This window comes from Colius striatus, chromosome 19, assembly GCF_028858725.1.
Source record: "Colius striatus isolate bColStr4 chromosome 19, bColStr4.1.hap1, whole genome shotgun sequence".
NCBI lineage: Eukaryota > Metazoa > Chordata > Aves > Coliiformes > Coliidae > Colius > Colius striatus.
Window position 1 is genome coordinate 4,913,947 of NC_084777.1, and position 222,435 is coordinate 5,136,381.

Consider the following 222,435-nt stretch of genomic DNA (forward strand, 5'->3'; position numbering starts at 1 on the left):
ATCCCTCTGGGCAGGAAGGTCATTGTGTTCCTGGAGTCCCAGTTTACCTGGTGCCTAGAGGGTCATCTTCACTTCCCCCACCACTGCTCCCAGTCCCACTTCACTTCCAACACATCCCTGGCTGAACTGTGACCCTGCCACTCTCCCCTTCGTTTTGATGCATGCAGGATCGTAAGAGGCTGTTGTTTTATGATGGATTAACGTCTCTGTATTTGCTTTTAGCCTGTTTTATGGTGCCCCAAGTGCCTTGGATATAACTCTTCTGTTTATTTGTTTTATTATCCCAACAGACTGCTTATGGAGATTACTGCAAAAACACCCCCTTTCCCTACTGTGTGCTCCCCTGGAGAGGCTGGAGGAAATATCCTACCCAAGAGAGGCACATGCCCATGGCTCAGCCCACCCATGCTGTGGGAACACTGCTGAAGCTGTGTTTTGTGGGTCAGGTGGGCTGATTGTGAGGCAGGGGGCTGCCTGGGGAGGGAGGGGGTGTGGGAAGCCATAGTTGCTTTAATTCAATGTATTTCTTACTGCATCCACTCACTCCTGTGCAGGGCTTGGGATGGGCACCACCCTGGAGCAAGAGGAGCTGGAGGAAGGAGCCAAGGGTTTAGAAGAGGGGGTGCAGAGTCATCACTGCTGCAGGTCACATCCATCTCCCTCTGTTCTCACTGCTGGGGCCCTTCTCTATCCTCACCCAGCAGCATGTGTGCTGCTCCTGAGGCAAGCTGCACAGAGGTAAGGTCTGGCTGGAGGGCAAACACAGGCTCGGAGCTCTCCCCATCTTTGGGGAATGACCTTGGGGCAGCCTCAGCCCCATACCTGCTCCTCTCCCCAGGAGTTGATATACTTGTGATGAGTGCAAATAACCCCCATTAGCACCCTTGGCTGATGGATGTCAGTGTCAAGGCCCAACTCCCTTTCAGCTGAAAGCCCAACTATTGATTAAGATCAACCCAGAGCATCAGGGATTAGAGCAGTGGGTGAAGGGGGGAAAGAGGAAGGTAAACATAAAAGTCATACAGAACAAATAGCTGGCAGTAACCCCATTCAATCAGATGTTTTTAAAAGGAAATATTAAAATATTAACTATGTAATTAAGTATTTATTAATTAAGAAGAAAGCCAAGCTGCATTAAGCTGAATAAACCCCTAATCATGTGTAAATTCTCGTTTAGCTCAGCTGCCAATGCAGTGGACGTCGTGTCTGGCTTCCCAGGGCCTTGGACTCAGGTTTGTCAAGGGGACAGGGACACAGGTTCCTGATGAAGATAGAAGGAGCAAAATCCCCTCAGCACTTCCATTTTCCTGCCCTCCCAAGGTAAGAGCTGCCCACATTGGCTTTTCCAGTGGCTCCTCTCACAGGGCTCTGTGCTGCCCAGGGAGCTCAGCCAGCAGCAGGCCAGCGCAGGGGCGATGGCTGTGCACCACCATCATTCCTCCAACTTTCTGTCAGCTCCTCCTTTGGTGACACCCAAGTGTGCTGGGACCCATGAGCTGTTGTCCTTGACCTCCCAAACTGCAGGAACTGGATGTGGAGGTGACTCACTAAGTCACCTAAGACTGGGATGTCTTAGCAACTGGTTTGAGGGAGGTCTCAGTGTCCCCCTGCAAGGGGCTGGTGCCATCAGAGCTGTGGCTTGTGTGGCAAGACCAGAGCTGACACCAGGGTCACATTGAGCTCTCCCAGCCCTGTCCCAGGGAGTGAGAGCTGTCTGGTGCCTCTGACAAACTCATCTGTCACGGAGGGCCATCGGCTGCGAGACGCCGCAAAGGGAGAGAATTAAAGGAGGGAGAGAGAAACAGCAATCAATACATTATTTAACAGCGAGAATGCAAATGACAAAAAATTAATGAGGCCTCTCCCCCACCCCTGCACCCCTCCCCCAGCCCTCCTTTGCTCTAAGATTGCTGACAAATTCTCTGGAAAATATCAAAACAGCCGGAGGGTGTAACCTGCCAGAGTGATGCACCATTATCTATTATTGATGGAAACCTTGACAAGTTCCCTTTAAAAAAGGAGAAAGCAGGGGGGGGGGGGGGAATTGCATCTAATCTTTGTTTTAAAGCTACAGTTGCTCATTTTCTGCTCCCCGAGGGTGGCCCAGCAACAGAAGTGGTGGCACTGTGGTGTGATGCTCCCTGGGCTGGGCTGGGCTGGCGGGGAATTGGCATGGGGATGTCAGCAGACGTGTGGAGGAAGAACGTTTGTTTCTCCCCTAGTTACCCCTGTAAAGAATCTGTTAAGCCTCATTTAAAGATGAAATAGGGCTGAGTTGGCAGAGATGGCACTGGAGATTGTGTCTGGGGAGGAGAAGAGTTGTGGGCTTGGGATAGAAGGAAGGGAGCAAACCATCAAAGCAACCCACACGGTTAACACAGGAGAGACTGGCTGCAGGACAGGAGGAGGAGGAGGAATTCCTAGTAAAAAAAGTGAGTGAGGGGAAAAAAATATCCAGCAAGTCCCTGAAGCATGTCAAAACCACTCCTGAGCAGAAGAGAGGTGAGAGACCACAGGAGCCAGCACACAGCCACTATCAAACATGCTGGCGAGTGACACACTGCAGGGATTAATACTTTATAAATGTCATTGGCCTCCTGACGGGCTCCTGGATAATCCTCATCTTCAGCCTCTTACAGCAAACTAGCAAAATGTTCCAAACAAACCAGGTGGAGCAGCTGGTCCCTGTCCCTCCTCCCACCAGAGCCACCGTTCCCCCATGATGCAGGAGGCACCTGAGCTGCTTTGGCTGTCCCATATCACCCTGGGGATGCTGCTTGCTGCAGGGCAGTGGGAGAAGCCAATGCCACAGGAGCCCCCTGGCATACCAGCATCCTTCCCTCCACCCTCAAGCCCTCCTCCAGTAGCCACCTGGCCCTGGATTTATAATCTGCTTTCTTTTTTTCTGCAGTGCTCATATTTACATACTTTGCTGCCAACAAGATGTGCAGCTCTTGGGAGGGAAAGCTGTTGGTGCATTGCACACGTGTGCAGGGGCTGTGGGCTGAGCTGCTGTACGTGTGCCCACGTTTCATCGTGCCTCAGTTTCTCAAGGCACACATGAGAGAGTCACAGGCACTCACTTTGAGATCCAGGGATGAAGGGCACACTGTAAGTGCCAAGTATTGTTATTCACTGTTGCTTTTTTTATAGGTCTTCAAATATATTTCTCTCATCTCACAGCCAAGTCCCTCAAGGACGCTTATGGGATCTATTCCAGGCAGATGCTGAAATCCAGCTCCTGTTTCCCCATCATTAGCTCCAGGCCTGTCCTCAGGCTGTTTAGCAGGAGGCTGTTGGAGGTGTAGGAATTACCCCCAAGGTTTGTTTCTCTGCCCCACTGTCCTGCTTTCAGAAGAGACCATGCTGGACACCTCAAAGGTACAAAAACCTGGACAGGATAGTTTGTGTCTTATGCAATTTAATCCTGGCAAACACTAGTGGTGTTCTGCTTTATGCCCACTGGCATTGTGGAGCCTGTTGAACTCCACGTTCCTGTGAAACCTCGAGTCCTGCAGCTCTGCCTGCTCTTGATTTGAAATGCATCATCCTCTAATTGCATCAAATGTCTCCTGGTTTTGTGCTGCAGGGGCAAATTTGTGCTCCCAGGTACCGCCTCTATGCAAGTCATTGCTTTGTATGCCTCTGCCATGCCCTCCTTATCTTCACCTCTATCCCATCTTCTCTTCTTCTTAAACTAAATAGTCCTAAATCTTTTTAATCTCTTCTCATGGATTATTGATACTATTTGTTGCAGTTCTTTGGATCTTTTCCATTGCTGCTCTGTCTTTGCTGAGATGATGGGGTGACGAGAGCAGATTCCCGCTGAAGGTGAAGTTGATAGTCATGGCAACGTCTCCAGGTTTGTCACCTCTCCCTGCACTGCCCAAACCTACTGGCTCTGCTTCTGCACTTTGCCTTTCATGCACCTGGACCTGCCCACAGCAATATCCAAGGCTGCTTCCCTGGGAACTTGTTGCTTGGTAAGACCCCATCCACTAGCAGGAGAATCTGTGTTTCTCTCTGTGTGTTTGCACTGGACTTGTCACAGTAGTTGAGATCTGCAGTTGTCTTTTTTCTGGTCTCCTTGACATTGCTCAGCTGTTGCTGGGACTCAGCTATTTTGAGTCTCCTCCAGGTCTTGCTGCTGCATGGTCCAGAGCCTCTCTGGACCCTCTGGAAGCTGAGGCAATGCCATGGTGCCTCAGCATCCCCGTGTAACAGGGAGCATCACATTCCCCTTCCTCAGCTCGCCGCCATACAGGCTTCTCTGAGCTCTCCCAAGCACATCCACAGCCTCAGCAGCTTCTTGTGTTTGCAAATCCAGACCCACTGGGGTGGATGCATGCAGTGCACAGGCTCGTACTTAACTGTTGGGTCCTCAGGAGATCTGAAGAGGTGGCAGGCAGCACTCCCCCCTTCCTGCGCCTGTCTCCTGCTGTTGGGGTGTCTCACAGGGTACAGGCTCCTTTGCCCAGGGCTTGTTCCCACTCATCTCGCTCATCTGGATACTTCAGTACTTAAATCAGTTTGTTTTCTTGTTATGGGAAGGTGACTGGTCTATGGTTCCCTGATTTTATCCCTTGGGTCTCCTTCAAGTTTGAATTTGGCTTTTACTGCTTTCCCAGGTTGCTGGGGGCAGGGGAGGGGGAGCTAATGAGAGGTTTCTTTTCTTCCTGTCACAGCTTCAAGGAAATGAGTCTTAGTGTCCATCTGAAATGTGCTGCACACCACATTTTCTGCCACCCAGACCGCAGCTGTGTCAGTTTTACCAGAGATTGAAAGCTAAACCCTGTCCACCTTAAGCTGGAGAGAAAACAAAATCCTTTGGCCTCCTGGTAATAGTTAGGAAGGTTGAATGACTTGCAGGAGGGCAGGGGCTGCTCCTGCTGAGAAGCTCATCTGTGCCTCTTTCAGGCAGGAGGTGCAGAAGCATCAGGGCAACAGTGCCCACTCATCACCTCCCTGCTGGACCACGCTGTCACCCCCAACAGGGCTCCAGCCCAGACAGCCCGGAGGCTGGGGCTGATCACGACTGCTCAGGCACACTGGCTGCTTCGAGGGGCTCCAGTTAGATGTGCAGAGTTAGATGGGGGAGAATTCCAGTTTGTGAGCTTTGTGCCTTCTCCTGAGTGCCCTGGAGCTTCCTTGGCTGATGGAGACAGGACTCTGACCGAGATTTCAACCCCTCCATCTCACAATTTCTTTTCTCTCCTTACTCCTCAGTTGAATCCAGCCCTTAACACACAGCAGACACTCCCCAAATAGCCCATCCTGCGGGAAGCACTGAAGAGCAAAAGAAGCAAAACAAGGGAACGGCAATTGGAGAGGCGATTGCTGAGACAGGGCTGCCAAAGAATTGAGAAGCGGCTCCTGCAGTGGGACCCCTCAGCCCAGGTAGGCAGGCACCCAGCAGACAAGGAAATCAGCATTTCATGGAGCTGAAGGTCACCCTTGGGCCAGCTGCAGGGGACAGAGAGCAGCCGCTGTGGTCACCATGGTGCTGCAAATGTCGTGTCCAGACAGAGCCATCAGTTTTGCCTTTGCATTGTCTGTTCTGCTAAAGAAAGCTTTGTTAGCAAAAGGACTTCATGGGAAGTTTCTCTCCCTGCTGCTAACTTTGTGAGGAGACAGGAAAAAAGGCAATAATAAAAAGAATCCAACACAAATTCACAAATTCCCAGGCAGAATCAAGAGGTCAAGCTGAAAAAAAGAAAAGCACAAAAAAAGAGGAAGGAGGAAAAAATTCCACTAAACAACCCATCAGCCCTGGCTTGACGACGAAGAGAAGCGCTCTGGGCTGAGAAATAATGGTTTGAAGTTTGCATCATTATCAGAGCTACGTGCCCCACATTTGCAATGCTGTCTGAACTGTGTGCAAGCTGGGACTTGTGCAGCACAATGGAAGCAGCGTGAGGATGGGCCAGTCCCTCCTTCAGGGACAGAAGAGCCAAACTAGAGACTTGCAGCTCATCACCCCACACGCTTTTGAGAGGGACCTTGAAGGAGATGGGTGATTGTCGTTGGGGCATCGTTGTACCAGCTGCCAGCCTGGCTGCTGCTCTCACAAATGAGATCCAGAGGAGCCTGTGCCATTCCTGTCTGATGGCAAAGGTGAACAGGCCCTTTTACAAAAGGGGAAACTGAGGCATGGAGAGTTGTCTGCCTGCCCCAAGTCAGCTTTTTGCACTGAAAGCAATGGCCTTCCACAAGGAAACCTGTCTCCTCTCTCCCTCTGTGCTGGTGTCACTCACAGCTCTGAGTCCTTTGCCCTCGTGCAACCTTCAGGATTCAGCACACCTCAATCCTGACCTGCCACAGCTTCCTTTATCCAGTGCTTGGCTCCCCAGGCAGGTTTGCCAACATGCCCTGCCACGGCCTCTGCTATTTCAAACCACGACCCTCTGCATCTCACCCAGCTCCCTCAGGTTTCTCTCCCCATCCTTCCAGGTGTGTGCAGCTGTATGAACCGTATGGTACTTCAGTAACATGAGCAGGTGACACTTTGGCTTGAGCACAAGGTTTCCCCACCCAGGATTGGCAGAGAGAGGAAATCAGAGCTGAGCTGTCACATCTGATTACATTTTTCTCTGGGTGACCTCTGTTTCCATAACACATTTATTATTATTTGTCTTTGGAATATTGATTTTTATTTCCTTTTTTGACTCATTTTGGTTTCACAGTCCTGCAGGCCATGACTTGGGTCACCTTCAACTTCTACTTCCTCTGTAGTGGGAGGCAGGAAGGGTCACTTGTCCATGAAAAATGACCTGAAAGAAAAGCAAGGTTTTAAAGAGCACTTGTGTATGGGCTGAGTTTGCTTCTGATGCTTTGACTTGGGCTCATCCAGCCTCTGTCTCTTGAATACCCCCAGACTATGTGGTGACTTGTCTCCCTCTCTAGGAGGTCCTTCATGGAGGTGAATCTCACCATGATGAAGCAGGACCACACCAAAGCAGGTCTGGATGTGGAGCTCTGATTGAAATGGAGGATTTGCCACAGAAGCACTTCCATCTCTGTGTCCCATCTTCAAAAGTCACCCCTAATGATGCTTCAGATGAAGAAAAAGCTCAGTTGTGCCAGGCAGAGTCTCGGGTAAAGGTTCTTACCTTTATAGCCTTTTCTCCTTCCACCCTCACCTTCCTAATTACTTCAGAAGTACAAGGCACTTGTCCAAAGTTGTTAATCTCTCCCAGTTTTTCCTTTTAATAATCCCAGGGCCTGGAGTTCTTCTCAGCCTCCTTCCTTAGACCCACCTCATCCTCCTATAGCAGTGTGAGGACACAAAATGTTTTCCTATTGACTTCCTTTCCCAAAAGACTAAGAGAAAGACATTTAAAGCTTCACTTCAGGCTGCCACTTTAACACTTTAATTTTATTTCTTTTTCCATTTCTTCTGCTTAAACCACCTCAGCCCAGTGGCCTGAACATCACTTGGCCTCTGTCCTCCTGCCTGCCTGGCTCTCTCTGTTTAACAGATGGGGTTTGATGCTTTGTCCCTTTCAGAGATTTATCTGGAGAACACAAAAACAAACCCCAAACCAAAAGTCTGTGACTGAGCAGGGAAGAGACCGAGGTGCTTCAGGCTTGGGATGTCCCACCTGCACACAGAGGTGAACCCACCTCCGTGTCTCCTGGTCCCTCTAGCCTGTGCTCAGATGCTCGGGGGACAGCGTGCTCCGCTGTGTAGCATCCTCACGGCTGCTTCTTCGGGATAACCAGAGTTGGGACTTTTTTTCCTCCTTGTACCGGAGTTTCTCGGCTGGGGCTGGCGGGGGGGAGGCGGTCAGCCCGGCAGCCCCCCCCAGCCCCATGTGCCGGCATATGCTGCCCTCTAGAGCCAGCACCCAAACCTCCCTTCTTTTAAAGGGAAAAAAGCTGGTAGAAAGCAAAGCTTGTCAATCTCGTGGCTGAAACAGAGAAAATCCCCACCCTCCCGGGGCTCGGCAGTGTGCGGGTGCAGGATGAGACCCTCCCTGGCCGTGGGAGGGGGGATCAGTGGGGGGAAACCACATCTCCGCCTGCCCCATCGGCCCAGACCACCAGCTTTCCCAGTAACAGCTTGTCTTTTACTCCAGCATGAAGCACGCCAGGGCCACCAGCTGTTGTGGCCAGCTGTTGCACCGAAACCCCCCTGTGCAACGCTGAGGCTGCCCCAAGGAGGCGAAAGTGGGGAGGCTCTCATCTGTGCTTTTTTTGGTGGGATGAAGTTTAGTGCAGTCCACATCACTGATACAGAAGCTCTGTCCTTTCTTACTTCAGCTTCCAGCTCTGTCCCCTTCATCACTCCTCTGAGTCTCTCACCCAGAGCCTGTCCCCCACGATCACTGTTGTTTTCTCCTTCCCTGAGCAATTCCTCTCCTCCCCCATATACTGTCATCTCACTTCTATTTTTCCCACCACTGAAGACCTCAGAGGAGTTGCATCTATTAACGGGAAGTAAGAATCTTGCCCTTTTGCTTTAGTTGCCTCCACTGGCGAGGTTTTTTCCCCCTTCTCCCCAGTTGCACAGCTTCCCACCCTGAAGGCCAAGCATGTGTGTGGTGGCAGGGGCACACGGGGACTCTGTGGTGGGTCTGTCACTTGGGGATCCCCGTGCATTTGGAGACAAGTCTTCACAGGGAGCTGGTTGTGTCCTAACCAGATTGCAACCTCCCTGATTAAGGGCTGGGAGCCGTCGTGCAAGAAGGTAGTTGACTAGATTGCGTTTCCCTACATAATCTCAGCTATTCCCTGCTACTGGAACCCACTCGAGCAGCTGTGTTTAGGGGTGAGCCACTATCTCCTGGCATTTCTGCAGAGACTGACGCTGCACCACCCCAGCCCAGCCCTACAAGCCAGAGGTGAGGAAAGGGAAGGCTGGGATGGGAGGAAGGCACCCAGGAGAGGGGAAGGCACTAGAGGGCAGGAGAGCTCTTCTCTGCTTGCACAGCTCAATATTTTGGTTGGCGTTTCTTGCACAATTTCCCTTGTTCAGTGGGTCAGTTGTAAAATTCAGTGAGTCATTGCAGGAAATGACCCTGTGGGGCTGCAGTTTCTGCCCTCCCCAGCCACTGTCAGCACAGTGAACAAGGCTGAAGCAGATTCAAGCCCAAGGCTTCGCATGTGGAGACCAACTGCCTGCCAAGTGTGGCTGTCAGGTTTCCTGCCAGGTAGTTTCTCCTAGTGAGGAAATATCTGAGGAAGGAGGCTCCAGTTGTTGCCCTCCCCTTCTATGCCTCTTGCTGCTAGCTAGCTGAACTTTAGCACTGCTCTCTCCTCTGACAGCAAAGCAAGTATTCACCTTGGTAGATCACACAGCCGATTCTTCTCTTCTTCCTGATGTAGCATCAGCACCTGAAAAACGGTCTCTTCACAGGATGCTTCAGAACTGCTCCCTCTTGAAGGTAACCAGCGAGCATTCCCCCCTTCCTTCCCTCCCCTGCTTGCAGTAACAGCCCCGCAGGATCTCACATCGCTCTGTAACAGCACAGAAAGTCACATCCCTCTCCACAGCTCTCCTCGCCCAAACTCTGTGCCCTGTCCATAACACATTCACACTCACACAGTCAGCTCTAGGCTTGTTTTTTCCCCAGGCGACTCAAGGAGCTATTTCAAAGCATCAGGTTTTCCTGGTGTTGAAAAGCACAGAAAGCACAGGAGAAAGTGCAGCATCCCCCAGAGGCAACCCATCCTGGGCAGAACGGGGCTTTTTATACCAGAGACTATAAAAAGACCTTCCAATTTAGTAGCTGTTCTGTTGATATCACACGATTGCACACCCTATCCTTCCTTGCCCAAGTCTGAAAACGGAGGGTGTAAGAATAGCAGCTTCTTACTCCATCCGTCTGCTTCCTGTGTGTATGCACAGCTGGCTCTGCTCCCACTAAGGCTCCTCGTTACTATCGCTCCCTAAGACCAGTCAGAGCAGCTCAGTGTGGCCACACAACAGCCACCTTGCACACCTGGGTAAGAACCTATCCCCAAGTCGTTTTTGTTTCTCTGGATTTACTAAGCAAATGCACTGGGGAAGCCCTCAGGGAACCTCTCAAAAAAAAAAAACCCCTTAATGAGATAAAAAAGCGCACTCTCATTCTTAGAGCTTTCCCCCTGAGTTTGTGCCCAGCCCCAGGTATGTGAGATGTTTAAACAAGCTCATGAGGTCACTTAAAAAGTTGTGTGCAAAGCTTACAAAAATAGCAGCCTTGTGAATGATTTGATAGAAGGGGAAGTAAACAGCCTCTGACAGCTCATCAGGTTTGTTGGCCTGTAGTTGAGGGCATTACCTGTGAGTCAAGGTACTGCTGTGACGTTTGTCCCTAATTAAGTCACAGAAGTGAGTTGATTTTCAAACAGGACCATAATCCTTTTACTGTTGCCTAGGGCCTCCCCTCCAGCTCTGCTGTCGCTGCTGCGAGAGCGAATCCACTTCGGGAGCTGCCACTGCCTCCTGGCCTCAAATTTAAACAAGTGCACGGGTGAGGATGGCAAACCCAGAGCTGTGGGGGAATGGAGACGGGAGACAGATCACAGAGTGAGGCTGCTTGGCTTCCAGCAGCCTGGAAAGGTAACCTAGGGCTTCATTGAGCTGAAAGGGCCGTGTGTGCAGGCCGTGGGGTAGGCACATGGTGCTAGGAGGATCCTCAAAACCACGTCGGGGTTTGTTCAAATCCCACCTTCGCTCTCCTTTGGTTCGTTTTGATTGTCCTGCTGCCTGCAGTAGCAGCGAACGCGGGAAAGCACAGGGCACCCGCGAGGCCCCGTGAGTCCGAGAGCAGCAGCGCGACGTGCCCCGGGCCCTGCAGGGCGGCGGGTCACGGCCCTGCCCAAAGCCGGCCGTTCTGCGGACAAACCCACGCGAGAGGCCCAGGGCTGCCCCCGGAGGGAGCCCAGAAGTCCCCCATCCCCCGGGGGAGGCCCGGGGAGAAGAGCTGGGCCCGCAGCAGCCGGACCCCCCGAGGCTCCAGGGCCGCTGAGTCCCGCTCCTCGCCTCGCCGCGCTGCCGGCTCCGGGGGCCCGGGCGGGGCTTTCCCGGCGGCCGCGGCAGCTGCCGGGCACGGCCCGTCCCCGGCGCCCCCGGCCCTGCCGCTGCCCGCGGCGGCGCGGTTCCGAGGCGCGGCCGGCAGGCGGCGCTGCGGCCCGGGCCGGCGCGTGTGCGTGTGAGGCGCGAGCCCCCGGGCCGCCTCTTCCCCTCGCGGCCCGGCGGAGCGGGCGGGGGGCGGGCGCTGCTTGCGCCGCCGCCGCCGAGCGCCACAGGCCGCCGCGGCCGCCGCAGCGCCTCTCCCGGATCGCGGCCGGCCGCAGGCGGGAGGCGGCGGCGGCTGGCAGCCCCGCGCCGCGCCCCGCTCAGCCGGCTCCCCGCGCGGCTGGGCCTGAGCGCCGAGCCCCGGCTACCGACATGTCCGGCAAGATCGAGAAAGCAGGTGAGCGGGGCCGGGCGCCGGGGGAGGCCCGGGGCGGGGAGGGGAAAAGCCCGCCGGGGGCGGCCGCGCTCGCCGCTTTTCCCCCTTCCAGCGCCGCCGCGGCCCGCCGGAGCTGTCGGCCGCGGGCCTGGCGCGGCCCGGCGGGGCTGGGGGGGACGGGCAGGGCCGGCCCCAGCGCCCGGCGCGTTTCGGCGCCCCGGGCCGGCGGGAGGCTCCTGTCAAGGCGGCGGCGGAGCCAGGGCCGGGGGGATGCTCAGCCCGGCTCCCCCGCCGCCGCGCTGCCAGGGGCTGCTCCTGGGCTGCCCGGGCGTCGTTCGGGTCAGGCTTTTTGTCTTCTCCTTCGCTTTTTCCTCCCCCCTCCCACCCCTTTTTCCCCGGTGGGGTTTTTTTTTTTGTTGTTATTTTCGCGCACCCCTGCCGTCCTTCCCATGCAGCAAAGCATCAGCAAAGCTGGGGCGCTGCAACGCTTTGGGGCCTACACGCAATGATTAATTGCAACTTCTCCAACTTTCCTCTTCTGGTTGTTTGTGCGGGGTCAGAAAAGATGAGTCTGTGGGCAAATGTCAAAGGGAACTTGCTCATTTTTTCCTCTCTCTTGCAAAGCTCTCCCCTCTGCCTGGAGTGCTCACCTAGAGTCAGAGGAGGCTGCTGAGGTCTCTCCTGCTCTCACAAGGAAATGCTGAAGCACGGATCATATTGTCTCTCAGTGCTTCTGGAGTCGTGTCTGGTTCTCAGTTGTCACTTAGATGCTTGAATGCCCCTGTTTTTTCTCTGTAGCCGGAGTAGTATGTTTAAAGATTCAATTAGTGTTTTGCAAATCAGGCAGCAAAGTTACTTAATTACATTGCATTTAATTAGCAGAGAAAAATCAATGCTGTTTTGTATAATTTTTTTACTGTAAGGAATAGCTAGGCAGCTTCCTACTGGGGAACAGAGGGTAGCATGAGCTGGGATGCATGAGGAAGAACACTCAGGCTTTCCAGGACAGCAGCCACTGATTTAAGAAAGATTCCTGTTTCAAAGGAGTGAAGTTGCAGTGCTTGCTGGTTTTGATCATTCAATGCTGGTTTTGTTCTGCGCTGTACTAGATACGAGTGCGTTCTCCTGTGATAGGGGTTCTGGAGCAGCCTCCAGGGATAAGCAGACTGGCTGCCTGGCAGCAGGCTTTTAAGTGCAGTACGTAGGCACGTTTCCAGCTCTTAGCACGAAGTTACTGTCTAACAAGTGTGCAATCACTTCATGGGACAAATGTTATTCCAGAAATACCAGAGGTTAATCTGATGCACCATCCCTGACATATTGTTGCAACCTTACGCTTTGCTTTGGGATTCTGGCTATGTCTTTTCAATGCTTACTGGTACATCACTGCAACTGTTTGTTTGGGAGGAGGGTAGCTGAGTGAGGAAGGTGTTAGCAGCATCTAGAGAGCTGGGGCCAGCTCTAAAATAACTGCCACTTGTTTATGCTAGAGGTGAGTTTGGCTTGGGGTTTCAGTAGATGCTGATAGCGCTGCAGACGCTAATTGCAGATGTATAAATAAGTGATCACGTTTTGTTTATTCGCGTGCAGTAAATAACCGTGTGAGAATAGTAAATATCCACTCCACACCAGCGAAGCAGCGGGACGAGCTCAAACGCGGGAAGATGACTCTGTAGATACACACAAATGGTTCCATAAACAATAGAACAGAAAGGCCAAAAATACCACACCAAAAAAAACCCCCAAACCCCATACGCTGTGCAACCTAGAGACCCGACCTTGCGACACTCAACTCCCACTGAAGAGCTCCAGACACCATGCGGGACCCGTCCCCAGGTCAGTGCTGTAAATGTACACTTGTGAAGGTGGAAGTGGGTGAAGGCTCGGTGTGGAGGCATTCTTTGGAGTGAGTGTGTTGTCATAGGGATGATTTGGTGAACAAGAGGAACTGTAAATCTGGGAAACTGTCCCCTTTTAAACCGCTTGTTCCTTTAAGGAGGGTATTTTAAAAGAATAATTAATAACCCAGTCCAAATATAACGTGGAGGAGAAGAGAGAGGGAAGGGGAGGGAAGGAGGGCTGGAAGCCAGTCATTTCCATGCAGTACAGTCTTGATTGTTGTTTCTGAGCATTTGAACTTCTGATTGACACAAACAGTTCGGTTAACAGCATCACCAAATAAACAGAGTCTGCAATACTGTAGTAATTCTGGGATAATGTATTCATCAGCGTGTACAGTAGCAGAACAAAGGATACACAGTCATGAAACGAATGCTATGAGGTCTAAGGTCTGTGTGTTTGTGTACATTTGGATTTGGTTTTTTCTAATGGGAAGGGAAATAAGTGTAAACCCCTTTATGTTGTAAATAGAATGAGCTATTGCCTGGTAACATCTTGACAAGCTTTGGAATGGGTTTGGGCTTGGGTTCCACTCTCATGTCCATGTAGTCAGGCTGCTGGGAAAGAAAGTGTTACCTTCTAGGGTTAGGTCCCTGGAGATCTTACATATATCTGCTCCTCAGGTCTTTAAATGAAACACCTTGTTGTCACTTAATAAAAAGCAATAATAACTGACTAGAGATAACAGCTACCATCCTGCCTACCAAAGAAGAGCAGACAAGGCTCCCTCTGGAGCCTCTCAGTACTTCTGTGTCATCAACAGAAGGGTCAGTGTAGAGCAATTCAGAGCACTGCTTTGGAGTGGAGGGGAGCCAGCTGCTAATACAGAATAAATCTGTGTATTTTGTAGTTTTTCAAAGCAGAACCTTCATTGACTTCAAGAGAAATGACATCCAACATTGGTTTTTCTTTAGAACTATGATTCTTCACTTTCAGAAAATATTTGCTCTTGCCCTGGTTAATGTTGGAGTTTTGGTGCCAAGAAAGTGTGGAGATGGTTGCAGATTCTGCTTGGATTTCCTGTTACCATGGCAATACATTAATTCCTATATTTATTTACCTGATGGATTATATGCTTCAGGGAACTGGACTGTTCTGCATCATTCAGGGAGAATAAGGAAGCAGTTAAGACATCATCAGGTCTAAACCAAAAGCTCTTCCATGAAGCAGGTCCACTCAAGAATGCCCTTACCAAAGAGCCATATGGGTGTCATACTTGGAAGGTTCATTCTACCTGATGCTTTTAGTCTTAATGTTGTAATTTCTTGCTGTTTTTTCACATGCTTTGTAATCTTGCTCTCTCAATAGTGCTGCTTTACTGGTGATTTTCAAAGTAAAAATTTGCTGTGAAATGTCTTGTCCTGGAATCTGAAAATTAAACTGAGACTCTTCATAACCCTAAAGGCAATTCAGTTCCATTCTTCTTTGCTTGGGCTTTTAACACCTGCTCCATTTCCTAATCTATGCTGCTCAGATAGTGACATCACACATATGTTTTACTGTAACTTGTTTAAAAAGCCTCAACAATTCAGCCTAGTTTTGTGTAGAGGCAAAATGTAGGGTTCAAGATGGTCACTATGTACTGTTTCCAACAGAATGGCAAAAAGAGCAGAATGGTGCATTCTTTGAAGCCATTGTAGGCTTGACAGGTGTTGTGTCAGCACTGGAGGCCTCAGGAATGGAGTGTTCAGAAATGTGGCCCATGGGATAACTGCTGCAAGATTGAGATGGTCATAGCAGTTGGAAGAAGAAAGCGGACAAGGAGTGGAGAAAAAAGACAGCTGAAGCCTACTGGAATGTGAAGCAGCTGGGTTGTGCCTTAGCCAGTTAAAAAGCAGAAACTGGAAACAGTTGCTAAATTTATTTTCAGCGCAAGCAAGCAATCGTTTTCCTTGAACCACAATGACTAAATATATCTGTTGGTGGGATTTTTATGTGGTGGTAACTCTTGCTGGCTCTTGCTAACGTCCTGGCAAGCCGAGAGATGAGTGGAAGTTCACTGTCAGTTAAGATCATAATGCATATGTCCCTCATCTAGGTCAGTTGCTTCACTTGCAGAGAACTTTTCCTATTTGTAAGGGACCTGTACTCTGTCAGCATGGCTTTACCTGCTTCCATGTGTTGCTTCAGTGGAAGAAACCTGGGTATTAGTTTCTAGGGAAGGGAGTCAATGTGGAACTGCTTTTTTGGGTTTCTTTGGGGTTTTGCTCATCTTTTTGGAAGTTTTCAATTGTGGTTGATAGCTCAGCTGATACTGTAATAACTATAAACTCAGATGTAAAGGTCTGTGTCTCTTTAAACAAATACAGATTAATGCCTTATGTATTCCAAAGTTGAAAGCTTACAGGTAGAATTGGCAAAACAAGTTTTGCTATTGACTTGCAAGTCCTTTGAAAGGAGAGCATTCACTTCAGAAGCTTACAGCATCTTAACTGCAAGTGGAGGAGCACAAAAAGTTAACTTTCTAGACTTTTAAGAAAAGCTGGAGAGATGTTATACCTTTCCTTGTCATAGGCATTTGATGGCTAATCAGATGTGAACCTGCTTCTGCAGGGGGATTGGACTAGATGATCTCTAAAGGTCCCTTCCAACCCCTACCATTCTATGATTCTGTGATTATGTGGATTATGGGAGATGTCTGGGTAGTTTTCAGTTGGACTACTGCAAAGTGATATAGCTGGAACTGTTTGTTACCGTAGCATTGAATTTGGAAGACCTTGTACCTCAGCAAAGGTAAGATGATATAGAGCATCTACTGTCTTTGTGCCAGATATAACTCCAGAAACTAGGTAGTATATTAAAAACAACAAATTACATGTCAGAACTACAGGCAAGGTGATTTAATAACCTTCTTCCTTTCTCCTCCTCACCACACCCATAATTTTGCATAGTTTGGATACATTTAGAGGATATAACTCTCCAAGGCAAATCATCCCAACATTGTTCTGCTGAAAACAGAGATCTGGCATTTTGGGGTCTTCCTGTGGAGTCTTTACATTATCTGGAGAAAAGCCTGTACATGGAGAGAGAGGTCCTTCAGCTTCTCAGATTTGTGACACAACAGGCTTTTCTCTCTGAAAACAATTGAAACCTTATTGTGCTGAAAGTGCCTGAACATTTGGTAAACTCTACTTTGGTGTTACATTTTCTTTCTTTATTAACAAACTACAGGATTTGGCCTTTGTCATGGAAGCAAGTGTGGAAGGAGTATTAAAATTGCCTAGCTGGAGCAAGAATATTAGCTTTGCTATTTGTCAGTTTTGTCTAAAAAATCACAGGTTGGACAACTGAGAACTATTGTAGAACACGAGGGGATAGTAATGGAGAACTGTGTGTTGTTCTCAGTGCTTTAGTAGAGATTAGAGGGCAAGAGAGAGCTGGTTGGAGAAAAACTAGATTTATTCACCTTTGCAAGTTTGAATCTGCAGCCCTAGATCTCCAAGGTGTATAAAAAGATGGCCAGAGGTGGAAAAAGGGACAACACAAGAAGAGATGTTGATGGAATGATTGGAAAGAACAGAAAAGAATTGAGAGGGTGCCCAAGCCACAGATGTTGTAAGAGGAGGGAATGGTGGGCTAAGTTGCATGCAAGTAGAGCAGATAGGAAAAGACAGATGACAAACAGGGAAAGCAGGCAAGGAGGAGGCTCTGTTCCAAGGCAAAGAGACAGAAGATGAATTTCAGCAATTTGGAAGAGCTGCAGGAATCCTGCAGGTTGGGACATGCTGCCAAAGGAATGCTGTACAGTTTTGCTCTTCACGTTACCATAGCCTGACAAATTGACAGCTGTATTACCTGACCCACAGCATCCACTCTTAAAAATACTTCTCTGATCTCTTCTTACGTTGTGTGACATCGATATTGATAGGGCAAACAATTTCATCTATTTGAGAGAAAAATGATGTCTCCACGTATCCTGTGAAGCAACCTGAGAAGGCTGACAGATCAGATTATTGGTCTACTTTTATTTGTGTTGTATATTTCAGTTAAAACTCTTCAACCATTAAATCTGTTTGGTTTAGTTACTACCATAGCTCACCTTCTCTGGAGTTTGTAAGGTAATGTTTTTTGTAAGGAAGAAATGAATAGAAGCAAGTACAAGAAAAAGATGATCTGTACTAGACCAAATTTGCTTACTTAGTGTTGTGGGAACTGGGATATCAATAGTATTCAGGAGAATCAGTTCTCTGCACTTGCTTTCTATTTTATCGTATTTAGGAAAGTAATTCAGGCTGGATAAGAGGAGGAGTTTCTTTACTGACAGGGTCATCAGGCATTGGAATGGTCTGCCCAGGTAAGTGCTGGAGTCACCGTCCCTGGAGGGGTTTCAGAGGTGGGTGGATGTTGCACTTAGGGAAATGGTCTAGTGGGTGCTAGGGCTGGGACAAAGACTCAATGAGCTTAAAGGTCTCTTCCAGCTGAAACCATTCTATGATTCTATGATTTGAGAGTTGACAAGAGCTGTATGGAGATTCGAAGCTCTGGCTGGCATTTTGGTTTCCTGTTTCTTTCACTTTTTTGATTCCCCTTTAACACCACTGAGAGGGTTGATGGAGCATGGGTGGCTCCCAAAGAAGAGATTTCTTCATTATGAGCCCAAGGCTCTTTGAGTTAAGCAAATGCATGTTTTGCATTATCTTACCTGAGTGTCTGTCTCTGCTGCTTTGTGTAGAGCTTTTCTGGTGTCATGAAAATACAGTGTATTTTGTGATTCCAGTTAACATCTTGATGTGGCCATCTAAGGAAATACTAATTCATTATTCTGCTGAGAGAGAAAGGTTAAAGCTTGCTTGCACTCTCATTCTTTCTCTCTGAAGGCTTCATGCCGGGCTGCCCTTTGTTGTGTACTTAACATAGTCACTGAACCAGTCCCATTTATATTCTAAACAAGATCTTTAATTCCATCTCCTCACATGTACAAAAATCTTGGGGTTTTAAAAGGAAATAGATGAGAATTTTCTTTTTGGACTTCTAGAAAGGAAAAAATCAGAGCTCAAAATTAAAAGAGTAGTTACCTCTAGCTGGTAAAGTTGGAGCAAGCAGATGCTGCATCTTGGTTTATTGACTAAACCTTGACAGAATTTCACCAACAGACTGAATGTGTGGTTCTATCTCTGTTAAACTGTACTTTGCAGGTAGATTTTAGTAATTAAAATGGGAGCAAAAAGAGTATGCTCACAAGGTACAGTATGCATTGTTTTACCCCATACCTCTTGATGTTTTTATTGTTCCTCTCAGTCTACCAATCTGTCCTGTGCATACTGCCCAAGAGATGGTAAAACAGCCTCAGGAATTAATTCCATATTTAGAAAGTTTCCTTTACAAACCAAACATCATGTAACAAAGGGCACTCGGGGGAAATCAATATTTTAGTTCTGGTTGGTTAGTACATCCCAACCAATTCTATAGAGCAGTGCTGAGTGAATCTGTCTGATGGTGGTGAGCAGGGCAATACTGTTTAAAACACAGTTTTCCTTGGGTGATAAATTATCCTTTCATTTTGTGTTCTAACTATATTAACTTTGTCATTTTGAGTATAGGGAGATGAAATGTGGATGGTTCCCATACACTTTTTGCTTTACAGTGCAACCTTACGTTTCATTGTTGGGAGCCATATGTGCCACAGCTTTCATATACACAAAAATTAAATACCCCTGTTTGGATATATTTTTGAAGTGTATGCTTTCTGCTTTTCTAATTAGAAGCAGCTTTAAATAGTAAGTTTGAGGAACAAGGGAGGTCTACCAACAGGTTCAGTTAGAGCTCGTGTGAATCTACAGGGACTTACAGAAAGTGCAGAGCACTGTTTTGTGCAGGAGGTGATTTGTCTAGAGAAACATCCTTGCAAAGGTCACATGAAATCCTATGTGCAGTCTGATGCCAGATTTGTGATGGAGCCTGGTAAAAGTGGTGTGGGGGTTGCATTTAAATTTCACTGCTTGGAATTGCTTCTCCAGGACTACAGTATGGGAGAAACTTGCAGCACCCAAAAACATTGGGCATCTGAAAGTCACATGACTTAAAAAAAATACCCCAAACTTGTATCTTTATGAGCAATACCCAGGAGAACATAACTGACAGAAACTGAGGTGGGGAGTTTCTCTGCTTTCAGCCGATGTTTTCTGTTTGCTTTTTGTCACTGGCATCAGTGGCATTTCTGCCTCCTGCCCTGTCAGTCAGATCTGTTGTAGTTTACAGAACAGACACTTTGGAAAGTTTTAGAACCACCCTGTTCTGATGACTATAAGGGAATGGGATTTAAGGTACATTGTTTACAGTGAGCTGGCTCTCTGGGATATGGCCAGTTTTATGATATTCAGATGTACAGCATCGCTTTAAAGAAGATCCACTGAGCCCTGATGTGTAACTCAGCACCTCTGCTCTGAGGTAAGTGTGCTTAAATTTCTGCACACTTTCTGAAGAAGACTGAGACCAAGAGGCCACAAATAGTACTTTTGTTATGGCATAAGGGGAAAAAATTATCTGTCCCATACTCCCTTTGGCCATCCAGGGTTGACTGGTAGACACTTCACTCCAGAATGACTGACACACAGGGTGTGCTTGTTGAGAGAGTTGCCAAAGGAGGTGTGAGGAAGGAAGATTTCTTGTGTTGGAAGAAGAATAGAGTTTCACTAGTTTTGCTGCTCATAGAAGATGACTATGTTTAAAAAATAAGACCTGGATGATGTAGTTTAGATTTCGATTTAACTAAGGTTATGATCTTATATCCATGCAGTTGCATAGGCATTTTGTCAGTCTAAACTTGTCTTGTGTTAGTTTATCTTGCACTGTAAAATTTTCAGGCATGAGATAAATCTGACTGCATTTTGAAAAAGTAGGAGAAAACTGTGCAGTGAGCTGCTCAAGATTGGATTAATTGATGCAACCTTCATGTATAGGCAAGGTCTAAAAATGAACAGGTATAAATTCTTTATTGCCTAGAAACCTCTCTTCATTTTTCCACTAAACTTCTTGTACCAGCATGCTGTATTAGTTAAAAACTGTCATTTAAGCTTTTGCCTCTAAATTTATGAAGCTAAGATGAATTCCTAAAAGGGAGATTTATGGTGATTTGAGAATATCCTTGCTTGGAATTAATCAGATTTGTGAAACTGGTTTAAAGTTGCACCTGCACTGAAATAGATACAATTTTGTGTATAGGGGGTCTAAAATATGTTTATTTACGTGTAACATTGTGTTTTAGCAATTTTTAGTCCCTCGTAGATGTCAGCTGTCATCAAAAGGATTGAATAGTGGTTATATTGGTTTGGCAATGCCTGTCTTTCATCAGAGACTGTAAGAAAAGCCTGTGGTGACTGTGACTAGCATAGACCCTAAGGCTTAGAGTTTACAGCAAAGTTTGGGGGAGCTGAATCTCAGCCTTGGGCAGATTTCTGTCCTCTTGGGAAGCTTTCAAGGAGATTTTAGATGTTGCATGATCATGTAGTTCTGGGACGCTGAATGCACTGATTTAGCAGGTAGCTTGCTGCATCTTTGGGTGAGGCAGAGCTGAGGAAGGCATTTCTCCACTGCCACCCTCCCTTTGGCACGTGCTAAAGCAAACAGGCAGTTTGGCTATGGTGTTCAATCCTCAGGCTACACAGCTCTCTGGGAAGGAAACTAGAGCTAGAGGAAGACTTCTTGCCTCTGAAAAGAATCCCATCTTACATGCAGGTCACTGCTGAGAGGACTAGTAGAAGAATCTCACATACCACAAAGGGGATGCCTGCAAGAGTTCACTTAATATTAACCCCGCTGCTGGCAGTGGGTCTGTAAGCTGGCAACATACTAATTTGCTGTTAGTTCCCAAAGATGAAACAGAGAGTAGACCTTTAAAAGTTGAATTTCTTTGCTTTCCCTTGTGATTGTCAGCCCAGGGAGATGCAAGGTGTTGCATTCCGTCAGCCGATGATTTGGCATCAGGCTCAAAGGTAAAAACAGGGATAAAAAATGTTTTCCTTTGCTGCTAGAACAAAGGCTACTTGAATTATGAACTGGTTGGCCTGGAAAGGGGAATGCCAAGGAAAACCTCGGAAGAGGCAATTGAGAGCAGTGAGTAGTGTGTTGCTGTTAAAAGCTGAAGTGTGCTGGCAGGGCAAATAAACCCTTAAAAGCCATGCAAAGAAAGAATTTGGTTCTCCTTACGGTCTGTGTATGTTTCCAGGTAGTCTTTAAACAAAGAATTGTTTGCTTCTTTCCTTCTCGGGTGAAAACACTTGTATAAATTCTTTAAATATGCATTGGCAGCTCTTACTCTTGTGCTTTATTCTGAATTACAGCCTTGTTCATTAAACCTCAAATCTGAGGTGTACATTTCACTGTGAGACTCCTAGGGCTCCCTGGAGACATCGGGTATACCACAAGTGAGACACGGGAGAACTTCTCTGAGCTTCCATTTGGCTGGCAGCCTGGGGAGCACCAGGGTCCAAGAGATCAAAACCATTGTTGGGGCCAGACATTGACTTAACCCGTGTTGTTGCCTGGGGTTGTCGGGATTGTTGTGGCTTTTTACTATGTGTATGTGAGGAAAAAATGCTTACCTGGCAGATGACCACAGTTATCTGGATTACCACCCAGATGTATATTTTATACTTTTTGTTCTGGCTGAAGTTAACATAATAGAGAAGGAGGAACTAAGGAAACATCTGAGGAATTATTTCTGGCAGCTGGGCAGATAAGTTTATCTATAAATCCTGAGAGTCTCTGGCAACAAAGTGTGTTGAGAGTGTTAGTAAAGACAAAAACCATGTTGGAAGGTTCTTGATCACTATGTCATTGTTTTGGTACTTCTTAGTTCTATAAGTTCTTCGGGCTGGCATAAATAATAGCATCTAAGGTTACAGCTATTGGTCAGTGAGTTTGTTGAAGCTCCACTGGCCATATAAAAAAGTGTATTGCCCATTAGGTGAAAGCATAACTAATTCTGAAATCATTCCCAGCGTGCATGCGCTGTTAACATGGCTGGTGATCGAGGTCCTGGTCAGAGTCTGGCATCCAAAATAGGTAACTCATGCAGAACACCATTCTCACCAACATTCCCAGTGCTGTGGCTTGTCCTGTGGGAAGAGCTAACAAGCTGTGGGGTTTATTGTAACTATTGTTTTAATTTGGTTTTATCATTTAATACTTCTCAGGTGATGTACTTCACATCTAAAATCCTTGGCAAGATGGTATACTAAGTTTCAAATATTACCATCAAGGAGAGAAAAAGTCATCCTTGAAGTATTATTATTACTCCATAGTATACCGTGTATGAAACTTATTCAAAGCTCTGCTATCCAGAAAAGTAACACTGCTTTGTGTTCATACCACACACTATATGATCTTAACCTTTGGGATGACAACAAAGCAACAAAAACTGGCTCCTCCTGCAATCCTGGGCACTTGAACGAGTTGTTTAATTAAATTCCTTAATATTTTTGCAGCTGTGCTTGTGGTTTATTAACTGATGCTGCCTTGAAGAAGAGCCTGTGTCTGCGGCAGAGTTTTCATTACTCATCTGTCAATACTTACAGAGTAAAACAAATGGATCTGGGGAGAGAGGTTTCTACTCTTCTGTGTAAATGGTTTCTTTTTGTCCATCCCTGCTATTTTGCCCAAGGAGAGGGCAGAGAATGGTTTTGATGCAATACATGATTATAGGATAGGAAGGTCTGGCCTGCTTTGTGTGTCAGGATTACTTTAAGCTATGATGTTTAGATTTTATTAAATGAACTAAGGGGAATTAAAAACATCTCTCTTTCCCAAAATAGCCTCGGTTCTACAGCTGTAAAATGCCCTTTATTCTGAATCTTAGCAGCTGAAGAATCTGCACAATTTCTCTTTTGCAATGGGTACAATATTGGTTTTGACCAGTTCAATGAGGAGAAATCCAGTTGAGTTTTGTATTTACATATGCCTCAAAATGGAAAATTATATAAACCACAATTATGATGTTGCTGTGTTCACTGATGCAAACTGTGAGTTCTGCAGTAATTGCCTTGGCTGCCGAGTGAAAATCAGGAGGCGACTTATCTGTCTGGATTTTGGGGTGTTTTGCATGATAATTGTCAATGGAAGCCGCATCTTATTTTGAAGCCCCTGCAGAACAGGGATATCTGCTCTGGGAGATGGAGACGTAAATGAATTTCGTGCTGGTACACAGTATGGGTGGGCAAATTGAACGAACTGCTTTCGTAGCATATGAGCAGTTGATACAAAATGCTGTGCTGTAACAGGGCAGGGCTGTGGCAAAAGGATGAGCTGTAATAAGTAGGGCAGAAGGACTTGCAGAACTAAGGGTATTGACTCACTTCACCATAGGCTTCTCTTGAGTTTCACACTTAAACAGAATAGCAGCCAGGCTAGTGAGCAAGTGTGCTCAAGAGCCAAAAAATCAGTGCTTACGCCTTTCTCTGTATGTGTATTCGGGGGGAGATACTGGAGTCCTTGCCTCCTTTTTCTGTCATTCATTCTGGCTTTGCTTAGTTTTTATCTTACTTCAAAAAATCATGATGAGACAGAACCACAGGCAGCAGTTCCCTGTGCATGAAGATGGGAAGAACTAAGGCCTGGCCCAGGAAAGGCACTTTGAAACTTGAAGCTTTGCTCTGTGCCTTGGTACCTTGGCTACACAAAGTGTCAACTGATCAATTGGTGCCAGTTTCCTTAGCACAGACCTGCCTTTTGTCACCGACTTGCCATGAAATGGATTTTAAAGCCTCCCCTGTGGCAGACTGTTTTGTGTTACCATAGGCTCTAGTGAGAGCAGAGGGAACCAAAGCCTCTGCCAGACTGAGCTCTTGGCTGGCTGCAAGCGTGAGGACCTAGTTTGGAGATAAAAACCGATTAGTGGATAATTCCCCCAGAATGAATAATCTCATCCTTAAAAAGACAAACTGCAGATGGTTTTAGATGAGAGAGATATCAGGTTTAAAATGTCATTCTTTCAGTAACCTGATTCTGCTGACCTTACTTGGCATCACAGAGGTCATTTCAGCCGAGTAAGGATGAAGGAGAGGCTTGCCCGTGGTCTGCGGCCAGTGCTTCCTGTGTTCCTCTGACCTCTGAGCCCCCAGTATTACATTTATCTGGTGGTTTGGAAAGTCTTTCACTCCAAAAAGTCAATGAAAGCTTCCAGAACACAGAGGAGAGCCATTGTGAACTCCCCAAGTGAGAAGGATTAGTATCTAATATGAGTTTTAAAACTATGTTTAAATTGGTTGCATGTCTTTACTCATCTTTCATCTTTGTAGAGGTAACAGTACATCTGTGTTTGCCTAGCTTTGACTGGAAAGCTTGCAAAAAACAAAAGTACAAACATAAAACCAAGTTAAGGACTATGAGCAAGCTGTATCGATAAAGACCATAATTTTCTGTAGCTGTGCAGCTTATCAAATTACTCCAGTGAGAGTCTCCTTACAAATGCTTTTGTGTTTTATCTGTTGACTCATCCATCTCAACACTTAACAGTAACATTTCAGTACTGTCTTATAAAGCCTATGATTGAAACAAGGCTGTTCTTGGGGTGGTTAATCAACAGATGCAATTAATACAATGATGTTTGTCTTGACAGCCTGTCTCACTGTGGCGGCATTGTAAGCAGCATTTCTACACGAGGAGATCTCAGTGGCTGAGGACTCACTGTACAGGCAGATCACTCAACATTTGTATTCAGCCTCAAGTTAACAATAGAAGAGTGTCAGACCTCTCCTTAGCTGGCAAATGGTCTCACTGGCATTACAAGCCATGTCAATGGAAGGGTCAATCATAGTCTGCAGAACTTCTAATTTATTTAATACTTTTACAAAAGGCTGGGGTTTTGTTCTGTTGGAGAGCAAAAGGAGCGCTCAGATGGATTTTCTTCCTGTGAGAGTCTGGGAAGGTGGTGAAGGAAATACGATTTGGACTCAGATATTTATTCTTTTAGTAGAACAATGTCAGTCCCTGACCAGTGCTTCTCAGATGTGTTTTACCCTGGGAACTTGCATAAAACATCTTCCCTTTCAGCTATTTCATTTTTAGCTGTATAGAGGGTGTAACCATTGTTTAAGGGAGTGTCGGTGGCACGTAGCCAGTTGATATCTAAACTCTATCATGAATTGTTTTAAACAGACTATGATTTTCTGTACTGAGATATATTGATGACTTTTTTTCAAGGCAGGAAGTGCATGCTGACTCCAGCAGTTGCCAGAGCAGCTGTTGGTTATGAGTAAGCCATATGAAAAATCTTGAGAAAGCCTTAATATCAGTAGGAATCAATGCGAGCTCTAATGACCAGCACCAAAGTGTGGTTAAGCTGTATCAAGAACTGCTTTTGCATTTTCACTTGCTCAGGATTTTATGTTGGAAAACTTTCCTGGTTCTTATGGTATCAAAGTCTGTAGTATAGTTTACAGAGAGCTATTTAACTTCAGGCTAGTTAATATTTGTAAAGGCTTGTCTGGACACTCCCAAGAGTCTCGCTCCAGGGTACAAATTTATTCATTTATCCCATGTTGGGTTAGTGTAGCAGTTTATGTCTCTGTAAGAAGTCATCTCCATGGCTTTTCACACTTCCTAGCATTGTAGTACCAGTGTTACTTAGACTGAGTTTTTACCAAGGCTCTTAATAGACAGGGCACACACTTGAAATGCAGCCCTGTCCTCAGTTTCCTCAAGCAAGACTGTTACAGTCTGTCTTTGTTTTTAATCACAGAGTGGACTTCTGTCGAGTCTGATATGTAGGCTTCCATAGCTTTCCACCAAAAAGATTGTTTTGAATGAATGAACATTTCAGTGAATTTCTGTAGTGGACATTTTCTGGAAAAAGCCATTATTCTTTTGGTCCAACAACTTCTATCTGTGACAGCCTTGAGCAGCAGAGGAGGCACAGAGCTGGGGCGAGCTCTTCCTGGGTATGGCTGGCTGCAAGAGAACTCCTGACCTTTGACTCTCAGAGAAGGAGTAAGCAAGAGGTGTTCCAGATGTGAACCTGTCTGGAAGTTGAGCATGCAGAGATAAGCTGCTGAAAGGGAAAAACCTTTCACCTATAGCTGGTGGGTCACACAAGTGAATGCAGTGTAATAGTTTCCTAGCTCAGCTTCTGAGATAGTCCCAACCCAAGTTCAGTTACTCACTTCGTTCTGTATTTAAGCTCAGTGTTTGAATCGCTTTCCATTTTGTATTGTTCCTTGTTGTCTTTGATACCAGGATATGATTTTATCTTTGTCACCTCTCATTGCCCTGTGTTGCTCTGAGTTTACAGGTTTTTTGACTCATGCTCTCGATGTTTCTTGTAGTGCATCCTGTTTAAGAGCCTATGTCACAGGATTTTGATTCAGCAGGGTTGTCCTGGAGATGTATAGGGATGTGCCAGCAAATAGTGCTACGTATGTCACAGTAGAGGAACGTTTTGTCCAAGCAAGAAGGCTTCTCCTGCTGCTGAATGTGGCTCTCAGGCCATGTCTCATGAGGGTGATAGCAATGGAAGTGTGGGATGTTCTGGCTTATTTTGAGAACAAGATTCAATTTCCCTTGAGGCAATAATGTCATGAATCAAAAAGGAAAATGAGCAATGCTTAGTGTTTATCCCGAGCTTTGCGTTTTTAGAGCATTGTGCAAGCATTTTTTCTTTATTTTTGACTTCATGATGAGTGGTGATGGAAGGTGCTGCTTGTAGTAAGGTGTGAATAGTGAGTACAACCTCATTGTTTCATTTACTCTGTGATTTAACTTGTTACTGTGGTCTGATGATGTCTACTTCTCCATAAGCTTCTGTGAGCTTTTCAGTCTATGGCTGGAGCTGTAGACCCTGTGAGTGGGTTGTTAGTTCATGTTTCTGAGATGTTTGAGATCTCATTAGGTCATGAGAGCAGAAGCCATAGTGCTGTGTAGTGGTGGCATCTCTCCATTTATGGGAAGATGCAGGTAATGTGCACAGACCATGCCACCTAGAGGAACACAGCGAGCTGGCAAGCCTCTAGACATGGTTTGCTGGAAAAATTATGTAGCTGTGTGAATGGTTACGCTGAGACCTTCTCCCTTGGTGGCCTTGCCTCTAGTAGATTCACAAAACCAGTGAGAAGATCCATGCACAGCTAGCTTTCCATCAGCTCTTCTCAACACACATTTCTCAATGCCTTTATGAGACTGCTCTCTATGATTTAGCCTCCTGGTTATGCTGATCCTAATCTTTCACAGAGGCTCAAGGATCTGAAATTAAGTTGCAGATCTCACCTCATATTCTCTGAGAATTAGGGTGAGGAATCTAGTCCAAGGTGTGATTTGATGGACTAAGCTCTGTGCTTTTTTTGGCTTGTATGTGGCAATTTCTTTTGTGGGAGACTAATCATAATTTCCCAGAAGATTATCCTAATTTCCAGAGTCTCTAAGTCTGAGTTGTAATTAAGCACTTAATTTGATGAGGGTTTTTACATGTGTTGCTAGTCTACTGGCAGCTTGGGGAAATGCTTCCATCTTCAGCCCAGCTTCCCTTGTGTAGGTTTAAGCTCAAAAAGCTGGTGTATATTTAGAACTGGCAGGAGTGCAGCCTGCCAGACAGACCTCAGAAGATTGCTCCAAATTTATACTTTTTGAGTTGGTTAAAGCCAAATTTGAAAGAAGCGTGGCTTTTTTGAAGAAGCTGAAATTAGGGTGGTGACAATTTTTCATTAACAAATGGGCAGTGGGAAATGTTAATAACACATTTTATTGCTTACAGTTGCCCTGAGTTCCCCCATTGCCACAAATGACAGTAATGAGCACATCCAATGGGAAAACAATGGTTTTATTTGTTGATCATCCAAAGAGTCATGGTCTTCCAGGGAGTTTGGGAGTTGTGTTGTCAGATAAGCACATGTCTTGACCAAAGGGTATCATCTCCTCTCTTCAGGACAGAAATTTCTTTGTGATTCACATCAGTCTAAGTGGCACAACAAGGTGACTTTGGCTCATAAGATTTGACGCAATTTGTAATGGCTGAGTTGAGGGGTTTTTCTTTCATGCTATTAGAGGTTATGGCTTCTAGTTGTCTCTAGCAGAAGATACAAGCTTCATCAAAGTCTCTCTCTGCTGTTCAAGTAAACTATCTTTTCTCCTCCCATTCTGCTTTTATACTTGAAAGCTGAAGAGCAGTCTTGCAAGACTTTATTATGTTGTGCCTTTGGATTGACCCTCCATCCAGACATCAGGATGGCCTTGCCATTTCCTTCTATTCTCAATTTAAATGTTCTTGTTATGGGAATACTAATAATAAAAATAAAAAATTGAATTGCCATTAGTCATATATGAAACCAAGCAAACTAAAGCCAGCAGGAAGAGCATCCTCTCAGTCAGTGTACAAGGCCGTGTGTCAGTATGCCATTTGGCTGCAGCCGCATCTCTTGTGTGTATTGACCTCTCGTGCATTTAACATACCCGTCCTGTGACTGCCCCTGTGTCTCTCTCCTTAACACGCACCCTTTTTTGCTGATAACTTTCTGGCCTCCAGGCTACTGACAGCTGCTGTCCACTTGCTGCTAATTAAGAAAACAGCATGAGCGATGGGAACGTGCATTGGAGAGATTGAACCCCCCTCTCCACAGCCAAGCATTTCAACCTGATTAAAAACAGTCTGACTGACGACCGATCAGCCTCATTCTTCCTTCTCTGTCTGTTGAGCCTCTCTGTAGATAGCCTGTTTGCTATCAAAACTCACACATCAGGCTCTCTCTGTGCCTCTGTGGTTTTAGATCCTGTAACAATGAGCGATGTCAGAACAGATTTGCCATAGAAAATATGGGCACGTGTGAAATTTAAGCCACTAGAAAGCCACATATTTAACATGCAAAGTGTGGCATCCATCTGTGCACTTAGAAATTCAAATGGAGGTTGTGTTTTTGAATAAAATGACACATATTTTGAAAATGTGGAGCTATCTGTAAGAATCAAGATCGTTAGGAATTAACAGCATTTAAGTGGATGGACTGACGACTTCAAAGTTTTTCCTTCTTTGTTTAAGGATTTTCTTTGTTTGTTTTGTTTCCTTGTTCAGTTTCCTTGTTTTCATTTTCCTTGTTTTGCAGCAGGTCCCAGTAGGTGACCTTTTGTGTGAAACAGTTACGCTGTGGTTTTCATGATCCAGCAAGAGAATAAACTTGAACTCTGGAATTCCCTTTCTGGCCTGTGCTTCTGTGGAGGTAAAATGATAGACTGAGGCAATTGTTGTGTTAATACACAACCAGGAGATGTGATTTCAAGTAAGAGTGATGGTAATTTGGTAGAAGCCTCTTTCTCCTCCACACCGATGCTCTCTGGAGCTGTTTACCCTCAGGAATGACTCTGTATTTCAGATTAGACCTTAAAATTCAATCTGAATTCTTATCTGTAGTAAGAGGGCTCTGTGTAGCCCCTAGCTTGCTTTGAAAGCAGTGTCATTTGCTGTCACATCTGGAATATAATGTTTTTTCCTCCTGTTGTGACTTTTCTCGTGCTTCGCTGTTACCTTTACCTTGGAGACAGTTATTTCTTCATACAGTAGTTCAGCACAATCAGAGCTTCTCTTTGAAGCCTTATGTGTATATAGGAGTAAAATATTTATTTAAATGTAAAAAAAAATCACTGCCAGACTTGGCTCCTTCGGCGTGTGAAAATGCTTTAGCAAACCATGTCTAGCACAGTATAATTGAACAGTAGGAACATACCTAGTGAGAGGAGGACATGCTTTTGACTGTATTTACTGGCATTCACCTTGTCCTCCCATCATTTTGCTGCATGATCACTTTCTGAGAGAAGCCTTCAGCTTTTCATATAAAGTGCTTTATATTTGTTTGAAGTAGAACAAGGGCTTCTCTACCAGTCAGTGTTATCGTATGTTCACCTAAACGCTTTCAATACTAAAATGCAGTGTGTTTATAACTGACTGAACTAGGCAGACTGTTTGGGATAAGGGTAGTTCAGGGTGTGAAAGTGCTATAATGTCCTTGGGCAGCTTTTTTGTTTTCACATCAAGAGAGCAGATGCTGACATGGTGCAAACAGAAGAGAAATCCTATCACTATATTGGCCCCGAGTCCCCAAGCTGTAGTGTGTAAATACAGTGATTTATGGGTATTGCAGATGAAAACAGTGCTTCTTGTTTTCCTCCAGGCAAAATATTATTTCCAAGTAGATCATCTCATTATTGGACTCTGGTTTGGCTGGTAATTATTCACAATAAACCTGGTAGAATTAATGTTAGAAAATGAATGGGATGATTTCTCTACTAGTAAGAATTTATGGAGCCTCCAAACCCCTGTCTGTCTTGCTGTGAGAGGCAATTAAGAATATGAGGGAGTGGTTTCTTGGTTTGCAATGTTGAAAGGCACTGTAAGCGTTCATATTGTTCCATCTGGAGAGCTTGTTAGAGGTTGGTTATACTGGGTCATTTGCTGTGAATATTGGTCATTTCTTTCACAGTAGCCTGATTATTGCTTGGACAGCTTTGCCAGACTGTTTACTATCTGCTGCCTGTTGACTGGCAGAGCATTTCAAGCCGATTATAAGAATATCATGTGGCTTCAGGATCAGGGTTAGTTCATTATGTCCTTTAATGCCACTCATGGTGACATCAAGAACTGAGCTGCCATCACCAGGTAGGTCCTCTGCCAATATTGACATGTTTTTGCATCTGTTCTGCATTAGCTTTTCATGTGACTGATGGCAAGTGTCACTTGCTCTGAATCCCTACCTCTTAGCCATTTGTGCCATGAATTTCTGGCTCTCTGAAATGAAAAGCCATCACAGTCATTTCAGAGGCACAGGGATGGCAGTTTTGACATTCACGGGGCAAAAGAAACTTTCCGCAAATTCCTGTGTAGAATCTAGATGCCTATTTGGTGCTGGGTTAGGCTTTGTTTAGACAGTTGTCTAAATGTAAGCCTAGAGCCTTGCTACAGTGTCTACAGTTGACTTCCACTGGGTTCGTGAATGGTGAAGTCTGGCACTTCTTTAATGGGTTGTTTTGCAGATGTGAACCTGATTCTTAGCAGGAGAGCACAAACCAGGAATTTCTGCTTTACACTGGAGAAAATTTAGTTTATGTTGTTGGAGGAGTCAGATTTAGTTCCTCTGCTTTCCTGATTCCTTATAGTACCACAGGAGTGCCCTTTAAATAAACAAAAATAACAAAACCACTCCTATAAACTGGGCTGACAGAAATATGCACAAACAATTTTGAGAAGAGGCCACTGGATTGTCAGGCAAGTCAGCTACAAGAAAAATCTCCTTGGAAGCTTGTCATCTATCTCTGTTTGACAAAGCTTGACTTCATCTTTCTATCTTTGAGAAACAGCTTCCCATAGATGTGAAAATTATCCCTAAATATTGTCCTTTATTGCCAGTTTGGCTTCTAAGTAGCTAAAGGCACTTTGCAAGTGGACAGTCTTTTTCCAAAGTTAAACCTTGTAGGGAGTTAATTTGGAATAATGTGTGTGAATTTCCAACCTTCACCCTGATTTGAAATAACTTTCCTGGATGGAAAAGCTGTTTCATTATAAAGTCTGAGCTACATAACATTCTGATGGCTTTGAATATTGATATGTTTTACTCTGATAAATCCTGGTGTGTTGTAGTTTCAAATGATCTCCCTAAAAGTACAGATTTGTACAGCTGCCAGAAAACCAGCTCAGCTCTTTACCTGCTCTGGGCTCTGCCAACAGATGACAAATTAACTTGACTGTATTTCAAGTATTGAAGTATTTTTCTATATATTTTTTATTTCTCTTTTCTAGATGATTTGAATCCCTGTCAAAAATTCTATGAGGGGCATCTTTCAAGGTTTCCATATGAGTGGCTTTAGTTTCATAATTGAACATTGTGACTGCTATATATAGCACTGGGTTAGCAGTGAAGCAGTTATGGGTGTTTGTGCCTATAGCTTCTGTGTAGTAGTATCAGGATAGACCTGGAAATGGTATTGTTTAAAGTCATACAGACTGTAGAAGCCTTCTGCAGAGGAACTTGGGGCTTTTAACACATTTTAATGAAGCACTTTTCCCCCAATTAAATGCCTTTTCCAACATTTGTTTGAGACATCTTCCAGTTTTGCACTCTTTGCAATAGATACATAGCTGATTTTCAGGTTAATGAAGAATGATGGCACATTTATTGTATTCAGGCTCTCCTGACTGCAGAGTTGCCAAAAATGAAGCAGGAGAGATATCTTCCATCTGTCATTCTTCTACAGAAGTCAGCAGTTTAGAAGTAGATGATATAGCTGAGAGTTTATTTGCTGGCTTCTGAGCAGAGTTCATGAGTACACAGAGGAGAAAAAAGGCAAATTGATTTTGTTGTGTAAATTTGTTAAGAGGGTGAAAAGGAAAAGGCAGTTTCCCCCAAACACATGCTGGCATAAATGAAGTCCAAGCTCAGTTTGGAGGTCTCCTTGCGGAGTTGTGCAGGGTGTCATGGGACAGTGCTCCTTGTAGAGAGCAGATGGAGATCCTCTCATCCCCCTCCTAATTTTTTTGTTATTGCAGAACCTCAGACCCATAGTCTCTTAGGCAGAAGTATTTTTTAGCTCATGTGATATTAGATAGCAATTACAAAGCTAAGGTTTTTAACTAGGCTGCCACGAAGCTGGATGCTACTTATACTGAAAAATAACATTAATAAACATGGATTGTGTGTACAAAGTTTATTCCGTGTTTGCAACATTATAGGGGGTTGTTTATTGGTTGAAAAATGGTTTCCAGCATTTCTTGTTGCTTCACTGCAGCATAATTTTTTTGACTCACTGACTGGACGCAGCTGAAGACTCAAAATCCAACAGGGGTGAAGCTTGTGCAGGGTGGTTATGCATTATCAGTTGGTAAATTAAGTGCAGAAGGTCTGGGAGGCATTTACCCTTCTAATAAAGGCACTAAAGGTGTTTTGCTAAACATCTCTTTATGTCTTTGTGAACCCAACTGCTATGACATACTAAATCCACTGCAGAAATTAGTAGGTTATTCAATGTTTTTCACAGTGAAAGAGCATAGAGTTAATCACACTGAAGCTTTGACAAAGCACCAGGCTTAGATGACCTGAGAGGTAGAACTCTCTGGACATGATGGAGCGTGGCCTGACCCGACCCCCAGCCCTCCCGGGGCTGACAGACCCATCTAAAGGCCTCCTGAAGCTGAAGCTTCTCGTTACAGGCTAGTTGCTGTTTTCCAGACAGACCTCCTGAGCTCCCAAACTATTGCTCAATGTACCACAAGCTGAAATGAGTATTGATTCACCTTTGGGCTGGATGGCAGGATTGCCACACAATCGTATCTTGTGTTGCAGAGCCTTAAATAGCTTTGGCAGTTGTGGTTTTGCTGCTCTGTCAGAACCAAATTAAATATAAATACTGTACAAAATTGTTTCTTATTTATAGAATCCTAAGGTCTGTCTGCTGCAGAATCTGGGCACAGACTTTTAAAACACACTTTTCCATGTGGAGTGGATCTTGTGCCTCGCTTGCAAGTATGGCTCTTGGGCAAGATCTCACTTTTGAAACCTGATGCCATGCTCTGCATGGGATTCCATATGATAAATGGATGAGCTGTTGGTAAAACCTCACTCAAGTAGCTGCTAGCTCACCAAGTTCAGATTTTGGTAAAATACAGTCTCAGCTCCCTTTAGCTGTTGCCCTGTTGTTGTATGTTGTCATTGAAGGTGTTTTTTCTTGAAATGCAGGGCAGCCTCCTGTATCAATAAACCAGAAGCTTATTAAAAAGGGAAACTGATTCTTAGTAGGGCCCACTTTTGGTAATTTTCACTAAAGATAACAGTGATAACTCATTAAGTGAGTTTCCAAACTTGTCACTGTGTTAAACTAAGTAATATTCTGAAAAAAAATGGGGAACAGCTGCTTTTTCTTCAGCATTAAATTAACAAGTGCAATTCCAGTGGCTGTTTCTGTGCTACTGAAGACTTATGTCTTCAGTAGGTTCAATTTGTGTTTGCATGGAATCCTTCAGATTCCCATCGTGTTTCTGGTGACGATTGAAGGGTTTACTTCTGTAGAGATTTGTTGTTCTATATCTTATTTTAAGATGTTTTTGTTTGGTTTAAAGTCAGAATTTGCTGAGAAGATGGGTGTTTGTAGCAGCAGGCCTTCTCCTTGAAACCCATGCTCTGGAGGAGTGATGTAACTAGGCAGTTTTAGTTCAAGCATGAGGAGACAGGATCACACAGAGTTGTCACAAATAAATGTTTACTGCTAAAGTTACTTTTAATGTTTACGTGTAGTAAATATAGATGTCTCGCTTAGCTACCTCATGTTTCTTGCCATGATGGTCTGGGGATGTGCTAATCCTACAGCTAACAAAGACGAGGCCTAGTATTTCCTCTCCTTCCCGGGCTGTTCAGTTCAATTAACATCTCCGTTTCCCCTTGCTGGAGGCAGCTGATGTTTGAAATTGTGCTTATAGAAGACTAAAATTTCCTTCTGCCTGTAGGCAGGCAATAAAACTGGTGGTTTGGTTGCAGATCCTATCAGGTATAGAACTGAGGGTATGGAACTGAGGATATGGCCTGAAGCTTCTTAACCCTTTAAGGAAGCAGCACAGCAATAATGCAAAAGCAGCTTCTGACCTGATTACATCAGAACTGTCACACCTGCAGTGCCGCTGTATCATGTTGCACATACGCCTGTCTGTGTCTGTGGAGATAGAGAGCTGGCCCTTTGGGGCAAAAATACAGTAGGACTTCAAAGTTTAGGGATTTGCATAGCCCTCCTGTGGTGCCTTGTTTTATTGAGTAAGCAATATTAGTGAAGTTTACACTGGTATTGCTATGCCTCTAGGAGATAGTGCCGACCTGGTTCCTGAAATTCATTTTTCCTTCTCTTGCAAAGATATGAGCCCTCAGCATGGTGCAGTAGGGTTGTGCAGGCGAGTTGTGCAGGCATGTTTGATCTCACTGAAGCAAATATCTGCTTTTCAGCATCTGAGCCCTGAGGATACAGTGCTAGTCAGAACAGTGAGAAATATGGCATCCTCGCAGAGAAGTTAGCTCATCTCTTAACATGTGTGGAAAAGAGCTTACATCACACTTTCACCTGGACTGTTGCCCTTAATCTATGGTACTCACTAAAGAAGGAAATAAAATTGAGCATGTTTAAGCAAATGCTTTCCATGTTTTGATCTTATTTCTTGTGCTTAGCTCAGAGAAGTGTGGGCGGTGGCTTTTGGGCAAGGTATAAGGTTCCTCCCAAGCCTACTAGAAAAGAGAGCTTAGCTTTGCAGTTCAGACTGAATGTGCAAAGAGTCTGTAATCAGAGGTCAAAAATAAAGATGACTATAATTAGTAATGGCCAAAGCAACTGGAAATTGTGTCAGGCAGATCCGAGCCAGCTTCTCTTTTTTTCCATCGCCTAATGAATGAGAGCTGAGATTACTCTCCAAGGATAGAAGAGAGCTGAGTTTTTCCCATTCAAAACCAACGCTGTAGGGCAGATGCAAAGTCAAGGCTCTCGTTTACAACCTTATTTTTTAGCTCTTGAACCTGTAGGCAGGTTGTGAGCAATTAGGCTTTTCCCTAAAGCATCTAAAATAATGTGTTTCTGCTTGCAGTCCTGCAGAGTGGCAGTGACGACATTCTGTCACCTTGGAGATGGATAAACAGCTTCAGCAACATCGCGTTATAATCTTTCAGGTCTGAGTTTCAAAGCTGACAGCCGTATGACTGAAACCCAAGCCTAGTAAAGGCTTTTCAATGTGCAAAGAGTCTAAATGTGCTCAAGTAAAATGAGAGGAGAGGGGAGAAAGAGTTGAAGTGGAGCTCAGTGACGAGGCTTTTTGTTTGGCCATGGCAGTAGAGTGAATGAAACGAATTAGCCTTGGCTCACATGCTCCCCACAGCCCGGAGTGACTCAGGTAGTGTGCACACATACTTGTGCCTGCAGGGCTTTATTTTTAGATGTCTGAATCACTGTCATGACTATATCCTCATAAAGCCACTAGACGAGTGGGGATGCCCACGGACCCCATATTAAGTCATGTTTGGTGAAGAGAGGAGTTCAACAGATTCCCTCAGAACCATTGCAATTTCTGTGTTCAGAGTTGTTTGCTGAAGTAATGCAGAGACTGGGCCTTGTGCTGGGTTGGGGTTTATTTTTAATTAAATGTTTAGTTAACAACCTTGGTGGTTTTTATGTGTACAGCAGAGTGAGCATGGACCACATCACTCCTGTTGATGTTGGAGGCTACTTGAGTCTTTTGTTGTTTTAGCATTGCTGGCACAGGGGGAGTTACGAGTCATGTTACCAGTGTTGTAATCCCATTAGTCCTCTTGGGCTTGCAGGGCTGTGCAAAATCAGTACTTAAATGGGAAATTACCAGAGACTCACCAGATGCTGCACAAAGGTTTGCTAGTGATTTGGTAAATGACAACATTTCTGCTTGTGACTTAATAGGAGACCAATCTGCTAGAGTGGCTTGCTTTCAGATAAAACAGAGCTGAAGTCTTGTCTGCTGCTAATCAATAAATTACAGTATCTTTTCCAAAAAGAAGTCCCAAAGCCAGCTTTGGTGTGCTGGAGGAAACTGAACTTGGGTCGCAAAGTTCTACTGCCTTAAATCTCTCCTTGTTCAATTCATTAGACCTCCCCCCCACACACCTTTTCTTTCTTTTTCCCTGTAAATCATTTGAGTGGCATTGCTGCAGTTTTCAGCACCTGAAGGATTCCTAGTTTATGTGTCTGCATGCAAGGAGGTTCCTTTCTTCCAAAACAGTTCAGGCTAAAAGACTAGGAGCGACCCTGATCAGCTGCTCTGAACTTGCTACTTGGTCTGGCATATCTTCTCTTCTTCACAGTCTGAAGATTTGCTTCCAAATAGGAAGCTGGAAGGAAGAAGAGCTGTAGTACTAATGCACTGTAAAATTAATGTTGTTGACTGACCCAATCTTTTTCACTGCAGTCAGGAGACGTGGCTGAATTGATAAGTTGCCCTGTGTGCCTCCCCGTTCCCTCGCAAACACTGGGAGCTCTTTCCACATGAGGTTGCTGCAGCTGGAGATGCCTCATTCATGGTTACTTAGAAAGAAAAAAAAATCAAAATAAAAATGTGCTCTCTGACAAATAAAAATGTTTTGCTTCCTCTGGAGGCCCCAGAGGGCGGCATAAAAAATAATGAAGCCTGTGAGTCAGTGAGCATTGCCTGGCCAGCTGAGAGGGAACTGAGCCTCCCTTTTCCATAGAAGTTTGTGTGCTGTCATTGCACATCATTAATGCTCTCTGGTTTATGCTCATTCACTGTAATGTTGCCAAAAAAGAAAAAGGGCAGTCGGTCTTTCCGCTCCCCAAAGCTGGCTGCTCCAAAAGTGACGTGACGTTAAAGGAAAAGTTTCTTGAGTGCTCAAGAATGATTGTTTGATTCTTGAGCTGCCCTTCCTCCACCATTTTCCTCTAAAACCTGGCAGCTCTCCTAGCAATTGGATTCCCCAGAGAGGTCCTTGGAGCAGCTTACAAACAGCTCCACCTAAGGTACAAAGGTTAGGGTGGGCAAACTTCCTGATTGACACCAGACCCTCCCTTTTTTTTTCCTTTCTGGATCTCCTACTGCGGCTTTTTTTTTTTGCATCTGAATAAATTCTCTTTGATTCAGTCCCTGGGGATAATGGCAAAGTTGAGAAAAGTAAGCTCATGGAGATGGAAGTAGTAGATCTGAGGCTTCTATAGTGTGCCCATGATGCAGCAGTGATATGCTTATAGGTTTAAAAAGGATATTTTAGTTCTTTTCTGTCACATTCTGTCTTTTCTGTATTCAGGATCCCAGTTCATCCTTTTGAGAACATGCAGCATTGCACAAGTGCTGCATATCAGCATTATTTAGACTTCTAAACATCCCCAGTACTTCTGGAGAAAGAGGGTGAGAAATGTAGCAGAAGGCTGTTTGCTGCGTAATGCAAGAGCTGAGTTACACACTGAAGGTGCAAAAGGGCCAAGAATGTATCTGGGGTTCTTCTCATCTGTTTCTTCAACCCTTCTTGGGAGCTTAGTCCTTCCTCTCCGTGCTTACAGCTACACACTGTCAAGCTTGAACCTTTTGTCACAAGACAGAGAGAGATGCCATCTACAAAAAAATTATTAGGAATTCTTTTTAAAAGTGCCCCTGCAGTAGCTTTCTATTGCCCACAACCCACTGGGGAGCTTCAGATCATGCCTCTCACATTGGCTCTGCCAGCTCTTCTGCAGGGGAGATCAGCTGTTGGGAGAGGCTGTTTGAGTTACAGGTTAGGGTAACATTTCTGCAAAGCTCAAAGGCTTTGAATTTCTGTCAATCGCTGTTATTTAATGTTTGCATTACAGGAGAAAGGAAAAGCTTTAACCAGGGCAAAGGCCCCACAGGTCTGTGTACTTACAGCTATGTAGTAGATACAGCCTTTGCCTTAAGGGTAGAAGGAAGGAAGGAAGGGTGGAAGGTTGGGAATTCTAGCAATATTCATATAAAATCTTGAAAGACCTATGCTTTGCCTCATGTTTGGTGATTATTATGGGAAGCTCTTGTGTGCCTATCTGTCCATCCTTAATCACTTGTTCTCCTGTGTTTCCAAATGGGATCTAGAGGAGCCAGAGCCATAGCCCCAGCTCTGAGGCCGCTCACTGGGTACTGCACCACAGTACCAGACAGATATCCTCAGCAGAAAGGTTGTTTTGAACTATATAGCTCATTATTTTTTTCCTTTTGCTTCAGAACTCTTAAAGTCCCTGTCAGCTAGGGTTTAGCTGAATCTTTGCAACTTGCCTTTTGTCTTCCACAAATGATGGAGCTGAGCCCAAGGGAACAAATGCCATTTTAATGGGCATCGTTGTGTAAGTCATTACATAAGTCACCTCTGCCTTCAAAGGACTCGTGGCATAAATGGCAGGAGCAGTTGATTAAAAATGTGCACAATAGCTTGCTTATGACATCGGGGGAGATGTCTGCTGTTATTTTTAATCTGATAGCTTTTAAATATGTGCATCTAGCTGAGACCCAACTGGCCTTTGAAAAGGGAACCATTTGGGGATAAGGTTTTTGAGCTTTACCTCTTTCTAACGAGCTGCAAGAGTCAGTTCATGCTGGAAAATGAACTATAACCCTTTTTTAAGGTTTTGTCTCCTCCAAAGCTGCAAGGTTTCGATGTGTGAAAACATACAGAGTGAGAGGAGATAGAGGATTTAGGTTTTCAGGTAAAATAAAGAAAAAATGCTGTTGGGGTGGGGGGCCTTAATAATTTTTTTCCATTTGTTTGGTGTGATTCAAGCACTAGACAAGTCAAACAGTTAAATTTCCCATCCCTGCTGCTGGAGCCTGCCTGCCATTGAGCTGTACCATAGTGACAAAAACATGACCAGAAAGTCCAGAAGCAGCCAGGGGGTTATTTCCCATCTCTAAAGCCTCCCATGTGCTAGTGGGAGGTGACCAATGAAGAGGATCCAGCAGCTGGAAAGTCTTCTGTGACTGAGCTCTGTAAAGGGCTGAACTTTCACTTTGACTTGAAATTAATTTGTCTGCTGGGTTAGGTTGGTGGAATTCACCAGTGTGCACGTGTTTTGACTTAATTTCTGACATTGATTTGAACCCAAGTGGAAAGTGACCGTTTGAATATGACGATGGTGGACACCGGGCTTTGACTTGCCAGCTTTCTCCTAAGCAGCCTAGTTTCTTCTACAAGCGTATAAGCTGATTTATCTGCCATCCCTTGTGCCTCTTAATCCACTGTCGTTTAAAATCTGCAGTTCTTTCCTCACCAGATTTAGCTTTCTGTCAGTAAACTGGCAGGCAGCACCACTTTGCTAGAGCTGATGGAGCTGGTGGGGGACGAGGCGACTGACGGCCAGCCATGGCTTCCCTGGCCTGAGGACCTCAAGGGGTGCCAGAAAATCCCTCCAGCCGCACCTGGCAGTGGGGCTGCTTGGAGCAGGCACATAACGTGAGCTTTCCCGTGTTGTGTGTGTGGTCGGACCCCAGACGCGTGCCGGCCTGGGGCAGACGAGCCTGAGAGCTGAGCAGGGCCATGACTCAACAGCTGGAGCGTGTTCAAGCACAACGGAGCAGGAGCCTCGTTAATATGGGAATGGAATTAGCAATGAAACGAGTGACGTATTAAACCTTCCAGTCAAAAATCAAGAAACTCAAATCCATAGTCAAGTGATTTTGAAGGGATTTTTTTTTCTCCCTTTCTGTCCAGCAGCAGAGCATCCAGGCAGCTGAAATACAAGGGGATGGAAAGTCAGCACTTCCCTTCAGACAGAAACACTTTGATACGACAGTGTTCTTTTTTTCCCTTTCCAGTTGAATTCATTCTATTGAGTTTATTATTCTGTCTTTTCCCATTCATCTTATAAATATTTGGACACTGACAGGGTACCCTCCTCCTGTGCACCAGAAAGCAGAAAGAGAAGTTGAGAAAGCTGATGTTGAGACTCCAGTTAAACATTGATGGCTATTCATCAATAAGAGGGGAGGGTAATATGATAGAACAATTTCCAGCGGGCAGACTACCAAGTTCAAGAGCAACCTCAATGCTGCATTAAGGGGTTTAGTTACTGCAGACAGGCAGGAAGGAGCAGAGGGACAGGAGAAGTGGTTTGAGCACTGCCATGGCTCTGTTTTCTGCTTCTCTGTACATTATCAAATTATTTCATCTGCAAAGGCATGCTGTACTGTTTGAACTTTTTAACTGGGCATACATAGGACATGTTAGATATTTAACTTCGGTTATATTATAAAGAAAGTGACTTTCTCAAAGCAGACCAGAGCTATGGGAACCAGTCTAGGAAATCTTCCTCAGCTGTGCTTTTGCAGGAGAGATTCAGTCTTCATTTGTAACTTACACCTTGGAGCTAGAGTACCTTCCTGTTTAAGTGTAACTTCTCTTTTATTCCACTTCAGCCACATTCATGAAAATGCAAGTTCTGTTTATAATGCTTGAGTGATGTATCTGCTTGAGAATCCTCAAGCCCATCATGCCAGATAGTGACTGTTGGCATTCACCAAATATAATCACAGTAGCTCTACCACTTGATCCATGAGTATGGGGAGAGGGATGAGGGCCTGCAGTTTGATGGAGATGCTGGGCTGGAGTCACTGATTCACCCTCTGCTCTGTTTAGACAAGTTGCTTCACCTTTGTGCCTGCTTCCCATCTGCACAGTAAGGTCTTAACCTAACTGTTTAAGGATGAGAAAGAGATGTTTCTAATGTGTTTGGAACAAGAAATGTGCTATTTTAAGTGCTCAGTGTAATTGACTGTGAGAGAATATTGGTTTGTGACTCATTTCTTTAACTGCAAATGCATCAGAAACTTATGAGCAGATGAGATCTGGAAAATGCTTGTTGTAGATGGAAAGACGTGGTAGTAAAAAGCTGCATTAATTTGTGATCTTCAAAGCAGGATTTAGCAGAGCCATTCAAACAATAATGTTTATTACTTTTGTAAATGTCAGCTGGTTCACTTCATTAGTACTATTTTAAGAAGTTCCTATTCTGCTCCAGCTGCTTGCTCCTGTCCTTGCTCTGTAGGTCTGTCTTCCCTCAGAGCATGGTGTGGAAATGATTCAGTGTTTGATGTGACAAAAGGGTAAAGAGAGTGAAGATGAGGCTGCTGGTGGTGAAGGAGAAACTTTCTCTGCTGTCAGGACATCTCCTTTTGGAGGTTCCTGACTGCACACACATTGGCTCTGCTGCTTGTGCACTTGCCGCATAATGTTGGGTTGAGATGGCTGGTGGCAAGGAGAAAAAGAAATAGTAGTCTTCTGAAATCCTTCTCCCTTCCAAATTTCTTGTCCCTACAACACAAAATCATCACCATAAGCAACCAAGGGTTTTGTAGATACTGAATATTTAGTTGCTCAGGCTAGCAGTTTGGATCTCCCTGCGGCCCGTGGAGGAGCCAGATGCTATTTGTTGCTGCTGCCATTATTTCCCTGTAGATTAATTATTATAATTGTTTGCCAGTTCTTCTAGAACACATTCAGAGCTGTGACTTCTCTTGGCAAGCATGCATACACGTGCATGTATAGAAATGCTCATATGGTATACAAAATAAACACAAATTATTGGATGAGGAAGAGAAGTTCAAGAGCAGTATCATGGCAGCTAGGAAGCGTTTTCAGTGGTGACCTTCAGCACCCTGTGGAGCCACAGAAGTTGGAAAGGTTTGGAGATCCCCTGTGGATGTACAGCAGTGACGTAAATTGTTGCTAAGTTAGGGTGCCAGCTGCTATAAGTGATTCTTCAGAGGCCAACTGATATGTCTGGATTTATCTGCAGTGACCATGGATTTTAGTGCCTCAGTCTGTTAGACAAGACTTTGTAATACAAAGAAAACTTTGAAGTTTACTCCTGTAAGTGGAGAACAGGTCTGCAGCCAGGCTAGATTAGAATCAGTGCTGATGTGGCTTCCATGAGTAGGATGCCTGCAAAATGTTGACTTAAAGGACGTAACTAAGCGGAGCTTTGGCTCTGGTGAAGGTGTTAATAGCAGAGTCTTAACATGCTACGGGGAAACCAAGTTTCAAGGGAGACAGCTCTTACAGAGAGGCAAAGGCTGGTTTCTTCCCTTGAGTTGTGGTTAGGTAATTTCTGAGTATGAGGAGCGGTGTTTGTGCTGCAGTGTGGTATTTAGCTTCTGGGTGCTAGATTTGACTCAGCAGCCTTTTGTGTTTGCAGCCTGCATGCTAACAAGGTGGTGCAGTGCTGCATGCATGGGACTGTGACATTTTGACTCATTACAGCCAGTGCAGTCAATTCTGAAATAATAAAAAGAAACAAGAATCCTGCAGCAAAACTACTTACCTTTGTTGATAACATAGTTAAAGACAAGTTCGGTGTCTTCTTATGAATTATCTTGGTCACTAGAGAGCAATTCGGGCCTTCATTCATTAAAGTAGTCTTTGCTCAAAAGACAGTCTAAATTGATCTCTACAAGACAGCTTAGTTTTATTTAGCTTTGTGGCTAAACATATAAAGATATATTTCAACAGTAAGTCTGCACACCTTTGAGACTTTTGCTTTTAGATATTCAAAAAAAAACCCCACAAAAATACACTTTGTAAAGGGCTGAGCACTTGTGTAATTAAGCTCCTTCAAGGATGCCTCATGTTGGAGTGGTTCCTCTGCTCTCTGGTTTGTCTGGTACATTTGCAGTGAAACCCATTGCAAATGACTAGAGTTGGCATTTTTGTCCAAATTATCCATGGAGCCACATTCAAAGGTGATGCTACCAAGCATAAGATTGGTATGATGTTGGACTGTATGTTTCTTTCCTGAAGCAGCCACCAGTGCTGGCTACCAGGCAAAACCCTGCCCTCACAACCCATGGTGGCCACTGATCCCAGGCCAAGACACAGGCAGGAGCTCTGCTTTGCCAAAGGTCTGTGAATAAGTCACTTCATCCCCTTGACTCATTTGCAAAAGAGAAACGATGATTACCTCCTTTGTAAAGTACTTTGGGATCTGCTGGAGATAAGTGCTTTTAAGAGGTGTTTTTCCTTTTCTCCCTTAAGGCATGGAGCAGCCCTGCTGTTCCTGCCTTTGCACTGCAGTGTTCCTGCCTCTGAGGGGAAGCAGGAGATGTTGGTCATATTGTGGCTGGAAACATAATAGAGAGACACTATTTATTTTTTTTTATCATGTTCCACTTAATAAATGTACATGGTTGCAATGTTTTTCATAGGCTGGTTCTCCAGATAATGCTGTGACACAATGTTCCTGATTTCAACAAGTTTACCCTAATCCAATATGCATTTCTCTGTCTTTCTAGATTCTGAGCGTTCTCATCTCTCCTCGTTCACTATGAAGTTGAAGGGCAAGTTTCATTCACCAAAAATCAAGAGAACTCCTTCAAAGAAAGGAAAGCAAGCTGACCTGACAGTGAAAACACCAGAGAAGTCAGCAAACAAAGTAAGCAAAGGACGTGGTGTGTTAGTCTTGTTGTTTGCTCGCTGCTACTCAGTTTGTCAAAATCCAGTGCATGACTTTGCAGAATTCTGCAGATTTTTCAGGGACCCTCAAGTTTACTTTATGGTTAGCTCTAAACTGCACTGTGTAGTATAAAATCAGAGCAACTGAGGCGTGTACATCCCTTTGGAGAGCCTGATGAGACCTTCTTCCATAAGCATTTAAATATCTCATTGTGGAACGTAGCGTATAGCCCACATCCCCACATGCACACCCTATGGTTACGCTTACAGCTTCCAAATAACTGCCTAGCTTTGGGGTGTGACCCTTTTAAAAACCCCAAAACCCAGACCAGCAAATCATTGAAGTTGATCCAAAGATGTGTTCAACCTCTGGTGACATCAGCAGGGAGAGTCAAACAGATGTGTTCAATCAGCTGCTGATTCCACAACACCATTCCTGAGACCCAACATACTTCTAGTCCTCTAAGAGCTGAGATCACCACTCTTTCCCAGCACAAACCTGTCAAAGTGTTATCTCCTCTGCTGTTAAGATCTGGTTGTGAAGACTGGAGACTTGTCTCTGTTACACTGCTGTTGCAGTCAGTTTGCAGTCAGTTTCCAAGTATAAGTCTAAGTCAAAAGTTAAGAACAGTTTAGGTAATTTATGATGATTCAGAATCTTTCCCAGTTGTTGAAGGTCTCATGCAAGGTACAGTGCCAGACATGCAAACTTTTTTAGATTCTCTCTGCTGAGGATTGCTGTAGTGTTATTGAGAGCAGTCAGCAAGACACAGTTATCTTCTGCTGTGTGATATGCTTAACACCCAGAGAAGTCACTACAGGCTTTCCTAGCCTTATTCTGCACCATCAGGTGGAAGATGACGGGGCTTTTATTTCCCAGGCTGTAGTTTTGTTCCACAGGAAGCTATGAACATGCTTCCTAGGGAGCTGAGCACCTTGAATTACTGACTGCTATTAAAGAATAAAACAATTAAAAAATCTGATGCTACTCCTTGAAAGCTTTTCATTCCAATGATATATATATTGAGAAAATTTAGAGGCATTCTCCTTACACTGATGTGTGACCACAAATAGAAAATGAAGAGCCCTTTTCAAAATGCTATTCTACAGCAAATATATATTAGCATGGTAATATTAGGTGAAGTTTTTGGTTTTCTTCCCTTCCTCTAGAAACCAGTGCAAGAGAGTTTACTGACAAGGCATGCTGAACAGGCAAAACCTTTTTTATGGGCAGATTGGGATTTTTTTTATTGGAAAACAAAACACTTGCAATAATTTTTATTGCCATACATGATTATTAAGCTGTATACAGTTTTATACTGTGAAATACTGTTTATTTCTGGCTCATTCCTATCTATTTCAATAGCTACTGTCCTACTAATCAATTAGTTGAATGTAGTCAGCTCATTAGCTTTGTTTGGAGGGAGTGGGGGAGTGGATATGGCTGGATTGTCACCAGCTTCTCTCACTGGAATATAGACAGCAGTTGACAAAGAGGAGATTTTCTGTCAGAAGACACACTTGATAAACCAAATATCATCCTTTCCTCCCTCTTAAGTACTTAAGATGCTATTTTTGTACTCTTGAAGTAGATAATCACCCTAGAGCAGAAATAGCAATACTAAAAATTAATGCAAAATAACTTGAAAGTTATGCTTAACCCATGCAGACATCTTCTCTTGCCTAGGTGTGGGCAACATAGAGGGGTTTATTTCAGAGCCTCCTTTTGTCCCCTGGCCTCTCTTTGATTTGTATTGTAAAAAAGATCATGTCCTTCAACACTATATGCAAAGTTAGTGTAAGTTTTTCACTGCCAAAATGCAGGAAAAAAAAAGACTGTTCCAGCTTTTGTCTTCAGGTGTGTTCTGTGCAGCTCACTGGAACCCTCTGTATGCCAGCTGTGTCTCATGCACAGAAGTGGTGAGGAGATAGTGTTTTGCCTGAATGTTACATTTCTCTTACTTAATACCCAAAAGGGAAATGAGTATATCAAGTGATCTTGCCACTTCAGCAGCTCCTACAGTTACTAATCTGCTCTCTTACTGCTGGGACAAGTTCACCACAACTGAGAAATGAAATGAGAGATTAGTTGAGATCCTCTCTGCTGACCCAGAGGTGTACCACTGCATGTTTACTTTGGCTTTAGGAGCACACTAAAATGTTTGGTGGAAAAACTTAATATCATTAGTCTTGTGAAATGCAGACACTGGAATGTATTAATATCCATCCATTCCACCAGGTTATTACTCCTTTCTCTAGTTTTATTGCTGTTCTTCTTAGACCTCAATGAGTAGAGCACTGAATGTGAGAAACTTCAACCTCATAGCAACATTTCTATATCTGAGCTCTGCAGCAGAACCTACAGTCCTGTGTGGGATGTGTAGGCTTTCTTTGTGCATGTTTGTGTGCACACACATGTATGATACCTTTGGACCTCAGAAGAGCATTTATAAAAAGTGCTCTTGGGGAATGTCACCCAAAGAGCTAGCAGGGAAGTTGCAACAAAAAAACGGGGCTGTGTCCCAGATAGTTTCCGCTGGCTGGATTTGCATGCCTTGATGTGCTCAACGGAAGGATTCGTGTTTCCACTTGTCATTCTCAGCTCTGAACTCTCAGAGTCAAGCCCAGTCCCTCCTGTGTGCTGGGAGAGTGTTTAAGCTATTAAGTCTCAAGTCTTTCTACAGGAAACAGTTGTTGAATGAAATACATAAACAACCATCAGAGCAGGAACTGCAATCCCCACTTTTTTCACTTCTCTTTGAGAGCTCTGACCACTGGGCTGTAGTCATACTCGCTCAGGGAATTGTACAGGCTCTCTCATCCCTGTATGATCATTTCATGTGAAGAGCAAAACCTTCATGCGAATGACTGAGCTTCTCCATAACCTATAATAAACTGTGTGGTGGTGAGGGCACATGCCTGAAAATGAGAAATGTCATTCTTGACATCAGCAAGTTGCTAGGATGCTCCCCAGCAAGGAGGTGGCTTTGAGCTGCGGAGAGAACTTGAGGTGCCTGGCAAGTAATATTGTCAAAAGTGGAAGCAGCAGCAGGGTTTGGGCGCTTCCCAGATGAGATGGAAAATGACAGAGTGGTTTTCAGATCTTGGACTGAGGCTTTGACTTCTAAAGTTGGAGCTCGATGGAACTTGGGACTCTAATCCTTTAATGCAACTGGCCCCAAATTGCTAACCAGTGCTGCCTATAAATTGTTCTTCCTAAAACTGTTTGGGCTGCTGGCCTGATTTTGCAGAAAAGCAGCAGTTTTAATGGCTGACAAGAGTATGGGGAGCACACAATGCCCATAGGTCATTAATTCTTGAAGCTGAATTTACTGAGGAGGTAATGGATGAAACCTGACTCTGCTAAGCCCTCTGCTCCTTGTCTAGCAGTGTTCAGTAGTTAATTTAAATCTCACTTAGGAACTACTTGTGGTGTTAAAAGTCCTCCAGGCATCCTCTGGTAAACTTCTTAAAAATATCCCTGTCTAGAATGCCATTAAGATCTCACGTATCACTTCGGAATTTCCTCTTCTAGTGTTGGTGGTGGCACAGAGTTGGTGACCACAGCTCAGCTTTATTCCACTGGATTGTTCCCTTCTGCAACATTCACTCACTGATGCCAAAACTTACGTTTCACAGTCCATCCCCATGGAAAGCATGTGAGATCCCTTCTTACAGTAGCATCAGAGAATTACTTAGGTTGGAAACTGATCGGAAGGGAGTTTCCTGTGAATGGACAGACAACTGTAGCCCACTTTCATACAAGTAGGCATATTGGAGTCAACAGAATTGCTCAAAATAATAAGGGCAAACACCATGTATGTCTTTGAAACTGTCAGGGATGGATACAAAAACGGAGACATCTTGTTTGGGTTGCTCTGGAGTTTGGAATCCAGTTTTTCTGATTGCTTTTGGGTTTTTTTTGGCTGATCCACTGCCTTTGCTGATTTAAAAGACCTTTTGACAGTGAAATGTGCTTAAGGAAAAGGATTTTGATCTCCTCAGAAGGGCAGCTTTATTTAAAACCAGTGGTCATTGCTTCCTTTCTTGCATTATTGTTACTATCTGCACTTGGTGTAGTTCTTTTCTTTCAGTCTCCCAGTTTGATGTGTGGGTTTCAAAGCAGTGCCCTTCACGTCATCAGCAGTATTAATCTTGGCCTAAAATTCATAAAAATTATCCTTCAGTTTGGAATGCATGTAATTCAGAAGGTTGAAGTGTGGGTACAGTTTTACACTGACTGTTCTTTTGAAAGTAGTAATTCAGTTGTGTCTGTGGTAGAAGTTTTCTCCAGTCCTTGTGGAGTGTACCTCATTCAGTCCTGCTGTACTTCAGGTAAGTTAAAGTAACCTTGCCCTTAAAAATCCTGAGGTTTTAACATGTCTCTCATTTTTTTCCTCCGCTTTAGAACGTATCATGGTTAGAGGAGAAGGAGAAGGAGGTTGTCAGTGCGTTGCGCTACTTTAAGACTATTGTGGACAAAATGGCAATTGATAAAAAAGTGTTAGAGATGCTGCCAGGCTCAGCAAGCAAAGTGCTGGAAGCCATCCTACCCTTGGTGCAAACTGATCCACGCATCCAGCAAAGGTAGGTTTCCTTCTTGGCTGTGGGGCTATGGCAGACCAACAGAGTCCCAGCTTCTCTCCTGATCAATGACATCGTGCAGGAGCCAGTGGCTAATAAAGTGACTGCTGTTTTTATAAATGATGTGGTAGTTTGCAAACATAATTTGAAAAGCAGATTCCCTGCTGTGATGAAGTCCATGCTGTGGAAAGATAAAGCACATCAGAATGTTTCAGAGAGGAGGAAGGGCTGATTCTTAGCATAAGCTTGGAAATTCATCATTCACTAGCAGGAGCTTCTGTTCAGATGCCATACTGTTTTTGCAGGCCTAAAAGCTAACAAATCCACAGCTTTTACCTGAAAAAGAGTTTCTCTTCAGAGTAATCCCCTTTTTGTGTTCAGTTTATCCACCCTGATATTAGAGAAATCTGAGCCTGCACTGTTAACTGCTTTTCTTGAGTTTACTGGATCAGATACAGAACAGAAGTAAACAGATGTACTTCAGCAGATTAACCAGTCCAAGTTCATTCCTGTGTGCTCTCAACAGATTATTTATTTTATGTTTTAACAGATGATGTGTGTTATGTTTTAACCAGTTAGACTGTGGGTTTGAAGCCAGAAAATAAGTAGAAATTTGCCAAAGCAAAGCTCAGCGTGGATCATAAGAATTTGTGGAGTTCTTAAGCCATAGATACACAGCTGCTGTTCATCCCATGGATGCTGGAGCATTTGATCTACATAAACCAAGCAAACGCTGTTGAATAATATGGAAAGAGCAAAATTGGCAAAGACCGAGAGCAGCGCAAAACTAGGCAGAGAAGTGCAGGTGTCTAGTTCCTGAAATCCTGCCAGGTTTTGTGTTGTTCCTAGTTGTTTTCCCATTAAGTATCCTAAAAATGTTTGGTTTGAGATCCTTATTTAAATTCTGGTGCAAGAAAGGTTTAAAGTATGGTTGAGACAGCAGTAGGGTGCCAAATATTTTGCAAATAGAGATGCTTAGCTGTGTTCAACCCTAATATATAGGCAAGGGTTGTACCTGACAGTGCAACATGAAGAAGGCAATGAGTATTGAGTATCAGTGTGTATGGGTATCAGAGCTGTGGCTGGACAGGAGAGATCCAATTTAGCTTAGATCTGTAGAACTACAGAGAGCAATAGCTGTTAGAATGGCAACATTCATTAGGCTTCTGGGTACAGACACAAAAGTTTCTTCCGTTGCTACCGGTTTTCCCACAGCCATTAAATTCTGATAAGCACTTCTGCTTTCACTTAATAAAAGAAACAATGAACTTTCCCCTTACACCAGGAGAATATGTAAAATGTCAGCAAATATTTTTAGGATAGACCGAGTCATCTGTATAGTTACTTGCTTTGATTTGTGTATCCACTGAGGATTTACTGGGTGATATTTCCTTCCAAGAGTGTATTTGGAAATAAATATAAACTAAGTGGTCTTCAGCAGCAGCAGTGTTTCAGACAGTTCTGTTCTTCAAATTCCTTAATACACTCTCTCTTGGTAGTGAACTAATGCAACCTGGATAGTTGAATATCAGTATGTACCCACAGAAGCAGAATTTTCATAGTCAGTAGTCAATGGAGTCCTCTACGTAGTGATAAGTCTCTCTTTCTGGAAATGTTATGTATTGCAGCACAAATCCCATATGTATGTTCTGCTTTATTTAGCCTTACAGGAAAAAAAGGGGCTCTGGCATTCTCAAAAAGCCATGTCCCTTCATGCCTACTTACGCACTTTATTTCTTTTGAGTAGTCGTAGGACACAAAGAGGTGATTTTGATAGCAAATCGTCCTCAAGAAAGTGAGCAAGACTTGTGTCAGTGTGGAAGAAAGCCCTACAATTATTGCTGGACTTCTTTTTGCTTTAGGGGAAGCATTTGCATCAAGGAAAAAAGTAATTAAATCTAACACAAAATGGGCTTTCAATTACTGCCTCTTTAGAAGGAAGCAGACTGAAGATTAATGGCAAAGAAATCAAAGCCTTAGAAAGAGATGGGGGAGGGCCTTATTTAGGAAATATCTCCTACCAAGCTAATTTCCTTTGAAATTAGAACAAATGGCAAGCAGCATGCCTTTAAAAAAAACATAAAACAACCAAACAAAAAAGTACTTGCTGTTATTTGTATCCCCCTGGTTGTAACTTGACAATAGTTCTTTCCCCAGTCCTGCAAACCTCATTCACCTCAATAATCTTGCTGAAGCTTGTGGACTCGATTCTCTTCTCACAGATAATGACATTACTGGAGTTAAGCCAGTGTAAAATGGATGCCAAAGAGAAATGGGGAGATTTGGAACACTCGTGTCAGTAATGATTGCAAGATTATACCTTATCTGTTTATGGTTTTGATGCAGTTTCAAACTGATTTAACTTGACAAAGAGTTGTTGAAGCGTTGCCATCAGCAATACTGTTAACACACCTTGTTTAGTAATGAAGTGTTTTCAGAATGGCCAGGAAAATGCCTGTGAGCACTGTTGTTACAGTTCACTTTTATTTAGAGTTGTCATCCTTCCAAAATGCTTTTTTTCTTTTCCCCCTTCAGAACAATAGCTTCAATTCTGTTTCTCATTAGAAACTAAACAAAGCAACACCCTTCCTCTTCCAAACCTGAAATTCATTCAGTTCAATTTCTGTAGAGAAGCACGTTTTAATTACATGTTTTCAGGCATTATAAACAATGAGGAAGTGATTTGTAAAGGAATGAATACAGTCAGCTCTCAATTAACCAAGACATTTTTGAGGAGAGTTAATAAGGAAGAAGGAAAGCACAAATAATATCAAAATAATATAATTTAAGTGCAGGCATTAAATATTTACCTTTGAAGTTAAGCCATAAGGTGAAGCTGTAAATTCAAATGGAAAAGACATTCTTTTTAGTAATGCTGTGTTAACCTGCAGCCCAGGTAACTCATTCTGCTAACTGAGAATGAACTGTTGGTGTTTTGTACCTTCATACTGTCATCCCATTTGGTGTTGGAGAACGGGAGAGCAACTGCAGCAGAGGAGAAACAGGGCTTTGCCACCTGCTAATTGCAAATTCTGAATGTCAGAGAGAAAAAGAGAACAATCACATTCTTACCAGCATGAAATGCATTCGAAATAAAATACTACCATGACATTTGATAATATCATTGATAATTCATTTTGTTCCTTTTTTGTCTCAACTGTTTCCTCCTCTGCCCTCTAGTTCTGCCATCTCATCCTGCTACAGCCGTGTGTACCAGAGTCTGGCCAACCTCATTCGCTGGTCTGATCAAGTGATGCTGGAAGGTGTGAATTCAGAAGACAAAGAGATGGTGACAACAGTGAAGGGTGTCATAAAAGCTGTTCTGGATGGAGTCAAGGTATGTGAGACAAATATTGTAAATTACCTTATGTAAAGAGAATCATAATATATTTTAGAAGCAATCTTCTCTTCTAAAGTGCAGGTAAAATATAAAGATCCTATTCTTGCCTTCACTAAACTACCTTTTAAATCAACTGCTTTATAAGTTAAATAATCCTGCTTGGAGTGATGGCTAAAGACTAGCACAAAGAGTTTGGCTGTTAGTGTGTGCTTCTGAAATGCTCACCGTGTCCAAATGACAGTCTCCCATGCAGATTAGAAGACAAGAGTTTGCCTTTTTTTTGCCTAGGAGAAATATAATGGAACTACTTCTTGTCAATGCCCACAGAGACTCAAAAGACTCCAGCTCCATCTTTTAACTTAAGTTTCAAGGGATTTGTCAGTGATACATCACTACTTTCAACAGTCAGGTTAGGGTGTGGAACAGGTGATGAGCTAAGCTCAGTTTTCTGGAGATTAACTTTACATAACTAATGAAAATGTTTAACAGAAACCTTTGTATCCTTTGTGAGACCTGCTTATAGCATTCCCTCCCTGCCCCACCTGGAGAAAGCTGTTGACTTTCCTTCTTCCCAGTAAGCTTTTCAGTACCCATTATTTCTGTTTCCCAGGCCTGTCTCTGGGCTGGTGGTTGCAGAGGCTCTATTCATTCAGCTGTACTAGCACTGCAGTTAAAACTTTGCAGAGAGATCATCATATCTCCTGGGAATCTTCTTTTGAAAACTGTAGAGAGAGTTAAGACTCTTTCAACAGCAAGACTGAATCTAAAGGGGAATGTTTAGAACAAGTACAGGAGGAAAGTTGGGGTAGTGTTTTAAGAACTGCAGCGGGTGTTTCACCTGGATTAGTGTATTGGGAACAAGCATCTTGCACTGTACATAAACTCAGCTTAATTTCTATTAATTGAGCTGAATGCAAAAGTTAAGTGGATCTCCCAAGCTTTGGCTATCACATTTTCAAGAACCTTGGTATGGTGTGTGCACGCTCTGGATATCTCTTTAGTGTTACTCAAACACAGATACTGAATCTGTTACTGCTTGTCGAGCCTCTTAAACAAATGTCTTTGAAACAAAACATTCCAATCACCTAAAGAAGGCAGCTTTTCCAGGTTTATTTTGCACAATATGCCCTTCAACTATAAGCTCCAGGTTTTCAAAGTAAAGCAGTCTTAAATTTGCACAGCAGGACAGAGAAAGGGTTTAGCCTAAAGTCTCAGCTGCTGTTAGTGTTGGAATTCAGCAGCAATTTCCAGTACATGAAAATCTGCAGTGTGGTATCTGAACTGTAATACCCCAGCAAACAGCGAGGCAGTTCACTCTCTTATCACTTAATGAATCTGCACAGTCCCATGGAGAGCCAGCCGTGTTACCGCCAGATCCAGGAGAGAGCTGTGTATAGACTCATTGCACGAGACTTGGACACCACTGTCTTTCTCACTTCAAGCACTGTTTAACCCCCGCTGTACCTGTTGCCTTCCAGGCAAAGTGGCATGCCTGTGCAGATGGGGGGGAAGGTCTCAGGTGCTACTCTGCCCGTGCTGGGAGCCAGCCTAAGCTGGAAGCGACGCAGACATGTCTGTACAGTGCTAAGCCTGAGCTATTAAGCCCCACTGAGAGGCAGGACTATGTCAGGTTGTACTTTGTTGTTAGACTAAAAGTTATTTTGGTTTTCCAGTTGGAGCTGGCTTATGTCTGGTCAGCTTGGAGCATGATTGAAGCAGATGTGTGGCTGTCTGGGTAGAAGCAAATGTGTCTGCCCATGGACAGGTCAGCATTTGGAAGCAGTGTGCACTCATCTACTGCATAGCCAACAACAAGGTTTATTTTAGAAGGGCCAAGCCAGCTTTGAGATCTGGAAGCAGAACTGAGAAGTTGGACACTTCTCTGCTGTGGAGAGCCTTTTTGTTTCTCTGGCAGATCACACAAAATCCACTTCCACATTTCAGTGCTTACTTCCCTCTTCATTTTCAGATTTGAGCATGAAGGACTTGCTTGTTCACTTGCATTTCTTGCTGTTTTGTTCTCAGGTTTTAGTGCCTTGTTAGGCATATAGAAAAAGAAAAAAAATCCTTGTTTTGATTACGTAACCTCTTAAAAATCAACCTCATTTTGGAATTTACAGCTTGCTGAAGTAGCATAAGTTTGTAGAGAGGCTTTAATTATCTCTAATTACTGCTGCAGGAATCTCTTTACTTGCTGATAAGGAATAGCATAATGTGCATCTGCCTTGGTTGCGTGCTGATTTCTTCTGTGTGTACACTAAAGATCTTGGCTTGATTTTCAAAAGCTCTTTCTCGTTTTGGGGTTAGTAGGGAGGAGGAAAAAGTGAGGGTTCAGGGAATTTGGTGATATTTGTCAAAGCTCAGAGAAAAAAGTATTGGCAATCGTACACTGTCTTGGTGTCACTGGTGGGAGGTGTTTTGGGTTTAAGGTTTTCTTTCCACAGCCACAACGATTTGCATCATTCTAAAGATGCTTTTGAGCTAAATTTGATTGTTCTTCTCCTCAATCATATAAAGGAGACATTACATTTTCCCTTCCATAGTCCTTTCAGGGAGATGTTTAAGGAGGATTTTGAATTTTGGTTTGAATGCCCATACATTTTATTCCCTTACTATGCTCTTCCATATTGTGGGGTCACTGTTCTTTCTGGCAAGTACCCAATGACCCTGCAGGGGCTGACACTGAGTCTGTTAAAGTGCATGAGAAGTCTCCAGGAACCTCTTCAGCAGTGGAAGTTTGTCCAGAGGGCAGGAAGATGGCCAATCCCTTGTGTCATCATTCTTGATGGTAACTTGGAGTGTGGTGCCAGCTGCAGCCAGAAGAGTCAAATGTTGTCACTGTGTAACTTCCAAATCATCTGATTTACAGAAAAGCCTCATTTGGGGTTTGTAAACTCCCAGGTCCTACAGATGTTTTTCCTAGTGATGTTCTGTAAACTTTGTAGGGGAATTTCTAAAGTCTTAAAGGAATAGCAAGTTTTTCATTAAAGGTTGATCATTCTGAAAGAGAAAATGGAAAAAGAGACAGAAGTACATTAAAAAAAGTAGTTTCTGTTGAGTAAATGAGAACACTTGGCAGAGAAGTGGGAGGTCAGTTCAATGTCTGTGTTACCACCATAGTTCTGTGATTGAGGGACCTTAATTCTTTTCCTTTTCTGTATCCTTTGTAAGGTACAGTACTTCAGTGGACCTAACATTGCCAAAAGCCCTGTTGGTCTGTTGCTCCTTGTTGGAGAGTATTTCTCGGCTGGGAATGTGGCCTTCCTTGGAGGTGGGGAGGCTGATCAGCTGTGGTTGACTTGGTCCTGTGCTTTTTCTCATCAGAGAGCACTTCTCAGAATATGCTGTTCTTCAGCAGGGCTTTTGTCTGTCTGTCCCAGACAGTAACATCTTCATAGCATTAGCCCGCATGGACATCTGTATGTGCTCTGTTTGTGCTCTCTCTTCCTTCCCACATATGGGATTTTCCAGGACAGCTTCTGGAAAGCTGTGTGGTTTGTGCTGGTTTTAGTTGACACAGCATACGCTGTTTTTGAGCACAAGCTCATACCAAGAATGTCATTAGAACATCAAAACCAAAATAGCTGTGGTGGGCACTTGAACTGCATTGGCCCATGCGTACCCTTTGCATGTCCAATGTAGTACTTTATTCCTCTTGCTGTATGTGTGTTGACCCAAGAAAGTTCAGCTTTAAATAGAGCCTTCTATAAAAATAGGAGAACTAGAATATTTCCCTTCCTTGAAAGGATGATGATGACATTGCAGTTGCAGGTATTGCATTCAGAGAGCAATGACAGTCGTTTCCAAGCTCAACAGACATGGCCATGAAGATGATGCTGGAGTGATAACCTTGTATTTCAGCTGCTTTAAAAAACTATATTAAAAATTGATCCTATCTAGTTTCCTTTGCATAATATGCTGGTAAACCAATACTGTCAGGAAGAACTGCCAGTTTTCCAGCCTGCGTGTAAAAGGGCACAAGTTTGTATCTGTGAGCAGTAGATGTATTCGTCAGCATCAGACATCCATAAAACATTCTCTCCATCTTTCTGGCCTGAGTGATTGTTGTTTTGACTGCTGGCAGGCTTGCAGTTCAGGATTATCATGCCCTTATCTCTTTATCCAGAGCCTTATCTGCCTATAACAGATACACTACAGTAGTTCCTTGAATGGTTAAGACTTCCATTGCCAACATGTTAAAAGATGGCTTCAGGGGAAGCAGGCATTTGAATAAAGGTGTCTGTCCTAGGATGTTTGATTATTCTCTTTCTCTTCTCTCCACCATCAGGAGCTGGTCAGACTCACGATTGAAAAGCAGGAGCATCCCTCTCCCACGAGCCCAGTTAAACCCAGTTTACCAGCGTGTAAATCTGACAGGTGGGTCACTGACAAGGATTTCTTCTGTGTGCAGAACTAACATAGAAAGGGTGATTTCTGGCTACTGTTAATGGAATTAAAGCATTCAATTATTCTTTACAGAGGGTAGCATAGTGTTCTTCATGTAGCCTCATCCATTACAGTGTGACCACTTAAAAAAAGAACATGCTATGGCAGGGAAGATACCAAAAGCTGTCATTGGGCATCACTTGGCCATGGCACATGCACATTGTATCCTCCACGTACATGGAATTCCACCTGCAGATGCAAATTCTGCTGTAGGTGTCTCTCATATTGCACATAGATTAAACATGTATTAGTCAGTCAACGTGCTGCATTCTAACTGCGTTTTCTGATCTACAGTCTGTGTTTTGCTTGTTGCAGCCCATCAGAGCTTCCCCTTACAGACCGAGAAATGGAGATCCTCAACAAAACAACTAACATGACTCAATCCAATGAGCTACTGACTGACTCCATGGATGAAGAAGTTGCACCTCCTAAACCCCCTCTGCCTAGCATTCGAGTGGCAGAAAACAGGTAAAACTGGCCAGCCAGCTGGCTGAAATGCTTCATACCAGCCTCTTGGGTTTTGGAGCAATACTCTTTGTCTTGTTTTGAGCAGTACTCTTCATTATCTGTGTTTTCCTCTCCTTCTTTTCATGTGAGGATAGTGCCATGCCCTGAGATCCATCCATGAGAGGCATCACATAAATGCATAAGCAGCTTATTTAAAACTATGTGAACACCCCACTGTACAGCAGTGCTGTTGTAGCCAAAGGGAAATACTGTTAACCTTAGCTGGCAACTATCAATCTATCCTGCACACCCAGGTTGTTCTGCATTTCTTATCAGCTTAGGAGTGAAAGGAGCCAATAGTGTGTGAAAAAAACCCCTCTTGTACTTCATTGTTCTTACCCTGTTCTATGAGTAACCACATGAAAGTTTCTATGTTCTATTTTGAGAAGGAAGAGAAAACCCCCAATTTGCAGGTTTTAGGTCTGTGTGTGTGATGTTTTTTCTTCTCTGCTACTGGTGTTAATGGATGGTGTGAAAAATACGGGTCGTGCTAATTTGAAAACGTGGCACCAAGGGCTGCGGCTGACAAGAGAGTCACGTTTTTATGTAGCGTATGAATTCTCATGGGCTGTATGAAGATTTCCTGGTATGTTCCAGGAACAGAGTATGTAAGCTCTTGGGAACCCTGTGGGCTTGATGATTACGAGAATTACATGTCATTAGAAGCAAAAACTAAATGTAGAGTGATTAAAAACTCACTAGTTACTAATGTGTGTATCTGAAACAGATTTGTGCCAAAACATGAGCCCTCACAGTAGACGTGAAGACACTGGCCATCTTGGTCCCTGAACTTCACCAGAGACTAAAAGGGCACAAAAAGCATTCTCCTGTCCTGAAAATTTTTGAAACTTTGAGCATTTTTCAAACCTGGAAGGTTTGAGGAGAAAGGACTTTTGTGAATAGAAACAATATTTTGGTTAACCAAAACATTTCTTTTGGATTTTCACCACTTTTATTAAACAATAATTACTGTGCTAATTAGCTCAATTACAAATAATTTTTTAAATGGCAATTGTATTTGTGTGAGAAATACCAACTGTAGTCCAACCTTAAAAAATGAATCACTGAATAGGTCCTTACCTGTGAGAATGTTCTTAAATTGATACTTGTTAGTGCATACACTGCTGAATAGCTCCTGGCCAGGTTTGGATGAGAACCTGGAAGCTTTGTGTCTGACAAGTCAAAGGCTTTCTGGAGAACAAGCTCATGAAGCCTCTCTCTGAAAGTCTTTTTGCCGGAAGAGTAATGAAAGCATCAATGCCTGTTGTGTCTTGCAGCCCTCCACCAGCATTGCCCCCTAAAAAACGGCAATCAGCACCTTCCCCAACCAGAGTGGCAGTTGTGGCCCCCATGAGTCGAGCCACCAGTGGGTCCAGTTTACCTGTTGGAATCAACAGACAGGTAATGGCTTTAACCCCTTTGTGAAAGGCAAGGGAAACGTGCTGTGAACTGTAGCAAAAGCTCAGAGAAATGCTGTGACCTGCAGCTATGCAGTCCCCTGCACACCTCTGCTCACCCTAAACAGCCCTGCACAGGAGAGCTCTGGAGCTGGAGTTTTAATGGTGGGAACATCAATAGTGTGAGCGACTTAATTATTGTTTTTTACAGTGCTGTTGGATTTAACAAATTTCTACAAACTTTGTTGCCTTGAGCTGTAGCAGAGTGTGAGGATGTGAGGGGCTGGGTGTTAACATGTCAGGGAACAGAGCAGCTGGCTGAATTCTCACCAAGGTTTACTTGCAGGCTAAGGGAGCATGTGGCATGTTGGTATCAGAAGCCTGTCTTCATCCAGTCACAATTTAAAACATCTTTTAACCCAAGCAGTAGTTTGAGCAACTGTTCTGACCACTGCTGGTGCTTTGGGGGAAATCACTAAATTTTCTGGTAGAAAATTAGAAAACTTGGGACTCTGTGTTAGTCTTATTCCATTGCTTGTGCTAGTCAGGGGTTTATGAGGTTGTAGGTGGCTGAATTTGCTTTACACATTCAGGAAGTTACTAACTCAACAGTGAGGACCTGAATCATATTAAATTGCACCAAAATCAAATCTTATCCTCATCCCCAAAGCCTCAGTTCAGGCTTAGGGAGCCTCTGCAGTTGTTTGGCTGACCCAGATAAAGCTGTGGCAGTTCTGCATTGACTAGAACAGTCACACTGAGGTTGTTTTGTAGCAGTGGGAACACCTGAGAGCATCATTCACAGGTTGATAAGCTTGAGATAGTTTCCAAAATAGAAACGTAGTCATAGGCACAGAAAGTTGTATCTCCCTATAGCTTATTTTCCCTTTGCCTGCAGAGAAGCTACACCAAATATTTGCTGAAGCCCCAGTTATGTAATGAGAAATCTTGGAGTCTGGTTACCCAGTATGAGAGCCTAGACCAGCACTCAGCAGACATGTAGCAGTGAGGAACTCGGTCATCTTCTCAGCATGTTGTGAAGTCCAGTGTGGGTCACAGTGTATCCTGCCTGGAAGCAGGAGATCACAGAGCACCCTGGCGTGGGCTGTTTACCAAATCAGAGGTTTTCTGTGCTCCTCATGAGCTTGTCTAACTAGAGAGAGCTGGCAACACTCATCTTCTCCTCTCCCCTCTTGGTTTTCTCAGTGTGGCTGTGAGGTCTTGGCTCCTCCAGCTGCATTGTGCTTGCTCGTGAGCTGCCCACAATGACAGGGATTTGATTTGATTTTTTTTTGCTTAAGGATTTTGATGTCGACTGCTATGCCCAGAGAAGGTTGTCAGGTGGAAGCCACTCCTATGGGGGGGAGTCTCCTCGCCTCTCACCGTGCAGCAGCATTGGCAAACTCAGCAAGTCTGATGAGCAGCTCTCTTCTCTGGACCGTGACAGCGGGCAGTGCTCCCGCAACACAAGCTGTGAAACCTTAGGTAAGCAGGGGGCTGTCCAGGGCTGCTGGAGGAGCCCCCTTCACCCTTGTTTGGGAGCTGTCATAGCTGTGATGCAGAAGTAAATGGATTGCGCTTGCAACTGTCATCTTCTAGTTGCTGCAGGCGGTTCTGGGCAGAGTTATATTCTGTCAGACAGGAAAAAGCCCAGGGGAATGTGTTTCCCTAGCTATAGATGATTGTGTTCAAGCTCAATTCATCTCTCAAGTGGAATGTTTTGTTGATTTCAGCCTTGTCTGCAGCCTTGTCTGCAGAATTGACAGTGATGCTTCTACATACTGGGAAATAAAATAAAATATGAAGCATAAATAAGCTCTGCAGTGATCTGCCTATTGAAGGTTTGTTACTGGTTTGCTACTGTAAAGAATGGTAAGAGTTTTACTAAGGCTGGATGTTACAGAAGGTGTAGCAAGATGGTCCCTGCTGCAAGGAAGTACCACTGATTAAATGAACTTATTAATTAGCTGATGGAATTGGAGGAGCAGAATTGAAAGGGCTAAACATTAAAAGAAACTAAAGCATCATTCTCCTGTCCCTTCTGTTTCACCAGATCAATCGGATCACTATGATCCAGACTATGAATTCCTGCAGCAGGACCTCTCCAACGCTGATCAGATTCCTCAGCAGGTGCCAGGTATCCTCAGCCCATTGCCAGAGTCCTTGGGTGAGTCTGGCTCCCCTTTCCATGGACACCCTTTCCAGCTCCCGCAGGGCAGCTCTCCTCCACTGGAATTCTGCAGCCTCTCAGGAGCAGCACAGCCAACAGAGACTCCTCCAGCTTTACCAGAGAAGAAGAGGAGGAGCGCAGCCTCTCAGACTTCAGAGAACTCAGGCTGCAGGGTGTCCTATGAGAGGCACCCTTCCCAGTATGATAACATCTCAGAGGATGACATGCAGAATGCAGCCTCTGTCCCATCAGTTCCCTTCACGCCGTTTGCTGCTGTTTTGCCTTTCCAGCAAGGAAACTCTTCAGCACCAGTTGAATTCATTGCTGACTTTGCTGCTCCAGATTCTAACAGTGACCCAGAGAAGCCACCACCTCTGCCAGAGAAGAAAAACAAACACAGTAAGGAAGTTCTTGTGGTTGGGTTTCGCTTTTACCTTTCCCTTTCCTTCGAGTTGTTGTGCTTCTGATGACCGCTAAGTAATGATGACTCCAAGGTAATGTCCTTGCTTACGTGAGGCTGAGTGTCAAAATCAGTGAGTCAGTGTCAAAGGCATGGAAGGGCAGTTTCAGTGCTTTGGCAGTCAGAGAGTGAGGAGCCAGGGGAGCTGGCGTTACACAGTATCTTCATTACTGTAGTGAGACCTTTTTACTTCTCAGTTTACCTGAATGCAAATCTTTGAGGCACTCTGCCTTGCAGATCCTTCTGGTTTATCTTCCCCTTTCATGTCCATTCTTTCCCCTCTACCCTCATTTTATGAACATTTTCCCACTGCAGAAAAGAATTGGATACTTTCCAAGAGCTGGGAGAAAGGGCTGCTTTTCTGTCCAAAACTGAGCCTTGCCAGAGCAGTTATTTGACAACAGGGACATAGTCACCCACATAGCTGTGCAAGACAACACTAGTAACCTAGTGTCCAGTACTACTTGTTTTGATACGGGATCTCATTTCCTTTGGATGCCTGAGAATTTCCCACATCATTAAAATGAGCAGCCTCTAAATGTGAAGGCTCTCCATCCCCAGCCAGACTCCTGGCACACCAGTACTGACTGTGACTCAGGCTCGTGACCTTATTCTGATTTGCTTAATGTTCATGGCTGAAGACATGTGAAACCTCTTGCCAGAAGCTCAGCCATACTGATCTGCCAAGGAAGGCTGTGGACTGCACAGTGAAATCCAGCAGATGTTAGTTTACTGGTCACTGGCTGGCTTTGCAGTTGTGTGTTGCACAAGGAGGTAGCAGACACAAGCTCTGGATTAACAGTGTTACGTTGTATGGCTGGCAGCCCAAGTGAAGAGCTGATAGAAAAGTGCTGAGCTGGCTTTCTAACTCCTTTCTGAGGTTTATAGTCTTTTAGGCGAGAATAAGGTGGAAATGAGACTGGTGTGTCATGCAGCAGGGTCAGTTTTCTGTCCATTCCTATGGTAGTGTACTGTGCCAGCTACTGTTAAAAAGTGTGTTGTCTAAAAGCATTTCCATTATCCCTAAGTGACCAGTCCACATTTGCAACCCTGGGGGATTTTACTTAGAGCTCAAGGTTTGACCAACTTGAGAGTGAGGGTCATCTTCTAGTTCATAAGTGCAGTTTCCATCCACAGGAAATAACTTGTATCCCTCCCTGAGAAGCAAGCAGTTAAAAGATACTGAAAGCAGCTATAAAGGAGCTGAGATGTTTGTTTGTAGGCAACAGAAAGGAAATAAATGTTGGCACAGGGCATAGCTGAGGTTGATTGTTATGGCTGGTGCTGTTCAAAACACTCACCTGCTGGTACCAGCTGCAAGGGGGTATGAAACAGAGCCCTGCTTACTGTGGAATCAGGTCATTGTGGGCTCTGCAAATTAACAACAAGGGCTGTGTCCAGGTGGTTTTACAGCAGGCAGAGTGGGGCGGATGCAGGGGAATGCGCCTCCATACACGTAGGCAGCTTTAGTAGGGGGAGACGCCTGAGTGGATCTTGGGTAAGAGGCATTTGACAGTTTAAAGAGACCTGAGCTGTTTGCTTTTCTCTTTAAGCCCAATGTCTTTGTTTATTGTTATCATATGAGATGTCAAAGAGTTACTTAAAAACCATTCTAAAAGCTGTCTTCTCCATTATTGCCTGTGTGTGCTTTAACCTCAACACCAAAGCCTTGTAAGTGCATTTTCTTTGATGTTAGAATAGAGTTAATTGTCATCTGTCATCTAGCACTATCAGAAGCTCTTGGAGTATTGGTCAGATTGTTTTGTTAGGAAAGGTAGAAGCTGTTACCTGATGTGTTGTCAGCTCTGATGGTTTGATAAAATATCTTCTCTGCAAAGCTTATGGTAACATTTGGGCTGACACCCAACTGCTACAGACTTTTTAATTGCATTCATGTGACACCGAGAACTCGGTTTAGATTGTCTTTACTCCACAGTATATCACACCACAGATCTGTGGTTGTTAGTTTTACTTTTCAATGTTAAAAGGGCAGTAAAACATTACTCTGGCTGGATGGTAGCACCCAGGATTTTTTTTGCCTGGGGGCTGATGCATGCAGATAATCTTGTGTAATCACATAGGTGAGGCACTGCTGCTTCCACAACCCCAACAAACTCCTGGGATCTGGAGGAGATGCATGCATGTATTGAAAAGATACAGAGCTCTCTCACATGAGACTTGGGTTTGGGTCTCTTTTGGTAGTTAGCAGGAAATGTTGAGCAGACACTTTGATAGTCTTTTGATTGGTCATATACTGCAAACCCTGCTTGAATTAACCATGTATATTGTTATGAGCTGTGCTCAGAGGGACCTTCAAGAGTTTACTTCTGCATAATTTAAACAGAGGAGTAATAAGCCTTTTAGTCTGGTATGAATTACAGTTGTTTTACTGTGCTCTAAGAGTGCATGTCACTGTGCTATGGGCAAATTACTCCAGACTTCTATTTGAGCACCAGCATCATGCTCCTGCTGTACAAGACACGGACATGGAGAAGCTTCTGCCATGAAGTGCGCAGAGTCAGAAATAACAAGATCCTATCCCCAGACAACTTGGAAACTAGTAGTGAGGCACTTATTAATGTTTCCCTCGCTGTCAATGGGAACAAAACGCAGCCTGGTGCCCTGCAAGCAGCTGGTATTTAACTGCAGGAGCCGCGCTGGGGGCAGTCTGGGCTTAGCCAGCAGATAGTGTGAGCTCTTTGAAAAACAGCTCTCCTCCCAGAGCTGACAGCAAAACTGGCTTATTTGACCTTGACTTCTCCAGTGAGTTGATGTGTGTGAAGGCTTAAGAATTACCACGATTTTGACTCTTTCCTGTGCACACAAATCTGTTGCCCTTGTCCAGGGCCAGTTGTAACACGGGCTGCTGACCCAGCTCCAGGAGTTGAGCTTTGGACCTTCAGCAAGTGCTCCACATTGGATACAGCTGTGCCTTACCTGCAGATGATCTTTAGCAATTCCTTGCAGACTCCAGCAATCACTGCTACAAGGATGTTTTCCTGACAAGAAGTCACTTGTGGCTTTCTCCCCTCTCCCATAGTCAAGTGTTTCTTCTGGGAGCAGCAGCTGCTCCCCTGGCTGCAAGGCAAGCTGGCTTTGGGTACTGCTGAGCAATACTTGTGACTTCTACCGTGTGGCAGAACTGGTGTATGCTAGAAATCCCTGAGTAACTTCAGCTCCTTCAGAAAAGACAGCCCAGGCACTGCAGGCAGATTGCTGGGAAGGTGTTCCTAGCCTTAGTCTGAGATTTTGCTTTTTTTTCCCTCAAATATTTTCTGTCTGGGTTCAGAACTGACATAAGCTGGGCATGTGATGGGAGAGGTTTCTATCTCACGCCTCCCTCTCTCCTGGGGTGCTGCCTTGAGACTGTCACTCCACCCTGGCTCTTCACCGTGGAGGTTGCAGCCCCCATCCCTCCCTCCTCACAGTCGCTGCAGGGTGTGCAGCCTGAGCTGAGCTGGTGATGTAATTTCCCATCTGTTTTTTAAATTTCTGACTTGTTAAAAGCCAGAGCAGAGAATGAAAGTGATAGAGAGAGAGAAGACCTTTAGCAAACAGCAATCTCAGGAGTGGTCCTGTTTCTTTTTACTCTCCTGTTCAACACTGGCCACATTTTAATGATGCCCATTTTAATGTGCAATCTGCAGTCTCTACTCCTGAGACAGGTTTGTTTTCCAACATCCCAACTGTTTTTCATTTCACCTAAAAACAGACAGGAAGACAAAGTAGAAGCAGAGACATGCTCACCTGCCCTGGACTAGTTGTAACAAGCAAGGCAGGGGAGCTGCCATGACAATACGATGCATTAGCTTCATAAAGAGCTGAGATAAAAGAGCTCTTCATTATTGCCTTGCAGATTGAGTTAAGGCTCTCAGTGGCATTCAGGCTTGCTACCTTGAGTTACAGTAATTTAATTTTACACAAGTGTCTGATGTGATCCCATTTTCAGCAACACTTCCTGAGTCATAGAGTCACAGAGACACCTCAACTCAGGAACTCACAGCTATCGATCTCGAGTGTTGTTTTCAGAGCTGGATGTGAACTGAAGCACTGTTTTTGTAGGTAACTCTACATAGAGACTTGCTCTGAATTTAGAAATGTCTGCTGCATTATACCAGCACTGCCAAGCCCAACTTCTTGGCTTTTGTCCTACTCAGTTGATGAGCTCTCAAAATGTGATCTTTTCCCTCAAGCTCTGTCCTCTACACTTCTCCGAGGAGTCTTGATCCTTAGTTCACTTTTGCAGCGAAACTTCTTTTATGAGCCTTCTTTAGGTCTCATCTTCTAAGATGCACAGATGTTGGCAGGATTACCTTAGTCAGCTGAATCACTGATATTTAAAAACAGTATTTGAACAATTCTGTATTTACTTCACCAAAACTCCTTCACTGTGATTTCAAGAAAGAGACTATTACCAGAATGTGTTTCTTTTCACTGCAAGGACTTAGGCTGAAAATCACATGCCTAAATTTGACTGCCAGCACTAGCAGGTGTTGGGGACACACAGCCCCCAAAACTCATGTGTGTCTAGTTTGAAACCTCTGCTGTACTCCCTTCAAGAATCACAGAATCTCAAGGGCTGGAAGGGACCTCGAAAGATCATCCAGTGCAACCCCTCTGCCAGAGCAGGACCATCTAGAGTAGGTCACATAGGAACTCATCCAGTTGGGTTTTGAATGTCTCCAGAGAAGGAGACTCCACAACCAAGATCTGAACCAGCAAGAGTGCTGACATCTGGGAAGAGGTTCTGGGAAGGCAGAAGGGTGGCTGGAGAAGGAAGAGGAGCGAGGCTCAGGTAGCAAGGGGGTATTGCAGGTCAGAACATCAGCAGCCTTGTCAGAGCTATGCAGGAGCCAAGCAGGAGTGCAGGACACAAACAGGTTGTCCACTGGCAGGACCTTGTGGGGGTCACAGGATGGGGACAGCAGGTGTTACCGGTCAGGATCAAAATCCATCAGCTGAGGCTTCCTGCTCTCCCCAGCCCCACAACCTTTTTTTTCTCCTTTATTCTGTGGGAATTTATCCCATTCTGTGGGAAGGGGCAGCTGCCTTAGCTCTGTTTCTAAATGGAGTTTAAAATAATGGAGGAAATCTGAAAAGAAAAAAATAGGTGCAAATGACAGGTGCAAAGCGAGTCCTTCCTGCTGACACTCACAGGCTGCATCCTGTTTGAAGTAGGCTGGCCCTCAGATCCGCACTGGCAGGTGAACAGAGGGCTTGGCCTTGCAGCCAGTGTGGGAACTGCCTTCACAAGCTGCAAATGCTGCCTTGTGGTCTCGTATTTATAGCTTTCACTGAAGTCATCCATTCAGCTGTACAACTGAAATGCCAGCAGAAGCTGAAAAATTGCCACCTAATGACCAGGTATACAAAAACTGTCAACTGGCTTGTTTATCAGGAGGAAGGGAGGAATGAGCACAGAGTACCTTGTGCATGACAGCCTATTTACAAAAAGGCCTTGGTTAGTCCTTTTTATGACACTTAAATGAATCAGTTGCTCTTGTGCTTAGGTATGTAGAAGAGAATTCTTTATTTTACATTTATAAAATACACTCCTGATCCTTAATTCTGTGGGGTTTGTGACAGTCTTTGTATGACAATGGCTGTCATTCTGCCTCTCCAGCACTAAAATATTGCAGCAGTAGCTAATCCTCTGTCAGGGCAGCACAGGCAGACTTGTGTGGGGTTTTTTCTTGTGTGGGGTTTTTTCATAGATTTGGGGAGGATAGTGTACAGATGGAAAGGATTTGATCCCATTTCACATTTCCATTGAACCACATCTCAGAAAAGCTTGTGAGTCACTTGGATTCCGAAATTGGAGGTGATAAGATGCTTTAAAAAGGGACAGGAGCAAAGGGTGTTAGATTTGAGCTAATGGGGTAGGAAAGCATGGTCAGTGGCACTTCTAGAAGGAAAGTATCTTGTTGACAGTGGCACATAAAGATCCTCTGAGAGAGGGACACTCAGTCTTGCAGGTAGATGTTCTCCAGTAACAGTTTTATCAGCTTGCTATAGTGGAGAAAGGTTGTAAGTTTTCTCCTTCTAGAAATCTTGCTGACTACAGATATGAGATGACTTTCAGGCATGAGAATTGTTATCGATTGATTGTCAAGGTTGCATTTTGGTACAAGGTGATTTGTGCCTCCTAGAAAGCACACTGAAGTTGCTCTGGTGATTTGATGCCTTTGGGCTTTAGCTGTTGAGGAATGTTCTCAAAATTGCTATGGGTTACATGAGGAAGGGATTTGGGCTAAGAGTGAGGGAATCAATCAGACTTCTCATATAGCCGTTTGGAGATCTCACTGGTTCCTTAAACTGTTGTCAGGTGTGTTTGTAGCCTGTGATTGATTGTTGCACTGGCTTGCAGGACAGCATATTCAGATCCTTTCCTGGAGAGTGGATGGCATCTGTGTGAGCTGCCTATGAACATAACCTGCAGCAAAGCCCACCTGACAGTGGCATGGCCTGGCTCTTATTTTGAGAATGAGCACCCTGCCTGCTTGTTGCAGCTGCAGCACGTGGACCAGGAGCAGTGAGTGTGACTTTTCTTTTCCTTGCAGTGATGGCATATATGCAGTTTGTGGAAGACTACTCAGAGCCACAGCCATCCATGTTCTACCAGACCCCTCAGAACGAGCACATCTACCAGCAGAAGAACAAGCACCTCATGGAAGTCTATGGGTTCAATGACTCCTTTATCAGCTCAGACCCATCTCAAGATCTGGCACCTCCTCCAGCTCTCCCACCGAAACAGCGGCAGCTGGTGAGTGACATCTGCGGTGCCCTCCCTCTGTTCTCACTGCTGCTGTTTCTGACAGGCTGTCCTGGTGGGAGGATGTCTCGGTGTTACCACATCATGTTCCTTGTCATCTTGTTAACGTGTTTTTAGGCATTTTGCATCCTCTACTTTGAGCAGCTTTCTAACCCCACGTTCAGACTGTTCCACATAACTTCTGAAAGTCCTAAAATGCCCTAAATACAGAATGTTAGTCTTCCACACGGCATGGCTGGATCTGTGCCAGACTACAGGCTTGTGTAACAACAACTGCTTTGAAGATTTTGACATGCTGGGCAACATGATTTTCAAGAGATTGCTGCACTCTTGTTCCCAGTGCTGTTTTGAAACTGTTGTCAAGGATGCCACTAATAACAACCATTTAAACATGACTGCTTTTATGGCTCAGCCTTTGCCAGAACCACAGAGCTTTGGTACAGCCATTCTTTAACTCCTGCATGTTTTCTCCACATCCCTTGGGTGATTGGGGATTTTACCTGTTTTTAAGTGTTCTTCTGGTCGTCCCAGACTGCCAGCACAAAAAGGCACATCCACATGTGTATCCATGTTGGATGGTGGGTTTAACAGCACAGCAAGTGCCATTTTCCATGTTGGGGATGAAACCCTGGCCTCGGTGATGGCAGCAGCAGTTTTGCTTCTAACCTCAGTGGAGCTGGGATTCTGTCCTGTGTCTTTTTAAGGATCTTCCTTTCTTTTCTCTTTTTAATTCTAGCCTTAGGGGTTTTATGTATATTAAGGATTTGCTCTGTTAGAAAATAAAGAACCAAAAGCATGTTTTGTGCTGATGTGGCTAACTTAAATTGGCCATGGCTTGTAGGAAAGAGGAGAAATGTGGGAGCAGGGCCAAGGTTTTACCATCATGAGGGCAACTGTTGCAATATTTCTTCATGTTATCTATGCTAATTTTGAGTGTCCTGGGGTGTTACTTTTTAATCAAATGAGAAAAGCAGCCCAGTACTCTAATTCTGGGACTTCCATAACTACATTCCTGTGATGCAGGTAGGAGTCCTGACAAGATAAAGTAACATCTCCAGCTAAGCTAAACTGGTAATTATGTGTTATTGCTTTGTGGAGATGAAATCTTAAATGCCCAGGTCCCATCTGCTTTGCAGAGCACAAAGGAGTCTACAGGACTTCTCTCTCAAGTTTCTTGCAGTTCTCCAGAGTTTGTGGTCCCCTTGTCAGTGTGATCCTTGCACTGTCACTTGTGCCTTGTAGCCTCTTGCCCTACTTCCTTCTCTTAGAGGTGGCCACTCTCTAGTGATAGTTTGCAGTCATGGTTTTGTCTACAGTCATGGGAAAGGATATGGAAAGCAGATTTACTGTAGCCGTTGTGCAGAAGGGAAATTCTTCTCCCTTTATGAATTTGTTGACTGAAGCAAAGCATTTCATTGTTGGCCTTTAGTCGTTATCTGGGCAGCCAAGGTGCCACTGGTTTGCCTGCTAGGTATTCTTATAGTTAATGCAAGCTGATACCATCAAGGTGTTGCTGGCGGTTTCCCTGAAGCGAATGTTTCTTCAGGTGCAATCTCCCACCCTTACCTTCATCTCTCTGTTGGGAAAGTGTTGCAAACAGATGTAAAAGCCACCAAACTCTTGTTCCTCTGCTCCTGCTGCCCTGAGAGTTTCTGAAGCAACAAATCACATGTGCATCAGCTGCTCTTGCAGCAGGCAAGTTTTGCTGGATGGACTCCTCTATAAAATGATAATTAGGAAGTCCTTTCCTGTGAGCTTCAGATCTTGTTCAATGTACCACACAATGTTTAACAAGTAAGTCTCAGAGCTGAGAAAGCCTAGATATACCTTAGCTTCCCTCAGACTCCTCACTATAGTGGGATTCAGGATAAATTCCTTAATAATACTTGTTAATTACCATGTGCTTTCTCCCTCTTGTGCAAATGATACTTCATTTTGGATTGGACTGAAAAATGGCTGGATGTGACTCTTACCCAGCATCTCAGCAGTACCAGCGAGGGCTTATAGCTCACACTGGAGAGACCAAGTTCCTAATCTGCAGGTAGCCACAAAAAAAAATAGTAGTCTGCAAGACTTGGCTGCTTAGCAGCCAGAAACAAGAGCCAGTTCCTGCTTTGGGCATCTGCCCCCTGTGCTGTGGGGAAAAAAAAGGGCAAGGAGGAACAGCTTGTCTGTCCCCACAGCAGCTGTCCAGGGGGGAACTGGAAAAGGAGGAGGCAGGAGTTTATTTTTAAGGGATTTGTGAAACAAAGAAGATTTGAACTGTGATTTTTATCATGCCTCTTGAGCTCAAGAAAGGCATATTGGTGTGTCTGGCTCTGATGAACTGCATGAATAGCTGTTTGTTTAGCAAGCCATTATATGCATTGTTTTACAGTTCGCATTTCTTACCCTTTATTCAAAGCCTTTTCTGTGCTCTTTCTTTGTGTCTCCTGTCTCTTGCTTTCTTTCCCCTCTTCAGCAGGCCTCCTATGCTGCCTCTTCTTTCTCTTCTGTCTCCTACTGTGTCCAGCAAACTAAAGTGCCCTTCACCCCCGAGGACACCGGTGCCACTCAGGGCCTCACTATGTCAGTCTCTAACTCCTTTCTCAACCGGCACAGCTCCTTTCCTGTGCACTCGGTGAGTTGCTCTCCACACTTTAACCCGTGTGTGTGTGTGTGTGTTGGTGAAACACTCGTGTGCAAATTCTGTGCTTATGCTCTCAGTTCTAAGTGAAGGTTCTTTTGGGGGGGTTTTGAACTCATATAGTAATCCACCAGGTGAGAAAAACTGTGTGTGAATCTTACTAAATGAAGCAGAGGGAAGGTGTGGCTTTCATTGCTTTATTCACACATCTGTATTGACGTCTGTGGTGAGGGGCTGAGGAAGGAGAGCTGGCCTGTGTGCCCAGGCACAGTCCTTTGACCTTCCTGTTCCCCAGGCTGCACATGGGAGCTGCAAAGTCTTTCTGTTCTGTTACATAATGTCAGTGATGTGGCTGAGTCAATTGAAGGCTGCTGTGTGAGTTTGCCCTTTGGACAAACGACGAGATGCTGTCCTCAAAATACATGGATTTGGTCAAACACACGGAACAGTGGCTGCAGCTCCTTAATTTCTGTTCTAGAAAATGGCCTCTACCACATCTTTCATCTCATATTTGCTTGTCTGCTTCCCTTCACGTCTCCATGGTCCTAAACAAGCTCAGTAGGCTTGTGTGATTTGCAGATGAATGAGCAGGGTTTTCTGTCCTACAGCACTCATGAGCAGCCTGAAGAGAGAAACACAGGAGGAGCTGAGAGTGATTTAATTCAAAATAATAACAGTCTTAGATTACTGCTTAAATCTGTGATCAGCTGCTTAAATTAAATGGTAGTAATAACAAAGAGTTAATGTAATAAAATGAAATCCAAGCATGGGATTCCAACAGCTCATCGGTATGGGGCTCGTTTGCATGTAAAACTATGTGGTTATGCTCTGATTGCCATGTGATGACAACTGAGAATAGGCTGTTTTTTAACAGTGACCTGGATGTTTAGTAAATTAAGCTTCTTCTGGAGAAGAAATTCTCAGACAAGACTTGAGAAAATGCACAAGTATTCAATTAATTTAACATTAAATATTTGAAAATGGTATCCTCCCACTGTGCCACTGCTATCTTCCCTTTTCAACACTTACTCATTCTCTAAAAATTAGTGGTAATCATGAAGAAGAAGAAAGTATTCAAGTACTTTACAAGTAGTGCTACTTCACAAGCAATGAATTCAAGCTTCTGGCTCCCACTTGAGCGAAAGAGCAGTGTTGTAGTTTTATGGCACAAATGAAAAGGCCAAGGTGTGGAAATGTTGGTGCTTACATAGGTTTGTTGTAAGCAGTTTTAAAATGGTAAGCAATGCAAAAGTTCTGAATTGTACACCTCTCTTGTTTGGTATTGATCCTTGCAAACAACACACAACTGTAAGATCAGGTAAAAACACTTCACTGGTTTTGCTTTAATTGAGAGCATGTGGGCTTAAAAAAGCATCCTGGTTGGATTAAAGGGTTACTACTTACTTAATTGCTCTGACCTGTTCTCATCTTGCTTTGGAATATATTATTTTATGTAATGTTAAAACTTCATCTAAAAAAATCCTTACTCATTTTTGCAGGGATTTAGTGAGGGGAAAATAAATGGCTGGAGCCTGAGGAACAATGAGGACAATTAGGCAGTGCCCTGTCAAATGCACAGAGGAAATAAGCTCAATTGAAAAAGATGATTTTTCCATTAATGCCTTTAAGTGATGATAATCTCATAGTTGCTCATGACTCTAGCTGATCTATTTTCACAGGCAAAAATGAGATTTTCACCAGGACAGTGTTTCTTTGTCTCCAAGCTGAAAAATACCAATGTCCTTACATGCATCATAGCTGACCCATGTAATACCATAACCATGGTTTATCCCATTTTCCCTATCCTTAATAAGACAGAGATGTGAAACAGCTGTCAAGGTTTGGATCCTTCCCAGGGTGACACCCTGCATTTCAGCACTAAGAAGGACCAGAGTCCCTCTTGCAGTGTGCAACCATTCAGTTTCCTATGAGGGCTGCCATCAGCTGCACCAGGAACACTTTAAGCATGTTGCTCTGCTCCTCTTATATCTTCATTTTTTCCTCCCTCACCAGAGAAAGGCCACTTAAGTGAGCACTGTGGTGTACAATAAACCTGTTAAATAATAAGCATTAGCTTTCCACTAGCTCCTGCAAGGGGGATGATACTGGGGAGAGCACATCTTGCACATTCCAGCCAGCTGAGGAGTTGGCCTCTTGTGTACGCAAACATCAGTAGTGATTATCACATCTCTTAAAATTATATGTCTCCTAATTAGTCGTTATCCAGAAGCAAAATCCTCCTTAGATCAATACCAGGAAGTTAGGAGCTGATAAACAAACTGGCTGGCCATTGAGCCATTGAGCAAGGCTTTGCAGGTTTGCCAAGCATAGGCAATTTTCAGAAAGCCTTGTGCTTTTTTCATTCCCTGGAGACTGGCCTGGTATGGACAGCAGGACTCAATTCCAGAGGGAAGACTTGGCCTTGTACCCATCTGTTCATGGGCAGGCAGCAGGAAAGCTGAGACTACACCGTGTTAGCCCATTAGCTCTGTGCTACAAGTGAAGGACTAGGGCCTTCCTACTGATTAAAGGGCCTTAAAATGACAATTTTCAGGCACTGTGTTGAAGCAAAGAAATAAGAGGTGGAATTGTTCAGAGCATCTTTATTCTTTCAATTCTTCATGAGTTTCCTCCCTAGAACCCTGACTTCCTTTTTTCTGACCAGCACCACAGACACTGCTGAAGTCCAGAAGCCACTGCTGCTCTGTCAACCCACTAAGCCCACTTTTCCCTTCTTTGCAGGAAATTGTGTCAGAGGTAATAGCTTTTACTGGAGAGAATCAAATCTTGAGCAACTGGATCAAACCTCATAGGTTTGGCAAGTTGAACTTGTTTTTTACTGAGTCTGATTCTCTCTGTGCCAGCAGCTGGTGGTGTTTGTAGTGTGGGCTGGTGCTGGAAGGAACTGCAGCATCATATTTCCCATCCCATGGACAGTGAAGCTATTAAATCCCACATCACTGGGACAACTGGGTTGTCCTGTCAAGAATCATTCTAGAGATTCTCATCTCTTTTGAAAGTACTTTCTGATGCTAAACAGTGGGAAAGGAGGTATGTAATAAGCAAGCATCCTCCTTGGTGATTGTTGGCAGTAGTTTTTCTCTAGCTGATCGCCTCCCTGCCTTTTTGTTGTGAACACAGAGATGCTGTCCTTTGATTTATTGACTCCATGTGCTGTTTGAGTGGAAATGGGTGGACAGGTATCCAAACGGCAGGAGTCAGATCTTGACATCTCATTACTTCCTGGCAGCTGAGGAACTCTGCACTCAGAGAGGAAATCAGCCTGGTGACAAGCTCTGCTGCTATCTGTCCCCACGTTTTCCACCAAAGACTGCAGAAAGTCTTGCCTTTGGCTACAGCTAAGCAGCTTTTCCTCGATGAAGCGAGGAGCACCGTTGTTTCTCCGAGGCGTGCACATGCCATTAGTGGAAATTTGGCTGCATCCTCACTATGGAGAAATAACTTGCCTTTTTCAAAATGCTTTTTTTTTTTTTTTCCTTATGTTTCCTTTTTAATTAAGAAACATTTCCAGTAATTTTCCAGAAACCAAATTGGCTGTTGGACTCCAGCAGAAGGCGCAAGTGATTTCCTTCTGAAAGCTCCAGCTCAGCGCTTCTGTTCTCACTCATTCCCACCACTCTTGAGCAAATTGAGCCAAGTGCTCAGAAAATTCACAGCAACTGTTTTCCTTTCTTGTGTGTGCTGTAATGTATGTTCAGGAAAAGGGGGATCAGATAAGTGTTTAAAGATGCACACAACGCAGACATGTGCTTCGCATGATTTCCCCACCTCAGCCCTGTTGGTGTAGCTCACTTCCAGTCTGCAGCACACGCCGCAGCTCTGGCCCTCAGCACAGACTGAGCTGGTTTGATTCATGTGGTAGGAGCCACTACAAGGCAGACATTGAGATGCTGGGGTGTGGCCAGAGATGGGCAACAAAGCTGGTGAAGAGTCTGGAGCACGAGTCTGATGGGGAGCAACTGAGGGAATGGGGGTGTTTAGTTGGGAGGTGGCTGAGGGGAGACAGGAGCACTCTACAACTACCTGGCTGGAGTGAGCTGGGGTCAATCTCTTCTCCCAATAAATGAATAACAGGACAAGAGGAAATGAGCTGAAATCGCCCCAAGGGAGGTTTAGATTGGAGCTGATGAAGAACTTTTCCCTAAGGGGGTGTCAGCCCCTGTTCCAGGCTGCCCAGGGAAGTGGGGGAGTCCCCAGCACTGGAGTTATTGCAAAGCCATGGAGCTGAGGTGCTGAGTGATGGGCTTGGCAGGGTGAGAGGAGGGCTTGGACTTGATGGCTTTTCCAACCAAAACAATTCTATGGTTCTGTGACTGGGAGATCATAGTGTGGGAGTTAGTTTCTGTCTGAGCAGGGTTTGGCTCCTTAGTTTGGAGCAGAAGGAAGGGGAAAAAAAAATTAGCTTCCATTTAAGCAGCTGCTGAGCTCTAGGTATTGTTTTGCCTTTCCTGTTTCGTGTTCCTTCTGCGTTTTTGTTCAGTTCCACTACCCATGGCAGGCCTGGACTGTGGTATTAATAGTGCTGTTGCATGCAAGCATCACTGAGCTCTGCTTCTGAGAAGTACTTCCTCCACTAGCTTAGACATTTTTATTGCAGTTGAAGCACTACTTGTCCCTCTGCAGGTCTCTCTAAAGGGTCCTCTGTTGACTTCATAGGTCACATTTGTTGTGTGACTTGTCTTTGTCTCCAGGCTCTGCCTTTTTGGGTTCTGCTTCCTAGATATGGCAGTGCTGTCTACAAGCTAAACCAGAGCTCACACTGTAGGTGCCATCAGGTTGAATTCTCCTGAGAGTTTCAAAATAGAGATGCAGAATATCATGGTTAATAAACCTTAAAAATGTTTTCTTCCTCCCTTGCCTCCTTAGTTGTTTTGTTGCAAAGATGTACAAGAATCTCTCACTTCAGGAGAAGTTTGGATTTTGTGTTTTCTCATACAGGAGCCAGGAGACTCTTTCCCAAGGGAACAGCAAGCCCCAGCCATCCATCTGCTATTCTAACCAGCACTTAGGGAGGTCAGCTGTGCAGCCAGGTCAGAGGCTTTGCTGAGAAACACTCAAGCATGAGGAGTTACTGCCTTTCCTGTGGCAGTGCTTGAAGCTATTCTGTTGGCAGCTTGTGTTTCCAGCCATTCATTGTAGGAGCATTTCCTTCCTCATTAGCAAAAGTACCTGGAAGCCCAGCATTGTGTCATGAGATAGGAAGTCTTTTCCAATAGTTGTCTGTGTGATTATATTCTTAGGGTGTAGCAGCTTTGTGCAACACCCAGTATGTTGTGAACACAGATCTCTACTGTTAGAATTTGGGCATCCAGTTCTGGCACGTTGCCCACATTGCTCTCTTAATAGTATTAGCAGAGGAGATCTAAAAGATTTGATCCTTTCCTCAGATAGCTTCATGTTTTGAAAGGCTGATGCTCTATCTGATCTGGGAGTGTCTGGCAGGATGGCAGAGTAATTTGGCAGGAGAAGTCCATAGGGTAAGTGAGAAGGCTGTGCTTAAAAGGTAAAGACTGTGTGTGCTGATGCTACAGACGCTCTGACAGCCATATAATTGAATTCAACTTTGAATTTAGGATGGAGACTGCTGTTACTTGCAAACACAGCATCCACTCGTGGTCAGCCATGCCTGGGGAATGTAGAGGAGCTGAAATAAGCTTTCTATTAGAGTGCTTGTCTCCTGCCATCTAATCCAAATAAACAGTCACTGACCTTTGGGGTGTTCTGTAACACTGCTGCTAGTGATGGAAAGCTGTTCTAAAATATTGACCATTGCAAGAAATCAAAGGCAGCAAGTTGAAAACGTTGAGAGATGCAGTCTCTGGAAGAGCTCGGTGTGTCACGGCATGTGGTGAGCATTCAGGCCTGGGCACGTCAGCTTCCTGCTGTTCCCAGGAGACAAGATTGCTCTGAGCTCAAAGCATGCTTTGGGGAAGTACTTCCCACCTGGCAGAGAGATTGATTGGTTTATTTTAATTCTCTGGTGAGAATTAAATTCTCTCTGTGTCGGCTGTTGGCTGTCGTAGGTCAGGATCACTCGTGCTGGGGGACCATCTTCTGCGGTGGGAGCCTGGCAGCATGGCTGGAGTTTGGCTAGAGGAGAGCATCTTTTGTTAAAGGATCTGATTGCAGCTTGATTTCTAAGCTTTCCCAGAGATTATTTTGAAGTACTTCTCTTAAAGCAAAGCCGTGGAGTAGGAGGTTGTGTCAATACAGCCATAACCAAGGCCTTACTGACCCTGCAAGAAACCTCTGAGAAGCTGATTAAAACAAGCACTGGTATGTTTCCAAGATTAATTGTTGCCTGTGGTTTCTTGGAGGGGGAGGACTAGAGGATGACTAAGTTTGCTTGTTGAATGGACTGTCCCCTCCCCAAAAAAGTTTATCTTTTAAAGGATGACAGGGCTTCCAAGAGATGTACGACAGCCAAACCCTGTGGAAGCTGTTGCCACAATTCCTGCTGCAGCTGTTGGCTGGGCTGGGTGGGACTGGGGAGCAGCAGGAATAGGTGCCATATGGACATCATCTCCACCCAGGGTGGTTTTTTTCCCCTTTCAAAGTATGCTTCATTCTTGGCTCTTGTCCCAGCACGGCTGCATAGCTGGAATTCCAGAGCTGCTTGCAAGCTCTGGAGGAAGGAGGGGGCTCCCTGGCTCACTTTCTGCAAGATGCAACTTTACAACAAGATTGGAAGCTGAGAGCAGCCTGACTAATTAATGCCAGCACACCAAAGGCTTCTCTGCACTGTTCCCTTTGTTAACAGCATGCTGAGAGCATGTCTGCGTCGTTAAATGATTGTTCACGGATCACATAATGAAGATTAATGTGTTTCCCTGGGCACCTGGGCCTTAAACTGGCATTTTCAACACATCTCATGCCAAGATATTGTTTTGAAAGGTGTATTGATGAGGCTGAGGAGAGATTCATGTATAATGATTGTCAGCACTAACATATCTACGTCAAACTTTCGTGCAGCGTTATGTTACATTTAGGGCTAAATTACCTTTGAATTGGAAATAATGTCTCTGAAACTTTGCAGGGCAGAAGCTGTGCAAATTTTCCTGCCCCAGAAGCAAGAGTTCATCTCCCTAAGCTGCTGGCTCAGCCTGCAGGCAGTGTACCAGGCAGCTGCTGAGCCTCAGGGTCAGCGTTTGCCCTCAACTAACCCATGGCACAGCTTTGCAGGGGGCTGCCTGTCCCAGAGTGACTTCACTGAGGACAGCACTTCCCTTTCACTCCTGCCCTGCGTGAGCTCTACTGCTGCTTTGCAAAAGCCTGGCTTTTTCTCAGGTCAGAGACAAAAACCCCTTGGGACTCCTTGGGGGAAGAAATCCATCAACTACAAAGTGAAGGACAGCGTGTGCCGCCTGTCTCTGGTGGGTGCAGGAAGCAACTCTGGCTCTGTTTGAGCAAATTGGAGCAGAGGATCTCGTTACCAGGACAGCGTTTTGTTGAGTTCTTTCTTGAGCCATTGTAGCAGTGGTTGATGGGAGTACACATCCCCCATCCACTTTGTTCCTGTTCTTTCTGGGGGCCTGGCCTGGGACTTGGGGCCATAGTTGGCATGTTGGCACTGGTGAGATCATGAAATACCAGGGAGACGGGGCAGGAATAATGAATCTGCTGAGCCAAGGTGATGTCATGAGCCTGGCGTCTGACGAGGGATTTAGTGGTTTCTGCCATGCAAGTGAAAACGAATAAATGTAGAGCATTTATCCAGGCAGAAAGTAAATACAGAGATTAGACTTGTCATTGTTACTGAGGCAGCACCAAAAGCTGACAGTGTCCCTGGAGCCAGGGCTGCTCATGGAGAAAGAAACAGGCAGGAAGAGAGAGGAGCCTGTCCTGCAGCCAGCCTCCTTTTAGCCATGGGCATGTAATAGGGATTTGCATTTTAATTATTTCTCAGTAGTCTTTTAAGCTCTCTTTCCAAAGCTTCTCCCTCTGCTTATCTGTACTATGGCCTGCAATATGTTTTGGGCCCCAAGAACACACCCAGAGCACTGCCAGACTCCATCCGTGGTGAAGGGCAACCACTCGAGGATTACAGTGGTGGAAGGTAAAGTCTAGCCATTGACCTTTACTTTTCCTTTCCTTTGTAGTGGAAGAGCTTTTTTTTTTTTTTTGCCCAGGCTTCTGTCCTGAGGCTGTTCTCAGTTTTGATTTTTAAGCTCACATCTTTTCTAGGTAGAATCAAAAATACCGCTGCCACACTGGCTGCTGCTGCTGCAGCTCAGGTGCCAGACTAAGCTTTGCTTCTTATCACCTGCTTAATTCTCCTGAGAAAACATAGCCTGGATTCTCAGATTCATGCCTTTGTTTCCCCTGCTCCTTTTTACCTCACAGTGGGGTCACTTCTCAGCCTGGTTTGAGCAAGTTGTGCCTGTGCTTGGCGGGGGCTCTGTAATGCACCATCCTTCTGCAGCAGATCACTCAAACGAGCCACAGCTTCATTTCAACGTGGGTTATTTTGGATGATGTTGTTCTTCCTGTGGTCCACTTGGCTGTGACACAGATCTCACTAGTGATTGAGCTCTACAGGTTTCAAAATAAACTCCTTCCCAGCAGCTTTAGCATTATTATCCTCTTTAATTTTTTTTTAATGGGTGTCAGCTTTGTTTTGGACTTACCCTGACTGCAAATCTTACTGGCACCAGATGTTAAAAGACAGAGGGTTGCTCTTGTTTTCCTTTGCACAGCATATTCCCACTGCACTCTGTTTAATATTATCTGAACAGTAATCTGATGATTAGGAGATAGGGAAATAAAGCTTTACGCAGATCATCTCTTTTCATCTCTTCAGCTGACTCTTGGAGGCACTGCATTAAAGGATGGGTTTGATAAGGAATTCATGGCTCCTGAGGGCAATTAGCATTTTTGCTCCCTGTGTTTCTCAAATGGGAAGGAGTAGCAGCGTAATCTCCTTTATCCTGCAGTGTAACTTTGAAGACAGTACCCAGCCCCTCCTCCCTGGCAGCTGTGTGTTCTGGAACAGACTCGACACAGTAGCTGTTAAATTACAGGGCTGGAGCAAACGGCATCTTAAATTTGGATCCTGTGGAAGATCCCAGGAAAGCAATAAGCACTCAGAGCCCTTCTCTCCATCCAGATCTTTCCAGTGTGCTCACAGTCATGGTTTCTGTGTGGCAATCGCATCCTTTCATCCACTGAAGTGATTTTCAGGGCCACTGTCATGAGCAGTCCTGAGCTTTGCCCCAGCCTGGCAGAGACTGGATAGCTGCAGGTAAACACCCCGCTGCCGCTTTCCCTCTGCGAGATGAGCAGCCGAGCTGCTGTTTGTGGCAGAACGTACCTCTCTGTGGAAAAAACAGGCTGGTGTGTCCCTGGTAGTGATTCCTGCTGTGGTGTGTGGATGATCAAATAGCATTGCCTCTGTTGGAGTTGCCCTGCTGCCTGTGTAGAAATGCCTTGTGCTGTCACTGCTACGCTACTGCCGATCTAATTACTTTTTCTTTTGTCTGTCTCTTTCCTTTCCCCGTCTTCCTTGTTTTTGTGTTGTATGTCTCTGCATCCTGTAGTACAAATCTGTGTTTAGGTCCTACTCCCAGGATTTTGTGCCTCACAACCAAGTCTCCATACCTCCTTTCCTCTCTTCTACCTCCTCCTCCTGCTCCACCCCACCTTTTCCACCCGTCCATCCATCTCCGAGCTCTGACCTAGCAGTGCCCGCTGCAGCCAGCCAGTCACCCAGCACTGTGGATGTGCCAAACTCCTCTTCTCAGGAGAGCAGCTTTAATGGGAATGCTCCTGTCTGCCTTCCTTCTGAAACCTCTTTCACTGATTCTCTCCAGACGCCTTCGGTGAGACTATCCAAAGAGACCGTGCACCTTAACACGAGGCTGGGGTTATTTGGGTTGTTGTAAAAGAAAATGGTTCTTGTGTTAGTACATGCTAAATGGGATCTAGTCTAGTTTCTAAATGTGTGTGTGAACTGCAGAGAGGTAATTTCATCTAAAAATGGTGGCTAAAAAAAAATGAACAGCCTCAGCAGGTTTGAGAAACCCTTAGCACACATGTAGGAAACATAAATGTCAAATGCTTGTGGAGGGGAGAGGAGGAATCACTGGAGCTTCCTGCAATTGTCATACAAAGCTGAGGAAGGTAAAGGAGTGCTTTGTGAGGTTAGTTGTTTCTAAATATGGGCTCCTGACAGAAGCTTGCATCCTGCAGTTTCTGCCACGGCAGGATTTGGTGATTTACTTGCCCTGCTCCCTCCTAAGTCCCTGGTGAGCCCAGGAGCAGTGAGTGCAGTCCAGCTCTGGCTCTCCTCTGCAGGAACTTGTCTCTGAGCTCCTGCTCTCTCCAGCTCCAGCAGCCCCAGCTGTGCGCTCCGTGTCAGCACGTGTTGGCATGAAGCATCATGTGTGGGTGAAGTGAGACTGAAGCTGTTCCCACACTGATACAACACTCACTAGTTGGAGGTTGCAGGTGAGTTTTGCAGATCACTGAGCAGGTTTGGCCATTACAGCTACCTTTTTAAACACCTTTTCAAAGGAGTTCCTCTTCTGTTTGGTATGAAGCCTAGCGTGGATGGGTGAGAGCTGTCAGCCCTGTGCATGCTAGTGCTGCCTCTTCACAAAGTTCAGAAGAGGGACACTGATTTTAGAGGCTGGTCTTTCACACTTTCGACCTGACCTTGCTGTTGCATCTTCCTCACTTTAGGCCTTGTTGCAGCCCAGAAGCCCTCAAGTTTGGTTTAGGCTGGCACGATGGCTCTAGTCTGCACTTGTAGCATAGTTTCAGAGGTACCAATTGATACCCTCTGGGCTGCAGGGCTGATCTGCATTTAGCAGCAGGACTAGTGTGGATAGGACAGGCCTCTGAACGCTCAGCTTCCCTGACCTTGAAACCCGCACGTGCATATTGCACCTCCGCAGCCTCACACAAAGGCCGTGGCAGCTCTTGCAACGTTCCTGCTGCAGCTCAGGGTCTTTGGGACTGTCCTCAAGAACCAGAAGATTGTTACCCCCAGGAAGGTACAGCCTCAGTGGCCGATGTTGGCCGCTGAGCCAGAGGAAGGACTCCCAGGTCTCCTCCCAGCCTGTGGGCATGTTCTCTCACTAACATCAAGTACCGACGAGGAGCACCATCATGTATTTCCTTTCATCCTGTCTCCCTTAGAGTGAAAACGCCAGCGAGGAGGCTGGTGAGGGTGAATACGTCAATCTGTACTCCTCTGGCCAGAGCAACGGGGAACTCCCTCGCTCTGAAGGAGTAAGTACCCTGGCGAGGGCCGGCCAGCGGGACGGGGCCGCCTGGTGCATGCTGAGCTCACGCCGGGGCTGACACGCTTGGCACCGGCCTCTTCTGCACACCGTGGAGCTCCTGTGTCCCACTGCCCCAGCTCCCTTGCTGCCAGTCCCTCTGCTTGCCCTCTCTTGGCTTGCAGGCTTGGGTGGCCTCCTGGTCGGGGTGGAGAGCAGGCGATGCTTTCGGGGTCGCGGTGAGCCCCGACAGGAGGCCGGGACGGCTCGTCCTGCCGCACTGTGTCCTTTGCGCTTCGCTGCTGGTGGGAGCTGCTTGCGTGAGGTTCCTTTCCAGACAGCTGCACCCTGACCAGCCCCATCCTGGGGCTGTGGCTATTCTTACAACTGCTTTGGCTTCCCTACTTTAATACAGAAAGCCTCGCACTCTGAATTCCTTTCTTTCCCTTCACTGTTTGGATACAAGGTGATTGATTGAGCATTGTCATCTCACGTTGTCTCTTCCTTTGCTCAAGCCTCCTATCTTAGATATTTCCTAGAGGAGACAGGGCGTTTTCCACTGCAGGGAGGTACCATCTTCCTGTTGGGTCATAGGAAACAAGAGGTCTCTGGTGATCTTTTTGCCTGCCCTCATCTTGGAAGGCACATCTACAGGATGTCTCCAAGGCTTTTATCCGTGCTGGTGTTAAAACATGCCAGGAGATAGCACTTCCCTTGAGGAGACACATCTAGACAGGCCCATCCTTTTGGGCAGCTGTGAGCTGGTTCTCAACTTTGAAGCAAAGGGCTTTACACATACAGTCTGGAAAAATCCTGCAGACACCAAGAAGCTTTAGCTCCCCAATGTGTTTTGCAGGCCGAGTGGGTAGCGTGTAGGTGGTTTGAGACCTGCCTGTTCAGTTGAATTTCCAGGCTTCAGTCTGCACAATGTTAAATAATTCTGAACTCCAACACTGTTAGATTAATGTTCCCATTTGCCTTTCATGGCTATTTGTCTTCTTAGTAAATGACTGCTTTAAAATGCTGTATCTTTGCTTTGAGCTCTCCACCTGCTGTTCCGTGCTGTGGGTTCAGATGGTTCAGCTTTTTTTTGCATTAGCCCAATTTCCACAGCCATGAATTGTGAAGTGGAAACATGAGTAAGCTCTACTGATGGGAGAGAGGGGAGGTAGGAAAGGCAGTGTGCATCCAGCCCCTAAGACAGGATGGTGTTTTGAGGGGCTGTGACCAGGAGGGGAACTGAAACTGGAGAGCTTAGAGCTGGCTGTGTCCATTTTGATGAAAGCTGGAGGCAAGTGTATTTCAACAGCAAGGGCTGGAGGAGGACAAAAAGAAGGGCATGAGAGGGTTAAAATCCAAGACAACAGCTGACTTGTGTTGTAACTTTGAGCATCATTTCACAATGTTAAAAGCAAACAGTACTAATTACACTAGTCTCCAGAGATGGTCCCAAATTTCCTGTCTAATTAACTTCTGTGTTTTCCTGGCATTTGGCATTAACTTGCATCAATCTTTAACCACTCTGTAGGAATTTACAGTAAAGGGCCATTTAGAGGCAGTCAGGCTATAGATGCAAGGCTGGCTGTGGGATAGGACCCCCTGTAATAATGAAAACCAACTCTCTCTCTTTGCAGGAATCTCCCTCTGTCAAAGACAGCCTCTCCAAAGACTCCACTTCAAACAGCAGTGCCATGGGGAAGGAAGGCAAGGATGGTACTGAAAGGTGAGCCTGACTGCCCTGGCCCTCCTGCTTCCCAGCCTCGAGGGGTGCAGGGTCCCACCAACATCCTCTTAGCCTTTCCCTCTTCCAAAGCAGCCTTGGTGCTGCCTGTTCTGCTCTCAACCTTCTCAATGCTGTCTACACTTTAAGCCCATTTTTGGGGCACAGTTGGTGAGCAGTGGGGTCCTGCTGAACAAGGAGGAGCTGGTGAGATGTTGGTACTTAGCGAGCTTGCACGGGTTAACGCAGCCTCTTGGCCATCCCAAGTCCAGCATTGGACATCCAAGTCCAGTCGTTGACACTGGCTGCTCCCTCCTGCTTCCAGGGAAACAACATGCAAAACAAGTCTGTATCACTTTTGGGAAATAGTCTTCCAGAGGGGAATTTCTTCTTAACCCTGCTAGTTAGAGGCTGGCTGAGGCCCCACAGCAGAGGCTTTATATCCCTTCTAATGCTCTTAGCTGTTACCTATGTAAATGAAGAGGTGCAGGCTGTAACAGATGGGCTTCAGGAGGAGTGGAGTGAGTGCTTCCCTGCTGCTTGAGATTGCCCTTCAATTGCATTTCTAAAGCAAAAACAGGCAACTGTATTGTTTTGTGTGTGACAGTCAACTGCCCTCCCCCATTTTCCTGCAGTTGATTTGAGGGTTTTAATCCCTGCACTGAAGGAGACAATGCAAGAGTGCTCTGTAAAGCTCACTGTCTGCTGAAGTACGGACTGGTGCATGGGATTTTGTCCTGTGCCTGGGGAAATAAGAACATGTGTAGGTTTGAGGGGGTTTTTATGAATACAAGCACAGAGAGCTCGTGTCCAGGCACAAGAGTACCAGCCCTTGGCTTTAGGAATAGTAGAGTTACAGATGTACACCAAAAAAAGTGGTCAGAGGTGGTCACTTGAGATGACTAAGATGTGTATGTGTAGAGTATGCTCAGTCTCTGTACATTTGAGGAGGGGCTTAGATTTGTGTGCACTAAAAATGTGCTGGATTAAGGAGACACGGAAGTGTGTACTTACACAGGGCATAGCAAAGTCCTGTCTGCCAGAAGTGCAGGCACTCAACTGTTCAGATCCTTAAAGGATCATCTTTCTCCTTTTAAAGAGATGAACAAAGGAACAGAACTAGAGAATTTGTGCTTGTTTGCAAAAGATTTACGTCCAGACCCTCTGTGCTCACTGTCATTTCATGGAGGTTTGCACACTGAGAGCTCGGCTGGACCCAGCATCTCTCCCCCAGGATGGGCAACGACTCTGATGAGAATTTGCCTCTTCATTTTTTTACAGGCAGCAGCAGTCACCAGATGCTTTGGAATCGTCACAGCTGGAGGAAGAAGTAGATGAGCTATCCCTGATCGACCACAGTGAAATTATGTCCAGGTTAACGCTGAAGCAAGAGGTAAGTGTGTTCAGGGGTTGTTTTCGTACTCTTTGGTTTGTGCTGTATTGAAATCTGGTTCTCTGTGTGCACAAGCAAAGCCTCGGGGTTTATTTGATGGGAAAAAGGAGGTTGCAGCAGAAGTGGTAATGCAGCTTCATGAGTGCAGGCTGTTGGGAATGTATGAGATGCTGGTAGAGGCAGGGAGCATCAGCAATGAAGGAGGGATTAACAAAATGAGAGATGTGGCTCTAAAAATCAACACATCTTGTGTCCTTCCCCCAGTCTTGCCTCTTCTCACCTCATCTGCCAGCAACAACACCAGAGAGCCTGAGCCAAATAAATCCAGATGCAGGTTTATGGTGTTGGCCTTTCAGTCTGAGGGCAGGTTTAGCAGATTTCCCCAGCAGGATCTTATATTTCTGATGTGGAAGAACAGACAGTTTCTGGTTTTGAGAAATAGCTTTGTCTCTAGCCTTGGGTGCATTCCTGGACAGCTTTGCTCACCGTGCTCTTCAACCAAGATATCTGTGACATGCAGCTTAAGGGAATACACAGGCTCTTGCAGCTTTCAGACTGTCAGGGGGACTAGTCTGAAAAGCAGAGGGAATGCATCATCTGCTGGCACTTCAGGAGTGTTCTATGGTCAGCTGAGATGTGCAGGACAGAGTGAGAAGGTATTGCTCATTCCTAAAGTAGTATTTTGTGAGTCTTGCCAGAGGGTCACCTGAAAAATTCACATCTTAGACACAGCTGCTGCTCCTTGGCTGTAATCCATGTTTTATTCAGTGTTTTGCATATGGAAATGACAATGCTAAGGCAAGCCAGACATGACTCCAGTCTCCTCTGCAGGAATGCTTCCTTCTAAATGGAACCAGTTAAAAGTCACTGATTTCTGAATATTGGGACTAGTAGATCTGTGTCAACCTTTAACTTCTCCTTTTTCTTTCTTTTCTTTATGGTCTGCATGTTTCAAATGGCACAGAACTGTCACCACAAGACATTTCCTGCAGCTTTGCCTGGTTTTAGTTGTGAATTGCAGTAGTTAGAGAGTGATATGGCAGAGGTCAAGCAGATAGCAGGGGTTTTTTTTTTGCTCCTGGTTACTGGATCCCTTCAGGTGACCTCCAGCCAAATAGTTCCAGATTAGGGAATTAACTTGCTAGGTTTTGATGTTCCAGGAATATGCAAGTTGAATGCCTGACCTCTCACCCCGCAGCCGCTGTGGTACGTGGGCCCTCATTGTGAGAGAGTTCACGCAGTGTTACTGCTCTGTTAATGGTCTTTTGGGAGTCTGGGGCATTTGTGTTCGTTCTTCAGTGGACAGAAGATTCAGCTTTCACTGAGCTCCACAGCCTGGCCTTAAAGAATCAAAGACCTCGAGCGAGGATCGGCCCAGACCCTCATCTGAGACACCAAATGCTTTATTGAGACGCCAGGATTAGCCCAGCACTGAAGCCCATGCCCCAGCTTGTGCTGTGAGCAGTGCCAGGAACGTTGTGTGCTCTGCCAGTTGTTGCTGAGCTCAAACCCCAGAGGTGGCAAACCAGGCTGAAGGCAGCTTGGGCCGTGCCTAACGTGTTTCTTTTTCTTGCAGGGAGATGATGGGCCAGATGTTCGTGGTGGATCTGGAGACATTTTGTTAGTGCACGCGACAGAGACCGACAGGAAAGGTAGAGTGAGGGCCCCAGAGCAGAGCTGAGGAGCACACGCTGAGGGCCCTGCGCTGCGGGGAGGGGGGATGTGCTTTGGTGAAATGGAGGTAAGCTGGATAAGCTCCTCTTCATTCCATTTAGCAGCAGGGATGGTATTAACTCTTCCTAGTCCTTGCCTGGATCTGGGAGGTGAAACGCCCCGTGGGGTTGTGACAGGGCTGTGTTGGTGTCTTCCTGCCCGCTGAGGTCGGCCGCTGCCTTCTGCAGGTGCGACTGTGACCAGCCCGTTGTAGCATGGATCCTGTTCTCAGAGGTGCTCCTTGCCCTTTGAGCTGCAGGGCAGTGATGATGTAGGAGCTGTCAGAGCGACTGTTGCATCAAAGTAGGAGAGGAGGGATGTTGGTTTGGAGCTAATGCAGTACCCGTGGGCGTTGGGCAAGCTGTCCAGGTGCTGCTCTGCTGACACCCCTTTACCTTCAACCCACCATGCCACTTCCTAGTCCCATCCGTACCATTTGCTTGCTGGTAGCTACCCAGACCAGTTCAGAGAGGGAATCCACAGTACAAGGAGATGTGGGGGAGGAAAAGGGAGATTAGCAACCCTTAGCTCTAGGTTTATTACATACCTAGTCACCACTCACATGAAGCAACTCCTTTGCAAGACCTGTGGCAAAGACAGCCTTTGCAGTGTTTCTGTAGAGTGATTTGGAACCTGCCAAACACATTTGTGCTCATGGCCTTAACCAGAATTGATCTGCTCATCTCCTGGGATGCAAAGCAAAACGTGCTGACCTGCTGACCCCCTCAGCACTCTTGTTTTAGAGGTTTCATAGTCAAAAGGGAAATACCTTTCATGTTCATTTTTAAATGGCAGGGTTTTTACTGTAGCATAAAGTGTTTGCAATTACTGACCAGCACCACTGAGCTAGAAAGAAAATCCGCCCCCTGACAGCTCTGTCTCCCTGTTTGTGTTGGGCATCGAATCCAGGCACAAAGGACCCCAGTTAGGAACACAGTGGAGAGGAAAAGGCAGTTGACTGCACTGGACTAGATAGATATATCTTTTTTTAAAGTAGCCTAAGTGAGATGATGGAAATACCCCTTATCAAAATGCTGAAGCTGTAACAGAGGTCTGATTTACTCCTGGAACAAGCATCAGATTGAAGGAACTTCCCTACTGTTGCTGTCAAAGACTGTTGTTTGTAAAGGGATGTGTGCTAGACCTCCAGTTTGTGAATGGGGAGCTCTGAGGGTGCTGCAAGCAGCGAGGTGAAAGCTGTGGAACCTTTCAAGACCAGGAAAAAACAGCAGGATTTTAAATGTGGGTGGAGGGAGCTCTGCACTGCACGTTCCTCAGAATAGCCACAGAGCTTGGCAGAGCCTGGAGCTGAATGGAGCACAGAGGAATTTGTGCTATGCTAACCCAGTGTTTGGGTGACTGAGAGGGTTAACGAATTAAGCTTACAATGAGAGGAATTCAGGGCTTGTAAATCAATCAGCCAAACGGCACAGAGGGGTAGAGTTAAGAGGCTTTCCTTTAAAGATGAGTTTCTTGGCAGCTTCAAGTGCCACAGCAGACCAGCTGTATTACCTCACATTGCCTTTTGGGCAGATGGGAACTCAGAATAAATGTATCTCCACGCCCTGCTGCATGATACTTCTTGTCCATTTGAGTTTTCTAAAAGACCTAAATGGAATAAGGGATAAAGAGACTCCTGTGGCCTTTAGGAAGAAAATCCACGGTCAGTGAAGTGCTCACAGCCCCACGTGCTTGCTGTGAGTGCAGGATTACAGGAGGAGGCCTGGGGCTCACCCCTGACGTGACCACCCAGCCTCCAGCTTTACAGCTTATGTCTCATTGTCTCTAACCAAGAGGCAGATGCCTTCTCTGATTTAAGAGCAGGAGGAAGCGGCGTCTCCATCGGGCTCCTGCCAAGGGAAACGCGGCAGGTAGAGAGGCACAGCTCACACAGCGTGCCCTGCTCCTCCCCACCACGGCTGGATGTCACAGCACATGGGTGTGGGGTGATCCCAGCCCTAGCTGAAACAAGCTTTATATGTACATCCCAGCTTGGGCAGGCAGGGCAGAGCTTTTTCCCCCTGCCTTCATTGCCAAGGCCCTGCCAGTGGCTGCAGAGGGTCGGGCAGGGGCCCTGCTGCATCCCCTGAACCTGCTGTGCAGCTTTGTACCATTGCTAGTAAGTTTCCATTTTGACCACCGCTGCCCACAGTGGCCAAGCTTTGCCTGGGACTGTGAGTGTACTGCAGTCTTGACCTGAAATCCTCTTTACTATTTGTGGCTCCTGCTTTCCCATTTCCTTCTTTGTGCCCATGCTGATGGCCAAGGCTGCTGCAACTCTGCAGCCCAACACAAGCTGTCTGTATGCACTGTGTCAGTGTCTGTTGTGGCAGGGCCATGGCCACAGTAGTGTCAGTTTTTGCAGTGTCATTAGCTTTTCTTTTGACTGACAATGATCTTGTGTTTGCACCATCCTGGGGCAGATCTCCTGGAAGGCAGCAAGAGCAGAGGGTCTGCAGCACCACACTGTCACGTTCCTGATCAGAGGGGAGAAGTGACCGTGTCTCTCTGTGCTGCTAAAGCAGTAAGGCCAGAGAACAGGCACCCACCTCTCACCATCTGATCTTCTCTTTAAAATATCCCCAATGTCTAAACCACATTGGAAGTTCTTGTCCTACAAAGTGGTGTTTTCCACTGACCCCTTTGATGGTCCTGTGAGCGAAGCAGCAAGCCCAGGTGCTGCAAAAAGGAGCCAGGCCAGTGGGGTCAGGGCAGTTTCACTGTTGCTCTTGTGCTGTAGGATCCATCTGCTGGTAAGAAACCACAGCACAGCATTTCTGTAAATCCATTGGTGCCAAAATGTGTCCATGTCCTCTCCCTCTGAGACCTGACAAGAAGTTTCCATTTTCCAAAGCAGAGTTGACTGAGGCTTCCTCGTCTTTCTCCATAGATCTGGTGCTGTACTGTGAAGCCTTTCTGACTACATACAGGACATTTATTACCCCTGAAGAGCTCATCAAGAAGCTGCAGTACAGATATCCTTTGGCATGAGTGGCATCAGAGCTGAGCAGTCATCCTGGAAGGGAGTTGGTGGCAAGTTGTTTGGTCAGAAGCCCACTGACGACGTGGTCAGTGACGTGCTTGCCCTGGAGGTGTCCTGAGCAGGACTTTCCTCAGCTCTGCACACTGCAAAGGGGAAATGCTGCTGGAAGGGTCCAGGCATGGAGTACTGAACCCTGAGGGCCCTGGCAGGGAAGAACAGCAGTTCAGCTTTTCTGTACATCAGTGGGGAATTGGTCATTTGTTTGAGACATCTCCTCTGTAGAATGGGGATCATGCTGCCTTCTGCCTGTCACAGGGGCTGTGCCTCTGGTTTAGTTCTGGGATGACTAAACCATCAAGAGCTATTCTCTCAATTATTACAAGAGATGCAGCACAGAAAATAACATCCCCTTGACCTCCCAGTTCTGACCTGAGCTGTAACTGCTGACAAGGCCCCTGTGCACAGGGTGAGCATTGGCACAGAGAGGGCTGAGCATGCTGCCAGCAGTTCCTTCCCCTTGGCTCCTCTCCCGTGGCTCCCTTGGCCACCAGCTGGGCAGGTCAGTGTCTGGGTTCAGGCACTGCAAAGGCCTGGTGGGCTTTGGTCCTGGACACACAAGTCAGAGGGAGCCTGACATCACCCTTTCCCATCACAGCTCATCACTGCCACCTGCAGCAGAGCCACCGTCCCCTCACTCCTGCCCAAGGACACTGCACATCTCATTGCAGAGTGGCTGTCAGTGAAAACCTGGGCTGGGGCATTCCCACAGGCCCTTGGCAGTACTTGACTTGCTGAGAAGCTTTTTCTTTGTCCACCTGGCAGAAGCTTTCTCAACCTGTGCTGTCTCCCCTGCCACCGTTCTCCTTGCAGCAAATTGGTCAGGGAGGAAGGTAGAGGTGACATCTGAGATCTGTTGAGACCAGATGTCACAGACCCATGAGGGAGATGATAGTAGAGCAGTGCTGCTCATTAAATTCCACCTTAGAGAGAACAGTTTCAGGGTACACCTGCTCTTCTAGCATCAGTTCTGCAAGGTCTGAGTGCCCCCTCACACCCCTACTACCTGCGGGGCCGCTTAATACCATCTTAATTAGAGCCTTATCCTTTATCTCCTGGAAATCAAAGACCAGTTTCAGTCAAGACAGAACAGAATGTTGCTGTGCTGTTCCTCGAGGCAGCTGTTAATGGCACTGCTGCTGGTCTGACCACACTGAGTTGATTCTTTAATTTGCAACCAACATATGAGAAGTTTTGCCACTTCCCAGACACGTTTAAGAAGCGGGTCAGCAAGAACACCTTCTTCGTGCTGGTGAGAGTGGTGGATGAGCTGTGGTGAGTGCCTTTCTTCGTTCTGAGGTGGGAGATGGGAGGTCAGGAACGATACACAAGTGTCAGTTGTAATGACAGCTGAAATCCCCTCTCCTGACCAGTGAGACACACACAATGCTGAACCCTCTTGTTGGAAGAGCAGGTTCTCAGTGTGTCCTGACTGGGTCAGGGATTTTTAAATAACCAGTGAAAGGGGAATCTCTGGAAAGGAAAGAGCTGGGAAGAGGAGGAATTTCAGTCACTTGGTGCTGCTTGTAGGAAGGAGTAACAGGACTTGGTGCAGATAAAACTCTGTAGCTCAGAGTTGTAGCTCTTGATGCCTTCTCTGGGTTTTCCACCTTTCTCTCAGCTTAGTGGAGTTGACAGAGGAAATTCTCAAGCTGCTGATGGACCTGGTGTTCAGGCTGGTGTGCAATGGGGAGCTGAGCCTCGCCAGGGTGTTACGCAAGAACATCCTGGACAAAGTGGATCAGAAGAAAATGCTGAGCTACGCCAACTCCATCAAACCTCTGGCAGCCCGTGGGGTAGCAGCCAGGTGAGGCAAGATGCACACAACCACTTCTCAGTCCTTGGAGAGACGGGGCAGCCCTTTTCTTGTGGACACAGGAAATGTCTTAGTCCAAAACACACTAAGGGAAAGGAAACAGGTGACACTTCTTACACTTCATCCTTGTTTCCCACAGGCCAGGGACTCTGCACGATTTCCACAGTCATGAGATCGCCGAGCAGCTGACCCTGCTGGATGCTGAACTCTTCTATAAAATCGAGGTACAGAGATGAAGATGGGGTAAGGGCAGTGGGGGAGGGATTGAACACCAAGCCTCTGCAGTCTCTGATGTTCCTGCCAGCCCTCAGGCACGCTTATTGGGAGGGGGGAGACAGCTGAGCTTGTGTCAGCAAACGACTGCGACTGGGAATCTGGAGGCAAAAATCCCAGTGTAATGTCTGGTATTTTCCCACCCCTCTCCTCTTCTTCCTCTGCAGATCCCAGAAGTTTTGCTCTGGGCAAAGGAGCAAAATGAAGAGAAGAGCCCCAACCTGACACAGTTCACAGAGCACTTTAATAACATGTCCTACTGGTAAGGAGCCTGGAACACCCGTGAACTGTGCTTAACCTCCAGTGCCCTACAGATACTCAAACCATTCCTTGCAGAGTTGGATTCCCTTCTTACAAGTGGGATAACACAGATTTTTGGCCCAGAGCACATGAGGAAAAAAATCAGGAGGGTTGTGGAGGGCACTATAACCCAGGGGAATTGTCAATGTCATTGAGTCCTTCAGACAAACATCCCCACTGCAAAGAAACGCTCTCTGTGAGGGTGTTGTGGCCATCCTTGAAACTATTCTGTGTGAATTAGAGTGCTCCATTTCAGTTGGAGGTGTCATGAGCTTTTTAACATTGTTGGCCCATCCTTATCAGTTTTTTTGACTGAAACAACAAGAACTCTGAGAGCTGCTGAAGGGGGTTTATTTTTATTGGCTTTTTCCCTATCTGTTCTTGCAGGGTCCGTTCAATAATTATGCTACAAGAGAAAGCCCAAGACCGAGAGAGGCTGCTCCTTAAATTTATCAAGATCATGAAGGTATCAGCCTGGGTTCTTGCTGTGAATCACACACACTGCTCCATAAAGGAGCATGGGGAGGGAGACCTGACTGGTGGAGCTGTTTGAGGCTGGGAGGCTTTTCAGATCTCTGGACTAACTGGAATATTCTCCCTCTTTGTAGCACTTAAGAAAGCTGAATAATTTCAATTCCTATCTGGCCATTCTTTCTGCACTGGATTCTGCACCCATCCGGAGGCTGGAGTGGCAGAAACAAACCTCAGAGGTGAGGAGCAGGGAGGGCTGTTATCTTTTAGGGGGTGAAAGATCACTGTGGTTATGGTGTGACACAGCTGGGTGGTTTTAACAGCTCAGCAGCATCCCAGAGTGGACGGATGGCAGATCACTGCTCTCCAGGGGTAGAATGCCATGTGCTGGAAGCCTGCAGCATGGCAACGTTACAGGCTGAGGGATGAGAGACTGGAAAGCTGCCTGGTGGAGAAGGACTTGGAGGTGTTGACTGAGAGCAGCTGAACATGAGCCAGCAGCATGCCCAAGTGGCCAAGAAGGCCAAAGGCATACTGGCTTCTATCAGCACTGGTAGGGCAAGGATTGTGTCCCTGTGCTGGGCCCTGGGGAGGCTGCAGCTCCAGGGCTGTGTTCAGTGCTGGGCCCCTCACTCACTGCCACAGGGACACTGAGGGGCTGCAGCGTGGCCAGAGCCGGGCACAGAGCTGGGGAAGGGGCTAAAGGAATGGAGGTGTTGAGCCTGGAGAAGAGGAGGCTGAGGGGAGACAGGAGCCCTCTCTGACACTCCCTGACAGGAGGCTCCAGTGAGCTGGGGGTTGGTTACAAAGACAAGGGTTTTGCAGCAGTGGTGTCACCGTGGGCTTTGTGTTGTGCCAGGGCCTGGCTGAGTACTGCACGCTGATCGACAGCTCCTCGTCCTTCCGCGCCTACCGCGCAGCGCTGGCAGACGTGGAGCCCCCCTGCATCCCCTACCTGTGAGTTGGCCCTTTGTACTCTGCCATTATTTTTGCACATTCACGTGGTTCCTTTGAGGATTTCTGAGCAGCTCCTGCTCAGCTCAGCACATGCTTTTTGCCCTACATCTAGAATTAAGCAGCGATGTGCCACATCATCCCACGTGCCCTCTCTGCAGCGCTTTGTCCCACAGGAAGGCAGAGGCAGCCTTTGTGAATTGTGGTAAAGGAAAGATCAAGTGCCTGAATCTTTAGCTGATGCTTTCAAACTACTTTTTATTTGGAGTCTGTGTGCAGAAGGATGAATTTTCCTATGAGGTGCAACGGATGCCACAGCTTCAAGCTGCTGCTTGCTCCTCTGCCACAGCTCTGGTTCTGCTGACTGCCAGAGCTGGTAAATGAAGGGTCTGCCTTGTCAAACACACTGCCTCATCCTGATTCCAGATGCAAGGTTGAAGCCATTGCCCTTTTCCCCAAGGACTTTCTGATCTAGATACCAGATTTGCCGTGGGTTTACATCAGTAAAACTTCTGACCTTGCTTTCTTCCAGAGAAAGGGTTCTGTAGGAAGAGGTTACACAGGTACCTGGCATCTCCTCTGGCAGGGGACACAGCAGGGCTGTGCAGAGATGTGGCACAAGGAGGAAGGGAGTGCAGACCCCATTGCTGGGGAAGCTGCAGCATGAGGGAAATCGTCTTGCATAAAGCTGGAAGCAGCTTTAACCCCTGACAGGCACTTCCCATCACGACCTTCTTCCAGCCAGGCTCTCCCTTCCATGGGAGGTGACAGAGCACTTAGAGCTCCCTGAGCTGTGCGCGGTGGCACCTCCCACCTGAGCACCTCTAGATCAGCTTCCCTCTGGTTTAAAGGTGTGGTGCTGACGGTGGCAGCAGCAGGAGGCCGTTGGATCGCCTGTGGCTGCTTTTTGGCTGGCTCTCCTGCCCTGTGTGACTAACCTCTGTACTTGTTTGCCTATCCTTGGCCTGCTGCCCCTTTCTCTTTTTCAGAGGCCTGATTCTGCAAGACCTGACCTTTGTACATCTGGGAAACCCTGATTACATTGACAGCAAAGTGAACTTCTCCAAGCGCTGGCAGCAGTTTAACATCCTGGACAGCATGAGGTGCTTCCAGCAAGTGTAAGTGAAGCGAGAGGACAGGCAGGGCTGGGGATGGGGGGTCATGGCTGGGCCATGGGAGCCCCTGCAGAAGGGGAGGCGAGTCCAAGGTGGTGGAGATGTGAGGAGACCTGGGAATGGCAGTGCTCTGCTCAGTCTCCTTCCCTCTCTAGGTTAGCTGTGACTAAAAGTTGTGAAGACTTTTTCCCTGTATGAATCTTGAGATCCAGTGCAGTAGAGTTGAGCCACTGCTCTCTTCCAGAGAACACCTCCCTCCAGGTTTTGCTGCTGCTGGTTCCTCTGTTCTGCAGGTCATGGAGGGTTTTCTCCAATGCAGCAGAGGCAGCAGATCCAAGTGCAGTGTGATGGGTGTTTTTACCCCCAGTTCAGCAACGGCCACGATGGTTTTTCCCCTTTTTCATGTCTCACCACACCACAGTCACAAGGTTGTGGCTGAGGTAACACAGACCCCCAGTGCTGGCTGTCCCCAGGAGCAGGGCAGGGGGTGACTGGCCACTGGGGGAAGCCCCTTGTTGAACTGCTGCTCCCGTTGTGCTCTTCCAGCCATTACGACATCAAAAGGAACGACGACATCGTGTCCTTCTTCAACGACTTCAGCGACCACCTGGCCGAGGAGGCCCTGTGGGAACTGTCCCTCAAAATCAAACCTCGGAACATTACGAGGCGGAAAACAGACCGAGAAGAGAAAACTTAGGCCAGGGGAGTGTGTGTTGTGAGCGAGGAGCATCGACCCTCCGCCGCGCCCAGGGCACAGCCGCAGCCCGGGCTCCGCGCCCGCCGCCGGCTCAGGCGGCCCGAGAGCGGCCGGCGCTGGCTGCGCTCACCCTCCTCCTCCTCCTCCCGTCCCTCCGTGCCATGAATCAGCTTTAAACCCAGGGAGCTTCCCGAGGGGAGGGTCCCAGCCAAGCGTGGGGCTGGTTTGGCCGCCCGGCTGCCTCCGGCCTGTTGTTTCCAGCCACGGTGAGGGTCAGCAGGAGCTCGGCGCCCACGTGCTCGTCTGCGGGCTGGTGTTGAGGAGGCAGCAGCCGCGGAAGCCGCGGGGTTTGAGTCTCCCCTTGCGATGCCACCTCGAAACGCCTTCAGCCCGGGGAGGCGAGGCCGGCAGAGGCTCCCGCTGCCTGCAGGAGCTCTGCTGGGAGAGCTGCTTGTGTTTACAGGGGTCTTGGCTTTACCCCACATCTCTGGCGCCTTCGTCACGGGAGGAAGGCACCTGCCGTACATGCGGAAGAGGCACTGAAAACGTGGGCAGGGACCCGCCATCTCCAGTCAGCTATCCCCCTCCTCCTCCTCCTCCTCCTCCTCCCACATCTCGTTATTTAAGCAACGTTAACCCCTCCAAACCCTGGAACCGTGGACTACCCGAGGTACTGTGGTTCACCCATCCCGTGGGCCCAGATCTTTTAGTGATGGTACTAGCTTTTGCACAGGAAATGCTGTAGTATATGAGACTGTAAATAGTAGTGTTTAGAATCCATTGGGGGGTTGTTTTTTGATGCATGTCTGAATATCGATGGGTTTATAGGAAAAAAGAAAAGCCACAACAAAACAAAGTGTAAGAACAGTTCTGGATAAAATTCACACCCAGTGACAATGTTGTTCCAAGTGCTGGAAGAAAGGAGGCTCGTGGCAGGGGCTGGCAGCAGAGCGGGTGCAGGAGCTGGGGTTGGAAATGGGGAGCAGGAAGGAGCCCTGTACTCTCCACCCCGCTCCTCTCTCCTCTCACCAGGTGGTTTTTCCAGTCCCCATCAGGCTGCCCCTCGGTGCTGTGCTTTGTGAGGAACCCGAGCAGGTCCCTGTCCCCATGTCCCTGTCCCCAGCAGGGCAGGGCCAGCGTGCAGTGGGAAGGGGAGGCAGGGGGGTGTCTCGTTTCCCACACACGCAGCATTAACCCCGGTCTGTTTGGTGTGCCTTACCCAGCCCCTCTGCCCGCTCTCCGTGTCCCACCCAGCGCATCCTCCCCAGTGCAGTCCTCTCTCTCTTCATCCTCCAGGTCACAGGCTGGGTGGTGGGGCTGAGGGTGTTCTAGCAGCCTCACACAGCCTTTCCCTGCGTGGTCACAGGTTTTTAGAGTTCTGCCTAACAAAACCCTGCAGGGTCAGGGCAGCAGCTCGCGAGGAGCCCGGCCGGGGTGTTTCACGGAGCATCCTCATTTCTCAATAACAGCTCCGTGTTTGCTAAAGCCTCTCTGTTTGCTCTGTGTGAATCAGAGTTGCCAGCACTTCCTTCTACAAACAGATTGCAAAGGCTGAGCCGGCTCTGTGCCCACGGCAGCTCTGCCCGGCGGAGGGCAGGAGGGAGCACCCAGCTCACCGCACTCTGCCCTCAGCCCTGATGTGCCTGTTGATTCAGGCACGGGACTGGTGCAGGAGCCACGTGCTGAGGCACAGAGAGACCCCGCAGTCCCTGAGGGCATCTCTTGCAGGAGGAGAGGTGGGCTCCAACAACCCTGGGTGCTGTGCAGCCCCGGAGCAGGGGTCCTCCTGTGCTGAAAGGCAGCACCCGAGCCAGAGCGCTTCCCCACTGGCTGGTTTTATGGCACTAAGGGCACTGGAGCCGTGTGTGGCGGAGGTTTGCAGCCCCACAGGCTTTCCAGCCTTCCCCCCAGGGGGTAATGCACCTGTTCTCCTTTGTAAATGAGACAGGACAGGACTGAGGAGGCAAACATAGCCCAAGAACAGCCCAAACACAGCCGTGTCTGCACAGCCCCTGGTCCAGCCCCGTGGGGGTGGGTTGGCAGAGCGTGGGGGGAGCTGCCAGCACCGCAGCCCCTCGCTCCCCCCGTCTGGGACTGGATGCCACAGGGGGACAGGAGGTTGCAGCTGGGCTTTGGCCCTGCCTGGCTGCTCACTCTGACCAGCATGAGCCATTCCCAGGTTGTGCCCTGCACTCGAAGCCAAGAGCCCTCATAACGCTAAAGGTGGGGGAGGTCTTGCTCCCTGCCCCCCCCCCCCAAAAAGTCAGAGCCTCAGCCCACAGCATGGGGGTGGGAGGTCTGCATGGCCACTAGCACAGTGAGCCCCCAGCCTTCCACCTCCTCCTCTTTGCTCTGCCATTGTCCCCACCATGGCTCTTGTGCCCTGACCTTGGGCCTCCACCTCCTCAAAAAGGGTCTCACCCAGAACAGCTTCAGGTTTGCTGCCCAGATCCCCCCTCCTCAGGAGCAGCACCCCTGGGGAGTACAGTGCCATTTGCCAGACTGGCTGTGAGCACATTCTTGCAGGCAGCATCCTCCAGACCCTCTCCTCTCTTTTTGGGGGGAGGAAGGGGTCTCTCTGCACGGGACAGGGAGCGGGGAGAAGCGATGTCCCCAGTCACCAGCCCCCTGCCCCGCTCCCAGGCCTCGCCCCTGCCCCCAGCTCCTGTTGTATTATATATTTACCACTAACCCACTCCTGATGGTGGCATCTCCCTGCAAACATTTCAGACCTGTAACTTTTATATTAAAGACAAATAAACACCAGTAACAAACCCGCCTGATGATCCTGTTTACAGTGCATGCAGCAGTCTGTGGATTAAAGTGACAATCGAATCCACTTCTGGCACTGGTGTGGCCTCGTGTTTTCTCACATGCCCCTTGGAGTTTTCCTCTGCCCTTGGCCATTTTCCCTTTCAGTTCTCCCCTATAAATGCCTTTCTTGCCTCCCAGGGCAACAGTTGCACCCTAGTACAAGCCTCATGCTTAGGAGGGGATGTTTGCTCCTGTCACTTTTCTCTAAGCACTGATATTCCCTTTCTCAGGGGCTTTCTGCTCCTCACAACACACATTGGCCGGTGTGTGTCAGCCACGGCCCAGCCTGTGCAGTGGCCACAGGCCATAAATAACCCCAGTGGTGACCCAGGATGCTGCTGTGCTCTGTCAGTCCTGGATGGGGTTCAGAATTCCTCTGGAAAGAATTGGCATTGCCCCATCTCAGGAGGAGGATGTGCAGATAAGGCCTGAGCACAGCCCCTGGCTCTGGGGTAGCAAAAAGCCACAGTGTGGGTGGGATTCCTTGATGTGCAGAGAAGACAGCAGCTTTGGCTACACCTGTGTTTTATTTCAATCTGGAAGCAGCAAGAAGGTGGCAATACAGCATATTGGTGTGTGCAAAATCACTGGAGAAGCGAATCAGGTGGTTTTTCAATCTTCTCACGTTACCAGTGACCAGCGAGGGCTCCTCACACAGCCAGAGCAGCGGCTGCAGCCTCGGGGGCACAGCTCTGGCCCTTGGCTCCATCTCCATCCCGATTCTATGAGACACTCCCTCTGTGACAGTCTTGGTTGGCACCTCTGAGACACTTGGTGAGGGGACTGACCATCCCACAGCAGCGCCTGTCCCCGAGCAGAGTGCCGCCGCTCCCACGCAGCACTGCTCGGGGTTCCCCCCAGGGGAAGGTACATCCAGCCCTGGAGCAGCTCCTCGTCCTGCCAGCGAGGCCGGGCGCTGCCCCTCAGCCCCAATAACACTCTGTGGTTGCCCGTTTCCCACGGCAGCCTCGGCGATGCCCCTGGGGGCTGCGGCCGCTCCACCTGCCGGCTCCCCACGTGAGCTGCCAGGAGCTGCCGTGTCCCTGGGGCTCGGGGTCTCTGTCATAGGTACAGGACCACCACGACATAGACCACCCAGCTGATGGAGGCGAACAACCCGAAGATGAGGCTGAAGAGGACCAGCGACCGGGCCTTTCTGGACGCTATGTTTGCCTGGGCCATGTCTCCGCGGCTCAGCGCAGCCCGAGTCTGGCACGGGGAGAAGGGGAGAGGTTAGAAGAGGCTCATAGCACCGACAGAGGAGATCTGAGGTGCCAGGCGGGTTTGGTGTAAATCAGGGCCTGCCATCCTTACCTCATGGGAGTAGACGAGGGCGATGACACCTGTCAGCAGGCAGCAGAAGACGGTCACCAGCACCGACTCCACCATGTAGTCCTTGGGCTGGTGCTGCCAGTGGCCGGTGGGCAGCGCGCCCGTGCTCTGCTGCCCGTTGTACTGTGACACAGGGGGAGTTAGAGCTGTATGTGTGTCCCCACAACCCCTGGTTGAGACCCCACAAACCCAGGAGGGGGAATATGGGGTGACCGTGCTGCAGAGCAGGGCAGGAACGTGCCATGGTGGAGGATACGTACAGCAGCGTAGGGCATGGGCGCAGGGGGGATGCCCTGGTGTGGGAACGGCCCTGGCTCTGGCTGGTAGATGACAGGAGCTTGCTGGGAGAAGCCGGCCGGGAACGGTGGGTAGAGGAGGTGAACGCTCTTAGGGTCTGGGGGCGAGTACGGCGGCGGATCCCCCTCGAAGGCCGCGTTGGTGGCTGCTGCCGTGACTGCTGGTCCATCCCCCTGGCCCCGGGAGGGCTCGCAGCGTGTGCTGGAGCCGGGCAGCCCCCCAGCCACCCTGCTGCCACCCCCCTGCTCCACTCGCTCGGCCGGTGCTTCCCCTTCCATCCCGCGGAGACGCCTGCGGGGACGGGGAGGCCGTAGGTTGTGCCACTGTCCCCCCACCCGCCAGCGCCGGCCGGTGACAGGGTGCCCCGCGGACCGAGTGATTAGGGCTGAGGCTGGAGCCGGGACGAGCTCCCGGCGGGAGCAGAGGAGCGGACACTCCGCCGTGTCCCCCCTCCGTCACCCTCCAGCCCCCTCCCGCTGCCCCGCGGCCCCCCCAGCCCCGTCCCCACTCACGTCGGTGCTCGCGGGGTCCCGCCTGCCGCGCCCGGGGCCCGGCCCCCTGTCCCCGGCGGCCGCGAGCGCAGGGCGGGCGGGTTAATCATTGACCGTGTGTTTGCCCAGCGCCGCGCCCGGGGCGGCCACCGCGGCCCTGAGCCCCGGGGAGGGGGGAGCGCGGGGAGCGCGGGGAGCGCGGGGAGCGCGGGGCGGGGAACGGGCCGTGGGAGCGCGGCGGCCCGGCCGGGGGCAGCTCGGGAGCGCGGCGGCGGGCGCAGGGGGCGCAGGGGGCGCAGGGGCTGCGCGTGCCCGGCGCGGGGCGAGGCGCCCTCGCTTCGACCCGCGAGCCCGCGGCGCGGGGCTGTGCGCGTGCCCGGCGCCTGCCGCGGGGGTGCGCGCGCCCGCCCCGCCACGTGACGCGCGCCGCCCCGCCCCGCGCGCGCCCGCCGCCGCCATGGCCTCCGCCGGCAGCGCCGAGCCCGAGCGCCCGCGCCCCAAGCCCTTCCTCATCGGCGTCAGCGGCGGCACGGCCAGCGGCAAGGTGAGGCCCCGCGGCCGCCGCTCCGCGCAGGGACGGGCCCGCCGCCGGCCGGGGAGGGGCCGGGGCCGGCGGGGAAGGGCGGGCTGCGGGCGGGCTGCGGGGTCCCGCGGGGTCCCGCCGCCCCGGCTGAGCTCCCGCTCCCCTCAGTCCACAGTCTGCGAGAAGATCATGGAGCTGCTGGGGCAGAAGGAGGTGGACCACCGGCAGCGGAAGGTGCTGATCCTCAGCCAGGACAGCTTCTACCAGGTGCTCACGGCCGAGCAGCAGGCCAAGGCGCTGCGGGGACAGTACAACTTCGACCACCCAGGTGAGGCTGCGCGGCCGGGCCCGCTTCTGCCGGCTGGGCCGGGGCAAAACGCGTGTCTGCCTCGCAGCTGTACGTGCTGCTGCCGGTCTGGCGGTGCTGGGCAGCATCCCGGCTGTCACGGTGCCCCCTCTCCTCAAAGCCTGGTGTTTCGTGTGCAGGGGAGGGCGGTGGTTTGCGGACGGGACAGTGCTGGGCCCCAGCTGCAGGTGTGGCTGCCAGCTGGGTAGTGAGAAGTACTGAAAACGTCTGACGGCTTCTAGCTTACTCTCTGCCAACAGAGCAGGAGTTGCATGGAGTGATACAGTTACCAAGTGGTTTGGCTTCATGCTTTGAGTTCTTGGTGTCATTGTGGTTTCCTACAATCACCAAGCTCCCTCTGTACCGGAGCACAGCAGCTGTAGCTTGGGCAGGTTGTGCTGTGTGGCTGCTGGTTGTACCTTGGGCAGGTTGTGCTGTGTGGCTGCTGGTAGGAAGGAGGCAGCTTCAGAGTCTGTTTTTCCTGCTGTAACACTGGACAGTTTTTCCTTCGTGGCCGGAAAGTTTGAGTAGAACGTTTGCTACAGCAGCATCTGAAATTCTTCCTCTTCAAACCTTCCTCTTGCAGATGCTTTTGATAACGATTTGATGCACACAACCCTGAAAAATATCATTGAGGGCAAGACGGTTGAGGTACCAACGTATGACTTCGTGACCCATTCCAGGCAGGTTTCCTCCATTGGGGAGCCCAGGGGTGGGGGTGTCCCGGCTGGGGATGACCCGCTCGCCGGTGGTGCCAGGCCCACAGAACGACGTGCCGGGGGTGGTGTTTCCTGGCAGGCTGGCAGAGACGACAGTGGTCTATCCTGCTGACGTTGTCCTCTTTGAGGGGATCCTGGTTTTCTACAATCAAGACATTCGGGACATGTTCCACCTGCGTCTGTTTGTGGACACGGATTCCGACGTCCGGCTGTCCCACAGAGGTAACGCTCTGCCGTCACGGGCAGCCTCGGCCTGCTCCTGAGCCAGCCGCGGCCCTGTGGGGAGGCTCATGGGCTTTATCTTCCCGTTCCAGTTCTGCGAGATATGAAACGTGGGAGAGACCTTGAGCAGATCCTCACCCAGTACACCACCTTCGTCAAGCCTGCCTTCGAGGAGTTCTGCTTGCCGGTACTCAGGGTTTCATTGGTGGGACTTGTGGGGGTTTTGGGAGGGGTTGAGGTTGGAGAGGGAGCTGAGGTTCTGCAGTGCTGCCTTGTGATATTTGTAGTTCACAAATCCCACGTTCTCCCTCTGCCTCATCTCTTTAACCGTTACAAGCTGCTTGCTTAAAGAACTCAACTGCTTGGTCTCTTTTCCTTGCAAGGCACCACAGAAATCCCTCCAGGCTGCACACATTTTCTTCTTTCTGACTGTTTTCACCTGGGTCCCTTTGGCTGAAACACTCCCACTCTGCAGTTCTTAAATCTTGCAGGAAGAAAGAAGAGCTGGGATTCCAGCAGGGCCCTCTCAGGAAGGGAGCATGGGTGAAAACCTGCGGCAGTGTCCGTTTGCTGTGGGACCATTTAGGTGTTCAGATAATCAAATTAGTTTGTACAAAGCCTTTGAGAACAGAATTGTGTATATGGATTAAATAAGATGGGATTAAATAAGATGGATTAAATAAGACTGGCTCAGGTACCCCTTGGTCTAGATGAAAGCAATTCTGGGATTGTAAAGTACTCAGAAATGCTGAGTTTGCCAACCTCGTAAGTAGGGGAGGAAAAAAGCAGAGGGGCTCTAGGGTAGCAAAGATCAATGTCATTGGGGCAGGAAGGAATTTCACACACCCCTGGGGTGCAGATTTAGCAATGGCTTGTGAAATGCTGATTAGAAGCAGCTTTTGGCAGACAGACTTCAGCCTCAAAGGCTCACATACCCTTGAGAAGCATCAAAGCCAGTGCTCCACATCTGACCTGCTGCTGCTACCTGAAGATTCCCTGCCAAGGGACAGCAAGGATGATGCTAATCTTAAATCCAGAGCACATAGCCAGTGTGACTTCTCAGTTGGTTTAGGCATTGCCATGACTGAGGGCTTTAACTTTCAGCCCACCCTTCCTCTTTGCCCCCAGCTTCCTGGTGTTTGGTAGTTTCTTCCTAGGGTGCAGCTGGCTCTTCCTGTTAACGGGCTCCACCGCTGTTGCTGTTTTGCAGACAAAGAAGTATGCAGATGTGATCATCCCCCGAGGAGTCGACAACATGGGTAAGGAGTTGGGTTCTGTCTGATCTCTCTGGGGAGACTTTCATAGAATCACAGAATGGTGGGGGTTGGAAGGGACCTCTAGAGATCATCCAGTCCAACCCCCTGCCAAAGCAGGTCCCACCTAGATCAGGTCACACTGGAATGTGTTCACGTGGGATTTGAAGACCTCCCGAGAAGGAGCCTCCCTGGGCAGCCTCGGCCAGGGCTCCCTCACCTCAGCACCAAAGGAGTTTCTCCTTGTGTTTAGATGGAACGTTTTGTGTTGCAGTTTCTTTCCTTTGGGGCTGGGAGGAGAGCAGGTCGCACACCACACCACGTGCTCCTCAGGGAAGGCATTTTGCTGGAGGGGTGCAGGGGAGGGAGCTGCTGGGGCTGAGAGGAGGGCATGTGATTGGAGCTGCAGAGCAGGACAGTGGTGTTACAGCTGGTGCTGCAAGTGCTGGTTCCCGTTGGGGCCTGACCTCGCTGCAGAGCACAGACACAGTTTAATTTAAGGGCTTGTTGTTAAACCTCATGCTGAACAGGGCTGGTTGCTCCACGTTTTCTAGACAGCTCAGCCAGGAAAGCCCACATATCCCCTCTGTTTTCTCTCTGCAGTGGCCATAAACCTCATAGTGCAGCACATTCAGGACATCCTGAACGGAGACATCTGCAAGTGGCAGCGAGGGGCCGTCAACGGGCAGGGCCGGAGCTCGAAGCGGCCGTTCCCCGAGGCCGCGGAGGGCAGCAGCGCGCTGGCGGCCGGCAAACGCTCCCACCTCGAGTCCAGCAGCCGCCCACACTGACCCCCACGGACCCGCCGCTGCTCCAGACCGCCTTTGGGAAAGAACTTCAACAGAAATGGTTGGTGAAGCGCCCTTTACATCACCCTGGCGGCGGAGGGGATGCTGCTGTGAAGCGGAGGGCAGAGGGAGGGCTTGGCCCGCCGGGCCTCTGCCCTCCCAAGCCCCGCGGTGTCAGGAGTTCTGGTGTTACCTGAGGAACTGGCCAAAGGCAGAGCCACTTGGCTCTCTTTAACTTTCAAAATGAGATCTAATGCCAATCGAAGTGCTGCCAGGTCCTTAGCAAGGTGCCCCAGTTCCCTGACCACCATCTCCCTCAGCAGGAAATGTATCTGCCTGTTGTTTTCTCAAAAGAGAAAGCAGTCTGTGTCCAGGACTAGCTCACTCTGCTCCTTTGCACAGGCAGGTGCAGTGCTTGCTCTTTTCCAGCCTGTTGGCTCCTCCAGCTCTGCTCTCCTGCTGGCCAGTTTCCTTTTTACCCAGTAGCAGCCTCTGGAGACTGAATTGACCAAGCTAGAGAGGAATCTGCCCTGAGACAGAGATGAGACAGAGACTGATGACTTGTAGTTCATCAGGGGGGACAAGCCCAAGAAGTCGTGTGATTCTGGTTCCTAATTTATTCCTTTCTGAGCTCCCAAAACTTGCTACCCTGTCTGATTATCTTTTTGTACCCAAATCGTTTCGTTTCCCACAGATATTGAATGTTGTGAGCTCCAACTGGGTTGAGCTGCTCACAGAAACAGAAACCTGACCTTGTCAGTATTCATGTCTTTTAGGACATTTCCATAGTGCTGGTGGCAGATTCTGCTGGGCAGAATCCCTCCACTTCCAGAGGTGAGTGATGAGATCAGCAGGGGAGACGGCCCAAGTTTATAACCTCTCCCTTCTGATGGCACAAACAGCTCACCCAGACAGGCTCAGAGCACTCACCTTGCACTCAGGCAGTTTAAACTCCACAATGTCTGTCTGTTCTAAGAGCAGACAAGAGGCTGGCAGTAGAAGCAGTGACATCCCAGTTTGTGATGTTTAGCCCAGGTCAGTGATACTGCAGCCACAGTTCTGGGGAGGGGGTGGAAATAATCTGAAATGAAACACTGGCTGGGCCTTTGAAAATGTCCTTGTGGTGTCTTTCCTGGGTCTGGACCCTATGGTGTGATTTTGAGAATGGGTGGGGTGGGAAATATTATAAAGAGGAACTTTTTGATATTTGCTAGTTTTTTAAAAGCAGGGTCTGGCTGTTGGGTGTGTGACTTTGGCTAATAAACAAATGAGCAGTGAGCAGAAAGGACTGTGCTCTGTACAAAGTGTTTGTGTGGCTTGCACTGCACCAGCGGGAAGGAACACGGTGGAGATGCTTTGTAGGCTCAACAGTTTTCTCTCCCTTTAACTCAGAATTGTTACAGTCTTGCAATGGCTGAGGGTTTTGAGAAAAAAGAAGTGTGGTCTGTGCTGTGATCTCCATAGGCTTTCCAAGGCTGGGAGTGAGTGATTTGTTGTCTGTTAGTGGTCACCACAGTTCAGTTCCTAAGGGCTGCCGGGTGCTGCTGAGCTCAGGGTGCCAGACTTAGAGCATGAGCTACTCCACTGAAGCATTAGCTATCAGGGCTGACTGAAGTAGGAGCAAACTAGTGACTAAAACCTCCTCAGCATGACTGTGATGTTTGATCATACCTTCTGCTGGGGCAGGGGAGCACAATGCTGCCTTAAATAGTGTTTGTCCAGGCAGGAAGGAGCACCCTGGTCTGTGCAGGACTGAGTCAGCTGGAGCTGTGCTGAGAAAACAGACCCAAATGTGGTGTAGGCACTACAGTCCTTGTGCAGAGCTGCTGCAGATCCCCTCCTGAGTGACTCCCCGAAGCCCTTTGCTGGCACGTTCTGCCCTGGGGATTCCCCTGCTGCTGCAGGCCAGGGCACAGGCTGAGGCAGGTTTTCACCCTGAACCCACAGGTTGGAGTTAGTGTTTCCTTGTCAGCACCATCAGTTAAACCTTGCTCAGAGGTTGGAGGGTAACCCTGCAGCCCAGAAGATACCACAGTGCCGTTACCCCTCCCAGGCTGTGGGCTCTGTATGAACATGGCAAGGCTGAAGGATTGGGGCTGGCTTTTTGTCCCACCTCAAGCTTTGTTTTAGCCTGTTTAGCTGTAACAGCATTTTTAATGCCTCATTTTGTTTTATTTCTGCTTGGCTTCATAACAGTTATGGTTATGCCAAATGATTATACATAGATAAGACTAACAAGTCACCCTTCTATGCAAGGTCAACTATTTATAAACTCAGCTTAATGCTGTAATGAAATAGGGATGAGCATTGACAGTGGGGGCAAATGCTGCATTGCTGAGGAGTGGAGTCATGGGATGATGCTGGAGACTGCAGGGCCACATACTGATAAAGATGTGGAAGCTTTAGAGCTGGGAAAACCCAGATTTTAGGAACTGTAAACAGAGAAAAGTATCCAACATGTTGGGGAGTATCCACTTCTCCTAACTTGTAACATGGAATTGCAGTCCAAGGTGCCAGGAAACATATAAAATAGCCCAAAGTGCAACACCGTGTCAGAGGAAGCCACTGTCCTCCTCATACTCCTGGGAAAAGAGGAAGAAGCAGCCCTTGCAGCACCCTCTTCCCAGCCAAGGACCTGGGATGCTGTTGAGTGAAGCCAGCAACCTTCAGACCCAGAGGGGCAGTGGAAGGATGACTGGAACAGGCAGAAACTGGGAGCTGCTCATAACAGCTACAGTACTGTGGGGAACCATTTTTCCCTGTAGTAATTAGATCTGGACTACACTCAGTTATTTGCTGACTGTTCCCAATTACCCTAACAGTAAATTGTTGCCTTTGAGGCATCTCCTTTTGCCTGGCAGAAGCCTGCCAGGGTTAGTGCTTTCGGATGAGGATGTTCCAGCTGTCCTTCCAGCGCAAGCCCTGCAGCTCAGGAGCAGGCAGCGAGGGCTGCCCGTAGGTCACGGGGCTGAAGGTCCAATACACAAAGTAAACTGAAGAGAACCAGGCGACAATCAGCGCACTGAACATGCTCTTGAGAAGCAGAGATCTGGGATGGGAGAGGAAAGAGCAGTCAAGGCACTAGCCAAACACTTCATTCAAAAGGAAAGCCCTACATATGGCCTTGGCTTCTCTAAAGGCAAAGGACACGCCTGTGGCCACTGCTGGAGGAACTGCAGCAGCTTGCCGAGGTGGCAGCCCCGGGGAACAGCACAGTGTCACTTCTCTGTCCATCTGTCAAAACCAAATACCTGCAGAGGTGATCGCCGAGGTGCTGCAGCATGATGGGAATCAGGAGGATCTGGAAGGTGAGGGCTGGCAGGTAGTGGTACAGGAAGAGTGTTTTCTCCATCAGGAAGAAGGGCAGGTAATTCACAGCCCAGCCTCCAACACTGACCCCACCAGCTGATACCCACAGCTGCCACGCATCTGTGGGGACAGGAGATACCTCAAAGCAGTGTCCCAGGAAACCTAAAGTCCCTAAAAGGTTGCCTGCTGTTGTGGTTTGGTTTTGTTGGGGTGGGTTTTTTCCCCAGTCTCTACAGTTTGTGTAATACAAACTTTAATTCAAGCATTTCCCTGTTGAGTGTGGTTATGTTTTGTCACACTTCTGTGAAGTACCCAACAAGACAGTTGCAGCCAACACGAAGCAGCTTCACAGCAATGCTGTGCCAGGAACCCAATGCACTGCCAGGAAGGTCAGCATAAAACCACCCAGGAGATGGGACCTCAGCTGGAACACATCCAAGGTAAACACACAGCCACATCTACCTCTTGTAAATCAGCAAAGGAATCAGCAGAATGCAAATCTGAGGCCTGGACAATTCTTACATCCAGGCAATGACTCAAATGTTATGCTGGCTACTGTTTTGTTTCATGAGGTGATGGTCACACTGCAATAACCTTAATCAGTCTCTTCATGGGCTACAGGTGCTTGTATGTCCCCAAGAACAATTTCAGGGTTAGTGGGCAGGAAGAAGTGGCAGCATAGCCAGGCATGTAATAGCAAAAATGTGGCTCACAGACACACACACACACACACATCCACAATGGCATCAGACCTTCAGGAATGTCATAAATCTTTCTCCTCCGTCGTATCAAGTACCACAGGGACAGGCACACATAGGCCAGGGCAGCAAGGTTAGCTGAAGCCCAGGTGACAACATTCCCAAGGAGGTGGATCTGGGCCTGAAGGACAGAAGATGGGCTAAGCCAGAAGCAGGAATGTGCTACAGTTCTTTGAGGTAAGTTTAAATATTACCTACATACTGGCTAGTAACCTGATCTTTTCTGGGACAAAGGTAGTTGATCCAGCTTTGCTGCTGTAAGGCTCTTGTAACACAGGCATTTAAAAGATGCTACTGGAGATTCTGAATGGAATCAATAATGGGAACTATTAAACTGCACTTTCCCTTTACAAAAAACCCCAAATGTCCAAGAAGACATGATTTAATTACAGCTTTGACAGTAGTTGCTTTTATCATGCCCCTAAAAAACTCCAACCCTCAGGGAAAATAACCCAGGAAGTTGCTGAAGCAACTGCTTGGCTGGAACTGCAGCCCTGCTCTCCTCACCAGGCTCACAGTCACATCTCCCTCATACTTACACCAGAGCTGGGGTGGAGCCAGTAGGCAATATTTGTGTCCATCGTGATCCAGTCCAGAGCAGAGGAGCTGTACTTGTGTTCTGTGTCTTCATTTTTTAACGTGAGCATTTTCCACTAGAAAAAAAAAGGTCAACAGAAGGCTTTCAGAACTGGAGCAATGAGTGGGACAGCAGGCATGGTGAACAGCTCTAGGTGTAGGATGCTTAGCTTCTAACCTGAGAGTGGAGGAAGATTTTGCTTATCTCATATTGGATACTAGTCAGTACAATGGGTTTATTTCTGTCATGTATAACACATTTGCCTTAGTGAATGTCTACAATGTCAGTAAGGGGCATCACCACCACTGCCTACAGTTCTGGGTGCCCAGCTGATCATCTTCCTCCTCCTTTCTCTACACCGTCACTTGGGTATGTGTTACTGAATAGCACAGGCCTCTTATGCCCTTCTAAGTGCATTCAGAAATAGTTTTTCAGTGAGGAAGCCAAACTACTCTATCAGCAAGGAATAAACAGTGAATCCTCAGGCTCAAAGTTTCCAGAAATGCTCAGCTTTCTGCTCTGCTGCAGAAGGAAAGATGAAGGGTATAGCAAGACACTCACCTGCAATTCTGTGAACTTTGCCATGAAGCTGAGGTTTTTACTTATGTCCATCTGTGTGGGAGAGTGGAGTTCCACTTCTCTCTCTTTTTGCTCTTGGCCTGGAAGAAAACAGCATAGCTTAGAAATAACCATGTATGGGCAGAATGCTGGAAAGAGGAGAGCACACAGGACATGCCCCTGGCTCCTCGCACTCCTGGGGCCCTTCTGAAATGCACAGTCCAACTGCAAGAGCACTCTAAGGGGCATCATGATAGAGCTGAATGCATATACAATGCCACCTTCTCAGCAACATGATGCATCCCCCAGTGATGGAAATTAGCTTTTAGAGTGATGCTGAGACATACTTTTCCCATATCTGTGCTCTTCCACATTCCAGACCATGCTCTGGTGGTAGCCTTTAGTCAGCTTCTCTCCAACCACCTCCAGCTGCCGGTATCCCCACTCAGGTAACGATGCTCCACTCAGCTGAAAGGGAAAGATGAGTGTAAACTGCCAGTCCTGGCAATCTGAACATGAGGATGGAAGTTCCTAGGCCCTACCTGAGCAGGGGATGACTGCAAGGGATGGCTGGAAGCATGTGAAGAGTCACCACACAACACTGCCTCAAATGCTGCAGCCACCAAGTCAGTCATTCTGACAGACTCTCTGAAGAGCTCTTTAACTATTCCAGCTACTGTTCCACATACTGCACACAGAGGCTTAGATTAGATATTAGGAAACATTTCTTTAACAAAAGAGTTGTCAAGCCCTGGCACAGGCTGCCAAGGGCCATGGTGAGAGTCCCCATCTCTGGAGGTATTTTAAAGCTGTGGGGCTGAGGGCTGTGGGTTAGTGGTGGCCATGGCAGTGCTGGGGGAATGGTTGGACTCAATCTTAAAGGTCTTTTACAGCCAAAATGAGTCTGTGTTTCTGTGACTCAGCATCAGGGTCTGAGGCAATAGCTAAGCCCCAGCTCTGCACAGTGGTCACACCTGAGAAACAGGACAGCTCTGCATGCTGAAAAGGCATGAAGTGTGTGTGAGCAGCTGAAACACACACTGCTGTTTCATCACATCAAGCAAGTTTATTGTTTCCTCTTATTTACTAATTTGTTTTAGTGGTCTAGGCATTTTGGAGGACACAAATTAGGAGCTGTTGAAATGAGGAGACCTGCATGGAGCAAAAGCTACAGGGAAATGCAAAGAAATGCACTTGCCTTTAGCACTGCAGAGGTGTTCACATGAACAAACCTCACTTCTGAGAGAATTGTCTTCCACACATCTGTGTCTGACTCCCGATTCAGGATCTCCTACAAGAGAAAGATGCCTTTTGATGGTCATTGTGTCAGCTGTTTCTGCTGGAATATGATGAGCTCTTCCCTTCCCTTTGACCACTCACCACTCTCCAGAGGTTCTGTGCTGGCATGGAGATGTTATAATCAATATAGCAGGAAACTTCTTGGGAGTGGGGGCTAAGAGGGGCAGCAACATCGTGCCTAAAAGACAAGTAAGATCCTCCAACAGCATTTCCATAAAAGCATTGAATTTAGACCAGATTCAGGAATAAAGCAAGAAAAATAACTCATACAGATTGCAGTGCTTACTCTGAAAGAGAACACTCCCCACCACCAAGAGCTGCCAGGAACAGACTCAGAGGAAGCCAATGCAGATGTCTGCTATGCCAGGCTGAAGAACAAGCACTGATTGTGACAAACAGAGACCCTGTTGACTAGGGTTTCCAGTAATGAACAAATTAGGTTTGGAAGGGACACAGCAAACACCCAAGCTCAGAACAACCCCTTTCCTAATCTGAGGGATAGTCAGGAAGCAGCCAGGGGGCAATTTGATACTGCAGGTTTTGCAAAACAGGAAAGAATCCATGGCAATCAGCCACAGCACACAGGAGTCTCCAACACATCCTCCTAACTTTCAGAACACATCCCTCACACATTTCAGTGACAATTCAAGTCAGGGGAGTTGACTTACAGTCACACAAAATATTATCTGGTGTGAGGACAGGGAAGGGGCAGGAGGATGCCTCACCAAGGGGATTTAGGAACCTGCAGAACTATCATGAAATGTGACCACAGGGGAAACTATTAGCCCCTCTAAAGGCCACCAGTAGAGAAGACCAGAAGCAGCTCACAGCCACTGAACACTGATTGGTCATCTCACTATGAAATAATCATGCTGCATCCTTTCTCTGGGCCACAGGGATGGTTTGTGCAACTGACCACGAGGTCCTGCCTGGCCCCACTGTTTTAAGAGTCCACAGATAAAAGGCAGTTTATAGCACATCTGTGTCACTGCACTTCCACCCCAAATAGATATTCTGAGAAAAGACAATGCAGAATGAGCCAGCAGGAGAAGAGGATGAGGAAGAGACTCACGTGTTGAGGTAGCGAGTCGTGATGCCATGGACCAGCTGCACGATGTGGCCGTGCCTGACGGGCCTGGGGGGGTTACTCACCACCAGCTGCTGCCTGGTGGAGGGACACCCAAGAGGAAGTGGTTAAGTTCTCTTACAGAATGCAACCTTGTCATGACCAAGCTGTTAGGTCAGAAGCTGCAGGCAAGGACAGACATTTAGGCAGTAAGATGTGAAATAAAAGCGATCTATAGATTGTAGTAGAATGGAAGCAAAGCTCATCAAGGCATTAAGGGCAGAATAACTCAAAGGATTGGTAACAGGAGGTATGATTTATGGTGACACTGCTGGTAAGACTTTATACAATTCCCAGAGCAATACAGAAAACCTACCAAATCAACTTTTTGATCAGTATGCAATGGTATCACAAAAGTGGTTTTATTGGCAAAAGTACAAGAACAGAGTCTTGCTCCTTGCTGACAGTTACAATGGTAAAACTCTAGCATGAGCCAGGCCTCTCAGGCTCAGGCACCTGCCTGGAATCCCTCTCAACATGGCAGATTCTACAGCTCATTCTACACATTAAATACAAAGAAATACTCATTCTGCAAAAGTCATTCAGGTTTGATAAAACTCATCAAGGCACTGTAATGCCATGACTCACACACTTCAAAAAGCAGAACTTCCTTTTCATGCAAAGCACCTCAAGAGTTCCCACTGGTCTCATGAGCCTTTAAAGTTCCCTTTGTGCACAGCACAGCCCACATTCTGGCAGGAGCAGATCAGACAGAATTTCAGAGCCTTCAATAATGCTTTTAGCACATTGAGGAGGACTGTGCAAACAGCTGCCCTTACCAACTCTGCAGCTGATATTACTTGCTCAAGATTACACGTGGCCTCCACACCCTTAAGCAGAGAACAGTTAGGTTGAATCCAAGCTATGCCTTGCTTAGGTTTTGGAAGCACAGAGAAGCTATGCTTACAGCAGCTTGGCATTTAAATCTCTTGCATACTCACATTCCAGGATCTTTGACAATCCACCAGTTGTTCACATCCTTGAAGGGATAGCAGGTCACCTGCTGCTGATGGGAACTGCCTCGGCCGTTCTCATATCTGCAGAGAGTTAAAAAAAGCCCCACAGGTGTGTAACTGCATTTCTGTAACAACAAAGTTACAGCAACACAAAGCAGCACCAGACTGCTGCCTCCATGCCTCCAGAGCACAGCCAAGCTGTACAGCTGCAGTATGCTCTGAAGGACTAGGGAAGATATTGCCAGGACCCAAAATGAGACACTTGGGACTGGCAGGTGAAGAACTAGAGCATGCTTTCAGTCTAACAATACAGACTTCTCACCTGATGGGGTAAGTATTTGTGTGAGAATGGAGCCAACACTGCATGGGCTTGCCCAACACGTTCCGCAGGGTGATCTGAGAGCCGTAGGCCACCTCTAAGGGCTGACCCTGAGTGATTCGAGCCAGCCCACCCTGAGAAGTACAATGACACAATAGTTGGGGAGTAGAATCAACCCAGAGGCTATTTCAATTCTATTAAGAATCAGTTGTCACTTTAACATAGCAGCATATGAGCATAATGCCTTCTCATGTGGTTGTATCAACAGAAAATCAAGCCTTGCAGCACCACACTCAGCAGATGTGAAATACACCAACCCCTGACAGACTACAGGGTCTTAGGGAATATCCCTAAAACCATGGTGTTCTAAAAGACACACTGGGCACTACAGAAAGTCAGTCATTCTATAGTCTACAAAGTCATCACTTCAGAGTTCATTTCTCTAATTCTGTGGCGTTTCCTATAGGAAGGGTCAAATCTTCAGCAGAAGAGTAAACACACTGTTCTTGGTTCACTGGGAAAAGCTTTTCATACATTATTAGGATTTGAGTCATAATTGCTTCATCTTAAAGCAGTATCACAGCTGCAAAACAGTTAAATGACAAGAAATGAAGAAATAACAGGATGAATTGAACAAGTTGCACACCTTTCCTCTAATAGCCAACAAGAACCAGATTTCTCCCCTAATAAAAATCGGTTTCACAACCACCTTACCTCTAAGCTGGCCTGGAAAGCACTTGTCATGATCTGGTCATGAGGCCCAGAGCGATACAGCAAAGTCAAGTGAAGATAGAAGAAGGACAGATACATTGTCACTGGGATGGCGATGAGGGCCAGGCCCCTGGCCAGAAAATGGCACATCAAGGAGACCTAGAACACCAAGAACTCAATGGTTTCATGCTCCAGATAGACAGTAAAAACAATAAAAATACCAGTGCACTTGGCTTGTTTTGATTGTCGTTTATAAGTCTCTCCAACCACCCTTATTGAGCTCTAACTCTGAGGACAGCTGGATAATGTCCACCAAGGACTTGAACTGGAGCCAGCAGGAGGTATGGGAAACTGTAGATTTTGAGCCACAAATCAGCAAGACATGGATAAGAGCAGAGAAGCCAGTCACACACACATGCTTATCTTAAATTTAACTCCATCTTCTCCTGCAAGTGAGCTGGGAAACTGTTCTGTGACATGAGGGTTCGCAGACTACAACAGGGGATTTCAGTACAAACCCCATGGTTATCTGTGGGCTTGCAAGGCTCCTGGCTGGCTCCTGTACTGAAAAGTCACACATAGTGTTTTTTGCACGTTGTGCTACCTACATTTGAGAAGTTCTGGTCTCCTATCATGTGCCAGAAGTGGAGTCCTGCGATGGCCAAGAGCAGCATATAGGTAAACAGACCCATGTATTTCACTCTGAGAACAAAGTGCATAACAAAATGAACACAGTTAAAAACAATGCAATTACCTGAGATATAAACACTGCCATTTTCTCTTGAACAGGATGTATTTAATGTCCAAGGACTTTACAACAACATAAATAACATCCAAGGCTTTGACACTAGAAGGTATCATTAAATAACCACAGTGACAGAGAACTTTCTTTGGCACAAAGCACAGAGTCCCTATATTCAGACTTAAGACACCTAGGAGGGAAGGAGGGGTAAAATAAAGATGCTTATTTATAACATAAAGCAATCTGAGAAATGCATTGTGTTCTCCCCAGGAAAGTACCCTCTAATGCCTGCTGTTGCCCACTGTGAATTGACATTGTCTCTGTAGAAACACTAAAAAGTCTTTTGAGATGTTTGCCCAGAACTGCACCAAGAAAACCCAAATCCACACTGATAACTCAGGTGGCAGGCAAGAAAATCAGTTTACTAAAACAAAGAGAGACATCATCACTTACCCCACTGCACAAGAGCAAGCTACTCCAGTCAACAGAAGCCAAAACCACCAGCTTGGAGAGAAGGAACTTAAATGAAAGGACAAAAGAGAGGATGTTATGGTGACAACTGGGCACTTTCTCAGGATCCTGAATTCAGGTAATTTAACTTGAAAAAAAATCTTGCAGGACTTCGTTATTCCTTATTCTACTCAGAGGTATCTCATTCTGAATCTCCCATGCCACCAACTCTCAGCCCTGGCCTACAGGGTATTTTTAAACATACTTCTCTGTATTCTGAAAAGCAAAACTGAACACTACCTGCCATCTGATACTATAGATTCAAGAAAGGTATTAAATCACTTGCTAGTCTCTGTTTACTTTATCCTCTGTAAGGATCACACAACTTATGAAGTCACAAAATTCAGTGCCTGTGAACAGTAACAAAGGACCTGTTATCATCACCTGTGGAGGAAGGAAACCTCCCAGCCAAAAGTGTGGGTAGGCAAAGGAATACTCCCAAGGGATTTTATTTTTATGGTAAAATAAGAAAACCCAACCTTGCTGAGGACAGAAAACTTCTGGAGCAGCCATATGAGGGGTCAAGGCACTGGATTTTGCAGACAGACCAAGTGAGTTGCTGAATGGTGAAGTGACTTACAGAAAAAACCCACACAGTCTGTGACAAAAAAAGAGGCACCACAAGAATATCCAAAAGGATGGGAGACAATCCAGCTTTACCTGTGCTTTTGCAAATTGTAGAACTTCAGGTAGGACAAAACTGCAAGTAGGATAAAAAAAATCAATATTGATTCCAGCAGCATGAACCTTGACTGAGTGATCAAAGAGTTCTCTGTTGGGAAAGAGAGACAGGCACAAAATTAGAGAAACTTATCTATGGGCAAGTGTTACCTCAGACAATCACATCGTTATCCAACAGAAGGACCTGTCCCTTTAAGGGCAGCTAATTCATTCGCAATCTTACAGCCTGTAATAGGGAGGTGTTGGGTTTGAAGGGACAAAAACTTTCCAGCAGGAGCAAAGTACATGGCCATAACTGTCTCCAAGGACAAAGAGGTAGGCAAGGAGTAAAGTCTCACAGGCCACAGCAGATAAAGGTGCCGTGGTTGCCTGCAAAGGCAAAGAGAGTGAATGCTGGGAAATCCAGAGAGGTGCAGAGAGAGCCAGGGCAGTGATCCCAGCAAGCAATGAGCATGATAACAAACCCTCAAGAAAGGGAGCTGCAATGAGCTGCTTTGTGCAAGATTCCCTGAGCCAGAATCAGAGCAGCCAGTAACTAGGAGAGGTTGCTCTTATCAGACTGCTAATGGGCTTCTGAGAGTCCCTTTCCCCTTCAGGCTGCTGCCAGCAGACTCTCAGAGAAAAAACAAACATATATACACACCAGAACAGTGTGAAATGATGGAGCTAAGGGCACAGACTGGTTTGGAGATGAATAAATTTGATGAGCTGACTGTAAGTAAGGTCTAAAAACCAGTACCTTGTAACTCAACCTTGTAAACCCCTAAGGAAGAGAGTACAGGCCTCCCTGGACACAAGAAATGTTTCTTTCTCTGAGGCTGTTCAGGCTGCCTGCTTTGCTTAATAATGAAATGAACTTGTATAAAGCCTCAGCCTAGAAGAGCAACAGGGATAGAGGGGACCAGAGAGGCTCAGCAAAGAGCTGAAAGTGGGCTCCAACATGTTAGCATTCTGTGGGGAGACACTACTCCAGCCTTTTATGCATCCTAAAAATTCCCAAGGGAAAGGGAGACCCTTCTCCCTCTGTATGAACAATGGGGCCCAGGGAAACAATCTTACCTAAGAGAATCAGAAGAGCAGCTCCAAGTGCAGAACAGTGGGAAAACTGTAGTTCTACCAAAATCTGGTAAGCTAAAGGCACACAGAGAGCACCAGCCAGTGCTGGCAGAAGTCGCAAGGACCAGACAGGAACATTCATGCTGTATTCTGAGACAGGAGGTAACAGTAATGGAAAACATTAATTGTAGAGAAGACAGACCATTAGAGAATTCCTTCTGTCTACAGCAAGTTGTTGAATCCAGCTTCTATTAATTTGTAGTCTGTCTGGTATTGCTTAAACTGTTGGAACTGATTTTAAAACAATCTGTGCTATGGAATCATAGTGCTTTGAGCTTCTGCTAGAGACCTGCAGAAGGTCTGTTTAACAGAAGTGAAGGTGTCAGATATAGCATTATTTCCACTAGTCAGGCAAAAGAAACATCAGTCACTAAAATGCTGCTTATTTTCTCAAAAGAATGACAGTTACAATCAGCTCTCACCAGCTCCAATCCTGTTCCATAAGAAGTTTCCATCAAATCCTCCTAAGTAACCTACAACATAAACAACAATTCAGAATTTCCAGTCTCAAAACAAGCATAAAAACTGCTGCTAAATTGGTCCTGGAACCATTTCCCAAACACACCGCTTCTGCACGCATGAAAGCTCTTTTTCCCCAAAGGCTCCTCTTTCAGACTGTTTTGTTGCAGCAGCACTTGAGAATGTGCAGAGGCACAAAGAATATAAATTGGGAAAAACAGATTCTCAGTGACAAAGTGACATGTATATTTAATCTCTGCTTCCCATAAAGACACTTTTATGTTGTGCATATCTTGGCTACAGGAGGGAATTCAGGCTTGAAAGTCTGCTTGTTGCCTACTATTTCCAGTCACTAGCAGTTCTCATCTTACCTTTGTCTTTATCCAAAGGATTGGATAACAGTGAGGTAATGGATACATGGCTCCATCACCTCCCAGTACTCACACAAGAGTCCCCTAACAGTACTAAATCCCTAACAATACTAAATATATCCTAATTATCTCTACACCAGAATCTCTCAGCTGCCTTGTGCTTTTCCCCAGTAACAGGATCTGCCAACTCATTTCTAACCACCACCTCTCTCTTCCACAGCAACAGATGCTTCCCAATTTCAGGAGATGCCCCACCTCCCAAAGCCAGCAGCATATGGCCCAAGGGTGGGCCGCTGTCATCCACAAAGAAGATCCTCTTCATGTAGAGAGAAACGAATTGGCCGTAATAAACTTCATCAAAACTGAAACACAAGAGGCAGAAACATGGTCAGATCTACCTGGGATAACCTGCAAGGCTACAGGATACTAAGAAAGGAAACACTGATGTGTTGGCAGAAAAGCAAGAACACAATGAAGCAGAGTGGCTTTGCCTCTGTACTTTCCCCTCAGGAATTTCCTTGAGGGAAACACTACCAGCATCTTTACAGAGACATCAGGCAAGCTCTGCTCTTCTACTCCTGCATTCTTACTCACAAATGTTTAAAAACCAAAATGCTGTGTCATTCAAGTAGAAAACAAACTATTCAACTCACACTACAGCCCGTGGGTAGGAAAGCCCCCATAGACGGCTTATTAATCCCAGCACAGTCAAAGCCACGAGGTTCATATTTATCTCTGCAGTAACCACAACCGGCTTCTTCAGAAATCCCAGCATCCTGCCAAAGGTCTGGACAAACCTCCAAAAGCAAACAGAGAAGAGCAGCAGTCACCCTTTGGCTCAAAGCTGGCTGAAGATCAATTGACACAATGCACACATATCACTACTTTCTGCTACTAGTAGTTCATGGTAACTGATCTCCCAAAGTTCTCTCCTGTTCCACATTTATGTGTTTTCTGCAGTAGGAACTCTAAAAACAAAGTTACTAAACAAACTTGACTTTTCTTCTGCCTTGCTTCAACGTGTATAGTTCTCTGTTTTCAACAGTAAGCTAGACACTTTGCTTATTCTCACACTGGTTCTGCAGAAACACAATTGCTTAATTCAAGTCTATATTCTGCTTTGTATTAAACAAACCTCTCAGCCCAAACTCTGATGCTAGTGACAGGCAAACCACGTGTTCAGGCACCAGGCTGCTGGTAGCTTAAAAAAAAGAAAGAAAGAAAAGTGTATTTCTTGGGAAGGGTTAAAGGGTAGAACCTGCAAACATCCTCGGTCTTACAAAGCTGGCAATGGGAGCAGGGCTCTAGCGCAGCCTAGGGGAGAGTGCTGCAGAAAGCAGGATTGAACTCCACTCCTGCAGGCAGGACTGCTAAAAGGTAGGTCAGAAAAGAGTCAGGAATTAGTGTTGTATCTCCTCACCTCAATACAACTGAAAGCTACTGGAACAAATCCATCTGTGTGGCTTTGATCAGGGGAGAACAAAGTAAGACACGGACACATCACCACCATCAAGTGCAGCGCCAATGCCCATGTTCCTCACAACCTACAAAACACAAGTGCTATGTGGGAGAGACTTAAGCAGCCCCTAGCAAAGCTGTGTCCCCCACTGGCACTGGGGACACCACACCAAAGCCCCATGGCACGACAAGGGCAGGTCATCACCTGTGCTCTGACATTGCCTCAACAGTCCCTGGCACCCCAAAAAGCACACTGAGAGGGGCTCGCTTCTCCCTGCAGCACATGCAGGCCTCCAACCCAAGGCCAGGAGTGCAGCACTCCAGACCTCATGCATCTCCTCGAGGAACCATAAGTCCTCTACCAGGCTTTATGTCCCCTCCCCTGAGCCTTATGAGGGGGTATTAGGACTGCTACCCCCCAGCCACACCTTGTTCGCCCTTTCGGGCTCTATGGAGGGCAGTGGGATCACTGATCCCACATGCACCTTCACCCTTGAGGCTTGTAGGGTCGAAAGGCCCTACCAGCCACTCTGCATCCAGCTCCACACTCCCCTTTCAGCGTTTTCTGGGCCGACACAGGATCAGCGCCCCGCTACTCAGCCTCCCACCCTCCCCTGAGGCTGGTGCGAGCAGCGGGGCCACCAGCCACCCCCAACCACGCCTCGTACCTGCCACCGAGCCTCGTGGGGGGAGCAGCGGCACCACTCCCCCCTCCAGCCGGCCTCGCCCTACCCCCCGTTCCCTCGCCAGCCTTACAGAGGTGAGGGGGGCGCCGGGCGCGGGGCCGCCACAGCGCGGGGCCGGCGGCGGCACCGCGACCCCCGGCCCTGAGGAGATGGCGGCGCCAGGACGTGACGTCAGACGCACGCAGCGGCGGGAGGGCGGGAACGGGGACGAGGCCGGTGGCGTTGCCGTGGCAACGGCCGCGTGCGGCGGCCCGGGCTGGCGCCGGCGGAAAGGCGCAAATACGGCTTTTCCAGCCCAAAGAACGTGACGGCGACTCTGAGAAAAGCGGAACCTGCTTTATTTTTTTTCGCTTTTTTTTTTTTTATTTAAATAAGGAGAATTCTTTCATATGGAAAGAGCTAATACAATCACATATTTGAAAGGAGAAACAATAGGTACTGAAACGAGGAGAAAAGGGCAATAAAGAGTGTGCCGCAACTGGCCTGGTGATGCCGTGATTTGAGTTCCGGTCCGAGTTTAAAGATCCCAAAAAATATAAACGAGTTGCACGTTACACAATTATCCATCGTCTGCCCTTTCAAATATCTGGTCTACATGGAAAGACAAAGAGAGGAAAGGCCAAAAAAAATCCACTATACAGGTCATGAGGTTGGAAAACTTTTAAGGAGTACACTATCCCCTTGAGAAACAACAAATGCCATTTATACAGAACCAGAGGAAGGATTCCAGCGAAGGACAACGCCTCGAGACATGCTAAAGGGTGAGTGCCCCACTGCTGCTGCTGTGATTCCCCGGGGAATGGCCAAGGATGCGGCTGCAGACATCTTGAGCTGAGACGAGCCATGAAACCCACAGGGGTGGCTATGTCCACTAGGAAAATCTGGTGGTCTCTGGGTTAAACAACAACAAAATATAGCGGGGAGTGCTGCTGCCTCTTCACAGCAGCTCCACTGCTTGGGCCGAATGCACCGTTTCTGTTGCTGGGCCACAACTAAGTATCCTGATGCCTGTTGTAAATCTTATTCACAAATGCATCTTTCTAGCAGAGAAACTGGGCTGCTGTACGTCAAAAATAACCCACGCTACAAGGAATGAACCTGTACTTAACCAGCCAGAAGCAAAACAGAAGGAAATGCAACAGAACAAGATCTTGGCATGCAGTGGTGCTTGCTCGAAAGTGAATAGAGTAGCTTGCCAAAAGGTGAGACATAGCAAAAATGCTAGGCTCATTTTTTAATATATATCCATAAATACACAGGAACCACAGGGCAGCTTGTAGCTTTGCAGCATTCTTGCAAGGAAACTGTTAAATGGAGTGCCTCTGCATGAGCACAATCACATATGGGAGTTCAATGGGCTGCAAACACATTCAGAGTTACTGAGGACTGTACAGCTGTCATGGCAGAGCCAGGAGCGAGTGATGGAAGATCAACAAGAATAAGTTTCACTGGTGACTGTTCTGCTTCCATTTGTCATTTAAAAATATACTGGAGCATTTTAATTTTTTCCTTTTTTTTCCTCCCCTAATAAATTTATTTATTTAAATATTCTACTTTAAGCCAAGAGCTAAAAGCAGGCTGAACTGGAGAGGAAAGCAGCACTGAATGCAGTTGCAAGGCCATGAATCACTGAGAGTAAGGGAACCAATTACATAAGTGCTTCAGACCTTTAGCTGAATAAAAAGCAGAAAGTCAGTCTCTGAATATTTCTGTTTCACCCATTGTTGCTGAAAACATGGATTCCACCTCTCTCTCCCACTGCACCTTTCCTAGCAGAAGCAGCCTACAATTTGGTAGCTGATTTCCAGTCGCAATAAAAGCAACTCACAAAGGAATAAATCACTAGGGCCCAATCCTTCAGCAGTGAAGATGGCAAGCAGGAGCATCCCCTTACAAACCACATCCACATTCCATTCATCTCCGTTGTCCTCTTCCCCAAACTGAACTTTTATCAGTGTACCAGCACCCTTGGCTTTTCTGCACCTTGAGGATCAGAGGCTTTCCTTCTGACTCAGGAGTACCACAAACTGCACTAACCTTGTACTACCTTGAAGCAAACAAACAAAAATACATGCCAGAGGGGAAAAGTATTGCACAGTAGAAATTCGGGCTCTAAAACTGCTTTCCATCACATGAAACTCCATTAAGTAAAAGAGTCTTGCCAACTGCAGCTGACAGTCACGCAAAGGTGAGGAATGGAATGAAGCTCACATGCATTTCTTGGCCTTTCCTGCACAGAATAATTCAGACATAATATATAAATAGAGCAGTGAAACAATTACTTTTTTTCACCTAGACCTACAACATCAAATACGTATAAATAAATTCTAGTGTTTTATTCTGTTGGGGGAAGGAATGGAGGAGTTAAAAGAGAAGGAAGGGTGACCTTTTTCAACAGGAAGTATTGTAGTTCTGATGGCATTTACACCAGAGGGACTGCAATAACTTGTATCTAGCAATAACCCAGTTTCTCCAACACATTTGACCATTGTAAAGTCATACAGGTGGGAGGAAAGAGGTTAGTGTCTTTGTAAAGTTTAAGTAGTGTGTTTAGGGTAGGAAAGAGATGAGAAGACAGGGGCTCAGATAAGTGTCTTCAGCCATTACAGTTAGATTCTGGGCTGATATTAGCTAGGGCCAGCTGGGCAGAAGGATAATTAAAAAAAACCCAAACCAAACAGACAATTCTGTTGTTCATGATATTCCAAGGAAGAAAGCAGAAAGGGCAGTGGGATGACTTACTAGTGGAGCAATCTTTGGAAAATGTTGGGAGCAGGACTAGCAGATGAGGATGCTGGTCTGGGAGATGTCTGAAGGCTGGGGAAATACTGGTTGCTAAATCTCAAACCCTGTACTTTAAGGGGGATGCTAGAGAGATGCTGGCACACTCTGCACTGAAGTTAAAAATCAAAAAAACATGAGGGGGAAAAAAAAGAAGAGCTTTTATTGTACTTAAAGTACCATCCTATCCCTTTCCCTTCGGGTTCTCTGCCCTGGTCAATGGGGACACCTGTGGAGAGAGGACATTACTATGTCTAAGTCAGTTTAGGCTTCTAAGCTCTTTAAAGCTACTGTATAAAACTCTTATTTATACCTAGCTTAAAACTTCAAATGCATCCCTAGAAAGTTATGAAGGATCTTTCCTAGAAAGATGAGGGGGAAGAAAAAATCAAACAAAGAAACAAGAACACCTTTCAGATCCCTTCCCAAATACATTCTTTGTTCAAAATATCGTCTTTGGAACCACCAACAAATGACTTGCTGCCACCTAGCAGAGGCAGACGGCACAGCCAGTTAGCAAGCTATCATCTGCAGAACTGAAGTTTTCCTTCCCTCACCTCAGAGGGACCAGCCTACTTTACATTTTGAAAGAACTAACCAACAAAAACCAAGTGAGCTGAAAGTAGTTGAGTTTACCTAAGACTACTGTCAGCTGAAGGGCTCCAAGAACTTTCAGGAACTTGGAAGCCAGTCCTAAAAATCTACATACACACACACACATATATAAACCAAAAACCCAAACAACCGAAGAAATAAAAGCCAACCCCCTCCCACTGGGACTTTTCTTTCCTAGATCATCAAATATTGGTGAGAAGTGTGAGGTGATGATACTGTACACACACTATATGCAACTGCAACCAAAGTGAAGAACTCTTTGCTGTTCATCTGGGGAAGGAGAGTAAAAGGATGATTCCAGACTTCCTCTGTAACCATGCGCTTCCAACACAAAAAAAGAGGTTCCAAGCGTGCAGAAACAGCTGCCTGGCAGAAGGGCTCCCTTACTGATGCACTTCTACGCAAACTTTACAAAAGGCCATGAGTTAGAGAAGCAGAAAGCAAGACTTGGGGAAAAGGGAGAAAGGAAAAAGCTTAAGAGAGCAGCCCCAAGGGATGAACACAATACAGAACAAGTCTGGGGAGACATGAAGAATTCGAGCGGCCAAGGTAGGGAGCATAAGGGAGCATCACAACTACAAAAAGTAGTCCATACAGACCCGTTGGCTTTAGCCAACTCTTATAACTCATGTGCAGTGAGGAGGTTTTTCTTAACAGGTTTTACACTTGGTATATCTATGATGTGCATTTTGTTGTGTGTTTGGCAGTCACTGAAAAAATCCCAAACTCACAAGAAAACCTTTAGATCCAGATGAGCTTCCAACAGAAACTTGGGCTGGGTTGTTTGGTTTTTTTTTTCCTTTAAACAAAAAAAAATGCCACATTTTGTTGTGCATGAGGCACCTCAAAGCTACAGTTAAAGTGGTGCAAGTTTCAAGATTAATGCACTGATCTACTATATACTTTTAAGTACACATTTACTTCTAATGCAAGCACTGCTTCTAGCTTAAAACAAAACCACTGAACAATTAATGAATGTCTTCACTGTTCTGTTTTGGATTTTTAAATTAAATAATTTGAAAGGCTAAATCATTTGGGGAAAATATACCCAAACAAATTCAATTTAAAAGTGATGCTTCTCAACATAGCACAGAACTGTATATAAAACTAAGCAGAGTTTTGTCAGAACGTAGTTTTAGCTGAAGGGAATCGTTTTCTGGAAGAAATGAGGAAAGCAGAAAGAAAGGGAAATGAGAAAACATAGAAAAGTTCTGCTATAAACAAAGATAGAGCTTTTTTCTTTTTTTCTTTGTTTTGTAAAAACCTCAGCTGCCTTTTAAAATGAAAAACCTCAAACTAACCCCTCTCCCCCAGGTGCCACTCTGCTGAGACAGAAGTAGGAAAGGAGAAGGACGGGCTTTGCCAAGTGAACGGTCACAGCTACCTGTGGATGGGGCACGGGGAGGGGAACAATAAAATAAAAAATGGCTCGAGCCACTGCAAAGTCACATGGTTGGTTTGTTTTAAAGCAAGCAAGTCAATGTCATATCCACTGTTTCAAACTGCTTTGTTGAGAGAGGAGCTTGGATGATGTCGCTGTAGTCAGTCAATGTGAGGCGGGGAGTAGATCTGGTAAAGATTTTATTTCAGGAGATCCAGTGGGGTCCAGTCCAAGCTGCAGGGCCTCTCAGGCAGCAGGACCAGCTGAGCATCAGAGCTGCTCCTAGGCCTTGCTTTCCTCCACTTTGACTGCCTGAGGTTTAATGGCTCCTGTGCGCACTGGCTTCATCGGGTTTGTGGAGGCTGTTTCTTGCAGCTTTACTGCTCCCAGATTGGCTTTATTTTCATCCACCCGCTGCTTTGCCTTTTGACACACAGAAAACAAAGCATTAGCTAGCAGAGACCTCTAGGCAGATACAAAAACCACAACCTGACCATCATTCATGCAAGACATCACATTTGTACCAAAAATAAGGTATTTCTTCTATTCTGCCACGCTTTGCTGTCCTAAAGCACCTCGAATCTGAGGATCCTGAAGTGTCTTACACATCTGGCAGCGTAAACAACCCATAAAAACACAACAACAACCAACAGGGACACTGTAAACCAGGTAATCCTCTAATCTCTCCTGACTTTCAAATCACACAGCATTATTCTTGGTCTCAGGATGACACCCACCTACCCATTTTCCCTGCAGGGAAAATAACAGCTCCCACATACAGAGGTCTTTCTGCCACACCTCTCAAGTCCAAGGCACAAGCACAACAATTCAGAGTGCAGATCCTGTCAGGTCAAACACTGTGCTGACATACACTACCTGCTGTACATAGTGTCCTTGCACAGAGCCCATACTAACTGCTGGTGCCGACGGTTTCCCGCTTGGGCTGGCAGAGCTAGGCCTGGAAATCGAAGAGTCGACAACATTCATGGAGTAAATTCTACAATGGAATGAGAATCTTATTCATGTGTGAAAGAACAAAAGACAGCAGAAAGCAGCAGTAGACAGGGCATGAGTTTCTGCTAAGCATATCAGTGAGCTCCTCCCAGCCCAAACGACAACACATAGACTGGTTTAAGAGAAAAAGATAAAGTGACTCCGTGTCCCAAAAAGGCTGAAAGTTTGGTATGTCTAGACAGGAGCACCCCTTATCTTTAGAGGATCATGCTGGCAACTAACATATTTATTCAGTGATCCTCAAAACTTAACACCTTAACAAGGAATACACAAAAGCACACACCAAGTCCAACTTAAGACTCAGTAAACAAGTAACTTTATGCATTTCTCACAAGCCCAAAGCATCAAGCCAAATACAGGCTGGACAACATCCAAAAGCCACAATGATGCATTTTGATATAAGTATTTGGACTATACTAAGCACATTCCATAGGTGAAAAGACAAGTAAATCTTGATAGGGGGATGCTGCATGCACCATGTCACTGCAGATGGTAAACACTCCTTCCTCATTCTGACTACACAGGCTAAATTCTGTCAACATTTTACCTGTATGCATGTGGGGATGGTACAGAGCCTCCAGAAGACATGTTCTGTTTACCATCAGAGAAATGAAACCCTTTCATTTCCATTTGGGAGGACTACAGAGGAAAATGAGACACAGAGAGAGAGAGAGAGAGAGAATATCATCATTGCATTCACAAATCACTCATCACTTCATCTAAACACTTAAATCAAATTTTTGCCCTTCTACCCATCGTGCCCATTAAAAGAAGAAACATTTTTCAGGTGAAGAAAGTGAGGCTTGTAAGTGAAATAATCTGCTTGTATTAAACCAACAAGCCAGCAGCACAAGCAAATACAGAATCTGGAAGTTAACTGCTGTGCTCTGTCTCCCCTATAATAGACAAACTTATGATACGAATCTATCAAACCAGACATGACATTAATATACCTACTCAAATGGACAAGCTTCACAAGAGTGTGAAATATCTGGGCAGTATTCCAACTGTGTCTGGAGCTCACCACCCCTCAAGCACTCTGGGGAAACCTGTGTAAACATGTAATAAAACTGGAGACTCCAAACTGGATCAAGGCAGGATGGGGCTCCCTGGAAACAGAATGACCAGCAGCAAAACCTGAAAAACTGCTGCTTTGTGCTTTGGAGATGATTGGGAAAAGGACTCCTTCATTAATATCAATCCTTGACTTTGATATTTAAGGATCCCAAACAAGCCAGTCTCCCCTTTAACAAGTAAGATCAAGGAGTGAAACTTCAATGTAGGAGGGGTTAATGAATGCCAAGAAGAACACATAGGAGTTAATCCTTACCTCCCTGCTGGTAGCAAGAACAGAAGGCTGGGATCCAGGAGGAAGGATTCTTCGAGGAGCTCCTACAGGCAGGTTTTGCCCCTGAGGAAGCTGGATGGACTGTGGGAGGATCAGGGGCTGCTGGCCAGAGCCATAGCGGGGCAGAGGAAGCTGGGAGCCAGGCACAGGCATTGTTAACTGTGTGAGGAGAACATGGAGTTAGTGGCAGGACAGTCCAGTCCTGTGCCTGACACACTGTCTCCTAATGCCCTGAAAGCACAGCACTGCTAAAAGGAAGCTCACTAACAGTGGAGGAATAAATAGCACAGAAGAAATGCAAATCAGTGTAACAGAGGGACTTTCACACCAAAATTCATGTTCTGGTAGTGCTGCCAAGACCCCATGAGCTGGGCTTTAACACAGCATCCATTTAACATAACTGCACTCAGGCATGGGGCTTCCCTCCTTGCTTAGAACCTTCACCTAGTTCTTCAGCCCTCCTCATGGTCACTGCATGGCTTTATTTCCTCATCAAACAACCTTCAGTGGTTGCACTTGATGATCTTAAACGATTCTATGATATAATGGCAGCATCAGAGAGCTCAGTGTCAGGCATTTTGTTTGCAGTTTTGATATTCCAACTAGAAAATCTGCTACGCTCACATGCCAATACATTTTGAGGACTGGACCTCTAGAGATTGTGATGATGACCTCAGCATTATGCTCTGCAGTGAGCTTCAAACTGATGATAGCAATAATTAAGAGTAATTTTAAAAAAATGCATCCCAGGAGTCTCTTGTTCCCTCTGACTCATCTGGAACTTCTCACAACTGCTGCATTTGGCAGGTTCTATGACAACACTTTGTAATAAATAGATGGTTTTTTAAAACCTACTTAAGGCTGAAAAGGAAACCAAGTTACTGGCTTATGATGGTAAAGCATTTCTTCAAATATTTAGTTTGCCAGCATTCTCTGTATTTTCCTCAGCTATGTTACCTTCAGGATTAACTCTACATCAGCCTCAATATAAAAATGTCTCTTCAAATAAAAAAGAAACCTTAACATGTTGCATGAAAGACTTGTGAGTTTCATAGTATCAGACTTCTCCAGAGAATCAAAACATGTGTCCACAGATACAGCCATGCTTAAAGTAGGACTCACTGTTTTCATCTGACCCATGCTTCACAAACACTTTTTTCACACAATGAAATTCTTGTTAAGATGCTCTCAAACAGATCAGCAGAAGCTGTAAATAACACCTGGATAACAAATTATTTGAGAAGATGAGTCTTTAATAAAAGCTCCTAGTTATCCTGGAATCAGAGTTAAATTTGGAGATGACTGGGGTTTGGATCTCAGAAGAGGTACTTTCAGGACAACTATTGCATCATGGTCTCTCACGCATGAAGCACTGCAAGATCTGACCTGGATGAAACATCTATAGTGATGGCAAGGACCCCCAGGTTACAAACTGATATCTCAGCAGGGACACATAAGTAATTAGCAAGAATCTCATTAGCTCAGAAACAAATGGTTGCAAAACAGTCTGTATAAGGCAGTGGCTTGCAAGCCCTGCTCCTAACCTGTGTGAGCTGAGAGTCCATCATCTGGGAGGCTCCTAGACCAGCTGCCTGGTTTATCTGGCCTTCATAAACCAGTGCCTGGCTTCCATTCATGGGCTGATAGGGAGACCCAGACTGGGTTTTCACCACCTCCAAGGGCTGCATGCCTGGGAAGGCTGAATACGGAGGCTTCAGAGCAGTGCCTCCTGTCAGGACCATGGTGCTGGGCTGAGACAGACTGGGGTGCATATACACTTGAGACCTGGAGAAGAAAAATATGCTCAGATCATTAAACAGAAAACCTTTGGAGACCATACACACATCCCTCTTGCCAAACCATATCTGGATTGCAGTCAGCAAGCAGTTCTCAGATTCTACTAAACTGACACCTTAGAAACAAGCTGTCATGCCACTTTCTATTTCAGTTACAGGTTGGGTTTTTTTTACTTCCACATTTAAGCCCTTACAACCATGTCCTTGTGTTGCAGGAATATTCAACAGGATGACATTGTGTTTCAATATCCTGCACAGTAAGCTCTGGATTAGTAGTAAGGGAGGATTCAGGTTACCACAAGTCTGCAGCAGTTTTGCAAAGCATGAAAGAATCAGAAGTTAAAGATTCAAAAAGCTCTAGTAAAGAGGGCAAAAGAAACTGCACATCCACAAAAGGGGTAAGAGAAAATGATAGTGGAGTTATGTACTGATGATGTACACAGTCATCAGGAACATAAGAGATCAAGCCACAACAAAACGAAAACTGGAAGCAGTTACCTGAAGGGCTGTATGGAGCTGTACATCTCCTGGGACTGGGAAACAGGCAGACCACCCCTCAGCCCAAGCTGAGCTTGGGCCTGTAAGGATGTGTGGAGGGAAATGGGAATCTGTTGAGCAGCAGCAGCCTGCAGAAGAAATTAAGATGACTCAGAGATATAAGAGGAACCAGAAATTCTCACAGGTTGTTAGAAATTCATTCCTCTGTCAGACAGTCTGTCATGACAACTACCTACACAGCACCTTTACCCAGCCCCTGCCTTATTCCACAGAACAGCTGCACACCGGCAGGGGAAGATACTGCACAGGCATCCAAGGTTGATGCTCTGCATACAGAACAGGTGCTGACAATCCCAACTCTCACTTGCCTGCACTCTTAACCTTGAAGACTGCTCTCCCCAACCCTATCTTACTATACCTACTTACTAAGACAAGTGAAATTGCTCATCAGTATTGTCTTGCTCTGGAACTTAATGATCATCACGTTATCTCCACAGACATCTGCTTTGGTTAAAACCCAGTCCAAAGGCACTGGTACAAAAGGGGAAAACCCCCTCAACTTCACTAACCTGTGACACCCTCTGGGATTCAACATTCAAGGAACTTAAAAGCAGCTACATGTAAGCTCCTTTAGATTAGAGAGACAAATGACTCCCCATTTCCTGAGAGACTACTAGCTAGTTACATTCCTTCCTTACCTGTTGGTAGCTCTGCTGCTGAGGTATCGTCTGAGGAACCAGGCGGGGTTGACTTGCAAACACATGGCCATCCAGATACAGAGGTGGAATATGGTTACCTAAACATTAGAGAGGGCAGGCTGTAAATCCAAGGCACAGGAGAGATACAGGCACAGTACACTGCAGAGACCTGCAGGTCAAGGCTATTTCCTACCTCTCAGCAACCAGCTCAGCAAGTCAACATAGACATATTGATTCAGAAGAGCCTGTAAAGCTCTCAAGTTCCACAGCAAAGCCAGCAGCCCACTTTCAGTAGCAAGCTTGCTGAGAATTCATCATGTCTTTCTGTAACAGGCTAAACATAAACCCAGGTTTCCCACCTCTACAAAAACGTCAGAAAGACTAACAGTTCAAGCACTGGTGATCTACACTAAAAATTGCCTCTAAATGTCAGAAACCTGCTCTGAAATCACCTCACCTTTGTAGCTAGGAGGGACAGAAAGAGCAAACATAGTGTTTGAGACCTTCACATAGAGACATAAAAGCTGAATTCACCCCAAGGGTGGCACCAATTAGAAAAACACCACATCATTTCCATGGTTCTGTACAGATCTGAACTATGGGACTTAAAAGTAAAAGTAGGGTGGGTGGGGAAGGAAATAATCTGACTTGGAACAATCTGTTTTCCAAGTGGAAGCTATTAACAGAGTTACTGCAGCGGTCCACTCACCACCACTTCTATCCAGGGTATTCCACTCCACTCTTAAATTTAAGAATGAGAAGGATATGGATGCATGAGAGGTCTTTTGGGACCCAGGAGTCAGAGAATCCAAGTACATTTCCTTTCCCCAGATGCTCTCCCTAATTATACACACTATGTAACATGACTGAGCTGAAGCTTTTGCTCCTACTCTGGGGCAGCAACACCTTCCCACCTCCCAGAGTTCTGCAAACTGTTAAGCAAGTTGTTATCATGTACAAAGAGCAGAAGGTGCTCGGAACCTGTGACTTAAATAGCAACATGAACCTAGGAATGGTTGATACTGCGAGTATTGAAATCTCTCAGTCACAGGTTTCTTCACTTCCCTTCTATTCTATTGAGCACACAGTGAAGGGTAAGCAGGATCTATTGAGACATCACAGAGATTTGCTGCTCCAAAGGAGAAATCATCCTCATGCTAAGTTTATATCACTCATGCTCAAGTAATACTCTTCAAAGTGAGGACATGAACCCTTTTTCTGTCTTGACTGAATTGTTAAGAATCTGTGAAATACTAGCCAGCTATTTTACATGGAAGCTCTTCTCACCATGCTCTCTCTACTACAATCAGAGGATGATTCCTAGATACCAATCAGACAATGCAAACACTGTTGCTGCAGTTTGCAAGTACCTGGAATAGATGCAGAAGGTGCTACGGACGCCACAGGCATAGGAGGCATAGAAACTCCACCAAAAGAGCTGTAGTTGACACCATTGGAAGCTCCAACACTGGAAGGAGGCTGGATGCCTGAGCCTGCACCTCCTGGGGAGTTCTGTTCTGGTAAACTAGGAGAGTTTTCCCAAGCTTTACGAGCAGACTCCATCTATGGAAATGAAGGACAATAACTACAGACAATTCAAACGGGGTGGGCAATACTGAAGCCTAGAGCTGCTCATCTATGACCTACTGGCTCAAATTCAACCTAGTCTAGTCATAGTGGGAGCTGGTAGGTCTCAGGTCAAGGGGTTTCATAGTAATTTCCAACAGGCAAGCAGCCTTCACAGACACTCAATCCTCTTTGGTATTTGCTGAGCTTTTTGGGTTTGGGGTGGTGGTGGCTTTTGTTTTGTCATTGTTTGTACATTTGGGTTTTGGTTGTCTGGGGGTTTTTTTCCCCCCTCTTTAAACCATCAAGCCACATAGGATCCCTGACCAACCATCTCACCCAGCTACTGAAATAGCAGGAAAGCTTTGTTGCACTTGTTCTATGATTGGCAAGGACTTGGCATCCAGGACTGCTGAGACACAGGCTTTTCCACCCACGCTGAGCAGCACATACACACAGCTTCTGCAGAGTCTAGTTAATGGTTTAATAGCACCTAACAAAAACCTCAGGGAAAGATCTCTCCATCCTCACTACTCTGGCCACAGAGACACAGTATCCACACCTGGGACAAACACACGTGCCAGTTCGCTTACCTTAAGAGTGAGATCTGCAGTGGGGAAGGACATTGGGTTGAGGCCAATGCAGCGCTGGAGGTGATGATCTCTCCGCAGAATGGGAATGGACTGCGTTAACCCTGCCTGAGGGGAGAGTCATAAATGGAGAACACTTTATAAACTCTCACAAAACTGTCATAAGCTACCAAGGCTGACAGAGCCTCAGCTAGCAGCTCTGGTAAGTATACTTCAAAGGACTCAACCGTCAGTGGTACCTCAGGAGTTAAGTAACACACACAACAGTGATCCATTCTGCTGCGGAAATAAATGAAGCTTTTGTGCAACGACACCCTCTATGCTGAGATATACCAGCTTCTACTGCAGCATCAACTTGACCCACTAACTTCGATTTGCACAAGTTTCCCCTCCTGCCCCAGATTGGGAACGTACTTAAATTTCAGACAATGCTTGCTGCAAGCTGGGGCTCACTCTCTCACGTACAGTAATGAAACATCCATGTAGCCGCAATAAGCTAGAAAACCTCAAAAAGAACCTGACTAACAAGTTAGAGCCTCCCTGCCTTGCCATGGCAGACAAGACCTTTCTAGGAAGCTGTCAGTCGACAGTGGCCTAAATACACCACTATCCACATCATGTCCATTACTAGCACTCTTTCATGTCTTAAGGGAGAGGCTGGTGATCTTGCACTGCTGCAGTACCTCTTGTCATGCACAGGTCAATGAATGATAATGGAGTTGCTCCCTATGTCACTTCTAAGCCAGTGATGCTTATTTTACCAAGGTATCTTGAGGGCACACATTTCCATTATGGATTTTAGTCACGTGTGCTGTCTAAGCACTAAGTGTGAAGTCAACTGCAGAGAAATGCTTGCTCTCTTCTCTGATGAATCAATGTCAAAAGAAATAAGAAATACTTACATTACTGGCCAAGGCATCCTGCAATTTGGTGACAGGGTTTGCTGCAGTGCCAGAGGCAGAACCAGGTGGCAAGCTGAAGTCAGAGTCCTGAAAATCCAAAACACATAGAATTCAAACCCAGGTCCAAGGGCCACCCATCTGCTTCTCATGGTTAATGACTTTAGCCTGAATCATGACACTAGAAACTAAAGATTGTCCTCCAGTAAGCCTTGCTGGAAGAGAACGAAAAGACACCTTTCAGCACTCAGCAGCAGGCAACCCCCAGAGGCACATAAAGGCTTAGATGGCCATAAGTTTGTCCCCTCACCTCTGCTACCGCCCCAGCTGATCCTTGGGACAATAACTCCAAGAGGATATTATGTGTTTGACAAGACATCTTGAGTACCTGGTTTGTGTCAGTAATGAAAGCTAAGGCAAATCTACAGCTGGAAGCTTGCTCTAAATAATCTTTCTGCCTCAAATCACCTTTCATATCTCAACAAGCTCAGATCACCAAGAAGATAAAATTAAATTCAATCCTCACTTTAGGATTTACTCCAAATTCAATGGGTGGCACAGGAAGTACAGAATCCACGTGAATTTCCACCCCATTAACAGGGGGAATATTCCCTTCCAGCCGTTCCGTTCCCTCCGAACCCTTTCTGTTTTTCAGGGAGCGTTCGTTGCCGATTGGTCCAGGCTTGTGTTCCTTGTTCTGTCCTGAGCCTTGATCTGAATCCTTAACAGGAAAGCAGAGAGGCTGAGACACAAAGACTGAATAACCCAATCTCAAGCCTTAAAAATGCTATCAAGAACAACACAACCACTTCACAAGGTCTCTCACTATGGCTTGGCTGCGAATCCAGATTACCTTTTTATCAGATTGCTTCTGTACTTGCTCCTTCTGGCAGTCAGGCTTTGGGTCCACCAGGCCAGCCCCATTCATCTCCTCTGGTTTGAGGGTGCCATATGGAGAACTGCGCTGGGAGGAGGTAGCGGAGGATTCCCGAGACTCCGCGCTCAAGTCAATGCCACTATCCCCCTGGCTGCCTTTAAAACCCTGCTATGCAAAGCACGAAATGTGTTAAAGCCCCAGACTCCACAAAGCTCCACAAAGGAGGGAGAAAAAAAACCCCAAAACACAAAAAACAGTAAGACCTTGTCCCTTTTTCAAATCACATTCTTGGTGAACTGCAGAGGAACTGGGTCTAAACTGCCCTGAGATGGGTTAACCAATTCACCAACTGGACCATGGCATCAGAATAAGGAAAATGTCTCTCACATAGCAACTAGGCTGAGATTGCCAAACTCATTTCAGTTGTAAGTCAAACCAGATTTGAACTCTGGTCTCCTGAAGCATTCAGGAACCGCCTCTGCCCTCCCTGCATTAGGGCTACAGCTACACACTGCTCACAGGCAAGAGGCACACAAACGTGACCTATGGGATTCCACTGTCCTCCACCACACTCTGTGTCCAGTTAGGAGCATAACCCTGGCATAGCTCTAACCAGACAGTTACTTCAGATTTATACCCACATGTTAACACCAAGCAGCGCTTGGCCCTCTAGGTCAAGATTCGAGCAGCATCAAGCTCAAATTAGAACTGCAAAGAGACAGTTTGAAATTGCACAAGCAGAGCTGAGAGTCGCTAAGCACAGATGGAGCAATGAGAAGCATAAGCCACCTAGGTTAATGTTTTATACACACAATACCTGAATAGCACATTAGGTGCCACTTACCTCAGTGGTGCTAGATTCAGTACCATTAAAGGTATTTACAGGTTTGCTCCAGGAATCACTGCCAGGAGACTGAACGGAAAGAGCTGGAAGAGAACAGGCCAGGGTTCAATTGCTTGAAATAACTGTGAGCACACCTTGTACCTTGTGCACGTTATCCTATTAACTTTCCATTTCCAGACATGAGATAGGGTATTTCCATCACCTCAGAAAGATAGTGCTGCCCATTCAGCTGAGACATTACACTGTACAGATAAGACAGGTTATGGACAGCAAGGATAGAGAATAGGGAAGAGATTTCTTTGGGAACATGAAAACAACAGGAGAAAGAGCAGAGGTAGAAACAAGGGAGGCATCAGTTATTTGGGGTTAGAAGACGAGAAAAAGAGAAGAAGGCCAAGTAGATCCAGATCAAGAGGCTACAAAATGCTATGTAGGATCTTGATGCTTCAAGACTCAAGCTTTCAATTAGGAGACTGACATGGTTAACAGGAGGATGGCTGAACAATACAGCTTTGAACAGGTGCTACTCTAAGTGTCTGCTAGCTCCTGTCCACCTTCCAGCGCCACCAACAAAGGAAAGTTTCTCCTCTTAATCACAAACATCATGTCCTCCCTGCACACACCAGAGGCTTCCTCACCTGTGTGAAACACTCCAGAAAAGATCAACCCAAACTTACCTGGGCTGTTGCTCTCCCAGATCTCTGTGCCCAGGCTGCTTCCAGAAACCGTTACATCACTTTGCTCCAAGCACAAGCTGTTCTGCTTCTTTGCAAACCGAGGAGGAATGCGAGACTGAAGGACGCGGGCCTTGGCTGGTGCCTGAGGGAGAAAGGCCGTGAGACCTGTCACTGCAGCTGGCAAGTTCAAACACTGCATTGCTAAGTGCTGCAATGTGAAAAGTCACCAACGCGTGTAACAGAATCACACCAAGTAGCTCTGACTCCCTCCCCACTTTTTTTTTTGGAGGAATGGATATCATGGCTATCAGGAGGTTCCCCCAGTCCAACAAGGCAGTGAAAGAAGCTGCCTTGAGCAGCAGATGGGGAGAAGGAGGGGATGGGCTACAAAACAAAGCAAAATTAACACTGTAACAGACTTGTATGCTTGATTTTTTTCTTTTACTGCTGCTAAAGCAAGATCATTCCTCTCTCCCAGAGCCAAGTTCTGAATAGAAAGAGAAGCATATATCTGCAACAGCAAGACCTTTCCCACTGCGCTGTCACATGTCTTCAGCTTCATTTAAAAAATGTCAAGCAACCAAGCTTGTAGAACTATGCCTGTCAGAGTCTCTGAACCTACCACAAGCCCTCCTTGTCTGCAAGCATTTCCCAGTGATGCTTTCCATTTGCATTTAGTCCTGTAGATTTCACTGTCTCCCTTCATTCCAACGTATTCTCTTATTCTCATCACATCTGCAGTCTTCCAGTATCCGCAGACAAATGCTCCCCATCTAAACATTACTTAACTAAGCTATTCACACTGCAGACTTACATCCTTTCTTGTAAATCGACTCCTTTACCCCACCATGAACATCAAATTGTCAGAGCTTCTTACAGTTTATTGGTTTCTTTCTGGTCAGGTGCCTGAACACAAACACCACACCTGCAGCAAAGAAGCTATTACATCCTGTTCTACCAGTAACATTGTTGACACAGGAAGAACTCCTCCACAGCTCACCGCTGCCCAATATCCCAAGAAGTACAGCCAGCAACTGGCTTAGTGAGACATGTTTGGATGAGGATCACTTTAGAAAACCCTCCTTAACTCACAATTAAAAATTCTGCTAGGAAACAAGTCAGAAATCTTACCATTCTTTTCAGACCAATGGCTCCTACTCATTAGAGCCAAAAATACATGTCCAGGGCCTAACACAGCATCTGTACTGTACTACTTTGGCCAACTGTATGCTTTTCTCCTCATCCAAATGCTTTTTGGGGCACTGTTTTCCTGATTGCAGTCCAAAAAACATACCAGATGAGGCATTTTCTGCCTCCCATTCCTCACCTGAGCAGCCTGTTCCTTCTTCCTTCGCTCCTCTTCCAACAAACGACGCTGCTTTTTAGTAAGAACCTCAATGAAGCCTTCACCTGCCATAGAACCGACTTCATTCTCTTCTGCTGCGTTTGACACCCGATTATCAATGATGGTACCTGAACAGAACATACACAGGGGAAAAAAAGAGTGCATGTGTGATTGCATCTAGAGCTTTATAACTGCAAACATTTAAAGAGTGCCTTCCAAACAGGATCCAAGCTACAAGCAAACAAGTTCACACAGCAGCACCACGGCTAAGCTTTGAAAACTAAGCCATGGTAGTCTGTTGACACCAGTCAGTCACTTTATCCTCCATTGCTTTGCTCTCCTCTGCCTCAGAATGAGCACGCTGCAGCTGAGAGAGCTTGGGAATGTGAGCCATGCGGTAACTTGGGTGATTTTAAGTGTGGCATCAGCTGAAACAAACCTCACACTTTTACAAATATTAGCAAGGCCAAGGCAGGGACAGGTACTTCTGAAAACAGACCCATCACCTCTGGATGTAAAGCCTCAGTTCTAGGAAGGGGAAAAAGCTGAGTCATGATCTAATGCCAGCAGTTTCAGAGATACTCATTTCTTGCCTCTCTGCCATGAGCTCGGACTCAAATCCCCCACTCTGGATGCTTTTTCAACTTCCTTTGTGCTCCATAAAGTATCTGAGGCTTGAAATTCAACATCTGGGCTAGAAATATGAAAATACTGTCTCTAAAACCAAGCTTTCTATAGACGAAACCCTAGAGAGACTGACCTGACAGAACTGGCTGCAAGTCTGGGTTTAAAGTTTAAAACCATAAAACCATTTCTACCTTCCATGTTTTACCCTACTTAGGCACACTAGAATTTTCTGTTTAAATAAATAGGAAAAGTCTAATCTGATATTGAAAATGACACTGGATTGAGTCAGTCTGGCTTGAAGTCAGCAACATGTTGTTACCCCTTTAAAGAAACAAATGAATTAAGACACTCACTTCCGTAACTCAGTTCGAACTGTGACAAGGCCTCTCCCTTCTCACTTCCTCTTTGTGCAGTGGATTTGAGCTCCTTCTCTGGCTTTTTCCCTGGCCCCTCAGTACTCTCGGAGTTTGTATGAGAGGCCCTATCCAAGCTGTAAATGGAGTGGCTGCTCCCACCACTGCTGTTCCCAAGGCCACCTCCTTCTTCTGGACACCTACAAGGAAAGATAGAGAAGGAATTAGATTTGTCACTAGAAGATGTGTAACAGTAACAAGATGAAAACATATGGGCTGTATTTCCTTTTGCAGTTTTCTAATCACATCTCATCCTTCCCCAGCCTTTGTTCAAATGAAGCAGATGTTAATTCTGAGCACACAGCCCTTTACAAAGATGTTGCTGGGGAAAAAGGGATGGAAACAGTACAATAGAGTCAACCAATGCTGCCTCTACAAAGTTAATACCTTAACTTGTCCTTACAGTGAGGACTCTGTGCTTCTGCAGTGTCTCTTACTCTCCTGTGACACTGCTCTAAGAGTGTCTCTGCTCCTCTTTGCAATTAACACATATTTCTTGGCAAGCATCAGGTGAAGGGAAAGGAGATGGAGAGAGAGTGATGACATTGAGAAAAAAAACTCACAATTTTCCCATTTTGTTAGATTTTTTCCCCATTTGACCACCATCCACACATCATTCCCAAGCATTCAACTCACAAAAGAGGCATGGTTAAAGGAGGAAGGAAAGAAAACTCCAAAAGCTTCCCTCTTCCCTCACTTTCCCTTTTTACCTGCATGCATCTTTCCAGACATCAGCTCTCCTCTCCCTCATTTCCATATAAATAGCTATTAGTTATTACATCCAGGAATGGAGGGCAGAAAATAAAGAACAAGTTACCTATTTATCAGTGCTTTAAATCCAACACAATGCAGCTGCACAAGACTCTTTCTTTCTCTTGTTTCTGTTAAAGGAAAAGGCTAAGAAGGGAACTAGGAACTGTCAAACTGGCCCAGGACCAAGGCCCACCTAACCCAGCATCCTGCCAATCACTTCGTTTTCCACAAGCCACTTCCAAGTAGTTTCTTAGAGTTAATCCAAGGAGTTAATCAGAGTTTCTTCAAATACTCTCAAGAGTAAACTCCTCCCACCAGGCTAGGAACACACAGCACTGCTTGCCATTCACCATCCATCTCCACTAAGGTCTAAGAAAATATTTGCTTGTGCAAAGCTAGGTCTGGCTATGTCACACATTGTGCTCATGTGACACCACCACTACTGGGAATTTAGATGCTCAACTTGCAGAGTTCACAGTAATTTATCCCGGTAAAATCCAACCCTCACTTCTGTTGCTCTGTTACACTCCACTGGGGACCCATGATAGGAGGAGAAGGACACAATGGGTTTGAAGTTAAGGACTAGGATTTTCTTCAGTATCTTTCATGCCTCTAGTGAGCAGCAGTGTGGAGTGGAGAGCTGTCTTGGCCTAAAACTAAGATAAAGGACAACAGTGCATGTCATGCCCACAGTGTCCCTGAAACGTCCATAAACCTGGAGTTCCAGCACAGAAGCAAAGGCATCAATCAGCTGTGAAATGGACAAGAGGCAGCCATTGGATCTCATGAGGTTGGATTAATGGTGCTGCCCTAGATGAAAACACAGCCCCTCACTCACAGTTCAGTCCTTCTCCACTGCTCCAGTATCTACATATGACAGATATCTGCACATCAGAACACAACTTTACCTTTTGCTTTTCATCAGTGTCCCGTTCTGCTGGCTCTCGTATCTGGAAGCTGCTCCTACACCAGTCCTGACAGACTGCTCCACAAACCCCGCTGGCTCGGCTTTGCGGCTCTGCCTGTCGACAAGAGGCCTTTGGCTTGAGAAGCTCCTCTTTGCTAGCTCCCTCTTCTCTCCCAGGTTCCCACTCCCCAGGCCACCATCCAGCTGGCCTTCGCTCTCCGAAACTCCATCTCGCCTCTCCCGCCGCTCGCTGAAGTCGCTGCTTTCGGAAGCTGTCTCCCACTCCTCATTGGCGTGGTCTGATGAGTTCTGATAGGACAGCTCAGGAGATCGTCTACCCGAGATGCTGCTCTTCTCTGCACTGCTCAGCTTGGATCTTCCAGGCCACTGGCTGGGCAGCAGGTTGGGGCCTCCCTCCTCCGGGTTCCACTGGCCAACTGATTCCCTCTCTTGCCGGAGGCGTCTGAACCGCGGGGGCTTGTCTTGGCGTGGGGGCCGCCGCCTCCTGAACGGCCTGTTCTCGATGTTCTCCTGATCCGCTGAGTAATCCTCCTGGAAAAAGTGCCTTTTGTCATCCAGATGACTCTCGTCAAATACACGGCCGGAGAAGGAATCCACGTGCTTGTAAGAATCCTGAATGTAGTCTCTGTCAGACTGCTGCCTGCTCCCAAAGGTGTCGGATGGAGAGGTGTGGCTGTACTCCTGCCACCCTGCTCCCCCACTCCTGCCTTGCCACTGGGTGGGCTCCTTACTCATGAAACCCCTTCGCCCATAGCCAGAGTTGCTCAGTCTTGGTGGCAGTGACCTCCCAAAAGCTCTCGGAGCTCTCATCTTAGGATCCAGGCTACTGTGATCATCTGAATAGATTTTGTTGGACCTCCAAGACTCTTTGTAGTCTCCCTTTTTCAAATCGCTCTCCTCCCTGTCCAGCACAGAGCCTTCGTTGCTGTTCTCCGAGCCCCTCTGCCGGCGACGCTTGGGGAGCTCCTCGTACTCTGACCCTTCGCTGTGCGTCTCGCTCGCGATGCGCCGCCTGGGCTTGCCCCTGGGGAAATCCTCTGCCTGGTTGAACTCCCGAAGCCCTCGGCCTCGGCTGCTCCGCTGGTTGTTATAGACTCCCCGGCTGCCCACAACAGTGCCTCGGCCTCTGAAAGTGAACTCTCTGAAGCCTCTCCCTCGCCCACGCCCTTGACCTCTCCCTCCAAAGGCTTGTTCCTCATCGATGAAGATCCAGTTGTTTCTTTTTGTGGGAGGGAGATCACCAGACTCTCTGGACAGTTTGTTCTCCCAGGCTCTTTCTGGCTTCTCTTCTTCCTCTTCCTCCTCTTCTTCCTCCTGGGATTTCTCAGCCTCTCGGGCAAGGCTGGCTTGGGAAGAGCCCTTGTCATCCAGCAGGTAACGCGTGGAGTTCAGTAAGGCCGCAGAATCGTCTGACTCATTTTCTGCTTTCTGAACAGCTGCCTTCTCCTTCACTGGGCGTGAGGTGTCCTCTCCCTCCAATTTAACCTTCTCCATCTCCTTCTCCTTCTCTTCCACCTTGAGGGCTTTCAGGACTGGTTTTTTAATCGGGCCTGACCGCCGTGTTCTACCCATTTGCTCCTGCTGTTGGCCACTGGTGTTCCGGTTCTCAGGAGCCCACTCTGTTGTTTCTTCAGTGGGCTGTTTGGCATTAGCTCCTTCTTTCTTCCATGGGTCAGCACTGAATGACTGCTCATCCCTGGGTACTTCTTCTGCAACTGCCACTGCAGTCTCAGCAGGTTTCTGATGGTGGCTGATATCCCAGCCGTTATACTCAGGCTTCTTCTCTGCTTGGATAAAATCAGGCTCTAGGGGTGAACACCTCAAGTTTGCATGGCGGCTGCCAGCAGGATTGGTTTCCTGCACAGTCTCCTGATGCTGAAACAAGAGATCTTGGCCTATTCTCTGAGAGGACAAGCAGTTGTCAAAGTCTGCTTGGGCCTTCTTGTCAAAAGTGTTCAGGTACTCCTCCCCTCTCTCCTCAAAGAGATCTCGCTGGCTCAGACTCTCTGGCCTTCCAGGAGAAGCAGAGTAACTGCCATTCCTGAGAAGGAAACAAACAACACGCCAAAGAAAGTCAGCTAATGCAGAGCACAGCACATCTCCAAGGGTCCAGGTTGGGCACAAGTGGAAACAAAGAAGTAAATTGGGGTTTGTTCCAAATCATGAGGCAATGAGCCTATAAATATCTGAATGGTAGGCAGATTTGCTGTGGCCCCAGGCTATACTGCCTGCTTTGTCATATCAATGGATGATAAAGAAAGCAGTTCCTATGATGGGCAGTAAACTCAACAAACAAAGGGAGATTCAGCCTCCAACATATGTGGAGATCTGAAAACAAGGAATTGGTTTCAGAAAGTCCCAAAGAATTAGGAGACAAATTAGAAAGTATCAGAATGTTTGACTCATTGTTTTCTGTACCCACCCAGGGAGGTGACAAATGCCTCTCTCCTACTGAACAGGCTCCAAGCCGGTCAACCTCAACTGGCATCATATAGAAAAAACTCTGAACAGTTCTGTCTGAAAGCACCTCCCATGAAAGAAACACTCAACAGCCTAAGGATGCTACCACATCAGTGCTGGCCTGTTCAAAGATATCTTTCAGGTCAACTCCACACCTGCTTTTCAGTAGGAGATGTCTTATGGTATAACACCTCACACCACACATGAGGACAGGAGAGTTCTGCACTCACCTGGCATGCAGCCCCTCCATGGTCATGGTGTCAGCCTGTTTTTGATGTGACAGGGAGTAGCCTTTGCTCTGCAGAGTTGTGTAGCTCTCCTGGCCCCACACTGGCACAGGGTCCAAGGGAGCAGTTTTCCTTTCTGCCTGTCCCACCTGACAGTTCTGATCTTCAGGCCGACAGCTGCTCCCACTGATGGAGTCCTGCTGAATCATGGGCTTCATAATTCCTGGTCATGATAAGAGTTCATACCATTAACACTAGGATCTCATAGCTAAGGAGAGTTAACAACCCATAGCTAGCATGACTCCTCTTCCTTCCACAGCAGCAGGTGGCTGCAGCCATGGAAACCTTTCTGCTAGAGGAGAGCCTGTGCGTGGGAAAGACACAGCTGGGAAATGCACCTGGAGTGATACAGAAGGTGACTCAGCTGTCAGAGCCCAGCCTGCACAGAACCCTACACACCATCGCTGGCTTGGAAGCAAGCAGGTGTGTGAAAACAAACCACAAACTCAACAAATTATTTATACATCCTGATGTTTATATTCACACAGCTGAAGACCAGTAACAAGGTAGGACGGTGCTAGGAGCATGCAGCTTAGGATCTGTAATATTTCTCCATGACATTTCTTGAAGGGGGTCTTATTATTATAGTAACTCCTGAACTGATCCTTCTCTGCCAAGAGGTAACACCTGCATTTATACCTGCTAAGGCTCTAAAGCTGTTAGGAAAGATCTCCCATTGCAGTGCAGGAGATGGTGTCCTCTCTCCCAACATCCTCGTTCCCTCACTAGCTCTCCCTGCAACTAACTCTTGCTCATTTCTACAGAAGGTCAATCACAGCCATCCAGCACACCAAGTATGGACAGAATTCAGATAAGTGAAGGACAGCAACTTGCCAGATATGGAGCAACTCAAATAGCTATGATAAAGGGAAACACTGGAAACACTTTACCTGAAGGATGAAGGGCTGAAGGGTAGAAATCCACAGGCGTGCGACTCTGGGCCATGCGAGGGTCCATGTAGGAGGGCATCATCATCCAGCGAGGATCAAAGCCAAGCATCTGGGGGTGTGGTGGGTAGAACGTCCGTTGGGGGTGGGAATGGGATGGGGGAGGATAGACTTGCTGCTGCTGCCAGTGCTGCATCTTGTACAGCTGCTCCTGCAGAGAAGGAGGATGGGCCATTTCACATCAACAGTCATGGTGCCAGGAATCACAGTTGCAAACTGGTCAGCCAAACGAAAACACATTCCATGTATTAGAAGCTCAACAGCAGATCAGATGGGAAGGGAGAGCAGATAAGAGCAAGCCACTACCAACTGGGAACATGGCAGTTGTTAATCTCTTAAAATACCCAAAACAGCCAGAACATAACACCACCATGGGCCATACTGTACGGCCAAATGCAAGGGACCGAAGTCTGCATTCTCTCAATGCTTCTCTGAGATACAGGACAGCTTCCTGTCAAAGGCAATTTCCTAATTGGAACCAAATACTTTAGATTATGTTGCTCTTTGAAGAAAATGTAATTATAAGTTATTTAGTGTGCATATATATCAGTTCTACCCATGTTAGCCAAACAGATTAGATAAGAACATCCTAAACTCATTTAAGAGAGCTAATAATATTTCATGGTATTTCCTGTGCATCCTCCAGAGATGGGCTGACACCTTTGAGTCGTTTCCCATCTCCCACTTGGCCAGTCCACCTTCCTTTAGCTGATCTGATCTAACATTTAACTTTTGCTAAAGGTCCAAGAAGAACCTATATTTGAAGGGAGCTTTGTGTAACAAAGAAAGCTTTCCAAAGGTAAACAGCTCCAATTAACATGAAATACATCCACTTACCTGTCAAACTTTCCACCACCTTTTCTTACAAAGCTTACAACAGTGTCAGATAGTGTAACTGTTTATACAAAAAGCCAATCCCCACTGCACAGTGAGACAGACACCCTCAAACCTGAACCTGACACATCATTGCAGCAAGAGAGAAACTCAGATAAATGCAGAGACTGTATCCAAATTACCTAGTGCTACAGTTCTCTGGAGAATATATTTTATTAATGATAGCAACCCTATTTTTTGTTACTTTCACAGACCCGTTGCTACCAAAGCAGCAACAGAAGCCAGTCAAAATACAAACTGTCTCATCTATACCAATGACACAAAGGATAGGAGAAAATAAAATGAAAATCTCATGTTCTTCCAGCAGCAGTGACCTGTGGTATTATTAGCATGACAGCAAAGACATCCAATTATTTTTAGTTTAAGAGCATCTCTTTTAGAGAGCAACATTAGTAGCATTTGCTGCCGTACATTTGAATCACGAAAATGTCAACTGCCCAGTAACAAGCGCAGGGGAACATCCATAAAAGAGCAATTACTGAGCTTCCAAGCAAAAGCCAAATGTGAGCTCTTCACTAAGGTTTGCAGTGGTGTTGATTATATCACATTTCAAGTGCTTATTCCATGGAGAATGGCGATTAACTTTGCATTATCTCAAGCCTGGGTATTATGTCCCTTCTTTGACTGCTGCCCCAAGAACGCTCAATTGAATCTTGAAGAAGAGCTGACCAGTATGCATGGCATGTAAAGCACTGTAAAGCTGGGCAAGATGCAAGACAGAACCCAGTTCAAGCTGGTCTCCCAGAGCCCCGGAAGAGATTTTTTTAAAATGAAACAAAAAAGAAACAATTAAGACCAAACATTATTTATGGTGCAAATAAAATGGTGATTTGAAAGAGTCTCACAAAAAAAGACTCAGGTAGCTAGAAGATAAAACCAGATGTAGAGGACCACCTCTCTGCAAAGGCAGTAAGTGGAAGAAGTGTGCCACTGAACCTCACATTCATCTCAGAAGCAGAACTCAACCACCTGCCAACCTAAGCACAGTTTGTGCTGGCAAGTAAATGGCTGCCCAAATCTAACACAGTAAAGGCACAGCAAGTTGAAAGTAAAATGGAAGCAGCTGACCCCTAAAGACTTTTCTTTCCCTTAGCCTGTATGGTAAGCTCCTTGTCACAGCAGCAGTGCTGAAGAACAATGGGTCTTACCTTGTGCCAGGGAATCACAGAATCTCAAGGGCTGGAAGGGACATCAAAAGATGATCTAGTCCAACCCCCCTGCCAGAGGTTTGCCAGTCAACGGCATTAGAGAGACTACTTCAAGTACCAAGGTAGCCACTGCTGTTCTCTTGACTTTGCACATGGAATGAGGAACATTCCCAGCTTCTCCTGAATCCACACCTTTGCAAACCAGAGCTCTGCTCCAAACCACATAGTCCTAAGGTTTCACATTGTCAGGAGACACCCAGACAACCGCGCAAGACGAGTCGACATTTCTGACAGCAGTGACTGTTCTCCTCCCAGGCAAGTGACAAACCTGGCCTGCCTACACCTCTCCCCAGCTTCACAAAGCCTTAATCACAACAGCTGCAGGGTACATATAAAATTCATGCAACCTATATAGAGCCCTTTTACCCATCAGGCAGGATATGTCTGTGATCAGAAGCACTGAAAAAGGCCAGGGTAAAACCCCGGTTAATCACATCCCAGTCCAAAGACAGTTGGTTAGTTGGTGCTGATGGTGCTGAGTACCCAAGCAAAGACAACAGTTTGGTTAAGGTCCAAAGGAAGAGGGATGGGAGACACTTATTACCTGCTGCTGTTGCTGCTGCTGCCTCTGGAATCGTGGGGGAAGAGACTTCTGGTATTTGCTGAATTCCTGTGCTGGGGAGGGAGCTTCTCTGAGCTCCTCCTCACTGCTGCTTTGGGCTGCTGCTGCTGGGGCAGGAGTCTCCTCTTCCAGATATCCAACAGAGACATCCTGTGTGTGAAACTCTGGGGTTGCTGCAGGAAAGAAAACAAGCCTTGAAGAGTCCTGCTTGTGAGTACACCACCACACCACAACACACATGGTGTGGTCATGTCCTGACCGTGTTACATGGGTGAACATTATTATCATGTACAGTATCCTGCACACAATCTCACTGATTTGCCTTGACAGCTCTGGAAGACTTTGTCCACCTTGTTTTAGTGACAAATTCTGAGAACCTCCTCTCCCATCAGCCTTCTGCTTATGCACCAGGAGAACAAAGTAAATTCCCTCTATTACTCCTCTAACCTACCAGCACTTGCTGATAACCCATTTTCTTATCTGAGGCACACAAACACTTTAATATCATTATCCAATCATGAGAAGATCAAGAGGCCTATTCCAACAAGGTCTCTGCTAGGACAGCTGACTGAGCATAGACAAAGGCAACTAAGTACCTTTGCATTTGTTTTAATAAGATTTTTCCATTACCAATCCAAAATACTCTGCAAAACACATGAAGCAGCTGATCTCAAGTGCAACTGAAGTACCCTCTGAATGCTCCCTCCCAGGAATTCCCACACACACCAGGTAAGAGACTGGCATAAGGATAAAACAGCTGTTTTTCCAAGGCAAGGTAAGCAATGTTCCTGTACCTCTACGTAAAGCATGACCATTCTCTTGCACAGCATTCTTCTCTGTGCTTGGGGGTCGGAGGTCTTCATTCTCAGTGTGTTTCTGAGTCTCCCCACTCTTCTGAGCCAGTTTGCATTTCTGATCAAGTTGCTTCAGCTTCGCAGCACAGGCTGCCAGACGCTCCTCCCTGGCTCGCCGCTCCTCCTCCTCCCGTCGCCTCCTGGCTCTCTCAACAGCCTCTGAGATCTCAGAGTGCACAAACTTCTGCCTCATTGGCACCTTTTCTTCTTTATCTTCAAGGGACTGCTGTCTGAGAATATTTCCTAGTGCTGGCTTCTGCCAAAGGAAAAGCATTCAATAAGCATGGCCCAAACATGTCCTGTATCTTGAGCTTTGCATCCCACACCAAGGAACTCCCCTCCCAACTCTCTTCCCTCAACGCTCACACACACAGATCCCGCTTTTGCTGGGGAGTTACTGCTATTTGGTTCAACAGCTCCATTTTCTCCCTGACAACCCTGCTGCTCTGGATTATCTTCAATTTCTCTTCTCCAGTGGAAGTACTATGTAGATGGATATAAATAATTACAGAAATCCATCTGTACCCCATTTTCAGTAAAATGCCAAACTGGCCTCATAAGGACAGCGATGCATCGCATCCAGCAGTACAAGCCCACTCATCTGAGCTCAACCTACCTGGTATTCAGATGAAGAACTCCAGCCATTCACCTTCCGTGGAGGCTGTTGTGAATCTGGCACTTTCCGGACTGTCCGGGACAAGCCAACCGAGTCACTCCAATTCTTTCCTTCCTCTGAGGTGTGTTTGACATCTGTACTGTCTGCAGAGCTCAGGGACAATTGTCTCTGCCTTCTGGGATCCCAGTTGTTCCTGTCATATAAACACCTTTGCTATTATATTTGCCACTTGCCTCAAAGAGCACCTGCAGTCTTATCGAGCGGCAAAGACAACTGACTGTATCCACCTGAGCAAGGCTTTTCCTCCTCAGGTATGTTACACCACTATTGTGCGGCAGGATAAAGCTGAGACACAGAAAGGGGAGGAGGAATAAAGCCTGACATCCTGGCACAGCTTTGAGACCCACGCATGTCCTTGAAGCCCACTCAGACAACTGACCACTGGAATCAAATTCACAGTATGATCAGTGGGATTAAGCCTCAGCATTTAGACAAGTTTTTAAAAGGTCCTGGTACTATTTACTTTTACTGAAACAACTGCAGGTGTGAACAGTCATTTCTTACCACTTCTGTCGCCCCTCTTTAAGAGTTTCTTCCTCTTCCTCATCTTCACTAAATTTTAGTTTCTCAGAGTAATCCACTTCATCGTGAATGCCTACAAAAGGAGGATTGGAGAAGGGATACATGAGAGGAAAGAAACAGGTCCCTTGTCTCAAAAACACTTATATGGTTCAGTGCTACAGAAGATACAACACACAAGTTTGGTATAAACTACTTTGAAAGATGATTCCACCACAGGTAGTGTAAATTATGTGAGTAGTGTGTGTCCACAGTGTTGAACGTCTGGCTGGTCCCAGAAATGGAGCAGCAAGCAGACTGGGAATAGGGGCTGCAAATGAGAAGACAGCCACCAAGCTAGACTGTGTGTAATTGGATACTGAACACCATGACTAGGTAGGCCTAACCCTTCTTCCCAGCAGCCATACTGCTATCCTCCTGCTTTTTGGTGTTTTCAGATTTTAGGAGTCTTCAGATCCAGATCCATGAGCACAGTCTGATGGAAGGATCAGAAGGATCCATTGTGTCATCATTTACACCAACAGTAATTTAACAACTACACAGATTACTCTTTGCTTCCTTCCTTGTGTGGCAGTAAAACAGAGCCACCAGAATACTCTGGCTATTCCATGCTTCAGGGAGGGGTAACTACTTTGCTTCACCTCGTAAACTGTTGCCTGAAGTTAGAGGATAGATATACTTTACCTGCCCATCCATCATCTGCATCATTGTCTAGTTCATCCAGCCCCTTGAGGTTCTCTGCATTGATAATGGTGGGCCGAGGCACTCGCTCTATTTGCTGCCGAACTGGACGTGTTGGGCGAGACAGGCCAAGCCTGCTCTCCTTTCTGCAGGGGAACACAGAGAAATGGTTAGAAACAGCAGTCAGTAAAGAACAGAACAACAGAGCTGAGTTTGTAACAGTTAATCAGTCTTTTTCTAACATGCACTTAGATACAACAGCTTGAAGTTTCTCTTCGTGTCCAGCAAAATTGTCTACCTAGTACCCGCTTCCTAGGGCTTACAGATCAGAGCTGCAACCATTCCAGTCCAGAATCATACACAACTGATGCCTCACATCTACGTGCTCTTCAGAACACAGCACTGACAGTCCTATAACACTTTAGAGGCTGCGGTAGCTGGAGCAAAACAGTTTCTTTGTGTAAAAATCAAGTTTCCTCTGTGGCTGCCTGCAGCTCCATCCACACAAATGGATCCCTGGCCCAAATTCTTGCATAGTTCATGTCCCACCCCCTCTCAAGTGGGACGCTCAAGGCAGCCTTACCCATCCTGGTCATTCATCTGGTATTGTCTGAAAGGTACTCGGGGCTCAAGTCGAAGCTGAGGAAGGGGGAAAGACCCTCGATCCAGTGATGCAGGGCTCTCAGATGGCTGTTGTGGACACATCTGGAACAAGGCAAAGAAGTAGAGTCTAGCTTTTCTCCTCATCTCACCTCTGGCTTACCCCAGATTAGGTTACAACATGGCACGGTAGCTGCATCCGCATAAAGAGAAAACAAACATTTCACATCTGGCTGCCTAACAGACCACATGCTAATGGTTACCCTCTTCAGCTCTTGAGGGAAAGAAGCAACTGTTCCTTGAGCTGAGCAAGGCTGTGCTATTCTAGCATGAAAGGGTAAACGCACGGCAGGGGAAACTAAAAATAGATCAAGAGAAGTATCCTCAAGCAAGTCCTGAGAAGCAACTGAGAATCCAGAAAACAGATCTCTCAGCTGACTTCAATACAAATATTAAGACACAAGGACATTACACAGCTGTGAGGAAATGGCAACTTACAAAAGCAGGTAGCATATCATGGTATGTAGGTGGCTGGTAGACATTTCCCATGAACTGCGAAGCCCCTTTGCGGACAGGCTGAGCTGGGCGGAGAGACGGCTCCTTCGGATCGCTGGCGCTCACTGAGGAGGGGGCTCCGTCTCCACTGCTGGGGGTCTTGCTGCCCAGCTCAGCAGGGGAGGCGGTCAGAGATGTGGCAGAGGTTATGTTCCTCCCACCGCCCTCCCTCCAACTGGTGACATCTGGGAAAGGAGGTAATGACTGTGTTAGTATTTGGAAATGCGTACTTTCTGCTCTGTCACAAAGTCTCAAAATTCAAGCACTCTGGTGCAGCCCTAATTACACTAAGCATGTAGAAAAACAACAGGGACCAAGGAAAACTTCAAAATACATTCATTTTCCTCAGAGACTAGTAGCATCTGCCGTTACTTAGTAACTGTTGCACCAGCGGTGTCCTTATTTGTCAATAAGCCTAAATTCCAATCAAGTCTGCTCCCCATGTCCACAGTCCTTACCCCACAGAATTAAAGCCAATTAGATCATGTACAAACAATCAAAGGGAAGCCACATCACACCACCTATTCATTTCACTTGTGACTCTGCTAGCCTAGGGGGAAAGGGCCTGCTTTGCAACATCACACAGCAATTTTTATTGCAGAGTGTAGTAGATGACAGCCCGTCTTTGGCTGTCTGAACCACAGAACTCAGACAGCAAACATTAGGACTACACATAAATCTGTGGGTCATTTGCTAAGCAGCTTGACAAATCTGAGCTCATAAAGAGGTAAAAGGAAATGGAAGGATAGAGTATCTGATACTACTGTGAACTGGCATCCCTGTGCCCAAATGAGGGTTGTGAGCGGGGCCGAGACAGAAAGACACGATTGTTCACTTACTCTGGGGGCGGAGGCTTGGTCCTGGCCCATACGACGGATCTAAGGCGCCCTTTTCTTTGCCAACCTTGTCCTGCTCGCCAGCTGCTTTCAGCGTCGGAAATTCCTCGGGAGAGAAGGATAACAGTCGGCTTGAGGCCCTTGAACCTGTCAGACAAACAAGCGTGGGACTCAGAGAAGATCTTTCCACTTTTTTCAGTTCCCTTATGAGATCAGCCTGGAATCACATTTCCTAAGAACCCAGGCCTCCAGCATATTTTGACCCAGATTACTATCATACCAGCACCTCAGCTGACAACCAAAACACTCTCAGACACTGTCACCAACACACCACCACATGTCCTCACCCACTACTCCCACACTCTAGAGATTTTCATTTAAATTCTCCTGTTCAATGAAGTCAGAGTTAACATTCTCAGCTTCCAATTGATTTGTAAAGCACAGAATTCAGACTGAGGCAGAGAGAAACTCTGCAGGAGTTACCATGTTATCAGGCAGACATTTCTATTCAGATTCTTTCTGCTCAGATCTACTGGGGAAATCCATTGTTAAGATTTTTGGCAATATCCTCAGTGAACCACAGATAAGGACTGAGTGCTACATGCCATACCCTCCTGTCCTCTCCTCCCTGCTGCAGCATTTTTAAGATGCAGATCATTGGCCAGAACAGATCAGGTTCACTTCTTGTCAGTGGCAAATTGTCTTGCTGAGTCATCAGCCACCCTAGAATGACTGCTTTCTGCCCATTCTAAAGATCTGCCAGTGACTGCAAAACAAAACCCTGCAATTCTCTTAAATCTGTTGTCAAGAGAACATTGAAAAGGAAATTGTGTCAGCATTATTGTACTACTAAACATTTTAAAGTGCTTTTTTTGAGACCTGTTTCTTGGTGTTACTTGGTTAATGCTCTGTTTTAAAAAGGGCATTTCAGAATTACCATGTTACAAGTACCAGCACTGAGTACTGAAGACCTGACAAGAGAGTCTTATCTATCATTATCCTTTGTTGCCCAATCAAAAATTGGCTTAAGTCACCTTAAGCTTCTTTAAGTCACTTTCTGGAACTTGCTCCCTGCACAAGACCTCCCACCTGAACATTTCCAGAGAAGACACTGCAACTGCTGCACATATCTTCAAATGTTTTGGACAGATGAGAACACACAAGAAGGACATTTTTCAAATACATAAAATACTCAAGACGTGCTGAGAGTTCAGATTTCTACTCAACTAGAATTGCAATGAGAATATTAACAACACATAAACGTCTTTCAGGGCAGATTTCTACTTCCCAGGTAAGGCTACACAATGTAATAACTGTTGATGTGCAGGCATTAACAATTTGCACTCTAACCCTAGGCAGTATCCCACTGATAAAAGATTTTCCAGCAGTAATACCTAGAAGAGAGCAAAAAGCAAATGACCTTCCTCTTTGCCAATGGTTTTAGAAACTGTTTTATTAGCTTAGAAGTAATTGCTCAACACCACTGGAGAAGAGGTGCAAGGATGGGATGGCCTAAGAAGTCCTTTCAGTCAGACTTCTGATGCTTCTGTGATTCAATTACCTTCTAATTAAGCTGCTCTTAGTCACATATGCAACTCTTTCCTTGGGTTGAGAACTCTATATTGATAAGTGTGACCTAGAATGAGTTTTCAAAAAAATCTTTAAGAACATTGTTAGATGATCAGATTTCAAAATGACTCTACAGGAGGCCCACAGCAACAGTCTTCAAAAAGTACCAATTAACCAAACAAGCCTTTGTGCTTGCCCGAGGTTGGTGGAAAATGCAAGTCTTAGCTTTAACACGCAGTCTTTAAGGGATTCACTGAAGTTAGGATAAGCTCATCCCCTCCATTTCTGCAATCTGCAGCTGTCTCAATTCTTCCAAATCTCTCTGCAATTTCATTGCACAACTGAATGTTGATGGGTTATTAGGTGAAGCTCCCCATGCTACTAGCCATGGAGATGTCTACATTTCCAGTCTACAATGTCCTCTCTTCTCCTTTCTTCTTCTTCTAAAACAGTCCCTTCCCTTTTCCAGTGTTTTCTGTCCCTTTATCACATATTGCTCTAGGCTGATGGAAGATGCTTAACAAAGGAGCAAATATTTCCCTTCTCCTTCAAAACCTGCACGTCACAGAACCCCCTGCTGCCTCCCAAGTACATGAACCATTCAGGTCCAAGGTGGTGATGACACATTCTTTTCAAGCTCTGTCTTGTACCAGCAGACCTGAACAGATGCAGTTGCATTGTTCCAGCCAACTCCACACACTACAGATTGAAAACAAGACTCATATGGCCTCAGTGCACCGTAACCAAGACAGCTGTGTCTCATTCTGAATCAGTCTAGACAGCGAGAACAGGAAAACATGGAGCCCACCCCACTTTCATGCCTGTCTGGGAGAAGCAGGCATGTACCCAGCTCCATTTTCTGTTTATCATACTCACCACCTTCTTGTCCTGCTGGCTTTCCATTCAGCTGTGCCCATGACTTTGGTCCACCTGGCACTGAATTTGTACTCTGAAAACAAAACATCAAAAAAAAATCCCAACGCCCACAGATCAGTGAAGTCTTGTGACTGTTTCTCATTGACAGGCTGGCACCTGCTCTGGTTGAGATCTCTAGATCACCCAGATGTCACTGGATACCACAGGTCTCCCCAGCTTCTTGCTGGGGCTAAATTTAGCTGCCCCAACTCAAATGTTCTATGATGCTACAGCAAAAATACTCCTCTCTGCTCTGCCTCACCTCTCCTCTGCTCATCTTCATCAACTATTTCCTCAAAACATTCATTTCGCTTTCCTCCATCTAATCAAACTTTCCCTTTGTTCTGTTGCATTTTCCCAAATGGTTCCTCTTAATCTTCTTTATCCCATGCCACACCTCAGCTTGAAGGCTATCCTGCTTTCGAAGTTTTCTTAGTTGCCAGTAGCTTTTTCAGGTCCTGACACTGGCTACTCCTCCCCCCACATAACCGGATCTCTTTTAATCAAGTCTCATCAGACTGGGAGCAACAGTTGGATCTGTTGTCATCTAGTGACACTTGAATTAGACCCAAATAGTTTCGAAGTGCTAACCAGCCATCCCACATTCCAGTCATTCTTTTTAGACTGAAGCTAGACTTTCTGCACACACTTGGAAGGTACAAAGGTAACATGCACAGAACTATAGTCTAACTGCAGCACAGTGTTCCCAGAGCACAGTAACTTGGAGTCAAGATAGTCAATTCTACAAGAAGTGATTATACACTATGGTTCCTGTAAATTGCAGTCTGTTCATTCTTACTTGTGTAAGGCAACATAGACAATTAAAAGGAAATCCTCAGGCTGTCTGGGGACAGGAGAAGCAGGGTGGCAGTCACAGAGACACCTTTGGTACCCACCTCCTGACTGATTGACTGTGTCGGCTTCTGTAAATTGGAGACAGATTTCTGCAAACCCTGCTGCGGCAGCGACTCCTGCAGCTGTGCAGCCGTCGCACTGGAACTGAACAGAAACAGCAGAGGTGAGATCACAGGGGAAGGAAGGCAAGAAGACAGACAGACAACTCTGACAGTATAGCAGCTGCTAAAAGATCAAGCTAACATTGGCTGTACATTGGCACAGACAACAGAGTTGATCACTGCAAGGTCCAACAGTAGTACAGCACTGAACAACTGCTGCTGCTTGTCTGACAAAAGTATAATCCTGCCTACCTCTTTTGGTCTGGCTGATCCTGCTTGTTTGCCCATCCTGTACCGTCCTTGGGTACTATAACGATGTTAGGGTCGTTTCCTTTGTTCTCAGACTTCAAGCTAGGCAAGTTTGCAGGAGGTGGCATACGCCGGGCAGCAGCAACTTTCCCAAGACTCTGTAAGCCATGTCTAGGAATAACTAGGAGAAAGTAACAATGGCAGGTCATAGAGGGTTATATCCTCCTCGATAAGCAACCTTAATTAGCATACTGTGGCTGGGTGCAGTCACGTCATGCAGCACCACTGCTGCTGTGTCAACACACAGGTCATTTCCCACAAGACCACAGCGAAGCAGCCGTCTGTTGTGGCAGCTGGCTAACAGGCAGCCTCCTACAGCAGTCAGGAGGGACAGAGAAATAATTCTCCTTAACAGAAATTTCCCACAGTCTTTTAGCTCCCTATGTAGATATTCCTATCTCATCTCACCAAGGAGAAGCAGTACTGCCCCTTCACAGCTTGGGAAAATGGCCATCCAAGTCCATCTCTTACCAGGCAAACTGGTAATCAAAACCAGGAGTTCTGAGGTCTAGCTTATCCAGCTCTACCAACAAGATCACATTTATCAAGATAGTGTTTTGTTTTCTTTGCTGTTCTAATCCCATACCAATCCAGAAAGTCCAGGCAATGTTTCATTTTTTTTTTACCCCACCATCTATTTTTGGTCACATCTCCACTACAAAACGACTTCAGGTTTTTCCCCAGGGGCCTCAGTCCTCGACTCTCACCTTGCACAAGGTCTGACCAACTTAAGCCACTTCAGTCAGCTTAACTGCTCTGTCTTGGTACAAGCTAAGGCCTGGTAAGGCTTTCACTCAAGTTCGCAACCTGATCACTTTGTAGCAGAGACATGGGCTAAATGAAAGAGCTGACTATCACCCAGCTGTTTTGCCATAATTCCTCCCTGTCTCTACAGTAACAGCAGCACAAAGAATTGCAAACATTTTCCTTGAAGTCCTAATGAAACACAGGCACAAACAGTTCTGCAACCCAACTGCATCCCACTGGTATCCTAACCCCAGGGCCAACCACCTGAATTAGCCCTGCAACAACAGGCTTGGAAGACACTGAAAGGAGCTTTCTGAAGGCATTTCTTACCTGTAGTTCTGATAGCTTCTATTGACTTTCCTTTATACTTATCAAACAGGCTGAGAGTCGAGTACTTGCTTTTCCCATCCTTTCCCTTGGTTATTTGCCCCAAACGATCGGACATTGCGATGAAATGTCATCTAGTAAGGAAATTTCTCTGCGCCGCTCCCGATCTGCCTTTTAATGAAAGAGAACCAGAGAAATGCCAAACTGATTATTTAGCCACAGACAAGTAAAAAGCAAAACACACAGAACTGTTAGAATGGAGTATTCAGTGAGCAGCCACACTAAGTTACAAGGTTTTAATCCCCTCCTCTCCAGTCACAAGAAGCTCACGGACTTTAAAATTCATAAACTGAATGGAAAGAACTGCAGGAACACATGTGCACAGTGTTAATTTTTCCTCCAGTGCTGAAAGAAGTGAGCTTTTTAAAGTATGAGAATACAAGGGAAGGTGGCCAACATATGCACAAAGATTCCTAAACAAAAGAGACAGGAAAACACTGTATCCTATATCACACTGGAATTTATCACTGGGTTTCCCACTGAAGCAGGTTTGTAATGTTTGGAATTATGGTTCCACAGTGAACACAGTTAATGAGTCCTACCACCAATTAATGCTTTGAAAGCATCACCTGAAGGCAACAGAATTATTTCTTCAAATTCCCTTTTCCCATCTGCTGTCCATGAGAGAGAGTTAAGGAGTCTAAAAAACCTGCTCAAATGAAACCAGTTCAGGCTCTTGAACTTGTGGGTACAGTAGCTCTACTCTGAATCCTGAAAAAACTTTATAAAACCAGATATCACTTCTCTGTTGCTGGCACATTCAACACCATTTTAGCTAGAAATGTACTTATCACAATGGATGTTAGTCTGTTAATTTTTTACTCTGATCTTTGCTGGCACAACATGCTGTGATTAACACCCTTCATGCAAGGTCTCTTTACTTTTACTTTTTGGCTCTTGGAGCCCAGGACAAAGCTGAAACATGGGGAATACACACACTGCAGGTCAACTATTATGTTGGAAAGAAAACTTTGCTTACTTTCAATAGACCTTTCATTTATTTTTTCAAGCATAATTATCTGTTTTAAGTTTTCTCAAACCAAGAGTTTAATCTAACCTTTCCACACAGAATTTAGATTTCCAGATTTCTTGTTATAAAGCCTCCACTTCAAGTCTAAAACTTCTGGCAGTTTCATTATACCATCTGCTAGGTCCCATCTTGGGGTTTCAACCCTGCTGGAGTAACAAAACATATATACACACACACACACACATATATTGGACCTTCCCACCCTTCACACCTTTTCTGAAACTCATTCAGCTGAAAGCACATTTCAAACACATCCAGAAATCACTCTGAAAGAAACTGTATCTAATCAGAGGCTACATATTCCACCAACAATGCACTATCAAACATGATTTCCAGTTAAGAGGATTATGTCATTATGTACAAATAAAACACAGACCACAAATATGTTGAATATAGTCAGTTTGAGAACGTATTGTGAACTACAACTAGCTGAGTAAAGCCCATGTTTACCCTCCAGCCTTTACTTCTGACCAAGAAACCTGGCATCATGCAGCATTCGTTCTTGCACTGCAGGATTTAAATATGGATTGGCAGGAGGAAAAAGCTGTGGACTCTGTGTCCTAGGCAGCAAGGAGCGTGGTCAGGGGCAGAGGAAGAAAAGCATTATCGATCACTCCGCATCCCTAGGATGCTCACGTTAAAATGTCAAGCTCCACAAGAAGGCTGCAGCACAAAGGCTTGCAGAGGCAAGACGGATGGCCAGCTTTTCGAGGCAACTTTTTCTTCAGAGTAGCAAACAGATCTTTGGCTCTAGCGGGGTTCAATCTTTGCTCACACAGTCACTGTGTGCCAAAGAAAACAATATTACCTTCCTCACTTGCCCATTTCCACAGTATTTTATTAGTAGGACAGACACAGGGAGAAAAAACATGGATGAACACAGACTTGGCAAGAAAGTAGAACCTGCACTGAGAACAATGACCTGTTTGAACTGCAGAGATGGGGAAGCCCTATAGCAGGGGGAATAGCAGAGGGTGCTGCACAGCAGCCTTCAGCAGCACTGGCAGAAGCACAGCCACCTGCACTGACAGATATATTGAGCCTTGCAGAGGGAGCCTGGCTCAGGGTCTCTCCAGACCACATCAATGCTGTACCAACCTCACACAACCCCAAACAACAAAACCCACTTTTGAGTTTTATAAAACCTCAGGTCAGACAAAATTAGTAGGTATGAGGAGAAAAAAAGAAAACAACTACTACATCAAGTTCAGGAGTTAGGTGGTTAACAGAAAATCCACTGAGTTCCTGAAAGTCAGCATGCAAACAGCACACAGGGTAATGCTGCCAAAGAGAAACCCTGACAGTCACTTATGTAACTGGGTCTCAGCTGCCTCTTGATTACGTCTCATATCATTAGAAGGATGTGGGAGGAATAAACAACCACTTCAGAATAGAGGAGATGGGGATACGTTAGGATAAAGTCCCTTATCAAACTTTCTGGGACAGCTACCACAGCTGTCTGGATCACTGAAATTTACTTTGAACTCCTTCAGCACTTTGAAGCTGAAAAGGTAAAAAAGAGCTTTGTTTGTGTGTTATGTGTGTGCTCCAAAGGGGAAAATAAGTCCATGGAGAGGTGAGGCAATTTCCACACAGTCACTGTGCAAAGAGATTGCAGCAGCACTCAAAGCCATCTTGCAGGCAGGACCTTGTTGCCTGTTCCTCCTGACAGCAGCCCACTGCAGATCTGAGCTGTATATGGGTGATATTGGCCAAGGGGATCACTGTCACTTGTGTCAGAGAGGCCACAGAGTCTCCCAAGGCTGTCATGACATTGGACTATTTTCCCATCACACAGTCAAGCACAGAATCAAGGTAGGGGTCATCAAGGCCTTCCAGTCTCGTAGAGCAAAGCTATTTCTGATAAAAATTAAGTTCATTAAGAATCGAACTGCCAGCCTACATTGCTTATTACTGGGAGAGCCAGAACCAGATGCTGGTCGATGCTGGCAACTGAAAATTGATGGCCTCAGCAAAGCCTCTGACTTGTGCTCAGGGTTACTGTGTCCAATAGCTGACCCCAAAGAAAGTATTATTCCCTGTTAGACAGGAATGAAATTTCTGAAAGGTTTCCCCCTGGGTTTATAGAGGTCTTTGTGGGAAGGTTCACTATCAGTTTTATTACAGCCCTCAGTTATTCTCAGGTCTAGCTACGTCTCCTGTAATATACAAGGACAACACCAGAGTGCAAAATACTCTCTCAGAAGAAACAGAAAATACTGCAGTATGACTAGTTACATTAAGAGACTCCAGGGTACAAATAACTGCACCAGAATCACTTCCCAGGCAGAGTCCTGCTACTCAGGAGTCTTCATGACCACACACGTGCCTTGGATTTGATGGTTCAGTACTGACTCTGTCTAACTGCCTTTTAAACAGACACATTCTAATCCAGAGGGTAACAATGACATTTTTCAAGTGGCAGAGCATGTAAGTCTTGAAGCTACAGCAGGGACCTAACTGATCATGGGGAGTCTGTCCTACAAAAAGAACCATATGAAAACCTTGAGTTACTGGCACTGGTAACAACTGGAAACCCCTGAGCTAAACACACAGTCAAAGAGAGAGACTCCTGATAAACGGGATTGTCTGCTCTTTGTAAATCCATGTAAGAAACAGGCTGGGCTGCTGGTGTTTTATTCACAAGACTTCAATGGAGCTCGAATACCTGGAAGTTGTCCAGCCTTAATTGAACAGGGCAAACAGATTTATGAAAGGTAACACACATACTAGAAGGGATCACTTCAGCTACTTGCACACCACTGAGCTCTACACTGAGCACAATCAGTTGGGCAAAGGACCCGAGACCACTGCAGACTTTCACAGCAGCAGTCACAAACATGAAACAAGCAACAGGACAGAGATCAACAGTGAAACAGCTTTTCTCCAGAAGCAGGAAGAGTTTTGATCTGAAATTTTATACAAATTTTTCAGAAATGGAGATTGCAAGAACAGAACTGTACCTTCAGAAAAGCAAAGGGCTTGGAGTTGAAATCTATTGCAGTTTCTAATGTTACTGGCAACATAAAACCTTTTAAAAAACATAATATAATTTTATAGAAGATCAGTGATGTTCACTCTTCTGCTGAATACACACATGGTCAATTTTGCTGGTACTTCTCGTAGCTAAACGTTTATCTGTCAACAGGGAGATATCACTACTTCTGGAACATATCCCACCAGGAATCACCTGTTTGTGAAACAGTCATCACCTGCTTCAGTCATGACAGACACCACTGGCTGCCCTTGGAAGAACTTTGGTGAAACAACGTAACCAGCTGCAGCAGTGGCTTGGTGCAGAGGCCTCTAAATCCTGTGGAAATCCTATCTGGGCCAGTCAGAGACCATCAGCCTAGCAGGGAAGGGACCAGATGAGCATTCAGCTCCTACGAGAGACTGCTTAGCAAGAAGGGGAGCAACAGGAGAATAATAGCATCCCTGTACAAAGTCAACAGGATCATCCTCAAAGAAATGTGCAGAAGAGGCAGAGACTGTAGCAAGGGTCTAGGCTACAAAAAGAACCTTGCTTGCTGTCGTTCTGCTGCATTGCTTCCAGAGGGAGCTGCCAAGATTTGCTGGTACACCTGAAAAAGGGCCTGCCAAGATCCTGAATGTGGTACCAAGGCCTGCCAGACACACAGAAGTAAGTCAGCAGTCTGCAGTGCAGAGAAAAGCAAGGACAGTTCCTGATTCACGAGCGAGGACTCTTCTTGCTTGCCTGAACAGGCATATTTCACAGTGTGTATTTATTTATTTATTTATTTTAATTCTGCACAATTCCAGCTCTCTCTGCATCTCCCGCAGACTTCGTTTCCTTGTTAAGATAGGGATTAGGTGGCCAGGATCACAACTCCCATGATTTATTGCAGAGGTATGCTGCTAGCTGAGTTCAAGGCCATCTGCCAGAGGACTTGCCCGCTGGCCACCCCCATCATCAGACCTCTCTAAGCAAAGCCACTCTGGATTTGAGGCATGCAGCAGGATCATGAAGAGGAGAGGTAGAGACTTCTGAACAGCATATTTATTAACTCTGTGGTGTGGAGCTGAACAGGCAGAGATAAAACAGGACAACAGGTGGGGGCAGAAAGGGCATGTCCTGTAAGACAACTTGACCTCATTTTCTCAGCTCTGTCACCAAGCTCACCTGCTGCCTCTTATAAATGTACCAATAGGCTAGGAATCACAACTACAGTTACTGAACCATGGCACAATTCCAGAGAAAGCATCTCAGGTTTGGCCTGTAAATTACAGAAGCCTCACTTCTCTCATAAACAGCTTTTCCGCGCTGGGAAGGTGGGTAGGCAGAGAAAGGCAGTCAGAAAGGATGGATTTGAAACTTACTGTAAAGCAGATAAAGCAGTCTGGAGAAGAACACAATTGTCCTTTCACACAAACATTAATGACTTCTGTGGTCCTTTCTGTAAGGGCTGGACAGACAATGTCACACCCTGGAAAGGAGCTCTGACTAAAGATGCAGTTAAATGTAAGAAATACTTCATCTTGAGGATGCAAGGCTATGGCACAGAGCACAAAAATCCAGTCAGAAAGCTGCTCCACAGCCCACAGAAAGAACCTGTGAGATCCTGTGCTGAAGAAACACCTCGTTCCTTTCCAAGCAGCTGAAAACTCAAGGTGTGCAGCTAATTCTTCCCTTGAAAGAAATGTCTGTCTACAATAGTCCTACAGAGAAAGATTCTGTTTTCTGCCTATCTGCCCCATTACACCATAAAGAAAGAACTGACTCATTGGTGCCAGCTTGTCAGGAAGGAATAACCGTATCTCTAATTCAAAAGGAAGCACTGCAAGGTTTTTGTATCCCTCCAAATCAAGAACTCATTACTGCAGGGTATCTCACTTGGACAAACCTGGAAGCACCAATGACCAACATCACACTCATTGCCCTCTCATCCAGGCCATAAAGGTGCTAAATGAGACAAGACCCAGAACAAATTGCCTCTGATGCACCTATCTATAAACCTCAGCAGGCTCAGAAGCCATGACCTGTAGGCACTTCTGTAGCATGACACAAGAGAAATAAAGCATATTTCTTTGCTGTTTCACACTTCAGAGGCAAAGCCCACAGAAGACAGACAGAGCAGTTCAGTTCAGCAAGAACCATCTGTGGCCTCAACAAACCTAGATCCCCTCCACACTCTTACAGAAGAGGAAAGGAGGTGACCTAGTGATCTCTATGAGCTGCCTGCACAAAGCAGGGCTCATATTCAAATGCAAATCTTTACCTTTAAAATTGTACTTATGCTCTGGCTTCCCCACAACCAAGGCCCAGAGCTGAAGCACACTATATGCAGCCTCGAAAGTGATTCCGCCTTGCTGGAATTGCTCTGAGATCGAAACACCCAAGGAGTATACAGACATACACCATTTTGTTCCCACAATGCCAGAACAAGGAGGTTGATTGTGAGCAAGCAATTTAAATTCAAATACAAAAGAAATCCCTGGAATAATATTCTGTTGCCAAAACTTGTTCAAAAAGCTCCTGGCAACATTCAGCTGAACTATAAGGTAAACTGGGCATTTAGGTATCTGAGCAACAATAATAGACTGTGAGTAGCTGGTAGGGATCACTTGGGTAATGGGGCTGGTACTACCAGTCCTATTTTACAGACTGGGTAACCAAGGCAGAGAAACAGTTTGCTCAAGTAACACCATAGACAATATCAAAAGACCCAGAGCTTAGGTTTCTGCCCCAGTCACCCAAACCTGTACTGGCAAGACCCTCAAAGATAATATAGCTCATAATGACAAAGGAGCAAGTTGTAAAGAAGAGTCAAACAAGGAGGGAATATATTGCAGCGGCACCTGCCACACCTAGAACAACCTCTTCCAGTGCAAGAGACTGTGCAGTGGCACACAAAGTGGGCCCAATCTGGTTCACTGCTCCAGAGGAGCCCACACAGGCAAGAGGCACCCACACAAGCACAAACATTGTGCTCAGGCCACTGCATCAGGTCTTCAGTGTGACAGCTCAGAGCAAAGATTCTTCCATCACTAACGACTGAACACCACTGCATTTTAAGGTTGTGAAATTCTTTTAGTCCTGACACTTCTGCCACAAAGACTTTTAAAAATCGTCACAGTAATGATACTCATGTAATCCAGGTGAGATACAGCAAGAAGAGCACAGGCAAAAAACTTGTGCTATCAGTTCCAGAATCCAGATCTAAGCCTCTGAATCATCAGATGCAGCTCACCTTGAAGAACATGGGCATGGACAAGTGGAAGGGCCATCATCAACTGCTGACAGAGAATAGATGCATTCTGAGGAGTGACCAGAGAAATTCTTCCAGTCAAGTCACAAACATTTCACAAATCCTTCACCTGGTCCCAAGCTCAGCAATTCATTCCAGCTCTCAGCAGTGAATGTAACAAACCAGTTTAAATAAAATAAGCAGAGAGGAAATTGGAGATTTCACAGCTCCAAGAATGAAATCAAATCAAAGCTGTCAATCCTTAGGGTTAACAATTGTGGGTTTTTTTTTTTTTTTCAGGAACAGATACAGCTCTGTTTTCTCTGCAGTCTCCAGAAGGCTCACAATGGAATGGGGAGATCAGTGTTCACCTTGTGCAGATCAGCCTCACTACCAGATCTAGGCTCTGGTAACACCACTCTCAGGCTGCCTGCTGACTATTGGGCATCAGCTCCCACTAAAGCTATGCACAGAATGTTATCTTTATGAAGAGAAAGACTATAGATAAAACCCAATTAGCAAGCAGTAAACACCAATTCCTCAGTGCACACACAATGGAGAGGTGCCTGTACACCCCTCCTGAGCAGATCCCTGAGTCTTGTTCCTGATGGAAGCTCATCCGGCACACACCTTCACAGCCAAGCAAGCCAGCACCACCACACACACTGCAGGGTACAAAGTTGCCCTGGCAAGAGCTGGATACATCTTTATCTATCAGATTTCTGTGATTTCCCACAGCCATCAAGGCTGATGCAGCCAGTTCAAACCATTAATAAGATTACAAGCAGTTCAGACAAGCCTGCATTTCATGAACACTGCAGATGCTGAAGCTTCCAAGGAAGCATTCCTCCAGGCTCCTCAGTTGTAACAACACTAGGGTAACACAGCATTGCACAGCAATTCTTCTTAACAGGCAGCCTATTCATAGAAGTCATTTGCACTACAAATGAATGCCAAGGACGCCAACAGGAATCTGATGGGAAAAGGACACAGGTACAAAGTGGTAAGAAACCACTTTTACATGCTGTGTGATTCAGTATTCTGAAGAAAGGAGCTTTAAATATCTTTAGGTAGCTTTAGCTTTTCTAGAGAGCTGAGCAACTCAAACTATGCACAGGACATCTGGACTATGCTAAGCCAGGCAGGAAGTGAAAACATTTCACAGATGCCTCGATTTACATAGGTATTTGCAGTGCATAACTGACAAGGTGTGTAAGTATCATCACTTCCATTTTCCAGATAGGAAAAGGACACCACAGAACTCTGCTGCTACACTGAGTCACAGAGCAAGAAACTGATCCTCTATCTCCCACCTTATGGTGCTGGAAACCACCCTCTGGATCACACCACGCTCCTAATGCTGTGGGGCCAGCAGCAGCACGAGGCTCTGCTCCAGAGAAGTTCTGGAGAAGCAGGTCCACCATCTCCATCAGGGAACACTGTGAACACCTCCTAAATGAACCAATCTGCAGGCTGCTTTCACCACAACAGGATCACAGGCACCACTAAAAGCAACAGTTTGCTCAGATGCAGAACACTAACTTTGTAATAATACTCAGATGTCATGAACCTGCACCTAAATGACAGTTCATGAAGTTTCAATTGCTAAGTGGGAGCTTCATTCTTTAGTTATTTCAGAAAAAGATGAAACCATACTTCATACTATTCCAGCCGTGAAGATGAGTTCTTTGAGCATGTCCCTACTCCCCTGCCTGCCTCACAGCCCACTCCAAACTCTGAACAAGAGCACTTAAGGCTTTTGTACAGGCTCCTAGCCCACATGCAGGTAGGAACAGTTGAAGAACCTACTCCACAGCAGAACTCTTATAAAAAAGAAATCACTATATTCCCACACAAGAAGCACCTAGGGGAGGCAGAGTCCCAGTGCAAACTCTTCAAACCTGACTATTCATTCCTTGAAGCATCATCACAATTCCTCTCCAAAATGTCTCAATAGCTACCCTCCATGAAAACTCTTCCATTAGGGTGCTAACTCTGCAAACACTATGTGGTTTGCTCCTCTTATGTGCTACTCACCTGAAATACAAAGTCTACCATTGGGTGCTCCTAATGGCTAACTGAAGCACTGTGGACATTTGAAGTACTGCAGTCCTCCTAGCCAGATCCCAGGGTGGGCTGGGCTGAGCAAGTCTTTTCTTTCTTCTTGATATTTTTGCTGTATTTCTTCACACTTAAGTTTGGCTCACACCTGTGCCTCCTTTCACTTTTCCATGTTTCAAATAGAGCCTTCACCTCTTCCTTTTCATTCAACATATGATTGTTTTCACAAGCTCTCCACAAATTAATACATGTAGTGTCTTAAAGGTCTAAATCTGACCTCTCTCTTACCTTTTCCAGTTTATCAGCACTTTCTTGAAAATCCAAATCTTCAGAACCAAAATACAAACACCACATCTTGGCTGTAAATACAAGGACCTCCTGCAGAACTGCACATATGCCTTTTAACACCTCAAAACCACCTGTCCTCACAGACCCCACAGTACTGCAAGTTTAGCAGCTTCACAACACACCAATGTCACAGGTAAAATACAGAACGAGTCAGGTCTACTAGGCCAGCCTCCAGTCTGCCTCAATTACAGTTCCAGTGCTCCCAAATAACTCTTAAGCTCAAACTTCTCAGTTACTTTTGCACAGGAAGTACATGCACATGCAGAGAAGGTTCTCAATACTAGTACAATTTGCTAACTAGAAATGAAAACAAGCTATGTTACCATGAGGCTTAGCATTATAATATATATCCCCTGCCCCATTTTTCCCCTCCTGTGGGAAAGGACAATCTTTAAACTAACCAGATGGGTTCTGCACATACCTGCAAAAACCCCTACAGAAGGTGCTTTCCAGGAGCATGCTGTCCAGACTGTCACAGCAAAAACCACTTAATATCAGCAGTTAGAAAAAGATGTTCTGTCCAGAGTGCTGCACCTTCCCAGCCTCTTACCTGTTCCACTCATTGTCTGAGACCTGACAAGACTCAGTTTTATTTCTTCTGTTTCAAATGACAAACTCTAGCGATAAGGAGCTGTGAAATTATCAACCTATTAGGAGAATGAGTCAGTGCCACATGCAAAACAAAACCCACTTACAAGGCATGATTAGCTGAAGAGCAAGGATAAGTATCATACTGAGACAACACACTCCTTGCTAAACTGCAGAATAAATGACAAACCTAATAAAGAGCAGAGATGACCAGAAAGTAAACCCTCTCCCTCCCCTGAAGTTACCATCCTGTATTCATTAAGGTTCTCCTGTTCATATTGCTTCTACTCTTACAACAATTACAAGTGGAACAACACATGTGGAAAAGCCACTACAGCAAAATTTCTTTGTACAGACTATCATCATAAAAGCAAAAGTAAAATGGCTTACTATTATTTTCAATGCAGCAGCATGTAAGTAAGGCAGCCTGGCTCACTCTTAAAAACTTTAAATTACTTTGCTAAGTACAATGAAGGCCTTGAGCAACCAACACCTTTAGATCTTAAATAGGCAGGTAATTCTGAAACGGATCATCTAGGAGGCTCTGCACTGCACAGCTTGGGCAAACTGGAGGCACTACCATGCATGCCTAAACCAGGGGCCTGATTTTTGCCAGTTGCACCTCAGATGCAACTTCAGGACAAGGAAGATGGAGTCAGGTGCCATGCCAAAGCGTCAGTGTCACAGACATGAGGACTGAGGACTGTTTGTCTTTATAGCAGCCCTCAGTCAGATACCACAGCATGCTGCGTCAGGCAGAAGACAAACGCCAACTCTTAATGCCAGCCCTACTTTTAGAAGGAGGTTGTTCAAGTAAATTAGCCTTTGAAGTTAGGTTTTACCCAAAGCTTTAATAAAAGGCTTTATTAAAACATCACTATAAAGTTAAATCATTTTAATAAAAATTCTTTAGGAACATTACTCATATTTATTGAAACTAAGCATTTGTATGGACTACTTACTTACTCTTCCAGCTTCAGCCAGTTGGCTGAGTTTCACTTTTAAGCTCTCACACACAGAGAGAAAAAGGAAAAAAAGCCCATGGCTGATGAAAAAATACTCTCTAAGACCAAAGAAAAATTCTACATATTTAGAAAAAACAAGGCACTACATAATGACAGCTTTGGAATCCTATGTAAAACTCAGGGTTTACTGCTTACTTTTTTTAAAGAGCAAAGTTGTCTGCTCAAGTCATGTAGAAATAGATTTTCTCATCACTGAAGACTGCTGGAAGCATCCTAAAATGTTTGACATCTAGTCTACTCAAGTTGTGCAGACCACACCAACAAACAAGGAATTAACTTACATTCAATGTGCATATCAAATTAAGCACAAAAACAAACTACAGCTAGCAGCAGAGTTACTCATGCTGGTTTGAGGAGACATGCAATTGCAAAAAAAGCAAACCAAATGGCATTTGTGATTTGTCTGAGTTATGATTTTAATATGAACTTTCCAACTGTAACAAGAAAAATGGTAGACAATTTCCAAGAGGTCATATAGGAGAGGTCTTGTTCATCATACCCCAAAAATAGACTCTGTTAATGAAGAACCACCTCTTAGGCCACAGCCCTGAAAGAAATAGCGTCACCCACAATGAAGCCAGAGAGATTTCAGGGACCCCAAGGGCACTCCTTATTAAACCCAGGCCCATTTACAATACTCCATTTGAAGTGAAAAATGCAGGTAGACAGTTCAACTTTTCAGACACAAATGCTCCTGAAACCGTCACTTTACATCTTCTTAAATCCCATTGTCAGAACATGGTCTCAGTCTCAATCCTCCTGACCTCTTCCACATGACTCTACTCTCCAGTGCCTGGACTTGAGCATTAGCTTTTAGGACACAGGTTTAACTACCTTCGTCCCCGCTTAACATAGAAAAGGCAGGTCCAAAAGTAACATCCTTGCCAGTTAATATCTGAGAAACATCAGGAGCCAGTTCTTCAAATTTGAGCTCTCCGAGGCACAGACTGGCTATTTATACACCATGCAAGCGTCCATGGCAGCTGAAGTCCAAACAGAATCTCCACTATAAACTTCGATTTAGTCCTGGAAAAGGCAGGATACCGATTCCCCCTAAGCAGACTACAGCAGATGATGTAGACCCTGTAATATGCTTATACTTAAAATCCATTCCTCGAAAGAAACAAAATTACTTAAGTCCTAAACATTTATGTTTCTTCGATGTTATCATCCCCAACACCACTAACGTCAACATACAAATATTTGGTCAGTTGATACTCAAAAGAGTTCTCTCACACTCAGAAGGCAGAAACAAAAACAACTTTCCTAACAAAACCCACAACTCCCAGCTCATTCAAACCCCCTTCACCAGCTTCGACTTTGGGGATCAGGGGGTCTTCGTAACCGTCGTAACGGGAAAAAAAAATTCTACTAGTTCACAACCACCACTACTAAACAAACCACCCTCCGCTGGAGATGCAGAGCACACGTGTCCCAGGACCCGCATTAGGGTTTCCCCGCTTGCAGCACATCTGCTCCCACACAGAGATGAAAAACTCCCTCGTAAACCCTTCCCCCTCCAAGAAAAAAAAAAAGCCAAAACATTTTTTTTCCAAACCTACCTAACAAGCTCGCCCAGCACCGAAGAGCACAAATTCCAGCCGTGTTCCGCCCCCCTCTCCGCAGCTGCCCCGCACACCCCCCGCCACAAGCCGCATTTCAAGCTTTCGGCCTCAGCAACCCTTTTGTAGGCTCCCGCACAATAACAAACCGACCGAGCCTTCTGGATGCCATCCCCCTCACACCCCCCCCTCCCGCCCCTTGTTTTGCTTAGACACACACACACACGGCGCGACAAAAATATCTTTGTGTCACACTCCAGACGATGAAGAAAAACAACCTGCCTTTGCGGCGGGCAGCCCCTCCGCTCGCCCTCGCCCCCAGCCCCTCCTGCACCCCGCCGGGCAGCGGAGCAGCGGCTACGGCTCCAGCCCCGCCGCGCGCAGGGACACCCGCCCAACGGGCCTCCCCCCGCACGGAAAACGGGCCCCACGCTCAAGCAGCCCCCGTCAGCCCCCTCCAGGCCTCATCGCGGCCCTCACCGGGGACGGGGCCGGAGCCGGCCCGGCCAGGCCAGGCCCCGCGGCTGCTCCTGGCGCCTCCATCCCCGCGGGGGTGTGAAAGGGGGAGATCGCACAATAAACACAGGCGGTTACAACAGCCCGAGATGTGGGCTCGCCCCCAGAGCCGGCCCGGCCCCCCACCGCCAGGCCCCGGGCCGGGGGACTCGCCCCGGCTGCGCTGCCGCCTCCTCCCCCTCCCGCCGCGCCGAGCCGAGAGGCCGCGGGGTGCCGCAGCCGCAAGCAGCTGCTGTCTCCGGCTCCATTTTAGGGCTGCCTCGTCCCACCTTCCCTCTCCCTCCCCTTCCTCCTCCCCCCCGGCCCCACTCACCGCCCCAAATATCCACGGCCGCCGCCGCCGCCGGCCCCCGATACCCACCTGTGGTGGTGGCGGGGAGCCGGGAGTGCCTGAGGAGCCGGGTGCGGAGGGGCGATGGGCGAGGGACGCGGCGGATGGCGGCGGATTGCGCGGCGGCGGCGGCGGGATGCGGGGCGATACGGGCTCTCGCTGCCGCTGCCGCTCCCTCCTCCTCCCCCTCCTCCCCCGGCCCGGCCTGTCAATCCCGCGCGGGAGGGCGCCGCGCCGCCGCCCTCCGCACAGCGCCGTCTGCAGGGCCCCGCCGGCACCGCAGCGACGGCCCAAGATGGAGGGGAGAGAAGGCGGGAGCAAGATGCTGAGGGGCGAAAGGGGCAGGGCCGCGGCCATGGCGGCTGCCTCCAGCCTGTCTCTCGGCACCACAGGCCCGGCCGTGAGGGAGCCATGAGGGCGGGCGGAGACAGAGGGAGCTGGGCTCGGTGGGATACCTGCTCCCTCAGGAAGGCAGCGGGTCGGGTGGGAGGCAGCCAGGCCACCAAACGCACCCCAACCCCTGTCAGCCTCTGAGGCCCCACGCTCGGTTCCCACCGTGTTGAAGGAGACCCCAAGCTCATTCCTCTACAGCCACCTCACCTCCAGTGACCTGTGCCAAGGAGGCCACTTCCAAAGGGGCACAGGAGGCTTTTTTCCCCCTCAGGTTTTTAGCTCCTTGCTAAAGGAGCAAGGTTAGGGCAGTGGGACAGTGATGTGGAGATTTCTGTCCAGCAAGAGCCAAGCTGCAAAACAATCAGTGAAGTCAGCCTAGGGCTCCTCCCTGGTTTAATGGGCAGCAGGTTAATGACAACTAACCCAGAACAACTGCCCTTTGGAAGGACTTCAGAAATACCTTTTAATTTTTTTCTGTCATTAACGATGATTGAAGTGAATGCAGTAGGGCGAGGCAGGCACTGCTCTCCCAAAAAGCCCCTCAAACTTAGCCATAAAATACAAATAGCTTCACAAGGCAAAGATGGTCCCTGCTCAGGCCAAGAAGAACTTCAGGTCAATACACTGCAATCAGCGTTCCTGGCCAGAAACTGGCACTAAAGATACCATAGAAATTGCCCAGGGTATATTTTATAGGTTGGGAGATGCAGTCTCCACATACAAGGATAGACCATTCTTCTTTTAATTCTCCTTCCCTGTAACCAACTTACATGGTTGTCTATCAATGTGACATATTGTAATGAAGTGTGCAGGTATTTATTTCTTAGGGACTCTCCATCAGTTTGCAAAAACAGCACACACGTACATTCACACAGCCACGAGTATAATATGTGTGGGACAAGCACCTGGGCACTTGCTGGCCTCCTGCAATTACCCTCTAGCTTACTCATGGCTCACCAGCCTTGTGCTGTCACCCTGCCCATCCTTGCCCATGAAGGGAAGGTGACTTTAGAGGGATGGTGCAGCCTGTTTTTCCTGCTTCAGGAAGAAAAGCCCCTACCTCTCCCCAGGTTACAGGAGCAGTGCAAGGCCTGGCACCTGGATCACTGCTCATGAATGATGTGTCTGATCTCAGACAGTCATTAAGAGTGATGCAGAGGGAAAAAAAATGCAGCAGCAGCTTTCTGGACCATATGTGATGTTCCTACAGTTGATCTGTGCTGCTATTGAAGTTGCCAGGCACTGAGCTACCAAGAGAGACACCACTGCTACTGAAAAACCATCATCTGGTTGTCAGATCCCCTTCTTTTCTGGGTTTCAAAGTATTACACCCTACTGCCCCATTGCTGTCTCATCTCATCTTTCCTGCAGCTCATTTTTTCTGTTTAGAGACAGCAGGCCAACGCTCACCATTTCTCTCCTTACAGCTTCTCACATAGGGGAGCCCACCCTCCTTCCTGACATTAGCAAACTCCCGCTCACATCGATGCACAAGGCAGCTGGGGCACTAGTCTGGTGTGTCTGAGCAATGGGGAGAGAAAAAACAGACAAGTACCCATGTGCACACACACACCAACAGCCCCTCTAACTTGCTTCATGCTTGTACAAGCCTCACTGTCCTCCATGAGAGAAGCTAAGGCCAAGTCAGATTTCCAGAGCGCCTCAGATTTGGGCTGCTGCTTTTAACATTCAGCCACCCTACACTGCAGCACCAAGATGTTTCACAGCCCATGTCATCTGAGGAGAAGAGAGCAAAGCATCTTGTGTTATATACTGTTGATGCACAATAACAAGCAGCACCCAGGGGCATGAATGTTGCCCTTCAGGAGATCGGGCAGTGTGGGATCCCCTCACTTTCAGTGACTCATGCAGCACCTGCAACCCCAGCCATGAGCAAGTGGCTCATGTGGGCTCGGCCAGGTCAGCTTTCTGCACACCTGCTGCTGTAATAAGCACTTCTCCAATGGTCTCTTTATGCATCTCCAAGGCAACAATCCAAGGCCAAGGAAATAGAGAGCCAATTAAAGGAAAAAAAAACCCTAATGCAACCTGTTGTGGAGATTAAAAGGCCAAAGCAAGCAAGTGAAAGCCAATTCCACATTCACTACCAGGTGTGTACACTGGAGTCCCCCCAAACTCATGGCTTTTCCACCTATACCCAGCAGCATGCTGAGGCCAACTCTATGGAGCTTTGCATGTCTCACGGTTCAGGATTGTGTTGGGGTTGGGCTTCTCTTCACCTCACTGTTCAAAACAATCAGAACAGTGAAAGGACATAGTCTGTCCCTACTACCAAAGGGAAGAATGTGGCTCCTCTGCATCCTGGTCCATAGGGACACCATCAGACCTCGGCATAAGGTGATGAGTTACTGTGCTGCTCTTTAAAAGACCTGCACCGTCTTTCACTTGCCTGCTATAACCCAAAACAAATGGTGTAAAATGAGAGCTGGTGGGATTAGACCCGCAACAGACTGTGAGGGAAGAGTGTTGACAGGGAGAAGAGGTTTGGGCAGAGACTGATGGAACAGGTTTCGCTTGAGTGAAGTTCAATGCACAGCTCTATGCAGGATCCACTCTGGAAGGGCTGCTCACCCACTGATTTTTGACCTGTTCCAGAGAGCTTAGCAAATTATCTGCTGGACAAGAGAGTCAAACTGTCTTGCAGCAGGAAGAGTCCTGCTTCCTCTTCCCAGGATTAATTACAAGTGAGAGCTGAAACCCTGCTGTGTGCTTCATCCTTCCACTAATGAAGTACCCTGTCAAATAGAAAATAACCACTGCAGAGGACTTGCAGCCCTAGTACAGAATTTACATCTACAGAAATGTCTTGTGACCTAAGGATTCCTAGAAATAATAGAATCTATATTATATTCTGCAGCTTCTACAAAAATTTGCTCTGAATCTCTAAATCCCTGACCATGGCTTGCGTTGTGCAGAGTGATTTACAGCAGAGCAAACTGAAGGCTAAATGCTCCTGTGCCATTTTGGTTTCACTTTGCTCAGCTGTAAATGTCAGCCTGCAGCATAAGACGGGGCCTTACTGCCCTCACAGTCATTCACAAAACCCCACAACCTCTTGGAAAAAGCAAAGCAGTCCTGCTCTGTTCCCCATCCAGAGGCCATTCAAGCACACACAAGGTACACATTTACCTTACTGGGTCATGTCACGGTCCTTGTAGTTTTCCATCTCTCTCAGGGAGCAGCTAACAACATCTGCTGCAGAAGAAACAAGCAATGGGCAGTTGTGAAGTAACCTGTCCATGGGAGAATACGCTTTCTAGTCCCAGGAGGCAGGAGCTGGTTTGTGCCCTGAAGCATGAAAATCCATTTCAAATTCAGTTGTGTTTAAATCAAGAATGGATCACACCTGCACCGACTTCATTAGCTCATCTGAGACAGCTACAGGGAAATTCAAGCCTGCAACTAAGTGAGTAGGGCCTTAGGACCCAAAAGCCAGTCAGCAAGAATATCAGTACAGTCGAGCTGTCATATATGAGAGGTGGGAGAGGAGACCTAAGTAACTCTGGCAGTTCTCTGTAATCCCATCTATGATGTTGTACTATGAAAACTAGGGAAATGCTGTGAAATCTAGAGCTCAAACAGAACAGAGGGACATTGGGTCTCAAATAGAGAAGGTTTATCCCCCCCAACCTCCCTTATTAAAGGCCCTAATTTCAACAGAGATATTTTAATAAGATCATTTATAAGAAGAGTAAAGAAGTGTTTTGACAAGAGAGAAAGCTGGAGCCTCTCACCTCTCTAAGTTGAAACAGACTATGAAATACCAGCCATGGGAAAGAGTATGGAAAAGTGTGAAAACCCAGGAATCTTGACATTTACACCAAACTGGGTTAAATGTGATCAGGGAAAGCAAAGACTGCAACACTACACTCACTGTAACTCACTAACTGATGGCATGGTCCCCTCTGTGCATCTGCTTTAAGTATCTGGTGTCTTGCAATGCAGTTACTATGTCTCTGCTCTCAGAGTCAGTTTGTAGAGTCTCTTAGGTTTTTTTCCCCCCAGCATTTATGGAATAGCTGACCAGTTCACAAGGTATGGAATTCAAGTCTGGCCTTGAGATTATTGAACCATTCTATGTACAAAGATTTACCAAACAGGTGGCCATGGGAAAACATGTTTGATTTATGATGGTCCACTCACTCTTCCCCCCAAATCTCACCACCAAGGCAGGACAAAACCACCGACTCCAGTTCCTTTCTACTGCAGAGGAGACTGGGTGTTCTCAGCTCTGGTCTTATTTGACATTTTCTCCCCTTCCTCTCAGTTTCCCAGATGAGAGCAGATTCAAGTAGTTCCTTGTTGCTCCTTGGAGCTGTGGGATCAGGTAGAGGCTGTTCCTTTACTCCTTTGTGGCCATGGAAGCTGCAGGCTTTGTATGAAAATGAGATGCCATTGAAGCATTTCTGTTTGCCAGACTATTGTTTGTCCTTTTAAAGTCTGCAGACCCATGCCATTCTTTGTGAACCAAGGCTGGCTGCCTGAAGGACAAACCAAAATGACTATTTAAGGCACTAAAAAAGGAAATAATTTAAAACAGAGCTGATTAAAAAGGAAGAAACTATTCTTTCAGCGAGAAGTGAATTGCTTTCAGCTGGCTTTAGAGCTGAGCTTTGCTTGCAATGAGAACCAAATACCAGTTGCCTGATACTACAAGTATTTTGGAGGCACTTCATCGGCCATGACTTCAGTTTTTCCCCATGTTCTTCTGCTCATCCTGGCTTAGTGATTTCCCCTTTGGCTGTGCTGTTCAGAATCCAACAAGGCTCTTCTCTGGGCAGCTTTTTAAAGCCCAGACTCTTACTTTATCCACTCAGAAGCCAAATATTTGAGGCTGGAGTAGCCACAAGACCTGCACTGACAAAGAGGAGAAAACCTCCCCAAAATGGAAAACAAGGGTAGGTGAATCCAGACCTTCCCCCAATTTAATGAAAGGCTTTTAAGGTACTTTAAATGATTTTGCAAAGTCTAATATTCAGTCTGGATTTAAACTAACACTGAATTTTGTTTCCTACCTTGAAACCCTTGTAATGACCACAGATGTGGCAGGACCACAACTTCACAGACACGTTTGGGTTCAAGGTTCCAACCTCCAATCACAACCATCTGATTCCTCAGCTCCATGTGTTGTGAGACAGCTGTTGTTTCACAGTTCAAAAATATCTCCCCTCACTCTGCCAAAGGGGACTATCAGCTGCTTCTGAATGTGATGAAGCTGATGAGAATAAGTGATTTTGGTAGCACTGCAACCCCTGCTGTAAGCAAGCAGACTCTGGCTGTCTCTGACAAGCGTGGCTTTGATCTGTGAGGGGATGATCACAGCCCAGCTGGTGTGTGAATCCAGCACACATGCAGAGAGAGAAATGGGAACTTGCAATTAACAGTGGCTGCAGGAATCACTTCCAGAGCCCCCAAGCCTAGGCCAGTGCTTGGAACACCTCCAGAGTCTCAGCATTCCCTTCTTTTTTAACTAGAGAATTTATAAAATAATGTCACACTTCAGTGAGCATTTTTCTACATGACTGGAGTTGTCCCTTGTGTCTCATGAGATCACACCAAGTCCCTTTGGAGTTCTGGCTTTTCTTTAATTATTAACACAATTCCTAAGTATTTCAGTGGGTGATAAGTGTCTCTGCTCAGGAAAATGCAGCCTCAGCCCCAAAAGATCCAGGCACCAAAGGCCCTTCAGTCCTGACGCCTCGCTGGGGCATCCTTTGGTGCATCCTTTGGGAATAGCTGCGAGGTGTGATATCCCACAGGGGCTAACACTTACTGCCGGGACGTAACGCGCGGGGCACAGCTCCCCACGGGAATAACACGGGCACCGAGTGTACCACGGCCCGGGGCATTGCTGGGGCTCCCGGGGCCGGGATCCCGGTGACATCCTCCTGCATCCCCACTAGATGGAGCGACAAATCCAGGCTGGGAGCCGGCGGCGGGCGAGCTGCGGCCCCCGGGGAGCGCCGACAGCTCCGTTCCGCTGGCAGCGACGAGCAGCAGCCTGCCCCGACCCCTGCATCCCTGCCCGGGAGCAAAGGGCCTGTGCTGGGGCTGGAACTGCTCAGCTTACCTGCTGTGCGGTGGTCCCACACCTCCCGCTGGTGCTCAGAGAGGCTGAGGAGTCAGGTAGATGCTCTGCTGAGTGAGAGCGGAGTTTTAGCTTGGTGTTGTGAGCAGAAACCCTTCGGCTGGTGCAGAGTCAAGGTGTGGGTGGACACGGGGGAAGAGGAGGTGGGGGAGGTGAGAAAACTGGAGGGGATGGGAAAAGAGGGGGAGAGCCCTGGGAGAGAAATAAGGAGGAGAAGGGGATGAAAGAGAAGAGGACACACTGATGAAGTAAATCCATGTTAAAAATCCCTTTTCTATCTATGAGGCTTCATGATGGGGCATGGCAGGGTGGAAACAGCCACATCAACGATGGGGACACCAAGTACCCAATCTCAGGACATGAAGCGGAGCCAAGGTGCTGAGGCAGCTCAGGGAACAGGTGGGGAAGTCAGTGCTGTCCCCTTCCCTGGCTCCAGTCTCCTTCCCCAGCTCTGGTCCCCATCAAGTGCAGGTACAAGTCTGCACACTGGCCTCAGCAGGAAAACACGAGAAAATGGCTAAGGCTGGAGGGAAGGGACGGGAGCTTCCCCAGAGCTTGATGAAGAGCTGAACTCTACCTATGAGCTGCATGGCTAGAGAAGACACAGCCTTCCTGGGAGGAGATGGAGAGGTCAGAGGAGTTTGGGACAGTGCTCCTAGTGCCAGGATATTTACAATGGTGAGAGCAAAACCTTGACCTCCCTGACAGGGAATTACAGAGTGGGTTCTCAGGAGGGACAGTTGCAGCATGGGGGATGTCTGTGAGCAGAGAAGAACCAGAGCAAGACAAAGGAAGAAGGGGAAGGAATCACACCTGCAGCCAGAGCCACCCCAGGCCTGCCAGGCCCCTCCTGCTTTGCTGTTTAAAACCTGCCCAGGGAGTGCTAATGAACCTAGCTAATGAGCACCAAGCTCTGGTAAACAGAGCCTGGCTCATCCTCACACCAAATCACCTGGCACCTTTGCCAGCCCCCTGGGGCTGGGGTTGTTTGTATAATGTGGCAGGGATGTGGGGGAGTTAGAGCCCACCCTGGACAGTTCTGGTCTGTGCACCCCATGTCAGGCAGTGACCCCCAGAAAGCTGCCTGCAGCCTGTATGCTCCTCTTGGAATAGCCCAAACACATTTCCATCATCACCAGAGTTTTATTAATGTGCCATTTTTCCCCCTCACAGTTCCACTCATACCTGGAGGGTCTCTGAGGAACCTGCAGCACCTTTGCCATCACAGTCCTGAGAAGAGGAGCTTGGGCAAAGCCAAAGGCTGTGACCAAAGAGGAGGTTTAGCAGAGACAGATGGAAACCTTCTGCCTGGAAGATCCCATCCTCTCCAAATGGTCTGCAGCAGCCTGAGGACACCCAGTGTGTCCCAGCCTGGGGAAGGGGCAGTACTGAAACTCAACTCACCTGCCCTGTAGCCAGGACCAGGGCTGACTTTAGGTACAAGAAAACAGAGGATCCTGGCATGAGTAGGCAAAAGAGCTTATTTCAGCAGCACAAGGAGTCTCTCCTTGTTCTGGCAGGAGGTTCAGGGGTCTCCCCAAGCCCTTCCACAAGCCTCACACACCACTTCTGCCCAGCCCCGTGGGTGGTGCTGGAGTGCAGGCACCGGCAGGAAGGAGCCCTGACCTTGCCCGGGGTGTGCGTCTCGCCTCGCCGCAGGAGAGAGCCGGGCGATGCCAGGGCTGACAGGCGCTCCCTGGGAGCACAGCCAGGGGGTTATTAATAACCTGCTGAGTCAGGGGGGGCTCTTGGGTTTCAGGATCACAAGACACAGACGCCGAGAGGCTCAGATGGATCCCCCCATTCCTACTTTTTACATTGACAGGGACAACTGCTAAGGTGGGGGCTGCAGCCTTTGGATCTCGCTCTGCAGGGCAGCCCAGCCACATCCTGATGGTCACCTCACTCATCAGGGATGCAGGGTGAGGACTGGAGCTGCAACATCCCCAAAATACGAGAGCTGCCCTCAAGGAATTAAGTGAGGAGGGCTGGGACACATTCTGGATCAGCTCTGTCAGGATGTAGCGACTGCACCAGCCCTGTGCATCAGCAAAATCAAATCACAGTGTGGGGAGAAAAAATGAGTACCATGGGCTTCACTGTTGGTCCTGCTTCCCTGAAGAGTCCTCTCTTCAACCCTCAAAAAGGCTGTGACTGGGGCAAGTGTCCTGCTGCTACTCAAATGAATGGAGCCAAGGACCTTGTAAGATGCAAAGAGAATTTGGAAGGTCTTGTAAACACGTCGTTGCAGTGTTTCATTGCAAGAGTTTTTCAAGGGATGAAAAGCCTCAGAGGATGGGTCAGCTGTAACTAGCAAGGGACTGGATCAGACCTCTCAGAAAGCACGTTGTCACCTGCCAGTGTCACCTGTGTTTCTGTTGAAGCACCCAGCATCATCACACAGACAGGCCGAGCTCAGCTCTGGGACGGCGATTCCTTAACGCATCGCTGTGAAGTCAGTGATGTGGAACCGATTCACTTTCAGATGCAGCAGCCCATGGTAGCAGCACGTATTGCCAGCATACAGTTTCTCTAGCAACTACCATGCAAAAGCAGCTGGAGTGGCAAGAGCCATCCCCAAGTCTGAGCCCAGCCCTGAGTGGTGCCCGCGCACACATACGAGCTCCTGTCGCTTCCTGGTCTGTGTGCTGGGATCCAGACCCTTACACTCAGAGCTGTTTAGGGCCACACAACCCACTGGTGTGGGGTTATCACAGGATCATAGTATCATTTCAGTTGGAAAAGACCTTTAAGATCATTGAGTCCAACCCGTCCCCTCACCCTGCCAAGCCCATCACTAATCCTTGGCCCTCAGCACCTCAGCTATGTGTCTTAAATATCTCCAGGGATGATGGCTCCACCACCTCCCTGGGCAGCCCATTCCACTGCTTGATAACCTTTTAGGTGAAAGTTCTTCCTCAGGTCTAATCTAAACCTCCCCTGGCACAAATTGAGGCCACTTCTTCTTATCATTACTGGAGAGAAGAGACCAGCTCCAGTCCAGCCTCCTGTCAGGGAGTTGCAGAGAGTGCTCCTGTCCCCCCTCAGCCTCCTCCAGACTAAACACCCCCATTTCCCTCAGCTGCTCCTCATCACACTTTTCTCCAGACCCTTCTTTAGTCACTCTCCAGCACCTCAAAAGGTTGCTTCCCTGTGGTTTTGCCTGGCTCTGCTCCCCTTTCCCTGTCCTACCCCACAGCTGCCAGGGACACAGTTGCCTATGGGGAGAGCACTCCCAAGTTTGCTGGCAGCATGTTCCATCCAGGCTGGCACCCACCAACCATGTCTATTTTTCCACCCAGGACAGGACCAAAATAACCTGTCTCAGCTCTCCTCAGCAGCTGTTACAGACATCACACCAGCCATGCTGGCTTTCCCTGTCCCTTCTGCTGTCACAGCACTCGCACCCCAGCATCTGCAATTGCTCTTGCTGTAGCTGCCACCTGCAGTGGCTTAAATGAGTGAAGTGCTGAAGCTCTGCTCAGCTTCTGTGTCCCCAGAGAGGTCTCATTTCATTGTATCAGGCTGGCTGAGCAGCAGAGCCCCCTTCATTTCAATTAGCCCAATAGCTCTCAAATCCTATTTACCTTTATGGATGTGTTAGCATCTTACTGCTTCCCGCATCAGTACAGATTAAAGGCTGAGCGAAGGAGACGTGCCATGCGATATCACACGCTATTAACCCTCGCTGCACCCCTTACAAGGCCAACCCACAGCTGTGTATTTCCTGCAAGGAGCAAACTGAGACACAGATAAAGCCATGTCCAAGGGACACAGTGAACCTGGCAGAGCTGCCTGCAGCATTGAGCCACAGATTAGTGAGAAGCTAGAGACCAGCGAGATGCCTTTTGGTTTGAAACCATTTACGTTTTAGGTGACGCATCTTTTGGCAGATAAAAGATGGAAAAGGCTGTAAAGGCTGTAGTCCCACAATCTCATTTTTGACTGGGTGCTCCCTCCCAGCAGGATCTCTCCTTATGTCCATGTACCTCGCTTAGATTTCAACAATCATTTACCATCGTAACACATTCCGGCACTTAAATAAGCTCCTTGAGAGGGAAAGATAAGCTATCAGCTTTCCGGTTCATCTTGCCAGTCTGTCTGCAGCAGATAAGCATGTTGGGCAGCAGGAAAAAGGTTATCTAGAAAGGAAGCTGAGCAATGGTTGCTGTTATTGCAGGAGGCTTTGGAAAAAAAATAACCCCACCAGGAATCCCACAACCCATACAAGCTCTTCCCGGAGGTGATTGATGGTTGGAGTCCTGCTGTGCCTTCCTCCCCGGGTGGGAGGCTGGGAAGGAGGGAAGAGCTGTTGAGACAGTTGTGCTCTCCCAGGGAAGGTCACCATCAGAGGCAGGTGCCCAAAAACCTGTTGCTTTCCCTCTCTCGCTCGTCTCTCCTGCTCTGCCCCTGCTTTGAGATGTGAAAGGAGGGGGTTGGTTTGGTGGCTGTGCTGCCCTTTTGATACATTTGGAATGTTCATGGGCTGAGGGAACTTTTGTGGCCAGAACTAGGGCCCTGCTGGTCTGGGTGCATTGAGGTCCTTGGAAACCAGCATTGATCTCCCACTGATCCCTGAGAAGCAACAGTGGGAAGGAGTTTCTGACAGTCCTCAGCCTTCCTTAACCCAAGTGTCACATTGCTTTTTGGGATGAGAGAGGGGAAACAAGACATGCTGAGGTGGGGGTTTCTTTTACAACCTAGTGGAAAATGTGCCTTTCAGTTGGGTGGCTGCTGTTACTTTATCTTCTGGCCTGTGGTTTGTTTGCAGGTGCAGAAGTGATGCATATCATCTTAAAAAACCCCAACCCCTAAAGCAGCCATTTCCAGCCAAATTTGCAGACCCTTCTTTCTGCCTTCTTGTTATCACCAGGGACAAAAGACCCCACACAGTAGCAACACTGGCTCAGGAAGTGTCACGAATCAGGGACTGCAAAACAATAACTGGAGCAAATCCTGCCAGGAAGGGCTCTGAATCCGCTCAGCCCCCTTCTCTCCTCTCTGGACCTACCAGCTCCCTCCTGCCTTCCCTCCCAGGACATCCTCACTACATTCCTCCATGCACTCCTCTATTTTGCTGATTCTCATTAATCTGTGTTTTATGTAACCCCTGGCTTGTGCTGGACACAAAAGCTTTGCATTACCATGCTATTAATACTCAACTTTAGGTCTAGGATTTAAAACAGATAAAAACCCCCTCGCAGCCAAGAGAATCAAACCATGATAAACCAGTGCTGGCAGCTCCAAAGTGCAAGTCCCAGTGGGGAGAGGGCACCAGCTCCTCACAGCGAACCTACACCCAGATGTCAGAGGCTGATTCCTTAATCACCACTGCATCAAGTGTGTTTAACTGTTACACAGCTCCTTGGCTGGGAACAAACGCCACCAAGCACCCAGAGCACTTCAGTCTCTGGGCAAGTGTTTCACAAACATCCATCATTGCAGCTCTCAGCTTCTCTTCCCATTGCTCTTATTTTAATTAATCTCTGCAGGTCTGGTTTTCCAGCAGAAAGCTGCTGGACCTGGGAGAAGTGACAAAGAGAGTCCCATGGGAGAGGGTGTATCAGAAGGATGGGGACTCTGCAAGGACAGGGCAGTGTCTGGGGAGTGGAAATCAGCTCCACCTCTTTGTTAGAAAAACTGGGAGAGATTCCTGTGCCATACCCAGATCCCCATTCCCATCCTCCAGAGAGGCTCAGAGGAACCACATTGTAAAGGGAAGAGCATGGGCATGTCCAATAGCCCTGAGCATATGACCTAGGGCCAGCAGCATTTGCCACAGGGCTTCCTGACAATGTGACCCCACTCTGAGCACCCTGGAGCCCTCTGCTTGCTTCAGCCAATTCCTTCCAACGCTGCAATTAGCAATTCATCATCCAGCTGTAATACTGCCCAGTCAGAGATGCCTTCCCTGCTAAAAGCAGGGATTTTCTATGGGTAACTCTGCTTTTGGGGGGCTGGGGAAAACCTCTGCTCCCCCCTCCAGGGCTGTCCAGCATCTCCCCCCTGCATTGGGGCTCAGGCACTGCTCAGCCTGGCTCAGGCTGCCAGAGGTTAATGGTTTTCAAGTAACTCCTGTGATTAACTTCTCCTAAATCTCCAATTCTTCTCTGCCTTCTATTTTTATAAAAAGAAAAGAAGGGGAGGGAGTATTTACAGGGGATTTCACTCAAATAATGAAATAAATGTGATCAGCCAAGGGACCCTTAATCTGCTTTGACCTTTGCGTCCTGGGGAATGGAGATCTTTGCTGAGCCCCAGTGAGCTGGGGAGGGAAACAACCCTCTCCCTGCCATGCTGGGGGGCAGAGCCCACAGCACCACCTTAATATTGTGCTGTATTCAGGCATAGGCACCATCAGCCAATGACTCTTGGGTCAACACCAGAGAAAAACACCCCCTCGGTCACCTGCTCCCACCCTGCAGCCAACCTGTCCATGGCCCTTCAGTTCAGAAGACTGAACACATGTAAAATGCAGCATCTGTGTTCACACCTGCAGCATCACCCTCTCTTGACAGCACCCTGCACAGTGCACACCTGCAAAAAGGAGGAATCAGCTCATTCCTTTAGGCTTTGCCCAATATATCACACTTTTAGCCTGGAAATGACGTGGTTAGTGGTTGCTTTAATACAAACACATTAACTGAAAATCACACAGACGAGTGTCCCTGACTGGAGAGAAACCTTTGAGTCCTGGAAAGATTTTGTGGCTGCTGGGTCCATCCAGTGTGACTTGGGGCTGCAGGGAGCTGTGTTGAGAGCTGGTTAGACCCATGGGTCACTTGACCTCCATCAGAAACACCCCTGAGTAAATAAAACAGGACCATTTGCCAGGGAAAACCCAGCATGGAGTGAACTAGATCCACACCTGAGCAGGTAGACATTGTGTAACAGCCTTCCTAATTCCCCCTGAGTCCTCAAATCTGCCAGGCTGCTCTCTGGGTGCCAGCCATTGCCTGTGCCCCTGCTCCTGCCTCATCCTGGCTGGACACAGGGCCTGAGTCACCCCTCTCTGAGGACAGCAGAAAGCCCCCTGACAACCCCCCAGCAGGTAAAGTCCCCCCTTTTCTTCAGCAGAGCCACAAACACACAAACCAGCTTGGAATAAAACACCAGCTTATGTTGGGGAGGGGAGAACTAAACACCCCAGCTGTGATTCCCACATATGCCCAAAGACATAATCCAGATTTGCCACTTGCCTTGGCACCCTTTTGTTACAAAAAAAAATACATTCAATCTCTTTTTGCTGCTGAGCATAATCAGCATTAGGGTGAGGGAAGGAGGGGCCTGTCCCTGTATTAGGGTGAGGGAAGGAGGAGCCTGTCCCTGCACAGAGGGGAATCATAAATGAAATCACAGCCACAGCAGCCTGGGATTCTCCCAGTTGCATGGACACAAGCAGTGCTGATGGCAGCAGCCTTCAAACACATGTGGCTGCCTTTGCCTCCTCTGGGGCATTGTCTTAATTAATTTGTTAGATGAACTGCAAGCCAAAAGATGCCCCAGTGGAGGATGGAGAAGCATCCTGGCTTGGGAAGGACCACTCCTCCCCAGGGCACATGCTGAGCCTTGCAGGGCTCAGTCTAAGTCTCTGAAGGCTCATGCACATTCCTCAGCAAATCCTAAACGAGCTCAAACTGTTTGGCCTTTTGCCTCTCCACGGCCATATGGCCACGGTGAGCATCTGCACAGAGCAGCCCTGGCATCCTGCTCCAGCTCACCCAGGACAGCCAGAGCCAAACTTCTGTGTATCAGCACAAGCTCCAGGGGAGGTGAGAATGAGCCACAAAAATGATAAACCTCAGCCACTGTCTACAAGTTGCATGTGCCTGCAAGACCCACTCCCACTGGTGTTTCTTACAGCCTCTGCTAAACCTGAGGCCAGGGGACAGCACAACTGGGTGATGCTTCCTACAGAGGAGCCCACAGTCTGGCAACACTGCTGGGGCTGAGACCCAGCCCCATCCCTCTAACACCCTCCAAGGGAGGAGAAAACCCTTCTCAGGCTGCAGGGCTTTAGGGACAGGCACACTGTGTCCATGCTTCTCCTCACAAGCAGCAACCAAGGGCTGGAAGGCAGATGGCATCTGCACAGATGTACAGCCTAAAGCCCGGGGAGATTGTTCTTTCCCCTGTGCTACTGTGCCCTCTTTGCCTCTGTACCAAAACACTCAGGATCCAGCCCTGGATGTCTGTGACAGCAGCACAAGAGGCTGAACACCTCTCCATGCTGCTTCACAGCTCACCCAGTACAGCCCTCAGTGATGGATGGGGCTGTGTTAATCACACTGAAAGCTGAGGACAGTCCTTGTTGTCCTGTCACTGTTCCCCTGTGCCCTCACCCACACAGCTGCATCCCCAGGGCAGTGGGGCTGGGGGTCTCCTGCTTCTCCCCAGGAGCTAACAAGCAACCCAGCCAGGGCCTGTCCTGCTTGCTGGGTGACAGAGATGGGTAAGGACAGAAGACACACGCCAGGCAGCCCCACGGCGGGTACCATCATCCCTCGCTGTTGCCATAGAGACAGAAGCTGGTTTCATTGCAGTGCCTGAGCAGTTCCTCAGGAGGGATGCTGGGTGGTGCCATGCTGCTTGCCTCGCTGGGAGGGCTGGGCAGGGCCAAGGCAAAGCTCTGCTGGGCCTCTCCTGGTGCCTCTGCACGCAGATCTGCACGCACTTTAGGCTGGGAGGGAGGGAGTGTGTCTTCCCAAACGCTCCCTGCAGCAAGTACATGAGCCCTGCCCTTCCCCCTCTGAGCACTGAAGCACTGGGGAGTGAAGGGGTGCCAAGGAGGAAGGCTCCCAGGAGAAACCATGTGTGGGCCTGTGTTTGCTCTGTTCTGTGAACCCCAACTTAACCTGGTGAGCTACCCCAGCTCCCCTCTGCCTGCTCTCCTGCCTTGCTTTGCAGCCATGTGCTGGCATGACACCAACTCAGCTGAGGTTATCCACCATGGCAGCTTCTCCAGGCCACACTCTCCTGGTTACACCAGCAAAGAGGAGGATTAACCCCCCCAAAGCCATCCTGGATGTATCACATGCAACAACCACCCCCCACTGCTCTGCCTGCTGCTGCACCAGCCCATCAGCCTGCAAAGACAAATAGCAACACCCAGAGCCCTCCCCTTTCCTGAACACACTGGTGACAGCCCTTCCCAAGGGACCCTCACACAGCTCACCCCTGGGGAACAATGTGGGAGGTGGCTCCTCTAGAAAGGAGGTGGTAGCCCTCCTTATCACGCTTCTGCTCCAGCCTCTGAGCCAGCAGCACGCCAAGCCAGGGCTCTGTGCTGACATCTCAGCTGGAGATGTGTGCCAGGGATAGATTTTCTGTTTAGCTTCTTTCTGTGGTAATTATCAAAGAGCAACAAATGTTAACAGCTTGCAACAGTCATGATCTGAATGTCTCCTCCTTCTCACCAGCAGTCCCTGTAGGAAGAGGGTCCCTCACATGCAGGGAGAGATGAGAGCACAAGACCCAGCTGGTTGCTCTCTGGCCTGGTAAGTCAGGTGCATTTGGCTCACGTGGGATAGACAGAAGGAAAGGGGTGACAGGATCCCTTCATTCTGCAGGATGCATCCAGCCAGGGAAGGTGCTGAGTCTGGTAGTGTCCATCACCTGCCAAACATCAAACTCTCTCCTCAAGACAGAGAAACCACAGAGAATAGGAAGGTTCTGTGAGAAACATGGGATTTTCTTAGTCGTGAGGGGTGATCTGTTCCAGAGGCACCATGCTGAGCTTGGCCATCACCTGGGTAAAGATCAGTCAGGTTTTGAGGTGGCCTCTTGGCGATAATGAAAAGCAACAGCACCATGTCTGAGCATCAGACTCTATACTCAGTAATCTCAGATTTGGTTCACAGACATCAATCAGCATTGCAAGCAAGGAAGGTCAGGAGGGCTCTCCTCATTTCACACAGGATGAGACACAGAAACAGTCAGTGTTTCCCTCTGTAAGGAGGCTACAGCCAAGTGAGCAGAGCAAGGGGCCGGGCAGCTCTGCCTCTCTGCCCTCTCCCTCACCTGGGTGTGCCACAAAGCAGTCAGTTCTGTAAGAGACTTACCTGGGAAATTCCCATCTACAGCATCATTTGGCATAAATCTAAAATCATGGCTGTGAAGAGATAGACAAAGACTCTTTGCTGTGTGCCTAGATCTGCTTTGCAGAATCACCACGATCCAGCACACTGCCTATGCAGTTATTCCCTACCAGGATAAAAATGGGCAACTTGTATTTGTCTGTGACCAGACCAAAAACCTCACAAGCCCCCTCACAGATCAGATTTTTGAACAGCAGACAAAAGGTTGGCTTCATTTTATCACCTTCAGTGTCCTGAGCACCCAGCTAGGTCCCCTCCATCCATTTCAAACCATTTCAGTGATCACTTGCATCCCCTCGGGCAGCAACTGCAGCACCTGCTCCACGCTGAACACGTATCTCAAAGCTACACTGCACAGGCTTTTGTCCTTTCCCTCGTGATAAGAACCAAACAGGGCAGGATTGGTGTGATTATTTATTATCTGCAAAGTGCCAGCAGTGTCCTGACTCTGCACAAGACACAACTGCTGGGCTTACCAAAAGAAAAAGCGTTGTGGCCAGAATCATTCAGCCTCCAAAAAGTTTAAGGGAGGTGTTGTCAGGAAGCATTCAGGCTCTGCCCATCCTGAGGACACCTCGAGGTGCTGAGGTGAACCACCCAAACCAGGCAGATCAATTCTCTCACCCCTAAAGCTTGCTGTTCAAGCACAGTTTGAGAACACGGCCAAAGCACGGGCATGGCCCTTGACTGCTAAAGTCCAATCCATTGCAAGAAAATATCGATTGCCTTGGGTTTTCTTTTCAGGTGAGAAAGCAACATTAAAAAATGCCACTACTCATGGAAGTTACAGCTGCTTCCCACAAACAACACGCAGAAAACACCGCCAGGGAGACTTAAAGTATCTGCTAGTTTCCAGTGGAAAGGCTTCAAGTCCCTCGTGTTCACCAGATGGATATCAACATCTGACACGTGTTGGATGACATCCATATCAACTCCACCAGCCTGAACTGTAAGTAGCCGAAAACAAAGCCAGACAGGACATCTGTGATGTGGTGCCGTCCGATCATGACGCGCGACAAGCCCACGCAGAGGGCCCAGAGGACCAGCAGGATCCTCAGAGGGATGGCCAGGACCAGGTGGTTGAGGAAGAACTTGGAGAGCATGGCTGCCCGGCTGGCGTGCCCGGCCGGGAACGCGTACGTGTCCATGGTCAGGTAGTCCAACAAGCCAGGGCTGATGTCGTACGGGCCCTTGCGCTTGGCCAGCTTCTGCAAACCAGCCACAATCATGATGTCCAGGAGCAGGGCTGCAAAATGAGAGATGGGGAGGGAAAGGTCTGAGACAGCAGCAGCACTGTGGGCACTTTGCAAGGCAGGACGTTCAGGGGTTTGTCACTGTCTTTGCACAAAGGTTTGGGTTTGGCTCCAGACGGGTGGCCAGGGTGCAGCTGCATGGAAACCCGCCCGCCCCAATCCTCAAATCACCACCCAAACGTTAGTTAACCCTCCCAGTTCACTCATGGAGAAGACAAATACCACTATCACCATCTCACAGTAGAGAAACCCAAACTGCATAGGCAAATGACCTGCCTGAGGAGGAAGAGAGCAACTGGAAGGGCTAAAATTAAAACTCTTGTGGCCCTCAGACTACTGGGCTGGGTGTCTCTGCTTCTGTCTTCCACCCCATGCTTTGGAAACCTCATGCAGCAAGGACATATTCCTTCCTGGGGTGGCTCAGTGCTGGGGTGACCAAGCTGCAGTGAGCAGTTGGTGGAAGGAGAGATGACCTAGAGCACTTTCTGGTGCCATCCTTTGTCCTCTCCCAAGCCCATCACGTCCCTCCTGCACAGACCCAGCCAGTGGGACCCCACTGCACTGGCAGATTTCACTGAGAGCATTAAGAGACAGAGAGCCAAGGGGAAAGCCAAGCAGTTGAGGCTCCAATGTTAGGACAGCAGCTTGCTGCATTGAAGCAGAGGGCAGGTGACATCCTCCTCAGTGTCCCCCACCCATCTTTCTGCCTTGGCTAAAGCACTGAACACCCACAAGGCATTTCATGTTTCTACTCACCTCTTGCTTGCTGTAGCTTTCTCCCTGTGAGACACCCCCTGCATCCCTTGCCCTGCACACGTGGTTACCCCTGGGAAGCTAACACACCTCTCAGCCTGAGAGAACCCAGGCTTGTGGCAGCAAAGGGATCATCCCTGCAGCTGGGGGTCTCAACACCAAATCACCATTATTCTCTAATTGCTTTGGGAGTGAAACCCATCAGCACTTGTCCTCATCACCCTCTTCTTCATCCCACCCCGTTTTGCCCCAGCCAACAGGTACTGTCCTTTCTATTTCCTAGCATTGATTTTATTTGTCTTTAACCCCCTCATCTGCTTTTCCCCAGCCTTCCTAATTAGTCAGAGTGCTGATTTCAGCTCCTTGCAGCAATGACAAGGAAATATGTCCCATTGTGAGCACAGCCTGCTCCCTCATCAGGAATATGAGGGGAATGATAAAGACCTTTCCTCGACAGCTGACAAGGTTTCAGGAGGATGGATGGGAAATGAGATGGCACATCTGAGGCTGGCAGCTCCTCCTGCCTGCTCAGCCCCTGGCAGGAGCTGGGAAGAGAGAAGATGTCACAGGGGCTCTGCTCACCCACCTCCCTCACCATGTCATCCCCACACACAGCCAGCCACCAGTATCACTTGGGGAGGGAGCTGGTATTTATCCTGGCCAAACTCTCTCCTCATGGGAGGGCTGTTTTTCTTCCTTGTCTGCAGGGTGAAGGGGGGACAGCAGGACCTCCTCAGATCTCCTGCCCACCAGGTCCTGTCCTGTGGGGCTCCCAGAGTGGTGGAGGGGAGATGAAGCAGAGGGAAAGACAGTCTCTTCTCCCAAGTAATGATAGGACAAGAGGAAACGGCCTCAGATGGTGCCAGGGAAGGTTTAGACTGGAGATTAAGAACTGTTTCCCTGAGAAGGTTGTTCATGCTGGGCTTCTCACCCCACCAAGGTGACCCCTCGCAGCCCTGATTCAGCAAACTGCTCCAGGAGCTGATTTGCAGAGCTCAGAGGCTGCACTGCCCATCAGTCCCTCCTCACCCTGGACAAGAGAAGACTCTAGCTCAAGCTTCTCCTGCTGAAGTCAGCAGCTTATCACATTGCTGAGAAGCCCAGCCAGGACTCAGGAATCAGCCTGGGCACCCTGAAAGATCCTCAGTGTCTCCTCTATAGTGTTCAATATACCCTCTACAGACCATTCCCCACCAAATCCACCTGTAGACCAGCAGCACAAGCATCATGTCCTACAATAACACGTGGTGGTCACCATTGTCCACGTGCTTACAATGTTTTTTACAGCCAAAGGTGATTTCAAGGCAGCTTGAGGGATGTGGACACATGTGCAGGGAGGGGTTCAGGGCACGGAGAACAAGCCAAAGAGCTCTTTTAATAATCCTTTCATTCAGAAGATGAATAAAATGGGCCTTCAGTACTGTTAGGTTTGATTTTCATCAAATGATGCATGGAAAGCCTCATGTGCCCACATTTGAAGATCTGAAGACACGACAGCATTAAACACAAGGTTTAATTTACCATTAAAAGGAAAAAACCCAAAGATCCTCCATCTGGTGCTTTTTCTGCCACTTCCCCCTGCACTTGCCGTTCCTCCCATGATAAAACTTATTAATGAAATGGGCCCAGGAGCCTTCCCTGCTCCAGCCCCCAAGGCATGTGGGGTCCCGCTGCCCTCCCCCAGCTCTGAGCCTCAGCAGAGTCCCTGCAAAGCCCCAGGAGCTGTGTTGCACCCCTGCCCTCTCCTGATGCTGCTGCTGCTGCCAGGCACTGCCAGAGTGAATCAGCACACAGCACTGCTGCTGACAGTGCTGCCAACAGCCCATGCCTCAGAAACAGATAGAAGCCCTGTTCCCTTCCAATTCCCCGACCTACACGCCCACTTGGACTTGGGCTTGCTTGGTTTTACCCCTTAATGCAACCCAAATCCTCCCTCCTCAGGCAGGCACATCCCTGGAGTGTGTCCAGAGACAGGCAGTGGAGATGGGGATGGGGCTGGAGCACAAGTCTGATGGGGAGCAGCTGAGGGAATTGGGGGATGTTCAGTCTGGACAAGGCTGAGGGGAGACATGAGCACTCTGCAACTACCTGACAGGAGGCTGGAGTGAGCTGGGGGTTGGTCTCTTCTCCCAAGTGACAGGACAAGAGTTGCTCCAGGGGAGGTTGAGATTGGAGCTGAGTCAGAACTGTTTCCCTGAGAGGGGTGTCAGCCCCTGTGCCAGGCTGCCCAGGGAGCTGGGGGAGTGCCCAGCCCTGGAGGGATCCCAAAGCCGTGGAGCTGAGGTGCTGAGGGCCATGGGTTAGTGCTGGGCTGGGCAGAGTGAGGGGAAGGCTGGGACTGTAGCAGCTTTGGGGGCTTTTCCAAACAAAAGGATTCTATGATTCCATGCCAGCATTACTCAGCTAAGGAACTTTCTCATAGACACCCTTGGTGGGTCCAGCTGCAGCTGGATGTCTGCAGTGGGAAAGGTGCCTGCTGGCTACTACAGTGGTTGCATCCAAAGCCCTAAAGCCTTGCACCTGCCAGTGCAGTCCCAGACACCTGCAAAGCAGCAGCATCACCTTCATTCTGCCCTTCCCGACATGCAAATCCTTCAGGCTGACCCAGCTGAAGGCTGGAGGAAATACAGACCCGGGAGAGGACATAGAAGGGAGCCTGCCACTGATTTACCAACCTGCACTGAGCAACACTGCTCTCTGAAGCCAGACAGGGCTGCCAGAGGCATAGCAGACATGGCAGAGTGCCACCTGACCAAGGAGGGAGATGAGAAGAGTAAGAGATTTTAAGTTTAAGCATTTTTTCATCATTCCCTTCTCTCAGATCCAGGTAGCATTGGGTTTAAAACAGAGGCAGCACTGGATGTAAGATCCAGGTAGCATTGGATTTAGAAGAGCAAAGACAAGATTAGCTCCTGTCCATCACTCTTTTCACATTCTTCTGAAAGAAATGATCCAGAATTTCCCCTTTGAGCTGGTGTTGAGGGAAACAATCCTTCAGATTTCCACTGCAAAGCCATCACATCACAAAAAGCCCCGTTAGCATCTACAGCTTCCTTGGAGTGCAAACCCAAAGAGCCTGGGACAATTATAGCATCAGAGATCACCTTGGTATTGTAAATAGCCAACATCTGGCATCAGATGCACAGTAAATGAGCTGAAAGTGAGCCCCCTGGGCAGACATTTCATATCTATTAATAAGAAAGGGAAAACAATTATCTGCCTTGCTCCTACCACCAAATGAGGAGCCCATTAAGAGCAGAGGGGTGAGCCCTGCACAGGCAGGGCACAAGGACAAAGATGAAGCATGAGCGCAGCAGAACCAAGACAAACCTCAAAGCTCATGTCCAGAAGAAGTCGAAACAGCTGGACATCCCCAAACACCACGAGGCCCTTTCTGTCCCAGTGCCTGAGGCGCCATCTCTGCTGCTGTTCCCTTATGGAGGAGGGGCTGAAAGAGGCTGAGGATGGGGCATCACCCTCAGCATGCCAGGCAGCTTCTCCAGGGACAGAGGCAGATTCCAGCTGGGATGTTTGCACAAACATGTTATCTAAAGTGCAGCTGAAAAACAACCTGGGTACAATGCTGGGGGTGGAGGGGGGAGGAGAAAAAGAGAAAGCCAAAAAAGCCCTTGGGCTTGTCTGCTCCTGCAGCCATGATTCACATGACTTCACACACATGGGGCTGCTCACATGAGCCAAGGCAGCTCTCCAGAGCCTGTGACTGGGATCAGAGTCCCATGGACTCAGCCTCCCTGAACCTCAGCTGAGCACACGGGCAGGGAAATGCCCAGCAAGGAAGAGCGAGCCCCTCCTGTGAGCTCAGGAGGCACCTGAGGCGGGAGCAGATGTGCATCAGCCAACCCCAGCAGCATTGCAAAGCACAGACAAGCTGCCATTAACTCATTGCCTGGGCCTCAGAGGCTGCATCCAGCTCTGGCCCCCGTCCTGCCGTGCTGGGGGACGCACCGACCCCGCTGAGGTGACATGTGCTCCCTGCCACAGCTGCTCAGGCCACACAGAGGGACAAGGCTGCCTTTGAAGGTCCTGTATTTCCCAAATTAGCCAATCTCACTCAGGAGTGAGCCCTGGGCAGATGTCACCATTCCCTTTCTCTGTTTACTTACATGCCCCCTCCTACTGCTTCTGAACTCCCCAACTCTCCCGCAGGCATTAGGCTCCCTGACCTGGAAAACGAGCTCTTTGCAGCCTTGACTGAGTTGACATTCATGAAAGATGTAGGTTTCAAAAGCATCTTCACCCTCTCTCTCTGGTGGAGTTGGTGGCAGCTGGAAGAGCTTCACTCCTCTGGAAGTGAACTCCTCTATTCCATTTTCTTCCCCAAACGTGGCACTACAAGGTGTGAGAGCTGACAGAAGGCACAGATGGTAGGACACGGTGAAGAACCAACGAATCAGACTCTGCAGCGTTTTGAGGGGAGGTTATTTTTTGGCTGAGCAAGCAGCAGAGTGGGGTAAGTGGCCATGGGGAGGTGAAGAAATGATGGAAAGCAGCATTGTGCAATTAATTAAAAAAAACCCTCACTCAACAACTAAAAATAGACCCACTCCATCCTGATGATTGGAAACAGCCCTGAGTGCAAACACAGGCTGCCTGCAGCTCTCCCCTTGGAAATACTGTGCCCCTGGGAGCTGGGCAATTTGTATCTCAGCATCACTTCCTGAGGGGGGCTGCTCAGCCTGGGGATGACATGGAAACGAGAGAAGGGCTCGTGTCAATGGGGAAAATGAACTGAGCAGCCCTCAGGATGGCTCAGCTGCCTCCCAGAAGGGTTCTGGCAGCTTGCAAAGCCCCTATGCACTGTGGCAGTAGTGCAGGTAACATCAGCACCTCCCAGAACCACACACTGCAACACACACAAACACAATGGCCCCGGACAGGATGAGCTGGAGGAAGAGAACTGCTTGGGGCTGGTGCCCAGCAGCATCTCCCAGCCCACAAACACCCTTGGACTCAGCACTGTTTAGGCTTATGTTTACATCCTGCTGCCTTCAGTAAAGCAAACTGGCAAAGCCAAAATAACTGGGGCTGGTTCTGTGGTGCTCTGAGGGCACACTGAAGACCTGGATCAGTCAGGTCTGCCAGCATCCCTGTATCGAGGGAAATGGGGAGCGAGCCCAGGACTGATCCAGGAGCAAACGTGGCACTTTCTTCCAAGGGGAGGAAAAAGACAATTCACCTGATTCCCCTCTCAAATCCCCATCCTCCACCAAGCCTGGCTGGGAGCAGGAGACACAATGAGCTCTCCCTGCCCACTGGTCCTCCCAGCAACTCACCTCACTGGCAACGCTTCTCCACCTTCCTCTTCCCAAGCACTGCTCCTGTCAAGGCGCGTTAGAGGCAAACGCACCTTGGGAATCTCCCTTTGGGCCAGAACACAGCTCAGCTTCTCTGTCAGGGCTGGGTCTGCCCAAGTAAAACAGCTACTGTCCCCTTTGAGCTCCAGGCAGGGGCACTGGGAAGCTATTCCTGGAGTGACAGACACAAGGATGACTCATTTCCCTTGTTTATTCTCCCTTTTCCCATTCAACAACCCTCACGCTTCTTTTCTCTTTCACTCTGTATTCAGGCTCTGGAACATTTCTCCTGCTCACTCTGTGTGAGAGTTGGGTTTCAGCTTGCTGCAGCTTCCCCAAGGGCTGCACGCTGCTGGCTGCAGGGCTGGCAGCATCCTCAGCACCAAACAGCTGCTCAGGACCTGAGCTCCTCTCGATGCTGAGAGATACTGAGGGGCTGATCAGACCCTACACAGGTCCCTGGAAATACCCCCTGTCTGCTACAACCAGAGTCAAATGAGTCCCAGCCTGTCAGTGACTGTCCTTTATCTGAAGGGACACTGCAGACTTGCAGAGCTGCCCTGCAGTGAACAGTATACATTTGGTACAGAGGAAGCAGGCAGGAAGGGAGGGGGAAGGGAAGCTGGGAGAGCTGGGCATCCCTTGCTGTTCAGAGAGGCCTGAGCTCAGCTGTGAAGGGGTGAAGGGTGAGGACAGCATCCACCAAAGGACCGAGGACTTTAACTGATGCATCTGGGCAGGACAACAAGAGGCAGATAAGCAGCCTGATGTGATGAAGAGGAATATTTAATGCCAGGCTGGACTGAGATGCTGGATGCAGGAAGTGAGCATCTGTGTGGTTTCCTCTGCCTGGCACCCACCATGGGTCAGCCACGTTGGGTTAACTGACATTTAAACATTTCCACCTCGCTGGGCAGATGTGCTGGAAACTTACTGAGGTCTCAGTGGGCACTGACAGGGGCTGGGAAGGGGCTGCATCTCCTCCATGTGCCAAGTTTTACAAAGAGGAGACGGCTCATGCAAAGTGCTCTCCCCTTCCCTGCCAAAACGTCATCTGCCCCGTCTAGCTCGGAAAATCCCCAGCCTCACAGTGGGAAAATGAAAGGGGAAGAAGTAGACACATCTGGCCCCAAACCATCTCTGGGGTTTAGGAAGCCCTGCTGCATATGGACTGACCCATCTGCCATGCAACTCCCCAGCCTCTCTGCTGCGTCTGGGCTGCCGAGCCCCAGGGCTCAACAGGATGAGCCTGTCTGTACTTGCCTGGGCATCTCACCTACTCGGTGACTTTTACCAGCAATGGGCTGTACTATCTGGGTTTTCACCACAAGGGCTCGAAAGGAAAGCAAGACAACACCTGAAGCACCTCTGTGTTGTGAGAGCAGAGCCAGTGGGGTCTCGAGGGGCCTGGTGAAGGCATTTCTCACTCTCTTTCCGTCCTACGCCACCACTTTCCTGACAACCTGGTCTTGCTTGGAAGCTGCTGGGGCACTACAGAGTCCATATATCTTTTAAAAACATATATATATATTGCTCAGGATAAACTCACAGCTCTGCAGGGGACTATGCCTCAGAGCATTATGGCTTGGTTCCCAGACAGACTAAAGCTAGGACAGTACTCAGGGAGAAGGCTGGAGAGAGCAAGATTTGCCTTCATGCTGACCTTCAGGAGTGGAGAAGTGACCCTGGGCTCGTCTCCTTTCCTCCTTCTATGGCAAGCCAACCCATCCTCAGCTGCCACACTGGGTATCACATCCCAGTGCTACATCCACACCCTGAGGCACTGCTTTGCTGCACAGAGCAATGCTCAGTGTCAGAACCCAAAGGCCAACCCGTGCCTCTGAAGCGGGATGCAGAGCCAGCTGGTGATGGATGAGGACTGGGACCTGTGTCACTGAGACAGCAGGCAAAGAGACCAGGGCTTTCTCTTCTCCTAGCCTGAATACCTGTTTCAGAAAGCCACAACCAAGGCAAAACCAGTTAAGGGTGAGTATTTCAAACCAAGCACAAAGATGTGGTTTATGTGCAAGGGTTGACCAGGCAGGTACCTTCTGACAGCAAAGGCACGTGGCTGGGCTGCAGGCAACTAAACAAGTTGGTGATTTGGCTCTAAACACAATAGGTGGACTTCACCAGGGTGACCACCTTGGGCAGATGACCACATCCCAACCCCATTGCAGTAAGAATGTGCCTGGACCTGGAAAGACCATCAGTTTAATGACATCAATCTGTTTTAGCTTAATTAATAGGATGAGAAGAAATTATTTGAGCACCATCCAAAATGCTGAAAGACAGAAAGAGATGTTGACCAAAAGAGCTATTCCTCTGAAGAGGTGGGGGGATGCAGGCACAATGGGGGGAAGCAGAGGGTCAAACTAACCTGAGGGCACTTGTGAGAATCCTGACCACTGCAGCAGTACAGAAATGGTTCTGACAAGTTCACCCTTGCTTGTAATTGTCCATCAGATTGAGCATTTGGGTTTTATCCCTTAACAAATTGAACAGGAATAAATTAAGGGCTGTGCCACAGCCTGTATTTTGCCGTGGGTTAGATCAATGATCCAAATGTTCTTTGCTGCCTTTGCAGTCAATGAATCACTAAATTTGGATCTGCACCCTCACCAGATGGATCAGAACCAGAAAGCAAGGTACTGCTTCCCTCAGGGTTTGAAAGAGTTTCTGTCTGGTTCTGGAGCAGATCTGGACATTTTAATGGCAGTTTTATACCTGTTTCCCACCTGAACACCCGACTGCAAGGTTCAAAAGGCTTTCTGAGTACCTCAGCTTTCACAAAAACCTTGTGATTGCAGAGAAAAGTTTGAACAGTCCCAACAGTTCCAACAGCAGCAGACAAATGAAACGAGTTCTAAAGCTGGGGGGGTTCCTGAGCTGTGATTTTCTTGGTTTGGCTGTGGGGGGTGGGTGCAGACTTTCTTCCTGCCTCTTCGACAGCCAAGGTTGGCAATGCTGAGACAGCCTTCCTGAAAGCACATTCTGGCAGAGGGATTTTTACAGTGGGCACAGAGATCTCACTTCTCCCATCTTTTCAGTAACAGGCTGTGAGTGTGCTTCTCTGGCTGTTTGGCATTTGCTGGAAGAGACTGTGATGAAAAGAAGAATCAATAAATTCCATCACAGATGACAAACATGGAGGGAAAACATTGCTTGGGGATGCTAATCTACATCTGCAGTTGGGATGGATGGAGCATCCCGGGGTCAGAATCCCTCACCCTAAATGCTCCCGCCTGTGTTTGGCAAAGCTCCTGCCATGAGCTCCTCGGGCACAAGTGCCCCCCCTCCATCTGCAGTGGTGCTTCTGCCAGGCTCCTGGGCCCATTTCAGCAGTCTCCTGTCTCTTCGCCTTGAAAGCCTGATTGCAAATCCTAAACAAGTGCTCTGTGATGGGCTGGCTCGCTGCCCAGAGACTGCATCAGAAATTCTGCTTGATGTCTCAAACTCTCAGCAAGCAGGGGGAAGGGAGGAGAGCCAGGAGAGGTAAGGAAGGGGTAGTGAGGACAACCCCAAATTCCCCGCTTCCCTCTTCCCAGAAGACCAGGGAAGCACCAGGAGGTTCCCTTCCCTTTGCCCTGTCCCTCCCCAGTGGGGCTTTACACCACGTTCTGATGGATTTGAACTGCAGCAAGTCCTGCCATACCCTTCCCATTTACATGACACCTCACTTCTCATGGGATCTGCTGGGGTCCACCAGCCCCACGCTCCCCAGCCAGGCTCCTTTCTCAGCAATGCAGGTGTTTGGGCAGCAGCAGCTTGGATATTTGGAGTTCCCAACTGCAATCAATTTGATACTTATCAAACCAAGGCCATGCTCACAGTGAGGAGCTGCTCATGGGGTTACACAAGTCCTGCTGAGGAAGCTCTGACAAGAGAGGCTCAGGGCACCTTGGCCAGTCCCACCAATCAGTGTTGTCTACTTGAAGAGCAAAGTAGAGCTCTCTGGAGGCTGCCAGACCTACAGAGCTGTCAAGTCACGTTGTAAACTAGTCCTTCACACACTTAACTGATTTCTTTCTTGGCAAGCAGAGAAGAAGGATGGGAGTAGAGTGTCAATGCAAGGAAGGAAGAATTCAGAAACTCTCCTGAGTTGTCCTCAGGCAGCACATTTGAGCTCAGAAGACCCGGAGACACAGGTAGTGGTGCAAGGCTGAGCTCTCCCAGCAACCACCTGATACTCAAAGCTTCCATGTGACCAGGAGGTGGCTTTGCATTTGGCCTCCTCAGATGGCAACAGAAGGGTAAGAAAACCTTTCTTGTTCTGAAGCCAAATGTGGCATCAGCTCTTTATAAGGATCTCAAATACTCTGGAGTCACAGAGGTCAGTTTTCAGGCTCCGAAAGCGTCAAAGGCTCTCGGGTCAAGAGACATCTAGAAATGTTGGTGTTAGTCACCTACTATTTCATCCTCATGCCCTTTTAAATGGAGCTTCTTTTCTCAGTGAGAGGTTGACCCAGCACACGGAGGAGCCCCGGGAAGAACTGCTGACGTCGGCAGGCTCCGCATCACACAGATGCTATTCTGGCTCCTTCCCTGCCATGGCCTCCCTTCATTAGATGTCACAGCACGAGGACAGTCTCTTTCAAAGGCAGAGGGGAGAAAAGGCAGCTACCACTGTGCTTTTCAAGCCAGTTCAGCGCAATCTTTGTCCTTGCTGAAGGATGAGCTTGGGAAAAAAACCAACCCAACACCCAGGGCCATGTTGCAGAGCCTGTATCACATCACAGTTGGTCCCTGCAGACAGGACGTCCCTTTCCTCATGTGCCTCTGCAATAAAGTGTCCCTATGTCCCCTCCAAAGGCTCCCTGAGTAACAAAGGCCTAAATCCAATGTTTTCCATTTCTCTTACCAAGCAAAGCAGGAGCTGTGATCACTGTTTTCTTGGGGAGGGTGAAACACGGGTGGATGGTGGCCAGATGAGATGGTAATTAGTCACAGAGGAAAAATATAGTGACACTAAAGGCAGAAGAATGAGAAGGGCAATATCCTCAGGCCAGGGTGGGCTGGGACCAGGAGCTAAGGCAAGCCATGCCCGGAGCTCAGCTTGGTCACAGGTGGAACATTGGTCCAGATGGGTGGGACAGGCCCTGCTCAACTGAGAAGGCAACTCCTTTCACACATCCCAACCCCCAGAGACAAGGACACTGACCAGCACACAAGAAAGGACTAGCAGGGGAGACAGAAGGATCCCAGCCCGTCTGCACGGCCTCTGGGTCAAATTAGCACATGGAAATGGGGACAGCAGCAAGAAAGGTCCTCATGGGAAGGAGGATGCAAGATCAAACCGCAGCAGGGAAGGAGACGGGACTCCATCACGCCACAGCTGAGATGTTGACACAGGGTCCGTTCAAGAAGCTGGTGAGGGGATGGAAATCTTTATTTCTCAAGGATGTTCTCAGGAACTGAGGAGCAAAGATTGATTTTCTTTTTTCCCCCACCTATCAAGCCACTGAGGCAGGTGACTAGAGAATAAATGACATCACTGCTGGAATCTACCTGCACATCACAGACTGCACATCCTTGGTCTGGCTGGACAGCCCTGCCCCATGCAGCACCCAGGGCCTGCTCATGCTCTGTGGGTGTCACCAGCTACCAGGATGACTCCATCCCCCTCAGACAACTTTTTGCTCCATCCATCACCCACGGTACCCAGGGTGGAGGCAGCCAATAAGTGCAGCATTCACCCCAAAGGTCATCCCCCAGCCTCCTGAGCACAGCCGTGGCTGGGAGCGGGGCAGAGGAGGAGTCCCAGGGCTGTCCCTTGTGACCAGGGCTGGGCTAACCCGGCGGGGAGGGAGGTTTGCCACTCACCTAGCAGCAGGTTCATGAGGACCTCTTGGCCTGCCAGCGTGCTGCTCTTCACCAGGCAGATGAGCGTCCCCGCAATCCAGGGGATCCCGTGCCCCGTTATCCCCAGGAGGTTAATCATGGAGCGGGCACCCCCCCAGGAGGAGCCTCTGTTGGCACACACTCCCAGCCTCTTGGACATGCAGATATCAATGGCCAGGAGGGAGTTGAAGGCGATTCCCTTGAAGGAGGGGTTGAGCTGCATGCAGTCCTCTTCGGGCAGCTGCTGCGACTGCCTCCGCTCCTTGGGGTTGCTGCTCTGGGCACCGGCTGCCCCGGCCTGGCCGCTCTGCTTTCTGCCGGAGCTCCTGTTCTCCTGGTTCCCCTTCAAGGGCTGATTCAGGGAGAGGAACTCAGCCCTGTTGAGGACATTTTTCCTGTCTCTTGCCCTGGACCGTGGCTGGGATGCTGGCATTGCAGTCTCTAACGGAACCTGCTGTGCGAGTACCGGGAAGCAGAGAAATTCCTCTTCTCCCTGCAGAAAGCTTCCCCCGCTCCCACCCTCACAAGCTGTGAATTTGGGAAGCTACAAAGGTTCCCCTCTGTTGCAGTTGCCCCCAGCACAGACTGCAGCTGTTAAATATAGAGTAAGGAATGCACATGGCTGTTTACTTCATGGGCCTAGCAAGCTTGGAAGGAAAATTAATGCTAGGCTTGGCAGCCACTCCAGTGCCAGGGAAAAAGGTTAAACAGCCAATAGATTGGAAGAAGAGGAGGGAAAAGCGTTGTGCCAAAGGTTGGTTGCTTCTGGCCTGGTCTATTTAAATCTTCCAATTGCTTATTCCCCTGGGCTGCAAGGGAAACTGGGAAATGTAGTTTTTTGCATTGCAAGCCACATTCCAGTATCAGAGAGCCAGAGCTGGAGGCACTCACAGCATCCCCCGTCCCCACAGCAGCTGGCACGGCCCCTGCCCTGGGCTGTGCAAACTCTGAGGCTGGGCATTGCTCAGGGGCTTCCCCACAAGGGCCTTTCCCTGGACATCCTCTCAATTTATCTGTTCTGCAATCCTTCACTCCCTGCCAGGGCACCCTAAATGCCACCTTCCTCTCCCTGGCACGGATACCTTTCAAACACCACGAGCCCCATCCTCTCTCCCCGCTCACGCTGCATCCCTGCAGCATCTTCCATCACTCACCTCGTCCCTGGGCCCAAGGAGAAGCAGCACCTGCCTCCTGATTAAAAGAGACAAGACACCGTTAATGAATTCCCATCCCCCTGCCCCCAGCGCTGAGCGTGGCCTCAATACCACACACTCTGCTGCATCCTCCAGCTGCAGATCCCACACTGACCCAGCGGCAGCCCCAGCCACAGCCCCGAGCTGCCGGGGAGCAGCAGCACAGGTACCAGTCCCTGGGGAGTGGGCACCGTGGGCTGGGGAGGAGGAAGGCTGTCTGCAGTGTGGGCTGGATGCCATGGGCTCATGCCAGACCCTGGAGAGTCCTCCTGCAGAGGACAGGGAAGATCTTCCACCCCTCCTGGCATTGTGCTCCATCCCTTGGTCTGTGCACGGCTGCCGTCAGCCGCCCAGCTCCCCACCACAGCCCCTCAAGTATCTCCCACTGGGTGAGCCCCTGAAACCATCTCTGTGTTGCAGATCCAGTTTACAGGTCTGAATGATCTTGCTACAGTCCCTGACCCACAGCCACGGGGATCTAAGCCCCAAGCACCTCTGGGAAGAGATCACCAGCTTGTCCTGCCCAGGGGACAGCAGCCACCCCCTGAGACAGATCCACCTGGGCTGCCAGCACTGAGCTGCCTTTCCTGGCCAATGCCACAGCTCCAGACCACTCACAGGCTCAAGGAACAGAATTATTACTATGAAATAGGCTGGAAATTCCCCATGGACAGAGAAGTAGAGAAGATGAGTATCACACCGAGGAGCAGAACATCTCTTGCTGTCAGTGACATTTGCTCACACAAATGTCCAGTTACAGAGGTGAGAATTTGTATAGATCTATTCCCTGGGCATCAGGCATGCAGGTATCTTTAAAAGTCTTATCCAAAATGCACTGGAGAGCTAAAGTGCTAAAGGAAAGACAGTTCTTGGCTTTCTAAGATAATCAGAAAAATGCTGTACTTTGATTGCATCCATAGTCCTGAAAATCCTGTAGATGAGCTACACATCCAGCCTGTGCCTGCCTGACCAACAGCCTGGCCAGAGGTGAGGGCAATGCTTGGCCAAGCAAGTGCCAGATGTCCTGAGGAGCCCTTGTCCTGGGCTTTGCTCATATTCTCCCCCTAACAAATCAAAGGAAAATAACACACAGCAATTTGTTCCTGAATCACACTCTCCGGGAACCTGCCCTCAGCCTGTAATGATGATCTTAGCCAGGGCAAGAGCTCATCTCTCCCTCAGGCACCCCCCCTTCAGCCCATAAACCACAGCTCCATCAGCTCAGGTACCATCTGGGGCTGTGGCAGCCTGGCAGCATGCACAGACACTGCCACACACCGACACTCACCAGCTCCTCTCCCATCACTGCCATTCCTGCACTATCAGGGCAGTCAGTGCCTATCTCCCTGCCCTCATCCCACTGCCCAGCTCCGAGGCTTGTGGAAAATCTCAGCCCACCTGACATTGGCCAGGGAGATAACTGTTGTCACTGACTTGACTTGGCTATAGCCATCGCTGGATGGCCTCCCTGTCTCCCCTGCTCCATGCAGGGCTGCTGCTGTCTGGGGCTCTTTGCAAACATCAGTGGGCAAAGGGTCAAAGCTGGTGGTCAGGAATCTGCAGGAATAGTCACACTCCTGTCTCCCTCCTGCCCAGCCTGGGATGCTGAGCGTGTTCCCCAGGAGCTGTCACGGGGAAAAAAGTACCTGGAAAGCTCTGAGAGTTAATTTAATCTGGTGCTGGTCTCTCTGCAGACACTGACATGAGGGAATTTCTCTGCCTCACACACAGAGCTCCCCCAGCCTCCTTGTAAAAACCCAGCTTCACACCTCAGCAAGAGTACCTCGTGGGAAGGGGTGGGAGGAAGGGCAGTGCAGGATGCCAGGAGTGCCAGCAAACCCCTGTGAAAGGTGCAGCAGCAAAGGAGAGCAATTTGGTCTCTCCTGCAGCCAGGCAGGCTGTCCCCACCAGTCCCAGCTACAGGAACCAAGCTGGAGAAGGAAACATCCCAGTCCCTGCACTGGGGCTATGAGGAGCATCATCCTGCTGCAAGACAGCCACAAAACCAGGGGATTATAAATATCCTGCTCTGCCAGGGCTATTCCAGTCCTGACACCCTGATCCACACAGGTCATCGAGCACCTCTGGGAGAACACCCAGACAGACAAATCCAACACGCTCCATCCACCCACTCTACTTGCCCCAAGCTGTGCTCCCCCCTGCCTGGCAGCAGTCCCTGGGGCTGGGGGCTGCTGGCCACAGTTCCCCAGTAGCCACAGCCACACACAGCATCAGCCCAGTTCCCCAGTGGCCACGCAGCCCACGCTGGAAACTGGAGGGACAGCAAGGTCCCCTTTCTCCGCAGTTCCCTGGCAGCTCTGATGCATTCAGCCTCTGGCCAAGAAGCAGCTCCTGCAGCCAAAGTGAACCTGCAGTGTTCCTGGGTGGGATTCTTCTAGGGCCAAACTAAAACACAATATTCTGCAGCATTTAGAGCCCAGGCAGCAGTGCCAGTCCCGGTAGCATGGCGTGGGCATTGCCTCTGCTGGGCTGCTTTTATTCGCTGCTGCTCAGATGGTAAAGGGGAGAGTCTGGATTTCAGTAAAGCTGGGAAATGTGGTGAGAGGACACAGAGGCACAGGATGCTGGGGGAGCAAGGGCAGGAATGGAACACAGCTGTGCCATGATGAGGTGGGGACAGGCACATCGGAGGAGCAGCAGAAGGAAATACAACTCACAGTATCACCAGACACTCCTAATTCTTCCCTACCACAGCCTGGCCTCACACCTCTGGCAAATCCATCAGCGAGCAGCACGCTCCCGGGCACAGGAACAGTTCTGTGCACAGCTCAATGCAGCCACACTGGGGTGAAGTGTGCTGATGCCTTAATCCCTTACAGCAGCACGATGGAGACAGGCAGCACCAAAACCCAAAGAAAACTCCAGCTGAAGACAAAAAGCTGATTTAATTAGAATGAGATAATGCAATTTCCTAGTTGTCCACAACCCCAGAGACAGCGAAGCTGAAGCAAGACCTGGCTGAAGCTTCAGCAGAGTCGCAGAACATGCAGTTTCACCAGATCCATAATGCTCTGAGAAACTGTGACAAGCTTGTTTGAAAAGTGTGAAAGAGTCTTGGAAATGTCAAAGGATTTCAGCACCTTCTGGAGGCTGCTGAAGCAACTGGATATTTCATTCTGAGATGCTCATTTCATTCTTTTTTGTACTAAGTGGTAGTAAGCTGCTGGTAACTGGAGTGTGTTCTTAGCTTCTGTATCAGCTGCAGGGCCAGTGACTCCAATTGTGCCCTTTGCAGAGATTGGGAAGTTGAAAACAAAGACTCAGCCAACGCTTTGAGAGACGTGCAGAAGAAAAACATGATGATATAGACTCTGTGGTTTTTTTTCTACCTGCTGTGGGTGGAAAGGAGCAAATCTGCCTCCCCTCGTGCGGTGGCTTCGCTTGTCAGGATCACCCAGTAGCTCTGGTCTCTCCTGCCTGCCAGAGGGCAGGAAGCAAGAGCCAGGCACTGCATGAGCTTATCAGACCTGCTGAGAGCAGGAAGGGCTAAAAGACATTTACTCAGCTCTGCACTGCTGTACTGCACCACGGCAAAGCAATTTTTACCTCTCAGTTCCCCAGGTTTCCTATTTAGAAACAGGTCACAGAGGATACACACATCCAGAGCCCCGTGTAAGGCTCACCAAACAGCAGCTACTGCCAAAAAGCCAGACACGCGCCCCTCACCTGGTGCTCAGCCCCTGCAATTCGGATGCTCAGCTGGCTGATGGTCAGCAGGACCAGCCAGCAAAGTCACTCCTCAAACTCTCTGTAATAAAACTTTACAACTTTCCCACAGGCCGCTGCTGTCTCAGCACCTTCTCGTTCTCTATTCCAGCTACTCCCGAGTCCCTCTGCTGCTATGGAGAGCTTCGCGTTTGTCAGTCGCTTGAATCACAGCCCAGACAGCCCCGGGCTACAGGTTTTGCAAATGAGGAGACCAGCTCTTCACCAAATCTACCAACCGAGCTCCGGCTGGGAGAGGAGAAAGCTTCATCTGAAAACTGAAGTGAAAGCACATCGCAGTTAAATTAATTTAAAATAACAGAAAGGGGGAAAAAAGATGCTTCAAAAAACCCCCCCAAACTACATTACCCACAATCCACGGAGCTGGGGGAGGAAATGCTGCTTTTTGCAAAGGAGCTTTAGCTTCAACAGCTGCAGTTTAAAAGCGAAATGCAGGGGGAGGGATGGGACTAGGCGAAAGACGGAGGCAGGGAGCTGGGGGAGGTGAAGCCACGACCTGCTGCTGCCCCACCGCCGGGGCCGGGGACACGCGGCGGTCCCTGCCCGGGGACGGGGAGCAGCCGGCCGGCGCGTTGCGGGGGGCGCGGGAAAGGCTACGAGCGAGTTTCTGCAAAGTTTGACCCGGTTGCCTTTTGGATGCTGCTGCGGTGACCGAAGCGGGAGCTCCCTCCCGCCCAGCCCCCCCCCTCCCCCGCTCACACCGAGGCTGAGCCCCGGGGCCGGCTCCGTCCCCGTATGCGCGAATGTATTGCGGGAGAGGAAGCCTGCGGCAGCCGGGAGGCGGAGGCGCCGATCCCGCTCCTCTCACCTCCCCGGGCATCTAGCAAAGAGGCGAAAGGAGAGGGCAAAAAAACAAGAGACAGAGCGAGAGAAGGAGCCTCCCCCTTCCCCTCCCGCCGCACCTCGCCCCCGCGCAGCGCTGGGAGCTCGGAGCCCGGCGCGGTGCGCGGCGGCCGGGGCCGGGCGGTGCGGCGGGTGCTGCGCGCTGCTCCCCCCGCCCGGGGCCGCGGGATGCGGTGACGCCTTCAGAGGAGCGTGGGGCCCACGCGTGTGCGGGGCAGCCCCCACCGCCCGCCCAATGAGCCCCGCCGGCTGAGACACACAGCCGGTTCGCCCGGGAGCGGCGGCAGCGGGAGGAGGAAGGTCGGACACCCCTACGGAGACTCGCTCGCCGAGGAGGAGGAGGAGGAAGGGCAGCCGCGGAGCCGGCGCCCCCCGGGCCGGTGCGTGGCGGCGGGATGGCGGGGGCGGCGGTTCCGCGGCGCTGAGCGGGTGCGGAGCGGCGCGGCCGCGAGCGGGGGAGGCTGCGGCGGCTGCCCCCGCCCCGCTGCGCACCCCCCGCGGCCGCCTGCGGGACCAGGACCCTCCGTTCAGCCCGGACGGCTTCGGCTATTTCTAACGGGGGAGGGAAAAGAAAAAAACGCAAAGCCCCAAGCGCCGGCGGCAGCGGCGGAGGAGCCGCCGAAAGCGGAGATCTGGCCACTTTGTGCGTTTTCCAGCCGTCGTTTCTTTCTGTTATTATTGCAATTTTGTGCGAAAGGAAGTTATGAACAACTGCAAGTCAGGAAGTGGAAATCCACACCGGTTGTGACAAGCTGGGGCTAAAAACTATTTCATTATTTATATAGATGTGTCTATCAACATTCTGCTTTTCATCCAAAGAATCGAGGGAAATACCGGCGAGTCCCGTGTTTGAGGGTGAATGACAGACCGCATCTGAGGGAAGGAAGGACTAAATATATCAGTGAAGAACAACCACTGTTATTTATTGAACTCAAGAGACCTTTTTTTTTTTTTAACCCAAAGACTGGTTGAGTGAGAGATTTAATGGGTCATTAAAAGGGGGGAAAAAAGCAATTTTAAAGGCCCTTTTGCTTCTGAAGTGCAGCTAACCTCAAAAATAGGAGCAGTGCTCGTAAGAGAGAGACACCAGTTAAGGCTCTACACGATGATTTTTCTATCCTATGGATATCAGTTCTGAGATTACAACCCAAGAAGATCTGTAATTGATCTAGCACCTGATAATTTCAATGCCTAATATTCCCCAGGGTTGCTGGAGTACCCTGGGCGCTGCGTGGGACTTTACTCGGGCTATGCCATGGGCTGTATTCAGAGCATTAGCTGCAAATCCAAAGTTTTCCGGGAGAGCATTTCAGTGATTGAAGTCAAAGCCTCCATCGATCCCATTCCCACCAGCATCGACGAGTCCTCCAGCGTGGTCCTGCGCTACCGCACCCCTCACTTCCGAGCCTCTGCCCAAGTGTTGGTGCCCCCCATTCCCAAGAAGGAGACCTGGATCGTGGGCTGGATCCAGGCTTGCAGCCACATGGAATTTTACAATCACTACGGGGAACAGGGAATGTGAGTATCTGCAAGAGCGCGGGCGGGTGCGTGTGCCTGGTGGGAAGGGATCACGGCCTGCCTGGGAAATACTGGATCAAGCCAAAAATTAGGATCTAGTTGGTTTGATTTATTTAAAAACCCAGCTTTTCTGCAACTTAGCAGGACTTTCTCGTGTGTTTAAAACACAGGAGAGATTGTCCCTGTCCTTTCAAAGGAGCTGGTGCTCTTCTTTTCTAATGAAAAACCAAACCTTGCTCATCCTGTTAAGGACCCAAAAGCAGTGCTGTGCTTCTCAACAGCTTTAGAGCAGTACTGGAGGTCCTAAAATCCCAGATCTGCCCTGCTAAGACAGGCATCCCCCATTTCCAGAGGTGTTTTACATGGGGGCCATCCCCTGGCAGCCAGCTCCTCTCCCCTGCATCCCTCCCCATCCCTCCCAGAGTGAAACTCTGCAGTGAGAAGCCCCAGGGGAAGCTGAAAGCCAGTGCTTGTGGCAGGCTGCTGGCCCCAGCGTGCTGTACTGCTGCTGCAGTGGCCCACTGCTGGGAGCTGGGGAGCCCACCAGCTCTGGGAGCAGACTTTAATGGCATGGGAGCAATCCCACCTGCTTTGCCCACGGCAGCAGGCAGCCCACAGGGGGGAAAAAAAAAAGAGATGTCTTTAACCCACTGATGTTTAAGCCCTTCACATCACCTTGGAGAAGGGTGAAAATGTCACATTACTCTCCTTTTGAGTAATGCAAGTGTGGGTATGTACAAGTGGATGCGTGAGGCAGAGGAATCCAGGGGCTGTTTGCACACCAAAACCCCTGTGTTCCTGCTCAGACAGTTCCTAGCGAGACAGGAATGAGTCAAATTAAAATGTCACCTCCCTACTGTGAAAAGTCATCTCTCCCCAGTCTGTCCCCCCACCCCCTAGTTTGGTCACCAACCGTTGTTGCAGGCTTTTGGCCCATAGTTAAATCAGCAACAGCACCTGATCTCCAAACGCCTGCACAGAGCAGCAGTTCTGCAGCTCACAGTGCTGGGCAGGCTCCTGGTGCAGCAGCAATCTGTCTGTCCAGCCACAGGGACAAAACCTGACTGCAGAGCCCCGTGCTGGCAGATGGTTTGGGAGCTGGAGATGCTGATGCTGCCTGATCTCCTGGGGCAAGGGAGAAAGGATGGGAAGGTCAAGTCTAAGCAACCCTCCCGTCTGCTCAGCCCAGAGCCCTGTGCTGGGGGGATGCCAACTCAGCCTCTCAGGGGGCATCCTGGGTGGCTTAAAAAATAGTGAATAAGAAGGGCTGAGGGAGGATGGAAACACAGAGCAGAGCAAGTCTGAGTTACTGCAGTGCCTTCCTGAACACCCGCACGCACACCCTGACCCTTTTTCCCTCCCTCCTGCCTGTGAGCCCAGAGGTGGACACGGGTTCAGCATCACAGACATAAAGCAAATAGGTGCTGGAGGATGGGGAGCAGGAGGAAGGGCATGCCAAGAAGCAGCCAGTTCTGTCCCAACATCCCCTCTCTCCTCAAGCAGAAGGTGCCTTGAGACACAAACTGGCACCTGGCAAACACCAGCAGCGAGGCTCAGTGAGGGAGCAGACCAGCTTATCTTGACTTTAAAAGTACTTACAACAGGCCTGAAATCTGTAGGCTTTTTGGCTCCAACACCATCTTTAGCAAGGACAATTTGTTGCTCAGATGTTCCCAATTCCAGGCCTTTGGGATTTGCATGTGTAATTCTCAGGCTCATTTAGAAATCCTGTCGTTAGCCACCAGCTGCAAGGGGAAACAGAAAAGTCCACTGTATATAAATACAGCTCCTACCCACCAAAATAAAGAGGACCAAGGAGAGAGCTGTTCTGCCACTGCTGCTGTGGGCTGCAAACCTCAATGTGTCCTTTTATTTCTCTGCACTTGAGATGTCCTGTGTTTTAAAATGAGGATTTGGAATGGTCTTCCCTTGCTGGAAAGCTCTGAGATGAAAAAAGTTGTATCTATAAGCTAAGTGCTGTAAACAGGTGATCAGCTTTACACACTGCAGCTGTGTAGGAGAGCTATTAGCCAGGAAATCAGGGAAACAAAGATTTTTCCTTTTTTTCCCCTGGGAGCTTCATTGACATTTAACTGAGAATGCAAAAAAACCTGAAAGGAGTTACCCAAACATAAGTAGGAACTGGTCTGCTCCTCCCCTCCCTTGCTGTAGACCTGTCACCATCTGAAAGCTATAAATAAAGGCATTGGGGAGGAAAGGCCTCTTTCAACACCATTGAAACATGCTCTTGGAAGACCTTTAGAGAGAGAGAGACAGACCACAAACCTGTCTGAAAGGATGAGCCAAGCCTTTAGTTGGGGTAACTCAGTGGAGCAGCATCGGTTGAGTATTTGTCCCAACTTTCTGTGATGAAGAGGCTACTGGAACGTACAAGTTTTTAATCACTGCTTGGTCAAGCAGAGCCATCAATACTTAGAGCAGGCTTTGGATTAATTTTTCCCTGCCGTGCTCTGGAGCTGTTTGCTGTGTATAAGCTGGTCATTGCAGTGAGGCCAGGGCCAGCTGAGAAACCCAGGAGCAGATGGAGCGGTGCAGAACACTCCTGTAGGGACAGTGGCTACAGAGGGGATGATTTCAGCACACGTGGTTAAAAGTGACACTGACAGTTTGCGGGCTAAATGTGGGATTAATTTGAATGTAAAGGAGAATTATTAAAGCTCACATAACACATAAATACTGGCATTATTTTATGTGTAAGTCAGTGGGTGCTGCTGGGAGCACAAAAACCTCCAGGGTGAGGCTGTGGATGTGCTCTCTGACCCCTCTTCACGCAGAACTGGGGCAAACTCCCACTGGGCTTCGTGGCTGTATTGCTGCTGCCCTCTGAGCAGGGTTTGACCCTGTATCCTTAGGGAAGGATGCTGCTGTGCTTTGGGAGGCATCAGGATTAGGCCACACAGTTCTGACCTGTGTGGGAGCAGCTGGACCAGATCCCTGGTGGGATCTCCTGGGGTGGGTGCTGCTCTTGCAGCACCTGGGGGGAGCCGTGGCAGGGGTTGGGCAATGCCAGAGTGGCATTATCCAGCGTCATTTCTTCATCTCCATGGAGATGTGCAAGAAATGGTGCAGATGGAGATATGCAAAGCAGAGAGAGAAATAAATCAGAGTTAGAATACAATCAGCCAAGAATCTGGAGAAGTTTCAGGTAGATATTTCTCCCAAGCAGGACCTGATGGGGCAGCTGGGCAGCATTACAGCAGTGCTTTACATTACTGAGCATCACTCTCTTGGGAGATTTAATCTTCTGTGCCCTGCAGCAGAGCCTCAATGAACTCAGGAAATCAACTTGTCAAGAGAATAAACCCCCAGTCCTTGGTGGGGGAGAAATGCAATCAAGATGAGATTCAGCAAAGACAAAAAGGTTATCTTTTCTGTAGGAAGCCAAGGGAGGTCAGCTCACCATGGGCATCTGCCCTTCCAGGGCTTTAGAGGAAAAAGCTTTGCTGCCAATATGTGGCCTCTGGCTCTCAGCTGCACTGTAAGCACAGGCCTCAGCCCAGTTAAACAGACTGTCCACCCTGACTTGAGATTGCTCACCTCAACCAGCAGCAATCCTTCATGCCAGTTTGCAGTTAGTTTTCCTCCCCGAGCCGGCGTTCACCACACATCACTGCTGGTTCAAGCAACATGCAGCTGGAGGATGGGGGGAAGAGGCACCACAGCAGCCTGGCTCTGACAAGAGAACAAACAGCTTAAATTTCCTTCCTGTTCTTTGCTAGAACCCTGGCTTGAGTTGCCTGATGTGCTGGAGTAGGTGAGACAGGCACCATAAAGGATGCTTTAAAAACAAAGCAGCTCCAACTCAGATTTTCCTTCTTTCAGGCAGTCACCAGCAGCAGTGGGGGGGAGGCAGCAGGTAGGAGCAGGGATGTGAAATATCCGAGACAGCTTTTCACTGCACCCACACACCACACTGGTACCTGCAGGGAGCACAGCCTGCATCAGAGCAGGGCTTCTCTGGAGACATTCCAAACCCACCTGGACAAGGTCCTGTGTGACCTACTCTAGGTGCTCCTGCTCTGGCAGGGGGGTGGATTAGATCTTTCAAGGTCCCTTCCAACCCTTAAGATTCTGTAATTCTCCCCTTTAGGGAGCTGGCAGAGGGGAAGGGTGTTGGAAAGCACAAAGTTACGTGAGTCCATCTGGCTTGTGACTAAAAAGGAGCTGGATTTAAGGAACTGGGGCTGAGGATGCCGTAGTGCCTGTCTGAAGAGGTTAACCAAGCATACCCTGGCTGCAGAGGGCTGGAGGCTGGGCTTGGCTTTTGCTGCAGGTTGCTGCTGTTGGGGCAGTGGGGCAACCACCTGGAGGGCTCAGGGTAAGCTGGAGGCTTCATCTCCTGTGGCAAAATAGGAAGAAATGTGTCTGAACGAGGATGAGGAAGCTAAAAACCTACATCAAGCTCCTTGGCTGTCAGCAGCAGGGCTACAGTTGTGCCACAAGAAATAGGTCCAAGTTCCTTCTCCCAGTAGCAAGGAGACATTTATTGAGAGGTTTTCCTGACAGCTCCTGTCTCTGGTGCTGCCCAGACTGACTCTGTGGGCTTCAGAAATGGCAGAAACAGGTTTGTCAGTATTACAAGCCAGAATCTACTGAATTTGGAGCTGACCAGCTCTAGGGAATCCATGAAACCAGAGAGGCTGGTTTCTTTTCATGCATTTTCCCTGCTATTGTCAGGAAAGTGTTTACTGGGCACTTTCTTTGGCTCAACACTGCTACAAAAGATGCTGATGAAGCCAAAGATCATTCCACAATGTTCTTTCCAAAAATCATCCGACAGGCCAGTTGTTGGCACGTTATTTAACACGGACACGCTATGGAAGCAAAGGCAACCAACCTGGCTGGGCACACAGGCGTTGCTGCAGCAGCAGCCAAGGGGCAACCACCACCAGCAGCAACCATCACGCAGCCTCTGCTCCAGTCATGGGATCATCACAAGGCCTCATTTTGCTTCTTGTTCCTGAGCTGCACAAAGAAAGCATGATGGTTTTGAAACCCCAGGGTTAACCACACTCACTAGAATTAGACACAGCATGCTCCACAAAGAAACACAGGCCAGTTTCTTCTTCCCCATTCCTGCCCACGCCTTTTCTTAAGCAGGATGCGTGTCTGTCCCCCCTCCTGAGAGCAGCCACCAACATGCTCAGCTTTGCAGGAGGGTTTCTCAGGCTCTGCAGGCAGCATCCTGCCTTCAGTGACCTGCCCTGGCACAGCTCCACCATTTTGCTCTCCCTGGGCAAATTTTGTGAAGCTCCTGCAGTTCTGTACTGATCTGGGGACAGATAGATGTGGTGGGAATGAAGATGGGGCAAGCAGATTTCAGCTGACCAGCAGTTTCTGAGCACCTGCTTCTCCTGCCGTTTTCCCACCAGCCTCTGATCTGAGCAGCCCCAGCAGGGTTATCAGCCTCTTGTAGCATCTCAAGTCCTGCTTGGTCACCTCCACACCCACAGAGATGCTGTGGCTGCACCTCAGCCCCACACTCATCACGGGTAAACCTTCAGCAAGCCATCACATCTCATCCCCAGGTGACAGCCAATCTGAGTACAGGCCACTGAATGGAAAGTAACTCTAAACCAGCTGCTGAAAAGGAGAGCAAGAGCCCCAGGATGGTGTTTCAGAGCCGAGCTGTGCGGCAGGGAGGAGGTGGGGAGCTGCAGAGCACGACCCGCGCTCATCCTCCCGCAGAGCCCTTCCCTTCCCAGCTCTCCCCTAAAGCGTGGGGACGGGGAGCCAGGACGATTCTGCTTTAGCGAGCAGAGCGTATGAGCATCCCTCCGTGGATGGCGGTCCTGGCAGGACTGCTCAGGGATCTCCTTTTGGCTGCCTTCGCTAAAAATCTTCCAGGGCAAGGACTCCCTCTGCCTGCGGGCTCCGAGCTGGAGGAGGGGATGGCTGCAGCCGCCGGGCGGGAGCTGACAGCAGCCCGTAAATCTGCGGGGAGATGTCGAGCTTGCATAACCTCTGGTCGCTGCTGGGAGCATCCCCGCATCCCCCGGAGCAGCCCGCGTCCCGCTTTGCATGTCACGTCCCCGCCGCAGCCCTCCGCCCGCCCTGGCACGGGGATGGGACGCACGGGGATGGGGCGCACGGGGATGGGGCGCACGGGGATGGGGCGCACGGGGCGCGGGTTCGCTGCGACCCCCGCTCTCCTGCAAACAGAGAAACCTTTACATCCCCCGCCCTATCCTTTAGCTACAGCCAGACATTACAGCTAACCGCTGAACGATCCAGCGGTTACAAACATGGAGGCAGTTCACGGTCATTAAGTAATTAGCGATCAGAACAGCCTGGTGAGGGATGGGCGCGTTCGCCCGGAGAGGAGCGGCCGGTCCCAGAGCCGCGTGTTCCCCCCGCAGACAAACGGCTATTTTAAGCGGCACCACCGGCCTTATTAAAGCCTTGGACAGTCACCCTGAGCTCGTCCCCCGTCTCCCTCCCTGGCTAAACCGCGGCCGGCGGCGCAGGCTGCAGCAGGGCTCGGGGGGCCGGTGCTCAGCCCCCAACCCCCCCGCGCACCCAGCGCTAACGCTGCTGCAACAACAGTCCCTCCAGCGCTGGGGACGGCGGCTACGGGGAGGGCTGACTCCTGAAGCAGGAGGGAGAAGGTGCATTAGAGCCACCTCTAGCAGCCTGGTTTTAAGAAAGAATGTCCTTAAAGCACCTGGCAGGGGCTGAGCATGTGCGCTGTGGTTAATGCTGTCTCAGTGCCTTCACTCTGCAACTGCCTTTTTTTCCTGAGACATTCATCATAGTTTGCTTCCACTGACAGATCTAATCTTAACAATTAAATTGGAAGTTAATACAAAAAAAAAACAACGAAGCCAAGTTGTGTATCAGCATTAGAAGGTGGCAGAGGGCTGGATTCCCTCCCTGCCTGGCTGGAAGGACTGACCTTTCCCTGGTCTCGCCAGCACAGCACACAGACAGGCAGCTCGGGCACTTTCACAAGCTTGGCTGACCTCGACTTCTCTGGTGACTGTAATCCCATCCCCAGCCTGGAGCCTGGTGTGCAGCCTTTGAACTGGGTCCTTCCTAGGGCTGGGGAAGGATGGGTTACACTTCCAGTGCCAGGCAGGCAGCAGGGAGGGACAGAGGCTTATCCAGAGAGATCAGCATTTGTAGGTAGGCACTGAAAAGAAAGAACAGAGTGAGGCACAGGGAAGCTTTATGGTCCATTTGAGTCCTCAATCTTACTTCCAGTGCTGAGGTCTTCTGTCACCTCACCCCCAGGGTCAGCTCTCAGCTTGCTCATTCTTCTGCTGACACAAGAGATATTTTGTTGCTGAAAGAAACTCAGCCCTGAGCCCTGCTCTCAGCAGCACAAGAGCTGAGACCCTGAACATGGTGCTGGGGTGAGTCCTTGTGTCCACCCATGCTCAGACAGCCAAGGAGTTCCAAGAAGATACCTGCAACACTGAACTTTCCTGAGCACACTGACGTATTGTGAACCACTGGTCCTTGCAAGGAAAGCCCTGGCCCTGCCAGGGGGTGATTCCTCCGTGGGGTTAACAGCAGGACAGGCCTCCATGGTCAGTGCTGGCAATATGCAGCCACAGCTGTACTGGCAGGAGTGAGCTCTTTTGGCAGGATGGCATGAAAGTCACAAACTCCAGCAAAAGCTAGAGGGGAAATGAGTTTCCCAAGTCCTTCCTCTCCATCCCTGAAGTCTATCATGTAACTCATGCATTCTCTATCATTTGTTGTTGCTGATGGCAGGTCCAGTTGGGAGCTTCCTGATCTCCTGGAGGGTAAAATCCAGGCCATCAGTGACTCAGACGGAGTGAACTACCCCTGGTACGGAAACACGACCGAGACCTGCACCATCGTGGGTCCCACCAAGAAGGAGACCAAGTTCAACATCAGCATGAACGACAACTTCTACCCGAGCGTGACGTGGGCAGTGCCCGTCAGCGAGAGCAACGTGGCCAAGCTGACGAGCATCCACCGGGATCAAAGCTTCACCACCTGGCTGGTGGCAACCAACATGGCCACCAACGAAATGGTGACCTTGCAGACTATCAAATGGCGCATGAGGCTGGGCATCGAGGTCAACCCCAGCAGGCCCCTGGGGCAGCGTGCCAAGCTGCAGGAGCCCTCTGCCCAAGAGCAGCCCCAGGTCCTTAGCAAGAATGAGCCAATACCACCCAGTGCCCTTGTCAAACCCAATGCCAATGATGCTCAGGTACTTATGTGGAGGCCAAAGGATGGACCACCGCTCGTGGTGATACCTCCCAAACATCGATAATACAAACCTGACGTCCCGGCACTGAAAGGGAGACAAACCCCCCCCATCCCCACCAACCCGAAGCAAAACAATCACTTAGGTAGTAGAACACACACCTATAATCTGAGCAAAATCAAAATGCACTTTTTATTCATTCAACAAATGCAACCATTCTACCTTCTCCCATTGGGACGGATTTCACTGTGCTAAAGCTAAAGAGGAGACCTTTGACTGGGGTCTGTCTCATCACTGGATTCCTAAGGGAAGAAACTAACACTGATGTCTACCCGGAGAGCTTTTTGGTTTTCCTTTCCTTCCCTACTTGAGTTACTGTTTGAACTTCAGTCTCATGAGCTTGACCAGACTGCCCAGAACAACAAGAACATTTTCTTTGGGATTTTAAAGGGTTTTTTTCTTTCCTCGGGGTTTTTTTTTTGTGTTTTTTTTTCTCCTTCCCCTCTTTGGTTGAGAACAAATCGAGTTCCTGGAGCAAAAAGTTGACTATTTAAGATAAGGGGGTTTTATCTTTTTTGGTTTTTTTAAGCTGTAAGGTTCTGAGTTGCAAATCCAAGTCATGCGGCCTTATGTAGACTTTGCTTTGCATTGCCAAACTTTTGCCTTAAAGCTACGTTTGAGAAACAAAACCAACCAACAAACCAACAAAACCACCACCAGGCAGAATGTCCTTTCTACAGAATTTCTAGGAGGAAGTTCTGGAATGAGGAGTAGATTCATGATGGATGGGAAAAGGGCATGGAATTGGACAAAGCACGATTAAAAAAGACAACAATCTTCCTGGGTTTAAAAGCTCGAAGAAGGAAACGAGGAAATAATCTGAGTTTCAAAGCAATGCAAATCACAAACCTGCTGTAGGATGGCTCTGGAGTGCGAGCTACTGAGCCATCTCCCTGCTTGGCAGAGGGTTAGCACCCCGGCTTGCACTGCTCACTCTTGGCAATCTCAGTCTCCCGTTAGTGTTCTGGGATAATCTCACCGCTGGAGTTGTGGCCCTAGGAGTAAAAATTAATTGGGGAGGGAGAGGGAGGGATGTCCCACTGGGTTTCTCTTTAGGACATGCGGGTGTTTGCCCAGCTAGGCCATGGTCTCACCTCTGCTGCCCCGTTCTCCCCATGAAATCCAAAGGATGCAGCTATAACAAGTGGGATAGAAAAAGGCTCCTTCTGAAGTCACTGGAGATACAGTGGATGTAAGGGAGGGCAGATCCTACCTACTGAGTCTGCTCAGCAATATCTGTAAGCCAGGAACAGCCACGTGTGAGAACAACAGGCCCCTGTTCCTGGCAAACACTGGAAGGAAAAGCCACGAAAGCCTCTCTTCCCATGACAGCAAACCACACTGGGGTTAGGGAATATTCTTCCAAACAGCCTCAAGGTCTACGTGGCTGGCAGGAATTGGGCCCAGACAGGACCATGGGTGATTCTGTACCTGTCTGGTTGTGGCACAAACATGGATGTAGCAAAGGGCAGTGAAGGAGAAGGGGCGAGCAGGGAGTCTCAGGCATAGATCCTCCAGGTGCATGCAGAGCAGCATCTGGTCCAGATGGCTTCAGAGAGAATCAGATGCATTTCTGCAGAGGAAGGTGGGATGGAGGAGCCATCAGAAAGGGAAGGGGATAGTCTGCCAGGGGAGGAGGTTCTGCAGTAGGGGTGGCATTGGGAAGACAGGGCACAGGACGGAGAGTGCAGGATCTGCTCTCCTGCTCTAGCACGTGGCCTGAGGCAGATCACTTCCCCTTCCCCTGGATAATGTTTCTTCCTCTTGTTAACAATCTGCCTCAAGAGCTAGGACTGAGGAGAGCTCAGTGTGCCAGAGACCAGCCTGGCCCTGCTGAGCTGGTCTGAACAGGCCTCTCAACCATACACATGCTGCTTGAAAGGCTCTCCCCTCGGAGAAGCACCAATTAGCTGCTATTGCCATCTTCATCTTACACAGAGGACGTTCTCAGCAAGAAATTCTCCTTCCTCACTTCTCTAAAGCCACACCACCTACTTCAGCCACAGATTCACCACCACCACTGGCCTGGGGAAAGCTCCTCCTGAAGATAAGCCCCTCACCATGACAGTCTCAAACCAGCAAAGATCCTGGGGCCACGCTGTACCCCCACTTCCAGGGGAGACCACCCTCCTCCGCTGGTTTTCAGCCACGGAGCTGCTCTCTCCAAGGGGCAGATCTCTGAGGTAGGAAGTCCAGCACTACAAGCAGTTTGCAAACAACTGGACTTGATCAAAAGCAAATCCACGAGCCAAAGGTCGCCTAAATCTAGGCTTTGGGACTGTAAAGGATGAAGTTAGGGAGACTTTGACTTGCACAATCACTCTGTATCAAACTCCATTTTCTTAATGTGGATTCAAATCTCAGCTATAGCTCTCCTGGCACAGCCCTTTGGGACTTGTCTGTGTTTTCTCCTAGGCAATACATACAGAGGAGGACAAATGTGAGCTGTGGGTGAAGCTGGTAACGCTGCACGTGTCTCAGCTGCCCCTCAGATGCAATCCCAGGCAGTCCTGTGGGTGGGAGCAGAAGGAATATTCATGTCTGGCATTCACTTTGTCTCCAGGTGCTGAGTACTTAAGAGTTCTCACTGCTGTCAGCATGGGTCAAAGAAATCAGACCCAGTTGTCTTAATTAGCTGCAGGAAGGAATTCCAAGGAAAGATTTCTTCTCAGTCACCAAAAATCACATTCAGGGAACACCTACACCCTTTTCCACTTAGCTTTGTGTTGGACTGAAGTCTCCCAGTGCATTAAATAAATCTGGTTCCTCCTACTCCCTCTACCTGCTGGACTGGACACATCCATGCAATTTGATAGCAACCTCCTGGCTAATTCATCCCCTTGCACTGAGCAGCCCCAGCTAAGCAGTAAATACAACATTCAAAGTTCCCGTTGGGGTTGGCTTTGCATGGACTTCTCCCTCCCCAAAGAATGCCTTGATCCCGTGCCTGGGTCGACATCTGCCCCTCCTCCACCTCCATTCGCATCACCAGACACGACACTGAAAAGGGATGCTGACTCTTGGGAGATTTCATGTGTTGTGATGAAAAAGTGATGTTTTCCCAGTGCTGCTTCATGACAAAACTGACAGGGATAGACTATAAAAGGAACATTGGCTATAAGTGAGAGGTGCTATAGACATTGCTATTGATACGGCGGGTTATGGGTAGAACGGGGCTTGATGGGGTCCCAATAGGGACTTAAATGTCTGGGGACTCAGGGTATCCTGCAGTGAGGCAGGGGATAAATGAGCAGAGGTAAACAAAGCTCCTTCGCTGACAGCTTGTTGCAGAGGCAGGAATGCACAAGGGAAAGTGGTGGGGTAGGAACAGGGGATGCTGTACAAGAGCTTGTCTCTGCCTCCCCTCTCTCATCAATGATGTTCAGCTCTTTAGAGCCCCAAATCGCTCCAGGAGCTGAGTGTGGTACCTGACCATCTCTGTCAAAACCCCATAGTGGTCCAGAGTGGGAGGCAGGGGTGAGCCCTGGCTGAGACCACCCCCTGCAGCCTCTCCTCTCAGCCACAAGTGGGGCGAGGACTGCAGCCAGCACTGAGCACGGCTGACATCACTGACCAGTTGGTTCTCCTTTCCTACCCTTGACACTGAGCGTGGCGAGAGAGGGGCAGCTCCTGGGAGAGTCAGTAAAGATATTAAGCAGTGTTGGGGAGGGATAGACCTGTTAAGCTGGTGCAGTGGAGAGCAAGGCTGGGCCTGGGAGCAGTGGGGGAAGGTGAGGGCTGCCTGAGCCCCGGCACCACCGTCCCTCCTGTCCCGGCTCCTGGTGCAGCAATAAGAATCGTCCTTGGTCTTGTAGAGATACTGTGAAAACAAAACCAAGACATACCGAGTCTGGACACTTACAGAGATGTAAAAAACCCCAACCAACAAACCACCCCAAACCCTGCTTTTATAACAGAGAGAGAAATAAAGTGAGATTTTCAAACGTGTCTGCCTGGCGTCGTTTGGGCGGCGGCTGGTTCGGAGCAGCTCCCCCACCTCTCGTTTCACAGCCATGATAAACACCCTATTTACCACTTTTCTCTGTTTCAGCTCTTAGGCCACAGCAGAGGGAGAGGGTGGAGGTTTCTGATGAAAAACACCAAGTGCCACGCAGGGTTTCTGGTGCCCAGGCTGCTGTGCATGGCGCGAGGGCGGGATGGAGCTGGGGCGGTTGGCTCAGCAGCTTCCGCACCCGGCCGCTTCCTGACACCTTCTGCTTACTTAGCAAAAGCCTGGTCCTGTCTCAGCTCTAAATGCTGCATCTGGAGAGAGGCAGCCCTGCTCTCCTTGGACCTGGGAGAAGGTTAAAAGGAGTTAGAACAGAAGAGGTTAAAAGCTGCTGCAGTGTGTGACTGGTTTGCAAACACCACATTGGCTTCATGTCATTGTTTTCCCCCCATGATTTTCATATTTAGGCCCTCCTTGCTTTTCAGTAAACTGCCAGAAGTCTTTTCAGAGAGCAGGGGGATCTGGCTGAGTGGCCAGCACTGCTCTTGGGTGAGACAATTAATCCCTAGGACCCAGCCCCAGCACCTTCCAATGTCTCTGCTCCAGCACCTCCTGCTCTGGGCTGATCCCATCGTGGGCTCCTTTCCACCAGCTCTGCCCCAAGGCAGACACAGGTTTCCCTTCTTTTTGTTGTTGTTTCAGTATTTGTTGCAGCTCTTGAATCCAACCTGCAAAGCAGCATCAAGGCTTCTCAAAAAGCAGCAGGGGAAAGCCTCACTCTGCTGCAAAACCACGCTGCACTGGCTCAGGCCTGGCCCTGGTGCTGCAATACCACGCTGCTGCATTGGCTCAGGCTTTGCCCTGGACTCTTACCTGGGGGGCCTTCCCCCAGCAAGGTGTAGCTCCTGTCCCTGCATCTCCCTGGGTCCTGCCTGTAGCCAACGAGAGCCTGTTAGAAGCTTGTTACAGCCCTTAAAGGTTGCAGCCAACCTTTGCAGCTCAAGAGCCTGCTGCACACTGCTGCCAGCAGCAGGGACACCAGATACCACCAGCCACAACCCCCCGAGGTGTGTGTCCACAGAAGACACATGTGGGCACTTGGGGAAGCTCCACCAGCATGTAGCAGTGACACAAACTCAAGTGCAGGAAGGGAAGGGGTGGAATGAAACGTACAGGAGGTCATGGCTGGAGGAAAGGAATGTGCATGGATGGAGCCCGAGCAGAGGACAGGTTCTGAGTGGGATTCCTTTCCACACTGGAAACACTCCAGCCTCATCTGTTGATAGCAGGTTAAATTTAGATGTCCTAGTTTTGGAGAGGGGACACCAGCCAACCCACAGCTGTTTTGGGTGACCCCCTGAAAAAACTGAAAGCACCAGGTCTCTTAGTGTCTACAGAGACACCTTGCAAAAGCCCCTGAAGAGGGATCCAGAGGAGGGGTTGAAAGGTCATTGGCCACCAAAGCCCACAGAGCTGGGGTGATGTAGAGCCCAGTTCCAGCGCTGCAGGTGACACCAACACCACTATTGCAGTGCCTCTGTGAATGCTGAGCCTGTAAATCAAACTTCATCTTTCTAGGCCTTGTGTTGCTTGGCTTTGTGATTTTTCTAACCAAGCAGGCTAAGGCAAGAGTTCCTTCCTTTGGAAGAAACAGCCCCTGGTCTCCAAGGTCCCTGCTCAAAACTGTTTGTAGGGACTTCCCTCTGCTGATGCAAATCAGGTTTTATTTCCCTTTTCTTCTGTCTCACATCTTGTTAAGCTGTTCACGTGCAGCAGCTGCAACCACTCACATTATTCCTTCATGTTTTCAAGTCTTAAAGCAAAATATTTTTAGCAAGGCCCTGAAGAGCCTTGAAGCATCTCTTAAAAAGAATTAAAATCCCGGGTCACCTGTTAGAAACACAGAGGTGTAACAGAGCTCCTCAGACATACACACACAGAGGTGTAACAGAGCTCCTCAGACATACACACACACAGAGGTGTAACAGAGCTCCTCAGACATACACACACACACACACACACACACAGAGAGGTATAACAGAGCTCCTCAAACAATCTGCATTTCCAAAGCTACCTTATAAACACCTCTGTAAACTGGTCCCCATAAACATACTGAGTATAGGGGCCTGGCACAGAGCCCAAACACAGGAGAGGCTGCTACTGTTTGGAACTTTGGGTTTATCTGGTGTGTAGGGAAGGGTAAGAGTTGAGATAAGGGTGTTGGTAGCACAGTGTGTCCCTGGATGATAAAGGCAGTGGAAGCCAGAGCCACGTTTGCAGAGAAGGGGCTTTGTGATCTACTGGAAGTAGCAGAAAGAGGAGGTGGGGATGGGGTGGGACTGGGAAGGTCGTGACTGTAACTGTTGGGCCCTGAGGGAGCTGGGACAGGAGCCCACAGCACAGAAAATGTACTGACATGTGCAAGCTCATCCCTGGGTGAGAAAGGGTCAATCTTTTCTCAATGGCTGCAAGACTGGGGCCTTACTACTGCTGGGAGGTTCTCCTCTCCTGCTCTGCCCTGGTGAGGCCACATATGGAATGCTGTGGCCAGCTCTGGGCTCCCCAGCTCAAGAGAGTGAGGGAATTGCTGGAGAGAGGCTAATGCAGGGACACCAAGATGACCAGGGGACTGGAGCATCTTCCTTATGAGGAAAGGCTGTGGGACCTGGGGCTGTCAGCCTGGAGAAGGCTGAGAGGGGACCTCATCAATGCTGATAAATCTCTAAAGGGTGGGTATTGAGAGGACTGGTCCAGGCTTTGTTCTGGGGTGGGCAGTGACAGGACAAGGGGTAACAGATGGTAGCTGGAACACAGGAGGTTCCACTGAAACACCAGGAGAAACTCCTTTGGTGCTGAGGTGAGGGAGCCCTGGCCCAGGCTGCCCAGGGAGGGTGTGGAGGCTCCTTCTCAGGAGGTTTCCAACCCCACCTGGACACGTTCCTGTGTCCCCTGAGCCAGGGGAACTTGCTTTAGCAGGGGCTGGGCTGGATGAGCTCTGAAGAGCCCTTCCACCCCCATCATTCTGGGACTCTGAAAAGATGAAGGATGGGGCTGGCCTCACCCAGCCAAGGCCGTTGGTCCCCACTGAGCTGCTTCTGCCTCTTCCACCTCTGGGGCTTGATACATTTATCAAAGGACAAAACCTCCCTCAGCTGTACCAGACACACTCACACCAAAGCCTCATGCAGGATTATTTTCCCTTGCAAGCAATGCTGAAAGCAATGCACAAGGGCAGGACACATGAAAACTAAGAAGGGATAACTAAAATGTCACTTGAGCCTGCAGGCCTGCAGCAGCAGGGGCATGGGATGACAGGGCAAGGGGCAGGGACAGTGAGACTGTGCCCCTGGGTCCTGAGCAAAGGGGTGGGAGAATAGGTGATGCCACCACCTGCCTTCACCTTCCCACGGCTCCCATCAGCTGTAGTGAGGCTCTGAGACATTCAGCAGCACTCTTCCAACCTCCACCATCTCTCAGCAGGATCCTACTCACCTGAGACACAGCACCCACACACAAACACACAGCAGCAGCTTGTTGATGAGGCCAATAAACCCACCCTGAGCAGATTGTCATGTCAGGAAGACGTCTGGTTTCCCCCACAAAGGGTCCTGGACAGGAGCACATCAGCTCTGCCCCCAGCCAAGCTGGGGCAGGGAGGTGGCCAGGACACTCCACAAGAGTTTCTTCTTGTGCATCTTTGTGACAAAGCTCCATTTTGCCCCATTTTTCCAGAAAAAAACAGTTCTTTGTTGCTCTTTTAGTCTTTGAAGAAGCAGAAATCTCCACACTGGTGTGTCCATGGGTTTGGGGATTCTCTCCATGCCTCAGGCTCCCCTCTGCCCACCAAGTCTGAAACACCCTCATTAGTGCTCTGCCACAGCAGAGCATCACCAGCACTCTACTCTCCACTGCCCTGAGCACATGGTGTAGTCTCAAGAGAGGGGAAAATAAGTGTCTTCTTTCAGTAGAAATAATTAAGAAACCACCTTTGACGAAAGCTTTGGAAGATTTCTTCTCATACTAAAGTGGCAGAAGAAATAAAGGCCCAACCATAGGAGCACAGACTCAGCTCCTTCAGACTAGTCATGGAACAGTTGCTGTTGGTTCTTTAAAGGTTAACCAGGACAGACAACCAAACTACTGACATGAGGGCTCCAAAGCCTCATAGTCCTTGGCCTCTTTACCAGGTTTGCCAAGACAGGGACTATCCCATGTCACCAGCTTTGTTGTCTGGTGGACATCTGTCCATGTAAAACTGGACAGAAGCCATGAGATCACAAGCAA

The 222,435-nt window shown here is 47.8% G+C and overlaps 7 protein-coding genes and 1 non-coding gene across 35 annotated transcripts; 3 read left to right on the forward strand and 5 right to left on the reverse strand.

Annotated features, from left to right (window-relative positions):
• Window positions 1–11,300: 11,300 nt before the first annotated feature.
• On the forward strand, window positions 11,301–97,436 carry RAPGEF1 (Rap guanine nucleotide exchange factor 1). 5 transcript variants are annotated; one of them, XM_062011506.1, is made up of 26 exons: window positions 11,301–11,402; window positions 43,978–44,117; window positions 48,546–48,724; window positions 51,902–52,058; window positions 56,350–56,438; window positions 56,823–56,975; window positions 58,292–58,415; window positions 59,713–59,896; window positions 60,465–60,980; window positions 67,602–67,804; window positions 70,275–70,433; window positions 79,997–80,278; window positions 81,600–81,692; window positions 83,317–83,405; window positions 84,684–84,795; window positions 86,372–86,447; window positions 89,399–89,483; window positions 90,731–90,823; window positions 91,170–91,355; window positions 91,504–91,588; window positions 91,805–91,899; window positions 92,325–92,403; window positions 92,546–92,647; window positions 93,268–93,365; window positions 94,352–94,480; window positions 95,024–97,436. In XM_062011506.1, exons 1-26 carry the CDS (start codon window positions 11,378–11,380, stop codon window positions 95,172–95,174), a joined length of 3,684 nt encoding a protein of 1,227 aa, XP_061867490.1. In that variant the 5' UTR covers window positions 11,301–11,377; the 3' UTR covers window positions 95,175–97,436. The 5 variants fall into 5 exon arrangements, with proteins under 5 accessions (XP_061867490.1, XP_061867486.1, XP_061867489.1 ...); XM_062011503.1 differs by lacking the exons at window positions 70,275–70,433; window positions 79,997–80,278 and adding an exon at window positions 12,972–13,217 and having other exon boundaries at window positions 11,314–11,402; XM_062011504.1 differs by lacking the exons at window positions 11,301–11,402; window positions 70,275–70,433; window positions 79,997–80,278 and adding exons at window positions 12,822–12,873; window positions 12,972–13,217.
• A 1,076-nt stretch (window positions 97,437–98,512) lies between these two features.
• PRRT1B (proline rich transmembrane protein 1B) lies at window positions 98,513–100,316 on the reverse strand. Its single transcript, XM_062011741.1, has 4 exons — window positions 100,130–100,316; window positions 99,581–99,908; window positions 99,303–99,443; window positions 98,513–99,197 (listed from the first exon to the last, which is right to left on the reverse strand). The coding sequence occupies exons 1-4, from the start codon at window positions 100,216–100,218 to the stop codon at window positions 99,051–99,053; spliced, it is 705 nt and encodes a 234-aa protein (XP_061867725.1). The 5' UTR covers window positions 100,219–100,316; the 3' UTR covers window positions 98,513–99,050.
• A 246-nt stretch (window positions 100,317–100,562) lies between these two features.
• Window positions 100,563–105,247, forward strand: UCK1 (uridine-cytidine kinase 1). The gene is made up of 7 exons (XM_062011278.1): window positions 100,563–100,652; window positions 100,800–100,959; window positions 101,564–101,660; window positions 101,776–101,918; window positions 102,011–102,105; window positions 103,129–103,177; window positions 103,775–105,247. Exons 1-7 carry the CDS (start codon window positions 100,566–100,568, stop codon window positions 103,960–103,962), a joined length of 819 nt encoding a protein of 272 aa, XP_061867262.1. The 5' UTR covers window positions 100,563–100,565; the 3' UTR covers window positions 103,963–105,247.
• Window positions 105,248–106,109: 862 nt separating this feature from the next.
• POMT1 (protein O-mannosyltransferase 1) lies at window positions 106,110–119,745 on the reverse strand. 3 transcript variants are annotated; one of them, XM_062011275.1, is made up of 21 exons: window positions 119,578–119,745; window positions 118,872–118,995; window positions 118,105–118,248; window positions 117,707–117,813; window positions 117,044–117,094; window positions 116,565–116,711; window positions 115,485–115,596; window positions 114,768–114,833; window positions 114,181–114,274; window positions 113,576–113,731; window positions 112,865–112,995; window positions 112,528–112,623; window positions 111,533–111,625; window positions 110,542–110,638; window positions 110,360–110,452; window positions 109,509–109,629; window positions 109,165–109,262; window positions 108,566–108,679; window positions 108,021–108,147; window positions 107,211–107,388; window positions 106,110–107,008 (listed from the first exon to the last, which is right to left on the reverse strand). In XM_062011275.1, exons 3-21 carry the CDS (start codon window positions 118,224–118,226, stop codon window positions 106,834–106,836), a joined length of 2,178 nt encoding a protein of 725 aa, XP_061867259.1. In that variant the 5' UTR covers window positions 118,227–118,248; window positions 118,872–118,995; window positions 119,578–119,745; the 3' UTR covers window positions 106,110–106,833. The 3 variants fall into 3 exon arrangements, with proteins under 3 accessions (XP_061867259.1, XP_061867260.1, XP_061867261.1); XM_062011276.1 differs by lacking the exons at window positions 107,211–107,388; window positions 108,021–108,147; XM_062011277.1 differs by lacking the exons at window positions 106,110–107,008; window positions 108,021–108,147 and having other exon boundaries at window positions 107,233–107,388.
• Window positions 119,746–123,686: 3,941 nt separating this feature from the next.
• Window positions 123,687–173,664, reverse strand: PRRC2B (proline rich coiled-coil 2B). Of its 12 annotated transcripts, XM_062011993.1 has the most exons (33): window positions 173,454–173,664; window positions 172,421–172,579; window positions 155,151–155,318; window positions 154,017–154,194; window positions 153,705–153,807; window positions 152,770–152,842; window positions 150,328–150,471; window positions 149,432–149,673; window positions 148,917–149,038; window positions 148,337–148,479; window positions 147,638–147,728; window positions 147,074–147,266; window positions 146,398–146,713; window positions 145,586–145,776; window positions 142,883–143,090; window positions 141,936–142,155; window positions 139,226–141,286; window positions 137,505–137,704; window positions 136,507–136,652; window positions 135,180–135,321; window positions 134,503–134,585; window positions 133,635–133,826; window positions 133,308–133,502; window positions 132,785–132,871; window positions 131,886–131,990; window positions 131,097–131,289; window positions 129,727–129,824; window positions 129,029–129,156; window positions 128,279–128,519; window positions 126,717–126,893; window positions 125,934–126,025; window positions 125,249–125,369; window positions 123,687–124,795 (listed from the first exon to the last, which is right to left on the reverse strand). In XM_062011993.1, the coding sequence occupies exons 3-33, from the start codon at window positions 155,263–155,265 to the stop codon at window positions 124,655–124,657; spliced, it is 6,741 nt and encodes a 2,246-aa protein (XP_061867977.1). In that variant the 5' UTR covers window positions 155,266–155,318; window positions 172,421–172,579; window positions 173,454–173,664; the 3' UTR covers window positions 123,687–124,654. The 12 variants fall into 12 exon arrangements, 10 of the variants coding, with proteins under 10 accessions (XP_061867977.1, XP_061867975.1, XP_061867976.1 ...); XM_062011991.1 differs by lacking the exons at window positions 172,421–172,579; window positions 173,454–173,664 and adding an exon at window positions 168,908–169,068; XM_062011992.1 differs by lacking the exons at window positions 172,421–172,579; window positions 173,454–173,664 and adding an exon at window positions 168,860–169,068 and having other exon boundaries at window positions 155,151–155,314.
• Window positions 130,764–130,851, reverse strand: LOC133627333 (small nucleolar RNA SNORD62). Its single transcript, XR_009820088.1, has one exon. It is a non-coding gene; the product is annotated as a small nucleolar RNA SNORD62 (small nucleolar RNA).
• Window positions 173,665–185,874: 12,210 nt separating the features above from the next.
• Window positions 185,875–210,921, reverse strand: PLPP7 (phospholipid phosphatase 7 (inactive)). Of its 10 annotated transcripts, XM_062011370.1 has the most exons (7): window positions 210,798–210,921; window positions 210,190–210,299; window positions 209,498–209,632; window positions 207,539–207,684; window positions 199,793–203,835; window positions 198,621–199,092; window positions 185,875–186,722 (listed from the first exon to the last, which is right to left on the reverse strand). In XM_062011370.1, the coding sequence occupies exons 5-7, from the start codon at window positions 200,147–200,149 to the stop codon at window positions 186,358–186,360; spliced, it is 1,194 nt and encodes a 397-aa protein (XP_061867354.1). In that variant the 5' UTR covers window positions 200,150–203,835; window positions 207,539–207,684; window positions 209,498–209,632; window positions 210,190–210,299; window positions 210,798–210,921; the 3' UTR covers window positions 185,875–186,357. The 10 variants fall into 10 exon arrangements, with proteins under 10 accessions (XP_061867354.1, XP_061867355.1, XP_061867356.1 ...); XM_062011371.1 differs by lacking the exon at window positions 210,190–210,299; XM_062011372.1 differs by lacking the exons at window positions 207,539–207,684; window positions 209,498–209,632; window positions 210,190–210,299; window positions 210,798–210,921 and adding an exon at window positions 204,481–204,848.
• Window positions 204,186–218,146, forward strand: FAM78A (family with sequence similarity 78 member A). 2 transcript variants are annotated; one of them, XM_062011381.1, is made up of 3 exons: window positions 204,186–204,801; window positions 205,627–205,939; window positions 213,680–218,146. In XM_062011381.1, exons 2-3 carry the CDS (start codon window positions 205,677–205,679, stop codon window positions 214,206–214,208), a joined length of 792 nt encoding a protein of 263 aa, XP_061867365.1. In that variant the 5' UTR covers window positions 204,186–204,801; window positions 205,627–205,676; the 3' UTR covers window positions 214,209–218,146. The 2 variants fall into 2 exon arrangements, with proteins under 2 accessions (XP_061867365.1, XP_061867364.1); XM_062011380.1 differs by lacking the exon at window positions 204,186–204,801 and having other exon boundaries at window positions 204,845–205,939.
• Window positions 218,147–222,435: the final 4,289 nt, after the last annotated feature.

Bases quoted from the DNA above. Each gene is read 5' to 3' on its own strand.
- FAM78A (XM_062011381.1), top strand. From the start codon at position 205,677: ATGGGCTGTATTCAGAGCATTAGCTGCAAATCCAAAGTTTTCCGGGAG. The intron at 205,940-213,679 runs GTGAGTATCTGC...TGCTGATGGCAG, and splicing joins CACTACGGGGAACAGGGAAT to GTCCAGTTGGGAGCTTCCTG.
- UCK1 (XM_062011278.1), top strand. From the start codon at position 100,566: ATGGCCTCCGCCGGCAGCGCCGAGCCCGAGCGCCCGCGCCCCAAGCCC. The intron at 100,653-100,799 runs GTGAGGCCCCGC...CGCTCCCCTCAG, and splicing joins GCGGCACGGCCAGCGGCAAG to TCCACAGTCTGCGAGAAGAT. The intron at 100,960-101,563 runs GTGAGGCTGCGC...TTCCTCTTGCAG, and splicing joins GTACAACTTCGACCACCCAG to ATGCTTTTGATAACGATTTG.
- RAPGEF1 (XM_062011506.1), top strand. From the start codon at position 11,378: ATGTCCGGCAAGATCGAGAAAGCAG. The intron at 44,118-48,545 runs GTAAGCAAAGGA...CCTCCGCTTTAG, and splicing joins CAGAGAAGTCAGCAAACAAA to AACGTATCATGGTTAGAGGA. The intron at 89,484-90,730 runs ATATCCTTTGGC...TTTGCAACCAAC, and splicing joins ATCAAGAAGCTGCAGTACAG to ATATGAGAAGTTTTGCCACT.
- PRRC2B (XM_062011993.1), bottom strand. From the start codon at position 155,265: ATGTCCGATCGTTTGGGGCAAATAACCAAGGGAAAGGATGGGAAAAGC. The intron at 147,267-147,637 runs GTAAGAAATGAC...TTTATATGACAG, and splicing joins AAAGAGGGGCGACAGAAGTG to GAACAACTGGGATCCCAGAA. The intron at 133,827-134,502 runs GTAAGTGGCACC...TGCTTTGCATAG, and splicing joins CTGAATCTAGCACCACTGAG to CAGGGTTTTAAAGGCAGCCA.
- POMT1 (XM_062011275.1), bottom strand. From the start codon at position 118,226: ATGCTGGGATTTCTGAAGAAGCCGGTTGTGGTTACTGCAGAGATAAAT. The intron at 116,712-117,043 runs GTGAGAGCTGAT...CTCCTGTCTCAG, and splicing joins ATGGAACAGGATTGGAGCTG to AATACAGCATGAATGTTCCT. The intron at 114,834-115,484 runs GTAAAGCTGGAT...CTTTCATTTAAG, and splicing joins TACAATTTGCAAAAGCACAG to TTCCTTCTCTCCAAGCTGGT.
- PLPP7 (XM_062011371.1), bottom strand. From the start codon at position 200,149: ATGGAGCACAATGCCAGGAGGGGTGGAAGATCTTCCCTGTCCTCTGCA. The intron at 199,093-199,792 runs GTGAGTGATGGA...GTACTCGCACAG, and splicing joins TCCTTGGGCCCAGGGACGAG to CAGGTTCCGTTAGAGACTGC. The intron at 186,723-198,620 runs GTGAGTGGCAAA...CTCATTTTGCAG, and splicing joins CCTCATGAACCTGCTGCTAG to CCCTGCTCCTGGACATCATG.
- PRRT1B (XM_062011741.1), bottom strand. From the start codon at position 100,218: ATGATTAACCCGCCCGCCCTGCGCTCGCGGCCGCCGGGGACAGGGGGC. The intron at 99,444-99,580 runs GTACGTATCCTC...CCTGTGTCACAG, and splicing joins CGCCCATGCCCTACGCTGCT to TACAACGGGCAGCAGAGCAC. The intron at 99,198-99,302 runs GTAAGGATGGCA...TCCCCGTGCCAG, and splicing joins CCCTCGTCTACTCCCATGAG to ACTCGGGCTGCGCTGAGCCG.